At 44.2% G+C, this 288,358-nt stretch overlaps 1 long non-coding RNA gene and 1 pseudogene across 3 annotated transcripts; one reads left to right on the top strand and one right to left on the bottom strand.

Moving 5' to 3' along the window:
* Nucleotides 1-23,323: 23,323 nt before the first annotated feature.
* Nucleotides 23,324-23,427, top strand: LOC116411810 (annotated as a pseudogene).
* An 83,917-nt stretch (nt 23,428-107,344) lies between these two features.
* LOC100487686 lies at nt 107,345-264,365 on the bottom strand. Of its 3 annotated transcripts, XR_004223225.1 has the most exons (5): nt 263,934-264,365; nt 231,998-232,196; nt 187,431-187,854; nt 109,999-110,184; nt 107,345-108,056 (listed from the first exon to the last, which is right to left on the bottom strand). It is a non-coding gene; the product is annotated as an uncharacterized LOC100487686 (long non-coding RNA). The 3 variants fall into 3 exon arrangements; XR_004223224.1 differs by lacking the exon at nt 231,998-232,196; XR_001924805.2 differs by lacking the exon at nt 231,998-232,196 and having other exon boundaries at nt 187,539-187,854.
* Between the last annotated feature and the right edge of the window lie 23,993 nt (nt 264,366-288,358).

Below are 288,358 nucleotides of genomic sequence, written 5' to 3'. Positions count from 1 at the left end.
TTTATTATTTTTCTGTGTTACTAACGAGGCTTCTACTCAGTAATCAGCAGCCAGAGAATCATGGACCGAAAGGAACAAGGACAGACATGGCGGCCTTCTACTTCTACTATTGGGCTGCCCTGCATTTACTGATCTGGTCCGGTGGATGGGATGGACGGGCCTTCTTCTTCTGGATTTTTCCTGCTTTCAAATGGGGGTCACTGACCCCGGCAGCCAGGGTCAGACTGGGTCGCCGGGACACCATGAAAGTACCCGGTGGACCCTGGCCCTGTTGGGACGGCGGCCCAGACCCGACCCTATTGCCACCTCCAATGTCCTCCCCTGACACGTTTCACATACTTTCAGGGGAGGGTGTCGGACAGGGGCCCCTGCAGGGTGGGGGGGGGGGGGTTAGGGTTGCACGGTGGTGGTGGGGGACGTAGCCGGAGGAGGCACCTTGGGGGGTCCTGCACCCCTCAATCCGACCCTGCCGACAGCCAAGAAACTATTGCTCTATGAGGCTACAAGTTTATCGATATTGTTCCTTTTTATTACTTATCTTTTTATTTATCCTCTATCCTCTGTTCATATGCCTGCCACTCTTTCAAATCACTGCCTGGTTGCTAGGTTTAATTGTACCCTAGCAACCAGATAGTTACTGAAATTCCAAACTGGAGAGCTGCTGAACAAAAACTGCAAATAATAAAAAAAAACAAGACCAATTGCAAATTGTATCAGAATAGCACTCTCTATATCATGCTAAAAGTTATTGTAAAGGTAAACAACCCCTTTAATTGAACCTGGCTCAATAAGGTGCTAAGTGCAGGGTACACAGATACAAGGGGTCTTCTGGTATAAAGGGGAAGACACACGGAGCTACTAGTAGCAGCTACTTGTCACGGCTACTAAAACAGACACTGCTGATCATTTACGGATAATTGTCTCTACATGTGTTTTAGCAGAGGCAATTCTCAATATTGTCTATGGCAGGGGATTTTCTGGAGTTTAGTAGCCGTGACAAGTAGCTGCTACTAGTCGCTCCGTGTGTCTTCACGCTTAGGGTGATCATTTACTGATAACTGTCTCTATGTGTGTGTTTTAGCTGAGGCAATTCTCATTATTGTCTATGGCAGGGTATAGTCTGGAGTTTAGTAGCCATGACAAGTAGCTGCTACTAGTAGCCCAGTGTGTCTTCACCCTTAGGGTGATCATTTACTGATAACAGTATCTATGTGTGTTTTAGCAGAAGCAATTCTCAGTATTGTCTATGGCAGGGTATAGTCTGGAGTTTAGTAGCCGTGACAAGTAGCTGCTACTAACTGTGTGTCTTTACCTTTAGGAGGTATTATTTCTGGGGGAAAATGCTGCAAAATGTGCAGTTTTGTGCCCAGTGTATTTGTATTATTTGTTGACAAGCATTTTTACCATTCTAGTAGCCGGTAAGACAATACCACTGAGATCCATATTGACTAACCCTGACATATTCAGTCGATATCCTCTGCCCGGTGCAAGGCAGTTGCTGCCATTCAGTTACCCAGACTATAGGGCAGTCGGCCCCTGTACCCCCGGTGCAAATTGGGCCATGGCAGCGGCTCGGCTCATTTGTCTTTTTTTGGGGGGGGGTTAAATTGTGCAATAAAACTCTTGCCGCGTTTCATGTGCCGTGTAGCGAGTTTTTCCGCTTCTTGTGGAGACAGCTGAAATAGGTTGTTAATAATTCATACAGTCATTGATCATACTTCCTGAAATCCTTAATTGCTTTGCTGGCAGTCGCCCAAAATGACAGATTTAATTTGAAACATGGAAAGCTACTGAACGAGCCGCTGCTGGGGCGGCTGAGGGTATAATGGACGTTTACACATTATCGGAATTAAAGAGGAGGAAATGTATTGTGTACGCGCGTGTGTGTGTGTGAGTGCGTGTGTGTGTGCTTCATCCGTTAGCAGCTAAAGACATGGAATTAAAATCTCAGTATATCGCCCCGTGCAGCACTGCCATAAAATATAAAAATACTGTGAACTTGTTTGCTTAAGCTTTCTTATCCTACTCACCTAATAACACTGCAGTGATGTAAACAAAAGGGATTCCCATAGGATCCACACCCACTGTGACAGAATGCTCTGTTATACAGATAGCTAGAATCTCAGCCATAAAGCAGGGCAGGACTGCTGCTTACAATGGGGGGGATCAGATAGGATCTGTGCCACTGTGACAGAATGCTCTGTTATACAGATAGCTAGAATCTCAGCCATAAAGCAGGGCAGGACTGCTGCTTACAATGGGGGGATCAGATAGGATCTGTGCCACTGTGACAGAATGCTCTGTTATACAGATAGCTAGAATCTCAGCCATAAAGCAGGGCAGGACTGCTGCTTACAATGGGGGGATCAGATAGGATCTGTGCCACTGTGACAGAATACTCTGTTATACAGATAGCTAGAATCTCAGCCATAAAGCAGGACAGGACTGCTGCTTACAATGGGGGGATCAGATAGGATCTGTGCCACTGTGACAGAATGCTCTGTTATACAGATAGCTAGAATCTCAGCCATAAAGCAGGGCAGGACTGCTGCTTACAATGGGGGGATCAGATAGGATCTGTGCCACTGTGACAGAATGCTCTGTTATACAGATAGCTAGAATCTCAGCCATAAAGCAGGGCAGGACTGCTGCTTACAATGGGGGGATCAGATAGGATCTGTGCCACTGTGACAGAATGCTGTTATACAGATAGCTAGAATCTCAGCCATAAAGCAGGGCAGGACTGCTGCTTACAATGGGGGGATCAGATAGGATCTGTGCCACTGTGACAGAATGCTCTGTTATACAGATAGCTAGAATCTCAGCCATAAAGCAGGGCAGGACTGCTGCTTACAATGGGGGGATCAGATAGGATCTGTGCCACTGTGACAGAATGCTGTTATACAGATAGCTAGAATCTCAGCCATAAAGCAAGAGAGTTCTGCTGTTTGTTAAGAGATAGAAAGAACACAGCTATGAAGTTATAGTTTCTTATAACTAGTAGGATAGCACAGGCATGTTTTGAGCCAAAATTTGTATACTTTCAGCAAAGCCACACAGTGCAAACCTTATTGTGCCTAAATGACAGTGCCCTTTGCCTGTAAAATAAGCGAAGTATTCAGTGACAGTATTACAGCCCAAGGTCTCAGCCTTCTGAGCCTCAAGCATCACCCCTTTTCCAAGAGAAGATAAAACTGTAATTTAGTATCATGCAGAGAAGCTTCTCAATAAGATCTAGAGCTGCTGAAGGCTTTATGGTCCCTGCCTGAGAGGGGAATGGCTAACGTTCTATTAATGTATTCATTGTAAAAATCCCCGTTTGATGCTTACATACAATGAGCTCATTGGCTACACAGGCATTAGTAATAGTATTATTATTATTAGTTATTTATATAGTGCCAAAGCTTTGCTTTACAGACATTATGCATCATTCATCCCTGCCCCAGTGGAGCTTACGATCTAAGGGAAATGCCACTCTATATGGCACTATACTATAACTTCATTTTCCCCATGTATTCCATGCCCCCAGCAATGTCAGTCCATGCCCACAGCAATGTCAGTCCATGCCCCCGGGAATGTCAGTCCATGCCCCCGGGAATGTCAGTCCATGCCCCCGGGAATGTCAGTCCATGCCACCAGCAATGTCAGTCCATGCCCCCAGAAATGTCAGTCCATGCCCCCAGGAATGTCAGTCCATGCCCCCAGAAATGTCAGTCCGTGCCCCCAGCAATGTCAGTCCATGCCCCCAGGAATGTCAGTCCATGCCCCCAGAAATGTCAGTCCATGCCCCCAGGAATGTCAGTCCGTGCCCCCAGAAATGTCAGTCCGTGCCCCCAGCAATGTCAGTCCGTGCCCCCAGGAATGTCAGTCCATGCCCTTAGGAATATCAGTCCATGCCCCCAGGAATGTCAGTCCATGCCCCCAGGAATGTCAGTCCATGCCCCCAGAAATGTCAGTCCATGCCCCCAGGAATGTCAGTCCATGCCCCCAGGAATGTCAGTCCATGCCCCCAGGAATGTCAGTCCGTGCCCCCAGAAATGTCAGTCCATGCCCCCAGCAATGTCAGTCCATGCCCCCAGAAATGTCAGTCCATGCCCCCAGGAATGTCAGTCCATGCCCCCAGCAATGTCAGTCCATGCCCCCAGGAATGTCAGTCCATGCCCCCAGGAATGTCAGTCCGTGCCCCCAGAAATGTCAGTCCGTGCCCCCAGCAATGTCAGTCCATGCCCCCAGGAATGTCAGTCCATGCCCCCAGGAATGTCAGTCCATGCCCCCAGGAATGTCAGTCCATGCCCCCAGGAATGTCAGTCCATGCCCCCAGCAATGTCAGTCCATGCCCCCAGGAATGTCAGTCCATGCCCCCCCAAAAATAATCCCTGCACCATTAGAGGGAACCTGTCTCAGTTTGTGCCTATGACAGAAATTGTAGAATATATAAAACTGATAAAAATGTATGAGTATGTAACACCAAGGACGGTGTTAACCACACTGTAGTAAAATTAGGCTGTGACCACACATATGACTAAGCTGCTCAATGTGGTGTGACTATAGAGTTGTGGTGCAATCTGCACATTGCCATAACCAGTACAGTATTCAAGCAGCATGGGCTGAGCCATAGATGTGTCAGGGGCGAGTCAATATGGGGCAAGAGACTACCCCCTAATATTATGGTACAGACTATGGTTGCTTACCTAGGCATTATGGTTGTTGCCATTTTGCCTTCATATGGCCTGGGCTGTACAAACCATGGACAGGGGCTTGGAATTGCCCCTCCATTGACTTATATGATAATCTCATTGACCCCCTGACTGCCGCAGAAACACATCTGACCCATGAGTGCAAATCCATGGAGGTGCAAATACTGGGAACAGCCTAATGTGCCCTACAGCCTAATGTGCCCTACAGCCTAATGTGCCCTATGTGCCCTACAGCCTAATGTGCCCTACAGCCCTATGTGCCCTACAGCCCTATGTGCCCTACAGCCTAATGTGCCCTACAGCCTAATGTGCCCTACAGCCTAATGTGCCCTACAGCCAAATGTGCCCTACAGCCTAATGTGCCCTACAGCCTAATGTGCCCTACAGACTAATGTGCCCTACAGCCAAATGTGCCCTACAGCCTAATGTGCCCTACAGCCTAATGTGCCCTACAGCCTAATGTGCCCTACAGCCTAATGTGCCCTACTGACTAATGTGCCCTACAGCCAAATGTGCCCTACAGCCTAATGTGCCTACAGCCTAATGTGCCCTACAGCCTAATGTGCCCTACAGCCTAATGTGCCCTACAGCCAAATGTGCCCTACAGCCTAATGTGCCCTACAGCCAAATGTGCCCTACAGCCAAATGTGCCCTACAGCCCTATGTGCCCTACAGCCTAATGTGCCCTACAGCCAAATGTGCCCTACAGCCAAATGTGCCCTACAGCCCTATGTGCCCTACAGACTAATGTGCCCTACAGCCTAATGTGCCCTACAGCCTAATGTGCCCTACAGCCAAATGTGCCCTACAGCCTAATGTGCCCTACAGCCTAATGTGCCCTACAGCCTAATGTGCCCTACAGCCTAATGTGCCCTACAGCCAAATGTGCCCTACAGCCTAATGTGCCCTACAGCCAAATGTGCCCTACAGCCAAATGTGCCCTACAGCCCTATGTGCCCTACAGCCTAATGTGCCCTACAGCCAAATGTGCCCTACAGCCAAATGTGCCCTACAGCCCTATGTGCCCTACAGACTAATGTGCCCTACAGCCTAATGTGCCCTACAGCCTAATGTGCCCTACAGCCAAATGTGCCCTACAGCCTAATGTGCCCTACAGCCTAATGTGCCCTACAGCCCTATGTGCCCTACAGCCTAATGTGCCCTACAGCCTAATGTGCCCTACAGCCAAATGTGCCCTACAGCCTAATGTGCCCTACAGCCTAATGTGCCCTACAGCCCTATGTGCCCTACAGCCTAATGTGCCCTACAGCCTAATGTGCCCTACAGCCAAATGTGCCCTACAGCCAAATGTGCCCTACAGCCCTATGTGCCCTACAGACTAATGTGCCCTACAGCCTAATGTGCCCTACAGCCTAATGTGCCCTACAGCCCTATGTGCCCTACAGCCTAATGTGCCCTACAGCCTAATGTGCCCTACAGCCTAATGTGCCCTACAGCCTAATGTGCCCTACAGCTTAATGTGCCCTACAGCCCTATGTGCCCTACAGCCTAATGTGCCCTACAGCCTAATGTGCCCTACAGCCTAATGTGCCCTAAGAAGTCTATTACAATAAAGTTCCTAGAGTAACACAGAGAGGCCTCGCTGCTCCCAGTAAATGTGCTTTTGTGCTTAATGTGCCCTACAGCCCTATGTGCCCTACAGCCTAATGTGCCCTACAGCCAAATGTGCCCTACAGCCTAATGTGCCCTACAGCCTAATGTGCCCTAAGAAGTCTATTACAATAAAGTTCCTAGACACAGAGAGGCCTCCCAGTAAATGAGCTTTTGCCATAGTCCCTGTGTCACAGAAGGAGCATTAAGGCTCCGCTCTTGTTCTTATTTAATGCAAACCCACTAATTGCTCCATTTTTCATTATCACTCAGATAAAAGTTTCCCTTTGTGCTTCCCTCATTGTTGTTAGTGCTGCCATGTTCCTCTCAGTAAGGCAAATGAGCCGAGGAGTTATGGTAGCACCATTCCTTCCTTCCTGCTAAACCCCCCAGCCCTCTCCAGCCCCCCAGCCCTCTCCAGCAATTTGCCAGAATGACCTGATATGCTGAGTTCTGCTGACTGATCCTAACACAGGCTTTGGGGAATAGCGCCTTGCCCTTGCTGCTAACACCTTTGAGGTGGCCCACCCTGCACATACAGGGAAGCCACAGGGACTTCTATATACCATAATGTTCATCATCAAGGAAATTCAGCTTCTGAATGCAAATAGATCCAGTTGAAGTCACCCTTTGTTTCTTAAACCCCCACAGGGTTGCCCTACCTTTACTTTTTTATTATCACTTTCTATTTGTTTACTGTAAATATGAAAGAATAGATGTTGAATAGCTTTACTCTTGCTTTGTTTCTCCTAGCAGTTTCATACTTAAGTCACTTTTCGTTGTTTACATTTTGGCCAAGAAACCTCCTCATCTTCATCACTTACCCACTGACACAAACCATGATGGACTTGTTGATAAAGCCCTATCTGGGGGTCATTACCCTGCGATGGCCATCAAAGAAAGTTACTGAGAATAAACCATTTTTCATCATAGGATAAGTCAAATGCCAATGGGCCAATAACCCACGAGAGAACATTTAGAGAACTACTGGAAAGATGGAAAGGTGCAAGCAAGTGGTAGGTTCTCCATGTGTGATAATGTATGGTAAGCCTATAGAATGGAGATTCAGTTGTGTAAGCAAAACTATACATAAGCCTTTGCTAAGGTTTCTTTTCATGGGCAAGCTAGGGGAACAATGGGCTATCTTGGGCACAATTTCACTGTAATGTGCTTTATTGGATATGTTCATGTAGAGTCTCGGAGCTGATGATGTGCTCTGGCCATTGGTCCATAAAGGGTAATCAATAAAATATCGTACAGTTTACCATTCACATCGATAGCTTTGATCCACACATTTGGTCAAGAAACAAACTAGAACATAAGTTGCCGCAGCCACGGTCACTTATTGGTCTACTATTGTGCCATCTAGGTGGGAATCAAAAGACCAGATTTTCTGTTCTGACTGACCAACTGTGACCCAATGCAACTGGGTGGTTGTCTACAGAACGGGCCTCCCAATAGGTGGAAAGACAGTAGACCAGGGGTCCCCAACCTTTCTTACTCGTGAGCCACAGTCAAATCTAAAAAGACTTGGAGAGCAACACAAGCACCATAAAAGTTCATGGAGGAGCCAAATAAGGGCTGTGATTGGCTATTAGGGGCCTCTATGCACCCTATCAGCTTACAGGGACTTTATTTGGTAGGAAATCTTGTTTTTATTCAACCAAAACTTGCCCCCAAGTCAGGAATTCAAAAATAACTCCCTGGTTTGGGGGCACTGAGAGCAACATCCAAGGGGTTGGGGAGCAACATGTCCCCCCCGAGCCACTGGTTGGGGATCCCTGCCGTAGATCCTACATATGAGGCTCATTTACAGCCGTCTTTATTTTCAAATGCTACAGCCCTTTTTAGCTGATTAAAGTCCTTGAGATACAAAAAGAAGAGCTCATCAGGAACTTTCTGCCAAAGGGTCACCCCCGTGCTGAGATGGAACCTTCCAACAGCTGTTCAGTCTTACAGCAAAGTAAAACAATCAGGGGCCAGGGGTCACCTCTAAAGGTCTCAGTCGCTTTGTGACAATTACATTGGGTCAAACATCATCAAGAAAAAGAGTTTTCAAAGTAAATAACTGATTTCCTATTGGACTTCATTGAAACCTGTAGGAAATCATGTTCTTTTTAATGACCTAGGGATCTGGTAGCCCAGTCCTGAAAAATGGCTTCTAGCCCCCAACGTTCCCACTAATCCCCCAGGTCACTGCAGGCTTCCACTTTAGATTGACAGGGGCATCTGTGTCAACTTTGAAGTTCAACCCCAGGGGGTGCCCAGCGCCGGGCTGGGGTCTTTGTGCGAATTTTATTTCATTCTCAATCCCCCCGGAACATGGGATTTCATTTATTTAAGATCAGTGTTATTAAATCTGCAATAAATTAGGGGCGCAGCTGCTTTGGGTCATTTCCCTAATTTAGTGTCACTGGCCTGATGGGCAAGGCTTGTCCTGCACTTTCATTTGTATTGTATGCACTCAGTGTAGGGAAATCATCAGACAATACTGAAATGGGACTTTAAATAAATGTTCTAGTACATTATCCCTTATAATACATGAGTGATACTCAGAGTTCCCTGTATAACTCAGCCTGCAGCCTTGTGCCTTTATATGGGCACAGAACCCCTCACTGACTTCTAATATCCTTATCGTTTACAGTAGGGGGTACATTATCCCTTATAATACATGAGTGATACTCAGAGTTCCCTGTATAACTCAGCCTGCAGCCTTGTGCCTTTATATGGGCACAGAACCCCTCAGTGACTGCTAATATCCTTATCATTTACAGTAGGGGGTACATTATCCCTTATAATACATGAGTGATACTCAGAGTTCCCTGTATAACTCAGCCTGCAGCCTTGTGCCTTTATATGGGCACAGAACCCCTCAGTGACTGCTAATATCCTTATCATTTACAGTAGGGGGTACATTATCCCTTATAATACATGAGTGATACTCAGAGTTCCCTGTATAACTCAGCCTTGTGCCTTTATATGGGCACAGAACCCCTCAGTGACTGCTAATATCCTTATCATTTACAGTAGGGGGTACATTATCCCTTATAATACATGAGTGATACTCAGAGTTCCCTGTATAACTCAGCCTGCAGCCTTGTGCCTTTATATGGGCACAGAACCCCTCAGTAACTGCTAATATCCTTATCATTTACAGTAGGGGGTACATTATCCCTTATAATACATGAGTGATACTCAGAGTTCCCTGTATAACTCAGCCTGCAGCCTTGTGCCTTTATATGGGCACAGAACCCCTCAGTGACTGCTAATATCCTTATCATTTACAGTAGGGGGTACATTATCCCTTATAATACATGAGTGATACTCAGAGTTCCCTGTATAACTCAGCCTGCAGCCTTGTGCCTTTATATGGGCACAGAACCCCTCAGTGACTGCTAATATCCTTATCATTTACAGTAGGGGGTACATTATCCCTTATAATACATGAGTGATACTCAGAGTTCCCTGTATAACTCAGCCTGCAGCCTTGTGCCTTTATATGGGCACAGAACCCCTCGGTGACTGCTAATATCCTTATCATTTACAGTAGGGGGTACATTATCCCTTATAATACATGAGTGATACTCAGAGTTCCCTGTATAACTCAGCCTGCAGCCTTGTGCCTTTATATGGGGGGCACAGAACCCCTCAGTGACTGCTAATATCCTTATCATTTACAGTAGGGGGTACATTATCCCTTATAATACATGAGTGATACTCAGAGTTCCCTGTATAACTCAGCCTGCAGCCTTGTGCCTTCATATGGGCACAGAACCCCTCAGTGACTGCTAATATCCTTATCATTTACAGTAGTTAAGTACAAGGTAAATTCCTACCTACCCCCTCTTGTAAATAAAAGTTTATGTTTTTAAATTTCCAAAAAAAAGTGTAAATCAAAGTAGAAAAATCCCTCACCCATATTTACAGCAGGATTACTCATCTGACAGAAATCCGTGGGAGGAATATGGGTAAGCAGAAAGTAGAAAAAAACACCATTGTGACTATAGTGAGTAAAAGCTCAGTGAGTGCAGCCCGGGGGATATATCTATAGATAATTCTACTCGCTGAAGTGGAAAGCCCATTAGGCAGAGGAAACACAACTCCGGAGGTTCCTGTTGACACTGTTCTGTCATAGTTGTAGGGCCATAAAGCAGAAGTGGAATTGGGGTACTTTCCCTGTAGTAAAAGCAACTCATTCATCCCATCCTGTTGTAGCTTTCGTACAGCTTGAGTGACACATCTCAGCCCTGCGGCCAGGGGTATTTCCAGCGCAACCAACCCATTCTCTGCAAATCAGTACCGCATAGTAGTAGTAGTAAAACGGCTGAGAAACCACTAATCGCAGTTTTTAAATTTGTTTTGATGTGAAACACATCCTCTTCGCTTACTAACGGCTGCAATTGTTCCATTACAGAGAGGCACAGCGAGTATCATATCAGCATAATTACTCACCGCAGAATTAAATGACATTAATTGGAGGGGTGGGAACAGCGTTCCTATTAACAACTGGCTAATATCCATGTTCATCAGGAATTCTAAATTGCTGTAGATTGTAAGCTCTTTTGGGCAGGGTTATTGGTTGCTTTATATGTTACTCTGTATGTCCAATGTATGGAACCCACTTATTGTACAGCGCTTTATAAATAAATATTATTAATAATAATATTATATATTATATTATATATAAAACAGAGAAAAGGGAATCATTTAACCATAAAATAAACCCAATAGGGCTGTTCTGCCCCAATAAGGGGTAATTATATCTTAGTTGGGATCAAGTACAGGTACTGTTTTATTATTACAGAGAAAAGGGAATCATTTAACCATGAAATAAACCCAATAGGGCTGTTCTGCCCCCAATAAGGGGTAATTATATCTTAGTTGGGATCAAGTACAGGTACTGTTTTATTATTACAGAGAAAAGGGAATCATTTAACCATGAAATAAACCCAATAGGGCTGTTCTGCCCCAATAAGGGGTAATTATATCTTAGTTGGGATCAAGTACAGGTACTGTTTTATTATTACAGCGAAAAGGGAATCATTTAACCATTAAATAAACCCAATAGGGCTGTTCTGCCCCCAATAAGGGGTAATTATATCTTAGTTGGGATCAAGTACAGGTACTGTTTTATTATTACAGCGAAAAGGGAATCATTTAACCATGAAATAAACCCAATAGGGCTGTTCTACCCCAATAAGGGGTAATTATATCTTAGTTGGGATCAAGTACAGGTACTGTTTTATTATTACAGAAAAAAGTGAAATCAGTTTTAAAAATCTAAATTATTTGATTAAAATTGAGTCCATGGGAGACGGGCTTTCCGTAATTCGGAGCTTTCTGGATAACAGGTTTCCGGATAACAGATCCCATACCTGTATTATTATTGACATGTGTTTATAAAGCTCCAACATATTCCGCAGCGCTGTACAATAAGCGGGTTTGATACAGAGTTACATACAAAGCAATCAATAACCAATACAAGAGGTGAAGGGGGCCCCGCCCAAAAGAGCTTACAATCTATAATTACTACATATCTTTCTATGTAGCCCCTACTATATTCCTATTCCTTTCTCTCTTTCAAACCACTGACTGGTTGCTAGGTTCAGTTGGACCCTAGTAACCAGATGGCTGACAAAATTCCAAAAAAGAGTGCTGCCAATTGCAAACCTTCGTAGAATATCACTCTCTACATGATACCAATAGTTAATTTAAACCACACGTAATGGGCTACTTTCACACGTCCTAGGGGTCAGTGACGATACGCAGACTCCCAGCTGGTTACTATTATTGTTAAATACTTTCACTTCTTTCCTCCTGATCTAGAGAACAATCCGGAAAGGAGGAAAGGAAAAGGTGATGCCTTTATTAGTCCGGGGCAGGATTTTCAGGGTCATTTTGGGTCTCGGTTTTTGTCATGGACTTTATCTGTGAACAAACAAACAGTCTCTCAGGGTCACTAGGGTCTTGCAAAATCCTACGGTTATTTACGGCACATTTCTACAACAAATGTCTATATCACAAGGGGGTTTTGGTGACAGCAGGAAAGCCATAGTCGTTCTGTGGACACCGCCATATTATTATTATTATTAACATTTATTTATAAAGCACCAACATATCCCGCAGCGCTGTACAATAAGTGTGTTACATACATTGGGCATACAGAGTAACATATAAAGCAACCAATAACCGATACAAGAGGTGAAGAGAGCCCTGCCCAAAAGAGCTTACAATCTACAAGTCAGCTCATACATTTACATTCAATTGCGCAGAACAATAATCTGACCTCACAGTGTAATAGAATGTCTCTTGTGTCTCTTAATTCATTGCTCTCAGCCTTTGTAATTGTGTATATAGTGTGTATGTGGCTGTGTAGGAACTTAATGTTGGCTGTTCATGCTTTTTTTAAGTATACGCCATTGAATTTCTCACAAAGAAAATATATAGTTACGGTATTGTAAAAATGTATAGTGCAGGCTGTTCCTGCTGGATTGTACTAAATACATGCTGGCATAGTTCTATTATAACATTATCTGAAGAGTTGTCTATAAGTAGGTGGCAATAGGCTTGACTGTCCAGGGCTATGACCATAAGGTGGTCCACAGAGCAGCAGATGATGGTAGAAAGCCAAAGGCTATCATAGAGCTGGGTGTTGCACTTGTCCTACATATTAAAATAGCTGGGCCCATAAAATAATGTATTACTAAAGATGGACCTCAGTCTCAGTCTATGTAGGTTCTAAGCTGCTGGTCACATTGGTCTATCAGTGGTCTTCACCCAGAAGTTTGTTTGTTGAATGGCAGATCTTTGGAAGGCAGGACTGTGAATGCTCTAAGCCCAACCCCCTATACTTGGTCTGGTCCTGATTGGCTAACGGTTGGTTAAAAATGACACTATAGTTGGGTATGCATGAAGTCCTGCATGAAGGCATCACCAATAGGGGCTCAACCTTGACCAATCAAGGCCCAAACAGGTTCATTCACTGTTGAGTCCTCCTGGTCAGACCTGAAGTTCCTATCATTGTTACATTAAGGGGATCCCATACATAGATTAGAATTTACATAGTTACATAGTTACATAGGGTTGAAAAAAGACCAGAGTCCATCAAGTTCAACCTTTACAATTAAACCCATAATTCCAATTATTATACATCAATAGTATATTAGAATACATCCCAAGCCAGGCAGTAAATCCCTATGTTTGGCCGATGCATTCGGTACCGGCCTATTGGATCAGACTGTGCCTGTACGAGCAGATGTGAATTTACATGACACCTTCATGGGGAGCTGTAACCGCAGAGCTTTTCTCGCTAGAGATCGACACAGTTGCCAACTGAAATCTGAAAATGTTCTGCGCTGTTGTTGTATGACTGTTGTTTGCTCTCAAGCTTTATATGAATTGTTTCCTCCTCTATGCAAACAGTCATTTGGGTTTTCATTTTAACTCAGCGACCTCTCGCCCAAAATGTGTGTCATTTATGTTCTGGGCTTCTGTTCCATCCCATAGCGACCACAGCCCTCTGGCAGGGAAGCTCTGTGCCCCCAAAGATGCCCCAGTAGCCCCCCAACTTCTTTTCTGCTGATTCCCAGCACATACACTGGGCTGCTGTCACTTAGTGAGCTTAGGGACCCACTCACTATATACTGTATATATACTATATAACCCTCACTATATACTGTATATATACTATATAACCCTCACTATATACTGTATATATACTATATAACCCTCACTATATACTGTATATATACTATATAACCCTCACTATATACTGTATATATTGAATATAACAGTCACTATATACTGTATATATACTATGTAACCCTCGCTGTATACTGTATATATACTATATAACCCTCACTATATACTGTATATATACTATATAACCCTCACTATATACTGTATATATACTATATAACCCTCACTATATACTGTATATATTGAATATAACAGTCACTATATACTGTATATATACTGTATAACCCTCACTATATACTGTATATATACTATATAACCCTCACTATATACTGTATATATACTATATAACCCTCACTATATACTGTATATATTGAATATAACAGTCACTATATACTGTATATATACTATGTAACCCTCGCTGTATACTGTATATATACTATATAACCCTCACTATATACTGTATATATACTATATAACCCTCACTATATACTGTATATATACTATATAACCCTCACTATATACTGTATATATTGAATATAACAGTCACTATATACTGTATATATACTATGTAACCTCGCTGTATACTGTATATATACTATATAACCCTCACTATATACTGTATATATACTATATAACCCTCGCAATATACTGTATATATAGAATATAACTCTCACTATATACTGTATATATACTATATAACCCTCACTATATACTGTATATATATAATATAACCCTCACTATATACTGTATATATACTATATAACCCTCGCTATATACTGTATATATAGAATATAACCCTCACTATATATTGTATATACAGTATACTATATAACCCTCACTATATACTGTATATATAGAATATAACCCTCACTATATACTGTATATATACTATATAACCCTCACTATATACTGTATATATACTATATAACCCTCACTATATACTGTATATATACTATATAGCCCTCACTATATACTGTATATATACTATATAGCCCTCACTATATACTGTATATATACTATATAGCCCTCACTATATACTGTATATATAGAATATAACCCTCACTATATACTGTATATATACTATATAACCCTCACTATATACTGTATATATACTATATAGCCCTCACTATATACTGTATATATACTATATAGCCATCACTATATACTGTATATATACTATATAACCCTCACTATATACTGTATATATACTATATGACCCTCACTATATACTGTATATATACTATATAACCCTCACTATATACTGTATATACTGTATAACCCTCACTATATACTGTATATATACTGTATAACCCTCGCTATATACTGTATATATACTGTATAACCCTCGCTATATACTGTATATATACTGTATAACCCTCGCTATATACTGTATATATACTGTATAACCCTCGCTATATACTGTATATATACTGTATAACCCTCGCTATATACTGTATATATACTGTATAACCCTCGCTATATACTGTATATATACAATATAACAGTCACAATATAATGAATTCAGATTCACATTGCATGGCAGCACGGAAACCAGATTTGGTTGGACAGTTTGGCCAATTTGGACCATACCTACCAACTATCTGCGCATATATGGTCTGTTGGGGGGACCAGGATCACAGGATTATCAGTCCTGTCAGTTCTGTTGGTCTGCTGTTCTATTCATTGGGATGGTGAGCCTTAATGATTGGAACAATGCATAAGTGGCCATACATGTCATTGACCCCTTGTACGGTATCCGTTGTTCGGCCCACAGGCTAATCAGAAACCATGCCTGGTTGGCTTGCATATCGCCATTTAAAGCCCCAATAAACTGCTCTGCTATATCTGCCGCCCGTATTCTACCCCCCTACAACTGCCCACCGACAGTTGCTCCTATTTGCAACCTCTAAAGACAGCTCAATAGACATTTTAATGCAATAAGAATGTGCTTGCAAAAAACATGGCCACCGTGGCTACTCTCTGAATGTGCCTTTGGGAAACGACGGCAGCCGTCCAACCGGCCCAGGGTATCACTTTCAGCATTGCACTTGGTTAAAAGTCCACAATCCATTTATTTAATGAGGGAAATCAGCGGCCAACCGACTCTGGCTAAGTGATTATTTTAGTGATCTTGCTAATAAAAATCTAAATATTGCCAAAGCAGCATCCCCATGAATGGGCTGCTGGGGAAACGCTCTCCCTGTTTATGAGGATATAAAAGCTTTAGAACTGATTGACAGAAGCAATAACGCTGTCTCATGATAACTCCGCGTTTGGAGACTCGCAAGGGAAGAAAAGGAAGATGAAAGGTAACGCTGAACAATAAAATGCACCATTTCTGGGCTTTTAAAATCCTTATAGTATATTACGCTGCCCATTAAGGGCCATTCATGTTTCTCTACAATCTGCTGTGTAAGATATGAATGAGCTGGGTCATTCTGAGATACAGTCATGGGTGGGGCAACGGTGTATGGAGAAGACTGAAGGGCACAGAGCCAAACCATAAAGACAGTAGTAAATTATAAATGACGAGTATAGGGAGATGGCACTTGGGGCACTTTGTAGCCCATGGGAAATCCCTTCCTACATGGGTGACAAACGGCCAAAATTACTTTACCATTGGAATTGAAGTAAATTGCCACAACTTTGTGCATCTAATGACTTGGCACAGATAGGGATAGGCCTACTTATACATCATCCTTATTTAGGTTGTCTTATTTGAACATTAAATAACTATTGGCACAACCTGTTGTGGGAACCCTGGAATTACTGCCACGTTTAGGGTGGTCCAGAGCTCCGCGGCATCAATAGGCACATTTAGTACAAGAAGCAGGACAAATGCAATGGTGCTTGGCACAACTATACAGTTATCTGCAAAGGATTGCTCGGTGCCAGATATATTACTGAGGGATCCACACTGGTTAAGGTGCCCATACACGTGAAGATTCGCTTGCTTGGCGAGGTCGCCAAGCGAGCGGATCTTCATCCGATATCCCCCACTTACGGGTGGGCGATATCAGGGAACATGTAGGCTAATTCAATCGTTTGGCTCTGGGGCCAAAAGATTGAATTATAATGGCGGCAATGGGGCAGTCGGTTCGGAGACTGCATCCCAGAGAGCCAGTGGAGGTCTAAAGGAGGCCAAACTTGAGCCAACATGTTCCCTTCATACCAAGTCGGAAAATTATTGGCCCATCCCAACGGCCTGCCCAAACAATTTTTGCCTAAACATCTATTGGGCAGATTAAAAAATCCTGCGGAATGAAAGCTGCATTAGTATGGTCTTCTTCTGGTGAGTCTTCTTAGTAACCCATTCATCGGCCTAGAGTCCAAATCTTTTTATATCATGCTGATTTGGCCCGCTGTGGCCATAAAGATTTCCCCGTTTGGCAACCTAGCCTTTAGTGTATGCCCACTTGCAGTAATGGCCATTATTTGTAAAAATGATTTGGTAAGAGATGGGCACGGCGGGAGGGGAGACCTGAACTGCTACTGTCTAGTCCTCCAGAACTTTGCAGAGGTCCATTCCACCCTGGGTTGACCTGGTAGGTCAATAGACTGTATCTTTATGGGCTCTTCCACTATGTGGCCCCCAATGACTTTTTTTAATGTAAAATAATGCATGGAGAGCGAGGGCCTAGGCTGGCTAATTATCCCATGATGTCTGTGTTTGCCACTTATCATATATCTGTCAGATTTTATGAGTTTTTTTATCCGCTGAACTGGAACTTGTCTTATCTTTACCGTGTAGAAATGAGGTCATTTTATAGCGAGACGCCCTCCCCGGCAAACAGTTCATAGTTCAACTTTGGCACTTGTCTAAAGGTCACGTGTGTAAGGGCAGAGCTGGAATTGCCCATCTGTGGCTGCTACACGGGCAGGATGTACCTACACAAGTGGGTGTATTTGTACAATTTGTGTTAAATGACGTCAAGTGTGTGGTATTACTGCTGTTATTAACTTAAAGCCGAAATAGGGGGAGTCCGATAATTACCCATCAGTTATACAAAATTTAAGGTGAATTCCACCTAAAAACCGTCTATATATTAATTAAAAAAGTTGCTATTGAAACCAGTGTTTGTTCTGGTTCTCACTCTTGAAATAATGTAGCAGAACTCAGGGGTCTTTCTCTGTTTTCCCCAATCTTGAACACTTTGGAACATCTGCTGTCAGGAAGACTTCAATGGGACACCATTATGCTCTATGGGGTGTTAGAACTCAGCTGAGTTGCTGAGCACTAACAACCCTCTGAACCAATCATTTCAATTTGCAAGTGGGAACAAGGGATTTCAGGGGAGCCTGGAACAATCACAGAAAGTATAAAACCAATGGGACCTGCTCGAACTTGTAAATATTGTATAAAAATAACAGAATTTTTGTAAGAGAGTAGAGAAGTTAAAGACTAATACAGTTATAGGACCCATTATCCAGAATGCTCGGGACCAGGGGTTTTCCGGATAAGGGATCTTTCCGTAATTTGGATCTCCATACCTTAAGTCTACTAAAAAATCAATAAAACATTATTTAAACCCCATAGGATTGTTTTGCATCCAATAAGGATTATTTATATCTTGGTTGGGATCAATTACAAGGTATTGTTTTATTATTACAGAGAAAAGGGAATCATTTAACCATTAAATAAACCCAATAGGGCTGTTCTGCCCCCAATAAGGGGTAATTATATCTTAGTTGGGATCAAGTACAGGTACTGTTTTATTATTACAGAGAAAAGGGAATCATTTAACCATTAAATAAACCCAATAGGGCTGTTCTGCCCCAATAAGGGGTAATTATATCTTAGTTGGGATCAAGTACAGGTACTGTTTTATTATTACAGAGAAAAGGGAATCATTTAACCATTAAATAAACCCAATAGGGCTGTTCTGCCCCCAATAAGGGGTAATTATATCTTAGTTGGGATCAAGTACAGGTACTGTTTTATTATTACAGAGAAAAGGGAATCATTTAACCATTAAATAAACCCAATAGGGCTGTTCTGCCCCCAATAAGGGGTAATTATATCTTAGTTGGGATCAAGTACAGGTACTGTTTTATTATTACAGAGAAAAGGGAATCATTTAACCATGAAATAAACCCAATAGGGCTGTTCTGCCCCAATAAGGGGTAATTATATCTTAGTTGGGATCAAGTACAGGTACTGTTTTATTATTACAGAGAAAAAGGAAATCAGTTTTAAAATGCTATATTATTTGATTAAAATGGAGTCTATGGGACTCGGGTTTCCGGATAAGGGATCAAATACCTGTATAATAATTATTCCATGGTTTGCATATGGTTTTCCAGTTGTATGAACCAAATGTATAATGTTTTGTGGCAAGCCAATGTTACTTTTATAGTGGGAAAATTCCATGGTCTCCATTCCATTGCCTTCCTTTAGTACTGTGTGCTCTATATTAGAAGCCAGAAGGAGGCATGAATTGGCAAGGGTGGTATCTCCATACCTTCAGCAGCTCATTCCCATAGCCCATACAGAGAAATAGAACGAGCCTACACCAGCACAGGCACTCCATAAACAAAGCAGTATTCAGCTAGAACATAGAGGCTACAGTATTACTCATATTAAACAGGTAACATTTTTTATTTCCTGTGGTTACAAGAGGCCATGAAATCTGGAGTTTGTAAGTTCTCAGAAGACCTATCTAAATAACCAGAATTATAAAGAAAATGTCAACCCACACTTGCACTGACACATACTGCAAAGAGCAAGGGACCAGTGCTGTGTAAGGTCGCAGTGTTGCTAGTCAACCTGCCTGTGGGCAACACCTCAACCACTGCCCCCAGCCTTCACATCACCAGCACCCTTGGGGTTTCTGAGCTGGCTTCATACATTCATGAACATTCATATAAAACATATGTAGTAACCTTGTAAGTAATAGGCATGGGAAGCAACATAGTATCCCTGTGGGGTGGAAGATAGTGGTGTGGTTTTACTGTAATGTAAGACATGTAGTAACAAATATCACCAATATGTAGTATCCATAGTGCAAAGTAGGCATAGAGAGCCACATGGATTGTTTCACTATGATGATGAATGGTCTAGTAGTCCCAACTAAGGGGACTTGTATGGGTGATGTCCAGTAGCCCCAACTAAGGGTATATGTATGGGTAATACATAGTAGTCCCAACTAAGGGGACTTTAATTGGTAATGTTGCATAGTCCTTACTAAGGGGACTTGTATGGGTGATGTCCAGTAGCCCCAACTAAGGGTATATGTATGGGTAATACATAGTAGTCCCAACTAAGGGGACTTTAATTGGTAATGTTGCATAGTCCTTACTAAGGGGACTTGTATGGGTGATGCCTAGTAGTCCCAACTAAGGGGACTTTTTATGGGTAATGTCTAGTAGTCCCAACTAAGGGGACTTGTATGGATAATGTCTTGTAGTCCTTGCTAAGGGAACTTGTATGGGTGATGTCTAGTAGTCCCAACTAAAGGTACTTCTATGGGTAATGTCTTGTAGTTCTTACTAAGGGGACTTGTATGGTTAATGTCTAGTAGTCCCACCTAAGGGGACTTTTATGGGTAATGTCTCGTAGTCCTTAATAAGGGGACTTGTATGGGTGATGTCTAGTAGTCCCAGCTTAGGGGACTTTTATGGGTAATGTCTCGTAGTCCTTAATAAGGGGACTTGTATGGGTGATGTCTAGTAGTCCCAGCTAAGGGGACTTTTATGGGTAATGTCTCGTAGTCCTTAATAAGGGGACTTGTATGGGTGATGTCTAGTAGTCCCACCTAAGGGGACTTTTATGGGTAATGTCTCGTAGTCCTTAATAAGGGGACTTGTATGGGTGATGTCTAGTAGTCCCACTCCCAACTAAGGCAGTGACCTGACTGGGGGGTAAGTCATGGTCCATTTTAGGACTCCTATATGAGGAGAATAAATGTTTATCCAGAGCCAGGTGGAACCATGAGTAAGGAGGAGCCAGTGCAGTGAAGTGTTATAGCAGAAAAAGATAAGGCCTTAAGAGCTGAGCAGCCCAAAGTTGCAGAATCTCACCGCAGACACAAATGGCATTGGTTGGTGTAGGTTCCAAATGACCTTCTTCCTGAGTATGCCGAGCACAACAGGAAAAATATGGTGGCTCCAAGGAGCAAACTCTAAAGTGATTCTGTGCTTGAAAAGTTTCTAGACTCTCTGTATAGAACAGCCAATGGCATTAGATTACTATCCAACACGGTGTTGAATGGTAAAAGCCTTGACATTTGTGGTTGCCATGCAGGGCTCTCCTATGCATTTAATTAGCTTGCGTTAATTGTTATTGTGCCCATGGGAAGGGTGGACATGGATGCTGAACACAGAGAAGTAGGTCTGACACAGCGTTTATTTCTCTCATGGGGGGACAGATCTGCAGGGATGAATTAGTGTATGAGCGCAAGTAGGAATGCTCATGGGTGTACATGGGCCTGACTGAGCTACAAGAAAATGATCCCTTGGTTACATACAGAATCCCTACAAGATTCAAGGCTTGATGCCTCTCCGTGCCTCTCGGATCCCTGTAGAACATATGCTGAAAAGCTGCCTGCAACCCCTGTTGGGATGTAGTTGCTAATTATCCTTATACAGGTATTGGACCCCTTATCCGGAAACCCGTTATCCAGAAAGCTCCGAATTACGGAAAGCCTGTATCCCATAGACTCCATTTTAATCAAATAATTCAGAATTTTAAAATTGATTTCCTTTTTCTCTGTAATAATAAAACAAAACCTTGTAATTGATCCCAACTAAGATATAAATAATCCTTATTGGATGAAAAACAATCCTATTGGGGTTAATTACTGTTTTATTGATTTTTTAGCAGACTTAAGGTATGGAGATCCAAATTACGGAAAGACCCCTTATCCGGAATACCCTTGGTCCCGAGCATTCTGGATAACGGATCCTATACCTGTATAATATATATGCACCCTGGTAAAAAAAAAAAAACCATAGGCCTACCTGTCCATGAAAAAAGTCACACTATAGATCAGCGGCCAAGGCTAACAGCACAATAATGTCAATTACACAACCTCAATTAGTGTTCCATAAACACATCTCCACCTGACGCATTTCGCTAGTGTCAGCACTGAGTGTCAGCTTCCTCAGATGCCTCTGATGAAGCTGGCACTAGCGAAACGCGTCAAGCGAATGTCATTTTCAGTCAGAGACCAGTGGAAAGCAAAGGTGGACCACATGAAGGAAGAGAGACGCTGGCTAACTCTATAACCCTGTTATGTTACCTGGTACGGTAAAGAACATTTTTTACTCCTTTATATGCACTGAACAAGTGATTTCATATAAGAGCAATACTTACACAACCTACAATAATAAAAGCGTTTTCCACTATGGGTGCTGCCCCTGTTTCCTAATATCCTACAGAAAGACCTGATGTCCTTTGAGCCAGATCAGCAAAAAGAAGGGGAACTTAGCACTAAGAGTTTCTTTTCTTGAAAAAAAAAATAGAGGAAATACTTCCACCCACTTTAATAAATTATAAAGGCCCCATATTTTTTTTTGGAAGCCCTCAGAGAAAGAGAAAGGATGAGGTCCAAAGCCTGTGAGTTTCTGGCCCCAGTAGAAAGTTAGCAATGGCACAAGGCTAAGGAAGTAAAAAGGCACTTGGATCCCTATTTTGGTAGATGAGGCCTTTGGGAAGCAAGCCATTGGTCTATTAAGTGAGTAGCTTATGGGTAAGTAGGGTTTCTTCCCCACCAGGTTAGAGACCAAAAGTGCTTGGACTTATGGCAGTGGTAATCCCCATCATGGTAGTCTACTGAAGTTGTATCCTCTAGAGCAGTGATCCCCAATCAGTTGCTTGTGAGCAACATGTGGCTCCCCAACCCCTTGGATGTTGCTCCCAATGGGCTTCTGACTTTGGAAGCCAAAAGACCATTTGTACTACCAAACAAAGCCTCCTGCAGTCTGCCAGTCCACATTGGGCTACCAAATAACCATTCATACCCTTATTGGTTACCCCTAGGAACTTTTTTCATGCGTGAATTGCTCTCCAACTTTTTAAAGTTGCTCACGTGCTCATATATTCCTATGAGACCTGGCTTGCTGCTTACTTTGGCTAAAGACAATATAGTAGAGAACTATAACAATAGGCACGTGTAAGCATCACCTGTAAATAGTACAACAAGCATTACGTCCTCCTTCCTGATGTCTGATTACGGTGTAATGCCATAAAATGCCAAAATCCCACAATAATCTCCATATGTAATGTAACATATGGAGATTATTGGCAGCCAGGTTCTAGAGCAGGGCTCCCCAACCTACCATGGTACTTGAATTTGCCCATTTAAACCTTCTATTAACTCACTTCTCTGCCTTTTGGCTAAGATCAAGTGTAGTATCTGTTCTTGGCATGGGGGGGGGGGGGTGTACATCCTAGCTAAGGGATGTATGATCAGCACCTTCCTCATTGCTGGGCAGAGAGGCACTTGGTCTTCTGGCCAGGGGCCTGGATCGCATATTGAGCCTGAGTTGTCAGTGCCCCAGAGTGGCAGGGTGACCTACTGCACGGGTGGATGGCCACGGGCAGAACGGGCTGAGCACATCCTCACTTTTTATGCTTTCCACTCGCTCTTATGTCCCCACCCTTTTGGCTGTGGCATAAATTTTTTATGGATTGGGTGCTTACCCTTCGGGGCTGCACTAATCTAGGGGAGGCTCCTTCTTTCCCTGAAACCGGCCCCTGGAGTGGGCGCAACTGTTGATGGGGCCTCCTCGGAGATCCACTTGTGTCTGGATCCCTTTGAAGTCTTCGAATGGGAGGGGGATGGATAAAGGGACTCCCCTAGCCTTGCGGCGAAGAGAGTTCGAAGACCCTTGCCTCCTGCTGTGCCTTTTGGCCAGGGAGGTCGGGGGGGGGATAAAGGGGCTCACCCTAGCCTTTGGGCGAAGGTGGGTCTGAAGACTCCACGTTCACTTGCGCCTTTTGGCCGGTGTCCTGGGGTTTTTATCAGACTTAGTCTCTTTCAAGACTAAGTCAACTAGCACCCTGTTGCACTTGTGTGTGCACGTTGTGTGACACTTTGGACTTTGGTTTGAAGCACGCTCAGGCTTAACAACATAGGATTAACTGTTAAAGAATCACTGGCACCATCTGAGTAGCCAGTGCGCACCATGTCCCAACATATGCAAGGTCAACTATGTACCAGGCGTCCTTTACATCATTATTTCTGGGCAGGTAGTGGATTTCCATTGCACTAATGAATTTTTTCCCTTGCTGCCCTGCCTACAGTGGATATTCCAGATCAGATGTAGTGTAAATTACCTACAGAATGGAGTCCCCGGTGCAAAAAAATTCATGAGTCATAACAGCTAAAAGAGCGCTCAGAAGCCTCCTCCGTATTTCCATCTCACAGGTGATTGAACAGTTTGTTGTTACTAATGAGCATCTGCTCTGGTCTGTACCCCCCACACACAAGCAGCCTCCGTATCGTTATACAGTAAATGAAACACAAGGAGGGAAGCTGTGGAAAATACACACTTTTGAACATAAAACAGAAACCAAAGTATTTTTGCTCCACTCATTTGATACAGCGCTCATTTTAGCAACAGCCTAAGGGCCACAGGTTGGACTTTCCCAATTTATTTTATAGAAATATCTAACAGGGTTTGAGGGGCCCAATAACATCTACTTACACTATTATTATTATTATTATTATTATTATTTATTTATAAAGCGCCAACATACCCCACAGCGCTGTACAATAAGTGGGTTACATACATTGGACATACAGAGTAACATATAAAGCAATCAGTAACCGATACAGGAGGTGAAGAGAGCCCTGCCCTAAAGAGCTTACACTCTACAAGGAGAAAGGGTTGAGACACAAGGGGCCTGATTCACTAAAGGGCGATAAAAATTATCGCACGCTTTTTCGCGTTAAAAAACGCAAAATAACTTGCGCGCGATTCACCATAGTATTCGCCATCGCCATTTTCGCATGGGGTATTTCTCGCACTAGTTTTACCGTTTTGCGTTAATTTCCGCGCTGAAAAGAATACGATCGCATGATTCACTATAACTTTTGCGCGCTAAATATCGCATTCGGCTATACGAAAATTAACACCTACTACAGACAGGCAAAAAATTATACAAAAGTACAGTAAATGATTTTTTGCAATAAAATATGGACTTACAGTGTTATTTATTCAAGTCTGTGTTTCCCCCAGAGTGACGCAGCCGCCAGTTTGCAGCGAAATGTTCATTTTTAATACAGTAATTTTCTGCAAGTATTGGCGTGTATGGCTAACATGGCGTGCGTTCATTTGCGCGACTATTTATATGTGGCTACAAGTGATGAAATGTTTCGCCAGGCATGGATTCGCAGCGAATTTTTGGACGTGCGTTGAATTTTTTCGCGGCGGATTTTTTCATGCGTTTCGCAAACCAATCCGCCAATGGCAAAACGCATGAAAAAATTCGCCACGCAAAAAATAATAGTCACGGCCAACAATTTTTTTGCCCGCACAACATTTTTGCCGTTTCAGGGATCTTTCGAAAGATTTGCTAATTTTTCACTTAAGAAACCAGAACACATTTGCTCATCACTAGTGGCTACTATTTATAAGCATCTACTATTTATATGTGGCTAATATTTATATACACCATTTATATGCTTCGACAATTTTTATACACTATTTCTATGCTACCATTCATATTCGGCGATTATTTGCGTAATTTAGCGCATGTACCGGCAAATACCGCATTGAAATAGTCTTTCACGAGTTAAATAACGCATGCAATATCGCGCGTAAAAAAGCGCGAGTATGCTTATAGTGAATCGTGCGAAAAATCGCCAAAATTAAGCGGCGGTAAAAATTTTAGCGCACAATAAGAATAGCGCACGTTTTATCGCCCTTTAGTGAATCAGGCCCATGGTGTGGACTACTGCTCTTATGTATCGACACCCTTCAACTTTAGTGGACAAATGTATTCATGGGTGTTGATTCTTTTTAAAGTCAGTTAATTAAAAAGAGAAAGTATGTACCAGTCATTAGTTTGATTGATGCATCTAACCAGCACTATGCTATCTAACATATGGAGATTATTGTGTGATTTTGGCATTTCATGATATTACACTGTAATCAGACGTAATGCTTGTTGTACTATTTATAGATGATGCTTACACGTGTCTATTGTTATAGTTCTCTACTATATAGTCCTTAGCCAAAGTAAGCAGCAAGCCAGGTCTCATTTGAATATATGCAAATATTTGTTTTTTACAATGTGTCCTTGTACTAAACTAAGGCCTATTTAACCTACTGGACATTTTCAAGGAAAATAAACATACACAGTTTTATTCCTCTCATGGGGAAAACAAAATATTTTTAGACCACTCCCCAATTTGTTCTGAATCCCACCTACTTCCCTGTGAGTCCAACCCCTTGGTGGTTCTTCAGTTGGGAACATTTACAAGCTGAACTGGAACAGTTGTGGGTATAGTTTCTGGCAGGGAATTTTTGTGGGCACTCATATAGTATTGGCCTTCCACTTCTTGGGTAGGGTATAACAGTGGTTATTGATTGTGCACATTTTTTTTTTACACCTCGCCCCAAGCTTATGCACATTTTGTACTTTGACCTGGATCACCAACTGGCAACAGTATGCCAGTAACACATAGATGCCCTATCCTGCTTTTGGTGTTTTAATCCAGCGCAGCAATGACTAGGCACAGTACATGAGTGCTAATGGCTGTGAATTGGTGCCCTTTAGTGTTGATGTATCTGTTGATTCAATATTTGACTCCTTGGATGTCCTTCTTGCAGAGCATGGTGCCTCTCGGCTTGCTTATTCTGCATACAGGCTTTTATACGTAATGAGAGGAGCTGGCGTAGGCGAGGTTTGCTCCATCGACAGCAACTAAATATGCAATACCTATTTATGACCACTAGGGTGATATAATGCATTATGTAGAAAAGCTACAACAGCTCCAATACATACAGTAAATATAAGTGAAAACGTGCAGAGAATGAAGGTTTTCGGGGCATTTATGGGGCACTGAACTGTATATTGCCACCGAAGACCTGTGTATGTAAGTAGAGAGAATAAGCTAATGTAAGTTCAATTAGCCCTTTAGTAGCTTAAGTAGTATTTATAAATGCCATAGATCCCATATACAGGCACTAGGGCTGATATAATGTATTATGTAGAAATGCTACAACAGCTCCCATACATACAGTACATATAAGTGAAAACGTGTAGAGAAGGAAGGTTTGGGGGGCATTCATGGGGCATTGAACTGTATATTGCCACCAAAGACCTGTGTATGTAAGCAGAGAGAATAATCTAATGTATTCCCACACCTTGTGTCTCAACCCTTTCTCCTTGTAGATTGTAAGCTCTTTTGGGCAGGGCCCTCTTCACCTCTTGTATCGGTTATTGATTGCTTTATATGTTACTCTGTATGTCCAATGTATAAAACCCACTTATTGTACAGCGCTGCGGGATATGTTGGCGCTTTATAAATAAATGTTAATAATAATAATGTTCAAGTAACCCTTTAGTAGCTCAAGTAGCATTTATAAATGCCATAGATCCCATATACAGACACTCTCAGCACAGCAGGGAGTAATAAAGAGTCACAGATGAGTAAAGATCCATGACTGGTAAAGCAATGACTAAATAGAATTGAGCACATACAGTAAGGATTCCACCCCCTTCTGTAACGAATAGCACGCAGTCTTGGGTTGCTACTATAGGTTTTCTTGCTACAAGGGAGCCTGTATTAAAGCCATTCATATCCGCATCGTTATCTGTTCCTTTCTGCGTTTGTCATTTCTTCGAAAGAATACGAGTGCCATTCCAGAGTTCGGAACTCTTATTTTTAAAGGGTAAATGTTTTTATTGAGTTTCCATAGAGACGTGGTACAGTTGTGGGCATCGCCCATGTAGCTGGCCATGATTGAAGACCATGGATCCAATGATCTGACTTACCTGTGTGTATATTCAGCATTAGCGGTTAGTGCAAGGCAAGTGGCTGGCTGGTACTGCCCTGAGATGGATGCGCTACAGCAGTTGGGTGATCACTCATAGCATTATTGAAACTGAAAGTGTGGTGAGCTGACTTCCTGACGGCTCCTTGACACCTCGCTGTGGGCTGCAAGTCTTGTTACTTTCTGTTTTAGGCAAACGGAGGCTTCATTCATTTACTGATTTAAATGCCAACAAAGTAGAACAAACCTATCCTTTTAAACTGCCAAATTGGCTCTTGCGGTGCATCGTTCGACATTGTGCATTGACATCCGGCTTCCAAACCAGGAATCTATTCATTATACACACTGAGTATTGTATAATACATTAAATGTATGAGCAAAACATGAATGTAATGGCATAGCCAGAGAAATCTCACAGTTCTATTGAGAACTTACACAAGGTAATTGTTCAAGGGAACTGTGAGATTTCTCTTGCCCAAAAAGTTGTACCCCCGGCCCAGGAGCCACGGCTCTGTGTAAGGAACACCAAAAGAAGATAACTTGGAATGTTTCTATTGGGGTTAAAAGCATTTCCTACAAGGAATATTCTTGGTAAGTAAAGACCATATCTATATCTCCTAACTCATAGTTACATATACATAGTTACATAGTTACACAGTTACATAGGGTTGAAAAAAGACCCATCAAGTTCAACTCTTCCAAGTAAACCCAGCACACAACCCACACCTACCAATCTATACACTCACATACATAAACTATATATACAACCACTAGTACTAACTGTAGATATTAGTATCACAATAGCCTTGGATACTCTGATTGTTCAAGAACTCAGTTCCAGGCTTACCTGTAGATAAATGTGAAATAATTAATTCTTCACCCAAAGAGATGGATAGAGAAGATAGATTAGGCAGTGCTATAAACTGACCACAACCCCTCCATATCAACAGTGTATTGCCCCCTCTACCTACAGCAGTGACCCCCAACCAGTGGCTCAGGGGCAACATGTTGCTCCCCAACCCCTTGGGTGTTGCTCTCAGTGCCCCCAAACCAGGGAGTTATTTTTGAATTCCTGACTTGGGGGCAAGTTTTGGTTGAATAAAAACAAGATTTCCTACCAAATAAAGCCCCTGTAAGCTGATAGGGTGCATAGAGGCTGCCTAATAGCCAATCACAGCCCTATTTGGCACCTCCATGAACTTTTATGGTGCTTGTGTTGCTCCCAAGTCTTTTTACATTTGGCTGTGGCTCATGAGTAAGAAAGGTTGGGGACCCCTGACCTACACCATACAATTAAACCGCTTTAGAACCAACCATCTCAGTCCAGTTTGGCACAACAGCTGCTCTCTTGCTTTCATATTCCGTCTCCGACACCTGGAAACCTTCCCTTATGGCGGAGGCAGACATGGGGGGGGCAAACACTTGACTTGTTTATTTTCTGGAGTGCTGTTTCAGGAAAGACAGGAGGATCGGGCGACTGGAAGGTTGTTTTCACTTGGTCTCCATAGGAAGGCAGGGGCAAAGCTCGATGACATGTTTACATAGGATGTTGGTGTTTGGACACCCCGCCTGTGTTTGTGTTTATGCACTCAGCTCACAAACATTGTGCTACTAATGCCTCATTCTCTGCTTTCCTTTCTTTCGCTTCCTTTCAGATCAGGGGTCTGTTTTTAGAAGATGCTTTTTTGCATATATACCAGTTGTAGTACAAATCTTCATCACTGTTTCACTCTAAGGACATGTAAACCCCCCCAAAAAATGAATCATTAAATATTTGAATATCTGCCACTCTGGTTGTGAAAAGGTTAATAGTAAGGGCATCCCCTAAATCAGGGGTGGCCAAAACGTCGATCGCAGTCCACCGGTCGATCCCCCGTGGATTTCTGGTGGACCCCGTGGAAGCTGGGAAATGCGACGATCACCAGGGGAAAAAGTCTGGGCACCTCTGCCCTAAATCACTAAGGATTCCTTCTACTCCTCTAACCTACTCGGCCCCCTCCCTTAGGAACTGACTTTGGCTGTTGGCTACTGAGCATGCTCAGTTCTTCTCAACTTAGGTTACTAAACACGCCCTGTGTCAGAGGCTGCTGGGTGAAAGTTGCTATTTGTTTTAGATGTGAGGGGATATATGCAGTACAAATGTTGTAGTTTGGGTGGGGGAGATGTTCCCAGTCTTTATACGTGGTAGGAAAACATAGGGTTTACATATCCTTTGCATAGGGAAAACCCTAAATTTTTATTTTTCCATCCACTGTGATCTCATTGGATCCAACTAATACAGTTTAATCACATGTGTGATTGTAATACATACCCAGATTTGTTCAGGCTGATTGGCCAATCTAGACAATACTAACCAACCATCTGGGCAAGTACCACCAGTCATAGGGCTGCTCAGATCAATAATTGGCACTGGGTGTCAACCAGAAGGCTCCTCTTCACCTACTGCTGTAATTATTATTGTTATTGTTTATTTAAAAGTGGCAACATTTACTGCAGCACTGTGCATAAGGGTATATCGTATCAACAGATTGATATATTAGGTCCAGAGGGCCCTGCCCACAGGCTTATACAGTCTATAGGGTGGGGAGAAGATTCCAATCATTTAGGGGCTTGGCCTGAACAATGAATGTTGCCAAGTATGTGTTTTACCCCTTGTACAGTACCCTCTTGTTCTACCCCTTGTACAGTACCCTCTTGTTCTACCACTTGTATAGTACCCTCTTGTTCTACCCCTTGTACAGTACCCTCTTGTTCTACCCCTTGTACAGTACCTGTCCATTCAGCCCACCAGCTAACTGGTCACATACTGTCCATACATGGCCACCTTTAACCCCATAGCAAGCTTAAGATGGTCATGCTAAGAAGAAGAGAATATCATGCAAAGTCAGGAGGAAGAAGGGACTATGTAAAGAGCTGGATTCTAAATTGGCCCCTAGGCTCCTGTCTAGGGCCCTCATCAGTACCATGAAGTCCTACCAGCTCTAGGTGAGTCAGTTATTAGCAATAATTGGCATAAATTGATATGTTGCAGAAGGACAAGTACCCAAATAATTTCCCTGCTCTTTATCCAACTCCTGTCCATGTCATTGGGTCCTCCAGTCATCCTGTCCATTTCATTGGGTCTTCCAGTCCTCAAGAACCTTGTCCACAGCGGAACAGCCATATCACAGTTGCAGAGACATTAACGTTGGTTTCAAGTCTCTATTTTTTAAACAAAGAAGATGACCACATAGGGCTAAGAAGGCCCTTCATGGACTGGTGATACAAGACAAGATTCCAACCACTTGATTGGCCCAACCACCTCTTTTTGGAGATAGATGCTTCCAGATGACATGTAATGAACACAAAACAGTACTCAAGGTCCTAGCCGAAGGGGCAACCATAGACAGGGCAGCAGGCAGATTATTGACTCTTTGTGAGAGGTGCTCCGGTCTCGGGCACTGCCAAGGATCTCAACAACATTTGGCACCCATGACTGTAGGTAACACATTTATAAATACCAGATAGCACCCTTCCTGTTGCTGCCTATAAGGGTTATATATAAAGAAAATGCTAACCACAGAACATTATGTGTGCTCAACTTGAGATAAAAATGGCATCAAAAACGATTGGACTATTGCAAATGAACACAAAGTCCCCCGGATTTAATGAGTACGCGCACCTGTGATACACTCTTTATTAGTTGACACATCTACCGCTAGACATAAACACACAGCCATGAATTATATAGAGTTTCCAGCTGGCGCTGACAGGCAATCGCAAAGGGCCACGAAGTACCAATCTGATTGGATGAATGGCGACACACTGCGATCATTAAGGAAGAAATTGTTTCCCAATTATTTCATTGTGTTGAAAGGAATCTCTCATTCTGTTAAGAGGATTTGATGGCTCTCAGCTTGCGATCAAGGGTTTCTGATCTCCCTGCCTATTATCTGGCTGAGAGGGGAAAGGTTTGCGGGGAGTTGCTAAGTCTTTGACAAGCCCTTTGGTGAATCCCTAATGCATTTTTTTTCCCTTTCAGGTGATGAAGGATTTACAGCAGCTGTTTGTTCCCAGCAGGTAGACGGGGAGTTAGCATTCCTCCCATCCAGAGAGACAAAAGAGCGGCTGCTAATCCTCTGGGTGCCGCGGGGGTCTCGCCATTAATTGTGTTACTGTTTATCATGGAGCCGAGCATTCCTGACAGCCCCTCTGTATAAATTGGGGTTTTAAATCCATAACTTGAATATGAGCCCTGCGACACAATAAGCAAGATACAGGAGCAGTAACTAACATGGTGTATGAGATGTTTGGTGCAGGGAAATGATAGTAATAGGGCTAGAGGGAGAAGGAGACTGGGGTGGGCTGAGATGGAGCCTCCGAGGAAATGAAGTAATTAGTCCGGGTCACCGCTACGCACTTCCTTCCTCAAAGGTCACGGGCTATTTCTCTGGAATTAACTAATGGCATGTAAAATGTCAAAATAACAAAAAAAAAGGAGGCCCCCTAGAATAGGGAGGGTGGCACTAAAATGGGTGCAAATATGGGACTTATTGTCAAGATTAATTAAATAGTAAATATATATTTATAAATAAATTCTCTTCTGCTGAATAGTGTGTGAGTGTGCCTATTGCTGTTGGGGTGGAGCCAACGCCGCTTGGATATTAATAGTTAATGTCTCACAGTGGAAATGGCCCCCTAGAAAAGTTGTCCCTCCAATGCTGGTGGCCCTGTGGCAGTTCCCCTCTGGTAGAAGAAAAGTAGAGGACTCATTGGCACAACGGTGGACTGGGGTGTCCAGGGCCTATTGGTGCTGCCACCCCAGGAGCCCCTACACCACCTCAGGGGCTATTGCCCCAGGCTTGAGCAGATGCCAAAACCTTCCCTCACATGTGCCTTATACTATTACTTATTCTAGCTGCCGATATCGGTCCCTTAGATCTGAAATCGGGCAGATCTCGATCTGGCAGGTTTAAAAATCTAGTCGGATCGGGGACCGCATCGGCTCATTGATGCGGTCCCCGGTCCAACTTTGCCTATACTCGTCATTATAATTAGATAGTTTGACCCCAGGGGCAAACGGTCAAATTAGCCTGGATTCTCCCAATATTGCCCACCCGTAGGCGGGGATATCGGGAGAAGATCCACTCTCTTGGCGACATCGCCAAGCGAACGGATCTTAAGGTGTATGGGCACCTTTACTTCACTGCGATTGGGTGGAGGTCAGCGATGGAGCACCAATACTTTCCAGCAGGGATCGGGTCTGGGTCAGTAGAGCCAACAAGAGTAAGGGCCCATCTGTCCGACCAACCCAGTCTGACTGCTTTGGCACCATTTGCCACTTTCCCTTGCAATCACAGCTGAGCTCAGTGACAAACAAGAAGCAATCATTTCTCTTTATTTCTACACCAGTGTTGCTAAAATCCTGCCTTTCGCCCCCTCAGATATTGCCCATTTACTGGCAGCCCAGCAGCAGGGCCATTTCTGCTAAACACTACGTGCCTCATTGCAGCCAAAGTGCTGACAAAGTTCTATAGTCACAGATTTGTCACTGCCCTTTGACTTAAACTGAAAATCAAATCATCATGTTTCCATTCTTCATCTTTAGGTTCAGCCTCTATAAGCCGCCTTGGGGGCCAGGGGCCACTCAGCAGCAGGGGCCACTCAGCAGCAGGGGCCACTCAGCAGCGGGGGCCACTCAGCAGCAGGGGACACTCAGCAGCGGGGGACACTCAGCAGTGGGGGCCACTCAGCAGCAGAGGCCACTCAGCAGCGGGGACACTCAGCAGCGGGGGACACTCAGCAGTGGGGGCCACTCAGCAGCGGGAACACTCAGCAGCAGAGGCCACTCAGCAGCGGGGACACTCAGCAATGGGGGCCACTCAGCAGTGGGGGCCACTCAGCAGCGGGAACACTCAGCAGCAGAGGCCACTCAGCAGCGGGGACACTCAGCAATGGGGGCCACTTAGCAACGGGGGACACTCAGCAACGGGGGACACTCAGCAGCAGGGACACTCAGCAATGGGGGCCACTTAGCAAGGGGGGACACTCAGCAACGGGGGACACTTAGCAACGGGGGACACTCAGCAACGGGGGCCACTCAGCAGCGGGGGACACTCAGCAACGGGGGACACTCAGCAGCAGGGACACTCAGCAACAGGGGACACTCAGCAGCAGGGACACTCAGCAACGGGGGACACTTAGCAACGGGGGACACTCAGCAGCAGGGACACTCAGCAACGGGGGCCACCTAGCAACGGGGGACACTCAGCAGCGGGGGCCACCTAGCAACGGGGGACACTCAGCAGCAGGGACACTCAGCAACGGGGGACACTCAGCAGCGGGGCCACTCAGCAACGGGGGCCACCTAGCAACGGGGGACACTCAGCAGCAGGGACACTCAGCAACGGGGGCCACCTAGCAACGGGGGACACTCAGCAGCAGGGACACTCAGCAACAGGGGACACTCAGCAGCGGGGGCCACTCAGCAATGGGGGACACTCAGCAGCGGGGGACACTCAGTGCCAACATCCGGCATCATTAGGCAATGGAAAGGATTATTCTCATACAGATAAGCCACTTACTCAGACCCCCCAGAAAGTCGAATAAAGAAGCTGCCGCCGTTTGTGACACGTTCGTCAGTTAATGAATCAATTTGATAACCAGAACTTCCTCTTTTCTGCTAATTAAATAGATTTCTGGGCCGACCGTTATCTACAGATGATTCAGCCTCCCTGTCACTCAACTGGGTCAAATAATAATAGATATATATATATATGTGTGTGTGTATAGAGTTACATAGGCTGGAAAAAAGATCTGCACCCTGATTATTTCATGCATAAAAATGAAATCATATTTAATTAAAAGGATAACATTAATAAAAAGGAGCTTGCACTGGGGATATATTTATTGAAGGGTGGAAATAGAGTTTACGTCATTTTCTGTTTGCTTAATATGCCCTTATATCCAAATGAACAGAGTGATGAGGAGTTCATCTCTGGCGGTAATGCCAAAGTGGGAGATTTCAGTATACAGGTATAGGATCCCTTATCCGGAAACCCATTATCGAGAAAGTTCTGAATTACGGAATCTAATTTTTATAAATAATTCCCTTTTTTCTGTAATAATAAAACAGTACCTGTACTTGATCCCAACTAAGATATAATTACCCCTTATTGGGGGCAGAACAGTCCTATTGGGTTTATTTCATGGTTAAATGATTCCCTTTTCTCTGTAATAATAAAACAGTACCTGTACTTGATCCCAACTAAGATATAATTACCCCTTATTGGGGCAGAACAGCCCTATTGGGTTTATTTCATGGTTAAATGATTCCCTTTTCTCTGTAATAATAAAACAGTACCTGTACTTGATCCCAACTAAGATATAATTACCCCTTATTAGGGGCAGAACAGCCCTATTGGGTTTATTTAATGGTTAAATGATTCCCTTTTCTCTGTAATAATAAAACAGTACCTGTACTTGATCCCAACTAAGATATAATTACCCCTTATTGGGGGCAGAACAGCCCTATTGGGTTTATTTAATGGTTAAATGATTCCCTTTTCTCTGTAATAATAAAACAGTACCTGTACTTGATCCCAACTAAGATATAATTACCCCTTATTGGGGGCAGAACAGCCCTATTGGGTTTATTTAATGGTTAAATGATTCCCTTTTCTCTGTAATAATAAAACAGTACCTGTACTTGATCCCAACTAAGATATAATTACCCCTTATTGGGCCAGAACAGCCCTATTGGGTTTATTTAATGGTTAAATGATTCCCTTTTCTCTGTAATAATAAAACAGTACCTGTACTTGATCCCAACTAAGATATAATTACCCCTTATTGGGGGCAGAACAGCCCTATTGGGTTTTTTCAATATTTAAATGATTTTTTAGAAGACTTATGGTATGGAGATCAAAATTACGGAAAGACCCCTTATCCGGAAAACCCCAGGTCCCGAGCATTCTGGAAAATGGGTCCCATACCTGTATTCTATTTATATGTATTGGGAACTGTGGTGAACTCTATTTTGTCTCTTTAATACAAATACCCGCATGTAAGACATGGCTTTATGAAGGAATGAAAAGAGAGTTCACCAGAAGGCAACTGCTTCCTTTTCATCCTTTCAAAAGTGAACAGAGGGCTGAACTGCATCTTCATTTTTTTCTGTTAAAGTTGCATATCACAACTCGATTTTGGTACTTTAATACTATGTGAGAAATGGCTTTATCATAGAATGATAAAGATAGATAAAGATAAACTTCGTTGGTGAACTCCCCAGCCCTCTATTCACTTGGATATAAAGGGGGAAAATAAAGTTGAAAATACTGTGAACTTTATCTTATTCTTCTATGAAGAATTTGTATTAAAGTTGTAAACTAAAGTTAACAAAATGGTGCCTCTTTAATACATGCACCCCAAAAAATTAAGTGCATTTTTAGAGTGATCTCTATGATGAATATGTTCTTAAACTCATATACAAGTGAACTGAGGGCAGGCAAATGTTGCTCTAGAGTTGAACTCTAGTTTCACTCACATTTATTTAACATTCGGATTTTTTTTTTCAGCTTCAGCAAATTGATTGGATGCTACGGATCAGCTGACTCATATCACAAACTGCTGCAGTAGCTTTAACCCAGGAGGGGCAGGTTTGGGGCATGATGGGATTTGAGCTTCCAGAACCTTATTTCATGTTATATTAGAGGCAGCCTTATATTATTATTAATATTTATTTATAAAGCGCCAACATATCCCGCAGCGCTGTACAATAAGTGGGTTTCATACAGAGTAACATATAAAGCAACCAATAACTGATACAAGAGGTGAAGAGGGACCTGCCCAAAAGAGCTTACAATCTACAAGATATAAAATGTAGTGAGTAACACCAATCATTCATCTGATGTATCAGTAACCAGATATTCTGCCCCACATGGGGGCTATTGTAATTTATACTGACCTAAACTTACACTGCAGTGTGAAAAAGAGACCAACACACTGTTCAATGGGTTCTTTCTTAGCAAATTACCACCAGATTGACGCTGTACAGTCATGCAAACGAACTCCCCTGGAAGCAGGTTAAATGGGCCAGTCTCCCAAATCCCATGGATCACCTGGAGGGGACAGGCCGCCCTAGACGGGTCATTAGGGATGTCTCTGGGGTTAATGCATGATAAGGGCGCTGTAAAGCAGCAATGAAAATGCCGCGTCGTAAATCCAGAGCTGACGATCGGGAATTGTCACAGGAATGTGAAGTTAATGGTTTCTGGTTCAGTTCATTTTGGGACTCAACGTTACAGCAAGTGGATCAGTAGGAAAGTTAATGGGACGGAAAGATTTGTTGTTACAAACACTTGTGGTTTAATCTCTAGGAATAAAAAATTTAATTGAAAGAATGATTGATAGGAGCTCAAAAACTGGCTCTGATGCTGGTATTATAACTTGTGCCCATACACAATGCAGTAAATGTAATAGATTGGCAAGTGTGAGGGGGTAAAGGTGGCCATAGACTGGCTGATATAATCTGCTGATTCAGACCAAATTGGTAGTTTATTGGCCTATGCACGGGGGCCTCCTGATGGTCAGATATCCAACAGGAAGGTTTGTCCTTTCAGGAGAGGACTGCATAGGAACATTGATACAGTCATTGGCTGGTAGGTCTGAATAGACCCACATTAGGATCCAAATATTGGTCTGGGGGCCAAACATTTGCATCAGCCTTATGTAGTCTAGCACATGGGTGGCCATATCTGGTAAGGAGCCACCTCACCAAGGAAGTATCTGTTAGTGTATGGCCATGCTGAGAAAATGAAGTTGGCCATACAGAGATATATATAGGACAGGGTTTAAAATCCTATTGGGCAAGGACTGTATGGGTGTGATGCAGTCCTCATCCAATGGGTTCCTGTAGGACCCAGTGTGATCTGAAATTTCAGGAACTATAGAAATTAATGATGATCCATGACCCAAGGCCAAGACCAGATCATCCTAATTTGGCACAGCCCATGGGGGAGCCAAACAGGCAAAGATCAGCTCGACTACCATGCTAAATGAATAGATATTAAAGGGTATGGCCAGACTAAGTCAATTAGATTGCACAGTGTAGCCCTAAATGATGGAACTGACCCCTTTCAGATGCTCTCTAGCATTGGGTCCAAAAGTCCAAAAGCCAATTTCTGTTTTAGAATTATGATCTATTGTTTAGGGTAATATGTTCCGAGCTTTTATAAAGCATCAAGGTTCTACTCCATGCACTTCAACAATTTCTGTTCAGAAAGCTGCAAAAAGTTTGGCTGAAAAGTTGCTGCAACGTCCAAGTAATTAGCAAAATAGTAATAGAAATGCCACTAAATAAAAATATCGCCATTGGAATACTATAATTAAATGTTCTTTCACTGGCTTCAATCCGATTATCAACAGGTATTGAAATATCAGATATGGCCAAAGAGGAAAGCACCATCCTCCAATAGGATATAATGTTACATTATATTTAAACATCAATCATTTTTGACTCTTAATAAGCCACATATGAGTTACACAGGGACAATGTACAGTAAAAGAGATGTTTATATAGAGATCTGGGTACCATAACCATAGAGGTGGGCATCATAGCCAAACGTGATGATAAGGTCAGAGAGAGAGATAGAGAAGGTGCAGATAGAAACGAGAAGTGATCCTTGTAGTGAACCTTGGGGAACACCAGCATAGAAGTCTCAAGGGTAATCAGTGGGTGTTAGAGAATGTTGCACCGAAGGGAGAACTGTTAATTTGTCAGAATAGTTTCAGTAGAGAGTGCAGGTCAGAAGTCAGATGCCAAGGGTCAAGTAGAAAGATTGCGCTGAGAAAGAAAGCCAACAAGTGAAGACAAGTCACTCCACAAGTTGATAGACCGAGGCATCATTTGAGAGACAGGTAGGATCAAAGGGAAATATTTTTGATGACAGACATGACCAAGGCGTTCTTGGATGTACAGCCCATAAATGCTCATAAATCTGACAAATACACCTAAATGTACATGGAAAGGTCCCATGTCCTACTAAGTGCATTGCTAGGCATCAGTATTCTCCAAGGGGAACTGGGGGAGCCCTTCAAGGCTAATAAAAAGAGAATATTACTGCACTTACGCCTGCCCAGAAGAGAAGAAGTGCAGGAAGATTGGGCGCTGCTCCTAAAGAAGTTCCCTGGGAGTTTGTCTCGTGAGTTTTAAGGAGGCAAAGGAAGTTCTAGAGATCAATGTACACTCCCTTGAAATTACTAAGCCACCGTACCTACATTAAGGGAAACTGCATATGGTGGTTGTCACGCACAATGGCCCAAACCCCACATAGGGATGACCACCAGGGGGCCACAAGAATCACAGGGGCCACTGGACCAGTGTTTTAAGTATAGATTGGGAGAGAGAAGACTGGCAAGGAGACTGGAAGGATGTTTTCATGCAAAAACAGTTAAGCCAACATTAAGGGAACAACAACCATTGAGTAGAACAGGCAGGATAATAAAATTAAGCAACTTACTGGCTCAGGAGGAATGGTTCAAGAACAGGCAAAAATATGAGCAGCCAATTAATAGAACTAGGGATAGCCCTAGGAACCTCAGAACAGGGTAAACCTATACCTCCAACCTGTCTGAATAGGGAATGGGTACGGCAACCGACTGAAAAATACCAGGTACCTGGTTCCAACCCAGCAAAGGAATGGATAGAGGGGAGATACATTACAGTGGTCCTATCTTTTTACAACTGGCCCCATGTTAAATATATATTTATTATCATTACATTGCTTAAGCATTGACCAATGTCACAGTTAGTCACCATTTATGAGCATGTATGCTCTTGCAGAGGATGAATTACTAGTAAAACATGGCTCCTTGGAATGTGCAATGATCAAACCCCCTATTTGGTCCATGAAACTTTACTTTTATTATATTTAAATAATATTAAATATTAGATTGTATAATTACCCTTGGAATGTTCCTCTAGCCACTTGTATTAACTGTTGTATTACAGGGAAGCAGGGCAAACGTACCAGTGAGTGAGCCCATGAAAGACTTGAGACCTGAGAGAGCTAAGGACATACATGCCTTTATTTACATGGATATCTGGTAAGTTCCCAACTGTACCATTCAGAAGTGCACTGGATGTGGCCCTGGAAGGGAGGTTTCATACCTGTCCATGGTGATATAGATGTGTATATTTCAAAAGTTATATCTTGGGTATCTGGTGAGTACCCACTCACCGCCATGGTCAGGGTGGAGGTAGCTCCAGGGTTCAGCAGACAGAGATGGACAGGTAGCACTGTATTCATCAGGGTATCTGCGCTCCAGAGACCTATGGCGATTCTCCAATGTGTAGCTTGGGTGTTGGGTGGGGAGGGAACCCCTTTTCGTGGACAAAGGAAGTACTTTGCCGAGATTGGGTTTATTGGGAGGGAATTATGGACAGAGGAAGGACTCTGGGAGGGTTTGGTGCATGGGGGTGGGATAAAGTCAAAGACTGATGGACTATTGGTCGTAAATAGTCTGATTAGCTTTTTGTTTTGAACTGTTGAGCTTTATTGTAAAGTGATTTTTACTGAAAAAAAAAATTCCTATGTGGAGCTTGGACAAAAAAATACAATGTAGCCTTTCAAAACTAAAACATTATACAATATCAGTATATTGAGTACAAGGGGGGTGAGACCATGACTGGAACACCCCCCCCCCCACGCGCGAATGGCGCATGCGCACCAAAGCACACGAAAGGGGGGTGCAATCCGATCGGTCATTGCCTCCACCGCTAATGACAAGCGGCGGGGGCAATGACAAAGTAGCACAGACTAGGGGTAGGTAGGAGAGGCTCCTGCCTGGTGCCCCCCAATCGTTGCGCCCTAGGCAACTACCTCTTCTGCCTACCCTTAGTTCCGGCCCTGTATATACCAATTAAAACTATTATTTTATAATATATAGAGACAAAAATACCATTGGTAGGTAACCCCACTAACTAACTGCTTCACTGAGCATATTCCATCTACTGAGGCCGAACCCCATAAATTCCCTTGTACAAGCAGTGCCCTGATTCACAATGGAAACTTCATGGTAGGGTAATTCAGAACTCTCACAAAACACAAGACATATTTCCTATCAGTACACTTCATTGGCAGGGGGGTTTCTTCTCTTTATTTTAGCAGCACTTGTTGGCTTCCATGCCTGGCTAACCTCCCGTGGAACAATCTATGTCTCATATTTGTCATGTAGGCCACTTCTGCTTTTCATTTATAGCTCCGCACCATGGGGGGGGGGGACTCGCTTCCTTTTAACTCTCTTTAAGTTCTGCATTGAGATCCTGGGGCACTTTTTATAAGATTAGGTTGAATGAATAAATGCAAAAATAAAAGTATTGGAACATGGTTAGAGAATGTGTATTGTTTTGTGTCTATTCATTACAGCAAAACCACAATAACCTGAGGCAGAGCAACGGGAACTGTATTATAAATTGGCATAACATTAAGCATAATCAGGTAATATGGGCATAATGGATGGATAATCTCTTAGAGCAGGGATCCCCAACCTTTTTTACCTGTGAGCCACAATCAAATGTGAAAAAGAGTTAGGGAGCAACACAAGCATGAAAATTGTTTTTGTTACAAAGAATAAGAACTGCGTTTGGTTATTTGGTAGACCCCTATGTGGATTGGCAGCCAACAGGAGGCTCATTTTGGCAGTTCTCCTGGTTTTTATGCCTCCAAAACTTGCCTCCAAGCCAGGGACTTAAAAATAAGCACTTTTTTAAGGTTCTGAGAGCAACATCCAAGGGGTTGGTGAGCAATAAGGTTCTCAGGAGCCACTGGTTGGGGATGATTGTCTTAAGGTGGCCATACACGGGCCGATTCTAGGTACCAATATTGGTCCCTTAGACCAATTCGGCAGCTAATCGGCCCGTGTAGGGGCACCAACAACAGGCCTGAAATCAGGCAGATATCGATCGGGCAGGTTAAAAAATGTAGTCAGATCGGGGACCACATCGGCTCCTTGATGCGGTCCCCAATCCGACTTCTCCTATACCCGTCGTTCTAATCAGCCTGGATTCGGCCGATATTGCCCACCTGTAGGTGGGGATATCGGGAGAAGATCTGCTCGCTTGGCGACATCGACAAGCGAGCGGATCTGAAGGTGTATGACCACGTTTTGAGAAATGTGCCCAACTGATCTAAAACCTTATAATAGGCAACTAGTGACTGGGTAAGGTGGAAGATAGACAGTGGAAGAACCATAGGCATTACGCAGCCTTATAAACCATACTATTGTGGCTCCAATATGGATGCAATAGGGGGCTCATGTTTACACAATTCATTGAGGTTGTTGCACACAAACACACTCCTGCACTTCCACATGGCTGCCAACTTCTCCATCCAATCCTGGTAAATGATGCACAATCACACCTACTGATGCTGGGGAACCTTGGAGTTACCCCCAACCTGGACCTTGGGTTTCCTCTTTGCATTGTGTCAATAGACATGCCAGACTTGCGCCCAATGAATCAGATGTAAACACCATCTTGACATCTAAAATTGCACTTTGCACCTCGCTCTTGTATTTGTATATGGCTTCTCTAATATAGTAACCTTCTAGTGGACCTCAGAAGAAAAATAGCATTCTGCTGCCATATCAAACACCCAGTGATAGTGTTGGAATAGGGTGCCTTGAACTACAGGCCCCCAGTCCAAACTATTTTCCCTCCTCTCTTCACCCACCTTCTTTCTATTGACATTGAATGCTGTCATCTATCCATATTAACCGCCTTTCTCCCATATATGAATGAGGAATGGTAATGGAATAGCCATACAAGGCCACATAGTTGGGCGAGTAGAAGGTCCCACTGACACTGGGCCAACTAGAAGCTTTCCTGGTTCCCTGGTGGGCCAGTCCTGCACTGCCCAATGAGCACAGGATAATGGTATTGGCTGGTAGCCAGTTATATTATTATGTAAAGCATTTGGCTGCTCAGAGATCACATGGATTCTGCATACCATTAATGACTTTGTAAGGCTCTAAGCGCCATCAATTGGCTGATCTCAGATAGCTGGTTTAGCTCTGAAGGCACAATCGTGAGTTGGCATCAGAGGATTATTTCAGAGGCATTATCAGATATTCTTGGACCGAGGCCCTCATCCTTCCTCATCCATTCCTATCATTATATTCAGATCTATATCTCCAAAAGTGGTTCATGTCTGTATGATACCCCAGTTCCCTGGCAGGCTGCCTTGTCATTCATAACAAAGTGTCAAGTGGTTCAACTTTAGCACATTGCAGAGAATCTCCGTTTACTGGATATTGGAGGTGGATTAGAATTCACTCTCAGACGTACATGAGAGTTGTTATGAACTTCTGGTTGGCTGGGAGGACCAACGTCAATCAGCCATATTGGCTCAGAGAAGCTCTGCATTCCATGCAAGTCTCAATTCTTTCAACTGAAAGGCAAGGAGCAAGAAACATGACAATTTGTTCCCATTTTTTGCACTTTGCACTATGACCCCTAATATGTATATATGTACAGTATATGGCACATGGAAATCACCAGAGCATTTTATGGCCAATAAGTGCCCACATCGCCCATATTCAAGTAAATAAGTCACAAAGGGCAATCAATGACTGGGCTAAAGGCCAGATAGGCCAACCATAAATTTACCCTTACCTTATATCTCACTGCCATGACCATGACCCCCCGTATTTACGCTCCATAAAACAGACCACACCCATTTTGTTGGATAATAATGGACACAGCATGATTTTATTAACAGACAATGTACCCCAAAAATATTAAATCACATTTTACAGGATATAAACATGTAACAAATACTAATAAGTTGAATATAGTACCCCCAACAACTGCAAATGGACCAAAGTACCAGCAGTTGCCCCAAAGCAATGGAAGTAAGGAAAGAAAATGTAGTTTGACCCACCCTCATATTTCAGATACTTTTCTCTCTGCAAAGAATGAACCTTTACACAAACCATTCAGTACATTACTAGTGACTATTTTACAGAAAGTGATGTTATGTTCCCAGTACAGGGTTCCTTTAAGTGATGTCATGGAAGCCATTAAAGCTTGTGGACAAATGAAGTTCTGTATCCTGACGAGCTAGAATAACTTTCCTACATGTTGGGTGTTTTGGAGGCATGGAATCACGGAGAGTATGATGTAGGCCAATTAATGAGACTTCTTGTTAGCAGAAAGGGTTTTTTTTTATCGTATGGGAACATGTTTTACGTGGTTGAGATCCACGCAGACAGAAATAGGTGGTTTCGCTCTTCTGTTTTGAAGAACAGAGTGTCAGAGACATGTTCCCCGGGACACACCCGGGTCTGAAAAGAGATCACCTTTTACTTCCTCTTTCTGTACATAGGGGCGAGAGGCTGCGAGACATCTCAGAGTAAGATAGGGGCGAGAGGCTGCGAGACATCTCAGAGTAAGATAGGGGCGAGAGGCTGCGAGACATCTCAGAGTAAGATAGGGGCGAGAGGCTGCGAGACATCTCAGAGTAAGATAGGGGCGAGAGGCTGCGAGACATCTCAGAGTAAGATAGGGGCGAGAGGCTGCGAGACATCTCAGAGTAAGATAGGGGAGAGAGGCTGCGAGACATCTCAGAGTAAGATAGGGGCGAGAGGCTGCGAGACATCTCAGAGTAAGATAGGGGCGAGAGGCTGCGAGACATCTCAGAGTAAGATAGGGGCGAGAGGCTGCGAGACATCTCAGAGTAAGATAGGGGCGAGAGGCTGCGAGACATCTCAGAGTAAGATAGGGGCGAGAGGCTGCGAGACATCTCAGAGTAAGATAGGGGCGAGAGGCTGCGAGACATCTCAGAGTAAGATAGGGGCGAGAGGCTGCGAGACATCTCAGAGTAAGATAGGGGCGAGAGGCTGCGAGACATCTCAGAGTAAGATAGGGGCGAGAGGCTGCGAGACATCTCAGAGTAAGATAGGGGCGAGAGGCTGCGAGACATCTCAGAGTAAGATAGGGGCGAGAGGCTGCGAGACATCTCAGAGTAAGATTGGGGCGAGAGGCTTGCAAGACATCTCAGAGTAAGATAGGGGCGAGAGGCTGCGAGACATCTCAGAGTAAGATAGGGGCGAGAGGCTTGCGAGACATCTCAGAGTAAGATAGGGGCGAGAGGCTGCGAGACATCTCAGAGTAAGATAGGGGAGAGAGGCTGCGAGACATCTCAGAGTAAGATAGGGGAGAGAGGCTGCGAGACATCTCAGAGTAAGATAGGGCGAAAGGCTGCGAGACATCTCAGAGTAAGATAGGGGCGAGAGGCTGCGAGACATCTCAGAGTAAGATAGGGGCGAGAGGCTGCGAGACATCTCAGAGTAAGATAGGGGCGAGAGGCTGCGAGACATCTCAGAGTAAGATAGGGGCGAGAGGCTGCGAGACATCTCAGAGTAAGATAGGGGCGAGAGGCTGCGAGACATCTCAGAGTAAGATAGGGGCGAGAGGCTTGCGAGACATCTCAGAGTAAGATAGGGGCGAGAGGCTGCGAGACATCTCAGAGTAAGATAGGGGCGAGAGACTGCGAGACATCTCAGAGTAAGATAGGGGCGAGAGGCTGCGAGACATCTCAGAGTAAGATAGGGGCGAGAGGCTTGCGAGACATCTCAGAGTAAGATAGGGGCGAGAGGCTTGCGAGACATCTCAGAGTAAGATAGGGGCGAGAGGCTTGCGAGACATCTCAGAGTAAGATAGGGGCGAGAGGCTGCGAGACATCTCAGAGTAAGATAGGGGCGAGAGACTGCGAGACATCTCAGAGTAAGATAGGGGCGAGAGGCTGCGAGACATCTCAGAGTAAGATAGGGGCGAGAGACTGCGAGACATCTCAGAGTATCCGCTTTGTAACAGATGTTTGTACGTGTGACTGCAAGTATCTCTGTCTGCCAGAAGTGTGTGATATTGTTTATAAACTTTTGTCCCTGTGCCCAGTATTATGGTGATGTCCAGTATCATAAGGGCAGAACTGCCCAGTTAGTGAGTACCGCCGTGCCAGCTGCCCTAGGTCATTTTAGAAGGTGGCAACCGATATCTTTTCCCCTCTAGCTCCAAAGCTATCTTCCATTCTAGCACTAGATAGCCCTCCTAAGAGTGAAGACACATTTAGCTACTAGTAGCAGCTACTCGTCACAGCTACTAAAATCCAGAAAATCCCCTGCCATAGACAATACTGAGAATTACCTCTGCTAAAACACACGTAGAGACAATTATCAGTAAATGATCAGCATTGTCTATCTTAAGGTCCCCATACACCTTAAGATCCGCTCGCTTGGCGATGTCACCAAGCGAGCAGATCTTCTCTCGATATCCCCCACCTACGGGTGGGCGATATCGGGAGAATCCAGGCTAATTCGATCGTTTGGCCCCGGGCCCAAACAATTGAATTATAACAGCAGGTATAGGCAAAGTCGGTCCGGGGACTGCTTCAACGAGCCGATGCGGCCCCCGATCCGACTAGATTTTTTAACCTGCCCGATCGAGATATGGCCGATTTCACGCCAGATATCGGTCGGGCAGGCCCGTCGGTAGTGCCCATACACGGGCCAATTATCTGACGAATAAGTCTAAGGGACCGATATCGGCAGCTAGAATCGGCCCATGTATGAGGACCTTTAGCAGCCACAACAAGTAGCTGCTACTAGTAGCTCCGTGTGTCTTCACCCTTAAGGCTCTTGCCCCTAGGTATAAATTAATAAAGCCATATGTAAGTGGCCTGTTGCAGTGAGCCTGTTAGACTTAGTAGTGACATCCCTTATCTTTCAGCCTGTCCCAAACTCAATCACAACATTATTTATAAGGCAACCATAAACTTGCCATAAATCCCTAAGGCCAAATCACCAAGAACCTTTCCACAATGTCACCATGACATCTTGTGGGTTTGCCTCACCGACTCCCTCAGTAGTAGATGCATGCTCTTGATATGGAGGGGGAAACTAACTCTAGACTGTAGCGACTAGAACATATTGGGTTACACTGTGTGGTCTCATACCCTGGCGAATGATCTTCCAACTTGGCTAAAAGTGATGGAGTTGGCAGCCAATATCAGCTCATGTATGGACATATTTAGTTGCCCTTGTGGCTCTGGCTAATGTTTTATTTTGGTTTAATGGTTTAATATAAAATTCTGTTGGGTTCATTGCACTAAGTACAATAGACTGACTCAATGATGCAATGATGTACAGTAGTAGATGCATGTTCTTGATATGCAGGGTGAAACTAACTCCAGACTGTAGCGACTAGAACATATTGGGTCACACTGTGTGACTTACAGTATGCTTGCTCTACACTCCCCATTTAGGCCAACAGTCGGATCACATGAAGTCCCTGTGCAGACCCATCAGGAGAAGACTCCTCCACAGCCAGATGTTTTCCTCAAGCTTTTATAGTTATATCTAGCTGAGCCCCAGTGTGATTTTGATCATGGAATCTATTGTTGCTGGCCAATGATCTTCCAACTTAAAAAAGTGATGGAGTTGGCAGCCAATATCAGCTCATGTATGGACGTATTTAGTTGCCCTTGTGGCTCCGGCTAATGTTTTATTTTGGTTTAATGGTTTAATATAAAATTCTGTTGGGTTCATTGCACTAAGTACAGTAGACTTAATGATGCAAAATAAAATACTGTTTTTGTCTGTTTTATTCCCGGAAGGGCCGATGCTGGTGAGTCGTGAAGGGCACATCTGTAAGGTTACTCACCAGTGCCGAGTCCCGGGTCCTAGTGTACGGTAGGTCTGTGTGGAGCACACGAGCCGCCTTGCGTCCCGGCACGCAACGGCGCCGTGTCTGACGCACTCACGCAAGCGGCGTGCGCGGAGCGCGTGCGCGACGCGCGCGCGATTTGACGCCCACGCCATTATGTGCGCGCGATTTGACGCCCGCGTCATTACGCACGTGCGCCGGCGTCATGACGCCGCGTCACGTCGCGGGACGCCTTAAATAGCCTTTGCAACAGCCCATCAGTGCTCGGTTATCATTTCGGTGTGCCTAGCGTTTGTTACTTCTGAATATTTCTGCGAATTTGACCCTACGCCTGTTACCTCGTCTTGAACCTCTGCTGCCTGCCCTTGACCCGGATCCGTTTGACTACCCTTCTGTTTACTCCTTTGGTACTTCGCTGTTCGGCCTTCCAGCCTCTCTCCACTGCTGTGCTTCCTGTCCCATCTCCAGGTTAAGCCTCCAGCCTAGTGCGAGGTGCTTGTGGGTGACATTACCCGTCGGACCAGCTTGGCTTGACACACATCCATATATTGGTCCAAAAGTATCGACATTGCAGTCTCTCTGCCCAGGGAAAATTGCCGACCTGCACACTGGGGAGACCATTATACATGGGTAAAACACAGACTTAGATAAGATCACTTTATTCTCATCATGTGCTGTCGGCAGATAAGGATCTTTATCAGACTAAAGCATGTGGCTGACCACAAGAAACAAAATCCCAAAGCCCAATAGAATGAGACCTTCTCAACGTGTGTCTGGGTGATAAAGTCCTTTGTTTATTGATGAAAGAGAGTGTTGCAACATTATGTGCCCGTCTTCACATTTCATGTTATACATTATATGATTGAGACTGGCATTGTGACTGCAAGCTCTTTGGCCGAGGACATCATTCCAACTGTGTCTTAATAGTGTATGTAATTTTGTTCATTTATGGTTAGTAAAGTGCTGCATATGCTTGTGGTGCTATAAAAATAAATATACACAATACATTAAACAAATATCTATATCAGGGATTTGCAGACTGCAACCGTCTCTCTGACTGTTAAGGTCCAAATACACATTAAGATCCCCGATCCGACTGAATTTTTTAACCTGCCCGATCGATATCTGGCCAATTTCAGGCCAGATATTGGTCGGGCAGGCCCCTCGTTTCTGCCCCTACACGGGCCGATAAGCTGCCGAATCGGCCCGTGTATGGGGACCTTTACGCAAAATATATCTTTTGAACTTTCCCAGTAGGGTGTCTCACTGGTTGGCAGGACCCAGTACAAATGCCATCTCTTTAAACCAGGCCTGCTTCATTTTGAGCCATAATTAACTTCTAAAGTTGGAAATACATGGAATGATATTGGCTGCTACATTGTCTACTCATGACCCGGTGGTCAGCTTATTGGCCCATGTATAGAGCCAAAATAATGGCCTTCGTAATCAAACTCTGACCTAGGCTTGGTCACATATTGATCAGGAATGCGTTCCGCATTCCTGATCAATATGTGACCAAGCCTAGGTGAGAGCTCAATTAGAATCCCAGGCCTCTGATTTGCAGAGGAACCCCAATCCAAATCAGGCAATGATCTACTCAACCTCACCAAGTATGTAGATCTACCCATGTTGGTATGTTGTAATAATGAATCCCCTGGTCTAGCCCATTAACAATGACACCGGATAGAACTGCAAAAGCCCTAAGGACACAAAAATGGGGCCACTTCTCTCTGGAGTTTGGCTGAGCTCTGTAGAACACCATCATTTTTTTTATCTGCTTTCCTCTGTACACTAATGAGATTTCCTTATATAAAGTATATGTCAGGCTGCCAAAGGGCATCCACCTAGAACATTCCTGTGCATCTCACACTTCCAGCCGTTCCCTTCCAATGCAAATCGTTGCCTCCCTGGGAAGCCGTAATCTCCCAGCATCTTGGCTTTCTCCTGTAAAGAGAACAAAAGCAATTAAACCCAGGGAATGCTAAATCAACTGTTTAGAAAACAAATAACGCATTCCAGTTGTGGGTTTTTCAGGCATTAATTGCTTAACCAATTAAAGGAAAGCTGTCTGAATAAACCAAACGGTGATAAATCACAATATATTCGAGCAGCCAGGGTATAAATGCTTATGGTATAAGACCAATGGCAACTGCACAGCCAAGTATTTGTACATTTTAGCCACATGGATTGATAGTTAGATTGCATTTATGGTGGCCATACATGGACCATATCTAGCTGTCGATATTGGTCGAATTCGGCAGCTTATCTGCCCGTGTATGGGCATGAACGATGGGTCTACCCAACCAACATCTGACCTGAAATCAACCAGATCTTGATCGGGCAGGTTTGTTTTTTCCGTCGCATGGGCTCGTTGACCAACGGCACCTATACCCACCATTCTAATTCGGTTGTTTGGCCCCAGGGCCAAGTGACCGGATTAGCCCAATATTGCCCACGCCTAGGTGGGGATATCAGGAGAAGATCCTCTCGCTTGGCGACCTTGTTCGGCAAGCAGATCTTACCATGTATGGCCACCTTTACAGTATCTACCAGTTGGCCTGCTCAATGCTCAATTGTTGGCCAGTACAGTTGGACATTACCCCCATGCACTCACAAAATCAGGATAGTGGACTGATACAACCTGAATACAACTGAATTGCCTAAAATACCTCTGTGGGTGTGGACAACTTTATTCATTGCTTAACGTATGTATGTATGTATGTACAGTATGTATGTATGTATGTATGTATAACTTTATTTATAAAGCGCCACAAGGGTACGCAGCGCTGTACAATCTTACAGAATACAAAATTACACACAGGGAGGACAAGTGTTATAATAAATACAATAAATGTATATAAATGCACAGGGAGTAAGTGCCATGTGGTATGAGACACAGTAGGATGGAAGTCCCTGCCCCATAGAGCTTACAATCTAACGTACAACCTTCATGTAAGGTTGCCCTATGTAAGGCCCTGTGTAAAGGCCAAAATAATGAGCAACATGGGCAATAATTGATAGGCTTTGGTCTGATATTAGTTGTTAAGGCTGGAAAATGATTGCGTTCTGTAGGGACCCATAGGAATTAAGCTCCCTATGGTTTTAGTACTACACTTATCTGCTGTTACTGAGCAGAATGTAATGTTGCCACTTTAGTTATGTGTCACTATGCACTTATTGGCCCTTAGTTAGGATGACCACTTCCTGCCCACTGTAATATAGTGATTTGCAGAGTGTGGGCACTTCCTCTTTGGCATTCCTATCCATCAGAACAGGTTGCACATTGAGCCTGGGACCCAACTAGGCCCACAAGCCTGTGCCCTAGAGAGGAAGCCAATCCATCTAGAAATTCTAAGTTGGGGATCAGGGACCCCGTGAATGAGGTGTAGTCATTTGCAGGTTAGGGCTATTTAGTATGAGCAGCTGTACACTCCCACATTGGAGAAAATAGAGGGTTTAGTACACCCAAGGCTCTGCTGCCTTACTGTAGGGACCGCAGTGTCAGACATAGGATTCAGGCTGTTATTAACCCCTGAACCACCATTGCTGTAGGGATCCGGTCCAGATAAGGCAGACACCCTTGGGACTCCTGGCTATCCCCTATACCCATCTCCACAGTGGTGTCATATCTACAACTGCATTTGACATTTGTGTTCTATTCTACCTCAATACTGTGAGTATTAACCCTGCATATGCTGTGTACCATCAATAAACCAAGTTCTAGTTCAATGCAAAAGAACCTCTGGCGTCCATAATTACTTATATACACGTTGTGGCAGTGGAGAGTTGTAGTTCCGCAACACCTCTCAAGTGTAATTCTTCCGTTTTGCGAAGGGCCCAGCCTATGTGTTGGAGTCACATGTGCCCTGCTCATACCTACTAGCCGGTACTGGCAAAAACTAGCCAGAATAGGGTTACAGTTCAATGAGCAGGGAAATTTCATGGCCCAATTACTATGGAATCGTCGGGACCATTGACAGCTTTCATTAAAGGTACTTGCATCCATGTACGCACATCCACTTGCATTACTTACACTGTGTACTCGGCTCCAGTGATTCTGACCCACTTTGTATTCTAAATCGCACACAAGTGCATCTATTGGCACTGGGGAACCCTGGCGCCGACGCCTAGCGGTAATTCCAAGGCTTCCACTGCGGGCTGTGTCAGTTTGGGTAGCAGGGTTGCACCTAATTAATCATTGGTAGATGCCAATTTGACTCAGAGCACCAGAAAACCAAGCCGAATTGCACCCATTTTGACTCAAATTGCGTCACAGCCAAAAGTATCTTGGGATTTTTTTTAAAAATGCTGCTACAATCTTAAAAACTCCCGAAAACAAGTTGTATGTATGTTTTTGGATGATAGTACAGTTTGTTCCTTTGAATATTCAGTATAAATTGGAAATTTCTATCCAAGGGTTTAGCACTTAACCAGGGAGATACGCAGGGTTCAAAAGTCATGCATGGATTCCCATAAAACTATAGAATGAAAGCCTTTCTCATATAAACACGACAGATACAAACCTGAAATCAGTTTATTGTGTCATTGGCGCTTTAAGCACATATGGACGACTTGGGTTCCATAATTCTCAATTTGTACAGACAATGGGACCGTCCCTCTGACTGAGTCGCCAGTTAGTAATAATGAACCTGAGCCCTATATCTGCTCTTGTAACTGAAATCCTCCTCAGCCGATGTCTGTATTGCTGATATTACTGGTATCACTATTGCTATGATTCCTTGTGCGTGCCTGGGTTCCTGTTATGTTATACTTCAGAAATGATTATTATGATAACATAGCGGTGCATATGAGATGTGTTGTATTATATGGTTGCAATGCAATTCTAAATGCATTTTTATATATATTTATAGGGTATTAGTAAGCAATTATATTCTTTAATAACTGTTAAAAACTCCCCTCAGTGCATGTGATATGAAGTTGCACGTGGCCCAGAGAGTTGAAAGAATCCATTAAACACATTCCCACACATGAGTCTCTTCATCTAAAAGCCATGGAAGAGTCAAGCCTAAAGGCCAGTTTAGGTGAGTTTTGAGGAGAATGCTTATTGGATTTGCTGAGATGGGAGTGGAACTTGGGTTCTTCAGACTGGCCTGACTTCAACCCAACTGAGCAAAAGGAGCTTGGAAGGAGCTTCCATCAACAAAGTTCCAACATCTAGTAGGAACAACTGCATATTAAAGCTCTTGGTTCTGCAATGATATTTTGGACAGGGAGTTGTCCACATATTTGGTCACATAGCACAGTGCTGTCCAACTTATTACATGTATTAGGCCTAATACTTCTCACATAGCATGGTCAGTTTAAATCAAATTGATCATGTTATACAGTGAAGTCTATGGAGCCTTTGAGCAGATTGGGGCCCGTGGGCCTCCAGTTGGACACCCCTGACATAGTGTAGCTCAGTATTCTGCCACTTCTCTGTCTACTCTGATTCAGTCTACTTTAGCCTAATCTTCATCTACTGAAGGGACTGGTAACACCTTCCTTTCACCCCTGTTCAGTGGATCTGCTTCTCCACATATGAAGAATTAACATGGAAGGTGAACCAAGAGGAACAGTGACAGATTTATATGACCAAGTCACAGCAAGGTCTATTGAAGTGGGACATCAGTGATAAGATTGTGTGAATAGTAACAAAAGTGAATTCTCATTGCCTTGAGCAATGCAACAAGTCTGTTACCAGCATTAAGACTTTCTACATGCTTTTCTATATGACTTATGAGTAAGAATGTCTTTCCCACCTAGAAATATCCCTACTAAGTATAAATAGAGCGTTATTCGGCATTAATGAAATCTGTCCTTGAGGTTCTAAATCAGTGATCTCCAACCTTTCTTACTTGTGAGCCACAGTCAAATGTAAAAAGACTTGGAGAGCAACACAAGCACTATAAAAGTTCATGGAGGAGCCAAATAAGGGCTGTGATTGGCTATTAGGGGCCTCTATGCACCCTATCAGCTTACAGGGGCTTTATTTGGTAGGAAATCTTGTTTTTATTCAACCAAAACTTGCCCCCAAGTCAGGAATAGTGATGAGCAGAATTTTTCGCCTGGTATGGATTGGCGGCGAATTTCCACATTGCTCCATTAGTGGATTTTTCTTGCAACTTTTCTGCCGTTTCACAATTTTTTTCACAGTTTGACAAATCCTTCGGCAAAGTGCAACAGGACAGATTAGCTGATCAATAGCCAAGAATTCAAAAGTAACTCCCTGGTTTGGGGGCACTGGGAGCAACATCCAAGGGGTTGGGGATCACTATTCTAAAGCTGATCATAAACATAATGATAACATTGCACAAAACCTAGTTTTGTACGATTTTCAGACCATGTGGGGGCCCAGAATTATTGTCCCAATAATTTTTGCACCATGGCAATTGGCCGTTTAGTCCATCGGACAGGTTAGAAAATGTCAGTGGGATAAGGATAAAATCTGCGCAGTATTGTGTATCTGCCGATACCCTTGGGGGCCCTACAATGGGAGTCACTTTGGTACGATTGGTGCTGCCAACTATTTCATGTTCAGAACATCCTCCCATTGGTTATTATTAGGGCTTTATCCTACAATTTCACGCTGAATATGAGCATTCCAAAGCACAACCGATATCCGAATATTCGTCAGAAGAAGACTACGTGTATGGGCGGCTTACATGACCTAGAGAAGATATAATAAGTGATGAGCGATTCTGTCCCGTTTCGCTTCACCATAAAATTTACGAAATGACAAAAAAAATTGGTGAAACAGCAAAAAATCCGTGCAATGCATTTGTCACACAGCATTTTTGTCGCGCACTTTTTATTTTTGTTGCCCACGTCTTTTGTTTTACACCCATTTTGACGCAAGCTCGCCCAATTTGATACAACCTCGACTTTTTCTGCGGCGCGCTGAATTTTTCTGCGGTGAATTTTCACAGAAGTTTCGCAAAACAATTCACCAATGGCGAAAATCGTAAATTCGCAGCAAATCCATATACAGGTATCGGACCCCTTATCCGGAAACCCGTTATCCAGAAAGCTCCGAATTACGGAAAGCCCGTCTCCCGTAGACTCCATTTTAATCAAATAATTCCGAATTTTAAAACTGATTTCCTTTTTCTCTGTAATAATAAAACAGTACCTGTACTTGATCCCAACTAAGATATAATTACCCCTTATTGGGGGCAGAACAGCCCTATTGGGTTTATTTCATGGTTAAATGATTCCCTTTTCTCTGTAATAATAAAACAGTACCTGTACTTGATCCCAACTAAGATATAATTACCCCTTATTGGGGGCAGAACAGCCCTATTGGGTTTATTTACTGGTTAAATGATTCCCTTTTCTCTGTAATAATAAAACAGTACCTGTACTTGATCCCAACTAAGATATAATTACCCCTTATTGGATGCAAAACAATCCTATTGGGTTTAATTAATGTTTTATTCATTTTTTAGCAGACTTAAGGTATGGAGATCCAAATTACGGAAAGACCCCTTATCCGGAATACCCTTGGTCCCGAGCATTCTGGATAACGGGTCCTATACCTGTACATAAAATATAGATCCTTGGGGGTTTTTTCTAAGAAGAATTTTTTCAGGTTAATGTTTGTTCAGTCAAAAAAAAAATGTAAATAAAATAATTTATTTTCGTATCAAAAATAATAAATTCCCATGGCAGGAAACAGAGGCGGGCAGCCCGGGGGTTAAGGAGTTCTTGGGTGGTGCAGCTGTGGGAATGATATTAATCCTTACTAAATCACAATGAAGTTTAATATCTAAACATTGTCAGTTGTTTGTCCAGGCAAATCGCTGAACAGAACAAACTGCCAGCCCAACGGAACACAAAAATATGGCAACGCTAACCCCAGGCTGATGTGGCAACATGCAAATCTACCCCCCCCCCCAGCACCCAATGAAATAAAAGAGCAACACAACTTGGCTGAGTCATAACAGATGGAGAGTAACCTCGGCGGATCATTGGTTTTATGTTAAACAATGTGGCTTCTATTTATTGAACATTGCACAACTCTCCTGTATTGTTACTGAAAAATATCTTTGTTCTAATAAACGACAAAAAAAAATGATCAAAATAAGATATTTACATAAAATGGACTTACTTTACTGCTGCGCTGCAAGTTGGAGTGATATCCCCCCCCCTCCCAGCAGCCGATCAGCAGAACAATGGGAAGGGGGCAAGATAGCAGCTCCCAGTAGGTATCAGAATAGCACTCAATAGTAAGAAATCCAAGTCCGGCTTGGGACTCCTCCAGTTACATGGGAGAAGGAGAAACAATGGGTTAGCTGAAAGCAGTTCTAATGTGTAGCGCTGGCTTCTTCTGAAAGCTCAGACTCAGGCACACTTTACTGCTGCGCTGCAAGTTGGAGTGATATCCCCCCCCCTCACCCCCAGCAGACGATCTGCAGAACAATGGGAAGGGAGCAAGATAGCAGCTCCCAGTAGGTATCAGAATAGCACTCAATAGTAAGAAATCCAAGTCCGGCTTGGGACTCCTCCAGTTACATGGGAGAAGGAGAAACAATGGGTTAGCTGAAAGCAGTTCTAATGTGTAGCGCTGGCTTCTTCTGAAAGCTCAGACTCAGGCACACTTTACTGCTGCGCTGCAAGTTGGAGTGATATCCCCCCCCCCCTCACCCCCAGCAGCCGATCTGCAGAACAATGGGAAAGGAGCAAGATAGCAGCTCCCAGTAGGTATCAGAATAGCACTCAATAGTAAGAAATCCAAGTCCGGCTTGGGACTCCCCCAGTTACATGGGAGAAGGAGAAACAATGGGTTAGCTGAAAGCAGTTCTAATGTGTAGCGCTGGCTTCTTCTGAAAGCTCAGACTCAGGCACACTTTACTGCTGCGCTGCAAGTTGGAGTGATATCCCCCCCTCCCCCACCAGCAGCCGATCAGCAGAACAATGGGAAGGGAGCAAGATAGCAGCTCCCAGTAGGTATCAGAATAGCACTCAATAGTAAGAAATCCAAGTCCGGCTTGGGACTCCTCCAGTTACATGGGAGAAGGAGAAACAATGGGTTAGCTGAAAGCAGTTCTAATGTGTAGCGCTGGCTTCTTCTGAAAGCTCAGACTCAGGCACACTTTACTGCTGCGCTGCAAGTTGGAGTGATATCCCCCCCCCCCCTCACCCCCAGCAGCCGATCTGCAGAACAATGGGAAAGGAGCAAGATAGCAGCTCCCAGTAGGTATCAGAATAGCACTCAATAGTAAGAAATCCAAGTCCGGCTTGGGACTCCCCCAGTTACATGGGAGAAGGAGAAACAATGGGTTAGCTGAAAGCAGTTCTAATGTGTAGTGCTGGCTTCTTCTGAAAGCTCAGACTCAGGCACACTTTACTGCTGCGCTGCAAGTTGGAGTGATATCCCCCCCTCCCCCACCAGCAGCCGATCAGCAGAACAATGGGAAGGGAGCAAGATAGCAGCTCCCAGTAGGTATCAGAATAGCACTCAATAGAAAGAAATCCAAGTCCGGCTTGGGACTCCTCCAGTTACATGGGAGTAGGAGAAACAATAGGTTAGCTGAAAGCAGTTCTAATGTGTAGCGCTGGCTGAAAGCTCAGACTCAGGCACAAGGCACTGAGATGGCGCCTACACACCAATATTACAGCTACAAATACATTTGTTGGTTCAAGAATAAAATGTTAAATGACAGAGGGAATTATTTGCTATGTAACAGTGTCATTTAGAAATCAAGATTGGGTAGATAAATCATTCTTCGCAGCACAATTATTATACCATTGTAGTGTTTATAGGAATATACTAATATAGATATTTATGCATAAGATACATTTCCTTTTTTGAGGTCTAGTGTGGTTTGAGAATACGCCACTGGTATCATTCCCAAGACATCAGCTCATACCAGGCATATATGGAGAATGGCAGTATATTAGTCATGCCTTGCAGACCGTAGGAGGTGGCTAATCAACTTGTTTGTGGTTAGAAGTCTTTCTCAAGGACCATCTCCCTGTGGTTTCCAATCAGAGAGCAAATATGTGTTATTGAAAATATGTTATTCGAAAAGTTGTTATTGTAGAACTGTGTTATTGCTTTCTCTCTCGCTCTCGCTGTGTTAATAAACATTGAGGTCCCCAAAATGCCACAGAACAGATATATCCAGTCTGGTTTTATTGCTTAGGTCTTGGGGTGAAGGCTCTGCGGTCAGAAGAAGCTTCCAAGCAGAGAAAAGCATGTAAACTCTTTCATAAAGACACAGACATCCATTCGTTACCTTGGTGACTGAGGGGAAAAACGAGGAGAAATGGTTAATAAAGAGAATAATTCCATCCTTGGTGTTGGGATGCATATGGTGTATGACAGTCTGTGGTGGTCGGTTTATTTCTGTGGTGACCCTACTACTTACACAGCAAGCCCTACCATAATCTTAATTACATTTTAATTAGATCAAACTCCAGATATAAGCTGTTATGGGGGTTAGAACCTGATCAAGCTCAGTCTCACCCAATGAAGCCCAAACATTTTTTTTTTCATTAGCCCCCCAATCCCTACAATCTTTTGTAGCCCACATTTTAGGATTGTCCTTCCTAAAGTGTGGGGTATGCTTTGGGCTTCTTTATCTATAGGGATATCAGATCAAACATGAGAAAGGGATGTCCAACTTGTAATGCACAAAAGTAGCAATTCCGCAGTTACTGCCACCCACCCGCCATGACAGTTCTGCAGAGTATAATATATGAGCAAAGGCTGAGAGTAACGATGAGCAGGTAAGAGTAGGTAAGAATTTTTTCAACCCAACTCAACCCTAGCCCACTATTTCTCAACCCGTACTCAAGCCGGACCTCTGGTCTTCTTCTACTTTATGACCCTCATTCAGCTCCTCTCTGATTACTCATATATGGGTGGGATCAGCCCCCATAGGGTAGGGGTCATCATTATAATTTCAAATTATAACGATGGCAATGGGCGCAGCTGGTTCGGGGACCGCATCAACTAGCCGATGAGGTCCCCAATCTGACAATTTTTTAACCTGCCCGATCGATATCTGCCTGATTTCAGGCCAGATATCGGTCGGACAGGCCGTCGTTCCTGCCCCTACACGGGCCGATAATCTGCCGAATCAGTCTAAGGGACAGATATCGTGTATGGCCCCCTTTACCTTGTTGGCCCTGAACCTTATCTGTAGGTTTTTGAGTGAACCTGCTCATCACTAGTTGAGAGTCAATGCTTAAAACATAAGCTCCTCCCATGCACCAATTAATCATTTTAGGCCATCATTTTTATGAACTGCAAAGCTTTCGTCAGTCCATGGGCTGCTGAGAGGTATCACTGTATAAAGCACATACAGCCTGTGGTGATTGTATAGGTTTGTGGCGTAGTGTTTACCAATGTAGGGATTAATCAGTTGCAACTCCAGTCCTTTTATCTGATTTGTTTGGCTATTATAGGTCAGGGAAGGGCAACTCGGGGCTTATATCTGTACAAACAGGACCTTTTCCTAGTTAAAGGATTATGCAAGGTATGTTTTAGGGAGGGGCGGTAGATTCCAGAGGAAGGCCACCAAGGAGCAAGAAACCTTAATGTCCAGGGATACCTAAGGGGAATGGGGTAGGTTATGATTCAAACAGTAGTAACTTTGGAACTCACCTTACATCTTAGGTTTTATGTTATTTCTTTATATAGCTAATGATAAATAACTAAACTTAACTAAAAAGAGATTACAGATTGCATGGAAGATGAAGGGCAGTTAAATAGTTCCATCCACCCAGATACAGGACAAAATGAAGAACAGTTGCTTTACTTATGCGACTAGAAAACAACTGTTTGTAGGGGAACTATCCAAATCAGATATGTCCATCCTTTAGAATGATGATTCCCAACCAGTGGCCCGGAGGCAACATGTTGCTCACCAACCCCTTGGATGTTGCTCTCAGTGGCCACAAAGTAGGTGCCATTTTTAATTTTTTGGCTTGGAGGCAAATTTTGGAAACACAGAGACACCGTTTTACCCCAAGCAGAGCCTCTTGCAGGCTAGCTGTCCCCATGGGGCTACCAAACAGCCAATCACAGCCCTTATTTGCCATCCCCAAAGAACATTTTCGTGCCTATGTGGCTCCCCCCACTTTTCACATCTGAGCGAGGCTCACAAATAAAAAGAGTTGGGGATCCCTGCTTTAGAGCTTAAGAAGGCAATTGTTGGACCCATAAGGCTCAGATTTTGTCTCTTACCCATGGAAATTCTTGTCTGTGAAAGTAATAATGTTTTCCACCACTGAAAGTTTAGGAAGATCTGCTTGTTTACAGCCCCGAGGCTATGAATATTTTTTTACCAAATGACTACAGTAAACCTAACCTGCTCCTATAAGGGCTAGAGTTCATAACTGCATGAAGGAACAAGCAACTCAGTACAGAGCAGGACATTTATTAAGGAGGCCTTGTATTAACCCCCCCCCCCTGCATTCTCAGTTTCCTATTGTATATTTGCTTAACACAAGCCAGATATGGCAAATGGTAATATCCTTTGGGCTCAGCTGGGGGTGAGGAGCCGGTCTTATGCATAAAGGATTCCATACATACATAGGTTGGGTCATTCTGCCAATTTGACCATCTCAGAGGCATTTCCAACAGGGCATCCTGACTGCAGTATTATTATTATTATTATTAACATTTATTTATAAAGTGCCAACATATCCCGCAGCGCTGTACAATAAGTGGGTTACATACACTGGACATACAGAGTAACATATAAAGCAACCAGTAACCGATACAAGAGGTGAAGAGAGCCCTGCCCAAAAGAGCTTACACTCTACAAATAAAACGCCAACATATCCTGCAGCGCTGTACAATAAGTGGGCTTATACATTGGACATACAGAGTAACATATAAAGCAACCAATAACCGATACAGGAAGTGAAGAGAGCCCTGCCCAAAAGAGCTTACAATCTACAAGAAAATCTTTTCCTCAACTGGCATTGTGTGGATAGCCAAATGGGACAATGTACAACCAACTGGCCATTACGGCAGAATTATTTAGTAAAATGAAAGTTGGCTTAGGCATGGTTGCCCTTTAGAATAAGAGCATACTACATAAGCTAGATTTCCCCCTGTTGGACAGCTAGAGCTACAAAACCCAGCATCACCTAATTCTCTTGTCCAATGCTACCACCCATCACCCATCAGTATAATGCCAGTAGCACAATTTGTACAGATGTAGAGCTAAGATCTCTGGAGACAACCTGTTTGGAGAATGATACAATATTGCAGCCTGCTGAGGATAAATACTATTTGTACCCTACTGCTTTAGGGCAATGAGTTAGATTTGACAATCATTGTCCGTGCATTGTGTAATAAATGACATTTCCTATTCATTGCTGACTAAGTTCAGTCTTTACAACTAGGGTAAAGAGGATGTTCAGCCACTTCTTTATACTAATCATAGCACTTTGCCAACTCAAATCTCCATTTCCTATTATTACACCAAATTGTAATATCTGCCTTCACAACGCACTTTACAAATGTATTTATGTATAATTCAGACATCAGAAAGGAGAGATTCAACTGAAGTGTTGGCAAGGCCAGAAAGCAAGACAGAAGGCAGTTAAAACCTTCTTCCTCTACCAGGTGCTACAGAGAGGCAGGATCCCCTGTGGTGCTGAGGAGAGAAGTGATAGCTGGGCGGCCTGAGGGGAAAGAAAATACACACAGAAACTTGATAGGAGGATGCTGAGTGCAGACTAAATAGGCTTAATCACAAGCCACAGAGGTGCAGACAGACGAGTTGTAGAACTAGAAACAGCAACCCATGGTAGGGCTCAGACTAGGGTAGGGCCTCCCACTCTAGGACAAGCAAAGAAGCTTCTGGACCTCGGTGGTGCTTCTAAAGGGTCTGCTTGTCTACTTTGTTCTGGTTTACAAAAAAGAATGGGTGGACCCTTAGTGAAATGGTTGAAGGGAATAATATCTCCACATCCTGAATCTTGAATTTAACTGATATTAATGCAGTTATGAGTATGTGGAGGAGATTTGTAACTGAGACTCAATTCAATTGCAGGTAATTATTCAGCATTTAACCTTATGTCTTTGTGCCTAATGATCTTCCTTACATTATTAGGGCATTGGTAAACAATTTCCCAACCAATGGGTCTTCAGAATACGGTCCTGCTACCTGCGATCCTCAAAAGAACTTGTCCCACCCAAACCTTTCTCTTCAATAGATGCCAATAGCAACCCTTGCTTATAGAGGCACCTATTGGGCTTAAAAATCGAGTTTCAGTTAAACTTACAAGATTTGTGCATAGAAATGAGGGAACAACTTTATTTGGCTTCGCTAACTCTGATCAGAAAACTGAGATGCCCCGAAAAGCACAAAACCAGTCTGTAGTTGGGGTTCTATCTGCCTGAATGTGCTTCAGATCCCATTGGCTTTAGTCTATAGGGTATTCTCAGAATGATGCTGCTTTGTATACAAATGAGCAGAGGTTCTCCTTTATTCCAATGTGCCGGAACTGCTCTAACTTCCCAAAGACAAAGCAATCAGGCCATACATTTGTATAATCAGCAGTTATTGATGGAGCCCGTGGTTGCTGAATGAACACAGCGCATTTCTCAATGAACTTTCGGTCAAGTCCCAGAACTGCCATTGACAAGAAATTTGTCTCTATTCTTCCTTCCTCTTTTTTTTTTGCCTGCTTCTCCTAATCTTCATTAAAGAAAAAGCTTATTATGTTTAAGACATTACAAAACAAAGTCAAGGAGCCACAACATCATTGGGTTTAAACTACATTAAATAATATAACCCATTAACATGCAGCCCACCCATAAGGGGGACTGTATTTCTTGATCAACGTCCATGCATTCCTGGAGGCTAAAGGTCCCCATACATGTGAAGATTCGCGAACGGATCTTCACCCGATATCCCCACCTATGGGTGGGCGATATCGGGGAATGTGTAGGCTAATTAGGGCCAAACGATCGAATTATAATGGCGGCAATGGGGCAGTCAGTTCGGGGACCGTATCAATGAGCCGATGCAGTCCCCGATCCGACTGAATCTTTTAACCTGCCCGATCGATATCTGCCCCTACATGGGCCGATAAGCTGCTGAATCGGTCCAAACGACCGACATCGGCAGCTACAATTGGCCCATGTATGATTCATGCAATTTAGAAAAGTGCAAAAGGCAAGACTATAGGGCAGCATTTAAGATCATTATAATCTTAATCAGATCAATGACTCTCTCTAACTTAATTCATTGAGTCACTGTTGTAAAGATTAGAAAGAGTTGGAGATTAGGGTACCACAACTTCATTGGCACCAACAAGTCCTCGACCTTCTTTGCAGGACATGCACCAAGACTTCAGATCGGCTACACATGCAATAGCAAGTCAGTGGTGCCTAGGCAAACATGAGACAAACTTGAGGTATAGGATAGAGCATGGATCCCCAACCTTTTATTCCCGTGAGCCACATTTAAATGGAAAAAGTGTTGGAGAGCAACACAAGCATGAAAAAAGGTTCCTGGGGGTGCCAAGAAGATCTATTGGCTACTTAATAGCCCCTATGTAGATTGGCAGTCTATAGAAGGCTTGGTTTGGCATTATACTGTGTTTTTATGCAACCAAAATTTGCCTCCATAACAGAAAAGAATAATGAGCACCTTCCTTGCAGCTACGGGAAGCAAAATCCAAGGGGTTGGTGAGCAACATGTTGCCCCCGAGCCACTGGTTGGGGAACACTGGGATAGAGAATGGGTTGCTTGTGCTCTCTAGCACAGTGTTTCACATGGAAGGTTTGAGGACTACACCGATTGGACTACACCGAAAAGGGGCATTTGGAGTCCTACCAATTGGAGGCTACCAGACCAACAAAAAAAGAGTCCTGTAGCTCAATCCCAAAGAAAAAATCAATAAGTAGTTATAATCTCAGAAATAGAATCTCAGTTTTTATACATCTCTAAGCATTCCTTTAGTAACATGCAACTCTGAACTCCAACGCGGTCCTCATAGGCACTACACTCTACCAGTCTGTTCCAAAGGTTCATTTACACTTGGGCAACTCTCTAAAACTGTTGGCAAGCCAGATTAATTTGGCCAACATGATGTTGCTAACATCTCTACCAAACCTACTGCAACGGAATAACCAACATCAAATAAGGTTGGAACTCAATTTCCCACCCACCTGTTCCTCTCTTCTTTGAAGGTTTTGTGACTTCCTAGCTACGATGTTATTTTTAGTTTACATTCTAGGAGTGGGAAACGAGGTCACCCTAAACCACTTTACCATTATAGCGTGTATAGGTTGTGACCCAGTTTGCTGCATTTTAAGAAATTTCCCACTCAAGGATAAAGAAAACAAGAGAATTGGAGGGGGGGGGGCAACATCAAGTGAAGTCAGGGGCTTAATGGTTGGGGCAGCAGAGAGCGAGCATCATTCGTGGAACATTCCTCTACGTTCCTGTAGACTGGGACCCAGAGAAGAATGTTTCACTCCAGTCCCACTTTCAACTGGAATTAACTTACCTTTTGTCTGACACAACAAGAAGGACAACCTATGTGCTATAGAAGAAGGGAGTAGACTTATCTTTAACCTGAAATACTTTGCCTCTTAGGGGCATATTTATTGTAGTGTGTAAGCCAACATCACCGGTCAAGTTGCCCATAGCCACCAATCACCAATTGGATTTGGACGGTCACCTACAAGTTATACAACAAGATCAAGAATATGATTGGTTGCTAAGGGCAACATCGCCGGTGATCTTAGCTTACACACTATAATAAAAATGCCCCTTAATATCATCATATAATATCATCGAACAGCCTGGGAAGCATATTTGGTTGGTTTTCAGTTGTCTAGTGTTTCTTTCCTTGGTGGAGTCCTTCTTACTTTATCCTTCTACCCCCATTAATGCTCTATTCCTACAGCAGGTCTCCATGACCTTCTACCACATCCTCAGAGCTTTCTAGCTGGTAAAGGAACTAATCACATGACCATATTTCAGTACAAATATTTTGAGACATTTCTCTTTTCAGGCGAGTATTTTCCCCAAAAAAATCATTGCGCCAGAATAATTGCCAGAAGGTGCTGCCTCGGCATTAGTCATGTTCAGCAGCAGAAAGGCGGATGTCCTCTTTGTGGTTGAAGAACCGGACAAGCACAATGAATAATAATGCATGCTAATTATAAACACCAAAGATGAGAGGATCAGATAAATATAAATGAAAGGGTACAAAGAGAAATGAGTTTAGCAGCTGCTGTCTCTAATGATCTAGAAGGAAGCCATTAAGTACAGGGTTTCCTTTTGCCCAAGGGTGCTGTGCTCTGCGCTATGTGCCAGATTCTCTAACAAAGGCACAGGGCAGGGCACATCTGCACAGCATTGGTAGTTGGCACAAATGGTAGAAAACCCTCATACTTGTACCTACCTTACATAAATGAACCCAAACATATTTAATTCTGAAGAGAAGTCCTTTATTCATAGTTACATAGTTATACAGGGTTGAAAAAAGACCAGAGTCCATCAAGTTCAACCGTTCCAAGTAAACCCAGCACACACAACCTATACTTACCTATTTATCGACTCACATACATAAACTATATATACAAACACTAATAATGACTGTAGAAATTAGTATCACAATAGCCTTGGATATTCTGCTTGTTCCAGAACTCATCCAGGCCCCTCTTATAGGCACTAACAGAATCTGCAATTACCCTCTCCGTGAGGAACCCCCTACCCAACATCCCCCGGCAGGGCATTCCCCAACCCCCTCACTGCCCTCACCGTGAGGAACCCCCTACCCAACATCCCCCGGCAGGGCATTCCCCAACCCCCTCACTGCCCTCACCGTGAGGAACCCCCTACCCAACATCCCCCGGCAGGGCATTCCCCAACCTCACTGCCCTCACCGTGAGGAACCCCCTACCCAACATCCCCTGGCAGGGCATTCCCCAACCCCCTCACTGCCCTCACCGTGAGGAACCCCCTACCCAACATCCCCCGGCAGGGCATTCCCCAACCTCACTGCCCTCACCGTGAGGAACCCCCTACCCAACATCCCCCGGCAGGGCATTCCCCAACCCCCTCACTGCCCTCACCGTGAGGAACCCCCTACCCAACATCCCCAGGCAGGGCATTCCCCAACCCCCTCACTGCCCTCACCGTGAGGAACCCCCTACGCTGCTTCAAATGGAAGCTCCGTTCCACTAATCTAAAGGGGGGGCCTTTGGTGCGTTGATTGTTTTTATGGGAAAAAAGAACATCCCCCAACTGCCTATAATCCCCTCTAATGTACTTGTACAGAGTAATCATGTCCCCTCGCAAGCGCCTCTTTTCCAGAGAAAACAACCTCAACCCTGACAGTCTCACCTCATAGTTTAACCCTTCCATCCCCTTTACCAGTTTAGTTGCAGTCTCTGTACATTCAGTAGATAGTTCGTGTTTATATTATTTCTACCAAAGTGCATAACTTTGCACTTGTCCACATTGAACCTCATTTTCCAGTTTGCTGCCCAGTTTTCCAATTTTGTCAAATCGCTCTGCACAGTGGCAGAGTGGCAAAGTGGATTCTGCCATCTTTTATCACTTCTCTAAACAAAGCCCCATCAGGGCTACTGGGTAGGGTTCCAACTTTTCTAGAGAAATAACCGGCCTGCCTATACTTTTATCTTTTTATGCCCCATTAATACCATTGGCATCAAGCAACATTCTGACCGGCCCGGTGGCAACCCTACTCTTGGGCTAACCCAACAATAACAAAATTCATTTCTATAATGTGGGTCGGAGAGCCACGGACAAAGTCGCTTTCAAAGAAATTTCCATCATCTAAAAAGCTGCAGAATTTTCTAAAGCTGAAATGATCATAGAATTACTTCAGAAGGACGTGCAAGTAAATTGGGATATTTTAGAGAATATTGTTAATGGCATCAAAGCATTTTCACTTGCTGGTGCAATTCTAGCCCCTAGAAACCTTGTGCTTGGATTAAATATTCATTACATGCTTCTAGCAAAGAAATATTAATAATAATACTTCATATAATTGTTATTATTATTACTACTACCATAATTTCCCCTGTTAATTTGGCCACTGAAGGGCATTTTCTTTAATGAAATTTCCACTCATATGAATATAACCCCAAACATTCAGACAGATGCCACTCTCTTTATATATAATGTGCCCTTATTGTATTACATAAACATAGGATATTGTGAGCACAATAAAAAGACACAATGTCACAGGACCAGGTGCTTTTACATAGGTCATGAAACTCCCAAGTAACATTTACTATAGAGGTAGATTTAAGTTTCTGTGCCCATATAAAGGCACAAGGCTGCAGGCTGAGTTATACAGGGAACTCTGAGTATCACTCATGTATTATAAGGGATAATGTACCCCCTACTGTAAATGATAAGGATATTAGCAGTCACTGAGGGGTTCTGTGCCCATATAAAGGCACAAGGCTGCAGGCTGAGTTATACAGGGAACTCTGAGTATCACTCATGTATTATAAGGGATAATGTACCCCTACTGTAAATGATAAGGATATTAGCAGTCACTGAGGGGTTCTGTGCCCATATAAAGGCACAAGGCTGCAGGCTGAGTTATACAGGGAACTCTGAGTATCACTCATGTATTATAAGGGATAATGTACCCCCTACTGTAAATGATAAGGATATTAGCAGTCACTGAGGGGTTCTGTGCCCATATAAAGGCACAAGGCTGCAGGCTGAGTTATACAGGGAACTCTGAGTATCACTCATGTATTATAAGGGATAATGTACCCCCTACTGTAAATGATAAGGATATTAGCAGTCACTGAGGGGTTCTGTGCCCATATAAAGGCACAAGGCTGCAGGCTGAGTTATACAGGGAACTCTGAGTATCACTCATGTATTATAAGGGATAATGTACCCCCTACTGTAAATGATAAGGATATTAGCAGTCACTGAGGGGTTCTGTGCCCATATAAAGGCACAAGGCTGCAGGCTGAGTTATACAGGGAACTCTGAGTATCACTCATGTATTATAAGGGATAATGTACCCCTACTGTAAATGATAAGGATATTAGCAGTCACTGAGGGGTTCTGTGCCCATATAAAGGCACAAGGCTGCAGGCTGAGTTATACAGGGAACTCTGAGTATCACTCATGTATTATAAGGGATAATGTACCCCCTACTGTAAATGATAAGGATATTAGCAGTCACTGAGGGGTTCTGTGCCCATATAAAGGCACAAGGCTGCAGGCTGAGTTATACAGGGAACTCTGAGTATCACTCATGTATTATAAGGGATAATGTACCCCCTACTGTAAATGATAAGGATATTAGCAGTCACTGAGGGGTTCTGTGCCCATATAAAGGCACAAGGCTGCAGGCTGAGTTATACAGGGAACTCTGAGTATCACTCATGTATTATAAGGGATAATGTACCCCCTACTGTAAATGATAAGGATATTAGCAGTCACTGAGGGGTTCTGTGCCCATATAAAGGCACAAGGCTGCAGGCTGAGTTACACAGGGAACTCTGAGTATCACTCATGTATTATAAGGGATAATGTACCCCCTACTGTAAATGATAAGGATATTAGCAGTCACTGAGGGGTTCTGTGCCCATATAAAGGCACAAGGCTGCAGGCTGAGTTATACAGGGAACTCTGAGTATCACTCATGTGTTATAAGGGATAATGTACCCCCTACTGTTTATATATTATAAAATGTCAAATAATTGCAAACCCATCTTATAAATATGGCATTTTGCTCCTACAAATGTGGGTGTTCTTGTTTTCAGTTGTTTGAATTACACAGCACTGTCTAAAGATCTGGCCTGCGTTACACACACAAGATATCCTGTTTATAGGGGGCATCAGGCTGATTAAACTAAATGATCAATTGGAATTGACCCATAAATCAATGATAACCTGTGTTCACATTCCTCTGTCTTTGTTTGGGCAAATTCCACCAAGGCTGGGTTACACAAGAGACAATTCGCTTATCTGAATTCTATCAAAACCCTGCAATTCCGGCCACCCACCCAGTGAGACATAAGAGGACAGGGAAAGTATTCAATGTGACTCAGGACCAAAAGTGCTGAAATTAGATCAGGACTAGTTAGTGTAAAGGTGTATCCTAATGTCCCCCAAACATACATGGCTGTCTTTAGTGGCGAGGGGCAATGGGGCAGATAACACTTTACAAAGCTGAACTTATCTTTACTTAATGTTCAAGTGATGGTCCTTTAGTTGTTGGTCTTTGCACCACAATAGCCTTTGACTGTCTATGTATGCTCAAGCTTGCTGGCTAGGTAAGTAGTGATCCCAAATCAGTGGCTCGGGGGCAACACGTTACTCCCCAACCCCTTGGGTGTTGCTCTCAGTGCCCCCAAACCAGGGAGTTATTTTTGAATTCCTGACTTGGGGGCAAGTTTTGGTTGAATAAAAACAAGATTTCCTACCAAATAAAGCCCCTGTAAGCTGATAGGGTGCATAGAGGCTGCCTAATAGCCAATCACAGCCCTTATTTGGCTCATCCATGAACTTTTATGGTGCTTGTGTTGCTCCCCAAGTCTTTTTATATTTGACTTTGACTCACGAGTAAGAAAGGTTGGGGGCCCCTGGTCTATGGAAGCCCCCAGTCAGAGCCTGATGTTATCTGACCATCTGAGTTCACTTTACCATAACCCTACTGGGTACTGTTCTTCCAGTCAATGAAGCATTTGCAGCTCAGTAGTAGAACACACAGAGGCAGAGGTGAGTAGATGATGAGTTACTAATGTGAGACCTAGATAACTAAGTACCTTTAATGTTATCGGCCTTTCCCCTCGGTTGTGTACCAGTCCATGCACATTGGTCGCCGTGCCCTCTCTTCTGTCCCTCACAATTCTAAACAGTACAAGGAATTCAGTTCCAGTTCTCTTTTACTATGCTGATTAGTCAAAAGACAGGGATGCCAGCTGGCAAGGGGCAGGGGCAAACAGCCAATGAGAGCATCTCAGTGGAATTATAGAGCAGGGACAGATAATAAAACTAAAAAGTTGGCTTGGCAAGAAGATAAGGAAAGTTTTGATTTTGCATGGATTGATGGTGCCTATAGTAGCAGTGGGGGGATAATAGCCTCTGGGAAGGGACTGGGGCTGTGGGATAGCAGGTATAGTAGGGAGAGATGGTGCCTATAGTAGCAGTGGGGGGATAATAGCTTCTGGGAAGGGACTGGGGCTGTGGGATAGCAGGTATAGTAGGGAGAGATGGTGCCTATAGTAGCAGTGGGGGGATAATAGCCTCTGGGAAGGGACTGGGGCTGTGGGATAGCTGGTATAGTAGGGAGAGATGGTGCCTATAGTAGCAGTGGGGGGATAATAGCCTCTGGGAAGGGACTGGGGCTGTGGGATAGCAGGTATAGTAGGGAGAGATGGTGCCTATAGTAGCAGTGGGGGGATAATAGCCTCTGGGAAGGGACTGGGGCTGTGGGATAGCAGGTATAGTAGGGAGAGATGGTGCCTATAGTAGCAGTGGGGGGATAATAGCCTCTGGGAAGGGACTGGGGCTGTGGTAGAACAGATAAAGCACAAGATGCAGAACCTTCTCCCCAATAAAGTGTAGCTGAGGAGATGTTATTGGAGTAAATACCTTAGTAAGACTTGTTACTGTGTATAGAAGCTGTAGCGCAGTTCTGGGAGTACAAACCTAGTGCTGTATGGAAGCCAGAGCTACATTTCTAGTTGAAGTTGTGTTTATTTAAGGTGCAGTTCAGAGGAATAAAAGAGATTCGCTGGCACACATTGTGCTCTGGTATAAATAGTAAAACATCAAGGTAAGAACAAAGGAGCTGTTGGTTTTTCCTATTCCAGCAGTTGCGGGTGGCTATCATTATACAAATAGGAACACTGTGCATGCCCATTTCATGGAAACAGAACAAATTACATCAAGCAAATGCATCTGATGGAACCTGACATGAAAGGCAAACAAACATAATATTAACAAAACCTCTCCTTTCCCATTACATTATCAATAGGTCATTATCTGCTGTGGGATTTATTGTTATGATATTTCAGAGCAAACAAATCCAATTGTAATACAATTTGACAAAATGACTTTATGGGTCATTTACCCTTGTATTGTTTGCTGCTGAATTGTGCTTCGTACAGGGGAATCCCTATGCTGCCATAGTTTTATGGTATCTCTCTGTACAGGCTATGAGCAAACTTAGGGGGCTGTTCCTGCTGAATTGTGCTTAGTACAGGGGAATCCCTATGTGCCATAGTTTTATGGTATCTCTCTGTACAGGCTATGAGCAAACTTAGGGGGCTGTTCCTGCTGAATTGTGCTTAGTACAGGGGAATCCCTATGTGCCATAGTTTTATGGTATCTCTCTGTACAGGCTATGAGCAAACTTAGGGGGCTGTTCCTGCTGAATTGTGCTTAGTACAGGGGAATCCCTATGTGCCATAGTTTTATGGTATCTCTCTGTACAGGCTATGAGCAAACTTAGGGGGCTGTTCCTGCTGAATTGTGCTTAGTATAGTGGAATCCCTATGCTGCCATAGTTTTATGGTATCTCTCTGTACAGGCTATGAGCAAACTTAGGGGGCTGTTCCTGCTGAATTGTGCTTAGTACAGGGAAATCCCTATGCTGCCATAGTTTTATGGTATCTCTCTGTACAGGCTATGAGCAAACTTAGGGGGCTGTTCCTGCTGAATTGTGCTTAGTACAGGGGAATCCCTATGTGCCATAGTTTTATGGTATCTCTCTGTACAGGCTATGAGCAAACTTAGGGGGCTGTTCCTGCTGAATTGTGCTTAGTATAGTGGAATCCCTATGCTGCCATAGTTTTATGGTATCTCTCTGTACAGGCTATGATCAAACCTAGGGGGCTGTTCCTGCTGAATTGTGCTTAGTATAGTGGAATCCCTATGCTGCCATAGTTTTATGGTATCTCTCTGTACAGGCTATGATCAAACCTAGGGGGCTGTTCCTGCTGAATTGTGCTTAGTATAGTGGAATCCCTATGCTGCCATAGTTTTATGGTATCTCTCTGTACAGGCTATGAGCAAACTTAGGGGGCTGTTCCTGCTGAATTATGCTTAGTACAGGGGAATCCCTATGTGCCATAGTTTTATGGTATCTCTCTGTAAAGGCTATGAGCAAACTTAGGGGGCTGTTCCTGCTGAATTGTGCTTAGTACAGGGGAATACCTATGGTGCGAAAGTTTTACGGTATCTCTCTGTACAGGCTATGGGCAAACTTAGGGGGCTGTTCCTGCTGAATTGTGCTTAGTACAGGGAAATCCCTATGCTGCCATAGTTTTATGGTATCTCTCTGTACAGGCTATGAGCAAACTTAGGGGGCTGTTCCTGCTGAATTGTGCTTAGTACAGGGGGAATATCTTTGCTGATATAGTTTTATCTCTATTCCAAGCAGATGCCAGCAGTAAGGGTTAATTGCGGCCCCCATGCAGCACAAAGTGGATATTTTGGATAATAATTGGAGTGCACTTTGGCCACGTTTGAATGGCCGGCTCTGGGTTTATGATACAGTACAGACTAGGGAGAGAAATGTTGGAAGCAGCAGAAAGGAGCAATAAGGGGACGCTGGGCTGTCATTACAGAGATAAGGCAGGGGTGTATCAGGCAGCTGTACCTTGGCTCTTTGAACTGCTTATCTGCCTGATACTAGATGCCTGTGTCTGGCTCTATTGCTCAATCCATGGGCCGGGGGCTCATTTACTACTCTGAATCGGACGGGATCTTCCAGTAACAGCCCTTTATGCAGGGGGCAGATTACTATTAGGTGCCACCGTGATTGCTGACAGCAGCCAATGTGCCCGTGTTTACTGCTTGCGCAACCTCCATTCACACAATCCGGGGATGACTTGGGCATTTGCCTCGCCCAATCAGGAGGCGGCGCAGTGATAAGTGGAATTTATCTACAAACCGCTCACGTGCTGGGACAATGGAGCACAACAATGCACGCGGCGTAAGGAGGGGTGGGGCAAAGAAGGAGTTTCCCGCGGGGCGCCAGGCAGGGGGCATCTGTCAAGTTCAACATTTATCATTACTCTTTATTGATAGAATGTAAGCTCTTGCGAGCAGGGCCCTCCCCCTAGTGCCTCCGATCCTCATCCAATGTAACTACAAACCATTTTTGTGAATTGTTTATATGTACATGTTACCTGTTCTGTCTTTTGTACCCCTCTATTCTGTAAAGCGCTGAGTAAATTGATGGCGCTATATACATAATAATAATGATACAGTGCCAACAGAATTCTTAGAGATCTTAAATAATCCCCTGCCCCAGTGAGCTTACAATCTAAAGTCCGTATTACATTTGCTATGGGCAATTTTACATGATACATGGGGCATTCGGCCTCAGGATGACTTTGCCATCTGTCACTTAATAACCCCCCCAATCAGTGAGGGTGAATAAGGAGGGGCAGAACAGGGAGGGGGAAAGGGTAAGTTCAGTTTGACTGTTGTTTACCTGGGCAAGCTGCATGGATCTGATTGGCCTACAGGTTGATTAGTCATTATTATTAAGAACACCTTCCAGTATCTGGGGCGGCCAAAATACACAATGCTATTGGTCAAAGTACAATTATCCGTTACTATTCACCTGGTTACAGGCCCTTCTCTTCCCATCATCTTGCTAAAGGCCATTAGGGGGACCTGTGAGTGTAAGTTCAACACCATCACCATACTGCATCCTCTCCAGTCCTTTTCAATAACCTCATGTGTCCTTTGTGCCACTATAGATTGTAAGCTCATGTGAGCAGGGCCCTCTAATGCTCCTGTTTAATTCTGCCCCCCACATCTATGTATTAACTATAAGACCCTTGTTGGTTAGAATGTCATGGATAAATGATGATGGATATAGCTCAGTATTTGGAGAGCCCCCTGTTGCCCGTGCCTGATATGGGCAAATGCCTCATTTCATGGTAGCAGTATGGCATCTCCAACATGTCAATGATCTTGATCGAAAGATAAATTCCTATTAGCCACATTGGCTAAAGCAGGATGTGATCTGATCTCTCAGCATTCTGATTGGGTGGTGCTTGATTATAAGTAAATTGATGGACCCCGGCCCTTTGGCCACGCAGGCAGATGCCACTTAGTATGGTCAAAAGGTGCCCATTAATTATCTCCCCAACTGTATTGAAGGCCATATTAGTAAAAGGCAATGGTGGCATGATTTTTGGCCGCCCAACACTGACCAGTGTGCCATTAGCCTACAGCGGCCCAGTTGTTGAATGACATGGGCAAGTGTTCCAGCAGGCAGAATTCACCATGACTCTGGTCATAGCCCCGGGGTCAGAAGGACTCGGTAGATTCGCTCTACTGACCTTCCTGACTCGGGGAGATTATGTGGAAACCCAAAGCAAACATGTCTGACTGCCCCCGCCTGAGAGTTAGTAAGGATATCCTCAGCTGATCGACAAAACAACATAGGGAGGAATTTGGGAACAGCTGCACTGTACCTTTATCTCAAAGGCAAGTCTGTCACTTGTCACTTTCTTTAAAAGGAATTGCTGTGGAGTCAGAACAACAACTATTTAGGTGGGGGGGGGGGTGGGGGAGAAGGTGAAAGACGGAGCTCAGCTTCCAGTTATATAAGAAAAACATTTTTGTCAAAAGAAGAAAGAATTTGCATAGCCAGAAACCAGCTTTTCTTCTCGCTGAGAATAGAGTCTCGACCTGCAGCAAGGAACTCTGGGAGATTATATGCAAATATGGCATTTGTGCCCCCGGGCCTGACAGGTCTGCACCAGCTGATTTGCCCCTATAATGGGACACACACAAGAGCAAAGGGATTGTTCTACAATGATTTCATACTGAGCTGGAAAGTTCAAATTCTTTCTCCCCACGAAAGGCACTTCCGGGGTATACACACATATATATATATACAGGGATAATGTACCCCCTACTGTAAATGATAAGGATATTAGCAGTCACTGAGGGGTTCTGTGCCCATATAAAGGCACAAGGCTGCAGGCTGAGTTATACAGGGAACTCTGAGTATCACTCATGTATTATAAGGGATAATGTACCCCCTACTGTAAATGATAAGGATATTAGCAGTCACTGAGGGGTTCTGTGCCCATATAAAGGCACAAGGCTGCAGGCTGAGTTATACAGGGAACTCTGAGTATCACTCATGTATTATAAGGGATAATGTACCCCCTACTGTAAATGATAAGGATATTAGCAGTCACTGAGGGGTTCTGTGCCCATATAAAGGCACAAGGCTGCAGGCTGCGTTATACAGGGAACTCTGAGTATCACTCATGTATTATAAGGGATAATGTACCCCCTACTGTAAATGATAAGGATATTAGCAGTCACTGAGGGGTTCTGTGACCATATAAAGGCACAAGGCTGCAGGCTGAGTTATACAGGGAACTCTGAGTATCACTCATGTATTATAAGGGATAATGTACCCCCTACTGTAAATGATAAGGATATTAGCAGTCACTGAGGGGTTCTGTGCCCCCCATATAAAGGCACAAGGCTGCAGGCTGAGTTTTACAGGGAACTCTGAGTATCACTCATGTATTATAAGGGATAATGTACCCCCTACTGTAAATGATAAGGATATTAGCAGTCACTGAGGGGTTCTGTGCCCATATAAAGGCACAAGGCTGCAGGCTGAGTTATACAGGGAACTCTGAGTATCACTCATGTATTATAAGGGATAATGTACCCCCTACTGTAAATGATAAGGATATTAGCAGTCACTGAGGGGTTCTGTGCCCCCCATATAAAGGCACAAGGCTGCAGGCTGAGTTATACAGGGAACTCTGAGTATCACTCATGTATTATAAGGGATAATGTACCCCCTACTGTAAATGATAAGGATATTAGCAGTCACTGAGGGGTTCTGTGCCCATATAAAGGCACAAGGCTGCAGGCTGAGTTATACAGGGAACTCTGAGTATCACTCATGTATTATAAGGGATAATGTACCCCCTACTGTAAATGATAAGGATATTAGCAGTCACTGAGGGGTTCTGTGACCATATAAAGGCACAAGGGATAATGTACTCCCTACTCTAAATTATAGTAACACCAGTTCATACATTTAACTAGATGATATTACTCTATTCTAGTGAAAATAATTACCTTTAAACACCAATTCATTAACTCTTTCATATGTAACGCTACACTCAGTAGGCCAGCGTCTAGTAACCTTTAAGTGAGACAGCAGTGTATTTAGGCAGTTTCAGCGGAATGCTATTATACTGGTTGGATAGTTATAGAATAAGCAACAAATGTTAAATTGTGAAATTAGCCACACATTCAGCATTTTGTAAGTAATAACAGAACTGAATGTTTGTCTGGAGCCGGAGCAGAATTATAACTTCCCACCACTGACGTTCATGCCTGAACCCCACATGTCTTTTTCCCTAATTTTGGGGTCAACAATATGAACAAACTATAAGCTCTTTGTAGATTGTAAGCTCTTTAGGGCAGGGCCCTCTTCACCTCTTGTATTGGTTATTGATTGCTTTATATGTTACTCCTTGTAGATTGTAAGCTCTTTTGGGCAGGGCTCTCTTCACCTCTTGTATCGGTTATTGGTTGCTTTATATGTTACTCTGTATGTCCAATGTATGTAACCCACTTATTGTACAGCGCTGCGGGGTATGTTGGCGCTTTATAAATAAATGTTAATAATAATAATAAAAATTAGGAGGGGGGCCGGATATCTTTCTCCAGCAACCAGGTGCAGTGCTCCCCCTACCAAACCTGCAATGAGACATTCCAAATCTATGTTCCTAGCCAATCAGTTGCTCCTTTATTCGCCAGAAAAGTAATAGGATCCCCATTTATTCCTACATGAATGGAGCTTTCCCATTGGCTGCCCCAGGTTTGGACTGGGCCATCAGGACACTGGGAAAAAAACCCGGTAGGCCTCGGCCCTTATGGGTTCTGCCAACCCAGACCTGCTCCCTGTCTGACACTACGCAACTGGGGCAGGGGGCCCAGGGGGTTTGTGGGGGCCTGAGGTAGCAGCTAAGATGGGCCCAAGACCCCCCCCAGTCTGATGCTGGCCTCAGGGGTTACTTTCTGAGCCCCAACTTGGTTATACAGGTATCCAGCAGCCCCCCCGGCCAATAGCCAGACCCAATGATTCTAACCTGTGCTTTCGGGGCAGTGGGAAATAGGTTCCATTAAGGAAAACCTATCTCACGCCTATTTAAAGGCAATGACCCTTAACTTGTTATTTCATGTGTCATTCCCATTCCGGCTATTCTAAAGCTGCCACCGAATGACCCGGCCGGAGTACGTGGGCTTTGGTCACACATTTGGCCGTAAATCATTGCACCTCAGCTTGACCTCCCAGGGGGGGGCAGAGAATATCTCAGGCCCAGCTGAAAGTTCAGTGGCACCGGGGAGCCCAGACAGGGAGCAGATGGGAGCAATCACTTACAGCAGGACCCTCACTGTGACCCATGGCATCTTAATGAGCTCTCACACACCCCCAGCCGCAGCCCAGATGGACTCCCCATTTATTGCTATTTCATGCCCCTCTGCCCCCCTTTTAATTGTGGGGAGGCTTCTGGGGAGGTAGAATTCTCTCCTACTGCTCAGGGGGCACATAGTCTCTGATGTAATTGCCCCTAGGCACAAACGGCAGAGGGTCTTGAAAAGGTGTCGGGGGCCGGCAATGAAAATCTTGTCCGTAGCCTGCCAAGGCGATATAATGGCCGCCATAGGGCCTAATTACTGAAGCTCTCTATGGGTTACTAGCCTTAGTGATGAGCGAATCTGTCCCATTTCACTTCACTAAAAACTGCTTTAAATTGTGCACAGTGGCAAAAAAAATGCAAAATGCGGATACTGCACAACATTTTTTTGAATGGGGAGGCTGCTGTGAAGTCTATTAGCCAATCCCTTTAGTCCCGGGGTAGAGAGTGAATCCCAGGGCAGAGGGACTGTATGAGGCCGGTGTTAGAGTACAGCGCAGCGGCCTCTGTCTCCCACGCTCTTCTCAGGCTTCCCCATTTATAACTTCCCCACACTGATCCCACAAGCATCTGTTGAAGGCATGGAAGTCGGGGCGGCCCACAACCCAACGCTTCCTTTTCTCATGTCCGAGCGCGGCCAGAGATGCTCCGCACGTAGCCCGTTAGTACTGGAACTCTGACCCCGCGCTCTCTTTAAATAGCAGCACTTACAGTCTCCTAATCTCTTTCCCTAGGCTTTACTGTAAGGCCCTTAACCCCTTCCCTGCCAGCAGCACTCCGCTGGATCACTCATGGAGTGTCACTATGCGGCATCCAAGTCATTTTACAAATACTTTTCATTGGGGTTTTGTGGTTTTTACTGAGCTTATTTTCAGCCAGATAGTGATTTCAGTGCTGGGAAGAAAAAAAAAAAAGCAGACAAAGAAAGGGAATCACAATAGGAGCCTGCATTTTGGGGTCATAATTATTGAATCCACCTACTAGAGGTGTAACTATATCAGGATTAGACCATGCAGGGGGTTCCCAATGAAGCAGGGTCAGACTGGCCCACCAGGGCACCAAGAGATAACGCAAAGGGCTGGTCCTGTTGGGCCCCACCAACCTGGTGGTGTTTTGCTGGGGCATTGGTGGAGCACTAGGTGCAAAATGTGCGAGTGATAATCTGTTGCTAATGGTAATTATCTGTGACGGTAGCCATAATCATCGGGGGGCAGGCAATGTGCAGGAATGGTTGGGCCCTTAGCTGGGGGGGAGAGAGTGGTGGGACCCTTTGCTCAGGCTTTCCCCAGTCCCACACTGCAGTGAGGCCCTAATTAGTGAGTAATTTCAATATATCTTGGTGAAACTGGCCAATGTTTTTGGGGCCCTAAACTTGAATTTGAGCCCAGTAACATCTAGGGCTGGCACCTTGGCACAGCCAGACCTTGGGTAGAAATGCCCTCTTGCTCCCCATAGTGCTTTTCCATAGTAAATGGGCTATACCATCAAGACCATTAGATCAAGACCAATTGCAACAATACCCAGGAAGTATTACAACTACAGCCCTGCCTAGGGAGACAAAGCAGATTTAGGGGGCCCCCATTATTTATATAAAGTGGGACGACCCAGCCCACAGCCCCTCAGTTCCTGTTACAACTCAAAGCCCACACCAACAATTTTCTGGGAGTTGTACCCCAATAACAGCCGCAGGCAGGGTCACTCATTTATACAGTAAAGCATCAGTGCATTGGACCACACTTTTCTGCACTGCTGCAATGCAGGGCCCCCAGGATGGACTGTTTTCTCCAGAACCTGCAGACGGGCCGAGCCGCTGAGTAGCACCAGTTTGCCCGGATGCCTTCAGTGAAACACTCCTACAACATAAAGCACAAAACCCTACTTAGCGTTGGGCCGGTTCTATTGAGCCATGGGCAAGCTTGGAATGTCGCTGTAAATACTTTACAGATTCTTTTCCATTTACTGCCATTATTATTTGTTTAAAGTTGGGGAGGGTGGGGGATCATGTTAGATGGGTCTGGTAACCCGCAGGTGTATGTGGGGGTGGCGGCACTGATGATGAAACCAGTTTAATGGGCTAGCAGAATGTTCCCACAGTGGGCCGGTCCAAATACCTCTTTAAGCAGAGAAGAATTTTTCGCCCTTGTGCTGAAGGCGCATTCTCACCCCTGAAAGCTCAGGGAGGAAAAGGCGTTCTTTCATTCTTCTGCTGCGGTGTTATTGGTAACAGCAACAACAGAGCCCCCCCGACCCCCCACTAGGGAGCCACTTAGTTGGTTTATTAGCCAACATATAACCCTTTGCTCCCCATAAGCATAGGGCAAAAGCAAACCTACTGGGCAATGCCAATTCCTGTGCCGAGCAAAATCCCCAATCTTTTAGCCCTTAAGTAAAAACAAACCCCGGGCTTGGGTTGGCCACTTGGGCCGGACAGTAATCCTTACAAGCTGCCCCATAATGCCCAAGTACCCACTTTGTAAGGAAAAGGGGCCCAGGGTAAAGGGCAAGTGCTTTATGTTTATTTTTGTGCACCTACCAATATTAAATAAGCCCTTTTAAATCAATTATTATCTAATAACATACATAGATTTCAATTAAATATCAAATCTTTCTCCTCTTTAAAAATAAATATCAGGCAGAGCAATAATATATCTACTGCATAAGGTCTCGACTATCAAATTATTCCAGTCTGATGCTTCCGGAGAGATATGAAATGTATCCAATATGAAATAAAATGTAACAGTAGTCGCCTGTCCTCAGCCTGCCTCCTCCCAATCCCACAATTCCCTGCTGCACACGTGATGTCAGTAAGGAAAGGAACATCCCAGTGCAATGCATTGTGGGTTATGTAGTTCCTGCATGTGTCTGTAAGCTGTGGAGAAGTTGTAACATCAGTGTTTTAGTCCCTTCTCCCCTGCCAGGATTTCAAATGAAAGAGAAGAACTGTTTTGTAGCTGGATGTAACACTGCTATGGGCAGCAAGTTAATAAGCACTAAGGGTGCTGCCATATTTATTGTTTGGCTGACACATTCTTCATATATACAGAACTGCAGCATCTATTTCTGACCACTGGGGGCGCTGATGTTATAGTGTGTTCTGTGGTTATGGGGGCAGCTCCTACAGAAGAACTGAAGGACATATAATAAACGGCATTAGGTCATCAAATGTCATTTCTTTAAAAAGAATTGGAGGCTTATTCCTCGATACAGAAGGTTTTACAGACCCAAAATATTTGCTTGTTCCTCTCCAACATCCCGTCAGAGTTTCTTCCTTTTCATCTATCGCTGCTGCCAAAACATAGGATCTCATTAAACTCCCATCCGCTTTAGATTTCACAAAGCAACCTGTTTTTATTGGTACCGCTGATTGAAATTCCATCTGTCTGACTCAGTACACTAATGTATCGTGTGAGCTCCTTCCTGGAATGGCAGAAAAGGGCGGTTTTACTAGATAGCACAGGGCAAGTCATGTGTGTCTGGGCCGTCATAGCCCTGCTACATGTATAAATAATAACAGGGTGGTGCTTCACTAACTAGCAGATTGGGGGGCACCATGCAATGCAATAAATTGAAAGCTCTGGTTTCTTAGACCTGAACTCTCAACCAAGGGGGTCCATATAGATGATCAGGCAATTCCACCCAAGATGATAATAAGGTCCTATTGGCCTGCCAGACTACCAGGGAATCTCCAGTGGGGCTTACACCCTAAATGGACTGCTTGTAGGACAGTTCCCATGTCATATTTTACACCTCATAGGTTCTGAGAGTGGGTCACAGACATTACGTTTTCTGCTCGGAGGTCCAGTCCAATAGTTGTGGGTGGCTTCATGTGTAGGGGCATGTTAGCAAGTATATGATTAAAATGTCCCTTTGAGACAGTTGATAAGGACATCAAGAGGAAAGGAGGTACCACTATCAGCACAGACTGGGTTTATTGGCAGCAAGGGCAGGATATGAGATTCCCTACCAAGACACATGGCTAGGAGGGATCCTTTGCTGGATTTAAAAAATGGGTTGTATGTCTTTCTATGGGTCTATATAATTATGGTTTGTGAAAGATTTAGTACTAATTGACCCAGTGAGCTGGCAGTTTATCTACCATACTTGTAGTAACACAGTAACACAGTAAGTTAGGTTGAAAAAAGACGTACGCCCATCACGTTCAACCATAATGCCTATATATAACCTGCCTAACTGCCAGTTGATCCAGAGGAAGGCAAAAAACCCCATCTGAAGCCTCTCTAAGGAAAAAATTCCTTCCTGGCTCCAAGATGGCAATCGGACCAGTCCCTGGATCAACTTGTACTAAGAGCTATTAATGAGCTATAGTATAATGATGAATACCTGAATTTTCATATATTTTTTTCATATATAGTAATATATTTTATATCCAATGACCGCCTATTCTCAGCTTCCCAACAGCAGCCCAGAGCCCACTGAGCACGTGCAGTGCCGCTGGCACACAAAACATGGCCTAACAAGATCCAAGATTGGAAGCTGCTGGGGGCAACTGGATCATTACTGCTATAGGGCTGCCCCTGGGCTGGTACAGTAAGGTCAGTATATAATACTATATAATATATACAGTATATAATACAGAATTTCTATCCTTTGATTCTTCTTTAAATTGGGGAAGGAAAAGAAGTGACTAATATGAGTGCATCAGATAGACATTATCTTGGCGGGGGGAATTGTATTGTCTGGGGCAGCGCCGTTTATCCGCAGAGCTATTTTTATGGCACTGTAATCGTGCCGCTGAATACCAATGCACAGCAGAACATTAGGCTAATGTGGGTCATTATTCTGTTTATCCTGCAAGACGATGTGTCATCCGTTAACAAGTAGAATAATAAATCCTGCCGGAGAGATAACAAGCTGCTAACCCGTGCGTTTTCCCCCTGTTTATTTGTCTTGTATCATTATTAATCAATAAACACTGCTTTTGTTTTGGGCGGCGGAGAAATGAGAGCCAATTGCAGGGACGCGCAAGCCAATAGCAGCGGCTTGGAGTAAAATCCACACGTCGGTACCTTCTGCGTTTCTTGCACCGTCATGTAGTTCATTCGCTGTTTAACCCCTTGCGCTGGTGCTAAAATTAGGGTGGGGCACCAACTACAGGTATGGGATCCAGAAACCCGATATCCAGAAAGCTCCGAATTACGGAAAGCCTGACTCCCATAGACTCCATTTTAATCAAATAATTCAGATTTTTAAAATTGATTTCCTTTTTCTCTGTAAAAATAAAACAGTGCTTTGTATTTGATCTCAACTAAGATATAATTACCCCTTATTGGGGGCAGAACAGCCCTATTGGGTTTATTTCATGGTTAAATGATTCCCTTTTCTCTGTAATAATAAAACAGTACCTGTATTTGATCTCAACTAAGATATAATTACCCCTTATTGGGGCAGAACAGCCCTATTGGGTTTATTTAATGGTGAAATGATTCCCTTTTCTCTGTAATAATAAAACAGTACCTGTACTTGATCCCAACTAAGATATAATTACCCCTTATTGGGGGCAGAACAGCCCTATTGGGTTTATTTAATGGTGAAATGATTCCCTTTTCTCTGTAATAATAAAACAGTACCTGTACTTGATCCCAACTAAGATATAATTACCCCTTATTGGGGCAGAACAGCCCTATTGGGTTTATTTCATGGTTAAATGATTCCCTTTTCTCTGTAATAATAAAACAGTACCTGTACTTGATCCCAACTAAGATATAATTACCCCTTATTGGGGGCAGAACAGCCCTATTGGGTTTATTTAATGGTTAAATGATTCCCTTTTCTCTGTAATAATAAAACAGTACCTGTACTTGATCCCAACTAAGATATAATTACCCCTTATTGGGGCAGAACAGCCCTATTGGGTTTATTTCATGGTTAAATGATTCCCTTTTCTCTGTAATAATAAAACAGTACCTGTACTTGATCCCAACTAAGATATAATTAATCCTTATTGGATGTAAAATAATCCTATTTGGTTTAATTGATGTTTTATTGATTTCTTAGTAGACTTAAGGTATGAAGATCCAAATTACCGAAAGACCCCTTATCCGGAATACCCTTGGTCCCGAGCATTCTGGATAATGGGTCCTATACCTATTTACAACTGAGGTCCCATTGTTAATGAGTCAGTATTACAGGTAGGGGCAAAGCAGGGTGCAAAGTGCAAAAAATGGGCCCAGTCCGCCATGTTCTTGCACTTTGCACCCTGCACACTACATTATTGGCCACTGTGCTTTGTTTGGAGCACTGAGACCTGTGGTTGTACCCATGAATACAGTGCTGTCTGTGTTAGGCAGCCATGTATTCACAAGAGGAATGGGTGGAAGGCATAGGCATTTAGGGTGCAGACTGTAATGGAGCCCTATACAGTGAAAGGATAGGGCTGGCTTGTGTCTGTTGATACTACTCTCTACATCTCCCAATGGATTTTTATCCAGCCCAATTGCAGCCAGCCAGAACGCGCACAGCAGTGCTCTCAGATTGGACACTAGGGGGTGCTCTCTTGCACTGTTGTCTTTGTAAATGACCCCTTGTGACTTGTGTTGCAAAGGCTTCATTAGGATCAAATGGCCTTGCATTGAGCGATTAGCCACGGCATTTCATTATCTTTGTAAAGTGACCCCCATGTGGCCCTTTCCTTTAATAATGTAATACTTTACCTTCGGGCTTTGCAGGTCAGGTCCTAAGGCTCCGGGTCGCTGTATTAGTCAACATTCCCTTTAAAGCTGAGACTAACAGGCATAAAATCATTCAAAAATTGAAATTTGCACGCAAGACCCTATGTCCCCTTACATCTGTCTTGAGTGGGTCAACATGAGACCACTGTGGTTTTGGCCTGGTTTCCCAGTGGTGATGGGAATGTATATGAGTGGGGTCAGGGTTGGTGATGGCCAATGGTCTTACAAGATCACTGTTGAGTGTCAACAGAGATTAAGGGCAGTACTGTGAGCACCACAGCCTATTTAACCTGGAGTGCCCACTTGTGCCCAGTGTGCCATACCTATTGGCTCAGACTGGGCCTATCCAGTGATCTTCTAAGACCATTGGGCAGCACCAACCCTGACCACACTCAGCTATTCCCATCACCACTGGGAAACCAGGCCAAAACCACAGTGGTCTCATGTTGACCCATGGTGTTACCAAGGTGTGCCATGGTGTGCCACCAACGGATCCAGACCATCAGCATTGGATCTACTGCAGGGAAGCCATTGTGCAATTGACTAGTGCCCTAGATCTATGCTGGTGGGCATAAGAACAGTGGAGTTTGCCCTATGGAAAGCAAAGCTTGGAAGGTGGTGAAGATATTGCTGCTAAATAAACAACCGCAAATGGAATCCGAAGTATCTGGTGTTCTGTTGAGTCATAGAAAGTTGCTACATGGATGCCGAGGGGTTACATTATGTTCCGCCTATTGTTCCCGCTCAACACTCAATGTTAAATATGTCAGAACCTTTGTCACACATGTCACTTACAACAATACACAAATGTTTAATATGACAGCAGTTTGTCACACTAAGGCCACTCTACAGCCTGGCTTAGATATACTAAGGACCAGTAGGGAGAGAGGGCACAATTCTACATGAACAGGACAGTCCAGGCCCAGACTGGCAATCTGTGGGTTTTGGCAAATGCCAGAGGGGCTGCTGTAAGGTCCCATAGACACTCACTATTTATTGGGCTGATTGGGGGGCTGCTTGGGTCTCTGTGTATTTGAAATGCCAGGGACTATTTTGAATCCCAGTCTCAGCCAGTAGGTATGGCACATTGGGCACAAGCGGGCACTCCAGGTTAAACAGGCTGCGGTGCTGCCCTTAATCTCTGTCCTTGGCAGAGGAAATAAAAAAGAAATAAACTGATAAGCCTTTAATCAAATTCCAGCTTCAAAAGTCATTAAACCTCCCCGTTTATCAGACTGGGGCAGTAAAAGAGATTGCGACACATATGGCACACAGCTTTCTAATAAGCAATAACAGGCAGAGTGGGCGGAAGTTGTGGCTGTGCCATCAGGTGATAACAACAAACAGTCCCAGGCGCCAATCATTGTATGGCACAGGGAGCGGTCCCTTTCCAGGTAGAGCCCAGGACTGGGGCGAGATTAGATTCTATTGAAGGGCACCTGTACTCGGTAATGAGTCTTTCTTGGAATGTGATTGCTGCTAAGGTTATCTGGGCGATGCCAGGGTAGGTGCCAGTCTCACATGACCAACTACAGATATGGAAATGGCACAGGAATAACCCCCTTTCTAGATCTAAGGGGAAAGGAAACGTGACTATAGAACCTGTACACCGTCAGCATCTCATTGGTCCATACTGTATATGAAGCCCCCCCGTATTATATTATAGTATTATTATACCCCCTATATATTATACTTGCATTGGGCACTATTATATTGCTGTGTATTTATTCATGCTCCTTACCCCATTACCCACCTTGTTACACACAGACACCCCCCCAGACACGTGGTGCGTGCATCCTCCCAGTGCTAAGTTTAGCCCCAGCCCCTGGCTACATTGCACTGACTGCCTCATTTGTCTGGGTCACTAAATAATCTGCCCGGCCAGGAAGTCCTGCAGTGACCCGGGATGTTTCCTTCACTTGGGGGTCAGAGGTTTTATCCACCCATTGACAGGGCCACTTCTTATTTGTGTGTGTGGGGGGTGGGATATTCCCATGCATTTGGGGGTCTTACAATTAAGAATACTGTGAGTTTGCTAAACAGTATGGTTTAGTATTATAGAGACACCTGGAAGTGAAACAGAATGAGTAGCCCACCCAGGGGGTCCCCTGATTCTGATTTTATCCCCTGGTTATGAACATTCACCCTGACTTGTACTCACTTATTCACCCCAGTTTTTTTTCTCCTTCCCCCATTTATACCATGGGCTCATCCTATTTCCTATGGAAAGGGAGCAGCTATATACCCACAATCCCTCTGCCAGTGTGCCCTGTTCCATCATGGCCCTATCATCCCTCAGTTCCTGGCTCACTCCTCCTAGGCAGGGATTGGTGTGTGACCATGTGACCATGTAGCCAGTTCCTGATAGGCAGCACCATTTTGAGGTGTTGGGTGTGGGCAGCAGATCTGGCCCAAGATGTAGTGGCACCTTTAGCAATTAGCCCACTCCTGATCACCACCCCAGTTATCCACCCACCCACTTGCGACCCCCAACCCCCCCCCCTCCCTTTTCACTCCACCCCCACTGGTCTCTCACCTATGAGGCTTGATAAAGGGCTGGAGTGAAGCCCGAAACGTTGCCTTTGGCACTTAGTAAAGATTCACATTTTTCAAAACAACCGGAGTGCTGCTGTTTTCTTCATTCACCTATGAGGGAGGGTTCCTATGCCACTGACTATACTTCTGTGTGTTATGGGCTAGTCTATTGCTGGTGTGTTTCATGTCAGTGTTTGCTGAAAGCCATCACCATTGTCTCCACAGTGGCTAGTAAGGGTTACCTAAAGGCAATGCCTGCTGCTGTGTCGGCTGACCCTTCCCATCCTTGCTGCAACCATAGTAGAACACTCCATGCCTAAAGGGGTTGTTTACCTTCAGGGTTAATTTTAGTAGGTTATAGAATGGTCTATTCTTACCAAGTTTTCAATTGGTCTTTTTTTTTTATTTGTTATAGTTTTTGAGTTATTTGCCTTCCTTTTCTGACTCTTTCCAGCTTTCAAATGGGGGTCACTGACCCCGGCAGTGAAAAAACTATTGAAATGTGAGGCTACAGTTTTATTTTTAGTTTTTTATTACTTATCTTTCTATTTAAGCCGTCCTCCTATTTATAAATAGGAGGTGCTAGGTGCCAGGTACGGTGCCAGGTACGGCCATAGCCTCACATCGGCCCTCGGTGAGCAGCCTAGTGAAAATGCCACATTGTAGCCAATCACAGTGGGCATGGCGAGGACATTTTTTATGACTTCACTAGACTTATGCCCCCCCACCCCCACCCACAGTATGAGGTGGGCAATTTGAATTTCATGTAATTAATGAGTAGGGTGCTGAGCCCCTCCAGCATGTGGCCCCTTCCCATGTAGGTGCAAATACTAGCCCTTATGGCTGCTGAGCCAGGGGAGGCACCATTAGCCCAGGCCATTAGCCCAGGCCACTTCCATTGCAGAAGATGTTGGGGATGGCGCCCCTGCCAGGCAGTGTGGGTTCCTGCTGCTTCCCCTCTGTCCCTCCCTGGGCCCCAGCAGTTATGGGTTTGGGCCTGTTCAGGGTGGATTCGCCCAGTACCGAGAGACCAGAATTCCCTGCGTCAGGCTGTAAATCAGTCACATGAGGCCTTTGCATTTACTTGTTTAATTCATCAAAGGGGCCCAGAATGCACAGGGCCCAACCCCAGGCCGCCGGCCATCCCCTCCCATGGTCAGACTGAACCCCAGGCTGCCGTCCCCTCCCATGGTCAGACGGAACCACAGGCTCGCCGTGTCTGCTCTGGGGCCCACTTCTCCCTTCTGCTCCCTCTGCTCTGGAGATTTCTACACCCTCCGCACGCTTCTCGCACTGGAGTTCATGTGAGAATTGATGCTTCTAAGGAAAGAGAAAGGAAATAGTGCAGATTTGGCCCCTCAAGGGTTTTACTCTGAGAATGACCCAATGATGCAGGAAAGAATTTGTACTGTTGCATGCATGAACAGTACGGGTAGAGAGTGTCAGTTGTACCTCAGCTGCAGCTCCCTGCCCTCCCCAGCTGTGCTCCACTCCCCCCTGCTCCAGCTGTGTTCTACTGCCCTGCTCCAGCTGTGTCCTACTGCCCTGCTCCAGCTGTGTCCTACTGCCCTGCTCCAGCTGTGTCCTACTGCCCTGCTCCAGCTGTGTTCTACTGCCCTGCTCCAGCTGTGTCCTACTGCCCTGCTCCAGCTGTGTTCTACTGCCCTGCTCCAGCTGTGTCCTACTGCCCTGCCCCAGCTGTGTCCTACTGCCCTGTCCCAGCTGTGTCCTACTGCCCTTCTCCAGCTGTGCTCCACTCCCCCCTGCTCCAGCTGTGTTCTACTGCCCTGCTCCAGCTGTGTCCTACACCCCTGCTCCAGCTGTGTCCTACTGCCCTGTTCCAGCTGTGTTCTACTGCCCTTCTCCAGCAGTGTTCTACTGCCCTGCTCCAGCTGTGTCCTACTGCCCTGCTCCAGCTGTGTTCTACTGCCCTGCTCCAGCTGTGTCCTACTGCCCTGCTCCAGCTGTGTTCTACTGCCCTGCCCCAGCTGTGTCCTACTGCCCTGCTCCAGCTGTGTCCTACTGCCCTGCTCCAGCTGTGTCCTACTGCCCTGCTCCAGCTGTGTCCTACTGCCCTGCTCCAGCTGTGTCCTACTGCCCTGCTCCAGCTGTGTTCTACTGCCCTGCTCCAGCTGTGTCCTACTGCCTTGTTCCAGTTGTGTCCTATTGCCCTGCTCCAGCTGTGTCCTACTGCCCTGCTCCAGCTGTGTCCTACTGCCCTATTCCAGTTGTGTCCTATTGCCCTGCTCCAGCTGTGTCCTACTGCCCTGTTCCAGCTGTGTCCTACTGCCCTGCTCCAGCTGTGCTCCACTCCCCCCTGCTCCAGCTGTGTCCTACTGCCCTGCTCCAGCTGTGTCCTACTGCCCTGCTCCAGCTGTGCTCCACTCCCCCTGCTCCAGCTGTGTCCTACTGCCCTGCTCCAGTTGTGTCCTACTGCCCTGCTCCAGCTGTGTTCCACCCCCCCCGCTCCAGCTGTGTCCTACTGCCCTGCTCCAGCTGTGTTCCACCCCCAGCTGTGCTCTACTGCCCTGCTCCAGCTGTGTTCCACCCCCCCTGCTCCAGCTGTGTCCTACTGCCCTGCTCCAGCTGTGTCCTACTGCCCTGCTCCAGCTGTGTCCTACTGCCCTGCTCCAGCTGTGTTCTACTGCCCTGCTCCAGCTGTGTCCTACTGCCCTGCTCCAGCTGTGTTCCACCTCCCCGCTTCAGCTGTGCTCTACTGCCCTGCTCCAGCTCTGTTCCACCTCCCCTGCTCCAGCTGTGTCCTACTGCCCTGCTCCAGCTGTGTTCCACCCCCCTGCTCCAGCTGTGTCCTACTGCCCTGCTCCAGCTGTGTTCCACCCCCCCTGCTCCAGCTGTGTCCTACTGCCCTGCTCCAGCTCTGTTCCACCCCCCCTGCTCCAGCTGTGTCCTACTGCCCTGCTCCAGCTCTGTTCCACCCCCCCTGCTCCAGCTGTGTCCTACTGCCCTGCTCCAGCTGTGTCCTACTGCCCTTCTCCAGCTGTGTCCTATTGCCCTGCTCCAGCTGTGTCCTATTGCCCTGCTCCAGCTGTGTCCTACTGCCCTGCTCCAGCTCTGTTCCACCCCCCCTGCTCCAGCTGTGTCCTACTGCCCTGCTCCAGCTGTGTCCTACTGCCCTGCTCCAGCTGTGTCCTACTGCCCTGCTCCAGCTGTGTCCTACTGCCCTGCTCCAGCTGTGTCCTACTGCCCTTCTCCAGCTGTGTCCTACACCCCTGCTCCAGCTGTGTCCTATTGCCCTGCTCCAGCTGTGTCCTACTGCCCTTCTCCAGCTGTGTCCTACTGCCCTGCTCCAGCTCTGTTCCACCCCCCCTGCTCCAGCTGTGTCCTACTGCCCTTCTCCAGCTGTGTCCTACACCCCTGCTCCAGCTGTGTCCTACTGCCCTTCTCCAGCTGTGTCCTACACCCCTGCTCCAGCTGTGTCCTACTGCCCTGCTCCAGCTGTGTTCCACCCCCCCCTGCTCCAGCTGTGTTCCACTCCTCTGTTTCACCTTCCTCAGGATCAATTAGCCCTTATGCAGATTTCATTCAGGCAAATAGATTGAACTTGACTGATGTGTGTCTTTTTTCAACCTCATCTGCTATGTTACTATATGATTGCAAATTCCCCCATAGGTTTCTATGCCCTATTGTTCTACAGCCATATCTCCCTAAATCTAACCCAGGATATAAGGACATTTTGAGTCAGTTTCACCTTCAAATAATTATTCTGGAACTGCGTGTAATTGGCCAGAATATCTCACCAAGCGGAGCCGCACTGAGTACTGTGGCACCACAAGGGTTAAGTGATGGCTCGGTTAAGCGAGCCCAAACTGAGACAGCAGCAATAAAAATCCTGCTGAACGAGGCTACAGTGTTATTATTCCTATTTAGTGTCTATGTTTCTATGCAGGCCCCTCCTATTCCCCTTCCAGTCCCCCGTTCAGTAGATTGTACCTGGGACAGTCCCAGTAGTGCCCCTACGTCAGTCCCCTTGTGCCCTTATCAGCCGGAGAGAGCTGATTGCAATCTATTGGCCAGGAGCACCCAGACACCCTGGGAAATAAACAGGATATGCAAATCCATATACAATCAGACCAAGATGCAAAGACAATGGGCCCCACTGATATAAAGTGTTACTATGGCCAGTTTGCACCACCGCCTCCATCTTGTTCTGCCTCCTATTCCCCATGCCAATAAGCCCCTCCCTATAAACTCCCCATGGCAGTTGTCCTGAAGCTTGCAATCTAATTCAATCAAAGTCACTTGGGTTGAATTTACCACAAACCAGGTTGTGTACTAAGAGAAGGAACAGAGAGGCCAAAGATGCCACCACAATATATGTAGTCTCAACCCTTTCTCCTTGTAGATTGTAAGCTCTTTTGGGCAGGGCCCTCTTCACCTCCTGTATCGGTTATTGATTGCTTTATATGTTACTCTGTATGTCCAATGTATGTAACCCACTTATTGTACAGCGGTGCGGGATATGTCGGCGCTTTATACATAAATGTTAATAATAATAATGTAGGGACAGGAGTGACATGGTTGGGATTGAACCCAGGACCTATTGAACGCACAATATACCATTATGACAATCAGAACCTGAGTGAAAGGCGCCATCCCTGCCGAGTGCAACCGAATGAACCTCAGGGTCGTCATATGAAAGTCTATAGAGTGAGTGAGGCCTAAGGGGGACGGGGGGCACAGAGCACAATACCTGCTCTAGTAATCACCTATATTTTGCCTTCAGCGTAATGCAAATCCTTACTATGCAAACCTGGGGGGGAATAGGGGGGAAATAGGGGGTTCTAGTTGATGACAAGATAAGAAATGACCTTCCCTGCTGGTCCCACAGAGCTGATTAATGAGGGCCCCTGGCTCTCTCCTGCCGGGCAACTAGCGAGGATTCCCTAAAGGAATGCTAATAGGATTGGGGCCCAAACCTTCTGCAGGACAATCAGCATTGGGAGCTGGGGGGGGGCAAGCTATCTGGGGATAAGTGCATTATACTGGAAAATCCCAGCTACCTATGCAACCAAGTGGATGCTAATGGGATTCCCAACAGCTCTAAGGGACCATTTGACGGTCTATCGCTCTAATTGGTCTTTATTTTTTTATGGTTTTTCTGTTATTTAGCATTTAGACAACTATCTGGTTGCTAGGGTCTTATTTACCCTGGCAACCAGGCATTGATTTAAGCAACAGATGGGAATACCAATAGTAGAGGGCCTGCATAAAAGTAATATATAGTGACAATAGCAATAAAATAGTCGCCGCGTAGAGCAATTGTATTTGGCTGCTGGGGTCGGTGACCCCCTTCTGAAAGCTGGAAAGCGGCAGTGAAGAATTCAAAAACTAAAAACGATAAATAATGAAAGCCAATTGGAAAGTTGCTAGAAATAGGGAATTCTATAACTTACCATAATGGGAACCACCCCGTTAAGGGCCACAGTAGGTAACAATTAGGGATGCACCGAATCCACTATTTTTGGGTTGGGGCGAGCCCTGAATCCTTTGTAAAAGCCAAATACCGAACCCAATCCAAGGCCATGGAAGGGTTAAATAGTTGTGTGCCCCCAAACAAGGGCATAAATTCAACTCTACGTTAGTAACCATAGCAACCAGTGAGTTCTCGCTTGTCAGACCGCTCACTGCAGTTGATGGATGAGAGATAACGGCTGATTGGTCAGTAGGATTTAGGGCAGTTCTGCAACTTTCTGGCACTTTTGTAAATTTCCTCATTTACTTTTACTATTGAGCGCAACTTGGGCGCCCAAACTGGCCAGAACCACGAGCCTGGTGCCAGGGCTACTGCCTATAGAGCCAACCTACCCACTATTATAGCTAAACATGTAAACATACAGGCACATATAAATATATAAATACAGATTTCTCAGAATTTACAACCCAACTGTTTCCTGAGAGGGTGTTACTTGATTTCCTGGAAGATAAACTGCGCTAAACAGCAGTGTCAAAGTTCCCTAAGCCTCTCAGTTTCACATCTGAGCGATCCACTGGGGTCGTATTCTCATCCACAGTACCCCGGTACTCAGTACTCAGCCTGCAGCCTGGTGCCTTTATATGGGCACAGAGCCCCTCAGTGACTGCTAATATCCTTATCATTTACAGTAGGGGGTACATTATCCCTTATAATACATGAGTGATACTCAGAGTTCCCTGTATAACTCAGCCTGCAGCCTTGTGCCTTTATATGGGCACAGAACCCCTCAGTGACTGCTAATATCCTTATCATTTACAGTAGGGGGTACATTATCCCTTATAATACATGAGTGATACTCAGAGTTCCCTGTATAACTCAGCCTGCAGCCTTGTGCCTTTATATGGGCACAGAACCCCTCAGTGACTGCTAATATCCTTATCATTTACAGTAGGGGGTACATTATCCCTTATAATACATGAGTGATACTCAGAGTTCCCTGTATAACTCAGCCTGCAGCCTTGTGCCTTTATATGGGCACAGAACCCCTCAGTGACTGCTAATATCCTCTATGTCCCTGTGCACAAGCTGATATAGTGCCTGTTAGTGCAGGCTGATGTGAGAGGTTCGGGGTTTCTCAGCCCTCATTTATACACCAATGGTATCTTTATCTAGGGTTGCCACCTCCCCCTTTAATACTGGTCACAAATTAAATCTTGCATGGCTCGTTAGCAATTACTATAGATGCTGCATGGCTGCACATAAATCAGTTCAGTCTGCAGCATGCATGTAAATGAATTAGCCATGCAGGATGTAAATTCAATATGTATTAGTAGAGGGGTGAGGTGGGAAAAATATCTGGGCCCATCCGTGCTTTAAAGTGACCCTGATGGTGCCTTATGAGTAGTAATAATAACAATAATAATAATAAGGATGGAACTGATGAAAGTTTGCATTTCAGCCTCAGCTACTACATTGCAATGTGAGTGTATTCGGCTCAGACAGCCCATTGCTGATAGGTTGATTTTCAGCAGAATTTCTGCGCGGGGCCCGACTGCAGCTCGGCGCCGATATTCCGTTAGAAATCACGCTGCGGAGTTGCCTTTGAACTGGTAATGATCACTTAAATGAAATGGGCTTTTATGCATTGTTAATTCCCCCAGCCTGTTCCAATCTCTACTTTATAAATTGATCTTACGGCCTATCGTTCCTGGCTCGGCCTCACCCAGGGGCCCCGGCTAATGAGGAGCTAGCAGTACAAATGTAGGCTAATTACGTGTGCAACTGCACCTCTCTCCTTGGGGCTGACCCACTTCTACTGGCCTGCCTGCCTAATGATTCTCTGTCTGCTGCCCGACTGACAGGGAGAAATCTGCATTTTTAATTCCTTCCATTCGGGTCTCCAGACACCGGGGCCAGATTTGCAATCAACTCGCTGCTTATTGTCTTTTTGGTACCAGGAACGGTCCTATTCAGCCTGGAATTGGCACTCACTTTGCACATCCTGCAGGGCTAATTAGCAAATCATTTACATTTATAATTGAATGGCTGTGCAGAATGCAGTGCAGTCTGCAGTGTACATCGAATGGTGCCCATACACAGGCCAATTCTAGCTAACGATATTGGTCCCTAAAGGTGGCCATACACGAGCAGATCCGCTCGCTTGGCGATGTCACCAAGCGAGCGGATCTTCCCCCGATATCCCCACCTACGGGTGGGCGATATTGGGGAGCATTTAGGTAAAAAAAATAATAATGATTATGTGGGCGCAATGGGGCAGTCGGATCGGGGACCGCATCAACGAGTCGATGCGGTCCCCGATCCGACCGGATTTTCTAACCTGGCCAATCGAGATCTGCCCAATTTCAGGCCAGATATCGGTCGGCCAGGCCGCTCTGCCCTGCCCATACACGGGCCGATTAGCTGCCGAATCGGTCCAAGGGACCGATATCGGCAGCTATAGTCGGCCCGTGTATGGCCACCTTAAGGCTCATGCCACACGTGGCGTAGGGCTGATTTTTTCGGCAAGTGGAAAAACGCTTGCCGAAAATTCAGCCCTACGCCTGCTACTTGTGCCTGCACCCGAATGAATGGGATGCGCTCGGGTGCAGGCACATGTAGCCGATATACGCACGAAAACGTGTGAGAATGCAAAGTCTCGTGTTTTCGTGCGTATATCGGCTACATGTGCCTGCACCCGAGCGTATCTCATTCATTCGGGTGCAGGCACAAGTAGCAGGCGTAGGGCTGAATTTTTGGCAAGCGTTTTTCCGCTTGCCGGAAAAATCAGCCCTACGCCAAGTGTGGCATCAGCCTTAGACCGATTCGGCAGCTTATCGGCCCGTGTATGGGCACTACCAACGGGCCTGCCCGACCGATATCTGGCCTGAAATCGGGCAGATATCGATCGGGCAGGTTAAAAAATGTAGTCGAATCAGGGGCCGAATCGGCTTGTTGATTCAGTCCCTGAACTAACTGTGCCTATTACTGGCGTTCCCCAGGGCCAAACGACTGAATTAGCCTGGATTCATCCGATATCACCCCCACCCTTAGGTGGCCACCTTAAGTTCTGCACTAGTCCATGCAAAATGTAATATCCATACAGTGGGCTGTTGGTTTGGTCCCATGTACATGCCAATGGGTTGCCCACACACCCACTTATGGAAGGCCAGCCTTAGACCACCAGAACCCCCATTTTTTGCTCATGCATAGTACAGGAGACTCACAGCAGTGGGCAGATGGTTGTGTCCAAATGGAGCTACAGAGTCAACCTACCTGCAGTTGCAATGGAACCTCCCTGAGCCCTAAAGACAGGGTTGCCTTGTATACATTGGGGCAACACCAAACCCTACAGACACAGCCAGACCCCTGATGGAACTGCTTAATGGGTATTCATTTGCACCCCTTACTGCTCTTGTGCTCCCATTTGGGACCATGATAAATGCATATAGCAGGAAATGTTCTAACCATAGGGCGGGGGAGTAAGTCCAGGCAAGTGGTGCAGGTTGTGGCCACTAAAATGTCCCATGTGACGTCTCATCCTCAATGTATTATTCCTGTTGTGACAATAAATAAGTAATTGAAATCCTATTGAACTTCCCCTTTGAATCACCCCTGCATTCAGGATCCAGACTGTTGCTCAGCTGGGGCATCAGGCAGGTTAGAATGAGCCAATGAATTATTTTTATCCTAGAAAGGCCTGAAACGTAAATTTTATTTGATCAACCCCTTGCCGCATTGTCCTGGAAGACTTTTACTTTAATCCCAATTTACATTCTAAACAAGAGGGGGGGGGGGAACAGTAGTCGGGAAGTCTAACGAGGTGTTACAATTGTCACTGATCAACTGACTACAAAGGATGGGGGGGGGGGGGCTGAAAGAGTTCATTGTGCCGAGTTGTGAGCGACAACATTTGCACTGGTGCCTAAAGTCATAGCTGCCCTTTGTATCGGCCCATCTCAATGGCCTGTTTGTGTATAGTGACCGTTTCACACAAATATGTGTTTCCTAATGGTCTTTTTTTGGGGGAAAATTAACAAGATTTAGGAACAATTAACCAGTGAGAAAAGTGACAAAGATGTCTTTGTCTTTATTTGGGCAATAGGTCTTTATTTGGGCAATAGGGCTACATACTGCCCCACAGCCGTGGCTGTTTTATGGTCTCCTTAGAGCCATTATTGGTTCTGCCATCTACTATAAAATGAAGACGCCTCTGAGTTCCTGTCGACACCTCACACGATGCACCGATCTGCTCTTCAACTTGCACTACAGGGTTGGTCAATGATCCCCCCACACACACAGCGATGTAAAGCATGTCAAGAAAGACCAACTATGATCCAATGGGATTGAACAATGGTCTTTTATAATTTTAATAAGCCTCCCTTGGGCCAAGCTTTGGTCAGAACCCCTTAACTCAAAACAAGGTTATAGGTATAGGAATCCCACCCTAAATAAGCTTCAAGCTGGACTTCAAGATATGACTAGGAATGCAAACAGGCATTTTCCTCAAATCTCACCCTAACTGGCCCTCAGGCTGAGTCCCCCCAGCAGCAGCTTAAAGGTGCCCATACACATGAATATCGAGGTCGCCAAGAGCGGATCTTCTCCCGATATCCCCACCTGCGGGGGGGCCAATATCAGGGAAAATCAGGGAAAATGTAGGCTAAAACGATCGAATTATGCGGCAATGGGGCAATAGGTTCGGGGACCGCATCAACAAGCCAATGCGGTCCCCAATCTGACTAAATCTTTTAACCTGCCCGATCGATATCTGGCCAATTTCAGGCCAGATATTGGTCGGGCAGGCCCCTCATTCCTGCCCCTACACGGGCTGATAAGCTGCTGAATCGGTCTAAGGGACCCATATTGGCAGCTACAATCGGCCTGTGTATGGCCACCCTTAGGCCTCACCCCATGGGTGGGGCAGCCCCACAGTTCTGCCCACTGAATTAGAAGATGCTGATGCATTAGGAAGGTAGCTCTTCTGCCTACCCCTAGTCTGGGATCTTTTACCCACGCCACTGCTGATCGCCAAGGTTTCAGCACTGAGCACCAATATGGCTGCCAGCAGAGCACAGTAACTTGCAGATGGGGAGATATCAAACCTTATATATCTAAGAATGTGCATTAGTTCCTGTGTTTGTATTTCAGGTTTTGTGTCCTGTTAGACGAGTTTGTCGAATTTGCAGCCAACCGACTGTTAAAGCCTCATTACCCCAGCAGCATTATTGTAACAAGAGGTTAATGGGAAAACAGATTGTTCAGAGAAACCTTTATAGTAATAACGTGGGGCAGTAAGTCTTTTAACTGCTGTTGCACTTCAAGCACTTGGCTGCAAGGAGCCGTTCTTCAGCATTAATAGTCACGAGCAAATCTGGCCCACTTGGCTTCGGCTTTTTCTCACTCCTACCACACAACTTTATTCTCCAAATAGATTAAAGACAATGGGCGTATTTTGTTGGCAAACTTTTTGCCGTGCCGAATTTTCACTGTAGAGCTTGACATTGGGCTACATGATATAAGATGTTACTGTCACTATGTTGCTCTGCGTCCATAGTGTGACACTGTTCTTTAATATACCAGCTCTTCGTCACTATGGCTGTGGGTGGGTCCTGAGAGCTGAACCTTAATAACATCTCAAGGGCTTTAGGTTGGTCAAGAAAGATAATTTCCCACAAACTATTCTCTCCCTTCTGTTATAGGCACTGATCCAAAGATACATTTGAGGTCAATCACTAGTCTTCTTGACTTCTCTTCTTGCCCAAAACCCCTGATCTGTGGGTGCCGTGCCCATTTGCCCCTGCTCTAGGATGTTCTTCTTTAAGGAACAACTAAAGGAAAGTTGAAGCCTCCTTAAAAGTAGCTAATATTTCCCTCGAAACTTCATCTTTTTGCCTTCACAGGACTCAGGTGGATGTTGAGTCCAACTGGTTCCTTCATCAAACAAGCAGTGAATTTCTTTTCAGCCTGTCAACGTTTAACTATCACTCGCTGAAGACAGCAGCCCTAAAAATGTCAGCGAGGCAGAAAGAATAATGAATCAACCGCAGAGGCAGCCAAAAAAACTTGCCTTTCCAGCTTTGCTTCACCACATTACTTGACACACAGGAAGAAAGCGATCAGGTTCAGGTAGAATTTAGGGCAAACGAATGCAGTTCATGTGAGAAAGCCGACGAGGCAGAGACGTGCCGCCGCTCTCTGAAATGGAGGCTATTGTTAGAACGATCCATAATTTCCGCTTGTTGAACCTGCAAGGCTCTGCTCTGCAAGCTGTAAATATTCGCTCAGCTCATGAGGCAGCAGAACAGGTCCAGGGAAAGTATAATCCTACGCCTAGAACTCAGGCCTGGGGCACTGTTATACAGCAATATGGTGGCCATACACATTCCGATATCGTCCGTATCCACAGGTCCCCCAAGGATATCATCAGATACACAATACATGCGCAGATTTTATCCTTATCCAACTGAAATTTTCTAACCTGTCCGATTGACTAAACGATCGATCGCCATGGTAAGAAAATTATCGGGCCGATAATTCGGAACCCATTCATAATCCAAAAATCATACGAAACCGATTTTATTGGTACATGTATGGCCAGCTTTAGGCACAATTGATTTTCCTCATCCAATAAACCAACCTATCAGATTATATCGTCCGTATCCACAGGTCCCCCAAGGATATCATCAGATACACAATACATGCGCAGATTTTATCCTTAACCAACTGAAATTTTCTAACCCGTCCGATTGACTAAACGATCGATCGCCAGGGAATGTGCACCTGAACCCCTCTGTGATGTAATGAGTTCCCATACTTTGAATGTACTGAATCCTCTATATATAATTTGCCATTTCACAACCTGCCAGCCCTTACTTTAGTCTTCCCATGCTGCCGAAGGTACCCCATACCAACAATGAATGGGTATCTTCATCACTTTGAGCTTCAGAAGTTGCCCATAAGGTTGGCCCCTCAGGTGTATGTATTCAATACAAATTTTGGCCTCACTGAAATCCAGGTTGTCCATCTCCATCCCATTATTTGGGCAAGCGGGGGCCACAGGTTAAAGCTGGCCATACACGTGGCGATCTGACGATGTTTCGTTCGACCATCGGTCGCACGAAACATCGTCAGATCCGCCACACACAGTCAGGGCTGAAACAGCAGATAAGGAGGTAGAAACAATAGGATTTCTACCTCCTTCTGCCGATTCAGCCCTGACGGCAGATTTTGCTCAGGCGCCTTCTATGGCGCCCGGTCAAAATTTTCTAACCTGGCCGATCGGCGAGTCGTCCGATATCAGCAGCTTCCTGCGATATCGGTCAACTCGCCGACATGCCATACACGCACCGAATATCGTATGAAACGAGGTTTCGTACGATAGTATCGGTGCGTGTATGGCCAGCTTTAGAGTCCCTGCTATAAAATGAATGTAATGTTCCTCTGAGTATGCACATGTTCGGGGTAGGAAGAAATGCTATTATCTTTTAGGCCAATCAGGATTTTAATTCCAGGCGGAAATGCAGTTCACTTAAACATCTATCAGCGTTCTGCTCCGATTTAAATTGGCTGGCGTTCTCATTAGCGCACATTAGGAAAATGAATCTCCTGAGTTTAAAATGAACTCTCCCGGGAGAGGAGGCTCCGACTTTAATCTTGTACAACCAGAGGCTTCAGTAGATTATAGTCCCGGCACATAAATCATCATTTCCCTCCTGTGCCCGAAGGTGTCTCGGCTGAGCGTAGCCTCCCTATTGGATATGGCTCAGAGCTAGAGTAAATATCCGAACGGTTATTATGTTAAAGTGACACAAACCCACACGTAGGCTCAAAGAGAAGCCATTAATATGTACAGTTATTCCTATGCAGTGTTTCTATTGGGTGTTTGCCTATGTATCTACTTGCCGGCATGATAAGTAAAAGGGAAGGGAAGTATTTATATAATATTTGTCATCTCATGAGTATTATACTGCAATCAAGGGTTGCTCAGAACACTAACGATAAAGTAACCGTCTGTGGTCACGTTGGGGGTTTGAACTGAGGTCTGTAGTGTAAGACTCAGCGTCAGAGTGAGATTACTCAGCCCACTGCTGTCCAATTTCTGTGGTACCAAGGGCCAGAATTTTTCTGATAATGGAAGATGTTTTTGGCCACTCCCTTTTTCAACCACACCCACGTTAAGCCACACCCATATTAAAGAGATCTTACTCTGGGCCTACGGAGGGCCACTGGGAGATGATTCAATTAACATGTCCTTGCCCAATGGGCTTTTCAAACTTACCCAATCAATATCTAGTACATTTTTGCCCAAATATCAGTTTGTGAAGGTCCCCATACATGGGACAATATTGCTGTAAAGTTTATTGGCCCATGTCTGGCCAAATTTAATTGGACAAGACAGACCCCTGGAGTCTAATTATTGATGCCCAACCCATGCCCCCCCAGTAGCTGAACTGCAGCTTTCACTGGACTGGGAGATCTAGTTTACCAGCAGGTAAATGGCTCTGTTTTCGGCATCTCTGCCCATAAGTCTAAAATATATAAATTACTCTAAATTATTATGTTATATGAATGATTACAGCTATTTTGGGCAAACAGTCTCTTCTAAAGCTGGAGTGTCAGGGCAACTGCTGTCTCTTCCCTCTCCAAAACCAAATGTCTCTTGTGCCGGGTCCATGTAATCCATAGCAACCAATCAGAAGTTAGCTTTTATTTGTACACTACAATTAAATAATGAAAGCAATTATGTAACTATGTAACCATACCCAACTGAAGTATATTACCCCCGTATGTAATAAAAGGCACTAAGTTTGCCCAGGAGCAGTAACCAATACCATGTTTGCTTTTAAACAGGTGACGACGAGTAAATGCATCCCTCTGATTGGTTGCTATGGGTGTCTTTTATCATATAAAGCCAATAACGTTTAGAAACCTGGAATATATTGTGCCATTCACACAGGTCTTTCCTGTAAAGGCAACACTCATCATCATCATCATTTATTCAGTCGTGAAAGTGATCCATAAAAGGAAAGGGGCGAAAATACCATTGTATTACGTTTAATGGAAGCCGTGCTGCTGTGCTAAGCAACATGGGAGAGTAATGCGCAGAGCTTGGAGCAAACATTTGCTCTCCCGTCCTGGAAACCGAAAAAACCATTCAGCAGAAAGTCACCGTTTAGCAGTGAGCATTGCTGAGTGATGATAATCCGGAACAAGTCGGAACAGACCTGCTTCTGTAAAGACAGATGTTGTTATGCAAAAGGAGGTTCCTCGATACAATTAAGGGATTTGCTCCCCTTGTTCCTCCCCAGCAGACTATTCTCCCCCTTTACCGTATGCCGAAATGATGTCACAAAGGGAATGGTTGTCTCCAAACAAAACCAAATAGTCGATTTATCCAAAGGATCCTTCATGGGTACTTCAAAGGAAACTATATCCTATTTATAGATAAGGTTTAACTTTTATTTCCATACAGCCTGGGGGGAAACAAAATGGTTGTCAGACTGTATATCTAATAGGAGAGTGCCGGCAGCCAAAGAAGTATCGGAGTGGGGCTATTGGCCAGGGGTCCTTGTTACAATATTCTCCTTGAAGCTTAGCCTTGATATCAAATAACATGAAATTTGGGGTAAACACTATATTTGCTCCCCTAAATATTCTTGAAAGTATAGCTCAAGCTATAGCTTATCCTACCAAGGTCAACTTTAGAGCTTCAGTCCCTGCCCAGGATTATTCAAAAGGAATCAGAAGGTCATGGAGATCATTACTGTCTCAATGAGAACAGGGACGTTCTACAAATGAACTTTAATATGGAGTCCTCCACCATTTTGTCTCATCCCAGGAATAAGGTACATTGTATGTACAGTATGTTCTACATTATGGAGAAGGTTGCCAGGCAGCAGATTAACTGTATGGCAGTTGTAGGCTCATTGGTTGATAGGACCCTAGTTCTCGGGGTCTTCCAGCAAATAGCAAATTCTGTTGCAGGTCATAAGACTGATGAGTTTCTCGGTCAACAAACCCTACTGGAAAACTACTCTGATGGAATCCAAAAGGGCATAAGTAGAAGCCTTCTAACCCCCTGTTGAATTTGGCCACTGAAATTTTCAGTATCATTACTACCATTACTACTACTACTATTACAGTCTGCAGCTTCCAGTACAGCCTGACAGCTTTCACTGGACTGGGAGATCTAGTTTACCAGCAGGTAAATGGCATCTCCATCCTTAAGTCTAAAATATATATTATATATTATATCAAATGATTATGTTATATAAATGATTACTGCTACTTTCTGGGCAAGCAGTACCTTCTAAAGCTGGAGGCTCAGGGCAACTGCAGTCTCTTCCCTCTCCAAAACCAAATGTCTCTTGTGCTGGGTCCATGTAATATCATGACCAGAGTGAGCTTCATCCAGTAATCCATAGCAACCAATCAGAAGTTAGCTTTTATTGGTACAATACAATTAAAATAATGAAAGCAAATATTCATTGCTCTGGAAAGTAACAACCATACCCAACTGTAGTACATTACCTCCATATGTAATAAAAGGCACTAAGTTTGCCCAGGAGCAGTAACCAATAGCAACCAATACAATGTTTACTTTTAAACAGGTGACCAGTAAATGAATCCTGCTGATTGGTTGCTATGGCAGGGCAGGGAAGGAGAATCACTGAGGGGTGATGCCTATAGGATACCAGCTGAAGGAAGCAGTGGCAATGTTTAACATAGAGAGAGAATAATGGACAAAGTACTAATATAGGCACGTTGGACAGATGATAAAAGTGAAGCCCTGCCCTCTAAATAATCTATACATTCCACCCATCTGAAACCAATAATGAACATTTTGTGGAAAGATGCTGAGCAAAGCTTCCAGCGGACACCATTCCCCATACACCGCGGCTCTTCAATAACTGCACCTAAAAATACCCGCAGTTCAAAGGAAGCCGAGCCTGACATCTTTATACCATCAGGGTTCCCATCCACACGCCGACCATGAAGGGAAATAACTGCACGGTTAGAATTAGCCAACAAAAGTGCTTTTGTATCACGGCCGGTGGGGCTCCCAACACAAAGGGCCCTACATGCCGCTACTTGCGCCAGGCCCTAGCAACCATTTGTTTGAGTCAAAAGTGGTTAAAAGTTTATTTATTTTATGATATTGATGCGGTTGCACTTCTATTAGATCAATGGCAGAGCGCAAACACAAGGCGATTAGTGGGGGGGTGTATACACTTGCGCTGAGCGTAGGGGCTCATTGTATTCACTTGGCCTTAACCTTTAGTATGATGTAGAGAGCAATATTCTGAGACAATTGCCAATTGGTCTTAATTTTTTATTATTAGTGGTTTTTGAGTTATTTAGCGTCTTCTTTAGTAGCTTTCCTAGTTTGCATTTTGAGCGATCTGGTTGCCGGGGCCCAAATTACCCTAGAAACCATTCACTGATTTGAATGAAAGACTGGAATACAATAAGGCAAGGGCCCGAATAGAAAGATTAGCATTAAAAAGTAGTTCAGGTATGGGACCTGTTATCCAGAATGCTCGGGACCTGGGGTTTTCCGGATCTTTTCGTAATTTGGATCTCCATAACTTAAGTCTGCTAAAAATCATTTAAATATTGAATAAACCCAATAGGGCTGTTCTGCCCCCAATAAGGGGTAATTATATCTTAGTTGGGATCAAGTACAGGTACTGTTTTATTATTACAGAGAAAAGGGAATCATTTAACCATTAAATAAACCCAATAGGGCTGTTCTGCCCCCAATAAGGGGTAATTATATCTTAGTTGGGATCAAGTACAGGTACTGTTTTATTATTACAGAGAAAAGGGAATCATTTAACCATTAAATAAACCCAATAGGGCTGTTCTGTCCCCAATAAGGGGTAATTATATCTTAGTTGGGATCAAGTACAGGTACTGTTTTATTATTACAGAGAAAAGGGAATCATTTAACCATGAAATAAACCCAATAGGATTGTTCTGCCCCCAATAAGGGGTAATTATATCTTAGTTGGGATCAAGTACAGGTACTGTTTTATTATTACAGAGAAAAGGGAATCATTTAACCATTAAATAAACCCAATAGGGCTGTTCTGCCCCAATAAGGGGTAATTATATCTTAGTTGGGATCAAGTACAGATACTGCTTTATTATTACAGAGAAAAGGAAATCATTTAAAAAAAATTAGAATTATTTGCTTATAATGGAGTCTATGGGAAATGGCGTTTCTGTAATTCAGAACTTTCTGGATAACGGGTTTCCGGATAAGGGATCCCATACCTGTAACAATACATTTGTAGCCTTACAGAGTGATAGTTTGCTGCTCTTGAAAGCTGGAAATATTCAGAAGAAGAAGGCAAATAATTGAAAAACTATAAAAAATAAAAAATGAAGGCTAATTGAAAAGCTGCTTAGAATTAGGCTCACTATAACATACTAACATACTAAATGAAGCACCCCTTTAATACGAGATACGAGAAAGGGTGTCACCTGTCATTTCCCTCTGAAACACCCACAAAACCACAGAGCTGATAACCTGTAAGCGCTACCTGGGGGCCCCTCCTATAATAAACCCCCAGCTGCCTCATAAACATCCTTTTTAAAGAGAATTACCTGTACCCCACAGAACATCTCAGCACAACAAGCTGTGGCTTTTCTATAGGATGTTCTGTACCAATGGAACTTAGTGTGTCGCAATGATACACAGCTGCTTTGTGCTTTCACATTAAACCAATGTGTTTGGGCCTTAAAGGGGAAGCGCACACTGAAATCCAACCTTAGCATGAAGCAGAATGTGGTATTGTATTGAACAGGTATTGGATCTGTTATCCAGAATGCTCAGGACCTGGGGTTTTCTGGATAACAAATCTTTGCATAATTTGGATCACCATGCCTTAACTCTGCTCAAAAACATTTAACCATTAAATAAACCCAATAGGGCTGTTCTGCCCCAATAAGGGGTAATTATATCTTAGTTGGGATCAAGTACAGGTACTGTTTTATTATTACAGAGAAAAGGGAATCATTTAACCATTAAATAAACCCAATAGGGCTGTTCTGCCCCAATAAGGGGTAATTATATCTTAGTTGGGATCAAGTACAGGTACTGTTTTATTATTACAGAGAAAAGGGAATCATTTAACCATTAAATAAACCCAATAGGGCTGTTCTGCCCCAATAAGGGGTAATTATATCTTAGTTGGGATCAAGTACAGGTACTGTTTTATTATTACAGAGAAAAGGGAATCATTTAACCATGAAATAAACCCAATAGGGCTGTTTTGCCCCCAATAAGGGGTAATTATATCTTAGTTGGGATCAAGTACAGGTACTGTTTTATTATTACAGAGAAAAGGGAATCATTTAACCATGAAATAAACCCAATAGGGCTGTTTTGCCCCCAATAAGGGGTAATTATATCTTAGTTGGGATCAAGTACAGGTACTGTTTTATTATTACAGAGAAAAGGGAATCATTTAACCATTAAATAAACCCAATAGGGCTGTTCTGCCCCCAATAAGGGGTAATTATATCTTAGTTGGGATCAAGTACAGGTACTGTTTTATTATTACAGAGAAAAGGGAATCATTTTTAAAAATTAGAAATATTTGCTTATAATGAGCTCTATGGAAGATGAGGTTTCTGGATAATGGATCCCATACCCAGTGCTTGAATTGGAGTGAAAATATTGGAGGGATGCTATGTGCACTGTGAGTAGCACACCGTGCCGAAGAAAACCAAGGCCCCCCCCCCCCCCCACAATTATAAGCCACACCCACTGTTCTCTACCTTTATTTTATTTTTTTCCCCCATTTTCTTTTTCTTTCCTGTTTTCTTTACCCTCTTTGATGCCTCCGCCTTTTTCATTAATATAATACTTCTCATTCACTTCTCTCCCCTTTCTAAAAAGTTTTGGGATTCAAAACTCTTGCAATCCCTCCCGATGGCCTCCCTGTGTCCCCCCCCCCAACTCCGGCACTGCCCATACCTGTATTTATCTATTTATTTCTAGGGCATCAAAAGGTACGCAGCCATTTATAAAGTGTAAACAAACACGGGGAACAAGTTTCAACACATCGTTGTAATGAGGCCCCTGCCCTGAAGAGATGACAATCTATTAGGAAGGAAAGGCATGCAAAAAACTTTTTATGGTATGATGTTCAAAGAAGAAGGAGAGGTAGAATTACTGGGGGTGGGGGTCAAAATGCCCTGGCCTGGGGTACTTTTCCTCTCAGGGCTAGTGATGAGCGAATTTTTTCAGCAGGCATGGATTCGCAGTGAATTTCCACATTTCGCCCTTGAGCGAATTGTTTCACGAAACTTCAGAGAAAATTTACCATGAAAGATATGTTGCATCAAATTGGGCACAGGTGTGTCAACATAGGCGCTGACGCATCAAAATAGGCATGGTCGCATAAAAAAAGTTGCGCAACAAATGCGTTTGGCAAATTTATCGGCAAAGCGAAACGCGTCAGATTCACTCATGGCTACTCTTCCAGTGCTCCAGAAACCTCTGAGCCCCCCTGGGTGAGTACGTGTGAAAGATGGAGATTCTTTTGGGGCACGGGAAAAGTATGGTGGTGTGGTGCTGAGACGAAAAGTGCCCTAGACTGGTGCATTTTGGGAAGAAGAGGAGCTCTGGCGTGGGGTCTGTAGTAAGTGGGGGCTGCCTAACAACTAACAATTTGATTCTAAATATTTAAAACTTTAAGCTCCAGTTGCAGGAACATAGAACAGTCAGACACGGATCAGGTGTGATTCTTATTGGAGGATTCTTTTGCATTTTAATGGGGCCCATAGGTACTAGCAAGCAGGGGAAAATGTTATTGAGCAATATTTCTTTAAAAGGGTGGAGGCAGTGCATCAAGGTGGAGTGGGTGGGGGGGCAGTCGAAGGGGACAACCCTCCAGTTATTGATAGTTATGATCAGGCAAGCACTATGCTATAAAGGTAGCCATTCATGGGCAGATTTCAGCTGCCGATTCAGGTCCTCAGGGTTGGACTGCAGATGCCCACGCCCATAGACTCCCCCCTCGCAGGGCCCCCCCAACCCCCTTCGCAGGGGGAGCGCCGCAAGGGTTGGGTCTGGGCTGCCGGGGCCCACTAGAGCTGAGGCCCACCGGGATTTTTCCCGGTGTCCCGGCGGCCCAGTCCGGCCCTGCAGGTCCTTTAGACCAAATCAGCAGCGTATCCATCCATGTATGGACACCACCAACGGGCCTACCCGACCTGCCCAATTGAGATCTGGCCAAGTCTAGACCTACATTGGGCAGCTTTGATTTTCACGTCGGATCAGGGGCCACATTGGCTCGTTGATGTGGTCCTCGGTCCAATGCTGTTTTAATAGCCCACCATAGGTGGGAGTATTGGGAGATAATCCGCTCGTTTGGCCTTGTGTATGGAGACCTTTATAACTATTATGCTACTCTGTACTATACTAAATATATTGCATATTTATACCCACCCACCGTTCTGTCACATGAAGCAGAGAGCTTTGGGGAACTGACCAGTCCAGTGAATAAGCCTTTATTATTGTTCTGACTTCCTATCCACAGTGTTTAGGGAACTGTGATGGTTGACTAGTGCTTAGAAATCCCCAGAAATCATGAGTGCAGCCAGAAGAACATCTTTATTTAGCATTCTACTTCCCCAATAAAGACAAAACATGGAAGCGGCAGCCATTTTTCATCACGTGGTGCTGCATCACCGGGGGGCCGCCGCAGACACGAGTGGCATTGGGCTGAAGGTTCTTCTTTTGTGCTCTCAAACGTTCTCAGAATAATGGCCGCCAGTCGGCCTTCCCCTGCCCACATAATCCATTACGTTCAATAAATTGGTCGTTCTTCTCTCAGCAGTCAGGGTAGGGCACAGGTATTGGCTTTCCAATTGGTACTGGCGGGTAGCTGGGACAGAACTGATACCTTTACCCACATAATCAATTATTTTGCACTAAATCCGATTCCCATGTCATTGTGGCTTCCAGGAAAGTGAGATACTAATCAACCTTCCCACCCTTATTCTTCCAGTCAAGCGTTTTACCATTTAATATCATTTCACCACTGGTTTCATATGAACAATATTTCCTCTATGGAAACAGTATGGCAGCTCCACCTCCTGTTTATAAATAAAGGCTACAGCAGAGTATCAGCATGACTTTTCTTCTCCCGCTGATCCCAGTTGGCGCCCTGAGCACTAACACCACCCTCGGCAGGTGGATAACTCGGAGAGGAACGAGGAGGATGGATGAGGGCGCGAGTGCGTGGGAGTGGGAATCACATCTGCTGGCAGAATCCGGAGGTTCCCATCAGGAGGACGTTGGAGCCTGAAGGGGAATGAGAATGAGAAGTGATCAGAGCAACGAGCAGAACCGCCACCTTTGCCAGATTTCTTTATGTTTTATGTTACAGCTTGATGGGCGATTGCCAGAGGAATGCAGCTTCTAAGGAGCAGTTTCCCTCAGGAAACCCAGAACTGTGGAATATACATTTGTGTTTTTATAGCAAGGAAAACACACGTAGATACAATAAGCGCTAAACGGACCTTTTATTGCGAGATTAAAGGTTAGCGTGGCCAGATTCACCAGGAACTGCCTGGAAACCATTTTGCATTGGCTAGTGACTGTAACATACCAATGGGACCCAAATGGGATTCAAAATAGACCCTGGTACCTTACAGCAGCCCCTCTGGCATTTGCCCGAACCCACAGATTGCCAGTCCGGGCCTGGGTCCTGGCATTCCAAGAAACAGAGGCCCAAACAGCCCCCCCAGCCCAATAAATAGTGACTGTCTGTGGCACCTTACAGCCCCCCTGGCATTCCCAGTACCCAGAGGCACAAACAGCCCCCCCAGCCCAATAAATAGTGACTGTCTATGGCATCTTACAGCAGCCCCTCTGGTATTAGCCAGAATCTATAGATTTCCAGTCCAAACCTGGACACAATTTTGGGGCTCATTCATCAGCACTTGGTAAATTTGCCCATGGGCAGTAACCATTAGCAACCAATCAGTGATCTGCTTTATTCAGTCAGCTGCAGGTATAACAATGGATGCAAGAATATCACTGGTTGCCATGGCTTACTGCCCATTGGCAATTACCAATAACTTAATCTTAATGGGTCCTATACAGATTTAAATGGAGATACTACGCTTAGAAATATTCAATATGTAACTGCCCTATATATTATCCAGATCATGGAGAAATCACAGCTTCTTCAGTAGTGGCAGCGATTGTTCCTAAGATTCACAACACAACACCTAGGGGCACATTTATTAATATTGGAGACCAATCAGCAATTAGATTTGAACGGTCACCTACAAGTTAAAAAACAAAAGTAAAGATCTGATTGGATCACTCCAATGTTACTAAATACACCCCCTAGTGCCGCCTTGTAAATCCACCAGAAGTGACTTAGATTAGGATCTAATGCGCCCATAATGATGGCAATGGGGCAACTCCAGCTTATTGATGTGCCCAAGCAGTAGAAGTCCCATGTCACTTGTCCACTCTGCAGCAGGCCAAGTTGTTTAGTACAAAGGAGCCTTTGGCTACTGAGAGAAGTAGAGCACAGTTGAGTAATACATGTCGGTTAGATGATGACCATTTGGAAGCGATTCTCTACCTTAGGGTACAGTTTGAGATGCAGGGAGTTTATTTGACTTGCCCTAGGCAACAATGAATACCTACTAATGTGTCCTTGAGCAAAATTCCAGAGATGGAGCCACCAAGTCTCTACTCAGTTAACATTATCTGCCCATCGTAGATATCTAAACCTCACTTGGCATAACATTTATAACATGAGCACTTGGGGCAATCATAAAACATCCAGTGGGGTCGGTGCAGACTGGCTGTTAGATATTCAGATGATTTTTGACCAGTTTATTACATTCAGGTCCCACCTGCCTGACTGGGTTAATTAAAGCAACAACAGTCCAGTATATTGCACTCATTGGAATGTCTACAGTGTGGAATTTATATTTATCTTTAGGGTCTATCAATAGAGTGCATCTGCCAGAATTGTCCTATTGTCCTGTCCTATTAATGTATCTATCTGCCCATAGCCTGTAAATACACACTGCTCCAGGGGCCCCACTTGGGAAGCTGCCGGGGCATTAATAGACTACAAACAACCCTACTAATGATAGACATCCATCTTGAAAAATACATTCCATAGGGCTTTTGTGGACATAAAAGTGCCTCTGCCTGTGTCCTACATAGGATATCTTTAAATAGAAAACCTGCAACTGAAGTTCATAGTGATATTTACCTTCTAGAAGTGACTCCTTTTAGAAGAATGAAACTGTATTCCAGTTGTTGTCCATAGTGGCAGATGGCAGAAAAGCTGTGATAATCCATAAACGTTCATATTTTCATCCAGTCTTTATTGTACTTTTAATAGTTATCCTTTTAAGTGTGTTGATCTTGTCATGCTCCATGGTGGTCTGGGACAAACCTAAAATTTAAAACAAATACTTAGATTCAATATATGTCATCATACCCAAGATATACCTGCTGAAATAGAGCATAGAGGATTTTGCTTAGAACTCTACAAAGGTACACAGTTTACTCTGATTTCCATTGGTTTGCTGTATGGAACAATGACTAAATATGTGGATTTGGATTCCAAATATATGGATTCCCACTGAGAAATAAAATGGAAATATCTGCAAGTAGTTGAGGATTATAACTTAAGGTCTGTAGGTCCCAAGCTACCCACTGGGCTTCCAAAGAAGTCTGTAGGGTCTGTAGGTCCCAAGCTACCCACTGTGCTTCCAAAGAAGTCTGTAGGGTATGTAGGTCCCAAGATACCCACTGGGCTTCCAAAGGAGTCTGTAGGGTCTGTAGGCCCCAAGCTACCCACTGTGCTTCCTAAGAAGTCTGTAGGGTCTGTAGGTCCCAAGCTACCCACTGAACTTCCAAAGAAGTTGGTAGGGTATAAAGGTTCCAAGCTACCCACTGGGCTTCCAAAGAAGTCTGTAGGGTATGTAAGCCCCAAGCTACCCACTGTGCTTCCAAAGAAGTCTGTAGGGTATGTAGGTCCCAAGATACCCACTGAGCTTCCAAAGAAGTCTGTAGGGTATAAAGGTCCCAAGCTACCCACTGGGCTTCCAAAGAAGTCTGTAGGGTCTGTAGGTCCCAAGATACCCACTGGGCTTCCAAAGAAGTATGTAGGGTATATAGGTCCCAAGATACCCACTGGGCTTCCAAAGAAGTCTGTAGGGTCTGTAGGTCCCAAGCTACCCACTGTGCTTCCAAAGAAGTCTGTAGGGTATGTAGGTCCCAAGATACCCACTGGGGTTCCAAAGGAGTCTGTAGGGTCTGTAGGCCCCAAGCTACCCACTGTGCTTCCTAAGACGTCTGTATGGTCTGTAGGTCCCAAGCTACCCACTGGGCTTCCAAAGAAGTCTGTAGGGTCTGTAGGTCCCAAGCTACCCACTGGGCTTCCAAAGAAGTCTGTAGGGTCTGTAAGCCCCAAGCTACCCACTGTGCTTCCAAAGAAGTCTGTAGGGTATGTAGGTCTCAAGATACCCACTGAGCTTCCAAAGAAGTCGGTAGGGTATAAAGGTTCCAAGCTACCCACTGGGCTTCCAAAGAAGTCTGTAGGGTCTGTAGGTTCCAAGCTACCCACTGGGCTTCAAAAGACGTCTGTAAGGTCTGTATGTCTCAAGCTACCCACTGGGCTTCCAAAGAAGTCTGTAGGTCCCAAGCTACCCACAGTGCTTCCAAAGAAGTGATCCCTTGGTCTTGATTACAAACTCTACTCTGCCATAGCCCTCTGAGGTCAAGCTTTTTCAAGGTTGGCCCTCTTTATTTAAAAAAATGTTACAGACATATGAAAACATTGTATCAACCAATCAGTCAAAGTTAAATCTTATTGGCCTTCAGGCTTCCAGGTGTATGCAGAACAACAAACAGATATTCTTCCCAAACCTCGCCCCATGTGGTCACTTGCTTGGACTCAGAGGGGGCTGGTTAGTCTGGGAACCTTACAGTGACATGAAATGCCAAACTGGAAAGTTACGGAAACATATTAATTAACCAATTATTAGAGAGTACTGAGCCCCTGTCACCTTATGCAAACTCTCAACAGCCGTTGGAAATCCCCTGTTTAACTTTTGTTTTAGAGATGGAATTTGCTTAAATGGGAAAAACCCTTCAATTATCTTGTCTCTCGCTGCCAAAATGGAATAATTGACAAAAAAACAACCCTGTAAGCAAACAGAAGCACAGACTGGAGCTGACAATGGGACAGCAGGTCTTGGATCCCTTGAGAACCGGCAAATGAAGCAAAGAGACCTCCTTGTCCCGCTGACAGACGGGCCGTTCCTCTGGCTCCGGGTATTATCAACACCTGCTGCTCACTTGAACCCAGTCAGTGATTGATGTTTCATCCCAGAACCATGTCCAAATAGTCACACAGAGTCTACAGGATTTTTTTTTTTTTAGCTATTTTTAGCACGCTATGCTTATTTAAAAACCTTATTTAAGGCTCCATCTATGCCTTTCTGGTAGGAAGTTCACATATATTCACCCCTCGTATTCTAAGAAGATTTCGAGGTTTTATCTAGAAAAGGTGGAGGTAACCAAAGTAAGAACTTTAAAGCACCTAATGTGGTATTGTCACCGCTCTGCTAGGCTGAGCAATATGCTGTTTTTTTTCCACTGTATATATAATGACTTACAGAATACTAACAAGATTTACAAATTCTATAAGAAAGAGACAAATATTTCTCCACCTTCCCCCTGGGCACATAGTACATCCCTCGGGCTAATTGGCAAATCATTTCTATGCATACTGCAAATAGGAACGTTGTAACATAAAAAGGACACAATCATCTTCTTATAGTGATGTAAATAGTAGATAAAGGGGCTTATTTATTTTTCCCAGGGGTGCAGGAACACAGACGCCTCTAGGTCTCTAGGCAATGAACCACCCATACTAGCCACTAGTCAATGGGAGGTGGCAAAGGAAGTTTGGGAAAAATTTTCCACCAACTGAAATACATGTGCCTACAACCATGGCTGTACTACTGCCATACAACTTACTATTCCTAGTACCATACTCTGCCTGTAGCTATTGTTTGTTGCAACCTGGTAAACCCCCCAGAAGGTGGTATAAGATTTTGCTGTGACCCACTTTCAGCTTAACCATTATGCATTCAGATGTCCCGTTGCAAATGGCTAATAAAGGTTCTCCCTTGGCATGGAGACCTAATATTAATCACTAATGTTTGTAGCATTGTATCACTGTATTGTGCTTGAAAGCCATAAAGCAACCTAACAGGGCAGAGGCCTGAAGTAGCGGATTCTAAGAGCTTTCAGAAGCTACGCACAGCTAGTGAATGCTAAAGGCATATACAAACACTGGCAAATTGCAACTGTTTCTCCATGTGCCATTTATCCCAAATCCCCGTTTAAGACATGTCATGGATTTCATGCACGGCACGTTCATTGAAGCTTCATATGATGGGGAAGAGGAATTGTTCTCCTTTCTAGGCCTCGTCCTTTATGCAGAGGACTTTCCATACCAGTCGAACTGGGAAAGCTGCTCAGATGAGTAGTGAAACATCTTCAATGATTGGCTCTAGATTTACTTGTACTAGATATAACACCTGGAAGAACAGAAATCTTTAGTCATATTTTCTACCTCTTCTACCTTTGTAAATAAACCCTGTTAAAAGCTGGGATAAATGTTCCCAATGTTCCTGTTTATACAAGTTAAACAGAGCATGTTATTGTATGAAGCAGTGATCCCCAACCAGTGGCTCGGGGGCAACATGTTACTCCCCACCCCTTTGATGTTGCTTCCAGGGGCCTCAAAGTAAGTGCACATTTTTAATTTCTGGAGGCAAAGTTTGGAAGCCCAGAGACACAGTTTTACTCCAAGCAGCCAATCATAGCCCTTATTTGGCATTCCCATATTACTTATTAATACTCTCGTAGCTCAACAACACTTTTTCCATCTATATGTGGCTCGTGAGTAAAAAAGGTTGGGGATCCCTGGTAAAAGAGGACAAGTCAGACACTGGAATTAACCAACAAGCCCTTAGAGATGGACATTGATCATCAGTCAAGGAATAACAGAAGATCTGCAACATCAGATAGTAATGGAGGATATGTCGGCCTACTCCCCCAACACTGAATTTCAAACTATGTTTTATAATCCCTATGGCAACTTCTAGTCACATGGACAAGTCATTTAATGTACCTGTGTCGAGACAATAGAGCAAAAAGCTAAACAACTTCTGGTCCAACATCTCATTCCCAAGCCAAGGGTACTACTATGAAGTTGGTCCTCCCTTTGCTGCTATAACAGCCTCTACTCTTTTGGAAAGGATTTCTGCTAGAGGTGGGCACATTTTTGGTATTCTTTTTCTTTTCCTAACATTAGCAGGTATTGATGTTGGGGATTAAAGCTGGCTCACAGATGTTCAAAGCATAGACTTGTCAAGAATGTTATTATACACTGTAGCCTTATGGTTTGCCTTCAATGGAACAATGGAAAACAGCCCCAGATCATTCTACCTCCTTCACCAAACTTTACCATAGGCATTATTAATCCAGACAGTTCTTGGATCTTCTTGGATACCTATACTTGCCAGATGGTAAAATTCCATTTTTCACTCTAGATGACTTGGTTTTCACTACTCTAGGGTCCAGTGGTGATAGCTTTACACCGCTCCAGCCAACGCTTGGCTCTGCATATGATAATGTTAGGTTTGTTTGCCTCTGATCACCCATAAAAACCCTTTGCTCCCTATGAACAGTTCTTTCGGACCCAGTTTAAACTCAGCAATGAGTGTTTGAGCCAAAGACAAGTCATTATTCATGAAGCGTCCAGATATTTTTGGCTACAAATGCATCCAGATAGTTTGGCCATATAGCGCAATGTTTAGAGCTTGACGATGTATACTCCATTTGTACTCGGCCAAGAAAAAAAACTAAGCAAAGATGAAATATGAACAAGAAGCACAACATGACTATACAGGGAAAGCACGCTCATTATTTATAGGACACAGTGGTCTTCTAATTAGCTCCAAACTACATGCTTCTGTTTATCACATCTGGCCGGGATCGAGCTCAGACTCAACCGAACAAACAGAAAAGAACGAGGTTTTGTCATTGAATCTACTCCCCCACCCTCGGCTTTTTCTCATGCAAATATAACTGATATAAACAAGACTGTTGTTATGAGACCTTTCTGCCAGAACTAAAGAAAAGTATTTTATTGCTGCTTTCAAAGAGCCAAAAAGAGAAGCAGAATGTGTGTGTGCGAGGGGGACCCAAATAAATGGGCCCATTGCAAGCTTGCTCGGAGCCACCATGAATGAGCGGGTTGTGCTGCTTGATACTGCTGGGGTTGTCACAACTCCGCTGGTTATTTACTGCCCCGGGGGAATCAATAAGCACCATATTCCAATCAATTATGTCTTAGCAGCTGGACTAGTAGGCTAGTAGGCAAAACTTGTGGGCGGAACGCAATAGGCCGGTTCGGCAGACAGCAAGCTACTTAATATAATAATAATAGCATAATTACATAGGAGAACAAAAGCCGAAGTTATTGTTACTAATTCAGAACGTGTCAGCGCTTAGTCATAGCTCAATATAAACAAAATGATGCAGCGAAAAACGAGCAACGTGTTGGCACAAATGTCCATTAACTATAGGCAGGGCTGTCTTTACTTGTGGTGCGGCCCGGGGCAAAACAGGGTTTGACCCTATTATTTATATATCATCAACAGTAAATCTGGTGTAAAGTAATAAAAATGCCATAAATTGTCCAGGTCTAGTAACTCATGGCAACCAATCAGATGGCTGCTTTCTGGCAAATGCTACCTGTTGGTTGGTTGCTATGGGTTCCTAGACAAGAACACTCTTTTCCCTTTTTATAAAATCATTCCTAATGGCTCTTTTCAAACATATCAATGTTTAGAGTAAACTACAACCTCCTTGGGTTGTGTATTGGGTATCACATCGCTTTGTACCACTTTGGGTTTCCATCCTGAGCACTGTTATTCTCTTGGGCCTTAAGTTGTATTGGTTGAGGTCTACTAATAAGACTAACCTAGTTTCAGCAAGAACGGTCCGTGTCCTAGGGACACCAACCATTTGATTTCTACAATCATTTGTTTTATCAAGTTCTGGAACCCACTTTACACTTTAGGTGACTCCAATAAAAGGTAACAGATTCAGTGGAGCCAGTGGAGCATAGACATTCCTCACATCTACCCTAAGGTTTGGAGAATGTAGAACCCACTCTTAGTTAAACTAAATGGCTAATAATTTTTTATACTTGACTAAAGCCTTACAAGCCTCGGGCCCAAAGCATAAAAAGTCTCTAAATATTACCCTTCAGTGCTCCCCAATGGCTGCTGTTGTGGTGTAGCCAGATGGGACAGTCTTACCAGTGGCATTTTCCAGAGAACTTGGATTTTTATAAGTGACACTCACTAGTCACATTGTAAATGCTCTGTTTTGTGCCTATGGTATGTGGCACGCTCTATGGATCCATCAAACAGTGATGCAGCCATCTACTTCAAGATTTATTTTCTGTGCCATCAATAACTTCTCAGGGGCGTCCTCCACTGCTGACCCTAAGAGTAAGGTTACCGCATCCTCAGAAAAATCAGCTTGCTGTGACAGTTCCCCTTTAAGCCAACCAGTACGCAATGAGATGCAAGAAGACTTCTTAAGAACACTGTGATCTTTGGTGGCACAATTTATTTCCAAGGTGTGTTTGGCCACAGGCACGGAAGCCAATTGTTCCCGTCTGATTAATTCTGTTTCCTGCCTTCAAGGGAGATTCTTCTAAAGTACCTCTATTACTATGCGCGCGTTGAGAACATTCATAAATATTTATATTTGCCCATTGTATGTACTCAGGCGCAATGCAATGGATGCTGCACTGTGAAACACTACTCATGGACAACTGTGAAGCTCTCTTGGCCATTCTTATAGATTTTTATGGGTAACTGTTAAGTGATTCTAATGGAATGCCATGGGTAGCAGTTTAGGTGATTCTCATTAAATGTAAAGGGTAGCTATCAAGGAGATTCTTATGGATTCTCATGGGTAGCTGTTCAGGTAAGTCCAATGGTAAGCTGTCTATGTGATTCTCATTAAATGTCATGGATAGCTGTTTAGGTAATCCATATGGATTTTCATGAGTAACAGTCTTGGTGACTCTCATGACTTCTCATGGAGTAACTGTTTAGGTGATTTTCATGGGATGGCACAAGAAGCTGTTTAGGTGACTCTCATGAAATGTCATGGGTAGCTTTCTAGGTTATTATCATGGGTTCTCGAGGGTTCCTGTTTAGGAAACTCTCATGGAATGTCATGGGTAGCTTTCTAGGTTATTATCATGGGTTCTCGAGGGTTCCTGTTTAGGAAACTCTCATGGAATGTCATGGGTAGCTTTCTAGGTTATTATCATGGGTTCTCGAGGGTTCCTGTTTAGGAAACTCTCATGGAATGGCATGGGTAGCCGTCTAGGTGATTCTCATGGGTAACTGTTTTGGTGATTCTTATGGAATGTAATGGGTAGCTTCTAGGTTATTAGAATAGATTCTGAGGGTACCTGTTTAGGAAACTCTCATGGAATGTCATGGGTAGCCGTCTAGGTGATTCTCATGAGTATCTGTTAAGGTGTTTCCCATAGAATGTAATGGATAGCTATTAGGTGATTATCAAGGATTCTCATGGGTAATTGTTTAGGCGATTCTCATGGTTGTATAAATGATCTGTAGGGATTCTCATAGGTATCTCAGAGTCTACATTTTTGTCACAAGTTGTAAGCATTCCCTTTGCAAATTAGTGGCAATATATCTAGAGGTATGTAGTGGGGCTTAAAAACAGTTACGGCCATTGTTATAAAGTATAACGTTGGACATTTTAACAGAACTGGATAAAGTGTAAATTTTTTCCTACTCAGAATGTTCATTAAATGGATACTGAGACTATTTTTACCTGGTATGTCAGCACTAGGACCCATTTTCCTGGAGAGGATTTTTTCCTAAAACTGTTCAATAGGACAGCCATCCAACTACCTACACCTAACTCTCTAAGGAGCACTTGGGTTGTCACCTGTTTTTCCCTACTGAATAGCATTAGCCATTTTCTTTTGATGTGCCAAGAATGTCTGAGAGTTGTAGTTTAGCAGGGGCCCTTATTTGTAGCACTACTTCCTACAAAGCTCATACAATAAAACACTTTTGTACAGAAGAGCAGGCACACAATAATGGAACAAAGGGTTCAGGTGAGAGAGGCTCCCTCTGTTCCAGCCTGGGGACAGGTGCTGCCCTGTTAAACATTTGCACAGCATTTCCATAGCTTGTCATAAGATTTCCAATATGTAACGATGCTGCGGGCTTATTCAGAACATAAAAAGAATTAAGACAGAGAGAAAATATTGAGAAAGAAACTTTTATTCCCTCTCATCATCACAGTATAAAGCTGAACAGTTTATTGAAGTCAAGGGAACCCACTGACTCTTGAGTTACATACAGCAACCTGGTTGCTAGGGACACGGACCATGGCGATGCCCTATCTACCCTAAATTTCATATAATCCCTTGCCACTCACATTTGATGATGCCCTGGGTATAAAAACAGAACATATATTGGTCTAGCTAGGGCAGGGGTGGCCAAAACGTTGATCGCGGTCCACCAATTGATCACTCATGGATTTCTGGTGGACCACGTCAAAGCAGGGAAATGCGTAAGTGCGGTGGTTCTGCGCATTTATTGGGAATGCCTACTTACAATATGTCATGTATGTACGCGGGGAGGGGCCAAAAGTCGACTGCCGGGGCAACCCTGAGCTAGGGGAACCTGGGAAAGTGCCTGTGTACCCTTATCAGTAGAAGACCTTTGGCCACTACTCTGGACACCAGTTAAACCAATATCCCCCCTGGAACCTTGTGGTGGTTGGAGGACCAACTGCTCAACGTTATGCCAATGTATGAGGAGTCAAGCCAAGGCCCCACTCACTGAGCTTAACCTCAGGAACTCAAATAGAGGGTCTCAGAACAGTTGTAGCCAGATTTGTATACCCCGTTCCATAACTCCAAGTTCAGGGGGTTCCTCTACTCTGCTTTTGGGACAAACCCCCTCTATTCCCTATTAGAGCTTCCCATCTGGATCCCTTCCCTTTGGACAGACATTGTATGTACCTAGTAGTGCCAGGGTGCTGAGAGTGGGCATGATATTACTAGGGTGGCAAGATGCCCAGAGGGATCTGAGGGTGGGATGCACCAAGGTACTCATTTATAACGATATAGAACTTCTGTCCATTGAAAATTGTATAGGAAGTTTTTATGTTTAATGTAATAATCTGGTTTGGAACAGTCCCCTAAGCCCCGCCCCCTGTTCCCCTGCTGATCTGGCTGACTACTTTGTGACTCAAATAAATGTAACAGTAGTCGCCTGTCCTCAGCCCGCCTCCCAATCTCACAATTCCCTGCTGCACACGTGATGTCAATAAGGAAAGGAACATCCCAGGGCAATGCATTGTGGGTTATGTAGTTCCTGCATGCTGTCTGTAAGCTGTGGAGAAGTTGTTACCATTTGTAACATCAGTGTTTTAGTCCCTCCTCCCCTGCCAGGATTCCAAATGATGCAGAAAGAGTAGAACAGTTTTGCAGCTGGATTTCAGCATATAAAATGGTATTTATTCCTACTGTTTGAAGGAACAGATTACAGGGATAGGGATATTAGGGGTTTCTGGGTTGTGTGGGGCTCAACAAATTTTGTTTGGGAAGCCGGAGTTCCCCTTTGGTGTTGCTGGACTACAGCTCTCAGCATGTACAACCTGTGATTTGTTGGCATGTTTGGATTTGTAATGCAGAAAGAGTGGAGGAAAGTAAAGTTGCACAACGTGTTTATAAAGCCCGGTTTAGGAGCCAGTATCGGCCCCAAGGCACCATTCACTTAATTTCAGATAAGATAATTATCCTGCTGCTCTGCATACTCTAAATATTTACACTCCCTGCCATAAAGCAAGGCTGCCAGCAATAAAACAGAAATTGCCTGTTTTCCCCCAAAACCTTTATTATTCCGATGACATTATCAGTTTAGGATGAAGGCAAACGGCCAGAGGTCAGAGGGCACATCCAGTGGAATGTTACCTGGCACTATGGGCACTATCCCTATACCAAGGCGCCACCTGTACGCGGCCATTCCTAGAATCGGGCAGATAACATTGGTACAAGCCCTGATAAGATTCCCTGGGAAGCCAGACCTGTAGTCTCTCTGACTGCCAGTTGCTGCCATTCTGTCCCAGGCTATTGGCACAATATATCAGTGGCGGCGGCTGACAGTTGGCACACTGCACACTCATATTATTATTATTGTTGTTATTAAACCCCAGGCGGGTTTGTGTGCAGGTGAACACAAGCCAATTACTCACATATTCATTAACGTGTCTGAGCGGCGCTTTGTATCCTTAGCAAAAATCCATAAATCAGATTTATTAGCATAATGCACATACCGTGCCGCTTTCTACATCTTTCTACGTATGTACTAATGCTCAGTACGGGCGGCGGCGTTAATTATCTAAACGTGCACCGACGCCTCCGAGCCCAACGTGCCCTCTCCTCTGGCACTCTGTAGCAAGTGGGTGGGGTTTGGGGCAGATTATGGCAGGGTGGGGTTTGGCAGCTTTAATAATCTGGTTTGGAACTGTTCCCTAAGCCCCGCCCCCTGTTCCTCTGCTGATTGGCTGACTACTTTGTGACTCAAATAAATGTAACAGTAGTCGCCTGTCCCTCAGCCTGCCTTCAGCCTGCCTCCTCCCAATCCCACAATTCCCTGCTGCACACGTGATGTCAATAAGGAAAGGAACATCCCAGTGCAATGCATTATGGGTTATGTAGTTCCTGCATGCTGTCTGTAAGCTGTGGGGAAGTTGTTACAATGTGTAACATCAGTGTTTTAGTCCCTCCTCCCCTGCCAGGATTTCAAATGATGCAGAAAGAGAAGAAAAGTTTTGCAGCTGGATTTCAGCATATAAAATAGTATTTATTCCTACTGTTTGAAGGAACAGATTACAGGGATAGGGATATTACGGGTTTCTGTGTTGTGTGGGGCTCTTTAACAAATTAAAAAGGAGACCTTGCCTATTCTTCCCAGTCCCAGACCTTACCCCAACCATAGAGGGTTGACTGCTGAAATATCTATAAGGTTAAGGGTGAAGACACACAGAGCTACTAGTAGCAGCTACTTGTCGTGGCTACTAAAATAGACATTTCCTGATCATTTACTGATAACCGTCCCTACGTGCAGCAATTCTCAGTATTGTCTATGGCAGGGGATTTTCTGGCATTTAGTAGCCATGACAAATAGCTGCTACTAAGTAGCTCTGTGTGTCTTCAACCAAGAGGTCTGAGTATTGCAGCCAGTGGAAAAGTGCCTAAAACTGTTGCTGCCTCCCATTTCCCTTTATGTGAAGAACCTGATGGCACCAGTATTACCAGCTCAGAGAGATTCTATCACTGTCAAACCATTAAAGCAAATGGGAGGCAGAAGGGGCGGTTTCGGACAATTCTCTGATTGAAATCAACAATATAAAAAACCTCTCCCCCCCCCCCCTTCACCCACTGCTCCTATATCTAAGGGAGTTTATTATACACAAACCAGCACATTAACATTGGCTGAGGATGCTGGGACATGTAGTTCACAGGCAGAGGTTCTTCATGCTTTTATTGATGGACACAGATAAAGCAGAGGGAATAATGTGGATATGGAAGACACAGACACAAACAGACTGGAGTGACGTCTCAGCGCCCTGAGCGAAGTATGAAAGATATCTGCCCGGATCTCGGCGTGACTGCATTATTACAGTAAATCTTTAGTAACTTTAGCTGCTGAATAACCTTCACGGCCCCTCTTGGGGTCTGACGCACCATCACAGCCATAAAAATGTCTTATAAAAAATGCAGAGCAGCCATCGGAAGGAAAGAGCGGTTTATTGTTCCGCCAGCCCCTGTGTTGGTGGGAGAGCCGGGACCCCAGGCCGGGGCGCTACGGGGCTTTGTTGTCGCTGCTTAGGTGGCAGGGCCCATCTGCTGCACTTCTACTCCTTTCCAACATTACCAGAGATATAATGGAATATATCTCCGGTAATGGTTACTCATAGGTATCCTGACTGTATCACAGGAACCAGCCAGTACATAACGGATTCTGACTCTGTAGCTGTATAGATCCTCCCGTCAAGTCCAGGGTTGGACTGGGCCGCCGGTACACTGGGAAAATACCCGGTGGGCCCCGGCCCTGGTGGCCCCTGCGGCCCAGACCCGACCCTGTTGCCGTTTCCCCTGCCCACCAATGTCCTACCCTGATGCGTTTCACATACGTTCATTTAGGGGAGGACGTCGGGCAGAGGCCCCTGCGGGGGGGGGGGGATGTTAGGGGTGTTCGGCAGCCCCTACAGGGGATGCGTCCGGCAGAGGTACCTTTGGGGGTGCGGGGCCCCTGGGGCAGTAGCCCCCGTGGACCCTTCACCCCCCAGTCCAACCCTGGTCAAGTCACATAAAGCTGTGATTGGCTCGTCTCATACTGAGGCTCTGCTCATCTCTGCAGCAATGGGATTGGGTCGTCTCATACTGAGGCTCCTGAGGCCCTGGCATTCCAAGTACCCAGAGGCACAAACAGCCCCCCCCCAGCCCAATAAATAGTGACTGTCTGTGGCACCTTACAGCCCCCTGGCATTCCCAGTAGCCAGAGCCACAAACAGCCCCCCCCCAGCCCAATAAATAGTGACTGTCTGTGGCACCTTACAGCCCCCCTGGCATTCCCAGTACCCAGAGGCACAAACAGCGCCCCCCCAGCCCAATAAATAGTGACTGTCTGTGGCACCTTACAGCCCCCCTGGCATTCCCAGTACCCAGAGGCACAAACAGCCCCCCCAGCCTAATAAATAGTGACTGTCTGTGGCACCTTACAGCCCCCCTGGCATTCCCAGTACCCAGAGACACAAACAGCCCCCCCCAGCCCAATAAATAGTGACTGTCTGTGGCACCTTACAGCCCCCCTGGCATTCCCAGTACCCAGAGGCACAAACAGCCCCCCAGCCCAATAAATAGTGACTGTCTGTGGCACCTTACAGCCCCCCTGGCATTCCCAGTACCCAGAGACACAAACAGCCCCCCCAGCCCAATAAATAGTGACTGTCTGTGGCACCTTACAGCCCCCCTGGCATTCCCAGTACCCAGAGACACAAACAGCCCCCCCCCCAGCCCAATAAATAGTGACTGTCTGTGGCACCTTACAGCCCCCCTGGCATTCCCAGTACCCAGAGGCACAAACAGCCCCCCCAGCCCAATAAATAGTGACTGTCTGTGGCACCTTACAGCCCCCCTGGTATTTCCAGTACCCAGAGGCACAAACAGCCCCCCCCAGCCCAATAAATAGTGACTGTCTGTGGCACCTTACAGCCCCCCTGGTATTTCCAGTACCCAGAGGCACAAACAGTCCCCCCAAGCCCAATAAATAGTGACTGTCTGTGGCACCTTACAGCCCCCCTGGCATTCCCAGTACCCAGAGACACAAACAGCCCCCCCAGCCCAATAAATAGTGACTGTCTGTGGCACCTTACAGCCCCCCCTGGCATTCCCAGTACCCAGAGGCACAAACAGCCCCCCCCAGCCTAATAAATAGTGACTGTCTGTGGCACCTTACAGCCCCCCTGGCATTCCCAGTACCCAGAGGTACAAACAGCCCCCCCAGCCCAATAAATAGTGACTGTCTGTGGCACCTTACAGCCCCCCTGGCATTCCCAGTACCCAGAGGCACAAACAGCCCCCCCCCCAGCCCAATAAATAGTGACTGTCTGTGGCACCTTACAGCCCCCCTGGTATTTCCAGTACCCAGAGGCACAAACAGCCCCCCCCAGCCCAATAAATAGTGACTGTCTGTGGCACCTTACAGCCCCCCTGGCATTCCCAGTACCCAGAGGCACAAACAGCCCCCCCAGCCCAATAAATAGTGACTGTCTGTGGCACCTTACAGCCCCCCTGGCATTCCCAGTACCCAGAGGCACAAACAGCCCCCCCAGCCCAATAAATAGTGAGTGTCTGTGGCACCTTACAGCCCCCCTGGCATTCCCAGTACCCAGAGGCACAAACAGCCCCCCCCAGCCCAATAAATAGTGACTGTCTGTGGCACCTTACAGCCCCCCTGGCATTCCCAGTAGCCAGAGGCACAAACAGCCCCCCCCCCAGCCCAATAAATAGTGACTGTCTGTGGCACCTTACAGCCCCCCTGGCATTCCCAGTACCCAGAGGCACAAACAGCCCCCCCAGCCCAATAAATAGTGAGTGTCTGTGGCACCTTACAGCCCCCCCGGCATTCCCAGTACCCAGAGGCACAAACAGCCCCCCCCAGCCCAATAAATAGTGAGTGTCTGTGGCACCTTACAGCCCCCCTGGCATTCCCAGTACCCAGAGGCACAAACAGCCCCCCCCCCAGCCCAATAAATAGTGACTGTCTGTGGCACCTTACAGCCCCCCTGGCATTCCCAGTACCCAGAGGCACAAACAGCCCCCCCAGCCCAATAAATAGTGACTGTCTGTGGCACCTTACAGCCCCCCTGGCATTCCCAGTACCCAGAGGCACAAACAGCCCCCCCCCCCAGCCCAATAAATAGTGACTGTCTGTGGCACCTTACAGCCCCCCTGGCATTCCCAGTACCCAGAGGCACAAACAGCCCCCCCAGCCCAATAAATAGTGACTGTCTGTGGCACCTTACAGCCCCCCTGGCATTCCCAGTACCCAGAGGCACAAACAGCCCCCCCAGCCCAATAAATAGTGACTGTCTGTGGCACCTTACAGCCCCCCTGGCATTCCCAGTACCCAGAGGCACAAACAGCCCCCCCCCCAGCCCAATAAATAGTGAGTGTCTGTGGCACCTTACAGCCCCCCTGGTATTTCCAGTACCCAGAGGCACAAACAGCACCCCCCCAGCCCAATAAATAGTGAGTGTCTGTGGCACCTTACAGCCCCCTTGGCATTCCCAGTACCCAGAGGCTCAAACAGCCCCCCCCCCCAGCCCAATAAATAGTGACTGTCTGTGGCACCTTACAGCCCCCCTGGCATTCCCAGTACCCAGAGGCAAAAACAGCCCCCCCCAGCCCAATAAATAGTGACTGTCTGTGGCACCTTACAGCAGCCCCTGGCATTCCCAGTACCCAGAGGCACAAACAGCCCCCCCCCAGCCCAATAAATAGTGACTGTCTGTGGCACCTTACAGCCCCCCTGGCATTCCCAGTACCCAGAGACACAACCCCCCCCCCAGCCCAATAAATAGTGACTGTCTGTGGCACCTTACAGCCCCCCTGGCATTCCCAGTACCCAGAGACACAAACAGCCCCCCCAGCCCAATAAATAGTGACTGTCTGTGGCACCTTACAGCCCCCCTGGCATTCCCAGTACCCAGAGACACAAACAGCCCCCCCCCAGCCCAATAAATAGTGACTGTCTGTGGCACCTTACAGCCCCCCTGGTATTTCCAGTACCCAGAGGCACAAACAGCCCCCCCAGCCCAATAAATAGTGACTGTCTGTGGCACCTTACAGCCCCCCTGGCATTCCCAGTACCCAGAGGCACAAACAGCCCCCCCAGCCCAATAAATAGTGACTGTCTGTGGCACCTTACAGCCCCCCTGGCATTCCCAGTACCCAGAGGCACAAACAGCCCCCCCCCCAGCCCAATAAATAGTGACTGTCTGTGGCACCTTACAGCCCCCCTGGCATTCCCAGTACCCAGAGGCACAAACAGCCCCCCCAGCCCAATAAATAGTGAGTGTCTGTGGCACCTTACAGCCCCCCTGGCATTCCCAGTACCCAGAGGCACAAACAGCCCCCCCAGCCCAATAAATAGTGACTGTCTGTGGCACCTTACAGCCCCCCTGGCATTCCCAGTAGCCAGAGGCACAAACAGCCCCCCCCCCCAGCCCAATAAATAGTGACTGTCTGTGGCACCTTACAGCCCCCCTGGCATTCCCAGTACCCAGAGGCACAAACAGCCCCCCCCAGCCCAATAAATAGTGAGTGTCTGTGGCACCTTACAGCCCCCCTGGTATTTCCAGTACCCAGAGGCACAAACAGCACCCCCCCAGCCCAATAAATAGTGACTGTCTGTGGCACCTTACAGCCCCCCTGGCATTCCCAGTACCCAGAGGCACAAACAGCCCCCCCAGCCCAATAAATAGTGACTGTCTGTGGCACCTTACAGCCCCCCTGGCATTCCCAGTACCCAGAGGCACAAACAGCCCCCCCAGCCCAATAAATAGTGAGTGTCTGTGGCACCTTACAGCCCCCCCGGCATTCCCAGTACCCAGAGGCACAAACAGCCCCCCCCAGCCCAATAAATAGTGAGTGTCTGTGGCACCTTACAGCCCCCTTGGCATTCCCAGTACCCAGAGGCTCAAACAGCCCCCCCCCCCAGCCCAATAAATAGTGACTGTCTGTGGCACCTTACAGCCCCCCTGGCATTCCCAGTACCCAGAGGCACAAACAGCCCCCCAGCCCAATAAATAGTGACTGTCTGTGGCACCTTACAGCCCCCCTGGCATTCCCAGTACCCAGAGGCACAAACAGCCCCCCAGCCCAATAAATAGTGACTGTCTGTGGCACCTTACAGCCCCCCTGGCATTCCCAGTACCCAGAGGCAAAAACAGCCCCCCCAGCCCAATAAATAGTGACTGTCTGTGGCACCTTACAGCAGCCCCTGGCATTCCCAGTACCCAGAGGCACAAACAGCCCCCCCCCAGCCCAATAAATAGTGACTGTCTGTGGCACCTTACAGCCCCCCTGGCATTCCCAGTACCCAGAGACACAAACAGCCCCCCCCCCAGCCCAATAAATAGTGACTGTCTGTGGCACCTTACAGCCCCCCTGGCATTCCCAGTACCCAGAGGCACAAACAGCCCCCCCAGCCCAATAAATAGTGACTGTCTGTGGCACCTTACAGCCCCCCTGGCATTCCCAGTACCCAGAGACACAAACAGCCCCCCCAGCCCAATAAATAGTGACTGTCTGTGGCACCTTACAGCCCCCCTGGCATTCCCAGTACCCAGAGACACAAACAGCCCCCCCAGCCCAATAAATAGTGACTGTCTGTGGCACCTTACAGCCCCCCTGGCATTCCCAGTACCCAGAGGCACAAACAGCCCCCCCCCCCAGCCCAATAAATAGTGACTGTCTGTGGCACCTTACAGCCCCCCTGGTATTTCCAGTACCCAGAGGCACAAACAGCCCCCCCCAGCCCAATAAATAGTGACTGTCTGTGGCACCTTACAGCCCCCCTGGCATTCCCAGTACCCAGAGGCACAAACAGCCCCCCCAGCCCAATAAATAGTGACTGTCTGTGGCACCTTACAGCCCCCCTGGCATTCCCAGTACCCAGAGGCACAAACAGCCCCCCCCCCAGCCCAATAAATAGTGACTGTCTGTGGCACCTTACAGCCCCCCTGGCATTCCCAGTACCCAGAGGCACAAACAGCCCCCCCAGCCCAATAAATAGTGAGTGTCTGTGGCACCTTACAGCCCCCCTGGCATTCCCAGTACCCAGAGGCACAAACAGCCCCCCAGCCCAATAAATAGTGAGTGTCTGTGGCACCTTACAGCCCCCCTGGCATTCCCAGTACCCAGAGGCACAAACAGCCCCCCCAGCCCAATAAATAGTGACTGTCTGTGGCACCTTACAGCCCCCCTGGCATTCCCAGTAGCCAGAGGCACAAACAGCCCCCCCCCCCAGCCCAATAAATAGTGACTGTCTGTGGCACCTTACAGCCCCCCTGGCATTCCCAGTACCCAGAGGCACAAACAGCCCCCCCAGCCCAATAAATAGTGAGTGTCTGTGGCACCTTACAGCCCCCCCGGCATTCCCAGTACCCAGAGGCACAAACAGCCCCCCCCAGCCCAATAAATAGTGAGTGTCTGTGGCACCTTACAGCCCCCCTGGCATTCCCAGTACCCAGAGGCACAAACAGCCCCCCCAGCCCAATAAATAGTGACTGTCTGTGGCACCTTACAGCCCCCCTGGCATTCCCAGTACCCAGAGGCACAAACAGCCCCCCCAGCCCAATAAATAGTGACTGTCTGTGGCACCTTACAGCCCCCCTGGCATTCCCAGTACCCAGAGGCACAAACAGCCCCCCCCCAGCCCAATAAATAGTGACTGTCTGTGGCACCTTACAGCCCCCCTGGCATTCCCAGTACCCAGAGGCACAAACAGCCCCCCCCCCAGCCCAATAAATAGTGACTGTCTGTGGCACCTTACAGCCCCCCTGGTATTTCCAGTACCCAGAGGCACAAACAGCCCCCCCCCAGCCCAATAAATAGTGAGTGTCTGTGGCACCTTACAGCCCCCCTGGCATTCCCAGTACCCAAAGGCACAAACAGCCCCCCCCAGCCCAATAAATAGTGAGTGTCTGTGGCACCTTACAGCCCCCTGGCATTCCCAGTACCCAGAGGCACAAACAGCCCCCCAGCCCAATAAATAGTGACTGTCTGTGGCACCTTACAGCCCCCCTGGCATTCCCAGTATCCAGAGGCACAAACAGCCCCCCCAGCCCAATAAATAGTGACTGTCTGTGGCACCTTACAGCCCCCCTGGCATTCCCAGTACCCAGAGGCACAAACAGCCCCCCAGCCCAATAAATAGTGAGTGTCTGTGGCACCTTACAGCCCCCCTGGCATTCCCAGTACCCAGAGGCACAAACAGCCCCCCCAGCCCAATAAATAGTGACTGTCTGTGGCACCTTACAGCCCCCCTGGCATTCCCAGTACCCAGAGGCACAAACAGCCCCCCCCCAGCCCAATAAATAGTGACTGTCTGTGGCACCTTACAGCCCCCCTGGCATTCCCAGTACCCATAGGCACAAACAGCCCCCCCAGCCCAATAAATAGTGACTGTCTGTGGCACCTTACAGCCCCCCTGGCATTCCCAGTACCCATAGGCACAAACAGCCCCCCCAGCCCAATAAATAGTGACTGTCTGTGGCACCTTACAGCCCCCCTGGCATTCCCAGTACCCAGAGGCACAAACAGCCCCCCCAGCCCAATAAATAGTGACTGTCTATGGCACCTTACAGCCCCCCTGGCATTCCCAGTACCCAGAGGCACAAACAGCCCCCCCAGCCCAATAAATAGTGACTGTCTATGGCATCTTACAGCAGCCCCTCTGGCATTTGCCAGAACCCACAGATTGTCAGTCTGGGCCTGTAGTTACTTTACAACCCTTCCTAATATTTGAAAAATGTGAAGACTGACAAAAAGAAATGCAACGTGGCGACATTTTGTGACCACGCCCATTTTGTGACCACATCCCCTCTAAATATCACTCCCATTTTACAACATTTGGCAGTTTATTTAACATTTAAACACATTTCTGGGGGTTTTGATATCTGTGTTATTACTGTTATGTTAATGAAGGTGAAGTTGCCCTTCGAGCTACGAATCTCAGTTCCCCAAGAAACCTGTTTAGCTTATTGGTTACAGCGGGTGAGTATTCTGGGCTCTGTCAAAAGTCTCCTTATTTAATTATGTTTGAGAAACTTTGTATCTTTTTTGATCCTGGAGACCAAATGGGACTTTTCAGTAAGAATTCATGACTGAGGGCTGAGCTGTTAAAAACGGGACTGTCCCACAAATTCAGGGCAGTTGGGAGGTATGGATATTATGTATATATAATAACTGAAATGGCTGTGAGTGCATATTCCTTATGTTTGTATAAAGGATAAAGGAAAGTGTTTATCAGGGATGTTTATTTTGTGGTTTATCCAGTCCTGTAGCTGAGCAGGCGTTTAGCTAAGAAGGGGAAAGTAAGTGGGGGACATAGCAGCTCCCTCAGAGGATGAGGACAAGCATTTTCCTGTTATTCTAAGCATTCATTTTAAAGGGGAACTCAGGTGTCCGAACCAAAATGTGTTAAAGACACAACACAGAAACACAGATATCCCTATCCCTGTAATCTGTTCCTTCAAACAGTAGGAATAAATCCCATTTTATAGGCTGAAATCCAACTGCAAAACAGTTCTTCTCTTTCTGCATCATTTGAAATCCTGGCAGGGGAGGAGGGACTAAAACACTGATGTTACACATTGTAACAACTTCCCCACAGCTTACAGACAGCATGCAGGAACTACATTACCCACAATGCATTGCACTGGGATGTTCCTTTCCTTATTGACATCATGTGTGCAGCAGGGAATTGTGGGATTGGGAGGAGGCAGGTTGAAGGCAGGCTGAGGGACAGGCGACTATTGTTACATTTTATTTGAGTCACAAAGTAGTCAGCCAGATCAGCAGGGGAACAGGGGGCGGGGCTTAGGGAACAGGGGGCGGGGCTTAGGGAACTGTTCCAAACCAGATTATTACATTAAACATAATGAAAAGGCTGAATATTTTTTTATTGATGTATATTGCAAAGTTGCTTTAAACTCTGTTTATTTCTTAAAAAGCTTATACAGGTATGGGATCCATTATCCAGAAACCCGTTATCCAGAAAGCTCCGAATTATGGAAAGCCTGTCTCCCATAGACTTCATTTTGATCAAATAATTCAGGTTTTTAAAACTGATTTTCTTTTTCTCTAAAAAATTAAATAGTACCTTGTATTTGATTCCCAACTAAGATATAATTACCCCTTATTGGGGCAGAACAGCCCTATTGGGTTTATTTCATGGTTAAATGATTCCCTTTTCTCTGTAATAATAAAACAGTACCTGTACTTGATCCCAACTAAGATATAATTACCCCTTATTGGGGGCAGAACAGCCCTATTGGGTTTATTTCATGGTTAAATGATTCCCTTTTCTCTGTAATAATAAAACAGTACCTGTACTTGATCCCAACTAAGATATAATTACCCCTTATTGGGGGCAGAACAGCCCTATTGGGTTTATTTCATGGTTAAATGATTCCCTTTTCTCTGTAATAATAAAACAGTACCTGTACTTGATCCCAACTAAGATATAATTACCCCTTATTGGATGCAAAAAAATCCTATTGGGTTTAATTAATGTTTTATTTTTTTTTAGTAGACTTAAGGTATGAAGATCCAAATTACAGAAAGACCCCTTATCGGAATACCCTTGGTCCTGAGCATTCTGGATAATGGGTCCTACACCTGTACTGTGTTTAGGTGCAGTTCCCCTTTACAATGAATCATGAGTCGCCCTGGGCCTATTCAGCAAAAAGTGATAATGAAATTCGTTCCTTGCCGTCACTGAGCGTGAGTGGAAGTGCAGAGTAAGGAATCCCAGGCCAAAAGGAAAGTAATGGGGCAATGAGACAGTCCCATCAGGCAGAGAGATCAGTATCTGAGTGAGACAGCCAATCACAGCGGGAGAGGAGCACCCTGGGGAAGGTATGTGAGCAGCTGTGGGGCAGTCACTCAGGCAGAGCATTTCTGGGCTGTTTCACAAGTGCCTCATCATAAGGAAATGCCTGGCATTCCTGCCCTCACCTCTCAATGGGAAGGTAAGAAAACAAATACCCCAGTGGCGTACGTGCCGCTGCCCCGGGGCAACACGAGTTTATGTACGGCCCCCATACACCTTCCCTTCCCAGGCCGAGCTGCTGTTATTCCTAGAAATGGACCTTATCGCTCCTTCATCATCATCATGGTAACGTATTTATATAGCACAGGGAAGTGGTTCTGCCACATTGTACGGTAAAGGCAGAGAAAGCCACCTTTAAAGGGGAACTGCAGCTTCCAAATCAGGTTAAAACAAATTAAAGAGCCCCCCCACCACCCAGAAACCCCTAATATCCCTATCCCTGTAACCTGTTCCTTCAAACAGTAGGAATAAATACCATTTTATATGCTGAAATCCAGCTGCAAAACAGTTCTTCTCTTTCTGCATCATTTGAAATCCTGGCAGGGGAGGAGGGACTAAAACACTGATGTTACACATTGTAACAACTTCTCCACAGCTTACAGGCAGCAAGCAGGAACTACATAACCCACAATGCATTGCACTGGGTTGTTCCTTTCCTTATTGACATCACGTGTGCAGCAGGGGATTGTGGGATTGGGAGGAGGCAGGCTGAAGGCAGGCTGAGGGACAGGCGACTACTGTTACCTTTATTTGAGCCACAAAGTAGTCAGCCAATCAGGAGAGGAACAGGGGGTGGGGCTTAGGGAACTGTTCCAAACCAGATTATTACATTAAACATCATGAAAAGGCTGCATATTTATTAATTGATGTATATTGCGAAGTTTACCTTTCAAAAAGCTTAAGTTGTGTTTGGGTGGAGTTCCCCTTTAATATGTAGGGAGTGGGGCGATACAACAGGCAATAACTGAATATTTCACACTGTAAATGATTGAGAGAGAAATGACTATGGCTGCATTTCTGTGGCTTTATTTCCCCTATAGAGATTGGGTGAGTCAGAATGTAATTCAAATAATGTCGCCTTCCCATAAATACCAGTAAAAGGGAAACCGACCAGTAAAACTGAAAAGGGGTCAGATATTAAACTTACTGTGCCCTTTAATATGTCAGTGCTCATATTCTAAGGTATTGGAGACAGAACCATTCCTGGGGTAAGGGGGGGATGCAAAGAGAAGAGGAAATTAAGATGTTTTTGGATCCTCCCCTATATATAATATATAATTTTTAAAAATCATTTTTTTTCCTATTATTTGCCATTATAAAGCACTAATCTGATAGTTGGGTTATGTTCCCCCTTTCTTTGTAAACAGGGCAATTTGTTTAGAGCTCCCAGCCCACCTTTTAACAAACAAACCTCCCTTTTCTACACAGTATCCTTTGCCCAGCTCATTATCAGGGGCTTCTGTGTGGACTGGTAACTAGTTGTATTAGCTCCTTTGAAGTTCTTTGAGACCAGAAGTGAAAGGATGTACTAAAGGGAAACTGGCTTCATATTCTTGTTTAGTGCCAGCAATAACAGTAACAATAGATATTTCCTAATAATTGGCTCCTAAACAAAAATTTGTTACAGAAACCCCTAATATCCCTATCCCTGTAACCTGTTCCTTCAAACAGTAGGAATAAATACCATTTTATATGCTGAAATCCAGCTGCAAAACAGTTCTTCTCTTTCTGCATCATTTGAAATCCTGGCAGGGGAGGAGGGACTAAAACATTGATGTTACACATTGTAACAACTTCCCCACAGCTTACAGACAGCATGCAGGAACTACATAACCCACGATGCATTGCACTGGGATGTTCCTTTCCTTATTGACATCACGTGTGCAGCAGGGAATTGTGGGATTGGGAGGGGGCAGGCTGAAGGCAGGCTGAGGGACAGGCGACTACTGTTACATTTATTTGAGTCACAAAGTAGTCAGCCAATCAGCAGAGGAACAGGGGGCGGGGCTTAGGGAACTGTTCCAAACCAGATTATTACATTAAACATCATGAAAAGGCTGCATATTTTTTAATTGATTTATATTGCAAAGTTGCTTATGTTTTATTTTCAAAAGGCTTAAGTTCCCCTTTAAAACAATAGGCCAGAAGTATGCCCAGCACAAGTCCTATTCATTATAACGGGGGTGTACTGGCCCTTTAATATCCCCTCCCAAATTCATACCGACAGGTTGGGAGTCGCAGTTTCCCATCAGGTTCCATTACACAGTTATGTGGTGGGATTTTGTTTTTTCTGCATTTCCCGCAAAACCACTTGTGTTCTGACTTTGTAATGTTCCTGTTAAAGCCTTTGGGCTTAACCTCCCTGTATCAGTTGGTACCTGCAGCTGTCGGGGGAGGTTAGTGAATGACGGAAAGCGCTTTAGAGCTCCACATTCCTCGCCGGGGCTTTAGCAGCACGAGGAGCAGCCAGCGCTCACAGGCCCATAGGCCCAAGCACCCAGGGACTCAGCTGAGTAAGGGGCCCCCCGGCAGGACAAGTGGGCCGGACTGTGCACAGACATGTGGAAGGAGCAGTCACGGCATGTACAGCGTGGGTCTCATTAGCGCGGAATTAGGGCTCTGGCACGAGGCCTCCACTGACCAATCTGCTGCTTCCTACTCACAGTCAGGGGTCCCCAAACTACGGCCCCCCAAGGTCATTTACCTCCCCCTGCTGCGTCCTCACCCCTGGCTACTACCTGTCTGCATACATCCCAACATTTGCAAAATGAAAAGAGGGACAAAAAGATTTGCAGCAAATGTTTTTATTACCACGCCCACTTTTGTGACCACACCCCATTTACCACACCCCATTTTTTTTCAAAAGATATTAATTTTATATAGTTGAAATGGTGGGATCAGACGCAAATGTGCTATACCCTCATACTGTACTACCTAAGGAAAACAATACAGCAAGCCCTACATATAAAATACAAATATAGAGAGAAGGCAGTCAGTTAGAAGTGAGTTATAACTATGTACCAGCTTTGCCCCCCACATACACAGTGCCTCCAATGGCCCAATAGACAGTACCCCCCATAGACAGTGCCCCCATGGACAGTACATCCCATACACAGTGACCCCATAGACAGTACCCCCATAGACAGTAACCCCCATAGAAAGCCCCCAATTGACCCCATAGATAGTGCCCCAATTGACCCCATAGACAGTAGCCTCCATACACAGTGCCCCCATATAAAGTACCCCCCATACGCAATGCCCCAATAGAAAGTGCCCCCAATAGCCCCCATAGACAGTGCCCCCATACACAGTAGCCCCCTTACACAGTAAAATCATCAGGTTCTATCAAGTTCAATCCCTGTAATCAAACCCAGTGCTCATACGTATCACTCATTGGAAGGGACACTCAATAAAAAATAATATATATATATATATATATATATATATATATATATATATATATATATATATATTGCCTGGGTGCAAATAAAGGGAGCCATACACAGTGCAAGGTATTGAACTCAACAGGACAGGTATCAGGTCAAAAAACATTTATTTAGAACCCAACGTTTTGGTCACTTAATGCGGCCTTTTTCAAGGGAAACAAACAATGAAGTGTATATTTATATCTATCTATCAACACAGAAACCCCTAATATCCCTATCCTTGTAATCTCTTCCTTCAGATAGTATGAATAAATACCATTTTATATGCTGAAATCCAGCTGCAAAACAGTTCTTCTCTTTCTGCATCATTTGAAATCCTGGCAGGGGAGGAGGGACTAAAACATTGATGTTACAAATGGTAACAACTTCTCCACAGCTTACAGACAGCATGCAGGAACTACATAACCCACAATGCATTGCCCTGTGATGTTCCTTTCCTTATTGACATCACGTGAGCAGCAGGGAATTGTGGGATTGGGAGGAGGCAGGCTGAAGGCAGGCTGAGGGACAGGCGACTACTGTTACATTTTATTTGAGTCTCAAAGTATTCAAGTAGGAGGCGGGGCTTAGGGAACTGGTAGATGGACCCAATAACCAATATTTATCCATTCAGCCATTTCTGATTTGGTTTTGCGTTATTGTTACGCGGCGCTTGTCGGCCGCAGGTTCCTGTTATGTTCCCATCTCCTGTCGGAATCACTTACGGAAAATGCTCGGTGAGGCCAGCGGTGAGGCGGAGAGGATGCGCGGGTCCAGAGGATGTAATTAAGGAAGAATGTGTTATCCGGAGCTGATTAGCAGCTTGCTGGCGCTAATTGAATAAGGGTTACATAACGAGTTAAACACAAGGGGGGACTTAGTTAGGGACGTGCACAGGAAGCAATTTCTGATAGCGCCCCGGTACAGTTACACGCCAGTAACTCTATACGCCGCGGCTTACTGACGTTACTCATTATGGGCTGAAAACACCTCGCCGCGCTAATTATTTATTTCCTCCGGTAATCTGATTCCGAAAATGCTGCGCCGTAACAATGGGCCACACATAGGCCTGTCAGTTCAACCCGAGTGCAACCATTATACAGGGAATAGAAAAGGTGGGGGATAACAATAGCGCTGAACTACAACATCGACACCCATTCCTGCTTTAGGTTATATCCCTGCCTGCCAAGCTCCCAAACCCAATAGGGCTGTTTTGCCCCAATAAGGGGTAATTATATCTTAGTTGGGATCAAGTACAGGTACTGTTTTATTATTACAGAGAAAAGGGAATCATTTAACCATGAAATAAACCCAATAGGGCTGTTCTGCCCCAATAAGGGGTAATTATATCTTAGTTGGGATCAAGTACAGGTACTGTTTTATTATTACAGAGAAAAGGGAATCATTTAACCATTAAATAAACCCAATAGGGCTGTTCTGCCCCAATAAGGGGTAATTATATCTTAGTTGGGATCAAGTACAGGTACTGTTTTATTATTACAGAGAAAAGGGAATCATTTAACCATTAAATAAACCCAATAGGACTGTTCTGCCCCAATAAGGGGTAATTATATCTTAGTTGGGATCAAGTACAGGTACTGTTTTATTATTACAGAGAAAAGGGAATCATTTAACCATTAAATAAACCCAATAGGGTTGTTCTGCCCCAATAAGGGGTAATTATATCTTAGTTGGGATCAAGTACAGGTACTGTTTTATTATTACAGAGAAAAGGGAATCATTTAACCATTAAATAAACCCAATAGGGCTGTTCTGCCCCCAATAAGGGGTAATTATATCTTAGTTGGGATCAAGTACAGGTACTGTTTTATTATAACAGAGAAAAGGGAATCATTTAACCATATAATAAACCCAATAGGGCTGTTCTGCCCCCAATAAGGGGTAATTATATCTTAGTTGGGATCAAGTACAGGTACTGTTTTATTATTACAGAGAAAAGGGAATCATTTAACCATGAAATAAACCCAATAGGACTTTTCTGCCCCCAATAAGGGGTAATTATATCTTAGTTGAGCTCAAGTAAAAGGTTCTGTTTTATTATTTTTTTTAAAAAATGTGAATTATTTGATTAAAATGGAGTCTAGGGGAAATGGCCTTTCCATAATTCGGAACTTTCTGAATAATGGGTTTCCGAATAAGGGGTCCGATATCTGTATTTAAATATTTTATGGGCTGTTGGGTCATTTACCCTTGTCCCAGAGCAGAATGGTCAGACTGGCCCACAGGGATACCAGGAAAACTCTCGCTTGGCCCTGGTGTCAGGGGGCCCTCCTGCTTCCAGCCATTAGGCCTAATTCATGGTCATTTCATATGGGAATAAAGAGACAAAATATATAAAAGAATAGATTATAGTATGAAAATATAGAAGTTGAATAAGAAGTGGATGTAAAATAGTTTGGAGAGTGGGTGCATGGTTTAAGGTTTTCTGGGGGGGCCCTGGGGTCCCAGTCCAACACTGAGGCTTCTGGCCATAGACAGGCAGTAAGTACAGGGCTCTGTACCCCCTTGCATTCTAGTTTGCTCAAAAGTGACACCCGCGTACAGCCCCCCCCCCATATGAATACTGTGTGCCAAATGCAGACAGCCCTGTATTCACGGTAAAGGAACAGGTCTCTGTGCTCCATTCTAGAGAGTAAAACTAGTCCCTAGGGGTACAAGTTTATTTACAAAGTGCTAGGAGCAAAGCAAAGTGAAAATTTCCATATATTTGCCCTTTGCCCCCTGCCCCTTGCTTTGTGAATGAGGCTAAGCATCCCATAATTACATTGCACTAAACTATCAGTGGTTTTGTTTTCTCTGCCTTCCCTAAGCTGTATTATCCTTTTTTACTTATAGCTTAATCAGTCGCAGGCATCTCCAGACAGCAGGGCTGTAAATATAAGTCACCCCATGGACAATACTTGTATGTGCCATACTGTTTCCATGTACAAACACGTATTTATTTTACGAGAGTATCCTTTTTATTATAACCCCAGTGACAGCAGTATGTACAGTACAGTGTAGCTCTGGCTTCAGCATAATGGCCTCCACCTTGGACGAATTATCTACAGATGTTAGAGATCCGAGTGCTCGAATGCACATCTGCTGGTAACTCCGCTGGGTTGTGACAATCAGCTGATCCGCCACAGGGTCTTTTCTCCTCCTTCCATATGTGCTTGTGGGGCTCACAGACGTCGGAAACCCCCTGAAGATCTCCAAGGGCTTCTGTCTAGTTCTGCTTCACAGTTGGAGGGAATGTAATGGATCATATATAGTGTACCAGCTGGCAGTAGGACGGTAGCTCTTGAGTACACATGGCCAACCTTGACCTGCTGGGCAAGGACAATAACCAATGTCACACCAGCTGGTATTAGGGGAGGAACCAGAGCTCTCTTGACCTAACTGCCATCTTGCCCTGCTGGATATAAGAACTTTTAAACATAGTATTTAGTTGGCACCTTTGGTTTTAAAGGGGAACGGTCACCCACACATAAAATTAAACATGAAACCCAAATTATTTTTTTAATTAAATCACTTATACCTGTTATAAATGGATTTAAAAATCCGAGCTGTCAATCATATATTGCCTGCTCCGCAATATATGATTGACAGCTCAGATTTTTTATTGAAATTACTTTTACTTTCCATTCAGCATTTCCTAGATATCACCTAGAAGGCAAATGCATAAGACTTCGGGGTGATACAAAGCTTTCCCTAATAACAGTGCCCACAAAATGGCGCCGTCCTGCTGGCTGTGACTGTAAATTCCAAGAAGTAAAGTTTATTTTGCTCTACTAACATAGAAAAGGATTTGGAATTATTTCTTAGGGTGACAGGTCCCCTTTAAAATGAACTACTGTAAGCTCCCTTATAGATTGAAAGCTCTTTTGGGCAGGGCCCTCTTCACCTCCTGTATCAGTTATTGGTTGCTGTGTATGTAATTCTGTATGTCCATTGTATAAACCCACTTATGTGGTATCAGACCCCTTATGCGGAAACCCATAATCCAGAAAGTTAAATGGTTAAATGATTCCTTTTTCTCTGTAATAATAAAACAGTACCTGTACTTGATCCCAACTAAGATATAATTACCCCTTATTGGGGCAGAACAGCCCTATTGGGTTTATTTAATGGTTAAATGATTCCCTTTTCTCTGTAATAATAAAACAGTACCTGTACTTGATCCCAACTAAGATATAATTACCCCTTATTGGGGCAGAACAGCCCTATTGGGTTTATTTAATGGTTAAATGATTCCATTTTCTCTGTAATAATAAAACAGTACCTGTACTTGATCCCAACTAAGATATTATTACCCCTTATTGGGGGGCAGAACAGCCCTATTGGGTTTATTTAATGGTTAAATGATTCCCTTTTCTCTGTAATAATAAAACAGTACCTGTACTTGATCCCAACTAAGATATAATTACCCCTTATTGGGGCAGAACAGCCCTATTGGGTTTATTTCATGGTTAAATGATTCCCTTTTCTCTGTAATAATAAAACAGTACCTGTACTTGATCCCAACTAAGATATAATTACCCCTTATTGGGGCAGAACAGCCCTATTGGGTTTATTTCATGGTTAAATGATTCCCTTTTCTCTGTAATAATAAAACAGTACCTGTACTTGATCCCAACTAAGATATAATTACCCCTTATTGGGGGCAGAACAGCCCTATTGGGTTTATTTAATGGTTAAATGATTCCCTTTTCTCTGTAATAATAAAACAGTACCTGTACTTGATCCCAACTAAGATATAATTACCCCTTATTGGGGCAGAACAGTCCTATTGGGTTTATTTAATGGTTAAATGATTCCCTTTTCTCTGTAATAATAAAACAGTACCTGTACTTGATCCCAACTAAGATATAATTACCCCTTATTGGGGCAGAACAGCCCTATTGGGTTTATTTCATGGTTAAATGATTCCATTTTCTCTATAATAATAAAACAGTACCTATACTTGATTCCAACTAAGATATAATTAATCCTTATTGGAGGCAAAACAATCCTATTGGGTTTAAATAATGTTTTAGCTGACTTTAGGTAGGAGATCCAAATTACAGAAAGACCCCTTATCCGGAAAACCCCAGGTCCCGAGCATTCTGGATAATGGGTCCCATACCTGTACAGCTTGGCGCTTTATAAATACAATTAATAATAACTACAGCTCCCATGATCATTAGACAAATAATAACGAAATAGAAGATGTCCGACCTGGACTTTTGCTGGTCCAGGACCCCCAGCTGGAGGGCCTCAGGCTGGACAGGCGTATCCCATACTGTAGCAGAGATATGTTCTATGCTGGGAATCCTACTGGCTATAACTATTACCTAATAATATTAGAGCAGAAGGGGGGGGGATGTCGCAATGGTGAAGCTGAGAAATTCCTAACATGTGATGCACAAATCACTGGTGGTCTTTCCAGGGAAAGTTCCGAGGCCCCTGGTACTAGTAACCCTTACAGTGCACTGCCGAGGCAAAAGGCTCACAACTTTGTAGCAGCAGCAGCTGAGATGCAGAAAGGCTCCTGTGAAGGAATCAAGCAGGAACAGCCGGAAGGGTAATTAGCATCAGTGTCAGTTACTAAGAGGCGACACACAGCTCCTATTGTGCAAATGTGGCCCCAGCTGAGCGCCAGGAGTCAAACAGCAGGAGATTGGCCAACAATGGGCCGGTCATCGGTTTATTCTGCTTCATGTTATTGTTAATAGAGGAAATTAAAATGACTCAAACAGGCATCACACCCTCTGTGTGTTAAAGGGCTTCAGGATCTGAGTTGCTAGGGGTCATAGGGACTGACTTCCACATTACAACACACTACAGAGTGTGACCCAGTTCCGTGGTGCCGGAGGGGCGCTGGCAATCATGATGCTCTGTGTGTGAGTGAATCACTGACCCAGAATCTGGTGGCACAGTTATAGTCTGGGCATCTCCGGCATCTGATTCCCAGCGGCACGGCTGAGTAATGGCTGCCGGCAGGTAGTGTATCTGTACACACAACCCAGAATGCACAAACAATGCAAAACCTAGAGATGCACCCAGCACATTAGGTGGGACACACAAAGCCAATGACTTGGGAAGGAAATGTGTTGCCCGTCCATTCTCTTCTGCTCTCCTGTTTCTTCTCACTTCTCTCCCTTTCCCTTTACATTCTCCCTTCTGCTCTTTTTCTGCCCATTTCTTTCTGGTCTCTTCTTCTCTCCCACCCCTCTCATTTGTGCTCCTCTTTTGGTTCCCTCTTCTCTTCTATACTTCATACTCACTTTCCTGCTCTCGTCTTCTACACTCGACTTATGTTTCTCCCCCTTTACCTATTTCCATCTTCTCTTTTTTCCTTTGATCCTTTCACTTTTGTACCACCAGTCTATTTTCTCTGCAATCTCCTTCTCCTTTTGCTCTTCCGCTTCTCTCCAGTCTTACCATTTTGCTCCTTACGTCTTTTCTTCTTTTTTCTTCTTCCCTTTCTATTCTCTTCATCTTACCTTTTCCTCTCTGTTATCTCCTTTGACCCCCTATTTTACTTTACTATTCTCTCCCAATCTTCTCTAGAACCTTATTTCTGTTCTCACCTCTTTACACTACAAATTTCCTTGTTTCCCCCATACATTCCACTGCTTTTCTCTCCCTGACTCTCACCTGAAAGTGCTTAACTTTCATTTGGTAGGTGGTTCTGCCAGAGGCAAACTGGGGCAATTCTGTGTATGTTCGGCCCTACTTGACTACTGGTTTATACATATAAGTTGCTGTGTAGCCCCAGGGGCAGCCATTCATGCTGGATAAAAAGAGTAAAGGCACAGGGTACATAGCAGATAAAAGATAACCCCCCATTATAATTTACAGAGCTTATCTGTTATCTGCTATGTAACCTGTGCCAGGACCAGAGGGTCCCTTAAGAACTGTTTGGTTTGTGCCAGTTTATTCCTGATGAACTGTTTCCTTTTGCTCATACAGTATATCAGTTATAGTATGCCCCCCCCCCCCATATATATCATCTATTTACATAAACTGATTTCATAACCCAGCTATTCCCATTTATTATTTTAATCTTCTCAGAAAACAGTTAATTGTTTGTTTAATTTTCCCCCGAAGCTTTCTGCATGGGTTGCGTATTCTGCTTTCCTACTGACAAACCAGATGCCTGAATGAACTGTTTGCGCTGCTGACATACCGGGTAGGATGCAAAATGCAAAAAAAAAACCAGGTGTGATTTTTACTTTGCCCCATGGATGAGCACCCACAGGGGGCAGTATTTAGGAGGGGCAGGCATATAGCCAATCAATGTAAGCCCTGTGCTTACTATACCCAACACTAAGACAAGTCTTTGTATAGGACCCCTAGGATGTTCAACTGAATTAATCTGCTCTCTTTACAGGAAATTAAATGCACAAACAGGTTAGCTTTCTGTTCTTATGAACAATCCTTTGCTATTTAAAGGGAAACTATACCCCCAGAATGAATACGTAACCAACAGACAGTTTATATTATGTTAAGTGGCCTATTAAAGAATCTCCCCAAACTGGAATATATATATCAGTAAATATTGCCCTTTTACATCCTTTCCCTTGAGCCGCCATTTAGTGATGGGCTGTGTGCTCCCTCAGAGATCAGCTGACAGGAAGTGATGCAGCTCTAACTGTAACAGGAAGTAGTGTGGGAGCAAAAGGCAGAACTCTGCCCATTCATTGGCTGATGGGGCCTAGCATGTATGTGTGCCTAGGCTTGTTTGTGTGCACTGTGAATCCTATGATCCCAGGGGGCGGCCCTTAGTACTTAAAATGGCAGTTTCCTATTTAGGATTACCCAATAGCACATACTACTATATTTATATGAAAATGGTTTATTTAGATGAAGCAGGGCTTTACATATGAGCTGTTTATGCAATATATTTTTATAGAGACCTACATTGTTTGGGGGTATAGTTTCCCTTTAATACCCAGTCACGCTCATGGAATGTTCCACTTTGCTCATGTGTCGGTTATACAGTAGCATGAACTGTTTCCCTCGCCGGTCCCTTGCGTGGAATGTTTAATCCTTTATAATGTTGTCATTCCTATCGACTGCTCACAAGACAGCCCAATCGCTCGACATGTGACGTCCGGCCGCCCAATCAAAATATTTTGTGACAATTAATGGCTAAATCTGGTTCATCGCAACGATCGTTTCCTCCCCTGATTTATAACTGTGGTGCAAATCACCGCTTTATTACAGATTCTCTACATAAATTCCATGTAATAGAAGCCCGACCTTGCTTTCACATTCCTATATAAAAATAGTTGGTAGAATCCACAAATTGGCCCCAGCCATGAATCAGGAGAGGGGGGCAGAGGCGGCGTGACACAGCAGCAGGAAAGTGGCGCTTTTTGGCCATAATTCAGAATGACAGGGTTTTTACTGTAAGATCTGATGCAGTTGCAGACTCTCTGGGGGCTGACGCATAGCTTACTCCTCCCGCTGCTGGGCAGATAGCATTACATGAGGAATCTGGGCTCACTTAACCCCCTGAAACAAACAGGAATCCAGCCATTTCCGATGGATGCTGTAAAGATTTTATTCTTGGCCACAAGGGCTGCACTTATTTTTTCATGTGATTTCAATACTCTTCACAGCCGGATGCGATATATAATCTGAGCGGAAGCCTGTGACATTTATATATGTGTGTATGTATGTATGTATGTATGTATGTATGTGTGTATGGAACAGGCAGTTTCAGTATACAGGTATAGGATCTGTAATCTAGAAACTTGTTATCCAGAATCACAGCAAGGCTATTTCCCATAGACACCACTTTAACCAAATAATTCACATTTTTAAAAATCATTTCCTGTAATAATAAAACCTGTACTTGATCCCAACTAAGATATAATTACCCCTTATTGGGGGCAGAACAGCCCTATTGGGTTTATTTCATGGTTAAATGATTCCCTTTTCTCTGTAATAATAAAACAGTACCTGTACTTGATCCCAACTAAGATATAATTACCCCTTATTGGGGGCAGAACAGCCCTATTGGGTTTATTTAATGGTTAAATGATTCCCTTTTCTCTGTAATAATAAAACAGTACCTGTACTTGATCCCAACTAAGATATAATTACCCCTTATTGGGGGCAGAACAGCCCTATTGGGTTTATTTAATGGTTAAATGATTCCCTTTTCTCTGTAATAATAAAACAGTACCTGTACTTGATCCCAACTAAGATATAATTACCCCTTATTGGGGGCAGAACAGCCCTATTGGGTTTATTTAATGTTTAAATGTTCCAACTTCCAGTACACAGAGGCCCAAACAGCCCCCCCAGCCCAATAAATAGTGACTGACTATGGCACCTTACAGTAGCCCCTCTGGCATTTGCCAGAATCCACAGATCGCCAGTCCAGTCCTGGTATAAAGTTCCAACCACATGGCTCACTCTTGCACCCAAAACTAATCTATAAGGAATAAACAGTTGGACCAGAACAATTTAGATTATTCTTACTTCAAAATAATAGTCTAAGGGCACTGAACAACGGGACCAAATTTCAGCCGCTTTGATCACTATCTCACACAATAATAGTCTATTGGGGTGAACAGGTGGTCCAAAATTCTGACTAGTATTGGAACTCATAATTGCAAAAATGGCAGGAAGAGCCTTAAGGCAAGTTTGTATTTATACTTAGACGTGAATATATTGTTTTATTTTAGATTTTTTAGATTATATATCCCAAATAAAATGTAAACATTAACATATGAAGGATAAATTCAGCAGAAGGAAATAAAAAAAAATCCCTAAGACCTTGTAAGTCTTTCCTATCTAAGTTTACTAAGAGTTAAGTAAGAAATAAGACAAAAATTAGCTTTGAATCCTCACATCTGGCGATTTCTAGTCATGTCCCTTTATCGGATGTTCATCTGGCACTCAAAAAGTTAAGCTGGGCTTATGATATCTCATCTTTGAAGTTCTTTATTGCTCGCCGGGGAGCTATAAATGTCAGGTAACCTCCCCCTCTTCCCCTGGTCAAGAAGGAAAAAAAAAAACGCAAGTGTAAACTGGGCCTGAGACTCGGGAATAAAATGAAGGAAGAGGGAGAGGAGGGGAGATCTCGGGGCCTCTAACTATGTAAACCTGGCAGAAAACGGTTTATATGAATATCAGCTGTTCTGGGCCCCAAGCCAGAAGTCGATTGAGGCCAGCTGAAAGAGCAAGGAACTTGTCAGGGCTGTGTGCATGATTCACTGTGTTGAGTCTATGGCTGGAAATGTTGGGCTGACTTGGTCTCTGTTAGAGGCAGAACACGTGACCGAAGCCCCTGACGTCAAGGGGCAGCGGCCGCAGCAGCACAGTAAGCCTCAGGACTTTTCACTCATTACCGGCATTTAAACAAGGATCCAAAAATCAAATAACCACGGAGATATCTTCTGGCAGGAGCCTGATTTCATTTCCTTTCATAGACGAGGAGGAGGAAGAAGAAGAAAAATGGAGGATAATATCATTATGGGAAGGAAGGCCAGGCCACCGGACATGATAACATTATAAATTGTGACTTTACCTTCTAACAACTGCTGTCCTACAGAGAAGAACTGGCCACCTTCTGTACAACTCAAGCCAACAGCCATTCTGAACTTGGATGGGCAAACCCAATGGTCAATGGTCAAAAACCCAATGGCCCCATGAGATTCAAGGTGCCCTTTTCAATAATATCTAGTCTATCTTGGAATTATTAAAAGCACTTGTTACCCAAAAACCTTTCTCTTAGATATTAGCCTTATCATGTGGTCAATGGTGGGCTTCCCATGTCTTTTCTGTAACCCTTGGATTGATGAGAGCCAAAACCCAAAACATCACGGGTTGTCATAGATTATGGGCAGGACCCCTGGACTTCTTGCTTTATTCCACTATGTCTGTTTGTACTTGATACATCCAGTTGGCCACCGGGCCAACTAAGAGGAAGCTATTGACAGTGCTGCACCCTTAGAATAATAAGCCCACCCAACATACCCCCAACAGGAAGCTATTAACGGTGCTGCCCCCTTAGAATAATAAGCCCCCCAACATACCGCCCAATAGGAAGCTATTGACAGTGCTGTCCCCTTAGAATAATAAGCCCCCCAACATACCGCCCAATAGGAAGCTATTGACAGTACTACCCCCTTAGAATAATAAGCCCCCCAACATACCGCCCAATAGGAAGCTATTGACAGTGCTGTCCCCTTAGAATAATAAGCCCCCCAATATACCCCCAATAGGAAGCTATTGACAGCGCTGCCCCCTTAGAATAATAAGCCCCCCAATATACCCCCAATAGGAAGCTATTGACAGCGCTGCCCCCTTAGAATAATAAGCCCCCCAATAGGAAGCTATTGACAGTGCTGCCCCCTTAGAATAATAAACCCCTCAACATAACCCCCAATAGAAAGCTATTGACAGTACTGCCCCCTTAGAATAATAAGCCCCCCAACATACCCCCCATTGTTCTTGTGTCAATGCTTCTTACTTAAAAAATAAAAACAGATTTATAGGGTTGTCTTTAAACCTAACTCTGGGATGTAGGAAAACCAACTCTGAAAAGGCCATAAATCCAAAGAGAGATAATAAGGGTACCCCCTGCCGGCAGCACCGCCCGACTCACTGCTATAAGTTTATTCCTCTACAGGGGCTCCGGCGCGCACAGTGAGAGGCATAATAACATGGGCACTGAGGCACACACATCTTGCTTTCCATTCATATTATGTAACAGACTGAATCACTAGGGGCTCGATGCAAGGGATTTGTTATGTGCCCCACTGGGTACGAGCTATCGGCCTCCTTCCAGTCTCCAGCCACATTTACAAATAAAAAAAATATTTAGCATAATTAAATAAATCATATTTGTATATGACATCCATTTAATGCTAAGTCATTTTATTGCAAATTCATCTTGCATAATGTTTTGCTTTTGTGCTGGGTCTATTTCCCCTTTACTGTGATGTTCTGCCCACTTGTCCTGCATTTCCTTCCACCTGTACAGATGCAAGCCCAGCCCGCAGTAGTAGGGTTCAACCAACACCCCACAAGCTGATCAACCACAATTCATAGTACTTCTACACAGGCTATAATAGAGGTTGTAGTCTACTAAAAGAAGCCCTTTCTACTAACAGAGCAGGCAACAGTAAAACTACTCACACATGGTCCAAAATTGGTTCCTATAGTAGCAGTGGGGTGATAATAGCCTCTGGGAAGGGACTGGGGCTGTGGGATAGCAGGTATAGTAGGGAGAGATGGTGCCTATAGTAGCAGTGGGGTGATAATAGCCTCTGGGAAGGGACTGGGGCTGTGGGATAGCAGGTATAGTAGGGAGAGATGGTGCCTATAGTAGCAGTGGGGGGATAATAGCCTCTGGGAAGGGACTGGGGCTGTGGGATAGCAGGTATGGTAGGGAGAGATGGTGCCTATAGTAGCAGTGGGGGGATAATAGCCTCTGGGAAGGGACTGGGGCTGTGGGATAGCAGGTATAGTAGGGAGAGATGGTGCCTATAGTAGCAGTGGGGGGATAATAGCCTCTGGGAAGGGACTGGGGCTGTGGGATAGCAGGTATAGTAGGGAGAGATGGTGCCTATAGTAGCAGTGGGGGGATAATAGCCTCTGGGAAGGGACTGGGGCTGTGGGATAGCAGGTATAGTAGGGAGAGATGGTACCTATAGTAGCAGTGGGATAATAGCCTCTGGGAAGGGACTGGGGCTGTGGGATAGCAGGTATAGTAGGGAGAGATGGTGCCTATAGTAGCAGTGGGGGGATAATAGCCTCTGGGAAGGGACTGGGGCTGTGGGATAGCAGGTATAGTAGGGAGAGATGGTGCCTATAGTAGCAGTGGGGGGATAATAGCCTCTGGGAAGGGACTGGGGCTGTGGGATAGCAGGTATAGTAGGGAGAGATGGTGCCTATAGTAGCAGTGGGGGGATAATAGCCTCTGGGAAGGGACTGGGGCTGTGGGATAGCAGGTATAGTAGGGAGAGATGGTGCCTATAGTAGCAGTGGGGGGATAATAGCCTCTGGGAAGGGACTGGGGCTGTGGGATAGCAGGTATAGTAGGGAGAGATGGTACCTATAGTAGCAGTGGGATAATAGCCTCTGGGAAGGGACTGGGGCTGTGGGATAGCAGGTATAGTAGGGAGAGATGGTGCCTATAGTAGCCTCTGGGAAGGAATATCCCATATAAATGTAAGCTACTGTGGGAATTAGAGTCTTGGCTGGACTCAGTAGTCAAAACCACCAGTGAATGCAGAGATAAAAAAAGAAGAAAAAATCAGACACTGCTTTCAACGGCAATTACATTTAACAAATAACTTTTAAATCACATACAATTAGAAATTTATGTATACTGGAAACTTGCTCAGAATGTGCCTTTGGGGGAGCTACGGTCCCTTTAACTTTTGCCATCTCTTTATTTCCCAGCACCTGCTGTGGGAGAGGTACCACGGGTCGGACCTGCAATAGATCCCCGCACGTCGGGACCCCCCTATCCCCGGCTGATGTGCAAGGTGCCTGTAGCTCTAGGTAGTTTCCCAGCACACACTCTCACATACCCCCCCTCTGCCAGCGCCCATGGCCGCGCCATCTGTGGTTCCAATGATTAAACGCCGTTCCAATTGCAGTTGTTGCAGAGCAGCTATTTAGGCTGATTAATAACGTTTCCCTCTCTCGAAGCACCGGAATAGTTAAGTGGTCCAGTAATGAAAAAAATAAAAAAAATAAACGGGAAGTTCCCTCCTCCTTAACCAAAAAAAGAAATCTCAAACAATGCTGCTAAAGTATTACAGAGGAAATGAGTAATGTGTTTGATTAATACACATGGGCCAGGAAGTATGCTTTTTAGTATTTAACAAGTTTTTGTTTTTATTACAAAGGCAAAAAGCATGTGGTTTATGTTTTGATCATTTCTTTGGCCGGGTAAACGGAGCGGACAGATGGAGCGCATCGGTGGCCGAGGCTGTAGAGCTGACACTCCCTGGCAGGGCACGGGGCTCACTGTGCAGATTAGATCAGGAGGAACAAAGAGCCGCAGCTCTCGGGGATGATGATGATGATGATGATGATGGAGGATGTGTTTAGTGAGCAGGCAGGTAGTGGAAGCGCAGGGTGGGGCGGCCGGCGGAGGAGCTGTAACCTTGCCAAGAGACCACTTTGTGCCGATCCATTTGCTGTATCTGTACAGTAGGAGCAATTGAGGATACTGCAGCCTTTCTGTGAAACAATGGTCTCACTAACGCGATTATCTGTCTGCTGCTGCTGCAGCGCCGGATCCTCTCCAAGCAGCTGATCAACAGCCAATCTGAGAGGAGGAAATGAATTGAGCTCCGGGGCATGGGAATATTCCGCGCCTATATCACAGGGATAAATCGGGGACAGCGAGGATTATCCGACTGCAAATAGAAAGTGCAGGCAAGGTGTGCCGGCAATAAGCAGTTTAAAGGGTTCTTCTCAGATCGGCTACTTGCACCGTGTCGCAGCATTACAGAGAAGGTTTCAGCCTCAGGGTGGGCAAATGTCACCTTTATTAAAGCGGGTGTTTACAGGGTAACCCTTTTGAAAAAAAAAATAACAAAAGTGGCCTAAAGATGATACCTTTATTGGCCAACTAAGATAACCATTAAATTATTAAAGTGGGTGCAAATGCAGAATTACGGGCAGCACTGCACCTAGTAATGGCCAATGGTATAAGTTAGTTAGTTAGTAGTCAGCAGAACATGGGCTACAGCCCAAAGCCCTTACACTCAGAGTACAATGAAGCCTTGTATCCAGAATGGGCACCAGAGATTCCATATTGGCAACTATTTATTAAACTTATATAGGCAAATATAGTGCCCCAGCTAGAACTCAGAATAAGGGTTACACACACACAATTTGCTCACAGTATATCAGGTTACAGCGCTCAAACACAGAGCCACCTTTATTGCTTACAGGGCACACTCTAAAGGTGCCCACACACTCTAAAGGTGCCCACACACTCTAAAGGTGCCCACACACTCTAAAGGTGCCCATACACAGGCCGATTCTAGTTGCCGATGACAGATTTGGCAGCTTATCATCCCATGTAGGGGCACTAACGACGGGCCTGCCCGACCAACATCTGGCCTGAAATCAGCCAAATCTCGATCGGGCAGGTTTAAAGTTTAGTCGGATTGGGAACCGTATCGGCTTGAGGATGCAGTCCCCGAACCGACAGGTGCCTATACCTATCGTTCCAATTCAATCGTTTGGCCCTGAGGCCAAAATTAGCCTGATATTGCCCACCCATAGGTGGGGATATCAGGAGAAGATCCACACTCTTGGAGACCTCACCAAGCGAGCGGATCTTAGCATGTATGGCCACCTTAAGGCAGGCTACCTGGGATATCCTCAGCTGACAAACATGGATTCCATTGCTCACATTTATCTCCAGGGTAATATCCCCAGTGCTAGTAGAGCTACTTCCTAATTGAGTCCTTATAATCAGTGCTCAGTGTTAGATTAAAGCCACTAGTTAGTTATATAGACTAGATCAGTTAAAGCCCCTACTTGAAGGTCTGATTTTTGCCCAGGGTTTCCCTCCATGAAGGTTTATCCTTTGGTCAGGGCCCCTCTTATCTTATAACATGAGTACAGATAATAGGAGAATATCAGTGTATTGGGGGATGGCCCCACAGTTTGGGAACCACTGATCTAGGCCTAAAACCTCATTCACAGGGTCCTCAACAACATGGGTCAAGAAGTTACCCCTGACCGAGCAGGTAAAACATTGACTGAGTTTTGACCTTCCAAATGGATGCATTTCTAATTTGATTTTCCATTCACAAATGGGATATTTCCCTCTAGTCCCTCTACGGTAGGAAATGATATTTACACTAGATACGTAGGTGCAAATACAGCCAAGTCTATAAGCACAATATGTCAGACACAGATTGATGCATCTGAGAGAACTGCCTGTATGGCCAGCTACAGCTAGTCTAACCAGGGCAGATATTCTCCGAAGAACTAGCCTAACTAGAAGAGTCATTCTCAGCACAGCCAGCACAGCCATTCTCTAGAGCGAAGATGAGCATTAAAGGTTCCCACGGGCAGAAGCTTCCACTTGTTTTGGTCTACACATTTGCACTTTCACCTCTTGCACGGGGCCCGGACAAGTGTTTTCCCTTTTGAGGAAACAGGTCCTAACGCAAGGAAATATGCGCCATATTTAAAAGGAGACCTCAGAGGCATCTAAAAGACGTTGATAGATGAAACGTTATAGCCACACAAATCATTGGTTAATGTCCTTCTCTGGCAGAAAAGGTTCACAGAAGCTATAAGGTTACTGCCATTTGGTGCAAGAAAGAATGCTGACTGGTGTCTTCTAGTAGCTCCCCCAGTTGGACGCGCTAAGGTTATATTTGGGCATCTATTTCCTTACCTCACCGGAGCTACATAGGTCACATCAGTTCTACCCACAGGCAGCTCTCGTCTGAGATTAAAGTTTCATTACGAAGCACTTCCACACATAGCTGTGTTATCTTATTTAAAGCCTGGCATCAGCTGGTAATATAATATCATTCTATTTTCAGATTCCCATCCTGGCACCGCGGATGATTTATACCCCCGTACTCGTAAATAGCATCTACGTGCTCGCCGGGCCCAGGCAACTGGGTTTTTCCTCTTGTCAAAGAAGGGGAGATGGTTCTCAGAAAAGGACGGTTGGCATTTACTAGGAAGCTGCACATGGTGGCTAATTAGGGAAAAAACAACAACAAAAGGGTCGTGCTACTCCCTGAGTAAAGCCGTGGTAGATACCACTTCCAGTATAGCCTAGAATGTGCCTCCTCAACCCTACATCCAACCCTACCCCAACAGTGCAAGTTACTGTGCAGGGCCATAATAAAAATATTGCAAAAATACTACAGAATTCTGAGGGATTATCTGAATAAGTCAATGTTCATCCTACAAGCACTTGGATTCAGGGTATGGCACCTCTGTTTGGACACAAATAACAGTTTTTCATCTTAATCTCCGCCCAGACTGCCATCAGGGGCGCACATAGGGTTGCCACCTTTTGCCATGGCTAACCCTGGGCAGGGGGTGGGGTGTGATATCACCTGGGAGGGGCTTTTGCATTGCGGGGGAGGGGATATGATGTGCCGATTAGCCGGTCATCACGTCAATCTGAAAGAGTCCTTTTCCATTTTGGGGAAACTGGGCAGGTGGTTTTGAACCGGACCTGCCAAAAACTGTCAAAAGTGGAAGGGTGGCAACCCTAGGCGTACAGGAGGTACTCCAGTCAGGGGCCCTGTGGCATAGGGGGCCCCAACAAGGATGTAAAGAGGCAGGACTTGCAAGGACTTTGGGCAGATTATGGTTGGGTCATAATTCCGGCATGGCTAGAGGGAATCGTCAGTGAGCATGCATCGTAGGGGAATTTTTTCCATTGGGCCTATTTCTACTAGCTGGCAGGGCTTACCGCCAAGGGTGGAATACTCACTTTAGCAGAACATACTCACATACTCATTATTCCCAGATTTACAGGCCAAGATGTCACAAGAGAATATAAAGTTCATGCAGCACTCATGCAGGCAGGCCCGAATCCAAGTTACCCCAATATTTCCAATATTAAATGCACAATTACTAGTGCTTGACTTTATTCGCTTACTCTGAGCCCATTATTAATTACATACACATTTGCAGACCCGACTCTATCCCCAGAGAATATAAAGTTCATGCAGCACTTGTGCAGGCAGGCCTGAATCCAAGTTACCCCAATATTTCCAATATTAAATGCACAATTACTAGTGCTTGACTTTATTCACTTACTCCGTGCCCATTATTAATTATATACACATTTGCAGACCAGACTCTATCACAAGAGAATATAAAGTCCATTCGGCACTTGTGCAGGCAGGACCGAATCCAAGTTACCCCAATATTTCCAATATTAAATGCACAATTACTTTGACTTTATTCGCTTACACTGAGCCCATTATTAATTATAGACAAGTTTGCAGACCAGACTCTATCACAGGAGAATATAAAGTCCATTCGGCACTTGTGCAGGCAGGCCCGAATCCAAGTTGCCCTAATATTTCTAATATTAAATGCACAATTACTAGTGCTTGACTTTATTCACTTATTCTACACTGAGCCCATTATTAATTATATACACATTTGCAGACCAGACTCTATCACAGGAGAATATAAAGTCCATTCGGCACTTGTGCAGGCAGGCCCGAATCCAAGTTACCCCAATATTTCCAATATTAAATGCACAATTACTTTGACTTTATTCGCTTACTCTGGGCTCAATATTAATTATATACACATTTGCAGACCCGACTCTATAACAAGAGAATATAAAGTCCATTCGGCACTTGTGCAGGCAGGCCCGGGCCTAAATAACAGTAATATTTCCAACATTACAGGCACAAATACCAGTGCTGGACTTTACTAGCTCACTCTACAGAAATGAAATTCTTGTGGGCACCCTACCCTAGTCTCACACTGTGCCCGGAGCCCGGGAGCCCATGAAGCGTTTGTGGAATGCCTTCCATGCTCCCGACCTAAAATTCCACGTGCCTCCTTGGGAACTCGCATAAACACGAAATAATCGCTTTGTACAAGAGCGACTACTGTACTACAAATGGCCTTTGGATTCGGCACCAACGCTGCAAACCTTCCAAGTATTTACAACTTAACTTTACGACTTCAGTAGTGCAAATTGAGTCTGTTCCAGTTCTATTAACAAAATTGGACAGGTAGCATTTAAGAGACTGTCCTGATTGGCTGCTACAGGTTACGACATCATCCAGCAGTGAAACTAGATTTGAAGCTCCTCTGGGGCAGACGCTAATGCAAATGATTAAGTGCTATTTCTCTTTTTGACCACTAGGGATGCTGTTACTATTATAATTCACCTTTATTTATGACCATAAATAAATGAGGATTTTAATACTGCAAACAGACTGCATCTTGCATGAAGGCCAACATTTTTGTTAGGAAAGGCACTCCCTACAAAGAGCTTCCATTAAATAGCAAAGGAGGCCGGCAGCCCCTAGATATTTTACCCCCCCCCCCCCCCCCCCGATACGCTTCACTGATGCGCTAAACAATGCTCTTAATCATTAAGATCTGTCGGCCGCTCATTCACTGAAACGCAAACCTCCCTCTTGAATGGACAAAGTGCTTTCTGTCAGTTTTAGCCATTTAAGTGTGTTGGCCACAAAGGAACCGCCTTTCAGCGTAACCGATACCAACTGGTAAAAAAAAAAGCTCTCCGGCTCTTTAGACAAAGGCAGAAGAGTAATAATTTGGGCCAAACTCTCTGTATAAATAACCCCCATTGGGGTTAACCCAATTCTTGGAAGTTATTTTTTAAAAAATACTTAGTACGAACACCCAAAAGGGCGTTGTCGGACGTTTGAAAGAAGCCAACCGTGCCAAAGCATTCCCGCGTTATAAGTAAATCCAGTTCCCCGCATTAAGATGCGCTTATATGTCAAATCTAATTTATAAAACCCTTGCCAATCGCTGTAATAGGTTAGCTTGCAGGTACATTCAGGATAGCGGCCCCTCCCGTTTGAGAAAAGCGTGAGAAAGGGCGGCGACCGGCCTCGAGAGCCAACTGCGTAGGTGCAGCCGGTGTTAAAGGAGAGGATTTTCATAGATGGAAAGGGAAAGTGATAAATAAAAAGGATACATCCTGTCCCTTAGTGTGTATCTCTGGCTCATCATCAATGAATCTCATTTGCCTTTCTCTGACTGATGCCAGACAAGAAACTTTCACACACACACACTATACGGGTGAAGACACACGGAGCTACTTAGTAGCAGCTACTTGTCATAGCTAGTGATGGGCGAAATGTTTCGCCAGGCAAGGATTCATGCCGAATTTCTGCGTTTCGCCATTGACAGATTGTTTCGCGAAACGGATGACAAAAGAATAGCCGAGGGCGACAAAAGAATAGCAGCGGGCGACGAAAGAATAGCTGCAGGCGACAAAAAGAATAGCCACACGACAAAAGAATAGCTGCGGGTGACAAAAGAATAGCCGCGGGCGACAAAAGAATAGGTGCGAGCGACGAAAGAATAGCTGCGGGCGACAAAAGAATAGCCACGGGCGACAAAAGAATAGCCACGGGCGACAAAGGAATAGCCACGGGCGACGAGAGAATAGCCACGGGCGACAAAAGAATAGGCTCATGACAAAAGAATAGCTGCGGGCGACGGAAGAATAGCCGCAGCCAACAAAAGAATAGCCGTGGGCGACAAAAGAATAGCCGCGAGCGACGAAAGAATAGCTGCGGGCGACAAAAGAATAGCCACGGGCGACAAAAGAATAGCCACGGGCGACGACAGAATAGCTGTGGGCGACAAAAGAATAGGCTCGCGACAAAAGAATAGCCGCGGGCGACGAAAGAATAGCCACAGGCAACAAAAGAATAGCCGAGGGCGACAAAAGAATAGTCACGGGTGACTACAGAATAGCCGCGGGCGACGAAAGAATAGCCGTGCGACAAAAGAATAGCTGCGACAAAAGAATAGTCATGCGCTACATTTTTTCGGCGAAGCGAAACGGGACAGATTCGCTCATCACTAGTCACAGCTACTAAATGCCTGCCATAGACAATACTGAGAATTGCCTCTGCTAAAACACACACAGCATTGTCTGTTTTAGTAGCAACACCAAGTAGCTGCTACTAGTAGCTCCGTGTGTCTTCACCCTAAGGAGGTAGTTGGAACCCAGGATCAGTCTAGTTCTGTTGATTAGGTGACCTGGACAAAACAAAGACATTTTCCCCTTTATGGCTGGCATTATAGGTACAGCTCCACTGCAGTTGTCTATATTGTTTCCTATCCAGTTGGCAGCTACAAGTGACAGTTACAAATAGAGCCATAACCTTTGCAGTACAGAGTGCAAGTGTTTCCCAGCCGACACAGTGACTGTAGGTCAGCGGTTCCCAGGCTTAAAATGGACAGTAGCCTAAGACACAAGTACGTGCAACATCATTAGCTCAATCCCAAGAGCAATTAAAGGGGCGGCAGTTCAAACTCTAGGGGGTATTTGCTTTGTGTGACCGGCCCAACTGAAGTCTTTGACTTTCAATGAGGCCCCACACTATTAGTACCATGCCCCAGTCACTCATTTTGCCTGTTCTAAAAAACTTTATTTACAGAGTCAGTGGGGGCCATTTATCAACACTGGGCAAATTTGCCCATGGGCAGTAACCTATGGCAACCATGGGACCCAGGGCCACTCCCCCAAGATTTGGTGTAGGGGTGCAGAAGTTATGGGATGCAGCACATGTGCGTCAATTTTGGGGGCGGGGTATATACATTGGGAGGGGGCCCTTTAAGTTGCAGCCCTGGTGGGCAACTGTTGCCCCTGTCCAACATTGATTAATAGCACAGGCTGAACTCTATGTGTGGCAAAACAGTTCATTTCATAGCACATGCTGAACTATTTGCAATATATGTGCTAAAACTGTTCATTTCATAGCACATGCTAAACTCTTTGGAATATATGTGCTAAAACAGTTCATTTCATAGCACATGCTGAACTCTTTGCAATATATGTGCTAAAACTGTTCATTTCATAGTACATGCTGAACTCTTTGCAATATATGTGCTAAAACTGTTCATTTCATAGTACATGCTAAACTCTTTGGGATATATGTGCTAAAACAGTTTATTTCATAGCACATGCTGAACTCTTTGCAATATATGTGCTAAAACTGTTCATTTCATAGTACATGCTGAACTCTTTGGAATATATGTGCTAAAATTGTTCATTTCATAGCACATGCTAAACTCTTTGGGATATATGTGCTAAAGCAGTTCATTTCATAGCACATGCTGAACTCTTTGCAATATATGTGCTAAAAGAGTTAATTTCATTGCACATGCTGAACTCTTTGCAATATATGTGCTAAAACTATTCATTTCACAGTACATGCTGAACTCTTTGGAATATATGTGCTAAAACAGTTCATTTCATAGCACATACTGAATTCTTTGAGATATGTGTGCTAAAACAGTTCATTACATAGCCAGGCCCAGATTTGTGGCAAGATCACAAAGGCCCGGGCCTAGGGCGGCAAGGAGTCAGGGGCGGCATGCTGCCCAGCCGCATCCGAGTGGGTGGCCGGCCTGGGGCGGAAAAATTATAAATCCGGCCCTGTACATAGCACATACTGAATTCTTTTAGATATGTGTGGTAAAACAGTTGATTGCATAGCACATACTGAACTCTTTGGCATACACAGCCCAAAAGAGTTCATGTTATTTTTAGCGACCTTTATCAGAGTAAATCTACCTATAAACAATACCTTGAGAAATGATGTTGGGCACATAGTGCAACACTGCACCGGCCTTACAATAAAAGGGACTTTCTCTTTAAACAATACCTGGTGAAACAAAAGCGCATTGATGACACATAGGAGAGGCAGGGTGCCAATGGCACGGCGGTGTCCCTTGTTTATATGAAGAGACAAGACCCAACAGAGAGAGAGAGCGAGAGAGAGCGCTGCGGCTAAATGAGTCACGTTACTGAGCATGAACTGAACTAGCAGCTCCCTCGCACCTACAGGCCTCTTGCATAACCTGAAGGATTATTAAACAGGGACAGGGTTTCTGTGGGAAATGAAAAGGAAACGCCAATCCACTTCAGCCAAGGATTTCAGCTTTTTTTTTCAATTTGTGGGGGGGGGGGGGGTGAGTTGGAGCTGCCAAGCCAAACAGCACACTGACTCATTAAGCACACTGATCCTGTGGCGCTCACAAGCTATTTCCCATGACTTTCATACTTGCCGAGTGACGTGTTGCCAGGTAGGGCAATATTTACAGATTCATTCAATCCGTGTGAGTCCGCGGGAAGAATTTACCGGCCTGTTCTACAGTCAAAGAATAATGGATTGATTAGAAAACCGCGCGCGCTGTGTAACGTCGGAAATATGCGAGCTTGGCAGGCGGAACACATGGCGGGAAAAGAACAGGGACGCGGAGCTTGCCTGGGGGATCCGGGCACCCACGTTAACCATTTGCACCCAGTAAACGGGGCAGCTGGCAGTTGGGGGTCCTAGGTTAGATTCCAGCAAGGGGTAATACCTGTTTGGGGTTTGTATAATGTCTCTAAACTCCAGAAGCATAAAACAGGTTCAATATCCCCTGACGCCCCACTGTGGGGCAACAGCAAACTCCCACATTGTGCATCCTTCCCAGAAACAGGGTCCTAGGGGTAAAGTGCATTGACCACCTATACACAAACGGAGAACTGAACAGGCAACAGGTTGCCCCCCGACCCGGCCTGTCACACCTCAGATACAACGTCGGACTGACCAGGATACCAGGAAAACTCCCGGGGGCCCAGGAGTCAGTGGCCTGTTCCATGGTCATTCCCTATTTCTGAATCAGAAGAAAGAGGAGAAATAGATGGAAGAATAGATGCTAGCATGTAAATAAAAGAGACTGGGAGAATAAAGAGGTTGGGTGAGGAAAGGAGGAAAAATAGTTTGGAGAGTGGGCCTAGGGTCTAAAGTTTTCCGGTGGGCCCCTGGGGTCCCAGTCCGACACTGCTCAGATATGCACGGATTACACAACTTTGTGCTGTACAGTTTCAGCAACCACCACAAATACAGCACCCAGATCCAGAACGCTAGACAGCCCAGCCAAGCAAATCTACTCTCAAACACTTACAAACTTGGAATCGCTAAAAGGTACGACCCACGGCCTAGGGTGACACTGAAGTGGGAGACCTCTGGGATACAATTAGATCCCGATGACTGGGAAGAAATTATAGACAATCTATACCAGCCCCTAATAAGCACAAGAGACAAGCTGATACAATTTAAAATCATATATTAGACATACCTTACCCAGGGTCGGACTGGGCTGCCGGTGGGCCCCATCTGCCCAGAACCGACCCTGTTGGCGCTTCTCCTGGCCAGCAATGTCCTCCCCTGATGTGTTTCACATACGTGCATTCAGGGGAGGACATCGGGTGGGGGGGCCCAGCAGTGGATGCGTTGGTGGCGAACTGGCCTTACCGCAAATACTGAACCCGGCTGCCTACATACTGGGTCTCCTGGATTCTCTAATTTCAATTCACTAAAGCCGGACAAGAATCTAGTTAGAAATGTGGCATTTTATACACTGACCTTACTGTACCAGCCCAGAGGCTCAGCAGCCCTATAGCAGTAATTATTCAGGCTGTTAAGTTGCCCACAGCAGCTCCCCATCTTGGATCTTGTTCGGCCATCTTTTGTGTGTCAGCGGCACTGCACGTGCTCAGTGAGCTCTGCCGTTGGGAAGCTGAGATTTGGGGTTGTTGGAAATCATCAAGAAAATGAAGTTTGGGGGGGCTACTGGGGGCATCTTTAGGGGCACAGATCTTCCCTGCTAAAGGGCTGAGGCGCATATGTTTATTACCCAGGCTTGTTTGCTGCAAGAGTGAATTAAATACCCCCCAATAATAAGTAAAATGGGGATATGACAGTGCAACAAGCTGTAAGGCTACCTGTACTGATGTAGCCTAGGGATGGCATAGCAACGATCTGCAGAGCTCCGAAACCCACTAGCTTGTTTCTGTGCTGTACGGCGGTAGCAACCTCTGCAGAAATGAGGCCCCCGCCGTACAGCACCGAGCTCACTGCTATTAATTTCAGCTTTATAGGAGTTTCAGGGGGGAAAAAAAGCCCTCCATGTGATCCTAATCCCTTCTGTCTGGGTATTCAGGGATTTGAAGACCTGACGTGTAAAAGAAATTATATAATCTCCTTATTCTACAGCGTAAAGGCTTTGGGAGCAGAACGGCGATCAGTACAGTAAAGGGGAACTCCACCGAATAGAAACAGCAATGACATTTACAGTGATTGTAATCGCTTAACCGAAACCCCTGGCTGGAAAACTGCAGCGGGCAAGGGTAAGCCTAAACAGTCTTCGGGTTGAGTTCCCCTTTAATCAGAGAGGAATAAATTGTCTATAGTTGCTCATTTGTTTATTATTCAAACCAAAAGTAGTGTCGGATTATTGGATACTGAGCAGGGGGGGGGAGGCAAGTTGCCACTTTTATCAGGATCTAGGCCTGCGATGTGGCCAACCAGGAATACTTGGCCTTTTCTGTTGTGCTGAGCGTTGACCGACTGTCACTTATTGTGCTGCCAGACGTCACATTGTGTTAGGCCTCTCTGCTGAAAAGGATACGCTGGCATTATCTAATCTGCGCAGAGGAGGTGCGGCTGGCACGACCAAACAATACCCTTTCAAATGGCACGATTAGGGATCTGGGCCGGCCGCAGGTTTCCTGCAGACTCTGGAAACATGACAAAGAGAGAATAATATTTTGGGTTTTTTTCTGCTCAGCTGAACCCTGCTGATGCGACTCAGTAGTCAAATGGAGAAAAGAGGATGAGCGCTTTCCCTAACTCCATATTGTATGTATATAGCGCTACGTATGTACGCAGAACTGTACAGCTGTATACTGTAGAACCCTGTTTGTTAGAATATTACAGCCAAGTGAGGCAACTATAGTAATACGTGATGGTGATGATAACGAAGCAGCCGAAGGAAGGAAGAGGAGCGCTGATAAGCAAAGAAATGCTGATTTGGGGAGATAATCTGGGGTTTGGGGCTACTCACAAAACTTTCCGTTGCTGTAGGTGGAACCGGAACGCTGTGATCAGCACTAAAAGCAAGGGCACGCGGGGTGACTGTCAGGATTTTGACCCCCAAGATAGGGCAAAATAACCCCCATTCACTAGTAAGGCTCCTAAAAGAGCTAATGGTGACCATGCATTGGCCACTACGATCTGGCTAATCGGCCGTCCAACACATACAAGTGGCCACCTTGTTGTTCCTTTGGATTGGAACTGTGGCCTCTCTTCCCTTCCTTATCTTCCTATGCATTCTCCAGCATAGTAACATAGGTTGAAAAAAGATACACACCCATCAAGTTTAACCTTAATGCCTATATATAACCTGCCTAACTGCTATTTGAGGAAGGCAAAAAACCCATCTGAAGCCTCTCTAATTTGCCCCAAAGGGGAAGAATATTCCTTCCTGACTCCAACATGGTGCAGAAGATGCCAAAAACTGCCCAAACCTGCTAAGTTGGACAGTGTGGTCAAATTAGGGAGTGTTCGGCCAGCAGCCATATGTACAATAAGAAGTACAGGTATGGGACCCGTTATCCAGAATGCTCTGGACCCGGCATTTTATGTATAACGGGTCTTTCCGTAATTCTTATCTCCTTCCTTAAGTCTACTAAAAAAAATATTTAAACAGTAATTAAACCCAATAGGGCTGTTCTGCCCCCAATAAGGGGTAATTATATCTTAGTTGGGATCAAGTACAGGTGCTGTTTTATTATTACAGAGAAAAGGGAATCATTTAACCATTAAATAAACCCAATAGGGCTGTTCTGCCCCCAATAAGGGGTAATTATATCTTAGTTGGGATCAAGTACAGGTGCTGTTTTATTATTACAGAGAAAAGGGAATCATTTAACCATTAAATAAACCCAATAGGGCTGTTCTGCCCCCAATAAGGGGTAATTATATCTTAGTTGGGATCAAGTACAGGTACTGTTTTATTATTACAGAGAAAAGGGAATCATTTAACCATTAAATAAACCCAATAGGGCTGTTCTGCTCCCAATAAGGGGTAATTATATCTTAGTTGGGATCAAGTACAGGTACTGTTTTATTATTACAGAGAAAAGGGAATCATTTAACCATTAAATAAACCCAATAGGGCTGTTCTGCCCCCAATAAGGGGTAATTATATCTTAGTTGGGATCAAGTACAGGTACTGTTTTATTATTACAGAGAAAAGGGAATCATTTAACCATTAAATAAACCCAATAGGGCTGTTCTGCTCCCAATAAGGGGTAATTATATCTTAGTTGGGATCAAGTACAGGTACTGTTTTATTATTACAGAGAAAAGGGAATCATTTAACCATGAAATAAATCCAATAGGGCTGTTCTGCCCCCAATAAGGGGTAATTATATCTTAGTTGGGATCAAGTACAGGTACTGTTTTATTATTATAAAGAAAAGGGAATCATTTAACCATTAAATAAACCCAATAGGACTGTTCTGCCCCCAATAAGGGGTAATTATATCTTAGTTGGGATCAAGTACAGGTACTGTTTTATTATTACAGAGAAAAGGGAATCATTTTTAAAAATATGAATGATTTGATTACAATGGAGTCTATGGGAGATGGCCTTTCCGTAATTCGGAACTTTTTGGATAATGGGTTTACGGATAAGAGGTCCGATACCTGTATAGGATAAGTTATCGGGGTTACTAATTTTGCTCCGTTGCCCTGGGGACCCCTAAATACACCAAGTGATATGTTTGCTATTTACCATATAAGACATTTCCCACATAGGGAGGCCAGGGAACATGATTATAAGCCCCCCGAGAGCAGGACATACAGTAAGGATGATTCACGGCTCAGCAGTGCGCAGAACAGGCTTGTACGGGAATAATACATAGGTGCTGCCCAGAAGGCCGCTGTAAAAATGCCTGAATGAGCCGCATATTTCCCCGAGGCTGCCCCACTGCATTCCTAGGGACGTCGCATTTAACTGCTAACGTTCCAATTAGGAAATGGGTTCAAACTGGCGGCCACCGACGCGGCCTTGTGCTGAGCAGCTGCCGCTCCAAAGCCACGGGTTTGTGCACCTATAGGAATGGGCTCGCTGTGCGTCTCACAATGAAAGTGAAAATGCTTCAGGGGGGGCCTCATAGAAACAAAGCTCACTCATGTACCCCCCAAGCTTCTCCCTTTCCCGGTATCCACCCTCTTCTCTCTCTCCGCCGGAGTCTTCCGCCCACATTGTCCGCACATCTGTCCGCACACAAGCTGGCTCTATGCTATCAGGGCATTTGATACGTTAGAGAGAGATCGGGCTTCAGGCAGGCATGTGTGGTGCAGTCGCGGCTAAATGAACCAAAGAAATGCCGAGGGGTCAACATGAACTGCGTGCCCCCCATTATTCATAGTAACATAGTAAGTTGGGTTGAAAAAAGACATACGTCCATCACGTTCAACCATAATGCCTATTATAACCTGCCTGCTAGTTGATCCAGATAAAGTTAAATTGTTCCAGTGACAGTGAATGGACTGTAGGTTGGACATCTCTCATGCAAAGCATCACTGTGGCCATATTGCCCTACTTACTCCATATTGCCCCAGATAGCCACTTAGTAGCTACGTTTCCTGACCTAGCATTGGCCATCATTACATAGTAACATACATAGTAACATTCAAAAACCACAAATAATAAAAAATGAAGACCAGTTGCAAATTGTCTCAGAATAGTGCTCTCTACATCATAAAAAAAATTAATTTGTAGGAAAAATACAGATGGTAGCCCTTCATAAGGCTAAAGTCACACATAATGGATTCAGCCCCTGGGACCCCAACCCTCCCCAAGCTGCCAGCTGTGGCCCCCAGCAGGGTAGTTTATAAAGACGCCCTAACATTCTGTACATTGGCTAATATGAATGTTTGATGAGCACTTTCTCTGCCCGTTTCCTTTCCGCCCCGGCCCCAGGGGAGATGAGAAAGCACCGTATCCACCGTGCCACGGGAGCTCCACTTGCACTGGCCAATAGCATTCATTATCTGGAATATTCCCTCCACTCAAGACTCTGGCTTCTTACATAGTTACATAGTTACATAGGGTTGAAAAAAGACCAGTGTCCATCAAGTTCAACCCATCCAAGTAAACCCAGCACCCACAACCCACACCTACCAATCTATACACTCACATACATAAACTATAAATACAACCACTAATACTAACTGTAGATATTAGTATCACAATAGCCTTGGATATTCTGATTGATCAAGAACTCATCCAGGCCCCTCTTATAGGCACTAACAGAATCTGCCATTACCCCATCACTAGGAAGGGCATTCCCCAACCTCACTGCCCTCACCGTGAGGAACCCCCTACCCAACATCCCCCGGCAGGGCATTCCCCAACCCCCTCACTGCCCTCACCATGAGGAACCCCCTATGCTCTAATCTAAAGGGGGGGCCTCTGGTGCGCTGATTGTTTTTATGGGAAAAAAGAACATCCCCCAACTGCCTATAATCCCCTCTAATGTACTTGTACAGAGTAATCATGTCCCCTCGCAAGCGCCTCTTTTCCAGAGAAAACAACCCCAACCTCAACAGTCTAACCTCATAGTTTAACCCTTCCATCCCCTTTACCAGTTTAGTTGCAGTCTCTGCACTCTCTCCAGCTCATTAATATCCTTCTTAAGGACTGGAGCCCAAAACTGCACTGCATACTCAAGGTGAGGCCTTACCAGGGACCTATAAAGGGGCAAAATTATGTTCTCATCCCTTCAATAGTCAGAAACAGCAGTGCAGAGAAAAGAAAAGGACAGATACTTTTTCCATTTGCAAAAAACTTTAGTAAGTATATGCCGGAGATGTTAGAATTACATGCCATTATGTGAATGATGGGGGGAGCCTACAGGGAATGCTTTAGCCATAGGAAGCAACATGGTGGTGCAACAGCAGACCCCAGTTAAGGGGGGGGTGTGGGGACCGCAGCGGGGGTGACTTGGGGGGGTGCAGGGCCTCTGTGGTGGGGCCCCCCAGTCCAACCCTGAGCAGATTGTTGTGTGCAAAAGGTCTAAATCCTATAGACAGAGTTATCAGCAGTAATCATGGGGCCCCATACTCAGGGCCCGCCCCCAGCAGGGTAACCACATGCCCAGTTTTTGGGAGAGCTGTCTGGGTCAAAACTGCCTACCGGGTTTTCCAGGTTTTTGATGTTGCAATCGGTAAATCTTCACTTCAAAACCCCGCCCCTGATGTTACTGGCCCCACCCCTGAGCTCACCCGCCCTGCCCCACCCCCATAACATTACCTCCCACCCCCTGCCTGGTGTCACTTTATAAACAGATTATAAATTAGGTACCTGTCCCTTTAAGACCCAGATTTCTGTATACAGAGGTAGATGTAGGCACAGAGACTTCCAGCCATTCCCCTTAGGGCTGCTCAGTAGGGGGCTAATATGCGCGGAATGTTCTCTCACCTGGGAAAGGTATCACTCACGTTCTGCGGCCGCCTTCAGACTGAATGGAAAGTGCTGAGCAATAGTATTTTTTCTTCTCATACTTTCTGCTGATTTCCTCATTTTCTCTACACATAATTATCATTCTTATATTTATCCAGCGAAGTTTCACCATAAAAATATTCTATATCTTTAATGTTAACAATGCAGGCCTTATGAAAGGGGGTAAAATGTTTTTGCCCAAAATGCACCTTGCTCCCCTGTATTTGTACTACCACTTCCTTATAACTCAGCCTGCAGTCTTGTGCCTTTATATGGGCACAGAACCCCTCAGTGACTGCTAATATCCTTATCATTTACAGTAGGGGGTACATTATCCCTTATAATACATGAGTGATACTCAGAGTTCCCTGTATAACTCAGCCTGCAGCCTTGTGCCTTTATATGGGCACAGAACCCCTCAGTGACTGCTAATATCCTTATCATTTACAGTAGGGGGTACATTATCCCATATAATACATGAGTAATACCCAGAGTTCCCTGTATAACTCAGCCTGCAGCCTTGTGCCTTTATATGGGCACAGAACCCCTCAGTGACTGCTAATATCCTTACCATTTACAGTAGGGGGTACATTATCCCTTATAATACATGAGTGATACTCAGAGTTCCCTGTATAACTCAGCCTTGTGCCTTTATATGGGCACAGAACCCCTCAGTGACTGCTAATATCCTTATCATTTACAGTAGGGGGTACATTATCCCATATAATACATGAGTAATACCCAGAGTTCCCTGTATAACTCAGCCTGCAGCCTTGTGCCTTTATATGGGCACAGAACCCCTCAGTGACTGCTAATATCCTTACCATTTACAGTAGGGGGTACATTATCCCTTATAATACATGAGTGATACTCAGAGTTCCCTGTATAACTCAGCCTGCAGCCTTGTGCCTTTATATGGGGGGCACAGAACCCCTCAGTGACTGCTAATATCCTTATCATTTACAGTAGGGGGTACATTACCCCTTATAATACATGAGTGATACTCAGAGTTCCCTGTATAACTCAGCCTGCAGCCTTGTGCCTTTATATGGGCACAGAACCCCTCAGTGACTGCTAATATCCTTATCATTTACAATAGGGGGTACATTCCCAGCCAACACACTGATTATATATATATATTACTGTGATTAAATAGCACCTAAATATAGAATGGCACACAATGCTAGTTGTGGCTGGAATATAAGGTACGGAAATTAGGCTAGGGCTATTTGTGAGCCTTAATTACAACCAAGCAAACCTGCTGGAAAGGAGATTTCCTATCTGCGGAAGAGCAAAAAATAACAATTCCTTTGTTCCCTGGTACCTTTGCCCTTGGAGAGACTGTGATAAAGCGACCGCACTGGCGCTTCCGCTGATTGACTGTAAATAGAGCGTTATTAAAAAATTTCATATTTAATGTTATTTCATGACATCAGCTCCAAGGTGCAAATACGAGAGGAAGTCGTTTAATCCGACCCCCGTGTGTGACCTCAAAGTACAAGTGGCCGTTACAAGTCCCTATGGAGCAGGCAGCGAGGGGAAGGGGGGCCTCCTGTGCACAAAGGCTCTTAGGGTAATGAAAGTGACATGGGGGGGGGGGGGGTAATCAGGGGAAGGATCCCATTCCCACAACAAATATATTAAAGTGCAGTCATCTCCCTCTGAAGTAATTAGCTCTTAAATCTAAATGGGATACAGTGCGCTCACATTTCCAGCAGGATGGACGTTACCATTGTTCTACCTGGAGCCAAAGAAAGACATTGTAACGGGGTGACAGTTACCTGCATGCCTTCCTGCTGGCCCCCCATTATGGGCCATTAGCCCTTCCTACTGGGCACACAGGCCAATCATTTGTTGGCTGAAGGCTGAAGGGTTCTGTTCTGCTGTTGGTCCAGGACTACTTACCTACCAAAGGTGATCCAAGGCACAGAAAAATGCCTCACCTTAGGGAACTGAACCCAGGGATACTTGCAAGATCCCAGGGAATAGAGACACACCAGCTGGCAGGCATATTTGGGATCTCTGTGCCACTTGTTATTCTATCATCATTATAACTGGAACAGTGTAACTCATCAGTCAGACTGGGACTCAAAGCCTTTGTGTCACATAAACAATGTAACACTTCTACCCAGAAAGTGACAAGAGTGCACTCATGTTGCCAACAACACTCCGGCAATGTCATCTGCGCTCCCCTGTCTTGTGTGTCACAGGCACCACAGGGGTTAGGTTCCCCCGCTCATAATTAGCCTGTATTGGTCTGATCCTCATGGAACCACTCACAGGTTACTGCCAGCTTAGTGACTACTGGGCTTAAAATAGAGTATAAAGGAGAAGGGGAGAGGGAGAGGGAAAGGTAGAACAGAGTAGAAAGGAGAAGGGGAGAGGGAAAGGTAGAACTGAGTAGAAAGAGAAGGGGAGAGGGAAAGGTAGAACTGAGTAGAAAGAGAAGGGGAGAGGGAAAGGTAGAACAGAGTAGAAAGAGAAGGGGAGAGGGAAAGGTAGAACTGAGTAGAAAGAGAAGGGGAGAGGGAAAGGTAGAACAGAGTAGAAAGGAGAAGGGGAGAGGGAAAGGTAGAACAGAGTAGAAAGAGAAGGGGAGAGGGAAAGGTAGAACTGAGTAGAAAGAGAAGGGGAGAGGGAAAGGTAGAACAGAGTAGAAAGAGAAGGGGAGAGGGAAAGGTAGAACTGAGTAGAAAGAGAAGGGGAGAGGGAAAGGTAGAACAGAGTAGAAAGAGAAGGGGAGAGGGAAAGGTAGAACAGAGTAGAAAGAGAAGGGGAGAGGGAAAGGTAGAACAGAGTAGAAAGAGAAGGGGAGAGGGAAAGGTAGAACTGAGTAGAAAGAGAAGGGGAGAGGGAAAGGTAGAACTGAGTAGAAAGAGAAGGGGAGAGGGAAAGGTAGAACAGAGTAGAAAGAGAAGGGGAGAGGGAAAGGTAGAACTGAGTAGAAAGAGAAGGGGAGAGGGAAAGGTAGAACTGAGTAGAAAGAGAAGGGGAGTGGGAAAGGTAGAACAGAGTAGAAAGAGAAGGGGAGAGGGAAAGGTAGAACTGAGTAGAAAGAGAAGGGGAGAGGGAAAGGTAGAACAGAGTAGAAAGAGAAGGGGAGAGGGAAAGGTAGAACTGAGTAGAAAGAGAAGGGGAGAGGGAAAGGTAGAACAGAGTAGAAAGAGAAGGGGAGAGGGAAAGGTAGAACAGAGTAGAAAGAGAAGGGGAGAGGGAAAGGTAGAACAGAGTAGAAAGAGAAGGGGAGAGGGAAAGGTAGAACAGAGTAGAAAGAGAAGGGGAGAGGGAAAGGTAGAACAGAGTAGAAAGAGAAGGGGAGAGGGAAAGGTAGAACAGAGTAGAAAGAGAAGGGGAGAGGGAAAGGTAGAACTGAGTAGAAAGAGAAGGGGAGAGGGAAAGGTAGAACAGAGTAGAAAGAGAAGGGGAGAGGGAAAGGTAGAACAGAGTAGAAAGAGAAGGGGAGAGGGAAAGGTAGAACAGAGTAGAAAGAGAAGGGGAGAGGGAAAGGTAGAACTGAGTAGAAAGAGAAGGGGAGTGGGAAAGGTAGAACAGAGTAGAAAGAGAAGGGGAGAGGGAAAGGTAGAACAGAGTAGAAAGAGAAGGGGAGAGGGAAAGGTAGAACTGAGTAGAAAGAGAAGGGGAGAGGGAAAGGTAGAACAGAGTAGAAAGAGAAGGGGAGAGGGAAAGGTAACAATACAGAGACACGATATAACGGAGGCAGAGAAACAGCAGGTGGAGGAAAAGCCGGGGCTGCGCCATGTCTGCCATCAGCCCACAAGGAGGGCGCTATTCTAGGCAAACAGTAAGGACAGTACAGCTCCCAGCAAGCTCTATGGGGCCTGATCCTGGATACAGGGAATGCAGTTCAGGTGCAGTTGCAGCAGGGAAATGAAAGAGTTAAGTACAAGTTGGAAGGAGGCTGAGAGGTCTGTTACAGCTTCAGGTTGGGGAGATCTGGGGAGGCTGAGGCGCCTGCAGGGCCAGGGACTATCTTGTGCCAGGAAAAAGCAATGGGCCCCACAGTCAGAGTGCTGCCATACTGCCTATGGCACCCAGGGGAGTCAGTTCTGGGGTGCTTTACTGGGCAACTGTGCTCCATTTACTCACTGTGTATGGAAACACGGAAAGGGGAGCAGCAGCGCCACAGCCGCCAGTCCCCTATCCACATCATGCAGCTAATGAAGTGCCAGGCACTGAGCACAGACTGACCGACTGCAAGCCTTTGGGTTCCTTCCCAACATCACTAAGTCACAGAGAAGCAGCACTAATGGCAGGGAACATCCCGCATCTCTGGCACTCGGGATTATATCGACTTTGGACTTTATTTGGGGGAAAGGAACAGTGATGCCTACTTTATATGTGAAACAGGGAGCATTCTGGGAAGGAAGATTTCATGGAATAATATATATCCAGCTGCTTATTGTCACTGCTGCAAAACCCTGCTTTTTAACCCTTGGGCCCCTAGATGTTGTTGGACTACAAATCCCAGCATTCTTCAAAGGGGTTGTTCACCCCTGTAGAGAGTAATATTCCAAGACAATTTGCACTTGGTCTTCATTTTATATTATTTATGTTTTTTTTAATTATTTAGCTTTTTGTTCAGCTGCTCTTCAGCTTGAAATTTCAGCAGCTATCTTGTTGCTAGGGTCCAAACTACCATAGAAACCAGGTAGTGGTGGACCCCCAGACGTTGTCAGCAGATATCTTGTTGCTAGGGTCCAAATTACCATAGAAACCAGGTAGTGGTGGACCCCCAGACGTTGTTGGACTACAAATCCCAGCATTCTTTAAAGGGGTTGTTCACCCCTGTAGAGAGTAATATTCCAAGACAATTTGCACTTGGTCTTCATTTTATATTATTTATGTTTTTTTTAATTATTTAGCTTTTTGTTCAGCTGCTCTTCAGCTTGAAATTTCAGCAGCTATCTTGTTGCTAGGGTCCAAACTACCATAGAAACCAGGTAGTGGTTTGAATGTAAATGAATAGTAGAGGGTCGGAATAGAAAGAAAAGTACCAAAAAATAACAATACAATTGTAGCCTCACGGAGCAACAGTTTTGGGCTACCGGGGTCAGCGACCCCTATGTGAAAGCTGCAAAGGGTCAGAAGAAGAAGGCAAATAATTCAAAGACTCTAAAAAATAAAGACCAGTTGAAAAGTTGCTGAGAATGGGCCATTCTATAATATAAGGTGAACTGCCCCTTTAACATATTATCCATGTCCCTAGGGATTTGGGGCCTGAGCCCTGGCCATTGGGGTGTCCCATAGGTGTGAGGGGCCACAGGTATATCAGAGCTTTCCAACTAAAGGCCCATGGGCCCAATATGGTTCTGTGAGAGCTGTATAGCCCCCAATATGTCCCTAAACCTCATTGTGGCCCAACCTGTGGCCCTTACTTGGAAATGCAACTCTTTGACACTGAGAGTTGTAGTTCAATGACAGCTGAACAGGCTAGAAAGTGTTTTGGGCTAAACTCTGTCACTAGTAAAGAGCTCTGTCCTTTACTGGGGTCCCAAAGCCCTCATGGGGGCTGATGGGGGCCTAAAAAGGTGCCATGGCAACCTTGTGGCCAATCAGCATCTGGGAAGGATGTATCTCACAGGATGATACCCTGGTATTCCAATCAGTCCATTTGCCAGTGGAAGGGATGCACCGGATCTACTTTTTTGGATCTGGCCAAACCCCAAATCCTTTGCGAGTGATTCGGCCGAATACCAAACTTTATCGGAAGGGTTAAACGTCACATTGTTTACATAACAAACAGTCATGTGATTGTAAGGATTTGGATTCAGTTCGGCCAATAGCATGGATTCGTCTGAATCTGAATCCTGCCAAAAAAGGCTGAATCCCAAACCAAGTCCTGGATTGGCTGCATCCCTAGCCAGCAGAGCTTACAGTCTAAGATCACATGCAATGCTACGGTCTGTTTTATCCGCAGCCAGGATTTTTTTGGAGTAACTCAATGCCCCAAGCAGGGGGCCCCAAGCCAACATCCCCTATGTGTATATGTGTATATGTGTATATGTGTGTATGTGTGTATGTGTGTATGTGTGTATGTGTGTATGTGAGTATGTGTGTATGTGTGTATGTGTGTATGTGTGTATGTGTGTATGTGTGTATGTGTGTATGTGTATATGTGTATATGTGTATATATAGAGAGAGAGCCAGAGGCAAACAAAGCTTTGATATATGAGATTAGAGAGAGCAGCTCCGTGCGTAGGAGGCTGGAAATAGCGCCGAGCACTTTCATCAGCAAAACCCAAATTACCCTCCTATAAACAGAGATCCAATCATCTCCTCCGTGGCGCAGCTACTTATTAGCCAGATATCCCCACGCCCGAATCCCACTTTCACAGGAGCAACAGGAGCCAACTTTTATATTTGGTCAAACCCCTTCTCTTTGCTCATGTTTTGGGCTCCCCCGGGAGGGATCAGCTGTCGGAAACACATGGCGTCTTTAGGCGCAATGAATAAAGAGAGACGGAGGGGGAACAGTGCCCATCTGCTGCAGAACGCTGAGTAATGGGATCTGAGGAGGCTTCCAGACTGCTGCTTGGCCGCGGGGGGAAGCGGAGGCTGCCAGGGGGCTGTAATTGGAGGCTGCCGCGGGGGGAAGCGGAGGCTGCAAGGGGGCTGTATTTGGAGGCTGCAAGGGGGCTGTATTTGGAGGCTGCCAGGGGGCTGTATTTGGAGGTTGCCGGGGGGGCTGTATTTGGAGGCTGCCAGGGGGCTGTATTTGGAGGCTGCCGGGGGGGCTGTATTTGGAGGCTGCCGGGGGGGCTGTATTTGGAGGCTGCCGGGGGGCTGTATTTGGAGGCTGCCGGGGGACTGTATTTGGAGGCTGCTGGGGGGGGCTGTATTTGGAGGCTTCCGGGGGGGCTGTATTAGGAGGCTGCCGGGGGGATGTATTTGGAGGCTGCCGGGGGGCTGTATTTGGAGGTTGTCGGGGGGGCTGTATTTGGAGGCTGCCGGGGGGGCTGTATTTGGAGGCTGCCGGGGGTCTGTATTTGGAGGCTGCCAGGGGTCTGTATTTGGAGGCTGCCGGGGGGCTGTATTTGGAGGCTGCCGGGGGGCTGTATTTGGAGGCTGCCGGGGGGCTGTATTTGGAGGCCCTGAGCAATAACACAAGCGGAGATTTGGAAACCACAGCTGATTTCCTCTACCTTCGGCCTCCTACTCCTCTCTCTCAAGGGCACATTCCTTTCCACCAGTCAGCTGCAAATGTGAGTGAGAAAGCAGACAATGCTCTCAGCCCGTATGTTTTCCATTTCCAGAACCAGGCGTGATTTCCTTCCTCGTTACTCCCCGAGACATTTTAATCGCCCTCCGCAGCTTGTCTGACCTCATTTGGGTCATTTTGCTATCTTTTCCCAAGAAATTATAAAAATATATACATATATTAGTCCCGGATATAGAATGTTTATGGTCTTTGCAGCTGCTGAACTACAACTCCCAGCAACAGGTGGGCAGGCAGAAGTAGAAAGTCTCTATCCAAGGAAGCAGGTCAGGAATCCAGCTATTCTGAGCAGCACTGCACCCAGCAGATGGGCCGCCCCCCTGTGTGTATTGTAATAAACTACAAACAAAGTTATTGACCTAAACTTGTCCTTCAGACGATGGATCAATAAAAGATCAATAGGGAAGCCATTCAAGACTCAGAGTGAGAAGCCACGGCTTAATACAGAGAACAGACTGTGCATTGTGCTCCCATAGCAGGCTGAAAGAGACTGGTCTGGACTGGAAGACAAATGATCCCTTTAAGCTCATATCGCTGAAGTGACGTCACAATTAAGTAACACTATTCCCATTTAAACCATTTTCCTTTCACAAACAGGTTATAATAGCAGGGTGCTCAGATATCAGACAGGACATATAGTGAAAAGAAACTGATCCAGACTGAAAGGCAAATGATATCTTTAAGCTTATGTCACCAAAGTGATGTCACAATTGATAACACTATGCCCATTTAATCTGTTTCTATTTCTGGAGCAGGTAGAAACAGCAGGGCGCTGAGATATCAGAACCAACTGTACGCAGCACAGATAGAGAAAGTGATCTGGACTGAAACACATAATTAAAGACAAATTCTTTTTTTTGCACCTTTGTCACAGACGTGACGTCACTTTTTTCGACCACTTAGACTGGTCTCATCTGTTTGCCCTCCCCCAGCACCTAAACCTACATGGCCCATTGCTTAAAGCTATACACGCCTTATATAATAATCTCACCACTTGCCTGGCCGCTCCAACAACCCAATTAAGATTCCCAATGGCACAAGGCAGGGCTGCCCCCTCTCTCCCCTTCTTTATGCACTAAGCATAGAGCCGTTGGCAGCCAGCATACACCTAACCATCCGTACATTAAAGGAGTCTAGGTCGGATCTGGATATTATAAAATTGCCCTCTTTGCAGACAACGTACTGCTGACTCTTATTAACCCTCAGGTATCCCTTCCGTCCCTACACAAACTATTGAATATTTCTGCAGCAACGCGGATAGACATGTCAAGGTTAGAAGGGAAAGTATCCCACCAAACCAATGTCACACTTTGTTGCAGTAAGACTTTCCACTCTGAGTGTTAATAGGTCTATAAGGCAGATACTGGAGCAACAAGGAGTCTGGGGTGCCAGGGACCTTTCATTGAGCTTTGCTTACTCTCCTGATGCCCCAGCAGCCTCCTGTTTAAAGGAACAGGTCGGTGTAAAAATGAAACTGGGTAAAATAGACAGACTGGGCAAAATAAAAATGTTTTCAATATATTTAGTTAGGCAAAAATGTAATCTATAAAGGCTGGAGTGGGCAGATGTCTAACATAATAACCAGGGGCGTTTTTTGGCCCCTAGGCTGCCCAAGGCGGCCCCTCCGATGCCGCCCCCCTCCCTGTCGCTTACCTTTACAGCGCCGGAGGGGTTACAGGGGGGCCGCTTTGCTAGTGTAGAGAGTGCAATTGGGTTCTTTACAGTAGCAGAGCTGAATTTCCATTTTAAAAACTGGAAATTCGGCTCTTAAATTTACCAGGAGCGGATTGGTAACTTTGGGGGTGCTGCCGCCTGAGGCAAGTTGCTCAACTCACCTCATAATAGCAGCACCCCTGATAATAGCCAGAACACTGCTTCCTCCTTTACAGCTGCCTAAACTGTTTGCAGTCAGTAGCCAATCAGTGACTTGCGAGGGGGGGGGGCATATGGGACATAACTGTCACAGTAAGTTTGCTTTTTAATCTGACCTGTGTGCTCCCAAACTAACTGACAGTTATGTCCCATGTGGCCCAACCAAAGTCACTGACTAACTAAAAGAGCTGTATAGGAGGAAGCAGTGTTCTGGCTATTATGTTAGACATCTGCCCACTCCAGCCTTTATAAATGACATTTTTGCCTAACTAACTATATTGCAAATGTTTTTTATTTTGCGCAGTCTGTCTGTTTTACCCAGTTTCATTTTTACACTGAACTGTTCCTTTAAGCACAGTGCCCAGCTGCCCAGGGATGGCTGCTATACAATAACAAGATCCCATTCTGCTAAAGAGGATGAAACGGCATCAGGGCGATGTGACTGTGGCCCTACCAACCTGCCAATCTCTACCAATCTGCACTAAGATATGCGCTGGAGAAGCCACATAAGCAGCCCCGACTGTACCACGCCGAGCCGCACATACCAGAACGTTGAGTCTCCGATCAAGTTAAGATAGAAAATTCCAAACATATCAGCAGCAATATGCTAACCCAAATGGAATTTCCCTTTTTAGTCATCCAAACCAAGAGGCCGAGCATGAGAAAGCCGGATTGGGTTACCAAAGGATGAGTTTGCTTTCTGGGAATGACTTGCCGTGCTAAACGAGCAGAGGGCCAAGAAGGATTTATCAATGGGAGCATTGTTGTGCCTTTAAAAAAAAAACTACTACTAAAGATAATGGAGAGTTTATTTATCAGCAGCGTTTAGGTTGCTTGAAATGTTTGGACGGAGCCATTAAATACAAGGGCAGAGCTGAGAGTGCAGCACATAACCTGTATATTTATATTTCTGCCCACGAGTGAGCGCTGCTATAGGGAATGGCTCGGCTCAGGCCTTTATGAATGGTGCGTTAAGGGGCAGTTTGTCATCAAGGTACAGTGTAGCATAATGATAACTGCAGGGTAATGTAATAAAAGACAGAATGTTTGCTCCGGTGTAGTAACCCATAGCAACAAGTCCGCAGTTTGCTTTCCAACAGCTACCTGCTGATTGGTTACTGTGGGTACCAGGGTCGGCCTGGGCCCCTGGGAAAAATCCCAGTGGGCCCTGGCTCTAGTGGGCCCCAGTGACCCAGACCCGACCCTTGCGGCACTCCCCCCACCCTACCGCTCCTGCCCCGACGCGTTAAATTTACGCGCTCAGGTAAGGACTTCAGGTGGGGGGCCCTGCGTGGGGGATTAGGGGGCCCCTCCGGGGGGGGAGGCTGCAGGCCATATGGGCGGGCTACGGGCGCGGGCCCAGTTGGGCCTTTCAAGCCCCAGTCCGACCCTGGTGGGTACCCTACATTACACACACAAAGATTTCAGTTTCGATTCCAAATTAGAGTATCCAAACAAAAGGGAAAATCATTAAAAATTGCAGGAAAAAAAAAGAACAGAAATTAACTAATTATATACTGCATACATCAAGCTAACTGTTCATTTCAAGGACAGCTGCTCCTTATAGTATTACTGGGTGGCACAGGCGGAATTTACAAATGGAGTCACATAGGTGGAGCACCTTGACCATCAGGCTTGTGCCTTGGGTGCAACACCATGGAAATCTTTATTGCACCTTGGGCAGAACAATTTGACAACCTAACTTGCATCTCGGGTGGAATGCCCTACTAATCTAGGTGGCACTGTGGGCAGAACAATTTGGATACCTAGCATAGACCTTGGGTGGAACACCCTAGAAATCTAGCTTGCACCTTGGGCAGAATACCTTAACAACCCACATTGCAAATTGAGTAGAACACCCTGGAAATTTATTCTGCACATTGTATGGAAAACCTTGGCCAGCCAGTTGGCAACCTGGGAGGAACTTCCTGTGAATCTAGCTTGCACCTTGGGCAGAACAATTTGACAACCTAACTTGCATCTTGGGTGGAATGCCCTACTAATCTAGGTTGCACTGTGGGCAGAACATTTTGGATATCTAACATGAACCTTGGGTGGAACACCCTAAAAACCTAGCTTGCATCTTGGGCAGAATACCTTAACAGCCCACATTGCAACTTGAGTAGAACACCCTGGAAATCTAATCTGCACCTTGTGTGAAACACCTTGGGCGCTAGCTTGCAACCTGGGAGGAACATCCTGTGAATCTAGATTGCACCTTGGGCAGAATAATGGCCACCTAACGTGCATCTTGGGTGGAAGATGCAATCTTGGGCATCTACCTTGCACGTATGACCATGGCCTCCTGCCTTGCATCTTAGGTGGAACTACCTGGGAATCTAGCTTGCACCTTTAGCAGAATAACTTGCCCATCTAACTTGCATTTTGGGTAGAACATCACAGTAATCTAGCAGGCACCTTTGGTAGAACACTTTCGGAATGAAGCTTGCAACTTGGGTAGAACACCATGGGAATTCAGCACGCACCTTGGACAGAATACCTTGGTTATCAGGCTTAGGTGGAACTCTCTGGGCATCTACATTGGCCATAATACCTTGGCCTCTAGGCTACAGCTAGACCGGCTCTATATCCCCCACTGAACATCAGTAACCACGGAACTGGCACCTTCCCAAGAGAAGCAGCAGTTAGGCCTTTCTCATTCTGCGGGCGATAGTCTGGAGGGTTGGAAAAGGCCAACTAATCACTTTTATGGAACAAGCTGCTCGTGGGAGAGAGTTTAACTAAACATTTAGCCCGAGGGAAGAATGAGAAGAGCGAATCCAGGCCGAGCTGCACTACAGGTTCTTACACAGGAATGTTTATAGAACAAGAGCATTAACAATTCACAAGTTGCAGCAGAGGGAAAGTCTACATTAACATATTAGTGCCTTCGCTGCAAAGCCGTTTTCTGCTTAAAGGCTATTGACCTAACAATTTACACTTTTGTTTGATAGAAGGGGATGAGTTATGGTTTTCTGCCCTGTCTGTTAATGGGCTCAATCTAACGGGGGATTCAGACTAAGCAAACAGTTTGTTACCACTAATCCAAACATGGCTGGGCACTGGGTCTGGTTGTATAATGTATAATGGCAGCCGTAATGGAATTCTATGGAAATTCAGTACCACATAACCCAAAAAGGAACTCTGCTTCACCTACATCTGTATCCAATGTGCAGTTTCTGATGTCAGGCACCCTGGGAATCTTAGTAATACCTTCAGGAGGGCTCCAACCTGACCTTGTCCAAAAATTCTAACCTCATAAAATATCTGCCCGTTACTAGAGTATAACTTGCTATTTGTAACATCTTATGTATGCCACGCAAGCAATGTATAGTTTAACGGGTATTCTCCTTTAATGGCAGAGCCGGATTGGTTCGGGTGTCTCTATGGCACGTCAGCCAGACACCCAGTGGTGCTGACAACCTTCAGCTGGAGTTCAGTTGCCAAATATTTGGCATAATTGAGATAAAGTGCAGAAGAAGAGGAAATGCCTGTATGAGAGAGTCAGGATGACTCCAATATTTACACTAGCAGGTGCTGGGACATAATGAGCCGCGTGAACTTCAATAGCAACTGGCAGAACCGCAGGCCGGGCAACGCTCGTATAAAGTGCCACTGATACCAGTTTAACCTACTCCTGCCCCTACCATTCCCACATACAGCTTCCGCTGGGCAGGACCCTACACTACACTACATGTAGTGTGTAGACAGCCTACCCCAAAGCTCATATTGTAAGGCAGATTATTCCAGTATAATTATTATAATATTCCCCCCATGGAGATCCAGCCATTGGTGTATCAGCCATTCAGCCAAAGTTCCATTTAAGTCTTCTTCTAAATTCTTTCCATGACCTTCAGGCTAGGCTTTTAGGAACGCATATCCATATCTTACCCTAGCTAAAGGTCCCCATACACTATAAGATCTGCTCGCTTGGCGATGTCGCCAAGCGAGCGGATCTGCACCCGATATCCCCACCTACGGGCCCTGGGGCCAAACGATCAGATTACATTTGCGGCCATGGGGCAGTCGGTTCGGGGACCGCATCAACGAGCCGATGCAGTCCCCAATCCGACTGGATTTTCTAACCTGCCCGATCGATATCTGGCCAATTTCAGGCCAGGCCGCTCGATTCTGCCCATACACGGGCCAATTAGCTGCCGAATCGGTCCAAGGGACCCATATCGGCAGCTATAATCGGCCCATGTATGGGGACCTTAACCTTCAGGCTAGGTCACCCATGTCCCTGGTTCAGGACCCCCTGGGGAATGCAAAGTTTCTATTGTTGTAGGGTTACTAGATAAGATTATAGACCAGAAGAACACAAATAATGAACACATCTCCCTCTACGTAAGCATCATTTTGCCCCACTATGCCCAAAAAGAATAAATGCCTTGTTGAGTACTTGGGACATACAAATACCTCATTATATATGTCCCTTGCATTAACTATAGTGGAACTGCTGGCTTAGTAGCCATAAATACAGAGCCATATAACCGTCCGTCAACCGGATTTTTTGATGGGGCAAATAGAAGTTACTGAGCCCCACAAAGTTTTTCAAAGGATCCCCCTAAACGTGGGCAGTAAGACTCTCTTTATAAACATATATTGGACTGCCGATCAGTTACTGCTCCACTGGGCCCTCAATACCTCCTGGGCCCCCAGCAGTTGTGAAATCCCAGTGCCAACCCAGTGTAGAATGTTCTCCTTACAGGACTTCCTATGACGGAAGCAAAACAATGGAACAAAGCAGCACCCATGGGTGCCACGTCTGTCCGGAATATTTAATGGAGAGGTCTAGAGAAGGGTTAATATTAATGGAACTACGCCAACACTTGGCACCTTATTACAGACCCCTGCCCCCTTGTTGTTTACTTGTAACACTTCAGTCGATATTACTATATTTCCAATAAGCGCTTGGGGCGTATATACACTGGCAAGGAATAAGCCCCATCAGCCGTTACATTTATTAAATAGTTATTTAGTTTATCACTCATTTACTAATATTATTAACTGGTATCCGTTAACCTTCTGTACACGAGGCACAGAGCCCAGTAGCAGCCAACCCCACATGCGCCTGACCCGCGGGCTGGCACGGATGTAAGAACATGAGTTACTACCGGCTCTTGGAATCTTAGAGCAGTGCCCCTTCCAGGAAATTCTCAGCGCCGCACAAGTGGGTCATAAAGTCCACACAAATAGTCTGACCCTTAGCACTGCATATCCTCGCAATTTGTTCTTCTAGATACTCCTGGAAGCTCAGCTTAAAGGTTAATTAGGGTGAGATTTGGGGTGAATGCTTATTTGCTGTCCTGGATTTTCTTGGAACTGTGGCTGAATACCTGATGCACCCATATCTGTCACCCCACGGGCACCCTGACCCAATACTGGGCCTCAAATGGGACGGAAGGCAGAAACGTCACTGTTTTATTCCCCCTCCTGCTCAGCTCCCATAGATAGATAGATAGATAGATAGATAGATAGATAGATAGATGATAGATAGATAGATAGATAGATAGATAGATAGGTAGATAGATAGATAGATAGATAGAGGATTGATAGATAGATAGGTAGATAGATCGATGATAGATAGATAGATAGATGATAGATGATGATAGATAGATGATAGATAGATAGATAGATAGATAGATAGATAGATAGATACATAGATATATACATAAATAGATAGATAGATGATAGATAGATGATAGATAGATAGATAGATACATAGATAGATACATAAATAGATAGATAGATAGATGATAGATAGATAGATAAATAGATAGATGGAGTGATGATTGATAGATAGATAGATAGATAGATAGATAGATGATTGATAGATAGATAGATAGATAGAGTGATGATTGATAGATAGATAGATAGATAGATAGATAGATAGATGGAATGATGATTGATAGATAGATAGATAGATAGATAGATAGATAGATAGATAGATGATGCGGTGATAGATAGATGATAGATACATAGATAGATAAATAGATAGATAGAGCGATGATAGATAGATAAATAGATGATAGATACATAAATAGATAGATACATAGATAGATACATAAATAGATAGATACATAGATAGATACATAGATAGATATGTAAATAGATAGATGGAGTAATGATTGATAGATAGATATTTAGGATACTATAGATGTACCTCCTGCAAGCAATGTTCTGTTGCTTGGGGGTTGTTGGGGGTCCCTGAAAAATAGCATGCTGCAAGGCTTCAGTTTTATTGATCCCAGGCTCTCTTCCATTCATCTATCACTTTATCTGCTCCCTGGTTGCTAGGATAATGCATCCCTAGCAACCAGCTAATAATTGTTACATAACCTGTATAAGTGTATCCTTAGATTCAGTGAGCACCCATGCAGGGCACCCGTGGCACAGCGCAGCCGGGTGAGTCACTGCCCGTCATGCCGGTACAATGTGCCAACACAGCCCTTTCAGCCGGGTGCACCCATGTGTAATGCTGCTCTGGCACCGCTCTCCCATATTGTTACTGTAATCCGTGGCTCAGCGGCGCCTCCATCGCTCACTGGAGTGGGGGGCACAGCTGCTTTACTGAAATACATGACGCCTTTTTTTTTTTCTCCTTGCGTCGCCTCTGACCTTCTATTGTGTAACTGTGACAATGTACAAAACAAACTGTTTGGGTTGGAGAGCTTAGTAAATGGCAGGGTCAGGCAAAGTGCCCAAAATCCCTCTCTGCGTGCCTCTGTCCCAATGGCCTCTCTCAGTGACAAATAGGTGTTTACTCTGCCTCTGCTGAGCCTTCTTATTTTATTGCATCTCACTGTAACATTATTCACAGGCAGCAGTGCTGTAACTGTTAGCGCTAACACTAACCCCCTGAGCTTGTCGGATGATTCTAATGTTAGTTAATAGGGGGTATCTGTTTTGGCTAATTACAGTGTTAGTATATGGGGGACTGATTGGACCTGGTACCTATGTGCATTGGGGCAGTTTAACATCGGCCACTGTAAATAAGCCCCATAAGGTTCTTGTTGGGTGATTTCAGTGTTACTCTATGGGGGCCGTTTGGGCGATTTCAGTTTTACTCTATGGGGGGCGTTTGGGCGATTTCAGTTTTAGTCTATGGGGGACAGGTGATTGGGTCTGATTGGTTGCCATGTGCAACTGCACTGGTGCATTTTATCATTGTAAATAAGCCCCATAAGGTTCTTGTCGGGTGATTTCAGTGTTACTCTATGGGGGCTGTTTGGGTGATTTCAGTTTTACTCTATGGGGGCTGTTTGGGCGATTTCAGTTTTAGTCTATAGGGGACAGGTGATTGGGTCTGATTGGTTGCTATGTGCAACTGCACTGGTGCATTTTATCATTGTAAATAAGACCTATAAAAAGATACCTACAGTCATTGCACCTCCAGGGGGACCAGTTTTAGGGCAGGAAGTGAAGGAATTTGCCCTGGGCCCCCTGAAAAAAGGGTTGACCCGGCCCCTCCAACCTTCCTGCAATTTTGGGGCCCTTGATTCTCTGCCATTGTCTCCAGGTGGAGCCCTGCACTTAATATCCACCCAATTTATATAGCAAATATGGGGCCCCCTGGCACCCACTGGCTCTTGTAGGCCTGTTGTGACTAGTAAAACCTAATTAGCAAGAGGTGATTAAATACTGAGTTAATTGACTGTTACCCAGAATTCCAGTGGGGTTGCACTTGCATCCAAGTTGCCCTTTCCCTGCCCACGACACAATGTGGCACCGTTTAACCCTCGCTTTTCCCTCTCTCCCCATACAAACTGCCACTTATAGATCTTTCCATTTGGTGCTGACTTTCTTGGCAGTTCCTACAGCGATGGATCAAAAGAACAGAACAATGAGCACAAACGGTGCCCTGGGCGCGACAGAATGGCGGGAGCCCCACTGGCGGCTGTTTATTATCAGCCAATGAGGGCGGTCTGGGTGCACTCAGAGATGGGAAACAAGGTGCTGAATGGATCCAGAGTGAATGCAGTACAATCTGAGGGTGCTGGGCAGCACCTGGGTGCCCCCTGGAATGCCAGTGTTATTGGGTGATGTTTCTAATGCAATGGCAATAGGCAGCTGATTAGACACGTGTGGAGCACTAGTGAGCGTAAGTGCAACCCCATTTCACACCTGCACGGGTCACACCGCAAGTCACTTTCACTTTTCGGCCTCAGAAATGAGCCCTCAGATCCAGCGGCTGCTTTCGTTTTTGCTTTCAAACGGACAAAAAAGCATCAGCTCTTTAAGGAGTTTAAGGAACTTCCAGTGGGCGGCTGGGAGTTGTAGTTTAAAACAACACTGATTGCCTTTCCTGACAGGAAAAACAATTTGCTGCGGTCGGCTGATTGGTCACAATCTTATCCCCACCCATAGCCCCCCTATTGTGTTATAATCCAAGGGCAAGTAACTAACAGGTGGTGTTTGATGATCACCGAGGGGTCGTGGTGGATTTCACCACAGACTTCCATAAAGGTAACCTGGGAGAGTTCCCATAGGTCTCGGGGGGGCCCAGCTCCCCGGTGCATATTACCCATTGCCGCTCCCATGCAGAGAAAGAATGCGCTGCATGCATGGGAACCCCCCCCCCCCTGCAGCCGCTGTGCATACTTTGGGTAAGGACAGTGCGTATCATGCAGGCAGGGCGCTGTATATACAATAAGAGTTACTATGCAGATGCCTCTGGCCCATCCCTTAAGTCGCCCCGTGGCGATGCCGTGACATCAATGGGAAAACAGCTGCTCCTCTCGCTGCTCAAACCTGCTGGGCACAATTTATAGAGCCCAGGTTCCCCCCTAGTCCTTTCCCCCAAGCCCCCCCTTGCAGCTGAGGGAGAGACTCATGAAGATAAAGTGGCTGAAATATAATGTTCTACGTCTCCCCGTGCCGGGTATCTCCGCGGCACTAATGGGTTGGGTGTCTGCTCCCCCACTCAGCCCACATATAGCCAGGGTTGGACTGGGGGGTGCAGGGCCAACCGGGGCTGGTGCCCCCACCAGCCTCGTCCCCCGCACCCCCTAACCCCCCCCCCAGAGCCTCCCTAACCCCCGCAGGGGCCCCCACCCTACGTGTAAGTTTAACGCATCAGGGGAGGAACAGTCGCTCTGGGGGAGCGCCGGCAAGGGTCGGGGCCCATCAGGGCCGGGGCCCACTGGGTTTTGTCCCGGTGGCCCAGTCTGACCCTGCATATAGGTAAGTTTAACACGTCAGGGGAGGAACAGTCAACAGGGGGAGGGCCAGCAAGTGTCGGGCCTGGGGCGCTGGGGCCCACTAGGGCCGGGGCCCACCGGGTTTTTTCCCGGTGTCCCGGCGGCCCAGTCCGACTCTGCATATACTGTAGGTAAGTTTAACACATAATGGGAGGAACAGTCGCCTGGGGGAGTGCCGGCAAGGGTTGGGTCTGGGTCGGGTTGGGTTTTTTCCCGGTGCCCCGGCGGCCCTGTCCGACCCTACATATAGCCACTGATGGATAGAGGGACCCTACATTCCTCACTTTGGGGTCCCTGTATCTGAAACTAGGTGCCCTCTATGAGTTTCCACTTGCACTACTGTATCCCAGAATCCTAAGCTTTATTTCTTCTCCTTTATAGTTTTTTGGACTATTTGCCTTCTACTTCTGACTCTTCCCACCTTTCAAATGGGGGGGGGGGGGGTCACTGACCCCGACATCTTAATATACAAATGCTCTGTAAGTCTACTGCTTTACTGTTATTGCTGCTTTTTATTGCTCATCTCTATATTCAGGTCCTATTTATATTGCAGCCTCTCCTTCAATTCAATACTCGGTTGCTAGGATAATTTGGACCATAGCAACCAAACAGCTGCTGAAACTCCGAACTGGAGAGCTGCAGAATAAAAATCTAAATAACTCCCAAACCACAAATGATAAAAGAAAAAATGAAACCCGATTGCAGATTATCATTGTCTACATTATGGGAAAAGTCAATTTAAAGGTGAACAAACCTTTTAATAGAGTTAAGTAGGAAAGGATGAAAAGAAAGCGCAGTTACAAGGTCACATACAAGCTTTAGTCACAATCTTTAACCGGATACCTAATGACATTATTACCTTCCTTTTATTACAGTATTATTTATCTAAACACACTTTAAAGGAGAACTAAACCTCAACAAAAGAGCTGAATCGTCACACATGCAAGTAGAAACAATAGAATTCTACCCCTATCTGATGATTCAGCATTAACCTACTGCCAATGTTTGGGCTTCAATGGCGTCCAATCAGAATTCTCCACCCTGGCCGATCAAAGAGATGACCGATATCCAATGCTTTTGCCGATATTGGTCGCCTGGTCAAACCACCATACACGCACCGAATATCGTATGAAACCTCGTATATGGGCACCTTAAGGGCTTATGTGCATTGCCCTACGCCGGGGCAACAACTACATGGGGCATTGTGCAAAAGCTGATGATTAATCAGCCCTGTCATCAGCTTCTATAACAAATGTAAACTCACTTTCTGCTATTTGTTAATTATGAACAACCCCTAAGCTTCCCAACAGCAGCCCAGAGCCCACTGAGCATGTGCAGTGCCAGTGACACACAAAAGATGGCCTAACAAGATCCATGAAGGCCTGGATCATTACTGTTATAGGGCTGCTGAGTCTCTGGGCTGGTACACTATATAGCTAACCCTTCTTATCTATTTTATTCTTTTGTTTTGGGTAAAGTTCCCCTTTAAGGTCGTCACTGGGTTCAGTCTGCAGATCTTACAGTGTATGGCCACCTTAAGGCTTCACAGAAAATGCCAGAAAGTGAGCGGTGCAGTGGAATATGAAGGGTTACGTAACTGCAGGAGGGAGGTGATCTGGGATACTGGTGATATTTACCAAGGAGAGGTGTATTTGGCCAGCTGTCAGCAGACACGGAAGCTGTTAGAATAAGAGAATGAAAACGCTTTCCGCTCGGTTACACCAGTTCCACTTCGCCCGACACCCCATCATGTTTATATAATATCAACGGGATTCTGTGTATCGGTTACTTGGGAACAAGCACAGCACGTAAGCAGTATGGCGTGTCCCGCGCCGTCACATGTTACAGGGAGGCTGCCGTTCCCGCGCTGTGTAACAGCATTCAGCAAATATGGTGCAACACAAACACAAATTAAAGGGGACAAAAACCCAAATGATCCTTGTTCACTGTGCAAAAAGCAGGCTTTTCATATGAATACAGCACTCCCTGTGTTTGCCAGCACTGTATTCAGGAAGGGCAGGCTGGGAGAAGCATGTAGCATTAGCTTCCACAGTGATATGACTTCCAAGTTATGGATAACATGAATTTGGATCAGGCACAAGTTACAGCCCTATTGGGTTTATTTAATGGTTAAATGATTCCCTTTTCTCTGTAATAATAAAACAGTACCTGTACTTGATCCCAACTAAGATATAATTACCCCTTATTGGGGCAGAACAGCCCTATTGGGTTTATTTAATGGTTAAATGATTCCCTTTTCTCTGTAATAATAAAACAGTACCTGTACTTGATCCCAACTAAGATATAAATACCCCTTATTGGGGCAGAACAGCCCTATTGGGTTTATTTAATGGTTAAATGATTCCCTTTTCTCTGTAATAATAAAACAGTACCTGTACTTGATCCCAACTAAGATATAATTACCCCTTATTGGGGCAGAACAGCCCTATTGGGTTTATTTCATGGTTAAATGATTCCCTTTTCTCTGTAATAATAAAACAGTACCTGTACTTGATCCCAACTAAGATATAATTACCCCTTATTGGGGGCAGAACAGCCCTATTGGGTTTAATTAATGTTTTATTGCTTTTTTAGTAGACTTAAGGTATGACAATCCAAATTATGGAAAAAACCCTTATCCGCAATACCCTTGGCATTCTGGATAACGGGTCCTATACCTGTACAGCCAAATTCCCATACATGTTCTATATTAAAGGGGTAGTTCACCTTTAAAATAACTTTTTATACGTTGTAGACATTGATATTCTGAGATAATTAGCAATTGGTCTTAATTTTTTATGTTTTTTTACTTAAATAGCTTTCTGTTCAGCAGCTCTTTATTTGGTATTCTAGCAGCAATCTGGTTGCTAGGGTCTTTTTTTACCCTAGTAGCCAGGTGGTTGTTGAAACGAGAGATGGGAATATACATAGTAGCAGGCCTGCACAGAAAGATAAGTAGTAAAAAGTAACAATAATAATAATATTGTAGCCTCACAGAGCAACGGTTTTAGGTTGTCAGGGTCAGTGACCCCCATTTGAAACCTGGAAAGAGGCAGAGGAGAAGATTTCCATTTTGTTACTATTTCAGGGCAATTATGGTCCTTAATAAGCTCCCTCATTCCGACACAATGAATGTGCAATAATATTTACCAACAGGGAATTATGGGCATTTTCTGGCTACAAACAACAGACCTAATAGGCCTTTCCATGCACAACGGAATCCCTGGTACCGAAGTCTACTGTACAAAACCCAGGGAGGGGCTTCGGCAAGAGAATTCAATGGCACAAAATGGCCCTCCCACCCGGGGCCACCGTGTTATTGCAAAGTGAGATCGGATTTTGCAAGATTTATTTATAAATATGAGGAAATAGTAATGTTATCTCTTGCCAAACTCACTGATATTGGCTCATTTCTGCTTTCTGATAGGAAGGAAGCGATGATACGCCAATGCACAGAGTAACGAGTATCACCTAGAAAAGTGCTGACAGTACAAATGTATATGGATAACTATCAGGCTGCCGTTGCTAAGGCACAATGGGGTGAGGCCATTGAGTGAGGCGGTGGTCACAATAAGAACCTATGCAGGCTGACACCAACATTCAAAGTGGTCCTCACACCTTATTTGCCAGGCAGGCATAGCCCCGTACAGGCCAATAAGCTGCAGTGGCCAATCAGCAGCCATTGGAGTTTGGCGTAGGGCCTGCTGACCAATCAAGGATATCAGATCCCTGACTCTACAGTGATTTTAAATACAAGCTGAGCAACGGATCTACTGGCACAGCCCTCTGCCCCTGCATGCCATGTCATATTGGCCCATTTACAAGGCGTTCTGATGGCCTGCACCAATAACATTTAGGGGGATCTTTCGGGCATGTAAGAAAATCCAGTTGGAGGATGACTACATGGTGTCCACTGCCAAGAGGTGTCCTACTATTGGATAACAGACTTGTCGGCAGTTTATTGGCTCATTTATAAGGCAATCTGATGGCCTGCACCAATTATATCTAGGGGGATCTTTTGGGCATGTAAGAAAATCCAGTTGGAGGATGACTACATGGTGCCCACTGCCAAGAGGTGTCCTACTAATGGACAACAGACTTGTCGGCAGTTTATTGGCTCATTTATAAGGCAATCTGATGGCCTGCACCAATAATATCTAGGGGGATCTTTTGGGCATGTAAGAAAATCCAGTTGGAGGATGACTACATGGTGTCCTCTGCCCACTATTGGCCCACAGGCTTCTCATTGGAGAAGGCTAATGAATTGTAAATGAATTCCCAGGATACTAGCGCTCCAGTCCTCAGGGGTGGCACAAGAATACCCTGTAATATTTCCAAATAAAATGAGAAGACATACTGCACTGCTATTCCACATTTATTTCAGCTGAGTGCTAAAAGAAAAAAAACAAAGCAAAAGTAATGATGAACTTGGGTCTGAACCCCAACAGCCACCATTCCACGAGTACAGCTTGCACCCTAGGAAGAAGCAGATACACAAACTCCATAGTGTCACAAATGAGCCCCTAACGACAGATAATTGCATCAGATGTGTACAATGTAATCTCCTCTAATCCTACCTGCGCAAGAGAGAGGAGTTCATGATTCTGCAGTGCAAATAACCAGGTGGCGCCCCCTGCAGGCACTGATTTGCCGACACTCTTAATGGCATTTGTTTGTTATCGTACCTTTAGTGCCATGTTGTGCAGCCCTGGATATAAACGTATGGATATATCCGTAACATCCCCATGCCTACATCGCCTGGGAGAAGAGGTGGCCAACAGCCTTCTTTTCCAGTATCCGGGCCCTAATATTCTTCTTCCACATTTTATCCATAAGATGAGCTTCTTGGCAACACCATGGCCCTCAGCTTTTATTCACGTTACACCAATAATCCTTTTCTTTGGGCGCCCCGAATAAAATCCCCATTCACAGATGGACATGATTGTAAATCCACATGAAGATCCAGCAATTCCACCAGAGGAGTCTTCATTCAAGGTAATCCTATGGAGAGAAAAAATATATATGTTATAAACAGACATTATATACGTAAGGGATGCACAACCTGAGGCCTGGGAAGCCAAGCATTTCATCAATACCATAGGGAGTTGTAGTTCAGCATCAACTGGAGACCTGCAGGTTGGGCATCTTTAGTATAAGTATTTATCTGTAGTAATAAGTCAAATCAACTGGACTTGCTGTGTTTTTCTTAAAGACATTTCACCAGTCATCCCACTGGGATTTTCATCCGACTTCTGAATTAAGAAAACCAGTTGGATGACTAACGAAACATCTATATAGGAACAGTAACATCAAAAAATGAAAGTGCTTTAAAGTAATTAAAATCTAATGTACTGTTGCCCTGCCCTGGTAAAACTGGCGTGTTTACTTCAGAAACCCTACTATAAACATTTTGCCTTAGGGAGAGCATAGAAACTCTAGAAAGCTTCCCAATGGCAATGAAGCCACTGTGCCACCATGACCTTACTGTGCTATTTGTCATAGGCTTCAGTGGAACAGCACCACTAGTGGCCATCAGAGTAAATTTGAGAATTTAGTTGAGCATAAAGCTGCCGATAAAATCATACAAAACTACGTTGCGTACAATTTTTGGACCATGTGTCCCAATCGTTTTCGTCAATCATTTAGTCAATCGGACAGTTTAGAAAATGTCGGTGGGATAAGGATAAAATCTGCGTATTGTGTATCCGACGATACCCTTGGGGCCCTACAATGGAAGTCACTTTGGTATGATTGGTGCTGCCAACTATTTCATGTTCAGAACATCCTCCCATTGGTTATTTTTAGGGCTTTATCCTACAATTTCAGGCTGAATGTGAGTTTTAGATCATTGAATTTAAACGTATGATCGATAGCCGAACGTTTGTCGGAAGAAGACTAAAATCTGAAGGTGTATGGGCGGCTTTAGGTAGCAAGGAATATGCAGCTATCCCTTATCTGAGGGCATGAAGCCAAAGTGCCCCCTTGTCCTTCTTGCTTTAGTCCTCTTGTCACTACTTTTCCTTCTCCTGCTTTGTTCTTCCTCCCTTCCCTCTGAGCACATAGGATGGGGCAACCAACTCTGGCAGCCCTGCCTCTGCTAAATTATAATCCTTTCCAAACAGAGACAAGTTTCCATGTCGTTTGCTTTAAGGCTTCTCCAATGTTTATACAAGACCTGATGGACTGATCCCTTCCTTGGTTTGTAGCGCATTGAGCCCTGTAAGTGCCGTGCCTACCAAGGCTGATGGATCAGAGTAATTATTCTGGTTAACCATCATCTTCTTCTCCTTGGGACAAGTCAAACACAGCCTGAGAAATTGCCTACTGCTTAATCCAGGTGGGCCACAAAGACAATGCACCCAGAACATGCCCTTGCCATTAATAACAGCAGCAAAGCAGACAAGTTATCTGACTCAGACAGCCAGGAATTGCAGTTTAGTGTTAATTATAGATGAAATGTCTGACGGGATGTATTTAGTTGGAGAGGATTTAATATTAACATATACAGGGGTCCATAGCCCTGCAACCCTAGCCTGTTCATTCTGTCAGTGATTTAGGAGCCGTTTGGCCTCTGGCTGTGCCAGAGGTTGTTCTTAAGGGTATTTATCCAATGTAAGGATACCATAAAAGATGTTTGAGAAAACATCATATAAGGCAAAGAGAGCCAGAGCCACATGGATCAGGTGCCCAGGCGCAGAAGCGCACAAAATGTTCATTACAGAGACTTCCCAGAAAGGCATTTAAGCAACTGCCAATATGTAAAGCACCCTAGTAAACAGTTTTGCCATCAGGCAAGTCAAGCTTTTGAGTTGATATAGTAGTAGAAGGGAAGCCGGATGTGCATTTCAATAAACACAAAGAGAAAAAGCTAACACCTAGAACCACAAAGAGAAAATGACTCGCAGCCCAGACTGGGCCAAACCACACAGCCGTATGCAGATACCATTCTGCGCATTACTCTTTGCATTGGGGGAACTGGGCTTTCACTGTACTGGCTGGAATAGAACTTTCATACACCGACTTTATTTAGTCCCTTGGCCTAACATTGCTTTCCGGCTGCAGCCAACACACTCCTGCTGTGAGTTACTGACAGATATCCGCAATGCACTAATGTCCTACAGCATGGGTGCCAGGATGAGCAGGGAGCTGTGCCGTTACTATACGGGGCCCATAGCCCAGCAGGGGGGGGGGATTTATATTGTAGGGGATCAATATCCAGGGGCTGTGTGGACCAAAGAAGCCAGAGTCGGAGGAGGGGGTAGATGAGGGGAGTGAGGGGTAGGGTTGGTTATAAAGGAGCAGAACAAATGGCGGGGGGCTGTTTGGCCAGTGGGCAGACCGAATAGTACTGTAATGGGTGCCAATACTACTTGGTGGTGTGGGGCCCACAAATCTGGGTGGCCTGCCAGTTATGGGATATCGGGGACCTAAAGTTAAATCCCTGGTACGAAGATAAATGCACAAGAGGTACACAAGAGCATTCTTGCATTATCTCGGATAAACTCAAGGATTTGCTGGAAATATTAATCTTGATTTTTTTGCTTGAGATATTCCTCACCCTTTTGATGCCAGGAAGGAAGCGCTGACATTGCCCCTCCCTCCTAAAAAATGCCTAAAAAAATAAAACCTTCAATATCAGTTTGGATTGATTCCGGTGGCGCTTCATTAGGTCTGCGCTTGGGGGGATAGAACGCCTTATCGATTTGTGATTGACAATTGGTAGAGGAAATTCATAGTAAAATCTCAAGAACAGAAAGACGGCAGTGGATAAACCTCTGATAAATCTCCGGAACATTTTCCCGGCGTTCATTTTCCGGAATGCCCAACTTTGCCAACCTTTAATGAATCAGTCCCTAATAATCTGTTTCTCTCTCAAACCCCACCACAAGCAGTGGATGAAATCTTTCTGCAGAAATGAATGGGTCAGCTTCTCGCTCTGAATTATCCGGACATGTGGGAGTATCAGTTCACATTCCTGACTGTGCCGTAACCCACCCTGCAACCGACCACAACTTCTGCTCCTTGTCCTACCTACTTCTACTTATGTACTGCTGGCTTTCACTTTCACTGTCCTGTGCGCCATTACTTCTTTTGTAGCCTTTAAAGGGGAACCTAACACTCACTATTTCTTCTCCAGTGAAATGAAATCACTGGAAGCTTCCTCGCTTGCCCTCACTGCCTTGTGTCATCTATTTATATATCAGTCCTTCCAACTCCCAGTGACCCACGGTGCAAATGTCGACATTTCCTGAACATCTGTTGGGCACCCGACAGTCGACGGAACTCATAAGGATGGCTGAGGCTGAAGTCGACTTTCCCTTGCAGCCAGGTCTTGGTATCAGCGCCTCTAGCAATGGGAAATGCATAACAATTACCCCCCCAGGCGCTGCAGCACACGACTGGGACCTGGCCCACAAGTTAAACTTCTCTAAGGAATGGGAGGTAACTGGCAGGCAGGCTACTTACAAGCTAACTGTCGGCTGGTTGCTGCCAGTTACAGAACTGCACCATGTTATAGCACTAGCTTATTGATGAAAGATTATTATTCAGCACCAATAATAGGCGTGCGACAATATAATAGCCGTGAGCGACAAAATAATAGCCGCGCGACAAAATAATAGCCGCAGGCGACAAAATAATAGCTGCGGGCGATGAAACAATAGCCGCGGGCGATGAAACAATAACCGCAGGCGACAAAATAATAGCCGCGGGCGGCAATTTTTTTTTTGTCGCACGACATTTTCGCAAATTTTTCGCCGTTTCGCGGATCTTTTGAAAGATTCGCAAATTTTTCTGCGAAACGGAACAGATTCGCTCATCACTACTTTTAGGCACTAGCCCCCCTGGTTGTTGCTGAACTACAACTCCCAGTATCCCAACCATAGGCGCCATAAATATGAAAGAGAATTCTGATATTGAAGAGGAGATTTGGGGTGATTTTCCCTTGAGCAACCAAAGATTTTAGGGGCACCAAACTGCCCATAATAAACACAGATATATGCTGCAGACTGCACTGATTTCCAAGCATGTCACGGCTGATTACATATACTGATGAAACAGAAACCTTACAGGGCTCCTGGGGGGGCGATAATACTATATTTATGCTGATTTAGTCAACCAGTCAACAATTGCTCAATGCGTGGGGCCCAAAATAACCAATGTCTTCATCTAGTCCTGGAATTCGCACATATATAAGAGCTAAAGGACATCCCAGGACTAGAGTTAGATGATATAGATGGAATGATCTGACCAGCTTGGCCAAGGTGCTGTGCTGGTTCCTGGGTGATCTCTAATAAACCCATCATTCATAGTCTGGCTTTAGCTGATAAACCCCATGGAATAAGTTGAGAAGATGAAGCAAATGTGTGGAATTTGAGTGAATCTGTATAAAGCAGCTGACTGCCGACATCTTCTGTGCGTAAAAAGCTGGACTTCAGACGAAGCCTGAATATTGCACCTATAAGAAAACAAACATGGCAGGATTCCTGTATTCTGTCAGTGCATAAAGAACTTTACAGTTGGGTGGCATGTTCTTCTGGGCACCACGTGATACGGTGCGGGGATAGGAGGGAAAATGCGTAAGCAAAAGTCTCCAGCTAACTGGAAAGGTTTAGGGCAATGTCCGTCCCAAATGATCCCACTTATGTACAAAGAATGCAATCACTTAGGCTGGAAAGCATGAGAAGGCAGCAGGGAGGTGCAATTCTGCACCGATACTATACATTGCCCTTGCTGCTCATATACTTCTCCATGTTGGAGCACAGATATCTGCAGCAATTTTGCAGCCATATTTTTGCACTTTGTACCCTGCCCTGCACATAATAAATGACTATTATAGGTGGTGAAGAATCTAAGTCATTGAAAAAGGTTCAAAGACAATCAATTAAACCTACTGAGAGACTAAAGAACTAATACTGTATTTTAGAGGTAACCTCCTAATGTTATGCCCTATGTTGCCTGTGTGTGCCATTCTCTGCCTGCCCTACCCTGCCTGTGTGTGCCATACTCTGCCTGCCCTACCCTGCCTGTGTGTGCCATACTCTGCCTGCCCTATGCTACCTGTGTGTGCCATACTCTGCCTGCCCAACCCTGCCTGTGTGTGCCATACTCAGCCTGCCCTATGCTGCCTGTGTGTGCCATACTCTGCCTGCCCTATGCTGCCTGTGTGTGCCATACTCTGCCTGCCCTATGCTGCCTGTGTGTGCCATACTCTGCCTGCCATACCCTGCCTGTGTGTGCCATACTCTGCCTTCCCTACCCTGCCTGTGTGTGCCATACTCAGCCTGCCCTATGCTGCCTGTGTGTGCCATACTTTGCCTGCCCTATGCTGCCTGTGTGTGCCATACTCTGCCTGCCCTACCCTGCCTGTATGTGCCATACTCTGCCTGCCCTACCCTGCCTGTATGTGCCACACTCTGCCTGCCCTACCCTGCCTGTGTGTGCCATACTTTGTCTGCCCTATACTGCCTGTGTGTGCCATACTCTGCCTGCCCTACCCTGCCTGTGTGTGCCATACTCTGCCTGCCCTATGCTGCCTGTGTGTGCCATACTCTGCCTGCCCTACCCTGCCTGTGTGTGCCATACTCTGCCTGCCCTATGCTGCCTGTGTGTGCCATACTCTGCCTGCCCTATGCTGCCTGTGTGTGCCATACTCTGCCTGCCATACCCTGCCTGTGTGTGCCATACTCTGCCTGCCCTATGCTGCCTGTGTGTGCCATACTTTGCCTGCCCTATGCTGCCTGTGTGTGCCATACTTTGCCTGCCCTATGCTGCCTGTGTGTGCCATACTTTGCCTGACCTATGCTGCCTGTGGGAGGTGAACCTGGCAGAGATTTGATCTGGGAGTTTATGAGCATTTAGAAATAGTCATTATATGGTCCCTAAGGTGTGTAATTATATGCTGGGGGTTGCTGTGCTATCCACAGGGGAGGAGTCATATGGATTTAAGGGTGTGTCTTAATATGACATAATATAATTCTTTCACATATGAATGAAAGGTGATATCCCCACAGTGAGCACCAACCATTGGGTTTTTTACTGCGCTACCACCATTAATGTGGGTGTGGAGACCCCATCTTTGAGTATTCAGTAAGTGTCACTTTACAAGATGTGTATATCATAAAGGAAGCATTTTTGTAATTGATTGCAATAGGTAACGTTCTCCCACACTGGTAGGACTTTGCAAACGGTGAACATCCCCTTTAATCCATAAAAGCTCTGTCTGACCGTACCAAGGCCACCTGTTACTGAGCGGCAATATTCATTAGTCTAATCCCCTCGTCGTCATCTAGACCTCTCATATATCTGGAAAAACACAGTCAAACAGATAACAGATATCAGTGGTACTGAGCTGATCTCAGACACGGAAAAGGTTACTGCAACTTCCCACCAGTTCTGAGTTAATCCTCTCTATACCCCTCCCATGCTCTGTTTGGTATTAGAATTAAACCGGCGATAAAGCCAATACAGAAGGTGCTGGGAGTTCCCAGCCGATATAAAGGCAGAAATCTGCTTGGAAAAAAAACAGTAGAGTTTTACCTTGTTACATATGTTTGGAGCGACTTCTATGGGAAACACTGGCCCATCTCTTCCTGTGATTAATCAATGGGAATTGTGTGGCTTAAGACACATGGGAACAATTATTGCCCCGAAACATGGACAGTGGCTCTTGTGTGCCATAACAGGAAGAGGAAATGAGCATATCAATCAATTTAATTCCCCTTCCCCCTCCAAAAAACAAAGCAACAACCAAAAGTCAAACTCACTACTTCTTTAAATGATAAGGTGAGGTGCACGGGGTGGCCTAATAATGTATATAGGCACTCACCCCTATCAATACATTTGACATTAAAATCTTTTTGTGGATTGTTGCTGAAAAAAATCTTAAATTTCCTTAATATATTTATATGGGTGACTGTAGAGATATAGATTTTGGGATTAAGCCTGCCTTTATAGGCCAACCATTGGCCAAGACCAACCTTAGCTCATAAGACTTTGCAGATATAGGAGAACATCACTGTATTAGCCATTCAGTCCTAGTGCCAGGATTATATAGATTATATATAGATATAGATTATATAAGATGACAAATAAGTGCTCATCCCCTCAAGTCACTTTCATTTACCTTTAGGCTGACCAGAAATATCTACATGAGTAAGTCATCACTCTTCCCATATCTCTTCTAACTGGCCTTTAGTCTTGGCCCCTCCTTTAGTCTGGGTCCCCAGTCAAGGCCAAGGCACCGCTGCAGGGGTTCCCAGTCAAGGCCAAGGCACCGCTGCAGGGGTTCCCAGTCAAGGCCAAGGCACCACTGCAGGGGTCCCCAGTCAAGGCCAAGGCACCACTGCAGGGGTCCCCAGTCAAGGCCAAGGCAGAGCTGCAGGAGGCCAGCCCCACAGTTTTGGCACCGATGTCGAAGAGCAGCTAGTTTGGAACCAATGCCGTTTATCTAACAATTGCAAAGCCCCATGTACAACCGCCCTGAGAAAGGACTATGAGTGCATACGGGTGGCAGATAGAACAGGAGAGTAGTACAACAAACATAAAGGCCAGATTAAGATTTCACGTATCGTACAATCGAACACAGAGAGGGTGAAACCATTTCCATCACTTCCAAAAGCTCACGCGTGCCAACGTTCCTACTGAGGATAATGCTACTCTTACAGAGGCCAACGAGGGCTTGAAGCACATTCGATGCCGCTTTGTGTTGTATTGGCAGGAGAAAGCTAAAGAATTAGCAACTGGAGATTTGGCAGTCTGTTTTGCTATCGGCTGCCAGGGTAACATGGGATTCAGAGCTCCAGAACTGCCTCATGTGTCAGGATCCCTGGCCTGTTGTAACACTTCTTCTTCTTCTTCCTCCCATGGAACACTTTGTGAAGCCAAGCAAGTAATTACTATAGCTAATACAAGATTAGCCTTCAGGGCGCACTCCTTGGTGACATTACCTGATTATCTGTTTACCTCATGACCTACTTTATGAATGATGACTCAGTGGGAAAAGTGTGAAAGGTGTGTGTACCTATGTGTGTGTATATAGTCAAGCACCAGTTATGGAAATAACGCACGTGGTCCTTCAGAGAGCAACTCCGTGTGATATTGATTCAGCCTCTCTCTGGCCAAGCTTTCCTTTCCTCAATGGAAAACAGACCACGAGTCTCCCTTTGCCATGTTTTCTCTAAAAAGAGCTAAAATGAGCATTAATGTTATTTTCAAAAACATGCCGGCTCCAACGGAGGTGTTTTGGACAATTTTACGGCCCTTGGCATGACAAGTTAGTGTTCCATGTGGAACAGGGAAGAGCCTTCACCAAACTGAGAATATGACAGTGCCGGGCCAGCACCCAAGGCAATCCACCGATTGCCCTGCACCCTCTTCACACACATGCAATGAGCACGCAGGGTGGGGCGGCGGGGGAGTGACGAGTGAGGGGTTGGGGTGATAGAAACCCTAGCATTAACTCATTACTGCAAAAAATGCTGGCATCTGGAGACAACTCAGGAACCAGAACTAGAGGTTGGCAGACAAAGTAAATAGGTGCTTAGCACCCACCACCATTGCACCCTATGCACGTGCCTCTTCTGCCTACCCATAGTTCCATATGATGTATTGGCACTTAGATATGGCTTAAATAGGCAATTCTCTTAATCACAAATAGTATCCACATACATTGGCCATACAGGCCAGATTCATTTTCATAAGGAACTTATCTTCTAGTTGGATTCCAGATATCTCCAAAGACTTCAATGGAGTTTTCACGTGATGAGATGGGATAGGTTTTTCTCATCAAGCTGAATCTGGCCCATACAAGTATATAAGTAGGTCTTTTCTCTTGAGACTTCAGTGATACAGCACCTCAGAATACACAAGCTGTATGAAGTTGATAGTCAAGCATGACGTTAAGCTTCTCTATACTGTACCCCTGTGTATAACACCACATAGCACCAATACATGAAAAGTCACGTAGGAAAAGGGTTGCACATATCTCAGTTTATTGATCCATATTGATTGACAGAAAGAAATAGCTCCCTGCATCTGTTACAGGGTTGGACTGGGGCACCTGGGGCCCAACAGAGAACATGACCTGAAGGCCCCCCTACCAGCAGGAGAGATGCAGTGAGTGGCGTACTGAAGAGAGACTGATAATGCTGTGAATTAAAAAGTACAGTAGATAGGGGCCAACTGGACCCACCAGGATTTCCCCTGGTACCCCGGTTGAACAAACTGATCCAGATCTGTTACGTTCTCTCCCTATTACTAATATTGCCATTAACCTTCAATTTATGATGATGCTAACACTGGGATCCATACACCCTAGTATATATATATAATAATCGCACACTCACATTATGATTGGATAATCACGTATTGGTCTAATGATGGGGATTGGGCACATTTCCATTGTGTTGGTATTGAGAGTGGTTTTACGGTTGGTTTAGACATTATTGTACCATCCTTGAGAAAGGTCCTGTTGAGGACTGAAACGTCGGATTATTTTTGTGCAATGTGTTCACAATAAATGTGTGATAATTTGTACAGGGTGTGCCAGTCGTGAAGTATTTCCTATATATATATATACACTACAATTAACTGAAGGCTCTTTCCCAAGTTGTCGGCACCTGAATTCATTCCACATGCCATGAAACAGGCACTTGTTATATTCCAATAGCACACACGTAGGCATTCTGTCCTCCCTTCCTTATATACCAAAAGGAAATGCCATTGGAAGTGCAACATTGGACGTGCAACACTAGAAAGCCCCTATATTGCCCCATATTGTGCGGCACCACAAAGGCATTTCTGTACATGGAACCTCTGCTGAATGAAGTGCCTGGCAGCATTTGGCCTTGCGCTCGGCCCCAGACACAAGCGGCTATTCTGTGAGAAATCCTTGGCTCGGCAGCGCGGACGCCGGGGCCTCTCAGTAGGTGAAGCATTTCAGCAATGTGTTTGTGGCTAATTGCTCTGCGAGTGGCCCTTGGAGGCTGTGAGAGCATTAAGTACTTGGAAACAAACACTAAGTTGGCCCTGAGTTTGGCTTTCTAGATTGGTCCGACGTCCCTGGCAAGAAATATGTAACTGAAATAGGCAGTGATTGTCAGCGAGCCCTGGTGCTACTGGATTTGCTGCAGACAAAGAGGTTTCATCTGGGAGGGGAGGTCCCATTGTAACGTAGGGCAACCAAACCTAAACATTATATTGGCAGCAATGCAAATTTCCCAAGATTTACCCTCCAGGTGTTGGCTCACCTCCCCTCTTACCCAAGCTATACCACCTTTTCTGGATTAATTACCAGCTTATCTATATCAGTTATATTTATTCTCAGCGTCAAGCATCACATTGGGGAACCCTACCAGAAGCACAATAAGCACATACATGTGTACGGTAGCACTCTGGGAACATCACACAAGTTTCACGCCTGGTCTTGCATGTTACAGGCTACACGTATGGCCAGTTAATCATAGAAAGCCATGTTATGCCATCGGCCATAAGCAGGTGATAGAAGACACTTGTCTATAGCCCACCTATAGCCTAGCCGCTCACTGTCATTTGAGGTCTTGTCTATAGCCCACCTATAGCCTAGCCGCTCACTGTCATTTGAGGTCTTGTCTATAGCCCACCTATAGCCTAGCCGCTCACTGTCATTTGAAGACTTGTCTATAGCCCACCAATAGCCTAGCCGCTCACTGTCATTTCAGGACTTGTCTATAGCCCACCTATAGCCTAGCCGCTCACTGTCATTTGAGGACTTGTCTACAGCCCACCTATAGCCTAGCCGCTCACTGTCATTTGAGGATTTGTCTACAGCCCACCAATAGCCTAGCCGCTCACTGTCATTTGAGGATTTGTCTACAGCCCACCAATAGCCTAGCCGCTCACTGTCATTTGAGGACTGTCTACAGCCCACCTATAGCCTAGCCGCTCACTGTCATTTGAGGACTTGTCTACAGCCCACCTATAGCCTAGCCGCTCACTGTCATTTGAGGACTTGTCTACAGCCCACCTATAGCCTAGCCGCTCACTGTCATTTGAGGACTTGTCTACAGCCCACCAATAGCCTAGCTGCTCACTGTCATTTGAAGACTTGTCTATAGCCCACCAATAGCCTAGCCGCTCACTGTCATTTGAGGACTTGTCTACAGGCCACCAATAGCCTAGCCGCTCACTGTCATTTGAGGTCTTGTCTACAGCCCACCATGTACTGTGGATTCTTCCATCAGTCCATCACGATGGCCCCACTCTATACAATAAATTACAAACATGTTTTCCCATGCTTTTTATTAACTGTCAATTAGCTTGAGAGTTCCTGTATGTCCGAGGTGTCAAAGCCACCGCCCCAACACCTGCTGTAAACCACAACTCCCAGGCTCCTCAGCTGCTGTGCTTTAAAGGTTCCTGCATCCACATCAGTTGTATGTAAAATGAATATGATCTCTGCTTTAGATTTAAAGTGATAATAATCATTTCCACAGGAGGTCTCTTTAGGGAGTCGGAATAGGGATGATCTCCTGGGGCCCCCACAGAGCAGCAGGTGTAGGTAGAAAGACTGGAGACAGAAATAGCAGATGATAGATAGAAAGAAAGATAGATAGATAGATAGATAGATAGATAGATAGATAGATAGATAGATAGATGATAGATAGATAGATGATAGATAGATAGATAGATAGATAGATGATAGATAGATAGATACATAGATAGATGATAGATAGATAGATAGATAGATAGATAGATAGATGATAGATAGATAGATAGATAGATAGATAGATAGATAATAGATAGATAGATAGATAGATAGATAGATAGATAGATAATAGATAGATAGATAGTTAGATAGATGATAGATAGATAGATGATAGATAGATAGATAGATAGATAGATAGATGATAGATAGATAGATAAAAAGATAGATAGATAGATAGATAGATAGATAGATAGATAGATGATAGATAGATAGATAGATAGATAGATAAGATAGATAGATAAGATAGATAGATAAGATAGATAGATTAGATAGATAGATAGATAGATAATAGACCGACAGACATAGATGATAGATGTGGATAGATATACTGTATATATATACACATATATATATATATATATATATATATATACATACATATATAATTTTTCTTCTATAGAATATTATTGTATAGGGGGACTTTACTGGGTCTGAATATGTGGCGCTAAAGTATAAAGTAGTTTTGATTTCACTTTGGTGGAAAAATAGGTTTAAGTTTATTAAATTCTTGTGAAAATCAAGAGGAAAAAAAGAGCTATTAGCCTCTACACAGAGAATCCCAAGCTTACAGCCTACAACTCCTAAAGGGTAATAGTTCTTATTTTATACAAATAAAAGGGCTTTTAAAATGTACTGTGCCCCCCCCCCAACTGTAAAGAAAGTGCTGATCACTATAAATCTGGCTGCACAAACACACACAGCGCCGCTGCAACTGTTGCACTATTACTACAGTCTGTTCACAACGCCGGGTCAATAAACCATAAAACCGGCTGCAGGCAGCGAGTGCTATGGCTTTTTAGTATTTAGCCGGAGAGGGCAGAGGAAACATCTCGTAAAAATAAAATAGAATATGAAGACCGAAGCTCTCCTTACTGCGCACTACAAGCCCAAACCGCCCCATTCATAATGGCCCCCCCAGGCTATATAGAATAAGGCAGAGGATGTGGGTGATTAGCGAGGCTGCTGTCACAGCACTCTGGGGAAAGTGTCCCACTCACATAATAGTTTATTTTTATCTCACCTTCCATTCAGAGCCACACTGTACATTAATTCCGTGCCTGACAGAATGGCTAGCAGGCGTCTGCATGGAAAACAGGCAATAATGCTGAAATATACAATATGGCTAAAGTGGAACAGATGCTACAGGCCGCTGCCTCTGTCCCCCACCTCCGTACTGCTCACCAGCTCAAGGGGCAGGTCACCTTAATAACAACTTTTAGGGTGGTTATAATGTTTGTGTGGTCTTTCAAATGATCATTATATGACATTTTGTTGCAGCATTGGAGATTTTTCAGTGCAGTGAAGTTTGCATTTTTTTGTGTTGGACATAATTTGTGTTGGCTGTTGGCCATTTTGGGGAAGAAAAATCCTGTTTTTTCATGCGGGGAAAAAAAACACCCTGTTGACTCCAATGGATTTGGAGTAAAAATTGACGCCAATGCATTTGGAGCAAAAAGAGCAAGAAAGAATGCCCATTGACTCCAATGAATTTGGAGCAAAAAGGCAAGAAAGAATTCCCATTGACTCCAATGTATTTGAAATACAAATAGGCAAGAAAGAATTCCCATTGACTCCAATGCATTTGGAGCAAAAAAGGCAAGAAAGAATTCCCATTGACTCCAATGAATTTGGAGCAAAAAATGCAAGAAAGAATTCCCATTGACTCCAATGCATTTGAAATAAAAATAGGCAAGAAAGAATGTCCATTGACTCCAATGAATTTGGAGCAAAAAAGGCAAGAAAGAATTCCCATTGACTCCAATGCATTTGGAGCAAAAAAGGCAAGAAAGAATTCCCATTGACTCCAATGCATTTGGAGCAAAAAAGGCAAGAAAGAATTCCTATTGGCTCCAATGCATTTGGAGTAAAAATAGGCAAGAAAGAATTCCCATTGACTCCAATGCATTTGGAGTAAAAATAGGCAAGAAAGAATTCCCATTGACTCCAATGCATTTGGAGTAAAAATAGGCAAGAAAGAATTCCCATTGACTCCAATGCATTTGGAGTAAAAATAGGCAAGAAAGAATTCCCATTGACTCCAATGCATCTGGAGCAAAAAAGGCAAGAAAGAATTCCCATTGACTCCAATGCATCTGGAGCAAAAAAGGCAAGAAAGAATTCCCATTGACTCCAATGCATTTGGAGTAAAAATAGGCAAGAAAGAATTCCCATTGACTCCAATGCATCTGGAGCAAAAAAGGCAAGAAAGAATTCCCATTGACTCCAATGCATTTGGAGCAAAAAAGGCAAGAAAGAATTCCCATTGACTCCAATGAATTTGGAGCAAAAAATGCAAGAAAGAATTCCCATTGACTCCAATGCATTTGAAATAAAAATAGGCAAGAAAGAATGTCCATTGACTCCAATGAATTTGGAGCAAAAAAGGCAAGAAAGAATTCCCATTGACTCCAATGCATTTGGAGCAAAAAAGGCAAGACAGAATTCCCATTGACTCCAATGCATTTGGAGCAAAAAAGGCAAGAAAGAATTCCCATTGACTCCAATGCATTTGGAGCAAAAAAGGCAAGAAAGAATTCCTATTGGCTCCAATGCATTTGGAGTAAAAATAGGCAAGAAAGAATTCCCATTGACTCCAATGCATTTGGAGTAAAAATAGGCAAGAAAGAATTCCCATTGACTCCAATGCATTTGGAGTAAAAATAGGCAAGAAAGAATTCCCATTGACTCCAATGCATCTGGAGCAAAAAAGGCAAGAAAGAATGTCCATTGACTCCAATGCATTTGGAGCAAAACAAAGGTAAGAAAGAATTCCCATTGACTCCAATGCATTTGGAGCAAAACAAAGGTAAGAAAGAATTCCCATTGACTCCAATGCATTTGGAGCAAAAAAAAAATTAAAACTGAATGCCCATTGAATCCAATGCATTTGGAGTGAGGAAAAAGCACAGCAGAAAAATGTCCATTACCTCGAATATGTTTACAAATGTTTCTGCTGTTTCACAAATTTTTTAGCAAAGTGAAATTGGGCAGTTTTTCTCATCACTAATAGGTCCGTGAGCAGGGGTGCTGCTGCCATATGGCACCCCTGAAGTTGCAGAGAGTGCTATTGGGATCTCTGCAATAACAATGTGCCCCTCCCCTTGGTCCCCTCCAATGCAAAAAACCTAAGCACTGAGGGGCGAGGGGGGCGGCATTCAATAGGCCACCTTAGGGTGGCACTAGGGGCTGGAACGCCTGTGAGGTTCCTCAAGTTGCCCTAAAGCTGGGGGATCAGCTAGGGGACGGGGATTTCTGATTAGTGAAGGGATCCTCCAATCATGACAGAATCTACACAGAATACATCAGGGAAGTGCCCAATAGCCCCAGAGCTACAGCCTTCTGATACTACATGAACAGATAGTATTTTAATATGACACCCAGTCTGGAGCAGTCTTCCATTCGCAGACAACACTGTTCTGCTTTGTGGGCAATTCATTGATCAGACCTGAAAACATCATTCACGTTGTCCTCTCTATGGCCGTCTTGATCCCGGCTGTCTTCACTTAAGGAGGAAGTGTTTCTGGTGTTAATTGCCATTTGTCTTCACCTGTTTCACCACTTGGAGCCACATGGGACATCTGTTTCCCAGAGTCTCCAGAGAATCCAGCTTTTGCCGTGTTAGTAAAACTCTATTTTGCTTGAGGGTCCGGCTACTGGCGGCAGAGCTCACGTTACACACTACTCTCTCTGGGGGCCATGACGCTAGGGTAGGAGGAAGGGGCTTCCAAGCTGGTGTCAGACACTGTCACAGTCCTTAATTATTTGGGTGCGAGTGGGTATTAAAATTACATCAAGTGAAGGTATTGCTGCAGATGTGATTTTACAGCTGGCTACAAAGGATCTTACTAACAATTGGTACATAATAAGTAGATTCAAAGATTCTCAAGGTTCCCATACACATGAGCAGATCTTCACCCAATATTTCCACCTACGGGTGGCGATATCGGGAAACATGTAGGCTAATTCGATCGTTTAGCTCTGGGGCCAAACGATTGAATTATAATGGCGGCAATGGGACAGTCGCTTTGGGGACCGCATCAATGAGCCAATGTGGTCCCCAACTGAATCTTTTAACCTGCCCTAACAATATATGGCCAATTTCAGGCCAGATATCGGTCGGGTATGGCCATTGTCTCTGCCCCTACATGGGCCGATAAGTTGCCGAATCTGTCTAAGGGACCGATATCGGCAGCTACAATCAGCCCGTGTATGGGGGCCTTTAGTCATTGGTTGGTATTCTGATTGGTTGATTTAGCCCTAAATACTGTTGTTTCAAAAAATTCTTTAGCCTATGATTAAGTGCCCATTTTGGGCACAAAATGTGCCAGTCTGTCCATGTCTGAGATTTTTTTTTCTGTAAATAAAGAACAAACATGTTTTAACTGCAGCACTTTTTGCTGATTGGTCCAGTGTTTCCTAGTGCCAGCCTTGTTCTTGAGGTTTTTGGTTTGATTGCAACTAAAAGGCAGGTCTATCAGCTCCAGAGTACAAGAAGTCAGTCCCAGTGCTGCTAGTTCACACTTAGACCCTTAGACCAATTCAGCAGCTTAGCTTGTAGGGGCACTAACGACGGGTCTGCCCGACCAACATCTGTCCTGAAATCGGCCAGATATCGATCAGACAGGTTAAAAAATTTAGTCGGATTCGGGACCGCATCGGCTCATTGATGTGGTCCCCAAACTGGCTGCGCCTATTACCAGCATTTTAATTCGATCGTTTGGCCCAAGGGTCAAACGACCGAATTAGCCTTAATTCACCTGATATCGCCCACCCGTAGGTGCAGATAGCGCAACCTCACCAAGCGAGCAGATCTTAACCTGTATGGCCACCATAACTGCTCTATTGGCTACCAACTAGCGGATTGGGTTTCATGTAGGAGTTACCACTCAACCCAGCTTGTCTTCCTTTACAAAGCCCCTACTCAATGAAACCAATAAGGTGTACTTCCTATCTCTGATACCCTTGCTTCATTCACACTCCTTTGAAGTCCAAACAGGCCTAATATAGTTGCTCCCCTCTATTGTACCACCTACGGGAATAGTCACTTGCATTTTTGGGCAGTGGGGATTCTCCCCCTACTACATGGCATGCCTACACCTGGAGGAGGAACACTTCCTTTAACCTTTATCATTAAACACTAAGGCCCATAGAGATGGCCATGGCTGAATGTGTAATGGAAGGATAGTTCCTACATTGCTTGGTTGGTGTTACTTTATTTTACCCTGTTGCGTTCAGCCTACACCTTGCCTCTGCGTTGCACCTTGTGTTCCTTCTTCTTCAGGCTTAAAGACCGAAATAGTTATCTTTGTTTTTAGAACGTATTTCTTTGATTTGCATGACATCTGACATTTTGCTATAAAAGCCTTTAACATCCTTGTTAGTGTGTGGGCAGAACACTACATTGCTGCTGCTTCTTTTTTCTAACATTGTTCCCAAGTGACCATGAAGAATCCTTGTCAATAATTCACGGCTCAGTCACTTGGGCTTCACAGCCTTGTCTGATACAAGTGTGCGTATAATGACTTCTGACAATAGGGGGAAGAGATGCCAACAGCTCGTTAGAAATGCACTTTATTTTGCTTTTGGGCCTATCCCCAGCCCTGAGTTTAGCAGGCTCTTTAGCACTTCAGCCTCAGCTCTTGCCTTCTATAGTCTTACAATTGGGCACCCATACCTGCAACATGTATGATTATAAATCTGTACTTAAGTCTGGCTCTTCCTAATAGTGGTTTTTGGGTGCCTATTCCCTGCATAATGTATTTGCTTTGGAATACCCCGTAGCTTGGTGTTCCTGATAGTTTGTTATTGTTTCGTGTTGCAGTTTATTGAACTACAGAAATATAAAAGATAAGGAGGCTTATGTTAGCCATACATGGGTCAGCATTGGCTGCCAAGTTATTGGTAAGTGTAAAAGGCAAAAATGACATTCTGTTGACCGATATACAATTGGTAATTGACAGACATCTGTTGGTCAGGTCTGAAAATCCAGCCAATAAAGTACCACAATGAGCCATTGATAATGTCCTTTCCCAATGCCTCTACATAAGGCCCCTTAAGCAAGCAACAATACACGACTCCATTAAAGCTGCTGCCCTTTCAGTTCATTTATGGAACCCTTCCATCAGCCCGCCTGACTGATATATGGCTGAAAATTGTCCAGATACCTGTCAGACAGGGTTTAAAATAATGTTAGACAAGGACTGCATTGATGGAGTTCTTTCCCAACAAGGGCCCACATTTTGATTCATTTTTTGCCCTGGGGACCTAATTTGCCCCAGTCTTAAGGTAGCCAAATAGGGTTAAGGCCCCCGACGGGCCTGCCCAACCGATATCTGGCCTGAAATTGGCCGGATCTCGATCGGGCAGGTTAGAAAATCTATTCAGATTGGGAACCGCATCGGTTCGTTGATGTGGTCCCCGGACCGACTTTTCCTACGCCCGTTGTTATAATTTGATCATTTGGCCCCAGGGCCCCAGGGGATTTTCCCGATATCGCCCACCCGTAGGTGGGGATATCAGGAGAAGATCTGCTCGCTTGGCGACATCGCCAAACGAGTGGATCTGCCAGTGTATGGGGACCTTTAATATCCACTCACAAGGTGATCTCAGCAAAAGAGCAGATCTTAAAGTCTACACCCAGCTTTACTGTGATCCATTGTCAAATAATAAAATTAAACGTCCAGCATTCTCATGAAGGAGAAGATTCGAATGCTCAGTATTTCATAGGTCTGATCTCTGATCAGCGGTTTTTGGCACAAGTCATGCTAACAAAGCCATAAAATTCAGCAATTGTCCCAAAGTCACAAGCAATAAAGGGGCGAAAAGGAAGGCGGTATTTGATTACCTGCATAAGCAAAGGCTGTAATGTGCTTTGTCTGTCAGCATATTGTCACTGAGGTGTGAGCGTGGGACATCCTGGCCAGAGACTATAGGAGTCCCAGGAAGAGGAAGAGATTGGGCTGGGAAACAAGGGAGAGTTCAGCAGAAGGAATGTCTCGCTTTCATCTGTAGGACGTGACAGGAGAGAAAACAGTAAAACGAGGCCCCAGCGTCTCCAGAAATAGCTTTGTTGCTCTGCCACATTTATGCCACATGGTTCTGCGGTGTTTGATCCTGGGTTTCTGTTACCGCTCTCTGTAACTGCGGCGTCTCCGGATTTGTATCCATGCACTACAGCGGCACGGATTGCTCCAGTGTCAAAGTGAAAATGCAAAGTCAAGTCGAGAGGGTTTTGTGCAATGAAATCGGCCACAAAGACAGTCTCATTCTGAGCAACTTGTCTTTGTATATTAGTAAAAATGTTTAGTTACTTGTAAATCAATTTGCTTTTGAAAGCAGTATCTTTCTGGCTATTTATATTCTCTGCACTGTTGGGTCTGACTTCTGAAACTATGTAGCGGAATCAAACTGATGGAAAGATCTGAGGTGTCGTTGACAATGTGTACAATAAGCACAAGGCCCTGTTGAATAGAAGGCTACCTAAAGGTGGCCATACATGTTCAGATCCGCTCGTGAGCGGATCTTCTCCTGATATCCCCACCTACGGGTGGCAATATCGGGTGAATTTAGGCTAATTCGTTGTTTGGCCCTGGGGCCAAATGATCAAATTACAACACTAGTAATAGGCGCAGTTGGTTCGGGGACCACATCAATGAGCCAATGTGGTCCCCGTTCCGCCTAAATTTTTTAACCTGCCCAATTGATATCTGCCCGATTTCAGGCAGGCTCGTCATTTGTGCCCCTACATGGGCCGATTAGCTGCCGAGTCGGTCTAAGGGACTGATATCGGCAGCTACAATTGGCCCGTGTATGGCCACCTTTACTTATGTGTCCAATCCCCTGCAGCAAGGGTTCCATAAATGGGCATTCACGGGCAAGATTTTTTGCTGATCAGTAGCCAAATGATTATATAAGCCACAATTGGGCAGATATGTTTGCCTGGAAACCTCACAAATGTGGATCTATTTGTGTAGCTGCTTGGAGCCGTGTTAATTGTAACACAATTATACCCAAATGCCCAGTGTGACTTGAGATTTGCTAAATGTAAGAATTCCAGTAGAAAGTTAAAGTGATCTGTGCTTCTGGTCAATGTCTGAACAAAAACACTGAATGGGACAGCAGAAGAGAAGCAGTTGGTGCATCTAGCCTGCCGGTGGGAACTATGGCCCAATTTAAATGGCCCTCAGGCAGCTCTCTGGCTAAGAATGTGTTAAGGATTACACGCTTAATTGCCATTTGCCACAAAGCCCATTGTCAACAATTAGTGTGTCAACAATTAAACACACATTCTTGCTACATCAAGAGTGCTTCCTTTCATCCATCTTCTGAGCAACTCTACACCAACAGCCACGCTAATGTCTTCCCAGAAATGCAAACTCCAATGCAATCATGGCTGATAAACAATGGGATTAACCCAAAAAAGGGCTGAGAAGTGTGCCATCAGCCTAGGGACAATGTTGGCCAGGGCTCAGCCTCGGCTTCTCTCTGCCTGCGTTTTCTATTTTTCTCTGCATGTTTTTAAACATAGAAAATGCATTGTTTCTTGTATTTGTGCCAATATCTGCTTGCTCCATGTGTCTGCCCAAAGGCCGACTCTATGCCCATCAGTGCAGCGACAGGGAGGAAGGGAGCACATTGGCTCTGCCAGCAGAAAAAATGCAGCCTTGTGACTCTTTGTATGATCACAAAACTGTTCAGTGACTTATAATATCCTTATAATTTACAGTAGGGGGTACATTATCATGAGTATCATTATAATACATGAGTGATACTCAGAGTTCCCTGTATAACTCAGCCTGCAGCCTTGTGCCTTTATATGGGCACAGAACCCCTCAGTGACTACTAATATCCTTATCATTTACAGTAGGGGGTACATTATCCCTTATAATACATGAGTGATACTCAGAGTTCCCTGTATAACTCAGCCTGCAGCCTTGTGCCTTTATATGGGCACAGAACCCCTCAGTGACTGCTAATATCCTTATCATTTACAGTAGGGGGTACATTATCCCTTATAATACATGAGTGATACTCAGAGTTCCCTGTATAACTCAGCCTGCAGCCTTGTGCCTTTATATGGGCACAGAACCCCTCAGTGACTTCTAATATCCTTATCATTTACAGTAGGGGGTACATTATCCCTTATAATACATGAGTGATACTCAGAGTTCCCTGTATAACTCAGCCTGCAGCCTTGTGCCTTTATATGGGCACAGAACCCCTCAGTGACTGCTAATATCCTTATCATTTACAGTAGGGGGTACATTATCCCTTATAATACATGAGTGATACTCAGAGTTCCCTGTATAACTCAGCCTGCAGCCTTGTGCCTTTATATGGGCACAGAACCCCTCAGTGACTTCTAATATCCTTATCATTTACAGTAGGGGGTACATTATCCCTTATAATACATGAGTGATACTCAGAGTTCCCTGTATAACTCAGCCTGCAGCCTTGTGCCTTTATATGGGCACAGAACCCCTCAGTGACTGCTAATATCCTTATCATTTACAGTAGGGGGTACATTATCCCTTATAATACATGAGGGATACTCAGAGTTCCCTGTATAACTCAGCCTGCAGCCTTGTGCCTTTATATGGGCACAGAACCCCTCAGTGACTGCTAATATCCTTATCATTTACAGTAGGGGGTACATTATCCCTTATAATACATGAGTGATACTCAGAGTTCCCTGTATAACTCAGCCTGCAGCCTTGTGCCTTTATATGGGCACAGAACCCCTCAGTGACTGCTAATATCCTTATCATTTACAGTAGGGGGTACATTATCCCTTATAATACATGAGGGATACTCAGAGTTCCCTGTATAACTCAGCCTGCAGCCTTGTGCCTTTATATGGGCACAGAGCCCCTCAGTGACTGCTAATATCCTTATCATTTACAGTAGGGGGTACATTATCCCTTATAATACATGAGTGATACTCAGAGTTCCCTGTATAACTCAGCCTGCAGCCTTGTGCCTTTATATGGGCACAGAACCCCTCAGTGACTGCTAATATCCTTATCATTTACAGTAGGGGGTACATTATCCCTTATAATACATGAGTGATACTCAGAGTTCCCTGTATAACTCAGCCTGCAGCCTTGTGCCTTTATATGGGCACAGAACCCCTCAGTGACTGCTAATATCCTTATCATTTACAGTAGGGGGTACATTATCCCTTATAATACATGAGTGATACTCAGAGTTCCCTGTATAACTCAGCCTGCAGCCTTGTGCCTTTATATGGGCACAGAACCCCTCAGTGACTGCTAATATCCTTATCATTTACAGTAGGGGGTACATTACCCCTTATAATACATGAGTGATACTCAGAGTTCCCTGTATAACTTGCCTGCAGCCTTGTGCCTTTATATGGTCACAGAACCCCTCAGTGACTGCTAATATCCTTATCATTTACAGTAGGGGGTACATTATCCCTTATAATACATGAGTGATACTCAGAGTTCCCTGTATAACTCAGCCTGCAGCCTTGTGCCTTTATATGGGCACAGAACCCCTCAGTGACTGCTAATATCCTTATCATTTACAGTAGGGGGTACATTATCCCTTATAATACATGAGTGATACTCAGAGTTCCCTGTATAACTCAGCCTGCAGCCTTGTGCCTTTATATGGGCACAGAACCCCTCAGTGACTGCTAATATCCTTATCATTTACAGTAGGGGGTACATTACCCCTTATAATACATGAGTGATACTCAGAGTTCCCTGTATAACTTGCCTGCAGCCTTGTGCCTTTATATGGTCACAGAACCCCTCAGTGACTGCTAATATCCTTATCATTTACAGTAGGGGGTACATTATCCCTTATAATACATGAGTGATACTCAGAGTTCCCTGTATAACTCAGCCTGCAGCCTTGTGCCTTTATATGGGCACAGAACCCCTCAGTGACTGCTAATATCCTTATCATTTACAGTAGGGGGTACATTATCCCTTATAATACATGAGTGATACTCAGAGTTCCCTGTATAACTCAGCCTGCAGCCTTGTGCCTTTATATGGGCACAGAACCCCTCAGTGACTGCTAATATCCTTATCATTTACAGTAGGGGGTACATTATCCCTTATAATACATGAGTGATACTCAGAGTTCCCTGTATAACTCAGCCTGCAGCCTTGTGCCTTTATATGGGCACAGAACCCCTCAGTGACTGCTAATATCCTTATCATTTACAGTAGGGGGTACATTACCCCTTATAATACATGAGTGATACTCAGAGTTCCCTGTATAACTTGCCTGCAGCCTTGTGCCTTTATATGGTCACAGAACCCCTCAGTGACTGCTAATATCCTTATCATTTACAGTAGGGGGTACATTATCCCTTATAATACATGAGTGATACTCAGAGTTCCCTGTATAACTTGCCTGCAGCCTTGTGCCTTTATATGGTCACAGAACCCCTCAGTGACTGCTAATATCCTTATCATTTACAGTAGGGGGTACATTATCCCTTATAATACATGAGTGATACTCAGAGTTCCCTGTATAACTCAGCCTGCAGCCTTGTGCCTTTATATGGGCACAGAACCCCTCAGTGACTGCTAATATCCTTATCATTTACAGTAGGGGGTACATTATCCCTTATAATACATGAGTGATACTCAGAGTTCCTTGTGTAACTCACATAACCCCTCGGGGACATCTATAACCCCAATAGACAGACAGAGAGCGCAGGAGGGGGGTTGCAGTTCCAGTTTAGCCACTGATTAGCCCTATGTTGTTGATTAGAGAATGGCTGGTGTAGAGATGACTTGGGGCCCAGTGGGTAGGAAGCCTTTTTCTCACTCCCTGTCAGTTATTAACATGCCTGTCTCTACAAACACTTTTTATATGCAATCAGCTCGGTGATTACATTCCAATACCCTCCGCGCCTGGCTGGCCTGTTTGATGAAGGTCACAGAGGGGTAGGAGACTTTAGAGGAAAAGCCGCTAAACACATTTACAAGTGAATGCCCCGAACTGATTGCAACTAAGTGAAAATGTGTGAAAAGCTGGAGCAGAGGCGTAAACACCAGCGCCATAAAGAATTACTGCTAATACTGCCCATTGCTTCTTATATGGGCCTAAATCTTCCTGGGCGGCAGGAACACAGACTAACTGGCAGCACAAGGGTCTGGTAAACACATTGCCCAGTGTTCCCTGTGAGCAAAGTGCCACCCCATCCCCACCTACAAAAACACTCGTATTCACTCGTATTGTTCTACAGGAGGCTTTGGGATCAGGACGGAAAGGTTATCTAAACACAGTAAAGGCCTCGTGTAATCAATAAAAAGGTGGCGCTTGTGCCCCCAGCGCTTTGATATAGATTACGGCTGTTACTGTTGGACTGCAGGGAAAGGTCATAAAACCCATCAAGTGGAACCTAATTTTAAGAACTTTAAATGGAGGTCACTGCTAGTTAGGATCCAAGAAATTACTGGCAAGCTTGGCAATTGTGTAACTAGTTATAGGAAAAGTTCCCCTTTGATTTCTATGGGTTCAATATACTGCGCAGCATAGCACTCTATTGGGCATATTATTTATTTCTGCTGCAGGCTGAGTTATACAGGGAACTCTGAGTATCACTCATGTATTATAAGGGATAATGTACCCCCTACTGTAAATGATAAGGATATTAGCAGTCACTGAGGGGTTCTGTGCCCATATAAAGGCACAAGGCTGCAGGCTGAGTTATACAGGGAACTCTGAGTATCACTCATGTATTATAAGGGATAATGTACCCCCTACTGTAAATGATAAGGATATTAGCAGTCACTGAGGGGTTCTGTGCCCATATAAAGGCACAAGGCTGCAGGCTGAGTTATACAGGGAACTCTGAGTATCACTCATGTATTATAAGGGATAATGTACCCCCTACTGTAAATGATAAGGATATTAGCAGTCACTGAGGGGTTCTGTGCCCATATAAAGGCACAAGGCTGCAGGCTGAGTTATACAGGGAACTCTGAGTATCACTCATGTATTATAAGGGATAATGTACCCCCTACTGTAAATGATAAGGATATTAGCAGTCACTGAGGGGTTCTGTGCCCATATAAAGGCACAAGGCTGCAGGCTGAGTTATACAGGGAACTCTGAATATCACTCATGTATTATAAGGGATAATGTACCCCCTACTGTAAATGATAAGGATATTAGCAGTCACTGAGGGGTTCTGTGCCCATATAAAGGCACAAGGCTGCAGGCTGAGTTATACAGGGAACTCTGAGTATCACTCATGTATTATAAGGGATAATGTACCCCCTACTGTAAATGATAAGGATATTAGCAGTCACTGAGGGGTTCTGTGCCCATATAAAGGCACAAGGCTGCAGGCTGAGTTATACAGGGAACTCTGAGTATCACTCATGTATTATAAGGGATAATGTACCCCCTACTGTAAATGATAAGGATATTAGCAGTCACTGAGGGGTTCTGTGCCCATATAAAGGCACAAGGCTGCAGGCTGAGTTATACAGGGAACTCTGAGTATCACTCATGTATTATAAGGGATAATGTACCCCCTACTGTAAATGATAAGGATATTAGCAGTCACTGAGGGGTTCTGTGCCCATATAAAGGCGACTAGGACCCTTGAGGTGACACTGCCTAACATGTAAATGTTCCCTTTATTTGTATTTAGAACAAGTTTTGCAAACCTACAACAGCAAAAATACTGCATATTACAGAGTTTGTGTCACTCTCAGTGGATTATATAACAATGAACCAGATTCAAACCAATGACAAAATGATAATTTACAGTTTATAATGTGGAAACTTATGGGTATGATTGAATTTGACAAGACAACATCAGCTTTTGTCTAATGCCTCGATTTCCCTAAGCGTAGCTTCCCAACAGCATCCCAGCATTTACTGAGCATGTGCAGTGCCACTGACACACAAAAGATGGGCGAACAAGATCAAAGATGGAGAGCTGCTGGGGGCAACGCTGGATCATTACTGTGATAGGGCTGCTGAGCCTCTGGGCTGGCACAGTACATTAAGTAAATAAAATACAGCAATTCTCTCCTCCTCTATTTAGGCCTTAGTTGCCCTTTAAATGGAACTCCAGATATAATGGCGTATACACGCTGCTGACTATATATGGAAATGAGGCTGCAAAGTTTGTTAGATTTGCCAAAATAATCAACTGCACAGAAAGGAAATGCTGAGGCTTTGAGTCTGAATGAGTCTCTCAGTAAAATCTTAGCCTCGTATTTACTATAAACCACGGCTCAGAATAGTAGCAGCTTCCTGCTGCTGGGAGATATGTTACTCTGTATGTCCAATGTATGTAACCCACTTATTGTACAGCGCTGGGGGATATGTTGGCGCTTTATAAATAAATGTTATTAATAATAATAATAATAATAATAGCTTATTTGATAGCTATTTACTATAATGGTGCATAATTCTCTATGTTGCTGCCATCATTTCCATCCACAATGTGCTCGGCTGATACAAGTCATAAAGACTCATTAACTGTGGGTAAAATCATTCTGGGGCAGTAACTGGGTTGCAAGTAAAACTGCCATATTTGATTGGCTGCTGTATGGGTTACAGCCCATGTACAAATTAGCCCGGTGTTATTAAATCCGAGTCATCATTACCCATAATCCTATTTGGTTGCAGACGACCCAACTGTTTTATGTTGTAGCGAGGACCTGCGGTGACTGCTTTAAAGGGGTGTTAACTTTTACTAATTCTAATCAACATTTCAGTTGGTCTTTATTATTGATTTCTTATAGATTTTTCATTATTTGCTTTCTTCTTCTGACTCTTCTGACTTTCAAATGGGGGGTCACTGACCCCGGCAGCCAAAAAACCACTGCTCTGTGAGGCTACAATTTTATTCTTCTTTTTACTTTTTATTACTTATTTTTGTGTTCTCCTACTCATATACCAGTCTCTCATTCAAACCACTCCCTGGTTGCTGAGGTCATTTGAACCCTAGCAACCAGATAGCTGCTGAAACTCCAAACTGAAAAGCTGCTGAACAAAAAGTGAAATAACAAAAAAACTACAAATAATATAAAATGAAGACCAATTGCAAATTGTCTCAGAATATTACTCTCTACATCCTACTAAAACACACAAAGGTGCAAACCCCCTTAACTACAAATCCTGTACAGGTACTATTACTGCAGCCATCTTGCCCAACTATTCCCAGCTTGTACTTCCCATCTTTCCCTCTTCCAACCTCTATAAATACTACTTGCAATATTTGATTGGCTGCTATATGGGTTACAGCCCATGTACAAATTAGCCCGGTGTTAGTAAATCATCATTACCCACATATTTAATAAAACGTGGGACTTCAGTTGTCACCATGTTGTTACAGAAAGTCCCATGGGAATGATCCGTCGGGGCGGTGAGTGCAACATAGGTCACTGGAGGGTCTGATGGTTCAGGAAGGGATATTCCAAGCCATTTATCCCATTGCCCCGGCCAGTGTTGGGATTAGCATGCTAAGCATGGATGCGCTAATAGGTGAGCTTGCAGGAATGAGCAGTCTCAGGCCTCATTTTATGGGTCAGCGGATACAGGACTAACACTCTATTCCTGCATTTATCCTCATTTCCCCAGTGCTCCTGACCCGTTAGCTACATGCTGCCCCGCAGCTAAATGGGAATTACACATGCCCATATCATAGGCAGCCGGGGGTCTGCGCAACTGTTCCCTGTGGGGCGTGCATAGAGCAATCTATAAGTTCCCCAAGGACGTAAGGCAAGTACAATACATTACATTCTAATTCGGACTGTACCATGACAGCATTTAAAGAATTCCACCTTAGGGAATCAGTGGGGGATCCTATGAATGATTATCAGTACCTGAAGAAGGGGCCCTGGAGTTCTGAGAGCTTGCACAGTGTACTGATTTACATTAGCTCTACAGAGCGGGGCCCTGTTCTATGGCTAATGCGGGATGGGGCTAATTCTCAGCCTGAGGATAAACACAAGCCAGGAATCAGCCCACACCCTGGCATTAGCCTTGTCCCATGCCTCCTACACTGAGCCATTGCGTTGGCACACAGAACGGATTTCAGCACCGAAATGCATACTCCTATGTTACACCAGTGAAATCTGCTTTGTGTACCTGCCCCGGGCTGACCCAGTAGCTTTGGGGGAAGGCGCAGGGAAAGGCTGCAGGCCAAGAATAAGCCCTTCAGCCAGTATGTATGATTGCGCCATTTGGTTGGCCCGGGTGCAGACACATGGAACAGATTTCAGCACCGAAATGCATACTCCTATGTTTCACCAGTGAAATCTGCTTTGTGTACCTGCCCCCGGGCTGACCCAGTAGCTTTGGGTGAAGGCGCAGGGAATGGCTGCAGGCCGAGAATGAGCCCCGTCTGGCATTATCCTATCAGCCAGTATGAATAATTGCGCCATCGCATTGGCCCGGGTACAGACACACGGAACGGATTTCAGCGCCGAAATGCATACTCCTATGTTACACCAGTGAAATCTGCTTTGTGTACCTGCCCCGGGCTGACCCAATAGCTTTGGGTGAAGGCACAGGGGATGGCTGCAGGCCGAGAATGAGCCCTATCAGCCAATATGTATGATTGCGCCATTGGGTTGGCCCAGGTGCAGACACACGGAACGGATTTCAGCGCCGAAATGCATACTCCTATGTTACACCAGTGAAATCTGCTTTGTGTACCTGCCCCGGGCTGACCCAGTAGCTTTGGGTGAAGGCACAGGGGATGGCTGCAGGCTGAGAATGAGCCCCGTCTGGCATTATCCTATCAGCCAATATATATGATTGATGTATCTTTTGTACAGCGCCATGGAATATGTTGGCACTTTAATAATTAATGTATTTTGCTCCTGTCAGCTGATCTCTGAGGGAGCACACAGCCCATTACTAAATGCCGGCTCAAGGGAAAGGATGTAAAAGGGAAATGTTCATCCATCTCCATTTAATTACCTGTAGGTAGGGCAATAACTGTTTACGCTGTCAGTTTTATGGAAGACTTCCATGTAAGTAAGGGAGGGATTGCACAAGGCTACTGTACATGGGAGGCTATACAGCAGCTCTCTGCCATACAAACTGACAGTCTAAAGAACATCATTCTATTTAATTGCAGACGACCCAACTGTTTTATGTTGTAGCGAGGACCTGTGGAAACTGCTTTAAAGGGGTGGTTTAACTTTAAGTTTATTATAGAATGGCCAATTCTAATCAACTTTTCAGTTGGTCTTTATTATTTATTTCTTATAGATTTTTAATTATTTGTTTTCTTCTGCTGACTCTTCTGACTTTCAAATGGTGGTCACTGACCCCGGGCAGCCAAAAAAACCCCATTGCTCTGTGAGGCTACAATTTTATTGTTATGGTTACTTTTTATAACTTATTTTTCTGTTCAGTCCCTCTCCTATTCATATACCAGTCTCTCATTCAAACCACTCCCTGGTTGCTGAGGTCATTTGGACCCTAGCAACCAGATAGCTGCTGAAACCCCAAACTGAAAAGCTGCTGAACAAAAAGTGAAATAACAAAAAAACTACAAATAATGAAAAATGAAGACCAATTGGAAATTGTCTCAGAATATCACTCTCTCCATCATACTAAAAGTTAACTCAAAGGTGCACAACCCCCTTAACTCCCTTAACTACAAATCCTGTGCAGGTACTGTTACTGCAGCCATCTTGCCCTACTATTCCCAGCTTGTACTTTCTATCTTTGCCTCTTCCAACCTCTATATATGCTACTTGCTAGGACCCCGGTATTTGCAGGGCCCCCAGCATGCATCCTCAATTTAACCACCTCCCCAAAGATCTAAAGGTCCAAGAAAACCACTAACCATTTGATGCTTTTGATATCATTTTATTCTATGCACGGGTCGGCGTTTCCTGCAGTCTGCGCTTAATGTTTCCGTTAGTTGGTCTTATCATGCGATAATCACATAAAAGACGAACACATATTACGTGGGAATAATTGTAGCGGAAGTTGAAAAAACATATTTTATCCTCAAGTGAACCTGTAACCCTCTATATAACAGAGCATTCAAGTCCATGAAGCGGAGAGTTGATGAGCCGCAAAGTAAATCTACTTACCTTGAGCCTTATTAAAGGGGTGGTTCATGGTTAACTTTTAGTTTGTTATACAGAGGCCAAATCAAACTTCTTTTTAATTGGTCTTCTTTATTTGTTTTTCATAGTTTTTGAATTATTTGCCTTCTTCTTCTAACTCTTTGCAGCTTTCAAACGGGGGTCACTGACCCCTGAGCCAAACAAACGATTGCTCTGTGGGGCTACAGTTTAGTTATTATTGTTACCTTCTATTACTTATTTTTCTATTCAGGCCCTCTCCTATTCATATATCAGTCTTTCATTCAAACCACACCCTTGTTGCTAAGGTAATTTGAACCCTAGCAACCACATAGCCACTGAAATAATTAAAAAACTACAAATAATAAAAAATGAAGACCAATTGCAAATTGTCTCAGAAGATTACTCTCTACATCATACTAAAAGTTAACTCAATGGTAGACAACCTTTAGGCCATGTATAATTATATATACATGTACATCAATACACAAAATAAATATATTTAGTGTTACTTTTCCTTTCACTGCTTCTTCTCTACGAGCCGAGGGAGCCAGTTAATGCTACAGAGAGGAGCGTACCATTTTCCTATCTATGTAGGTGATCAGGGTTGCCCTAACACAAATCAGGTCACGGTGTATCCCCGGTGTCATTGGCCTGTTGGCTTTCCCCAGAAATATCAGCCATATCAGATTATGGAATCCTAACCTCCTGACTTGAGGGAAGGCCTGCCAAAAACCTCTTAGGTGACGCTCTGCATTTTCAAGGAACCAGACACCATGTCACCTGTATTTACACGTACGGGAGCAGCTGCTTAGCGTGTTACATAGAGAATAGAGTTGCAGTCGCCTTGTGAGACTTGCTGGACATTAATTACACGTAATATGTTTAGCCATATGTGTTTAATTCGTATAGACCAGAGCTCGGGGCTACCAACACAAACCCATCTCTATTTCTGGGGCCTGGTAGGAGTGTTATGGTTAGGGCCCCATGTGATATTCTGGGAAATACAAAATAGTGAACCCCCCACCCCCAGCACTAACACTTATCCCCTGAATTCCAAGATTTTATAAGGGGGCCCACCCCATCTTTACTGCCTGCCATAGGTAGGTGGTAAGTAAAAGGCCCCACTGTGGTCTATGCCCACTACCGCTACCTAACTTACATGTCTGCATGACACCTGAGTTGGGGGATTGCAGGGGGTGGAAGTGGGGGTACATCTACATGTCACCCCCTCCCTCCATGGGGATCTCCACCCTCTTGTCTCTTTGACACTTAGCTCTGAGGAATCTTTAATGCAACTGTGTTTTGTATTTATTTGTATCTATTATTGCCCCCCCATGAATATAGTCCTCCCCAAAGCAGGTAGTACAAGTATGGGATCCATTATCCCGAAACCCATTATCCAGAGAGTCCTGAATTATGGGATGGCCATGTTGCCTAGACTCCATTTTAATCAAATAATTCACATTTTTTAAAATGATTTTCTCTGTAATAATAAAACAGTACCTGTACTTGATCCCAACTAGGATATAATTACCCCTTATTGGGACAGAACAATCCTATTGGGTTTATTTAATGGTTAAATGATTCCCTTTTCTCTGTAATAATAAAACAGTACCTGTACTTGATCCCAACTAAGATATAATTACCCCTTATTGGGGCAGAACAGCCCTATTGGGTTTATTTAATGGTTAAATGATTCCCTTTTCTCTGTAATAATAAAACAGTACCTGTACTTGATCCCAACTAAGATATAATTACCCCTTATTGGGGGCAGAACAGCCCTATTGGGTTTATTTAATGGTTAAATGATTCCCTTTTCTCTGTAATAATAAAACAGTACCTGTACTTGATCCCAACTAAGATATAATTACCCCTTATTGGGGGCAGAATAGCCCTATTGGGTTTATTTAATGGTTAAATGATTCCCTTTTCTCTGTAATAATAAAACAGTACCTGTACTTGATCCCAACTAAGATATAATTACCCCTTATTGGGGGCAGAACAGCCCTATTGGGTTTATTTAATGGTTAAATGATTCCCTTTTCTCTGTAATAATAAAACAGTACCTGTACTTGATCCCAACTAAGATATAATTACCCCTTATTGGGGCAGAACAGCCCTATTGGGTTTATTTAATGGTTAAATGATTCCCTTTTCTCTGTAATAATAAAACAGTACCTGTACTTGATCCCAACTAAGATATAATTACCCCTTATTGGGGGCAGAACAGCCCTATTGGGTTTATTTAATGGTTAAATGATTCCCTTTTCTCTGTAATAATAAAACAGTACCTGTACTTGATCCCAACTAAGATATAATTACCCCTTATTGGGGGCAGAACAGCCCTATTGGGTTTATTTCATGGTTAAATGATTCCCTTTTCTCTGTAATAATAAAACAGTACCTGTACTTGATCCCAACTAAGATATAATTACCCCTTATTGGGGGCAGAACAGCCCTATTGGGTTTATTTCATGGTTAAATGATTCCCTTTTCTCTGTAATAATAAAACAGTACCTGTACTTGATCCCAACTAAGATATAATTACCCCTTATTGGGGCAGAACAGCCCTATTGGGTTTATTTCATGGTTAAATGATTCCCTTTTCTCTGTAATAATAAAACAGTACCTGTACTTGATCCCAACTAAGATATAATTACCCCTTATTGGGGCAGAACAGCCGTATTGGGTTTATTTCATGGTTAAATGATTCCCTTTTCTCTGTAATAATAAAACAGTACCTGTACTTGATCCCAACTAAGATATAATTACCCCTTATTGGGGATCTCTGATACAGAGCACAGTAATTCCACTAAAGTAAAAAGCAGGGGGCAAAGTGCACCCCTTTTTGCACTGTGCCCCCTGCTTTTCAAAGTAAATGACATAAGTATCAGATCTATAACATATTGATGCCCATCCTTTTATCCAGACTCCATGCAGCACAGGGCAACCTATTTCCTTTGTTAATCTCCCCTGTTATGATGTGTTTGGACAGCGGCTACACAAAGGTGAGGACAAACACAACACAGCGGTCACTGGGGAAGCGCACGCTTCCATAACCAATCTTGCTATGGTGGCCGACATGAATGGGATCGATCACGCTCAACTGAGCGAGCGACAATGGCAGCAGAAGCGCTCATTTAGCCAAGGCAGCATTTTCCTGCCTCTACGTGCAGTCACTCTGAAAATCGGAAAAGTGACAAGCTCAGCTGTCTCGGTGTCACTCTCAAAGGAAGCAAAAGCCCGAGTGAGCTCCCGGGGTCAGTTTTGTGACCCCCGAAGAGACTGTGTGTTGCAACCATCATGGCGAGAATATGAATGGAGTCTCTGGGTCTGCCGGTCTATCTGATCTCTCCGTGCCTGCGGTCTGAGCTTACACACACACAACCAAACCCCATTGCTGTGATCTGCATTGGTCAGCATTTCCCATATCTACAGCAGCACATACAGGGGGAAAGATAAGGTTGTCTGCAGTGGTAACTGCCCCTGATCTAGGCTAATAAAGGACACATTGTACCATGACTTTTATATTGTATATATACAGTATATTGGGTAAATATTGGGTAAAGTTGGCCATACATGGGCTGATTTTAGCTGCCGATATAGGTTCTTAAGGGCTGTGACACACGGAGACATTAGTCGCCGCGTGTCAAATCTCCCTTTTTGCGGGCGATTTGCCTAAGTTGCCACGACTTCGGCAAATCGCAGCGCCGCGTATGCCATCCCTCCGGCGATTTACATTGTAGCCGGTGGGATGGCATTTCGTGGAGATTAGTCGTCCGTGACAAGGGAGATTTGTTGCGCGGCGACTAACCTCCCCATGTGTCACAGCCCTTAGGGTGAAGACACAAAAAGCTACTAGTAGCAGCTACTTGTTGTGGCTACTAAAAAACTCAATGCTGATCATTTACTGATAATTGTCTGTACGTGTGTTTTAGCAGAGGCAATTCTCAGTATTGTCTGTGGCAGGGGATTTTCTGGCGTTTAGTAGCTGTGAAAAAATAGCTGCTACTAGTAGCCCAGTGTGTCTTTGCCCTTAGACCAATTTGGCAGCTTATCTGCCCATGTATGGGCACGAATGACTGGCATCCCTGACTGACATCTGGCCTGATATCGGGCAGATCTTGATCGGGCAGGTTTGATTTTTCTGTCGGATCGGGGACCACATCAATGATCAATCATTGATGTGGTCCCTATGCCGACGACGCCTTTAGCCGCCATTTTCAATTCAATCGTTTGGCCCTAGGGCCAAATGACAAATTAGCCCGATATCGCCCACCTGTAGGTGGGTACATCGGCAGAAGTTCCACTCGCTTGGCGACTTCGCGTGTGCATTGCCAGCTTTAGTGACAGTAGCCCAGAGCATTTGCTGGGAATTAGCAGAAAACAAGATGGGGGGCTACGGGGGCATTTTCAGGGGCACTGATCTTGCCTGCTGATGGGCATCTCTGGTGCCAGGGCCCCCTGCATACTGGGTGTGGGTAGAAACCTCTCATCAGTTTGACTTTGTTCTAATTTCTTTATCTATTCTTTGAGAACAGAATACTTTGCTCTCCTATAAGCAGAATATGATGTTATAAAAGCATAAAATAATGCAATAAAAATATCTTATGGGATTGTTTATAGATACAGATGCCTATAAATAAAGACTCATGGGAATTCCCCCCACGCAATATAGATAGGTACAAGTATCAAATGATGGCTGGTATGTCAATGACCATATCTCCAGCTACACAAGGGTTGTCATTCCCGGCTATAATGAGGCCGCACAATAGTTGTTCCATTAAAATATGCAATTACTTGTACAAAAGAGACTTTAAGCTATGGAACGTTCCATTGCTTGCCAACCTCTCGCTGAACACAGAGCATAACTGGAAATTGTGGACCAATATCCAACCCTTCTCAGAAAATATCTGTGACTTTGTCACTGTCTGCTCCAACCTCTATGCAATTTCCCAATAAACCCTGGCCCTTTCTGGGCATGACCCTGTTGGAGCAGTAATGACATATGTGCCCTCATACAGGGAAACTTTGCCATAATAATTGGTTTAAAATAAGGAGTAGTGTGCCGATCCCAGCATATATGACAAACCAATTGAGCTTAATTATTGCACTTTTATTGTATTTTTTTAGGTACCTTTTTTAAAAAACTATAGGGCTCATGTATGTGTGTAAGTGCAGTTGTGGTGTCTGCTCTGGCTACTGAATCAGGGGAACTAGGGTTGCCGGATACTCCGGACAGGGACGTCACTGGGCGGGCCGCTGCCATCACATGGGCAGGGCTATGGCATGCTGATTGGCGATTGGATGAATCTTCAAGAGTCTGGCCCGGTTCTCCAAATTGGGAAAACTAGGCAGGCAATTTTGACCCAGACAGCCCCTGGGTCAAAACCAAACAGGTGCCAACCCTAAGGGGAACCCTGAAGCTACCACTACCTCCGGACCAGGCGGTCCCCTCAGCACCCTGCATCAAGAGCCGCAGTTCATTTGCGATGAAATAAGCCACACAAGTCACTCATACGGCAAATACCAGAAATGAAGCTAGGCAGATTTGAAAACATTCTGTGTGAGATTTGCGACTAAGCACACACACAGTTGCATTCATTTTGACAAATCAGACACAACTATGATAGTCGCCTGTCCTCAGCCTGCCTTCAGCATCCTCCCAATCCCACAACTCCCTGCTGCACATGTGATGTCAAAAGGGCAGTGCATTGTGGGTTATGTAGTTCCTGCATGCTGTTGGTAAGTTGTAAAGTTGTTATAATTTGTAGCATCAATGTTTTAGTCCCTCCTCCCCTGCCAGGATTTCAAACGATACAGAAAGAGAAGAACTGTGTTGCAGTTGGATTTCAGCATATAAAATGGTATTTATTCCTACTTTTTGAAGGAACAGATTACAGGGATAGGGATATTAGGGGTTTCTGGGTTGTATGGGGCTCTGTAACACAACCCAAGCTTTTTTTCTCAACCCAAAGTAACTACGTAACAATAGTGCCAAATGAATATTCATTTTATATTGTTTAGTTGTCAAGACATTCGTGACTCATCATCTCCATCACCAAGTTCTAGCGTCGGCCAATGACACAGCACTTTACATAACCTTTGAGCTGTATCGACGGTGCCCTATTTATCCATGCGTATCACAGGCTAGTACTACTACTATGAGCCTAATGGACACGCCAACACTGACCCATGCCCACAGCCACTGGCCACTGATATGTAGCAAAGGACAGCAGGGTATAATCCATACAGTAGAGACAAAACACCTCATTAGGCAGGGCTTTTATACACTAACTATTACCAACCTGTGATTCGCACTCCCACACAGCAGAAAAGCCTTCATGAACAATAAATATCAAATTCCCCCAAGAGCTCACACCGCTCTGCTATTAACTTGGGCCGAGTCCTGACCTGGCACAGTAAATCCTTTCCTGCCACACAGCTCGGAACCCACTGACGGAGACGGAGAAAGACAGTAGCGCGCGGAACATGAGTTAAATCTAATTAGACTAACATTTCCCTTACATGTAGGTCTATTAAATATAGCGTTAGTTATTGTTCTGGCGCCATAAATCATTACATTAGCCGTGTCTGAGCCAGCAAACACATTAAAGGAGCAGCGGGGCAAACAGCATTTCACCGGCAAAATAATGACAGATTTTATTTCCATTTCTGCAGACGGATTTTAACTGAGTCACGGGCTCCTCAAAGCCAGAAAGGGCAGAAGTGTGTAACAAACAAAGCTTTCTCTTTTTGAGAAATGATTCCAATGGAACGGATCCATGAGATATTCACCTGAAAATGAACTTTTGGTATGATCTGAGGGCAGTTTTCTAAGGAAATGTAATATTTATACAGATTTAGAAAAAAAGGAATACTGTTCTTGTTTCATGAACTTAAGACATGAACTGAATACACGGATTAGCCAGTTTCCACCCATGCCAAGTTAAAAGTGGCCATAAACGGGCCGCTTTGAGCTGCTGATGCCAAGATGGGCCTCCCCGATCGATATCTGGGGGAAAATAGACCGGGTCAGGCAGGTTTGATTTTCCCGTTGTGGTTCTTGGTCCAAGAGCAACTATACCCGTCATTGTAATTCAATCATTTGGCCATAGGTGGGCATATCGGAAGAAGAGCCACTTGTCTGGCAACCTCACCAAACGAGTGGATCTTAACGTGTATGGCCACCTTAAGATGGGCCCCACTAATATCATTCTTGTTTCATACCTTCAAATATTACTGGTCCACAAATCTTGTTTCAGGTCATGAACTTTATACACCAATTACAATCAGCTTCCACCCAGGCCAAGTTAAAGGTAGCCATAAACGGGCCGATTTGAGCTGCTGATGCCAAGATGGGCCTCCCCAATCAATATCTGGGTGAAAATAGACCGGGTCAGGAAGGTTTGATTTTCCCATTGTGGTTCTTGGTCCAACAGCATCTATACCCGTCATTGTAATTCGATCATTTGGCCCTAGTTGGGCATATCGGAAGAAGAGCCACTTGTTTGGCGACCTCACCAAATGTGGATCTTAACGTGTATGGCCACCTTAAGATGGGCCCCACTAATATCGTTCAATTATTACTGGTCCACAAATCTTGTTTCAGGTCCTGAACTTTATATACCAATTACAATCAGCTTCCACTCATGCCCCATGCTAAGTTAGGCTCCACCCTTTTTTACTGTCATGATTTGGAATTGTCCCTTCTAAAGAGCAGAGCCAGCAAGTAAGAGATTGGTATTTAAACTGTTGGCACACTAGACATGTCGCCATCTGCAAGATTCCCAGCTTCCAGCTCTGGAAATTGTTTATTTACCAGTCACTTGGACCCTGCCAGCGGTGGTGAGGCAACTAGCATAAGCATTTAACCATAACCATAATAACCTGGCCAGCAGGTCCACCAGCAAAATCATCATACAAATCAATGCACCTCCTAGGGTGATCCATCAGGAGAAGCTCAAGAGAAAAGAACTTTTCCTGCAAACAATGAACGCAAGTAAATATTTATGAAGAAAATGAAATTCTGAGGATGAATATCAACAATGAGGAATTGAAGAAGAACGTCTTCCTACTCACTGAAATGAAGCCAATCAGATAATTGGTAACAAACATTATCAAGTCAACAAGTCCATCTGCTTTAGATTCCCAAAATGCAGTTAGAAACTCTGGACACTGTTGACCATTTCTTAAGACCATTGGTGGATATTCAGCGCACTGGGCCACATTCAGTTGCATGGGAAAAAGTTATTTTACGGTTTATCACATGAAAACTTATGGACAAGGTTCAATTTAAGGACCTTCTACTAATGTAATTCCAGATTTTCCCATAGAGCCAGATGCAATTCAGTGACAAAAACTTATCTCACCGTTTTTCAAATAAAAACTCACTCAAAGTCTATGAAAAAAATGGAAATTAATTAGAAAAGTTGTTTCACCTCAAATTGAATCTCTCCCATAAGTTAAACCATAGAATAATGTTCTCTCGTGGAACTGAATCTGGCCCATTATGTTTATTTCTGCCCAAATTACTGAGAAAAACTTAATTGTCTAATCAAGTACTAGTTAGATCACAAGAGTACTAATTAGTTAAAAGTAGCCATAAACGGGCCGATTTAAGCTGCTGATTCCACGACGGGTCTCCACGATTGGGTGAAAATAGACCAGGTCAGGCAGGTTTGATTTTCCCGTCGGTCGATGTGGTTCTTGGTCCGACAGCATCTATACCCGTCATTGTAATTCAATTATTTGGCCCTCGGTGGGCACCTCGGAAGAAGATACACTTGTTTGGCAACCTTACCAAATGAGTGGAACTTAACTTGTATAGCCACGTTAAGATGGGCCCCACTTTGAGATTCCAAAGGGGATTAGAGCTATACCTACCCACTGCAATCCCACCAATAAACCATCAGACTGCTCTGTTTAGTGCAACATGGCAATATCTAGCAATATACAAAGAAATGGGGCAACGGCCTAATGGTAGGATAATCTCTAAAATCCCCATTAAACTCATTGTTGAATTTTATACAATCTAGATCTCAATATGTATATGAAAATCCATTGTGAGCTCTGGCCTACTTGTTTTGCAGGGAGACAGCTACGTTTCTAACATAAATAATGGCTATTCTCTCTCCCAGCAGTCTAGAACTGATAACATGCCGCTCATATAAACATTAAGCAACACAACTGTGCCCCAGGATTAATCACCCTTATAGATTACAGTAAATTTCAGCTTCCAGCCCCAGTCCATGCCAGGAATAAGGACGGGCGAGAACAAAGGGACGTTATGGGCAGATCTGAGTTCTATTGTTCTGACGACTCTCGTTTTCCCTTCGGAGATCATTTCAGACGGTTCCGGTATTGCTTTCTATTTTCAGAATCCTTTCTAAGGAAAACGAAATGGCTGCGTCCCTCTGGGTAAGCCATAAAACCATATCTTACTGTAAGGTAGGAGCAGCGGAACACTTATATAATCAAGCTCCTGATCAAAGATGCCCCACCAAGCACAATGCATTATGTACAAACATGGAGAGGAAATGTCATATTGATTTCATGTTCCTCAAGGTGAGTGTGGAAGAGCCTTAAATCACCCCGTGTTCCAGTCATAAATTACAATCAGCGCCGCTTAAAGGCACGGATCCCCAAAAAACAAGCGGTGACATAAGAAACACAGGATCTGTGCATTATTATTTTTGATTCCTACATCTGTAATATTTTAAGTGTGCGTGCACTGCTAATGGCGCAGGTATAATGAGACGGATGAAAGAGGCAGACTTTAGCTGGATAAATTAAGCCTAATCTTGCGTAGGATCAGGATATTCTTTAAGGGCATCGGTTACGGCAACAAGAATCCAATTGCAGGGGGTCTGTTTGTGCACATTTGCCGGGGGTACATTAGTAATAGGGGGAAGATGGCTGAAGAGAAACATCTGTCGATCGAGTGAACAATTACCCTTCTGTTAAAGGAACACTAACTCCAAAGTGCACATTGTTTTGTGCTATCCCATGTAGCAAGGTCCAGGGATAACCCAGCTATACTGCTCCTAGTGGCCATGAACAGTATTGTCTACCACTGAACCCCATTGAAGTGTGTTAAGGTCCCCATACACGAGCCGATTCTAGTTGCCGATATCGGTCCCTTAGAGCGTTTCGGCAGCTAATCGGCCCATGTAGGGGTACTACCAATGGGCCTGCCCGACCGATATCTGGCCTGAAATCGGCCAAATATAGATCGGGCAAAAAAAAATCCGCATTGGCTCGTTGATGCAGTCCCCGGACCGACTTTTGCTATGCCCGTCGTTATAATTCGATCGTTTGGCCCCAGCCGTAGGTGGGGATATCAGGGGAAGATCCGCTCGCTTGGCAACATCACCAAGCGAGCGGATCTGCCCGTGTATGGGGACCTTTCCTGCCATAACCATGAAAAAAACTACAAAAATGAGGTCTGGGGGTCACCTGAGTCACTTTCTGCCCCTCGTAGGCTTTTGTGGCATTTATGGGATGAGCAAGGCAGGGCTGAGCAAGTATCTAAAAGATATGTGCTGTGTGTAAGATTATTTGGATTATTATTATTAACATTTATTTATAAAGCGCCAACATACCCCGCAGCGCTGTACAATAAGTGGGTTACATACATTGGACATACAGAGTCACATATAAAGCAACCAATAACCGATACAAGAGGTGAAGAGAGCCCTGCCCAAAAGAGCTTACAATCTACAATAAATCTAGCTGCTCCATACAGATTCATGAATTGCCCCTATCTGAAGAGTGAATGTGGTAACAAGCACCCATTGGTGGGTGGTAGGTGGTTCTTACACAGTCCTGTGTGGGAATACTAATCACATTCCTTAGGGTAGGAATCCCCCAACCTTTTTACTCTTGAGCCACATTCAGTTTCAGGTGTTGGTGAGCCCCACAAGCACGAAAAAAATTCTTTGGGGGTGCCAAATACGAGCTGTGATTGGCTATTTGGTAGCCTCATGTGACCTGCTAGCCCGCTGGAGGCTCTGCTTGGAGTAAAACTGTGTCTCTGGGCTTCCAAAACTTGCCCCCAAGCCAGAAATGTAAAAATGGCACCTACTTTGAGGCCACTGGGAGCAACATCAAAGGGGGTGGGGAGCAACATCAAAGGGGGTGGGGAGCAACATCAAAGGGGTGGGGGGGGGCAACATGTTGCTCCAGAGCAGCGGTTCTCAACCTGTGGGTTGGGACCACAGGGGTCGCCTAAGACCATCGGAAAACACATATTCCCGATGGTCTTAGAAATAATTGTATGGTTGGGGGGTCACCACAACATGAGGAACTGTATTAAAGGGTCGCGGCATTAGGGAGGTTGAGAAGCACTGCTCCCGAGCCCTGGTTGGGGATCCCTGCCTTAGGGCATTATTTATGGAACATGAAGGCCATGCTAGATGAAAGCACCATTATTATTATTATTATAATTCAGCCTGATGATGGGACCAATGCTCATGGTACAAGGATATTGATTTAATTGGTCAGGCCAACATAAATGAATTGTAAACGTTACAAAACATTGTTGTATGATTTGAACAGTATGTGTATTATGGGCAGCGTTACAACGAAGGATACAGCAAACAAAAACATGAGCATCATTGCGCGACCCCATATCTTTAGCTGGATCGCTCCGTTCTAGAGCAAAAGTGACTATGATAAGTGGATCTCTGGGGTTCAGTTAGGCGCCGGTGCTACCAGCAACTGAACAGAAACAATAATGTTCCCTCCTTTACATTCCCAGAATTCCCTACTGCTAGTAATCCAGGTGTAGCACAGGTGCCTCTCTGCCCAGGTACTGCTCTGCCACATAACAAATGGCTCCTTTTCTCACCAGATAATAACTTTGTTTTTCAGTTTTGTGACATTTCATAAGTAGGTCCCTAACTCCATAAGGCACCTCAGGAACCTGCTGTGATGGATTATCCCAGCACCTAGCTCTGCTATTATTTCCAGCACCTAACGCTGTATATTCCTTAAGTGGGACTGACCTATATATTTCCTATTGGCTGATTGTTCTGGTATAATCCTCCCCAGCTACTGCCTTAGCCTCAGCTCTTCCACTGTTTGTTAATATATATCACGTTATTAAATATATTGTCCCTTGTTTCAGTAAACAGCTCATTCACCTTAAAAAGAACTTCAGGTAGGATGGAATTCTAAGGCCAAGCTGCAATTGTTTTTTAAGAATTTTGGATTGACTTTAGATTTGACATTTGTACAGTAATCTGGTTTTTAAGGTTTCCTTCACTGAAGAAGCAGACAAGAAATGTAGGAGGCCTGCTGGAGCCTCGACTTTATCCTATTTGCAAAAATCTCAGTTTTAAAAAACATTCTTCTCGTTTTAAACACATCTAACTAGTTCTGGTCAATTTAACCTGCAACTACCCCAGCCACATTTGCCCCCAAAATCCTTATTACTGTGAGTTCTTAATCCCCAGTACTGTCTCCCCGCTATCGTTTAACCCTTTAGGCCCAGGGCCGGAACCAAAGGTAGGCAGAAGAGGCACGTGCCTAGGACGCAATGGTCTGGGGCCGCTAGGCCTGTACCTCTTTCACCTACCCTTAAGGTGGCCATACACGTTTGACGAGGTTTCAAAATGAGCGGATCTTCTCCTGTTATCCCCACCTACGGGTGGGCGATATTGGGCTAATTCAGTCATTTGGCCCTGGGGCCAGACGGGTATAGGCATCTGTTGGTTTGGGGACCGCGTCAACGAGCCGATGTGGTCCCGATCTGACTAATTTTCAAACCTGCCCGATTGAGATCTGCCTGATTTCAGGCCAGATGTCGGTCGGAGAGGCCCATTGTTAGTGGCCATACATGGGCCTATAAGCTGCCGAATCAGTCGAAGGGACCGATATCGGCGGCTAGTATCGGCCCGTATATGGGTACCTTTAGTCTGTGCTCTTGTCCCCTGCCACTCGCCTGTCCCCCTGCATCTTCAGCTGCATTTAATCATGTGGGCACGTGCTCGGGGGGAGCAAGAAGGCCGCCGGGGTTTAGTCCACAAGTTAAGGTTCACAAGGGGGCGCTGGCTACAATGCAGCCTGTTCCTAATGCAAGGCTAGGGCTACCTTGCGCCCACTAGGGGCCATGCTCTGTACCTTGTGCCAAATTGGCGAGGCGGAGAGCACAGTCAGACCCTGGATGCAAGTGCTTTTTAAATTAACACCATTTTTGCATCCCTTAGCACTTTTTTAATTGCGTCCAGTGACCCTTATTATGTCTGAAAGGAGAACTAAACACTAAAACAAATATGGGTAGAAATACCATATATTATATACTGAACTAAGAATCTCTATAACAGTAATGATTCAAGCCTTCAAAGTTGCACCCAGGAGGTCACCATCTTGTTTTTTTCTAGGAACGTCAGTGACACTGCACATGCTCAGTGTGGTTTGGGCAGTTGGTTCATTGAAGCTGATATTACAGTGGTGATTATTAAATTCTGATGCAAACTGCACTGGTTTTTGAGTTGCCATGTCATGAGAATGTTATTAAGTAATGTATTGTATGTATGTAATGTATTAAGTATTAATCAGCCTTATGTTGTGATTTAATACTGTAGATACAGTAAATTGTGAGTCAGTCCCGTAACTAACAGCAGAACAGAGCATGTGCTTTAAATCAATTGAGCAAAAGAAGGAAAGCTCCTGGGGCATCTGTATAGACCTAGATCTTCACTAGTGCGAAAGCCCAAAACATAAAATGCAGCCTTTCTATTCTACTTCTGTTAAGCTTTAGTTCTCCTTTAAAGGGAAACTATACCCCCAAACAATGTAGGTCTCTATAAAAATATATAAACAGCTCATATGTAAAACCCTGCTTCATCTAAATAAACCATTTTCATAAAAATATCCTTCTTTAGTAGTATGTGCCATTGGGTAATCCTAAATAGGAAACTGCCATTTTAAGTACTAAGGGCCGCCCCCTGGGATCATAGGATTCACAGTGCACACAAACAAGCCAAGGCACACATACATGCTAGGCCCCATCAGCCAATGAATGGGCAGAGTTCTGCCTTTTACTCCCACACTACTTCCTGAGCTGTATCACTTCCTGTCAGCTGATCTCTGAGGGAGCACACAACCCATCACAAAATGGCGGCTCAAGGGAAAGGATGTAAAAGGGCAATATTTACTGATATATATATTCCAGTTTGTGAGATTCTTTAATAGGTCACTTAATATAATATAAACTATCTGTTGGTTACGTATTCATTCTGGGGTATATCCCTATATAAGGAGGACCCTCCAAACTGTTAACTCTGTTACATCATGAATGACAGCAGAGCCTGCTATAAACTCAACTGACCTCAGAGGTTCGGCCTGAAATTCATCTGGAGCCTGAAGTGCCAAACGCTTGGAACAGAGCTGCCAATTTTCTAGCAGCTGGAATGGATTCAACGTCTGACAGAGAAATAGCTTCAAAATTTTCCTGGAAAAGCCGGCTATCCACAGGGCTCACTAACCCGTTTCACAAGATTGCTTCAGTTCAGGAGGAGTCGCTTGCCCTGAAATGACAGAGTACACGCGGCTCTAAATGACTCTTTCAAGAAGCCAAGGGTTTCGAAAGGGGGGAAAAATGTATTTTTTTTCCCTTCAGTGCAAGTACGAGAAACAGAGAAAGGTTTCCATTAATAACCGGGTAAGGTTAGCCTTTCTGCCGCCGATGGGAAACGGTTACAAAAACCATAAACATCTTTGTTGTCAGAGGGCTGTGAGAGAAACCTTTGTGCCTCAGCGGGAATAAAGGGTAAAACTGCACTTGGCAGGTATAGGCATTTTCCACTATCATTCCTGAAGTGTATATTAACAGAAGCACTGACACGAGCCAAAAGTGGCCATACGCATTCAGATTTTAGTCATCTTCCGACAAACGTTCTGATATCGACCGTACTGAAATGCAACAATCTAAAACTCACATTCAGACTGAAATTGTAGGATAAAGCCCTAAAAATAACAAATGGGAGGATGTTCTGAACATGAAATAGTTGGCAGCACCAATCGTACCAAAGTGACTCCCATTGTAGGTCCCCCAAGGGTATCGGCAGATACACAATACAGCGCAGATTTTATCCTTATCCGACCGAAATATTCTAACCTGTCCTATCGACTAACCGACCCATCACCATGCTTTATCCTGGCTGTACATGAGCAGATAAAAGCTGCCGACCGAGTTTGACGCTTACTGGTCTGTGTAGCAGTGCTAGATTTCTTATCCGGGCACCCCGAGGCCGTACCCATTTGTGCCCCCCCCAGCACATGCCCATTAGCGAACACACCCCCCCCCACCCCGTCGCAAGTTCACATACGGAGCAGTGGGGAAAGGTCGGTTCCCATTGCACCGTATGGGAGCAAAATTGCAAAATTCCGGAGTGGCTGCCCTAGGCCCAGGTCTGTGTGTACTGGGCCCTCGGAAAAGCCTCTACCATCAATTTCTTTACTTATATAATGTAAGCACACTGTTACAATAGCACTGCACACACTGTAGATAGAGTACTTATATACTGTACACATACCTCCCAACATTTGAAAAATGAAAAGAGGGGCAAAAAGATTTGGCGCCGCGGCAAATTTTTTTGACCACGCACACTTTTGTGCCCACGCCCCAATTACCACACCCAATTAAAAAAAAAATACTCCTTTTATATAGTTGAAATGGCGGGATCAGACGCAAATGTGCTATACCCTCATACTGTACTACCTAAGGAAAACCATATAGCAACTCCTACATATAAATACAAATATAGAGAGAAGGCAGTCAGTTATAAGTGAGTTATAACTATGTACCAATTTTGCCCCCCATACACAGTACCCCCATACACAGTGCCCCCCCCCACACAGTATCCCCCCATACACAGTATCCCCCCATACACAGTAGCTTCCCAATACACAGTAGCCCCCATACACAGTACCCCCCATACACAGTGCCCCCATACACAGTAGCTCCCCATACACAGTATCCCCCCATACACAGTAGCCCCCATACACAGTACCCCCCATACACAGTAGCCCCCAATACACAGTAGCTCCCCATACACAGTAGCCCCCATACACAGTAGCCCCCATACACAGAAGCCCCCAATACACAGTAGCTCCCCATACACAGTAGCTCCCCATACACAGTAGCCCCCAATACACAGTAGCCCCCATACACAGTAGCCCCCCATACACAGTAGCCCCCAATACACAGTAGCTCCCCATACACAGTAGCTCCCCATACACAGTAGCTCCCCATACACAGTAGCTCCCCATACACAGTAGCCCCCAATACACAGTAGCCCCCATACACAGTAGCCCCCCATACACAGTAGCCCCCAATACACAGTAGCTCCCCATACACAGTAGCTCCCCATACACAGTAGCCCCCAATACACAGTAGCTCCCCATACACAGTAGCTCCCCATACACAGTACCCCCCATACACAGTAGCCCCCAATACACAGTAGCTCCCCATACACAGTAGCCCCCCATACACAGTAGCCCCCAATACACAGTAGCCCCCATACACAGTAGCCCCCAATACACAGTAGCTCCCCATACACAGTAGCTCCCCATACACAGTAGCTCCCCATACACAGTAGCCCCCATACACAGTACCCCCCATACACAGTAGCTCCCCATACACAGTAGCCCCCTATACACAGTAGTCCCCTATACACAGTAGCCCCCAATACACAGTACCCCCCATAGGAGCTCCGCCTTCGTCAGCTGCTACTTCTTAGGCGGCTCCTTTTCTGCGGTGACAGGCCCTTTTATAAGGTTGCGCCCCTTGTGTAATGACGTCTCACGTACCGTGCAGGGGCAAAAAGATCTGGCGCCGCGTGCAACTTTTGTGGCCACGCCCCAATTACCACACCCAATTTTAAAAAAATACTCCTTTTATATAGTTGAAATGGCGGGATCAGACGCAAATGTGCTATTCCCTCATACTGTACTACCTAAGGAAAACAATATAGCAACTCCTACATATAAAATACAAATAAAGAAAGAAGGCAGTCAGTTATAAGTGTGTTATAACTATGTACCAATTTTGCCCCCCCATACACAGTACCCCCATACACAGTGCCCCCCCCCACACAGTATACCCCCATACACAGTTGTACCCCATACACAGTAGCTCCCCAATACACAGTAGCCCCCCCATATACAGTATCCCCCCATACACAGTAGCCTCCATACACAGTACCCCCCATACACAGTAGCCCCCAATACACAGTAGCTCCCCATACACAGTAGCCCCCATACACAGTAGCCCCCATACACAGTAGCCCCCATACACAGTGCCCCCCATACACAGTAGCCCCCATACATAGTAGCCCCCCATACACAGTAGCCCCCCATACACAGTAGCTCCCCATACACAGTAGCCCCCCATACACAGTAGCCCCCCAATACACAGTAGCCCCCAATACACAGTAGCTCCACATACACAGTAGCTCCCCATACACAGTAGCCCCCCATACACAGTAGCCCCCCATACACAGTAGCCCCCAATACACAGTAGCCCCCATACACAGTAGCCCCCATACACAGTAGCTCCCCATACACAGTAGCCCCCATACACAGTAGCTCCCCATACACAGTAGCTCCCCATACACAGTAGCCCCCATACACAGTAGCCCCCAATACACAGTAGCTCCCCATACACAGTAGCTCCCCATACACAGTAGCTCCCCATACACAGTAGCCCCCATACACAGTAGCTCCCCATACACAGTAGCTCCCCATACACAGTAGCTCCCCATACACAGTAGCCCCCCCATACACAGTAGCCCCCATACACAGTAGCTCCCCATACACAGTAGCTCCCCATACACAGTAGCTCCCAATACACAGTAGCTCCCCATACACAGTAGCTCCCAATACACAGTAGCTCCCAATACACAGAAGCTCCCAATACACAGTAGCTCCCCATACACAGTAGCTCCCAATACACAGTAGCTCCCCATACACAGTAGCTCCCCATACACAGTAGCCCCCATACACAGTAGTCCCCCATACACAGTAGCTCCCCATACACAGTAGCTCCTCATACACAGTACCCCCCATACACAGTAGCCCCCATACACAGTAGTCCCCCATACACAGTAGCTCCCTATACACAGTAGCTCCCCATACACAGTAGCTCCCTATACACAGTACCCCCCATACACAGTAGCCCCCCATACACAGTAGCTCCCCATACACAGTAGCTCCCTATACACAGTAGTCCCCCATACACAGTAGCCCCCAATACACAGTAGCCCCCAATACACAGTACCCCCCATACACAGTAGTCCCCCATACACAGTAGCTCCCCATACACAGTAGCTCCCTATACACAGTAGTCCCCCATACACAGTAGCCCCCAATACACAGTACCCCCCATAGGAGCTCTGCCTTCGTCAGCTGCTACTTCTTAGGCGGCTCCTTTTCTGCGGTGACAGGCCCTTTTATAAGGTTGCGCCCCTTGTGTAATGACGTCTCACGTACCGTGCAGGGCCTGTCGAGCTGCACAGGGAGCCGCAGAGCTCGGATATGCGGGACATTCATGGAACTATCCGGGACAGCGGGATGCGCTCTAAAACATACATACAGTACATACTATACAGTACAACTATACATGCATCAGCTATACTTTATGTAATGTACACACCACTGTACAGATATATCGTATATACACACTGTACATACAAACTATGGCTACAGCTTTACACACACACGCTACATAGTGTCTATCTGCTTTATATATAATTATTATATAATAATAATAATTATATAATTGGCACTTTTCTTAATATAGAGGCATAGACAGACTTAACCCAAAGTGGTATCACCGGCTATGCCAGACAGGAATTTGGGCAGGCCTTTGTTGGAATCTATAAGTTGAATGCAGTTGGCAGTGTTTTTCTTATACAGGTGTATATACCAAAATGGTTGGCCATGTTGGGCAGTAATCTGTCTGCCATCTATTCAAAACTATAATAAGATGGCTCAGTATAAGTTGAATTCCATTTGGGATAACTCCGAGGAGAATGCATAAGAGAAGGAGAAATATTTGGGAAATGTATTATCCAAGGGAGGAGGAAACAGGATGACTCCACACGTAACGCTGAAACATTTATAGTAATCTCCAGTAATATTTTGGATGAACTAATGTAACTAAGTGTTCTGGATTTGTCCCCGAGGAACCATATCTTGGAAGCAGACTCTGGTCATCCATTCCCGACGCTTCATCGGTACTGACTCAGATATGGGACGGGCCAGATATTTCTGGTTCACCCGTAAGGGGATAAACTGTGCGGCATTTATTGTAGACCTGCTGGACCATTACAAGTTCAAGTCCTCGGAGATTACTCCAGAAGTGCAGTGTAACCGAGATGCCAGAAATCCTCTTAATGATTTAGCTTCTGTTGATGTGAGTGCTGAGTCATGCTGCATTGCTATTCTGTGAGCAGCCACACAGCTCAATAGTCACAATCTTCCCCCCTACGAGAATATATTGGGAATGGAAAGAGCGGGTAACGTGTGTAAGCAGATTCCCCCACCATTACCTTGCCCTTTATTACTAAGGCATTATATTGATAAAATAAGGCAATGACAGCCATTGAACTATAAGAGAAGAGCCATTCAATAGATATAAGGGACACATTCAATACAGTTTTCCATTACCCTGACTCGTCATTATAATCATGTTATATAGTTTGTAATGTATTTCAAAAGATGAATTGTTTTTATACTGATTTGAACTAGATCGCTGTACCAGGAATATCCAGGCGGCAAATGCGTGTTCTCCCAAAATCTTTTGGGCTTGGATATCTAAAGCTGGCCATAGACGCACTGATATAACTGTATAAAGCATAATTTTCTATGACTTTTGGACCATGTATGGGCTCCGACCATGTGTAGGCTTCGAATTATCGTCCTGATAATTTTCTTTTCTTAGACAGGCTAGAACATTTTGGTGGGATAATAATAAAATCTGGGCATTTTGTGTATCAAATTATATACTTGGGGGCCCTACAATGGGAGTCACGTTCGTACGATTGGTGCTGCCAACTATTTCATGTTCAGAACATCCTCCCATTAGGTACTAGGATACACAGTATATAAATAAACAAATTGATGGTAGAGGCTTTTCCGAGGGCCCAGTACACACAGGCCCGGATTTGTGGCGAGGCCACAAAGGCCCGGGTCTAGGTCCGAAATTTTGAAATTTTGCTCCCATACGGAGCAATGGGGACCTCTGCCCAATGCTCCATATGTGAGCTTGCGCCGGTGGGATGGGGGTGTGGTGTGTGTTCGATAATGGGCATGCACTGGGGGGGGCACAAATGGGGACCTCGGGCACCCGGATAAGAAATCCGGCGCTGAGTACACAGACCAGTAAGGGTCGAACTTGGTCAGCAGCTTTTATCTGCTCATGTACGGCGAGGATAAAGCATGGTGATGGGTCGGTTAGTTGATCGGACAGGTTAGAATTTTTCGGATAGGGATAAATTCAGCCCATGTATTGCGTATGTGCCGATACCCTTGGGGAACCTACAATGGGAGTCACTTTCGTATGATTGGTGCCTGACAACTATTTCATGTTCAGAACATCCTCCCATTTGTTATTTTTAGGGCTTTATCCTACAATTTCAGTCTAAATGTTTAGATAGTTGCATTTAAATGTACGATTGAAAACGCTTGTCGGAGGAAGACTAAAATCTGAACATGTATGGCCACCTTAAGAAAACAGGCAATAGGAGAAAGATAACCACATTAGCACTTTATATTTATATGTTGCCCAACCTGTAGTGATAAAGTTACTATTAAAGCCTGACCTCAAATGCCCACCAATAGCTGAAGGCTGTTGCTGAATTTGAGGCACTGTAGTCTTATTTTATATAAATAATGGAGCCCTGCAAAATCTGTTTTGCTCCAGGCCCCTCCACTACTAGAGGCAGCCTTCTCTGGACCAAGGTTTTTAACAGAAGTTACTGGCAAAAAAGGCAAACTCTGGGAACCAAGATCCTTTAGGGCCCCTGGTATATCTGTAGAACAAAGGTTTTTAGCATACAACCAATGTCTCACAACTAACCTCAGTGTTCCAATAGTACTCTGGCCTGGGGACTGTGAAGGCTTTCCCAAAACCATTTCTTTCTAATTGACGTAAATACTTATTAGCTAATTTTAGGTACATTTTGGATAGTCTCTTGATCAGTGATCCCCAACCTGTGGCTCGTGAGCAACATGTTGCTCCCCAACCCCCTTGGGTGTTGCTCCCAGTGCCCCCGAAAAAGGGAGTTATTTTTGAATTCCTGACTTGGGGGCAAGTTTTGGTTGAATAAAAACAATATTTCCTACCAAATAAAGCCCCTGTAAGCTGATAGGGTGCATAGAGGCCCCTAATAGCCACTCCTAGCTGTTATTTAGCATCTCCATGAACTTTTATGGTGTTTGTGTTGCTCTCCAAGTCTTTTTACATTTGACTGTGGCTCACGAGTAAGAAAGGTTGGGAACCCCTGCTCTTGATGATATATGAAGCTGTTTATTTTTTATTTACAACTTCTTTACTCCTTGTGGGACATCTGGCTCATCTCAGTTGAATGTATACTTCCATCCACCTGAACAATAGGTTCTGGACCACCAGATGCTACACCCCCCCAAACAATAAAAGAGCCAGTCCCATGTCTAATGGTTGGCCTATTGCATGGTTCTCATGGATCAGTTATCATTTCATTCGTTTAAAAGCCCATATCAAGTTCTTTTTTTTGCATTCGTTAGATTAGGACTTTTGTCATGAGTCGAGGCCTTTGAAAAGTAATCCAATGCACCTTTAGGTTCTGTGTTTGTTCTGCAGATTTGATCATTTTTTCAGGTAAACATGAAAAATTAGTCTTGGTCTTCTCTTGACTTTAGCAGTTCCATGTAATAAGCCTATGTTAGTAGGACAACAGCAATCACCACTAGAGAAGTTTGCAAAGTCATAATAGCATTTGTTTAACTTTGGAACTGACCTTGCTCGTATAATTAAGGCCGACCACAGCCAGACAATTTTACCATTTTGGTGGCTTTTTAGCACCGTGTTTTCTGCAGAACTGATCATTTCCAGTGAACTTGAAACAGACAATGTAGATATCAGGGTAGATTTTATATAAAGTGTCATTACTGATAATATCATGTTTAATCTTGACCTCACATATGAGGGTAGCAGCACTGAATTAAGTACATCTCTCCCACAGACTCACTATGGACATTATATTAGTAATGTAATTGGTTACAATAATAAAGTGAATTCCTTAATATTACCAACACATGGCTGGCCATGCTAGTCAAGCAGCTTAAGTAAATTACTTTATTTATATAGTTTCACATGTCACAGGAACAATCAAGAGATAAATTTAAGCTGCATTCAGAATAATGACCTTTTGGCCCATTGTCAACATTGATGATATCACAGCCGTGGGGAGGGACGCAGAAAGAATGATGACCTTTCCACCGAAGAGAAGGGAACAGTACCATAGAGCTGTGCTGACATTGCATACTGATAACTCTCCGTGTCGCAAGAGGAGCACAGGGGTTTAGCTTTGAAGAATCAATCATTTATCCACGGCAAACATTTTAGGCAGGTGATCCAGAATAAAAGAAAAGTCATAAAGCCAAACCCCCCCCCCATATTTCTTAGAAACTTCTCGCCATTACTGGATTAGACCTTGATTATGAGATATTTTATTTTATGTCAGTGACTTTTTAAATTGGTCACAAACTTCCATGTGCGTCTATGGCCAAAAATGTAGACTCCAGGACCAAAAATGTAGACTTTCTAGACTTTTTGTGATAGGTGACAATTTGTCCGGGGCCTCCTTAACTCACAGAGGCCTAACAGATATATGGAAACATTGATCTACCAACTATTCTGCCACAGTCTTAAGAATGTCTGGAACAACAAATAAGTGTTAATCTCACCCTAAATGACCCGGTGGTCTTCCATAAGTATTGAGGATCAATAGGCATTCTACCTAAAACTCCACCTTTGTTGGTTTTTTAGGTAGAGTCCCCCAGCAATGTTCCCACAAATTTCTATATGGCAAAGTGCACACAAATATCTTTCTTGCACATTTATAGAGAGGCAGTTGGCTTAGAACAGGGGTCCCCAACCTTTTATACATGTGAGCCACATTCAAATGGAAAAAGTGAATAAAGTTCTGAGGGTGCCAGATAAGGGCTATAATTGTCTATTTGGCAGCCTACAGGAGGCTCTGTTTGGCATTATACTTGGTTTTTATGCAACCAAAACTTGCCTCCAAGTCAGGAATTCAAAAATAAGCCCCTGCAACATCCAAGGGGTTGGGGAGCAACATGTTGCCCCTGAGCCACTGGTTGGAGATCACTGGCTTAGCCACATGAGTGACTTGTATAATGAGTACAATTACTATACAACTGTATATACTTAATTACAGACCACCATGTATTTTACGTAACACAGTGACCATATAGCCATTGTTATATGCATATCTGTGTTTAAATGTGCTGCTTATCAGTCCTTGTGCTCCTAGAGAGAACCATTCATCCCATGTCATTGCTTCTGCACTAGTTATGGCCAGTATCCCGATTATCAATTTATATGTCCAAAATATTACTTCTTCCAGCCTTCCCTGGGTGAGATGGATTCAGCGCCCAGTATTGGTCCTACATTAAGTTTTTGGTGCTGACCACCCCTTTGCTTTCTATAAGTTTGGCCCTTTTTTAACTGAGGCTTTTCTAAGAAACAGTCACAGAGACAAAACCACAGATAAACTGCTAGATATGACAGAGGATATGCTAGTTAATGAATGTGAAGCAGAATGGACATGTTCATTATAAATATGGAAAAAGGCTATAGTGCTAATACTCTTTGTAACAAACAACCGTGATATAAGTCATTCATAGCAAATATATGGACAAGGCAAATACTTTTTCATTTGTGCAAACAGTTGCGTGTGTGTGTGCAGTGTACGTAACTTGCAGTGTACGTTAACAAATAAGAACTTCCATTGCTTCCATTACGCAGTCCATTACGCAGTCATGTAAAAACATAACAAACGCACACAATGTTCTCAAATTTATTTCTGCAACACATACTATCGCCTGGCTCTGGGGGGTAGAAGTAGGCCTAGATTGAGCACCTAGGGGTGAGCAAGTAAAGCTGGCCATAAATGGGCAGATTTAATCTGCGGATTGGGCCAATTCAGTTGGCCGTGTATCTGCCTGTGTTTTGGCCCCTCCCTGATCGTCTATCTGGAAATCAGTCAAATAGCCAAATATCGACCAGGCAGGTATATAAATCTAGTTGGACAACTCCTGCTGGGTGCTAGGGTTGCCACCTCTGCTGGCTTTCTTCGTCGGGCAGGGGGCGGGTGATATCACTGGTGACATCATGGGGGCAGGGCTACAACGCGGTGATTGTTAGCGAGTCCTGCCCAGTTTTCCTAATATGGGCTGGAGGTTTTGACCTGGTCAAAACCGGACAGGCGGTAACCCTAATAGGGGCCTATTGTGATCCAATCACTAGCCCAACTCATTGGATCAGCCCAATTTGTCCCAGAATAAAATCAGTCAAAGATCTGCTCCTTTGGCCTGAACTTATTGTTAATGGCCAGCTTAGCACAAAACAGGTAACACAGCTGGCAACCCAAAAATGAACCCATAAATGCCTGAATGTTACATTTCCAGCTGAATAAATTGTTCATTTATACATTTTAAAATCATAGGGTTGATCTTGTACTTAGAATCTTTTCTAAAAAGAAACATGGGTCCTTTAAAAAAACCATTCAGAAAAAAGAGAGGTTCACCAACAGTCAGACAGTGCCGAGACATCCACATGTCAAACCCACGTTCCCAGCAGGTTCCTCCTGTACTAATAAAGGATAAGGGGGATTAAGCGCTGAGCAGGTGGTTACACAGACACACGCCCCGAGCTGATACACGCTAAAGGCAAGGAATGCTTCTAAATCACTAACCAGGTACCTGTTTCTTATACAGTTATGGGATCCATTATCTGGAAACCCATGATCCAGAGAGTTATAAATTACAGGAAGGCCGTCTCCCACAGACTCCATTATAAGCAAATAATTCAAATTTGTAAAAATGTTTCCTTTTTCTCTGTAATAAAACAGTACAGGTATAGGACCTGTTATCCAGAATGCTTGGGACCTGAGGTTTTCCGGATAAGGGGTCTTTCCGTAATTTGGATCTCCATACCTTGAGTCTACTAAAAATTTATTTAAACATGAAACAAACCCAATAGGGCTGTTCTGCCCCAATAAGGGGTAATTATATCTTAGTTGGGATCAAGTACAGGTACTGTTTTATTATTACAGAGAAAAGGGAATCATTTAACCATTAAATAAACCCAATAGGGCTGTTCTGCCCCAATAAGGGGTAATTATATCTTAGTTGGGATCAAGTACAGGTACTGTTTTATTATTACAGAGAAAAGGGAATCATTTAACCATTAAATAAACCCAATAGGGCTGTTCTGCCCCAATAAGGGGTAATTATATCTTAGTTGGGATCAAGTACAGGTACTGTTTTATTATTACAGAGAAAAGGGAATCATTTAACCATTAAATAAACCCAATAGTGCTGTTCTGCCCCAATAAGGGGTAATTATATCTTAGTTGGGATCAAGTACAGGTACTGTTTTATTATTACAGAGAAAAGGGAATCATTTAACCATTAAATAAACCCAATAGGGCTGTTCTGCCCCAATAAGGGGTAATTATATCTTAGTTGGGATCAAGTACAGGTACTGTTTTATTATTACAGAGAAAAGGGAATCATTTAACCATTAAATAAACCCAATAGGGCTGTTCTGCCCCAATAAGGGGTAATTATATCTTAGTTGGGATCAAGTACAGGTACTGTTTTATTATTACAGAGAAAAGGGAATCATTTAACCATTAAATAAACCCAATAGTGCTGTTCTGCCCCAATAAGGGGTAATTATATCTTAGTTGGGATCAAGTACAGGTACTGTTTTATTATTACAGAGAAAAGGGAATCATTTAACCATGAAATAAACCCAATAGTGCTGTTCTGCCCCAATAAGGGGTAATTATATCTTAGTTGGGATCAAGTACAGGTACTGTTTTATTATTACAGAGAAAAGGGAATCATTTAACCATGAAATAAACCCAATAGGGCTGTTCTGCCCCAATAAGGGGTAATTATATCTTAGTTGGGATCAAGTACAGGTACTGTTTTATTATTACAGAGAAAAGGGAATCATTTAACCATGAAATAAACCCAATAGGGCTGTTCTGCCCCAATAAGGGGTAATTATATCTTAGTTGGGATCAAGTACAGGTACTGTTTTATTATTATACAGAAAAAGCAAATCATTCTTAAATTTGCTTATAATGGAGTCTATGAGAGATGACTTTCCCGTAATTCAGAACTTCCTGAATACAGGTTTCCAGATAAGGGAACCCAAACCTGTACTTTCTACAGTACTTAACGCCAACTAGGATACAATAATAAAGGCAGAACAATCAAATCGGGTTGATTTAATGTTTCAATGCTTTTTTAGTAGACTTTAGTAGACATTTAGTAGGTAAGGAGATGAAAACTCCATATGCCTGAGCATTGTGGATAAGAGGTCCCATACCTGTACTACACACACCTTGTATACTGGCTATAAATCTTTTATTAAAGCCACACTACAACGTATCCTTCTGTCTACTCTGATATATTTGTTCATATTTGAGACTGACATGCATCTCCACTCTCCGCTTTTTTGGCCTCCATCTTGGAATAGCTTATTTAGAATTTGGATGGCGTTGTTAAAGCTGTAAATCTATAAAACAGCCATGGCGAGCTCAGCATAAGGAGCCCATATAACTTGCATTGTATAATGGATAGAATGGAAGCACAGGAGTGTATTTACCGCGCAGACCAAAAAGGCCCAGGGCTAAGGCAGCAGCAGTACAGTAGGAATACTGTAATTAGAGATATATATTTTCTACGATGATATATTTTACCTAGGCTTATATGTCACCAACTATATCAGCCTGGGGCAGAAAAAAATGTATAAATACCTTTTATTCACATGACTTCAATGAGTCTGTCTCAAAGGATAAGTAAGCCTTTTATATTAAAATCCCCCAAAATGACTCTAAACAGCCCCAGAATAACATACCTTGCTCCCTGTATGCAGATTTATATTGTATCTCTATTACAAGCAGCTGAATTGCAGCTCTTTCAATAACTTCCTTCCGTGAAGCTCCACCCTCTTTTGCTTTATGAGCCCTCCTTCCCTCTCTGACTATGATGACCTCAAAGATCTGCCTACTGGGCATGCTCACTGCCTCTGCTCCAATGGAAATCAATCAGTCATGCCCAATAGGCACCTCTTTGAGCTCATCATAGTTGGAGAGAGGAGGAGGACTCAGAAAGCAAAAGGAGGCGGAGCTTCACACTAGACAAGGAAGCCAGTAAAAGAGCTGTAGTTGAATAGGCTGTAATAGAGCAACAAAATGAATCTGAATGCAGGGAGACAAATATATTTAAAATAAATATTTTGGGGGCTGTACAAAGTAGATTTTTTTTTTTTTAAAAAAGGTTTACTTATTCTTTAAAGGGGAACTGCGCCCCTATTTTTTGCTGGAAAAAAAATTTTATTCTAACAACTTAGCACTCACCCCTGGTCCTGACAAGTGAAACAATACAGCAGAAGCCAATTCTTCACCAGGGCTCCAGACCAACTGGCTTCTGCTGCATTGTTTCAGACAGACACTGCTATCAGTGGCAGCTACATACAAATACCTTTATTAATACAGTGCTGTTACAATAGAAACAATGTTCCCAATGGATACAATGGTTAACATCACTGCAGAAATCCTGACAGATAAACTGAACGTACGATTACCTATATCATTCATTATCTGTACCCTTCAATCTCCAATTAAAATGTAATAAACTCATTTGACACTTTAGGCTTTTATTACATACAGTCACTTCTTGCAGTTGAATCTGAAAACTATTTTATGTAGTGAGTCACAATTAGAGAAAGGCCCTACAGCTGTCTGTCTAGTTGTAATTTACCTTATGTCTCTTACAGTTCTTGCCACTACAAGATTGGACAGGAATGCTCGGCACTTCAAAGTTGGGCTGGTTTAAAGGGGAAGGAAGGGTAAAATGGCACCCCTTTTCCCCAGTTGCTTATCCGCAGCTTTGGACTGGAGCACCTCTTCTTCAAAAAATGCCCCAGCCTGAGGCCGTGCCACCAACTCTTTCTAGTCTTCCAGGCCAGCAGGTAAGTGAATAGACTCACTGAACCCCTTGACTTAACTTTCCTTCTACTTTAATACTTTTTTATCGATGGAACCACATATGAGCCCTAAATAGCTTTCTAACAGCCTTGGGTCCTATATGCATAGGTCCTGACGCTCATGGCCTGCATTTATCACCTGATAACATAATACAGGTATAGCATTCCTTATCCGGAAACCCATTATCCGGAAAGTTCTGAATTACAGAAAGGCCATCTCCCATAGACTCCATTTTAATCAAATAATTCTAATTTTTAAAAATGATTTCATTTTTCTCTGTAATAATAAAACAGTACCTGTACTTGATCCCAACTAAGATATAATTACCCCTTATTGGGGCAGAACAGCCCTATTGGGTTTATTTAATGGTTAAATGATTCCCTTTTCTCTGTAATAATAAAACAGTACCTGTACTTGATCCCAACTAAGATATAATTACCCCTTATTGGGGGCAGAACAGCCCTATTGGGTTTATTTAATGGTTAAATGATTCCCTTTTCTCTGTAATTATAAAACAGTACCTGTACTTGATCCCAACTAAGATATAATTACCCCTTATTGGGGCAGAACAGCCCTATTGGGTTTATTTAATGGTTAAATGATTCCCTTTTCTCTGTAATAATAAAACAGTACCTGTACTTGATCCCAACTAAGATATAATTACCCCTTATTGGGGGCAGAACAGCCCTATTGGGTTTATTTAATGGTTAAATGATTCCCTTTTCTCTGTAATAATAAAACAGTACCTGTACTTGATCCCAACTAAGATATAATTACCCCTTATTGGGGGCAGAACAGCCCTATTGGGTTTATTTAATGGTTAAATGATTCCCTTTTCTCTGTAATAATAAAACAGTACCTGTACTTGATCCCAACTAAGATATAATTACCCCTTATTGGGGGCAGAACAGCCCTATTGGGTTTATTTAATGGTTAAATGATTCCCTTTTCTCTGTAATAATAAAACAGTACCTGTACTTGATCCCAACTAAGATATAATTACCCCTTATTGGGGTTAAAGGGATATGGGGTTGGCAGATAGATATTTTATTATTCTAACTAGTTTATCTGGAAATGTCTTTGAAGAGCATTTTAGCCCCCATAATGAGTGAGTATACTCTTAACTTTCAATGGCAGAAGGACATTGACCAACGGGTGCAGTTCTTAGTCTCACTGCATACTGTAAGTACACGGCCACTCAAAATAAAAGGCCCATGTCTGCAAACACTGGCACATCTGCTTTCCCCTTTCCCTTTCTGACCTAAATTTAGAAGCTTTTGTTTCAGTCATTTCTCTAGAAGTGAAGAAATGTTCTCTCTCAGGAAGTTTCACAGCCCAATGCCCAGCAGTCGCCTCGGAGCGGCTTCCTTATCCCTCTTCCTTGTAAAGAATAAGCTCGGAAACTTCGCATTGCGGCATCTGCTTAATGGCATTACAGTTCTGCCTCCAGCTGTTCGGCTTTGTGCAGAATCCTCAAGTTTCTACAAACGGCACCGATAGAAAGTTCCGACTGCTCCTCACCTGTATTGCAGAAGGATGCCACAAATGCGCGCTACATACGGCTACTTTGCTGCTATAACTACACAGTCACTGCAACAAAGAAGCAGTATGTAGCATGCACCAAGTCTTTCAGAACCGGTAGGGCCACTAGCACTTATGGGCTCCTCTGGAGCATACACAGCCTTGGGCTCTGATTAAGACTATTGAGAGAGAAAATGATGGGCCTCATTTTATCTATTTTTTTGGTGTAATCGGTTTAAGGAGGGCAGTGCTTAAACCAAGTTGCACCCAATCAGAAAATTTGCAGGTCTAGATAAACTTGCAGTCAATCTGAGCATTAGCCTAGTGATGCCAGGACCCTCTTTTATTCCTCCTATCTGGTAGGGCATACACCTGCTGAATACATGCTAAGATCCACTTACTTAGCTTGGATCTTCTCCCAATATCCCCACCTGGACGATATTGGGCTAATTCAGGCTAATTCGGTCGTTGGCCAAAGATTGAATTAGAACAACAGGTATAGGTGCAGTCGGTTCGGGGACCACATCAACAAGCTGATGCGGCCCCCGATCCGACTAAACTTTTACAGGCCCGTCGTTAGTGCCCCATACACGGGCCGATAAGCTGCCAAGTCGGTCTAAGGGACCCATATCGGCAGCTAGAATTGGCCCATGTATGGCCACCTTTATAACTTATGGCGTACAGATCTCTAGACCAGTGCTGTGCAATTAATTAAATGTAGTGGACCCATTATTTCTCTTATAGCATGCTGGAGGGCTAGATTAAATAAAAATTATAATGTCATACACTGAAGTGTAAGGAACCTTTAAGCAGGCTGGGGGGCCATAAATATCCTTTGATGGGCCACATCTGGCCTGCGGGCCTCCAGCTGGGCAGCCCTGCTCTAGATTATTGCACAAGTCCTACAACATCACATACATATTTTTTTCCATTCATTCAGATCTTTTTATATTTTACCTACTGTCCTAAAGGTCCCCATACACGTGAAGATCCGCTCACTTGGCGAGCTCGCCAAGCGAGCGGATCTTCTCCCGATATCCCCACCTACGGGTGGGTGATATCGGGGAAAATGTGGGCTAATTCGAATTATAATGGCAGCAATGGGGCAATTAATTCAGGGACCGCATCAACGAACCGATGCGGTCCCCGATCTGACTAAATCTTTTAACCTGCCCGATCGATATCTGGCTGATTTCAGGCCAGATATTGGTCGGGCATGCCCCTTGTTCCTGCCCCTACATGGGCCGATAAGCTGACGAATCAGTCCAAGGGACCGATATCGGGAGCTACAATGTCCCGATATGGCCCGTGTATGGCCACCTTAACGCCTTACCAATATCTGCTCCTCTGTGGAAGACTCTTTGGATCTTCTGGGAACGGAACTTTAATGAGGGGCTTTAATGTCTCCCATGTCTAGATCAGCAATTTGTCTTATTCTATCTCAGTCCGAGAGGAAGACTGATAAGCAACATAGTTATCTGTGTGTCACAGCCTCCAGTACCTGGGCTTTAGCATTCCCAATCTGGGGGCAGATGACTGATTACAATAGATGAGTGGGGCTACAGACGAGTAACCACTTGTGCTCCTTATCTGCAAAAAAGAGCATCTTGTGAGTCTTATAAACATCTCTACCCAAATATAAGAGCCTTTCAGAGTCAGAGAAGTATTTACTCATTCATCATGAATACTCAGTTTAATGACGGTACAGCGTCAAGCGTCAATAAATATTTTCCGAAGGAATCCTTCCCGCTTACATCAAGATCCTACGCAATACGCCATTCATTCACGGAGCTGCTGCCCCTTAATAAGCAGATGTATGACTATACGAATACAATACAGCCTGTACAATCTCAAGCTTTTTCGGACGCTTCTGCATTGACGCCAGGCATGCCGTCCCCATAGAAACGCTAATATGCCCGTAAGGCGCAGAAGGGAAGTTTGTGCTGTGAATCAGACAAGCTTCATGGCATTTTCTATCCTTCAGCTGGAACTGGCCTAATGGCAATTTGTAGCTTCTGTGCTGGCAATTTCATTGTACGTGTAGAAAAGATTTCAACAGAATTTGCGGCGTTACGCACCGAAGCGGCTCAATTTCACGGTTTCGGGATTCACGGTTTGAAAGATGGCTCACCGATAGTAAAGAGCGTTTCAGTTATTTCCCGAAGAACTGCCTGTCACTAAGAAGGGGGCACCCACTGCTCAGCTGAGACCACAATGTACAATGTCCCTTTAAAACAGTGCGGCCATTGTATATGTTCTCTGTGCTGCAGCAAAGTTAGATAAGAGACAAAAGGCCCCTTTTAAAAAGAGCCCGGCCATTTTCACAAAGTATGTTGCAGACAGGAAATGAATGTCATTTTATTTATATTAAACCCAGCTTCACAGGGAAAGTTATATATTTGGCTCCATGCTGTACATTTCTGACTATTAGAATTTCCCCATAAATGGGTACATTATCCCTCGCAATAACCCAAAATGCCTCCTGGCCTAAAGTCCGACTTTAACGATGCTCTTTTTCAGCAAATACACAGGACGGAAATGGCAGAGGCCTCTTTTATTCATGCAGTCGCTAATGTGGAAATTTTGACTTCTTACTAACGCAAAGATAGGGCGGCACAGAGACTTGGTGGATGAGCCAAGCCTAATGGGCAGTTAGGGTTACATTTAGGGAAAACTCCTGTTTAAATTCATAAACAGTCCTGAAAGCCCAACTTGGCTTGAACGCTCTTTGGAACTGTGACTGAATAGTTCTTCTTAAATGTTGGACCTAAATAAGTCTAACAACCAGTTTCACTGGTCAGAAGATCCAATACTCCCTGTGGCTTGGTTTTTTTTACCCCAATTCTACTCAGACTCCACCTGTAGTTGTCAAATGTTCCTACTTCTCAAAGACATCAGTGGTCAAAATAGCTGCTATTTGTTAGTAGTTGCTTCCCCTTGACTTGATCAGTGGGAGGCACTGTAGGCTGCTGTCCATGGTCCTTCATGGAGGTGGAGCTGCCCACTGATGTCAATGGGAAACACCAACAAGTGAATGTTATGGTCGCTGCTACAAACAGCACTGTTCAAATTGTAGTAGGTGACATAGCTGCATCATTGATATTCTAAGACAAATTCAAATTGGTTTTCTTTTCTATGGAATTCTGGCCTCTATCAGGTTGCTGGGGACTTGTTTACCTTAGCAACCAGGCAGTGGTTTGAATGAGACTGGGGTATGAGTAAGAGAGGGACAGTATGGAAAGATTAGTACTAAAAAGTAACAATAATAATACAGGTATTGGACCCCTTATCCGGAAACCCATTATCCAGAAAGTTCCAAATTACTGAAAGGCCATCTACTTAGACTCCATTTTAATCAAATAATTCATTTTTTAAAAAATGATTACCTTTTTCTCTGTAATAATAAAACAGTACCTGTACTTGATCCCAACTAAGATATAATTACCCCTTATTGGGGCAGAACAGCCCTATTGGGTTTATTTCATGGTTAAATGATTCCCTTTTCTCTGTAATAATAAAACAGTACCTGTACTTGATCCCAACTAAGATATAATTACCCCTTATTGGGGGCAGAACAGCCCTATTGGGTTTATTTAATGGTTAAATGATTCCCTTTTCTCTGTAATAATAAAACAGTACCTGTACTTGATCCCAACTAAGATATAATTACCCCTTATTGGGGCAGAACAGCCCTATTGGGTTTATTTAATGGTTAAATGATTCCCTTTTCTCTGTAATAATAAAACAGTACCTGTACTTGATCCCAACTAAGATATAATTACCCCTTATTGGGGGCAGAACAGCCCTATTGGGTTTATTTAATGGTTAAATGATTCCCTTTTCTCTTTAATAATAAAACAGTACCTGTACTTGATCCCAACTAAGATATAATTACCCCTTATTGGGGGCAGAACAGCCCTATTGGGTTTATTTAATGGTTAAATGATTCCCTTTTCTCTTTAATAATAAAACAGTACCTGTACTTGATCCCAACTAAGATATAATTACCCCTTATTGGGGGCAGAACAGCCCTATTGGGTTTATTTAATGGTTAAATGATTCCCTTTTCTCTGTAATAATAAAACAGTACCTGTACTTGATCCCAACTAAGATATAATTACCCCTTATTGGGGCAGAACAGCCCTATTGGGTTTATTTAATGGTTAAATGATTCCCTTTTCTCTGTAATAATAAAACAGTACGTGTACTTGATCCCAACTAAGATATAATTACCCCTTATTGGGGGCAGAACAGCCCTATTGGGTTTATTTCATGGTTAAATGATTCCCTTTTCTCTGTAATAATAAAACAGTACCTGTACTTGATCCCAACTAAGATATAATTACCCCTTATTGGGGGCAGAACAGCCCTATTGGGTTTATTTAATGGTTAAATGATTCCCTTTTCTCTGTAATAATAAAACAGTACCTGTACTTGATCCCAACTAAGATATAATTACCCCTTATTGGGGCAGAACAGCCCTATTGGGTTTATTTAATGGTTAAATGATTCCCTTTTCTCTGTAATAATAAAACAGTACGTGTACTTGATCCCAACTAAGATATAATTACCCCTTATTGGGGGCAGAACAGCCCTATTGGGTTTATTTCATGGTTAAATTATTCCCTTTTCTCTGTAATAATAAAACAGTACCTGTACTTGATCCCAACTAAGATATAATTACCCCTTATTGGATGCAAAACAATCCTATTGGGTTTAATGGTTTATTGATTTTTTAGTAGACTTAAGGTAAGGAGATCCAAATTACGGAAAGACCCCTTATCTGGAAAAACCCTTGGTCCCAAGCATTTCAGATAACGGGACCTATACCTGTATAAGAAAAAAATCTACTTTTTTATTATGGGCTTTTAAAAGTATAAGAATAACTGAAATTACAGAAAGAAGAATGAAACTGTATGATGGGCATTACGTATAAGGACAGCAGAAAAATGGGGTCAATCACATGTGTGGAAGACTTCTCGGGAGAGTTCTAGAATTACTGTATAAATTAGTTCTGGATGACATGAAGACCTTTGATGAGAATTCTTCTAGAGCTTTCCCGGCCTGCCTGCCCAGTAAAAGGGAGCAGTGAAGCAGTGAGGGCACATAGGATTCTTCCCTTGGCGCGCAGCCATACTCAATGTGCTCGCTGTTTCTACGGCTTCAGCGTTTAAAGGTTCCAAGTGTTGCAGGTTTAAACCCAAAAAGCAATTACTTTCTTTTAACGTTTGTATGAAATATGTTGGTTGAGACTGCTGTTTGAAAAAGCAAGCTTGGAATAGTTTCCTCTCTAAACCAACCCATAAAATACACACGTACTATGTGGAGATGCCAAAAATATCAAGAATGGAATGTCGGATTCCATATGACTTGCTGTAACACTTAGCTGCGATAAAAGAAGAGGCACCTTTGCTGCTCATACAGGCCATGAACTAGGTGTGCTCTGGCTATATATATATATATATATATATATATATATATATATAAAGAAACAGAAAAGAGCACACCCTTCAAGTAGAGGCAACTGCCCTCGGTGCTGGTCAAAGAAAATTCAATAGATAGACAGAGTACCGCACACATAGGGACTTTGTGAAAAACAAAAAAGATTTATAGAAAAAGATATGTTTTATTATTACAGAGAAAATGGAATGATTTAACCATTAAATAAACCCAATAGGGCTGTTCTGCCCCAATAAGGGGTAATTATATCTTAGTTGGGATCAAGTACAGGTACTGTTTTATTATTACAGAGAAAAGGGAATCATTTAACCATTAAATAAACCCAATAGGGCTGTTCTGCCCCCAATAAGGGGTAATTATATCTTAGTTGGGATCAAGTACAGGTACTGTTTTATTATTACAGAGAAAAGGGAATCATTTAACCATTAAATAAACCCAATAGGGCTGTTCTGCCCCCAATAAGGGGTAATTATATCTTAGTTGGGATCAAGTACAGGTACTGTTTTATTATTACAGAGAAAAGAGAATCATTTAACCATTAAATAAACCCAATAGGGCTGTTCTGCCCCAATAAGGGGTAATTATATCTTAGTTGGGATCAAGTACAGGTACTGTTTTATTATTACAGAGAAAAGGGAATCATTTAACCATTAAATAAACCCAATAGGACTGTTCTGCCCCAATAAGGGGTAATTATATCTTAGTTGGGATCAAGTACAGGTACTGTTTTATTATTACAGAGAAAAGGGAATCATTTAACCATTAAATAAACCCAATAGGGCTGTTCTGCCCCCAATAAAGGGTAATTATATCTTAGTTGGGATCAAGTACAGGTACTGTTTTATTATTACAGAGAAAAGGGAATCATTTAACCATGAAATAAACCCAATAGGGCTGTTCTGCCCCAATAAGGGGTAATTATATCTTAGTTGGGATCAAGTACAGGTACTGTTTTATTATTACAGAGAAAAAGGGAATCATTTTTAAAAATTAGAATTATTTGCTTATAATGGAGTCTATGGGGGATGGCCTTCCCGTAACAGGTTTCCGGATAACAGATCCCATACCTGTAAGATGAAGGTCTCAAAAATGCCTGCTGTGCATCATTATCACCCTAATGACCCTATTTCCTTAAAAGTGTAACTGCTCAATCTCTGAATAGTGTTTTTGCTTTGTTTAAATAAAGACAAGGTTCTTGTCCTTAGATAGCTAGAAAAACACAGACGTGTCCAAACAAACTTTAATATATGAGCGCCATTTGTACTTTGCTTATAAAATGCTCTCCATTGCTTACTTGAAGCAGAGGACAAACGGGAGAAAGAGGGTGGCGTTATAAGGAGGGTGACATTTAAACTGATATCATTTAAAGGACCTAATGTTTTCTACTTTTGATGTTTATTTTTAAGAAAAATTTTTAAAAATGCTGTTTTTATTTTTATTTTTGGCACAGAACTTTCAGACTAATAAAAGTTTTCAAATGAAATAAACCTTATAGGGTAGAATTCCTAAAGGTCCAATTGGGTTTTCCAATGAAATTCAAATAAAACTAATATTTTTCCAGATGTTTTTTTTTCCATTTATCATTGAATTTGTTTTTCTCTTTTTTTTTCCCCGTCCGACAGATTTTCATATCAATATATTTTGGGAAAAGGAATGTATGCATGTTGGCAAATGTAGTCACCTAAATAATGTCACCGTGGCTCTTTATTTATCATTATTTATTAATTATTTAACACTTTCTAGACCAGGGGTCCCCAACCTTTCTTACTCGGGAGCCACAGTCAAATATAAAAAGACTCGGAGAGCAACACAAGCACCATAAAAGTTCATGGAGGAGCCAAATAAGGGCTGTGATTGGCTATTAGGCCTCTATGCACCCTATCAGCTTACAGGGGCTTTATTTGGTAGGAAATCTTGTTTTTATTCAACCAAAACTTGCCCCCAAGTCAGGAATTTAAACACAACTACCTGGTTTGGGGGCACTGAGAGCAACACCCAAGGGGTTGGGGAGCAACACAAGCACCATAAAAGTTCATGGAGGAGCCAAATAAGGGCTGTGATTGGCTATTAGGGGCCTCTATGCACCCTATCAGCTTACAGGGGGCTTTATTTGGTAGGAAATCTTGTTTTTATTCAACCAAAACTTGCCCCCAAGTCAGGAATTCAAAAATAACTGGTTTGGGGGCACTGAGAGCAACACCCAAGGGGTTGGGGAGCAACATGTTGCCCCTGGGCCACTGGTTTAGGATTACTGTTCTAGAGATTAAGGGGTAAGTTTACTAAAACTCAAATAAAAAAAAAAATCAAATAAACTCATTTCCACAAATGTCGGACATCTAAGCAGGAAAAAGAAGTCTGAATTTTTCGACTTCTTGCACCAAAACTGTCGCACAAAAAAACAGCATTAAAAATCCAAGAACCAAGAGGTGGTGGATAATCTCTATTCCCCATTAATAAGTACAAGAGACAAATTAATTCAATTCAAAATTATACACCAAACCTACTTAACACCTAAGAAACTACACCAGATGGGTCGCTTGGAACACTCCCGATGCCTTCGCTGCAATGAACCTGACGCTGATTTCATTCACTTACTTTGGAACTGCCCAGATATCTGAAGATTCTGGCAACAAGTCATGTGCTTCATAGCAGACGAACTCTCCTTACCTAAAGTTGCTACCAAATAAAGCCCCCTGTAAGCTGATAGGGTGCATAGAGGCCCCTAATAGCCAATCACAGCCCTTATTTGGCTCCTCCATGAACTTTTATGGTGCTTGTGTTGCTCCCCAAGTCTTTTTACATTTGACTGTGGCTCACGAGTAAGAAAGGTTGGGGATCCCTAGTCTAGAAAGTGCTAAATATTTATTAAATAAGTTCTAAACCCAATCACATGCCTGTTGGGCCTGGTGGACTCCCTATTACCCAAGACCCCTCCAGATCACTTATGAGGGCTCTCTTTTTTATGCACAACCTACCTTCTACTTTAAATAAATGGATAAAGCTAATAAACTCTCAATTGAAACTCTACAGGTTAACTTACTTAGCCAGAGGATGCCCACTAAAGTTTGAGAAGATTTGGAACCTGTGGCTGGAGTCTCCAGCAACTGCTGTCTAAGGGCTCTGGCACACGAGGAGATTTGTCGCCGGCGATTTTTAAAAGAGCGATTTGGCGACAAGACGCCAATGCTAAACCAATGGAAATCGCCAGCGTCAAAACATACGAAAGACTACTTCAAGTCGCCTGCTGTTTCAAATCGCACACAGACCCTTTTCTGAGCAACTTGAGTAAACATGTGGGAGGGGTAACTGTTGAGTGGTACCATGGGTAGCAGATCGCCTGGAGCTCAACTCGTATGAGTAAGGTCACCCACTGTGACCTACAGCACCTACATTTGCCCATTTGTGTCTGTTAGTTACCCCTCCCATATAGATTGTAAGCTCTATGGGGCAGGGACCTCCTTCATCTTGTGTTTCTGACTCTTATTGCAACTGCACCTTGTATTTATTTGTATTTATTGTTGTACTCTGTATTTATCCATTATCTTTAACCCCCTGTTTGTATTAATGTATTCTACTGTACAGCGCTGCGTACATAAGTAGCGCTTTATAAATAAAGATATACATACATACATACATACATACATGAAATCTCTTTGTGTGTATTGTCGTGGCGACTTGTTGCCAAATCGCCGGGGTGGAAAAACGCATGCGACAAGCCAGAGCCCTTAAACACCATAACACACTCTCCATCCCCTACTTCCCCCCCTCCTCACTTTTCTTCCTTCCCTCTTTCTATAATACCCCTTGTTTATAACAAAATCAATAAAAATAGAATTTAAAAAAAAAAAAAAGAAAATCCAAAAACCTCTTGACTCCTACATCTTGCACGCTAAGGATGATGGGAGTGGTAGCTGCGCTGGATGGGAGTTTCTGCCGTCTGTACATTAGGCAGTTTAACAAGACAGAGAGCAGAAAGGGCAGGTGGATAATGTGTTGGTACAAGGGCAGGAAAGTCCCTAAGAAGTACAACAAACAGATTTATAGCTATGTGTATACATTCGTAACTCTCTGGGTCAGACAGGTCAGTGGGACCACTAAGGAGTGAGTAATTCAAGTACTACAATGAGGCAGGGCAGATAGCATCGCTATGCCGGTGTGGGCTAATAAGTCCATAGTACACACGCTTTAACAAAAGCAATTACAAAGCTTTCTGCTGGGTGAAACCATTGTATGGCCAACAGAAAAGCCAGTTGTGGATATTTCAGATTTAAATGGCCGGAACCCTAAATCCAATATTTGTTCTTAAGTAGTGTGCAAACTACGAGAGATAAGACTTGGGTGGGTGGCCAATCCCTTACAGAGTCAGCTAATTCTCCCACTCCCCTTCACCTTCCTTACATTGCAATGTGATGAGGAAAATATGTGTTAAAGGGAAACTATACCCCCAGAATGAATATGTAACCAACAGACAGTTTATATTATGTTAAGTGACCTATTAAAGAATCTCCCCAAACTGGAATATATATATCAGTAAATATTGCCCTTTTACATCCTTTCCCTTGAGCCGCCATTTAGTGATGGGCTGTGTGCTGACCTTTTGTATATGGGCCCCATAAGGTGGAGTGTACAATACTTGCCCCAGTTGCAGAAGGTCACAGCTGCTGCTACACCGTAGGGCAGGGGTGGCAAATACTTTGATCGCGTTCCACCAGTCGATCCCCCATGGATTTCTGATGAAACGGTCGATCGCGGACGAAAAAAGTCTGGCCACCCCTGCTGTAGGGTTTATTACCTAGATTTACAGAAGAGAGCCACGCACAGAAGGTTCAGGTGTACTGGCAATGGCGCTAGCGACCTCGGAACCAAATCCAAACTCAAATTTGACATTAAAAAAAATAGCCACTTTCAGTTTTCTTGACCTTTAAAGTCTCTTAGCTTTTAGATTAAGAGCCCACAGAGCAAGTTACTCGCCCACGATAGATCTCTGCTATGGCGGGCGAGTAACCGCTCCGAAATTGGTGTTGACCGGGAACAATAGAAGTCGCGTGAAAAGTCGCTCTAAGTTGCCTGCAGGAGGAAACTTTGCACTACTTTGGATTACAGAAGCGAAGTCAGAAGCAAAGGGCTTTCCACCTGTGACTTCTATTGTTGGCGGTGGAAAGCCTTTCAGAGTGGTTACTCGTTCCGTAGGTTCTTACCTTTAGGGTTCTGCCAAACTGATCCATTCTGTAAGGCAGGTGGCCCCAAACTTTCTTACTCGTGAGCCACGGTCAAATGTAAAAAGACTTGGGGAGCAACACAAGCACCATAAAAGTTAATGAAGGAGCCAAATAAGGGCTGTGATTGGCTATTAGGCAGCCTCTATGCACCCTATCAGCTTACAGGGGCTTTATTTGGTAGGAAATCTTGTTTTTATTCAACCAAAACTTGCCCCCAAGTCAGGAATTCAAACATAACTCCCTGGTTTGGGGGCACTGAGAGCAACATCCAAGGGGTTGGGGAGCAACATGTTGCCCCTGAGCCACTGGTTGGGGATCACTGCTGTAAGGATCCAGTGAATCCCAAACCAAAGGGATTTGGTGCATCCCTAATGCTGCTGACTGTAAGGCAGCCATACATAATCACACACACAAATAACTGCAGCTCCAGTTTTTCTCTCAGTACAATAAATACACAATACTCGCCAGCACCGACCGCATCGATATTAGCAGGACATAACCATCATAAATATAATTTCACTGGAACAAAATGGCAGAAAGGAGACATTTACTAGCAAAATGATCTATAACAGAATAATAACTTTACTCAGAACCCTGTGCACACTCCATGCCCAGCAGGTATGTACAGTACATTCGCCTTTAACATTATTTCCCTAACCCAGATAATTTTTTATTTTTTTACCATAATTTGAATCACCATACCTTAATTCTACCAATGCAGCTTAGTTCCCATCAAGGTACTGTTTTACTATTACAGAGAAAAAGGAAATCGATTTTATAAACTAGAATTATTTGCTTCAAATGGACTCTGTGGGAGATGGCCTTCCTGTTATACAGAGCTTTCAGGATATTGGGTTTCTGGATAAGAGATCCAATGCGTTCTTCATTCGTTGAGACACATTATGACTGAATGTATGAAGACATCTCGGGGACTACCCTCCCATCCACGGGGATGGCCATAGGTACATCTGGTTTGAAGCAATCAGGCCTCAGCATGAAATGGCCCTTTATCTCTCTGTGCCCTGTCTTGTCTTATTTCATATTATCACAAATCATTCATTTGGACACAGAATGCAACAAATAACTACTTTTGGTTAGCAAACCTTTGGTCCCGGCCCCTCAATCTGATTACGTTTCAGAATTCCATAGGGAAAGGCCAAATGCAACAAAGCATGTACAGGTATGGGACCCATTATCCAGAATGCTTGGGACCTGAGGTTTTCTGTAATTCAGATCTCATACCTTAAGTCTACTAAAAAAATTATTTAAAAAGTAATTAAACCCAATAGGATTGTTTTGGCTCCAATAAGGATTAATTATATCTAAGTTGGGATCAAGTACAGGTACTGTTTTATTATTACAGAGAAAAGGGAATCGTTTAACCATTAAATAAACCCAATAGGACTGTTCTGCCCCAATAAGGGGTAATTATATCTTAGTTGGGATCAAGTACAGGTACTGTTTTATTATTACAGAGAAAAGGGAATCATTTAACCATGAAATAAACCCAATAGGGCTGTTCTGCCCCCAATAAGGGGTAATTATATCTTAGTTGGGATCAAGTACAGGTACTGTTTTATTATTACAGAGAAAAGGGAATCATTTAACCATTAAATAAACCCAATAGGGCTGTTCTGCCCCCAATAAGGGGTAATTATATCTTAGTTGGAACAAGTACAAGGTATGACCGTATTCAGCCAAATCCATGCTCCTGGCCGAACCGAATCTGAAAAATCATGTGACTTTATGTCACATACAGATGTAAGTTGAAAATTTTTCGCGCCACGCACTCCAAGATTTAACTCTTCCTGTATTCAGCCATATCCTTTACAAAGGATTCTGGGTTCAGCTAAATCCAAAAAAGTGGATTCAGAACATCCCTATTAATTACTGCTTAAATAATTTTTTAGTAGACTTAAGGTATGGAGATCCGAATTACGGACCCCTTATCCGGAAAACCCCAGGTCCCTTGCATTCTGGATAACGTGTCCCATACCTGTTTTATTATTACAGAGAAAAAGGAAATTATGTTGAAAAATTAGAATTATTTGCTTATAATGGAGTCTATGGGAGGTGGCCTTTTCGTAATTCGGAACTTTCTGGATAATGGGTTCCTGGATAAGGGGTCCGATACCTTTACGTGTGGGTCTTTGCAGATGATGAGATTAATTCTAAAATCCCTTTATCTCAACAATACATGCTTCCCATCTCACCAATCAGATCACACCACGCCATTTTGAAGAGCTACCCAGCAGGACACTGTAGGTAAGGACACAGTAAATAGAGGTCCCCATGGGTGCCATGTGTTTACCTCAAAATCACACACCTGCTCAACTGGCCAATCATACTGTGGCAAAGGAAAAACTCTTCATACCCCCATGCGTAATAAAAGGCACTACGTTTACCTAGAAGTAATAACCCATAGCAACCAATAAGATGACTAGTAAACCAGTAAGGTGACTAATAAATACTAACTGCTGATTGGTTGCTATGGGTTACTGCTCCTGGGCAAACTTAGTGCCTTTTATTACATAACCCCCTAAATCTGGCCATACATGCATCTGTGAGTGTATGGTGGCCTGTCAAAGTTGCCCAGTATCCATGTACTAAATATACCAGTTTATTGATCAGGCAGGTTTGAAAATGTCATCAGTCATCAGTAGCGTGCCAATGCATGGTGAATTGACCAATGAGGAAGTCAAGCTCCTCTTCACTTCCTGCTGTTCAGACTGTTCTTGCAGACAGCACAAAAAATTATAAAAATAGAACATTTGCCATAAGTGTCCCCTTGTACAAACACCTTCCAGCCTGTGGACATTCAGTTAGAGAGACTACCAGATCGGCCAATATATGGCCAATTTAAGGTTGTTCAAAGCTGCTGAGTTTTAATGTGCCTTCAGTTTACTCCAAAATCTATCTGACCAATGAGATTGCGGCATTCCATATTATAAGAAAACTACTCAGCACTTTGACAAAAGAGATAGCATATACCTAGAAGTGTTCAGAGATGTGCAGTTTGACCCTGCCATCGGATTACTTCAAAATCACATGCCTAAATTCTGACCAATGAGATTGCCCTACTCCACAGTATTAGGTTGCTGTCAAAATGTATGCAGACTAATTGCCTGCAAACCCCATTACCAGCCAATACTGGTTAAAGGCCAATGTACCAATCCAACAAAAGGTGTAACATAAATCTCTAGGGAAACGCTGGGTACCTCAGCTACTATATCTATCTACATAGTCCATCTATCTATATATACAGGTATGGGACCTATTATCCAGAAACAGGTACAGGTATAGGACTCATTATCCAGAATGCTCAGGACCAAGGGTATTCCGGATAAGGGGTCTTTCCATAATTTGGATCTTCATACCTTAAGTCTACTAAAAAAACAATAAAACATTAATTAAACCCAATAGGATTGGTTTGCCTCCAATAAGGGGTAATTATATCTTAGTTGGGATCAAGTACAGGTACTGTTTTATTATTATAGAGAAAAGGGAATCATTTAACCATTAAATAAACCCAATAGGGCTGTTCTGCCCCAATAAGGGGTAATTATATCTTAGTTGGGATCAAGTACAGGTACTGTTTTATTATTACAGAGAAAAGGGAATCATTTAACCATTAAATAAACCCAATAGGGCTGTTCTGCCCCCAATAAGGGGTAATTATATCTTAGTTGGGATCAAGTACAGGTACTGTTTTATTATTACAGAGAAAAGGGAATCATTTAACCATTAAATAAACCCAATAGGGCTGTTCTGCCCCAATAAGGGGTAATTATATCTTAGTTGGGATCAAGTACAGGTACTGTTTTATTATTACAGAGAAAAGGGAATCATTTAACCATGAAATAAACCCAATAGGGCTGTTCTGCCCCAATAAGGGGTAATTATATCTTAGTTGGGATCAAGTACAGGTACTGTTTTATTATTACAGAGAAAAGGGAATCATTTAACCATTAAATAAACCCAATAGGGCTGTTCTGCCCCAATAAGGGGTAATTAAATCTTAGTTGAGATCAAGTACAAGGTATGATCGTATTCGGCCAAATCCATGCTCCTGGCCAAACCAAATCCGAAAAATCACTTTATATCACATACAAACGCAAGTTAAAAAATTTTCGCGCCACGCACTCCAACATTTAACTCTTCCGGTATTCGGCCATATCCTTTATAAAGGATTCTGGGTTCAGCTAAATCCAAAAAAGTGGATTCAGAACATCCCTATTAATTACTGCTTAAATAATTTTTTAGTATGGAGATCCGAATTACGGACCCCTTTTCTGGAAAACCCCAGGTCCCGCGCATTCTGGATAACGTGTCCCGTACCTGTACATGCAAATGGCTTACAAGAGACATATAATTATGCCCAGATTTAAAGTGATATGCTAGAAATAATTTCCCACTGTCATACCTGGATGCAATAAATACATACTAGTCCCACCAAAGTTAAACCTGCGGAGAAGCAGTGCCCGGCGAATTATTTATCCCCATTGTAAGAAAGAAAAAAGAAATCCAGATCGACACAATCCGTTATATATCAGCAACTTTCCCAATGGCACGTGCTAAGTTGCAGAACTGACAGTGTTTTTTTCCCCTGCACCCTCCTCACTAGTATCCATGTCTGAAAATAGATGCCAGGCCCAGTAGCAATGGGGCCGGAGATGTAGGGGATCATATGCTGCACATATTACATAACTGAGCCTTGATGGATGTGTCCCATTCCCAGCAGCCTAGCTGTCGAACAAACAGCTCATACGGTTTTAATTTGTACGGCGGCGGAAGGGGGGGCACATATCGCCCCCATTTTAATTTGGCACGCGTGCGACATACATGTGCGTGTTTTCTTTTTCTCTTTATGTTGCATAAACCGGCGCAGTGTCATTATGAAAATGATGCGGCATCAGAAAGCAAAACCTTTGATTGTTATTGTGGGTGTTTGGAAGTCACATGTGCACAAACAGTCATCGGCTCGTCCACATGGCACAGGTACAAAGTGTCAGAAAGGCAGGTATTTTACGGATACACGGCTCAGGAGTCGGAATCTTGGAATAAATCAGGGTCTCTCTTGTGTTCACGCTCATAAAATGAGAGCTGCGAGCCAAGACTGGGAACACGAGGTCGTATTAAGCACCTTTACCTCTTCACCATGTGCTCGTGCGGCCTAAATTCGGATGGAACGTTATTCGCTCCCGGAGAGCATATAAGTAACAATAATATGCATTTGTACGTAGAAACAAGTAAAAAGATTTGTTTCTTTTTTACTTTCATTATCTAGCAAGGCAGCCAGCCATAGCATAAACATGTATGTAGAGATTGCCTACACGGAGCAGGAATGCAGTATAAATCATCCATACACAAGCACTTTGTACCTTATTCTACCAAAGGCTTCTATATTTAGGAGAATAAGCCCAGCCTGATCGTTACGAGCGGGGATGAAAAAATACGCAGTCGTTTTCTCACAAAGTTACAATCAAAATTCAGCTTTTTTTATATGTCGGGAACGTTATGTATTTTAGCAGGATTCCGTGCTGAAAACATAAAGCTTTTTGGGATGGTTGGTTATAAATGGAGCTTGGTTAATAAGCTTCTCGGTGATGCACTCCAATTAATCCCAGGGAAACACAGGCAAAGGAACGACGGCGGTGGGAAAATGTAAGAAAAGCCACAGTATGTGCTTCCGCTAGCTCTTGTTTTGGCATCTTTACCTGCAGAATGAGTGGGGCAGCATCAGCACGCACCCTAACGGATTGATACTCACCCAGAGATGCCCGCGTTGCCCGGCCGGAGGTGCCATCGTATAATCCATGGGGAAAAAAAAGGAAAGTGGGGCGCGTGGATAAAATAAATCCCCAACGTGAAGGCTGTAGATCAGTTTCCATGTGCTCGGAGCACGCGCTCGGCTCAGTGGAAGGTTCTGCTGTCGGACTGCTGTGACGTCAAGAATAAACAGACAGAGAAACACACACACACCCCCTTCGTACAGTGGCACGGTCCCTGCGAGTCGATGGGATGCTGCATTATAGGCACCCTGGTGGGGGGGGGGTATTTCCGACACAAGGCAACTTTGAATGAACGTGACGGTGGCAGTGCGGGGCAGGTTTGGGTGAATGCAGAGCTGCAGCGGGGCTCTCCCTCGTGCTGTGCAGGCTGCAGCTAGCTCTCCTGACACACACGCTGCTGTGGGAGTGGAGGAGGGGTGTGTGGGGAAGTGAACAGAAGCTTTAACACTATGGCTATGGCCTGGGCTGCTGGGGGGGGGAGGCATCCGGGTGAATTCCTCCCACCTTGGGCTTCTCCGTCTGGGTCACTTGACTGACAGCGACCGACCTATAATACATGTCGTATCAGACATCCTATGTATTATTATTATTAACATTTATTTATAAAGCGCCAACATATCCCGCAGCGCTGTACAATAAGTGGGTTTCATACATTGGACATACAGAGTAACATATAAAGCAACCAATAACCGATACAGGAGGTGAAGGGAGCCCTGCCCAAAAGAGCTTACACTCTACAAGTACAAACTAGGGATGCACCCACTTTTTTGGGTTTGAACCCACCCTGAAGGATTCGGCCGAATCCCGAACCGAATCGGAATCCTTAATAACATATGTATGTGTGTATGTATATCTTTATTTATAAAGTGCTACTTATGTACGCAGCACTGTACAATAGAATACATTAATACAAACAGGGGGTTATTAAGATAATAATAGATAAATACACAGTATTACAATAAATACAAATAAATACAAGATACAGTTGCAATAAGATAAGAGTCAAAGACACAAGAGGATGGAGGTCCCTGCCCCGTAGAACTCGGATTCGGGCGAAACCGAATCCTTAAAAAAAAGCCTGGATTCGGCCCGAATCCCGAACCAAATCCGGAATTCAGGGCATCCCTAGTACAAACCCTGCACTTATTGTATTTAAATCTTCATTTTGACACGAAAAGCTGTAAATGTTAGAAATCTGCTGTACTGAACGTGATTATTTACAACAGGATCCATTAGATTTATATGTTAAATGATCAAACTTTTTCTTCATAAACATGCAGTTATGTAGGGATCATTTGGATAAATAGTGTCAAATCAAAACAATTCTTAGTATAAATTCTGTAAGTTCCATAAGAAATCACCTCCCGGGAAAACGTGCTTAGATCAAACAAGGAGGCGCTACATGGTCATCCCAGCGAGTTCAAGGTCACGGATGTATCAGAACATAACTACACACTGGGGCTCATGTATAAACTCTGGGCAAATTTGCACCTGAGTAGTAGTTAATGGCAACCAATCAGATTATTGCTTTCAGTCTCCAACCTGTAGCTGGCTGAAAAAATCTAACCAGTGATTGGTTGCTATGGGTTACTGCCCAGGTGCAAATTTGCCCATTGTTTATAAATGAGGCCCACTAACTCCACACTCCTTGCCCACGGCCCCCTACACTTACTAATGTTGACACTTTGCCACCTGCCCTGATACCTGCATGATAACTACCACCATCCCTATGATGCCAACCTTTACCACCTGGTGTGATTTCTACCTTATCAGTATGTAGGTGCTAGATAAAGCACAGTAGGTCTTGGCATAACAGGTACTGACCTACCGGGGGCTTCTCCTTCTGACACACTCCAGCATGCCCCCAGCCACACAGATATGGCTCTCACTTGGCAGGTAGCTTGTTCCTGATCCAAACAGTTCCACACTGGCTACTCAGTCACTTGTGTGGCCCTGGCCATAGATCAGTGATCCCCAACCAGTGGCTCAGGGGAAACATGTTGCTCCCCAACCCCTTGGATGTTGCTCCCAGTGGCCTCAAAGCAGGGGCTCATTTCTGAATTTCTGGCTTGGGGGCAAGTTTTGGTTGCATAAAATATAATGCCAAACAGAGCCTTCTGTAGGCTGCCAGTCCCCATAGGGGCTATTAAGTAGCCAATTATAGCTCTTATTGGTACCCCCAGGAACCTTTTTCATGCTTGTGTTGCTCCCCAATACTTTTTCCATTTAAATGTGGCTCACAGGTATAAAGGGTTGGGAATCCCTGATATAGATATTCATTCATAGCAGCACCAAGCATCAATACTATATATTAAATGCAAAGATTCAAGATACCACTATAACTCAAATATACCATCACCATGCCTATGGTGTTAAAGGTACAGGTATGGGATCCCTTATCCCGAAATGGGATGGCCGTCTTCTATAGACTCCACTTTAAGCAAATAATTCTAATTTTTAAAAATAATTTCCTTTTCCTCTGTAGTAATAAAACTGCACCTTGTACTTCATCCCAAGGGATTACTGATACTATCTATTACTTTTTGCCTGAAATACAGATGTTCCTATTAAGTAAATGGCAATGTGGCATAATTTTAGCAGAAATGATTGCTTGGAAAGTGCCCCCCAAACAATAAGCGAGAGTGCCATGACAGGAATCTATATTAGAGAGATGATGGCACGACTAAATATAGCCGCACAGATTCCAGCGCTCGGCCATTCACTGAGAATGATATTCTGACACACACTGTTCTCTATTTCAAAGCCATGTGTGCTCTAACACTGTAATTATGGATATCATTCAAAAGGTATATATATAATATACAGTTTGGTCATTTCCCTATGGGACCAAACAGTAAATTATATCATTGTAAACGGTGCTTAGTGATGTCATCAGTTATAATCGGAGCTTAGTGATGTAATTTCTATCACCTGACTCACTGAAACTTGAATATTATAATAAATAAAGTGCCCCCTGTTGTAAAATATGAGGCTATTAGAAGTCATCTCGGATTTCCATGATGAATTATAATATCCCTATATTTTACAATAGCAGGTACTTTATGCACCATATATATATATATATAATAGAAAGAGTGCCGCACACACAGGGACTTGATACTGTGGGTGTTGGGATATGGTCTGTTGGTTTGTCCCTGAGGAAGAGCACTGGTTGTGCTCGAAATGTTGGCATTTTTTCAATAAAAACACTTTTTCTTTTGTATCAAGTCCCTGTGTGTGCGGCACTCTTTTATATTTTTGTTTTTGACCGGCACCAAGGGCATTTGGACTTGTATAGGGTGTGCTCCTCCCTGTGTACTATATATATATATATATCTCACCCCATTCAAATAATTCCAGTAATGAGAGACAAAGCTCCCATGACACAACCCCATGGGAGTATAACAACATTTACTACCAGAGGGAATCTAATGTCTGATGTATGATCTGACATATCTAAGAAATAATGTTTTAGAATCAATCTTTTCCTGTATTTGAAGAAGCTGCATTAACTCCTTGTCACGGTGGAATCGCAAGGCAATAAGCCCATAGGCCGCTGTGATGTCATTATATTACATCACAAACCAATCAACAGCACAAAACACTCACAGTCCATATCAAGATCGTGGTGCATATAATGAAGATAACAAATAGCGGAAACTAGGCATATTTTCCCACGGTCTCCACTAGGTAAATGCTCTCTTTATCCTTTCAGTGAAGGGCACCTTGGCTGGGAATGACTTTGAATGCAAACAGAGCTGAAGTTCTGCCAGTGCTCACACTGGGCCGGCACATGTGACTTGGTTCAACATCATAGAAGATACAGTACAATTATACAGACAGTCACTGCGATAACAAACAGGCACATCAAGGTGTGTAATTGTCACACTATACTAGCATCTATTTTATCAGGGGCATTTTGCCCTACCCATTTGTTTTGGACTGTGGGAAAGAACTTTGTGCGGATAGCAAACCTCATATTAGGGTTACCAGATCATCTGCAAAATCAGGGACATGACTAATAAATGCAAGTTGCTGAGCTACATTAATTGTAAACTGTTTTCATTTAAAGAAAAAGAAAAGGTGAAATCACTGGCCTGGGCAACTTCTGAGTATGAACCACTGGCCAGGGTATCGGGTACTGTAAGTGATTACTGTTAGTGCTTAACCTGTGCCCCCCCGGGGATTTCACCTTTCCATTTGCTTTAAATGAAACACAATCAGCGCAGCCCTTCTTGCTGGATTTTCTAGAAATGTCCAATTCTTACTTCATTTACTATTAGCAGGGGATGCTCAAACTAGAAACAATGTGCCCAGTGTGCCTGTTAGTGTGACTTAATGTGGCCACACAAGGGCCAATTCAAGCTGCCGATATCTGTCCTTTTGATCAATTCAGCACGAACAATCGGGCAGGTTTGATTTTTCCATCAGAATGGCGACCGCATCGGCTCGGGAGAAGATCCGCTTGGTGAGCTCTTACCGTGTATGGCCAGCTTAAGGCTCAGTATGTAGAACGGGGATCCCCAACCTTTTATACCCTTGAGCCACTTTTAAATGGAAAAAGTATTGGGGAGCAACACAAGCATGGAAAATGTTCCTGGGGGTGCAAATAAGAGCTATAACTGGATATTTAGTAGCCCCTATGTGGAACGGCAGCCTATAGAAAGCTCTGCTCGGCTTTACACTGGGTTTAATGCAACCAACAACTGCTTCCAAGCCAGGAATTCAAAAATCAGCACCTACTTTGAGGCCACTGAGAGCAACATCCAAGGGGTTGGGGAGCAACATGTTGTTCACGAGCCACTGGTTGGGGATCACTGATGTAGAAGGACAAGGAAGCCCTCTACTCTACAGTATACCTGCTATTGTCCAGGGAGTAAGTAGGCTTCCCTTTGGGCACTGCACCCGCAAAATAACAAAATGGCACCATGTTTCACGTGTTAGCACTACAGTGAATATTTGTATGAAGATATGAAGATATGTCTGTCTCCCTTACTGGCTTGCTGGTATTTTTATCTCTTATCTCTTCTATATAATTCAGTGCAGCTGTTATACACCAATAGCTATGGATCTAAAGCTGGGGATGAAGCACATGTAGCAGGTACTAAGCAAGCTTTAATTGTACTTGAGCCACACTTGAGAATACACCACTTCAGAAAGCTTATCAGACTTCCTAAATCCCTGACTTTAACAGGTTACCCGACTAATCGCTTTCCCACCTCTTTTTGGTTTCACCCTGGCTTAAGGCAAGGAGATTAAGTGAAAAATCAGGGAGGCTTTAGGAATATCCAACTAGAAGGGCTCTTTGACTCTTTTGACTGGAAATGTACATTTCAAGCAGTTCAGCCCAGCAATCTGCATTTATTAAACTGATCAAATGGTGTGATAACCTTACTTTAGTAGCGGATAATTCCACTAAATAAGTTTTGATTTATACTGAACATGGAAACTGAAATCTGCCCTTTTGACTTGGGTGTTAAATCAAATCAACCACAACTCCTCCTCCTCTTGGACCAACAACAGGTTGACATTATTATCAATACAAGTCAGACTCAATATCCACCAATTTGGCCCGACTTATTGGTTGATTATTTAGACAAGAACGGGTGAACTGCATGGGTCCGGAGATAACTATAGACAACCAAAGATTTAAGGTGCCCATACACCTTAAAAGCCGCTCGCTTGGCAATGCTGCCAAACGAACGGATCTTCTACCGATATCCCCACCTACGGGTGGGCGATATTGGGGGAATTTAGGCTAATTTGGCCCTGGGGCCAAACGATTGAATTATAATGACAGGCATAGGCAAAGTTGGTGCGGGGACTGCATCAACGAGCCGATGTGGTCCCAGATCCAACTAGATTTTCTAACCTGCCCGATTGAGATCTGGTCAATTTCAAGCCAGATATCAGTCGGGCAGGCCCATCGGTAGCTGCCGAATCGGTCCAATTATGGACCAATGTCGGCAGCTAGAATCGGCCCGTGTATGGGGACCTTTAGCCTTTACTTTTGTATTTCTCTCTATTGTTGGAAGACTTTTCACTGTATTAAATGAGATAATGGCGACCCACCCTGAAATACAAGGAGACCATTTGAGCGCTGACCTATAGGTTAAGAACCTCTCTCATGGAAACAGCTTCAACTAAGATCCAGATGGTTAAAACGCCTTTATACATCACGTAACATACATAAATTCTAATGGAAAGGAATTGGTTTTCATTGCTGTATATATCTAAAGCCTCCTAAACTTAAAAGAGGAAAAATAACTGTCCTCATTTCTTTCTCAATCACAATATTTTTTGGAAACACATCAAAGAAGCAGAATTAATACCAAGTTTCCCTCTGTCTATGAATTGTCTTTTTGGATAATGGATCTCGGGGCTTATTGTGCTATTGTGTTGACATTTTCTCGGGAGGAGGCTTGCCAAAAAGACATTTTTTCCTGGGTTCTGCTGGAAGCAAGGTTTATAAATGCGAAGTCAACTCAGGTTCCTGCGCTCTGCAGGATGAACTGTAATTTCTTGTGGGTATCTGAGTACATTCCAAGAACATCTGCTTCTTGTCTCTTGCATAATATAAAAATGTAAGTCAGCCTACATAGAAAAGAAATAACAATAATAACTAAATTAAGATGTTTTGTGCTGCCAGGAAAGTAATCTTGAGAAATACAGCCATGAATAAAGAACTCCTGGCTTGTATATTATGTAAACACAGCACTTAACTGTTGTACCTGGACCCTAATTCCCCTCTGAGGAAACAGGTGCTTCCTGACCCCCCGATTCTCCCAGTGTGTACCGTGGTTCCCTGGTGCTATGGAATTCTCCCAATACCACCGCCCCCAACTGTTCGTCCCTCTCTTCCCGGCAGACTTTAGCTGAAAAGGAAGTACACAATTCCATAAAACGGACAATCGGGGTTATGGATCAAGAGGTACTAAGGCACAGTAAGTGGAAATTACTCAATCTTCTCCGACGGAACTTTGCCTCAGTTTCACTTGATGGATGTGACTTTTTACTTATGGTGGCTGTAACACTGGTAGCTCCAATACAATGTCTAATATAAACTTGTAACTAATAAGGCAGTGGTTGTCTGCATTTTTTAGTTATTCAAAACTCCCTCGTTGTCCCCCTTATCTCATAAGAAGGGTAAAGATACCATAGGAATGAACAGAACATGTGTGAGCTTTTATGTATTAAGCCCTAAACTCACATTTTGATAACTCTACCTGGTCATTCTGGAATATATAGGACAGGGATCCCCAACCTTTTATACTCATGAGCCACATTCAAATGGAAAAAGTGTTGGGGAGCAACACAAGCATGGAAAAAGTTCCTGGGGTGCAAATAAGAGCTATAATTGGCTATTTGGTGGCCCCTATGTGGACTGGTAGCCTATAGAAGGCTCTGTTTGGCTTTACACTGGGTTTTATGCAACCAAAATTTGCCCCCAAGTCAGAAATTCGAAAATGGCACCTACTTTGAGGCCCCTGGGAGCAACATCCAAGGGGTTGGGGAGCAACATGTTACTGACGAACCACTGGTTCAGGATCACTGATATAGGAGAAATACAAGCATTATCCCTTTACCTCACTCTTAGGGGTATATTTATCAAAAAGTGAAGTTAGAGCATAGTCCACTATAATGAAATTCTGCCACCCTCCATTTATTTATATGGGACTTTTAAAAGAGTATTTATTAACGAGTGAAAGTACAAGTTCACCCTTTGATAAATATGCCTTTTAAAATACTGTAGAAATGAATGGAAAGTGTGGTGAGCTCTAAGGCTGATGCCACACGTGGCGTTTTTACGCAGCGTATTTTCTAATTCTCTCAGCGGCTGAAAAACGCCCGATATCATCATCCATAGAAATAACTTGAAACGACTCGAAGCAAACCACACAATGCGGAAATACGCTAGAAAACGCCTTAGCACGGATTTTTCAAGCGTTGGCTGAAATACGCCAGTATTTGCACAGCAAGCTATTCCTATGGATACACAAAGGCAGCTGCCAGACCTAGCGGAAATACGTGGCGTTTTTTACTATTTTGCACTATTAGCACCATGGAAACGGGATTTGCTATGTCACCAGTACTAGGCTGAAAAACGCCATAGTCAGGGGCTGTGCAGCGTTTTTAGGCTGAGAAAATACGCAGCGTAAAAACGCCACGTGTGGCATCAGCCTAAATTCACTTTTTGATAAATAAACCCCTATGGGTGAAGACACACAGAGCTACTAGTATTGTCATGGCTTTGGTTACTGATAATTGTCTCCAGGTGTGTTTTAGTAGAGGAAATTCTCAGTATTGTTTATGGCAAGGTATTTTCTGGGGTTCAGTAGCCGTGACAAGTAGCTGCTACTGAGTAGCTCCATGTGGCTTGGCCCTCAATGGCCTTCAGTATCATTTTCTGTTCCAGACATTGCTAAAACCATGTTATGGGTGTCAGTATTTTTTAGGGAACCACCGAATCCCAGATTCAGTTTGAGATTCGGGCCGAATCCAACCAATTTTTGAAGGATTCCGTTTTGGAAGGATTCGGATTCGGTTCGGGATTCAGCAGAATCCATCGGGGTGGGTTCAGGGGTTCAGCCGAACCCAAAAAAGTGGGTTCGGTGCATCCCTAGTATTTTTATATAATAGGAACATTATAATGAGCTAACAAGGGCCTGACTACATGTATTACAAATGGGTAAAAGAGCCCAAAAGGTCAGTAGCCAAAAACCACAGCAAAGCTATACATAAAGGCAGTTACATACTGACTCACAGCTGTAAGGCCCATTATGCCCTCTGCACTTGTGAATATAAACTATGTTAAGCTATCTGACAATGTGCAGGGCTGCTTTGTACCCGACAAGCACTCATTTTGCTAAAAATCTACAATTATATCTGCATTTTTGTCATGTTATATAAATGTCGGTGTGTGCCTGCATCAGAGATTAGCTCAGCAAGACAAAGACCCCATGGAGTGGACAAACGTATGAAACATATATAATTGGTTTCCATCATTTATCATCTGGGCAGTTTGAGCCAAAGGTCATAAATGGCAGAAAAGTGGTGATTACCGCCCCTTCTGTCTCGTCAGTACCCGGCACTCACCCTGCTTGTGCGGCAAATCCCTTTCGCTCCAATGACTGTCTAATGGCACTGTGACCTCATGGTTAACAAACACGCGGACAGATGGGGACAATTGGCCCAGACCCCCAACGACAAGCTTCGTTTGTGCTGATTATCATCCTACAACAACAACCAACAGTTTGGTTTTTTTTACACAATTGGTAACTACCCATTGAACTTGTGACCAACAGAGATATAAATTCAAATAACAATGAACAATTGACTCCATAGTGAATTTCTCAGTATGAAAATACAAATTTTAATATGGATAAAGACATCTTCTTTGGGGACTTCAGGTGGGATTCTATAACTGGGGCCCACATTTTGTAGGGGACTACATAAGTATGGACGGAAATTCAAATTAGGCCCTGGCGTTTTAAGGCTACAGAGGCCCAAACATTTTCCCATAACCCAATAAAAAGTTACAGTCTATGGCAAGTTAAAGCATATGCATCTACAGATTACTAGTGAGGGCCTACTAGAGAGCTGTCAACCAACCCCAATGTCACGAGGGAGATAATAACCCACTCTGGGCCTTTCAGATACTTTATTTTATATTTTTATTTAGTATGAAGAGGAATTCAGGCCTAAAAAAAAAAGAACTGGATTATTATCTCCCTTATAACAAGGGGTTCCTTGAACAAATAAAAATAGAACCCTGGAAATAAAATAAAAGTTATTTATGCTTTTAGACATGTACTTTACCTGCCAGGCAATTCCTGCCATGTTACCAAATGACATTTTTGTGTTGGGTTTAGGAGTGAGCAGAAAGTATATTGACAATGGAACCTTATAATTATTGGGGCCTCTTGTAGCTCTCCAGCAGTTGTTGACACCTTTCCGCAGGGGTGGGGTCCTCGTTTGGCAGGTCCAACCTTGTGCCAAGTCACGTGCGTGACGGTGTCCCGCTAGGGTCAGGCGCTGCTCATATGTGTTGTGTTTAGTCCCAATAACCCTACTGCCCACTGGTCTTCCTTCTGTACCTGTTGGGTATGCAGTGAGGCTGTTGGACTGTGATTGGCTATCCCCTCCTATTGTGCTTCTAAATGGGAATGTTAGGACACGCCCACCCCTCATTTGAAACACAGACAGGGACCTGAGAGGATCTATAGGGAGCTCCAATAAAGGGTCCATTTTTACATAGTTTACAATATTAATTTTTAGCCCAAAGTAAAACCAGCAACGTATATTATTCATAACTGCCTACAATTCTTTTTTCATTTATCCTATATTTTTCCTTTAATAACATTGGCACCAAGCATCATATATAGATACAATATATATATATTGTATCTTTTTGTAAGAACTAACAGACCTGAATAAGAGTAAAAAGGACATTTATACATTATAGAAATGGGCAAAATATCAATGGAGGCAAAAAATCCATGGCAAGGTCTGACTAATCCCGGCAGCATTTATTGGATGGGAGTTCAGATGCAAGCACTGGGATTCCAGCTAGGGAAAGCCTGCCAGTTTATTTTTTTTTAGTTATGAAGCCAGTGAACATTACTGTATTAGACGGTGCTGTCACATATTTTCACGGAGTGGGACCCGGCTGTCCAGAACTAATTTGGAAAAAGAAAATGATGTCATGGGGTAAAAGTTGAACAATTTCTCAGACCAAAGTAGCCAAAAAGATTTGCTAAATGCAGCCAGACCAGCTTCCTTGATTAATACGGGTATAAAACTGGCCGTACTCAGGCTGGCTGCTTCATTTAATTTGAAATAATTGTTGGTTTGAGTGCAGGGCACAATAATGAGTAGATGCACCAACCGATATAGGAATAAAATCCAACTGATGACCCTGAGAGTTACACTTCTGTGTAGTAATTTTACTGGTTGGTCCAACTCCTCTAAAAGCCCCCACAGAAAACCCAGGATCCATTTCATATTTAATCAGAGACCACACAACCTACCAGAATGTTTTTGGGACTATGGGAGGAGATCAGACAATCAGAAGTAGCCTTATGACACACAGGGCGATTGCCAAGTGGTTTGCCCCTCTGTGAAAAACTTAGGGATTATTATAAAAAGACACGGCCAATTGTAGCTGCCGATTTGGGTCCCTTAGACCGATTCGGCAGCTTATCGGCCCGTGTATGGGCACTACTGACGGGCCTGTCCGACCAATATCTGGCCTGAAATCGGACAGATATTGATCGGGCAGGTTAAAAAATTTAGTCGGATCAAGCCGATGCGGTCCCCGAACTGGCTGCGCCTATTCCGGCGCCTGGGGCCAAACTACCGAATTAGCCTAAATTCACCAGATATCGCCCACCCGTAGGTGGGGATATCAGGAGAAGATCTGCTCACTTGGCGACCTTGCCAAACAAGTGGATATTAATGTGTATGGCCACCTTTAGTTTGGAGCAGTAACCCATAGTAACCAAAAGCAAACATTTTATTGGTTGCAATTGGTTACTGCTACTGGGCAAACTTGTTGCCTGTTATTACATATGGGGCGGGGGTAACTGTCCCAAGTGTCATTGTTTTAGCCTTCTTGCCCTGGGCCTCCTCTAATTTATACCTTGCCTTGGGTACCATTCTTACTTTATAACAGATAGTCACAGGAAGCCGTACTGGGTGCTTTTAAATAAGTGGCCCTTGAACCCCATGGGGTTCACGTGCTTATAAGGAAAGCATTATCAGTAAAGCTGAGCCAATCGGATAAGGGGGAAGTTATTTTACCAGACCCTAAAGACTATAACGGTTCTAAATTGTTTCTCAATGTAGTTGCTGATCAATTTGTGCCTGTAGATGCCCCCACATACTGACGGCACCATTGACATCAAACAGCTTTTACCTTGATCATGTTTATTGTTTATTGTCATCTGTTTTTATGCCACTAGCGGTGCCACTAACAGCATAATACAGTTTGCCCTTATCCCCTGCACATGTGCTGAGTGACTGAGTATAACTGTTTGGATGGCATCTGTATTGCCCCCAGACCACGGTAGATAGTTTGCAAACCAGCTCATTATTTTAATTGATGCCAGTTTCCTACTCTGTGCCTGTAATTTGATAATTGCTATCCAGAATCCATAACCTCAGCAAATCATACTGTGTTTGGGCTCGTTAGCAAGAGCAGTATTTCTCAGTCTCAGTACCATTGGTTTACGGCTGGTATTGGCTCCTAACCCTTCACGTTTCATCTCTTTCCAAATCTACAGTATCTCATTGCTCTTGTGACTGCAGAGTGCGGCATAATCTATTATCTATTTAATTTATAATCTATATATATAAATATAAAAATGCTCAGTCTAAAGGTGGCCAAGCACAGATCCGCTCGTTTAGCAAGATCACCAAACAAGCAGCTCTCTGGATGTGCCCACCTACGGTGAATGATATCAGACTGATTCGATAATTTTGCCCTAGGTATAGGGACAGGTATAGGAGCCTTCGGGCCGAGGACCGCATCAGTGAGCCGATTTAGTCCCTGATCCGACAGAAAAATCAAACCTGCCTGATCGAAACCTGGGTGATTTTTGGCCTGTCGGTCGGGGAGCCCCTTTGGGTTAAGCTGCTGAAATGGTCTAAAGAACACAAATTGGCAACTTAAATCTACCCGTGTATGGCCACCTTCAGATGATAATGCCAGTCTAGCGTTTCCCAGTTATAAAGAGGAGCTGTATGTACTTATACCCCTATCACAAAGACTCACCAGATACTACATCTCAGGACAAATCCCATTAATCATAGTTCAGACTCAGTCTGGAATTGTGTCTGCATTTGGCAGTTTGGGGTGTCGATGTGTAAAATGACCTACTTTATGGTGCATCTGATGCTGGAGGCTCACTAATGAGGTCTCTGGGCAGTTGTCCAATCGATCAAGATGTATGGGGCTTATGCCCTCTCTCCAAAAACCAGTGGCTGGCTGGAGATTGCTTGGAAGAACCAGTAAAACCAATATGCAAAACGAAAAACATTTTTTTGAAGCAAAAGCCTGTTTTTTTACGGTATCCCTGGGTGTATTTAGCCACCTTGTTGCCTAAATTAACCCCTTCCAGATTTATTGTGCTGGATAAAACCTTAGCACAGGATGCCCATGTTTTACCTATGTAAAGATGGCCATATACCTACACTAGGTGGCTTAACCTGCACCTAAACTGGTCATTGACACACTGTGACAAATCTACTGGTCTGGTTATTTGGCCCCTGATCAACGATTCCATTATTCCTATGGAAGAGGGCCAATAGGATTTTTTAACCTGCCTAAAAGATACCTGGTATTTTTTATTTTGTTCCTGTCCTGTTCCTATTATTCTTCATCAGGACTGCCACCAAAATGACTTTATTTACCCTGGGTTGGTCCAATCAACATAGACAAAAACCAGTTTTGACAGAGCCGTGTTATAGCAATAAACCTTTTACGGCCTGCCTATAACAAGCACATTAATGTTTATTTCAGTCTAAGAAGTTTCTGTACTGAATATGCAGCAAGACCACAGTTTTTTTACTTATTCCAATAAATTTGTGGTGAAAGAGTTCATCCCTGGCCATAGAAATCTATAGCAAGGCTGCCAAACCACTTGCACGTGGATGGCACCAGAGAGAATAGATGGGCTTGTAACTACCGTGACCACAAATTCCAAAAGGAACTCCTACATATTTGTTAGATTCAGTTCATCATCCCGTTGACTGGCCAGAGCAAAATACGCCAGCACTCATTTAGGCAAATTTGCACCAATGCAGAGCCATAGCAACCAATTTCCTACACAAAGAATAATGCAAACCAGTCTCTGGTTGCTGTAAGTTACTGCCCCGGTGCAAATATGTGCCAGCGTATGTAAGTCTGGGCAGCTGCCCAACAATCCAGACAATAAATGGATTATCCTTAATCCCTAATTTGTAGTGAAAATCCCTTAATCATTAATTAAAAAATTACAGTCACCCATATCTATAAACCAGGTGGGGGCCCAGCCAGGGGCATATATTGTTTATACCTAGGTGGGGTTATAAAGTAATTGGCTGGCTGGGTATAACAGACCAAACAATGTTACAAATCAACTCTGGAGTAAAAGGGACTTCTATTAATTAGAAAAGAAGTGAACTTGCCGGCTTGTAAAAAATCTCATTAAATGGATGTGGGTACATTTGATTTGTCAGAGCCAGTCCAGGTCTGTCGGCGGGGTGAACTCCATAACCTGAACTGACTCCTATAACAGAGGAAACCGAATGAACGCTTCTTCCTCCCACTTTAGAGCATATAATTATACAGCAAAGTGATGTATACAAGAGCTCGCTGTACAACAGACACTTTTACTTTGCTCTATAATGTCACAACATGTTATAGTAATTATAGGATATAAAGCGCAAAGCTCAATTTTTTTATGAGCGCACCAAGCCCTGCAGAAAAAAAAAATAATTAAGTGGTGTAAATGCAACTAATTTTACACATCTTGTAAGTATTTTTTTTTTCCAAACCTGCCCCACCGCTTCTTGCAAACCAGAGATACCTTTCTATACCTGGCCGTCCCCCCATGAGGCTGGACTATGTCCAATGGAAAAGGTCCAGTATACTCAAGCCTATGGTGGCCCAGACTGCCAGCTGTCATGCAGTTCCAGCTACGCCCTTAGTTATTGCTGGGCTGGAGAGGGCTGTATAATGTTATAGTTCCGCAAGAACTGCATGGTTGCCAATTGGATATCCTCAGCTATAGCAATGGCAGCTTGAGTCATCCCTGCCTGCAGTATAATTCAGCAAGGGACAAAAGCTTTCCAATTCCACTGTTTTATGGGAAACTATGACAAAGCCAAATCTATTGTACAGTCTGTTTTTACGCGACAAAGGGACAGAATAACCTAGGAAACAGGGAGCATTGCTCTTTCTTTCACTTCTTAGCACGAAGCATAGTAAACTGGCAGCCTTCCCAGTGTTACAAACCACAATTCCCAACAGAGGATGCTGGGAGTTGTTGTAGACATCAGGCTTAAAGGGAGCCATGTCTGGTCTTCCTGATTTTTTTTTTTTTTTTTTGTACTATAAATGGATACTTCAGTCTCTACCAAAGAATACAAAGGACCCTGCCAAGGATTAGTGTCGGATTATTTTTAGTGTTTTTTGGTATGCACTGAAGACACGCCGGTACGGGCAGATACTATCAGGCTGAAGCTCTCTTGGCAGTCTCACTGGAGGAGATTTCAGTGGTTAGTCCAAGAGAAGAAGAGATCAGAGAGACTTTATTATATTATCTATGAACCGAGTACTTTTTGGACCCTTAAATGGTCTGACAACTTAGAAGGAATCTGCTCTTCTCAACCAAACTGAGATGTGGTTCTAAATATATCGAGTACGTCTGCCCATTGTTTCTCAACATGTGTCGTTTAATCGGACCCATAGAACTTGGTCTTGGTTGCAAAGCATTGTGTAATGTGGGAAAGCAAAAAGAGGGCCACATTCAATGAATATTAAGTCCATAGGGAATAGAGCCACGGTTATAAGGAGCCATGAAAGGGGTTAGGGGCAGAAAGATAGACAGTCAGGATATACAGAGGTCATCAGTGTGACCTTTTGTCAAAAGAAGCGTATGAATATGCAACAGAACTGACCCAACGCTTGATAAAAGCCTTAAAATGAGCGGATAGGGCGTAAACAAATATCAAAAGTAGGATATCCGAGGTTAAGAACTTGGACCGAATCCCAGGACCCTGATTCAAGGAAGCTTAATTAAGGTCCATAAGACAAAAAAGAACCTGAATACAAGATCAGTTTTGAAGGAACGAGGCATCAAGTGTGTTTATTGTGGGTGCACAGAATTCCGGGTCTGGTGTGGCCGCCGTGACCATGGCAAATCACTAAAGTGTAGAGTGTTCAGGCCGCTCTTATGCATATCCATACTGGCTTTCCAACGGTACCCTGGTGGTTCTAAAAGTTAATTTTAAGGTGGAACCAATCCATTAATTCATCTTGCTTACTAAAAATTGGACTAATTTATACCCCCAGAATGAATATGTAACCAACAGACAGTTTATATTATGTTAAGTGACCTATTAAAGAATCTACCCAAACTGGAATTTATATATCAGTAAATATTGCCCTTTTACAGCCTTTCCCTTGAGCCGCCATTTAGTGATGGGCTGTGTGCCCCCTCAGAGATCAGCTGACAGGAAGTGATGTAGCTCTATCTGTAACAGGAAGTAGTGTGGGAGCAAAAGGCAGAACTCTGCCCATTCATTGGCTGATGGGGCCTAGCATGTATGTGTGCCTTGGCCTGTTTGTGTGCACTGTGAATCCTATGATCCCAGGGGGCGGCCCTCAGTACTTAAAATGGCAGTTTCCTATTTAGGATTACCCAATGGCACCATGAAATATAGCGCCATGTTTTATTTAGAATCTCTAGTGATAATTTACCTTTAATCCCTTTGTGCTGACGCCATGTGACAGTGTGTTTGTGGCTTCCAATTCATTAATTTTTACATTATAATTAACCGTGACACACGCAGACTTGTTTATATTCGACGCTTGGTTCTGACTTTCACTTGACATGACTCAGAATAAAGTCTTGTGAAAGCTGCTTGGCGCCGCAGGCAGGGAAAGATAAAGTTGGGCAAGAGTTGGGAGGTACCATCTAAGGGACACTGGTGTAGAATTATGCAAGAGCATGTTGTAACCTCCAGAGTTATATGCCAGCAGGCAAAGCTACCATTATCATTCCTAACGTAATGAACAGCAAGGACATTTTTCAGCATGAAATACGGGATTTGGAAATCGGAATGCCCTGAATGAACTCAAAGTTAACTTTCAAAAAAGCTGTCTCATAGGTCGAGCAGACCAGTCGTTGTTGCCCCTACACGGACCGATAAGCTGCCATATCGGCAGCTACAATCGGCCCGTGTATGGCCACCTTAAGTCAGTGGTTGCCGGAGGTTTTCCATTCAAGCCCATCTTCAACGTCCAACCTTTGGCCAAGACACTCAGAAATGGGAAAATATCAGTCATTCAGCCATAGTCCAGGAATATTTAAGGTAGCAAATGTGTTTTAAACCTAAATTTCACCCTAACTAACTTACTTTCAAGCTGGGCTTTCAGGTATATCTAGCAAAGCAAGCAGTCATTCATGCTCCCAATCTTCCAGGCTGAGACCTTTCTGCCACTGTTCCAGGCCCCTCCGGGTGAAGCAGCCCCACTATTTGGTGGCACCATTTGTGTAAATTATGCATGCAAACACATTATATTTATTTTGTTATTTGTTTTGGACTAACCTACTGCGTTGGGCAGACTTACGTTAGGAAGCAACCACAAAGGAACATGCTTCTCACACAAACTGTCCTCTCAAAAGGAAGATCAAGGACTAAATGATCCTATACTTTATTCTCTCATCAATAAAACCCACATAGTAACTTCTGAGGAACAGAAAGTTGATGCCTCTCTCAGCAAAAGCTTGTAGCTACATCTAAGGGCAAGGACCCATTGAGCGGTTGAGTTGCCCACGATAGATCTCTGCTATCCAACAAACCGCTCCGAAAAGGCTTTCCATCTGCAACAATAGGAGTCGTTGGTGGAAAGCCCTTCCTATTGTTGCTGGTGGAAAGCCTTTTCGGAGCAGTTAGTCGCCCGTGATTGCAGAGATCTATCTCAACCACTCCGTGGGACATCAGCCTAAAGGTCTTATTTACTCACACCGAGTAACTCATTCCCCAGTGTCCATCTCCGGAATGTCATTAGTGATAAGGGCACACAGTTATGTCAGGACTGCTTTGTAAATTAGAGGATAACGTATAGGTTTATTAAGCATGTCAGGCATGTAGGTCGTTTGTCATCTCCAAAATAACAGAATTACGGATTTACTAGTCTCTGCGAGATAAGAAAGAGCACTATAGTGGTAAGGCACATGGGACGATTTAATTCCTTTATTAGGAACCAGAAATATATGTGTTTGCCTAATTGCTTTTATTACATTACACCAGAAATGTCTTGTGTGCCACAGGCCAAATTAGAAGTATTATTTTTACATATGTGTGGATCCACCAATCAGTGAAAGAATTAATATAAATTGGTAGCTATTAAAATTGTGGCCATGTCAGATATCTGGTGAAACTACAATAATGTTTGCAGCACCGTTAAAAAGCATTGTAGCTGGGTTTTTGGGTTTGTATGTTGTCCTGTGTGTGTATGGGTTTCCTTGGCACCTGATAAAACTGACTCTGTGAACTGTACCATTATATTTATACCTGGCCAATTTCATTCTACAATAAGTAGAATCTCCTCCTGCAGGAAACATCGAGCGACTTTGGAAAACGAATTAACGCATATGTCTTCCCACCGGCTACTTTATTGATGGAGGGAAGGCATTTCAGAGAGATTTGTCGCACACGATAGCCGAGATTTAACCACAGCAACTAACCTCCCCATGGGCCACAACCCTAAGATTATATAGTTTTGTGGTATCACTCTGTATAGGCTACATGCAGAATTAGGGGGGTGTACCTGCGGGATTGGGCTAAGAAAAGAGTAATACCCAGGCCCGGATTTGTGGCGAGGGAGAAAGGGGGTGGCCTCGGGGCTCTCTGTTCTCAAATCCGGCCCTGGAAATACCTACACTGTTATGGTTTTATGGTGTTATCCAGTACACGTGTGAAAATGCTTACATGGCCATACATATGTTACAGAAAGTAGAATGTTCTGGGTTACACACACACACTTACTACGTTTAGGGCAAGATACAAAGTGCAAAATGGACTTTGTGTCTGCTTTTATTCACACCTTTCCCACCTTGCCCATGTGTTTGTAAATACAGTATGTTCCACGCTCAGAATAAAGGTAACCGTACATTATAAGACTCTCTTGTTTGGCGAGATTGCCAAACGAGCGGATATTTACCAGAAATGCCCACCTAAGGTGGTTGATATTGGGCTAACTTAGATATAAGCAGTCAGAGTGAGGACCGCATCAATGAGCCGATTCAGCTAAAAAATTGAAACCACCCAATCGACACCTGGCCAAATATCAGTCGGGTATATATCAGGTAGATATTGGCCATTGGGGGCCCCCATACACAGCCAGATAAGCTGCCGAATTGGTCTGAAGAACTTAAATCAGCAGCTTAATACACACTGCCTGTGTATGGCCACCTTAATGCAAATGCTTAATTCTATTGCCCTTTTTATATTGGCATTATTATCTTACTTCTTATATAGCATTTGCTGCTATACTCCATATATCTAACATGGAAATGTTCTAGAGAGGAGCGTCCCTGGATTAGGAACAACTGTTTTGTCTATCTCTATACCCAGTAATATTCTTTTTTGTTCCTAAATGTCTTTGTCTATGGATATTGCTGTCTGTGTGCCTAATTGTTTTGTCCACGCGTTATTCCCAGCTGACTTCTCCCACTTTAGCCCCTCTAATGACCAAGCTCAGGCACATCTTTGAGTTGTGTTACTAATGAGTTCTAATGCTCTTATCAATTCTCTGGAGTTCAAAGCTTCTAAAGAAGGCCTCTTTGTATTGCTATTAGGATATCTAGGGCAGGGCTTGTTCGGAAGTAAGAGAGTCAGATGCACGAGATGGAGTCAGGTCACTAACCGGTAATTATTCAATTTAGGCACAAATTTGTCTGTTTTGAATATTGATTTTATTCATGGAGTGTTTGCTAATTAATGCTTGACTGTTTCTCTCACTAGAAGAACCTCGCTTATCAAGGCTGGAGAACATTATAATTAGGAGCCAATCCAATTTATAGAGGGAGTCGTGTTCCTAAGTAGTTTAATGAGTAGGTTTAACATGGATTATACTATTCCACAGGGGTGTCAAACTCATGCCCTCCAGCTGCTCCCCCCCCGCACCCCCCGGGGATTTACACCCAAAAGTGGCTTAGACTGGCTTCTATTGTCAGTAATGCCTCATTATAAGATGTACATTTTCATTTGCAAAGCCCACCTAAATGATATTACACAGTTCCACAACATGCATGTATGTATATCTTAATTATAAATCACTACTTATGTACGCAGCGCTGTACAGTAGAACAATAAATTAATACAACAGGGGGTTATTAAATGAATAGACAAATACAAAGTATGTTAATAAATACAAATAAATACAAGGTACAGTTGTAATAAGTTAAGAATAAAAGAGACAAAAGGATGGAAGTTCCTGCCCCACAGAGCTTACAATCTAAATGGGAGGGTACTGAAACAAATAGGAGCATGTACCTGGCTAATACACATCACCATAACAAAATAAAGCAAAATTTTTTTTTTAATACAAATTTATAGCCCCATATCTACAGTACATAACTTTAGGAGAACTAAGAAGATCCAAAGCCTCCTGCGGAGTGAAACAGACGGGTAACCTTACTATGGCTAGTAATTTCCATTCCTGAGTGTTTTATTTTGTTCTTTGGCTTTGCCCCTAGAGCCATGGTCATTTTCCTTTCTTGACTTGCTTTGGGATGTCTAAGTGGGCCTGTCAAGACTAAGGGGCACATTTACTAATCCATGAATCCGAATCACGAATGGGAAAAAAATCGTATTGAAAACGAAAATTTCGGAAGATCGCATATATCACGAAAATGCTTACGAAAAAATCGTATTAGTCACGATAATATCGTATTGGGGATCTGAAAGTCCCGAAATTTTCGTACCGAACAATTGTAAACAGCGGTAAAACCTTTCCGATTTTTTCGTGCAAACGTCCGAAAAAGTTGTGCGCGGTACAAAAAAGTCATGCGGACACTCGAAAAAATCGGCGAAAATATGCTCGGAGTGTTCGTGCTTTTGTAAATGTGCCCCTAAGGGTAAAGACACACTGAGCTACTGGTAGCAGCTACTTTTTAACAGCTACTAAACGCTGAGAATTGCCTCTGCTAAAACACACGTAGAGACAATTTTCTGTAAATGATCAGCATTGTCTATTTTAGTAGCTGTGACAAGTAGCTGCTACTAGTAGCTCTGTGTGTCTTCACCCTTAGGGCTGTGGGACACGGGGAGATTAGTCGCCTGCGACAAATCTCCCTTGTTGCGGGCGACTAATCTCCCCGAAACCCCATCTCACTGGCGAGAATGTAAATCGCCGGTGGGATGTCAATTCTTTCAAAAGAGTACATTTTTATCAAAGATTTGGCTGAATTTCATCAATTTGCGTTTGATGGAACCAACTAAGGGCGGATTTATGAAAATTTGATTTTTTTTCCAGAATTAGAAAAAATCACTGTAACAAATCATGAATCAAAATATTTTTAACATACATGGTTTCCTAACTAGAATTTTCAAAATGAATCAAGTGAAAATTCTCAAAAATTCAGCATTTAAAACCCAGTTAAAAAAAAAATGATGTGCGTTTGGGTTTGTCAAAAGCTTTTTGTGGAATTGAAAATGATGGATTTGGTGAACCCATAGAAAATATTGCTGCTGCTAATTTTAAAATCGGGCGGAGACACTTTTCTTTGTCGCGACAACATAGAACAATGTTCGAGATTCAGAAAATTATTTTTACAAAAACGACTAAATCGGCCCCATTTTAGTTACAGCCTTCTCCTAAAAGAAATGTAAAATATTCCAATGTAGGGACGTTGGAATGAACAAAGGTCATTTGCACCAATTATTGGGCAGAATAATACTAAAATTGCACATTATCCACGACCCCCACTTGGCCCTAAATACGTCTGAGGGCCCAGAGCATCCACGGTGTCCGTTGTTATCACTCCGTTTCTGCCCCCTGCCCTGGAGGAGAGGGGATTGTCCAGTTCCATCAAATTTCAGACATACCATCTTTTGTGTCCTTTCTGGAGCCTCCAGCCAGAGAAGAGTATAACCAATACACTACTAATTTATTGCTCATTCATTCAAATCATTGCAAAATTGTGACTAAAGGTGCTGAGGTCGAAATCTATTGTTTGCTGCAACACAGCATTTTCTGCCCCATTTAGCAGTTAGAAGCTACTTAGCTTTTGCTCTATATATAATGCCCCAGATTGTTCTGTTTTTGCCCCGAAGGCTTCTGGGGAGATTCAATCCTGAGAGATAATGACGAGCATTCCATCTGAAGGGTCGCTAATCTGCACCCAAAGCGACCACTGTCGCCTCTTTTTTGTAACGCTGCAGAATAAAGGCTAATTATTGACTTCTGCACCGCATGTGGCTGCGTGGCTACATTAAGCCAATTGTATAATCTCCTAAAGGGTTTAAATACCAAGAAATGTGAATTAACTCTCATATTAGTGTTCTCTTTGCATATTCTGACCTTGTTGTTGGGTTCTGACATAAAGTGCTGGCCAATTTGGGACACCTTTGGTGGCCATGTAACTGTGGCTTTGCCACTGTTGCTAAACCACAAAAAAGGATTTACAAATAGATTAAAATACAAGGATAAACAAGTAGTACAGGCAGGGTAATTGGCTGCTGATAAAACTGTCCAACCAGTGGCTCAGGGGCAACATGTTGCTCCCCAACCCTTTGGATGTTGCTCTCAGTTCCTCCAAACCAGGGAGTTATTTTTGAATTCCTGACTTGGGGGCAAGTTTTGGTTGAATAAAAACAAGATTTCCTACCAAATAAAACCCCTGTAAGCTGATAGGGTGCATAGAGGCTGCCTAATAGCCAATCACAGCCCTTATTTGGCACCTCCATGAACTTTTATGGTGCTTGTGTTGCTCTCCAAGTCTTTTTACATTTGACTGTGGCTCACGAGTAAGAAAGGTTGGGGATCCCTGGGATAGAATGAAAGCTCCTCGGGGGCAGGGACTGATGTGAATGATGTATGAGCAGTAGAATATGTATGTGCTATATAAGTAAAGGATACGGCTGGAATCACCCATCTTGGGAGGAGGGGAGGCTCATATGTTGAACTTTATTGGAGGTGGTCTGATACTAGCCCCCAAAAAACAGATGTAGAGCTTAAGATCTAAAGTAGCTAATTAACTATAGAAATATTAAATAAAATGGATATAGATATGTATTAGGTCTGGCAGAAGCTAAATTTACACAACAAGAGATTTGATGTGAGGCATTCTGTCTTCGGGTCCACAGCTTTTCTTAAACTACATATCCCAGCATCCTTAGCCAAACAGAATATATTTTAGATGTTTGTTGGTTTTACAGTCACCACTCATAAATCTGCATCCGAGAATGTTTCATGTCATATGCCCTGCTGTGTTGTATAATACAGCCGTTCAGTAGGAGAACCTTTTGCTCTACATAACAGGTAAAATATATATTTATATAGGTAAATATATGAATCTTGAGTCATTTAGCCTGAAGGGGAGTAGAGGAAAGTGCATAAACTGGTGAAAGAAGAGGTGAGACAGCACATTAGTAGCCCAGAGATGTCAACTACCCCCGTGTCATTATGGTGATAATGATCCACTCAGAGCATATTTGAGACCTTATTTCATGCTACCATTTAGAGTCAGGGCAATTAGGTTTTAAAAAATTCAGTATTGCACCATTACCACCTTAATGGTGTGAGTTTAGTTGACAGCTCTGGTAGTCTAAAGCTGGCCATAAATTGTATAAAGCAGGGGAAATCCTTGGAAGGAACCCAAGTTGAGTCCTCAGAATCCTGAAATTGTGAAAGCCATGCTTGTGGAATAACATATGGGCTAAGATTAAAGGTGGCCATACACGGGCCAATTGTAGCTGCCAATATCGGTCCCATGTACCGATTCGGCAGCTTATCGGGCCATGTAGGGGAAACAACGACTGGCCTGCCCGACCGATATCTGGCCTGAAATCGGCCAGATACCGATTGGGCAGGTTAAAAAATTCAATCAGATCGGGGACCGCATTGGCTCGTTGATGCGGTCCCCGAACCGACTGTGCCTATTCCAGTCGTTATAATTTAAATTAGTCTAAATTCCCCCGATATCGCCCACCCGTAGGTGGGGATATCGGGAGAAGATCCGCTCGCTTGGCGACCTCACCAGGCGAGCGGATCTTTAAGTGTATGGGGACCTTAACTGCTGGGTTTGGTGCTGATCAGATCTCAACTACAGACCACTTTCATCCATATTGGGACTTATTATTGTACTGAAAGGTCCTCTGGATCAATGCTCTTCAGAAAACAATGGTCTTCAATGTGGAGCCCCAATAAGGGCAAAACAGGCATGTAGGAGATCAGCAAAGTCCCTACCTGGCTATGTGCTTTAGCTTTACTATATTCCATGGAAATGTCCTTCTTCTCTGCATACAAAGGAAGAGAGAGTCTTCTCAATCACAAATTCTTTTCATGTGTTGGAATTCAGTGACTTATTTAGTGACTTAGCCTTTGTGCATACGATATTAGAAAACTTGCAGGGCAGTTTGGGGACTTCATCCACTGGAACCCTCAACTGACTGATTGGTGCCCAAA

This window comes from Xenopus tropicalis, chromosome 6, assembly GCF_000004195.4.
Source record: "Xenopus tropicalis strain Nigerian chromosome 6, UCB_Xtro_10.0, whole genome shotgun sequence".
In the NCBI taxonomy this organism is placed as follows: domain Eukaryota; kingdom Metazoa; phylum Chordata; class Amphibia; order Anura; family Pipidae; genus Xenopus; species Xenopus tropicalis.
Note: the sequence above shows the minus strand (reverse complement) of the source record. Positions and strands in the feature narration are given on the sequence as shown.